Genomic DNA, 244656 nt, shown 5'->3' with positions numbered 1-244656 from the left:
TTCAGTTGAAGATAACAACCATTGCCTAAGCATTTTTACTTTGAACTAAGTATTATGCTAGGAACTGAGGATATTAAAAATCAGACATATTCACAACTATTGTGAATATTCACTTCTTCACCTTCCAGCGTAGTCCTTTTCCCCCATATTATGCATTCTTAATTTAGTAGCCTTATTTATAGGTAGTGGAAAATGTTCTTGAAGGTTTATTTAAAACAGTAGATAAAGGCTTGAACAAAAAGTAAGGCTTCAGTTAAACAAATTAGAAATTTCCTATTTTCTGGTTAAATTTCTTACTTCAAAGTAGATACCTTCTCTTTATTACTCCCAATTCTTAAAATTATATTTTTTATAAATTGTATAGTGTTTAACATTTGGTAGTAAATACTTGTCTTTTTAAGGTTACTAGTGTACATGTAAGAACGAACATGATAGCTTATTAAACACTATAAAAGTAATACCGTTTTTTTTAATAATGCTGATCAGAGTCAGCTTAGCATTACAGAAATAATATTTGCAGATTTGTTTTTCCATTTGTTCAGTTTAATTATTTGGGTATTTTCATGAATGCATAGCATTATAAAGAAGTATTTTAGGGAGAGGGAACATGGCAGTGTGGTAGGAGGGAGCAGATTCCACTTTCCCCTACACACAGGAGAAAAACCTAGCCGATCTACAGAGGAACAGAGCAAACAGCCAACAGTACCACAGCATATATGAAAATAGGAGATCAAAAACTAGCAAACATTGTAAAACCAAATGGTAAGGAGAGTGCTTTAGGACAATAAGGGCCCAGGGATCAGTGCGGGGACCAGGAAGGCTGCAGCCCCAGGCCCGGCGCTCACTGGGTCTCGCACAGGGATCTTGGGAAAGAGCTGGGTCAACCTCTCCGTCCCTGGCCAAACGGGGATTGAGCAGCACCACGGGAGGCCTGGTTGCTTGAAGACACAGAGAGGGGAGTGAGGACTGAGTGGCAAACACGGGCAGTGAGCATCCACACATAGCCCTGGGAAGAGTGCGAGCCTGAGCCAGTGCGACCGAAGGTGACCTAGCCAAGCACCCGTACTTGCAACCCCAGGAGAGTGTGCTTTGTAGAAGACCAGGAGCCCACACCAGTAAACCCCAGGATAGTAGTGCTCGCTCCACAGGAGTCCCAGAGCCCACAACCGTGAACCCGGGGAGAGCATGCTTAGGAGGGCTCAGATCCCACATCCAGGGCCCTGCAGAGAAGTGCCAGATGGCTCTGGGGAGAATATGTGCCTAGCCCTGGGGAGAGTACGTGAGAGGCTGACAGTGCTGAACAGGAAGGGAGAAAAGAGAAACCAATCACCCCTCTGCCTGCTGCAGCCAGCAAGACCAGAAAAACCAGTTTGGGCAGTTTGAAACCAAGAGGTTTTTTGTTTGATTTTCTTTAAGTAAATTTTTTATTTTTTAATTTTTATTATTTTATGTCTCAATTCCTTTTGCTTCTCTTCTTTCTAGTTTTATTCCTTCTTCCTTTCCAATTTTATCTCTTATGCTTTTTTCCTTTCATTTTCTCCCTTTCTTTTCCTTTTTCTTTTTTCTTTTTAAATACTGACAAGTGAGACCAAAAAAAAAAAAACAAAAAAAAACAGGAACTGTGAAAAGACCAGAGTTGGACCCAAAGAGGGGACATCCCAACAGCTGAGACAGTGAGACAAATTTCACTTTGCCATTATAGAGAACCTGCAGGTTATCGCATATTTGTATTATTATTTTTTCATTATTCTTACATCTTTAATTTTAAAAGTATTTTTGTATTTCTCTTCTTTCTGTATAGTCTTCTTTGCTTGGATGGTTATATTGTATCATTTCACAAGTTTCCCCTGTTATCTCATTCGTAGTGCATTGCTAATTTACTGTCCTTCACTACTCAAGGTTCTATACTCCCTATTCTTGTTATCTAGATCTCATAGATTCTGCCATATGATTGTTGCTCTAATATTACTGTAAGTAATAGCTATTCCATACAATTGTAACTACTACACAACACCACCCTGCCTCCCAGGTCTTAGCCCACTTCATGGTCTACTGAAACCTATTACTGTAGTGGTTAACTCTATTCTCTCACACACTACACCTATTTACTATCTTTTACTCACACCTTACCTCTGAATATGACCTCCCACAACCTCACTGCTTTCTAGATCCAACTCAATCTTTCCCTCCGCAACCAGAATCTTACCTTCTTCCCATCCTTTCTAAAATGTGGCTAGTTGGGTGGAATATCACAGTTAACACTATACATAGCCAAAGGATCTCCTATTTCTTCTCTACCAGCTGCTACTGTAAATATCATAGAATACTCTTGCTGTCCTAAACCATTTTGCCTTACCCCCCTAACTGATCACAAAAAAGAGTAGGTGGAAGCTGTGAACACCAGCATACCTGAAGGAGACTACACCACTGAATCTCACAGGTATTCTACCACAAGCGTTCACACCATAAACCCAGGGAGCCAGAAGAGATCAATTTAAGAATCAGAGGCTAACAAGAAGAGTCTCACAAACAATGGGAAGACAAAGAATCCCCAAATGAAGGAAAAGGAAGAAGCCTCAGAAAGAATGCTAAATGAAATAGAGGCAACTCAACTATCAGATACTGAGTTCAAAGCAATGATTACCTGGAAACTCAATGAGCTCACAATGAGCTACCAGAAACTACAGGGAAACTACAGTGAACTCACTGCAAACTATATCAACATGAAAAAAGGAAATAGAAAGCATCAACAAGGGCCAAGAGGAAATGAACACAATTTCCAAACTGAAGAACAGTAGAAGGAATCAAAAGCAGGATCAATGAAGCAGAACATCGGATCACTGAGCTGGAGGACAAAGTAGAAAACAACACCCAGAAAGAGCAAGAAAAGGAAAGATTCAGAAAGAATGAAGTGGGATTAAGAGAAATGCAAGACAATATGAAACGTAATAATATCCGTATAATAGGGATACCAGAAGGAGAAGAGGAGAAAGGGTTAGAAAACCTATTTGAAAAAGTAATGATGGAAAACTTTCCTAATTTGATGAGAGAAAAAGTCACACAAATCCAGGAAACACAAAGAGTCCCAATCAAGAGGAACCCAAGGAGGCCCACCCCAATACACATCATCATTAAAATGGCAAAATTTCAAGACAAAGAGAGAATCTTAAAGGCAGCAAGGGAGAAACCAGAAGTAACATACAAGGGAGCCCCAATAAGGCTTAACAGCTGACTTCTCACTCGAAACACTCCAAGCCAGAAGAGAATGGCAAGAAATATTCCAAGTAATGAGAACCAGAGGTCTGCAATCAAGGCTACTTTACCCAGCAAGGCTCAGAATCAAGATAGAAGGCCAAATAAGAAGCTTCCCAGACAAAAAAAAAAAAAGAAAAAAAAATACACCTCCACAAAACCAGCTCTGCAAGAGATGCTAAAGGGCCTGCTCTAAGGAAAGAAAGAAAAAGAAAAAGAGAAGAACACGGGTAGGGAAATGGCAATGAATAAAAACCTATCAATAATAATCTTAAACATAAATGGATTAAAAGCTCCAATCAAAAGACATAGAATACCTGAATGGATAAAAAGGCATGACCCACACATACGCTGCCTACAAGAGACCCACCTCAGGACACAAGATCTACACAGACTGACTGAAAGTGAAGGGCTGGACCAAATTTTCCAAGCAAATGGACAGGAAAAAAAAGCCAGGGTAGCAATACTCATATCAGAAAAAAATAGACTTCAAAAAAAGGGCCATAAAGAGAGACCCAGAAGGTCACTTCATAATACTTAAGGGAAGAATCCACCAAGAAGACATAAACATTGTAAATATATATGCACCCAACATAGGAGCACCCAAATACATAAAGAAAATCTTGGTGGACTCCAAGAAAGGTATTGATAGTAACAATTATAGTAGGGGATTTTAACACCCCACTGTCAAAAAGGAACAGATCTTCCAAACAAAATGTCAACAAAGATATTGTGGCACTGAACAACGCTCTAGATGAAATGGATGTAACTGACATATATAGAGAGACCTCCATCCCAAAGAAGCTAAATAGACATTCTTTTCTAATGTACATGGAACATTTTCCAAGATAGACCACATGATACAACACAAAGCAAGCCTCAACAAATTCAAGAAAATTGAAATCATACCAAGCATCTTCTCGGATCACAAGGGACATAAACTAGAAACCAACCCCAAGCAACAAAACTCAAAACACCCAAAATCGTGGAGATTGAATACCATGCTGTTAAACAATGAATGGGTCAAGAATGAAATTAGGGAAGAAATCAAAAAGTTTCTGGAAACAAAAAAAAAATGAACTCACAATAACCCAAAACTTATGGGACACAGCTAAGGCAGTCCTGAGAGGGACGTTCATAGGGATTAGGCCTACCTAAAAAACATAGAAACATTTCAAACAAACAACCAAACCCTACGCCTATAAGAATTCGAGGAACAACAACAAGGACAGCCCAGAGTAAGTAGAAGGAAGGAAATAACCAAGATCAGAGTAGAATTAAATGACATGGAGACTAAAAGCACAATTCTAAGGATCAATGAATTCAGGAGCTGGTTCTTTGAAAAGATAATTGACAAGCCTTTAAGCAGACTCATCAAGAAAAAAAGAGAGAAGACCCAAATAAACACAATCAGGAACGAAAGAGGAGAGATTACAACGGATACCACAGAAATACAAAGGATTGTAAGAAATTACTACAAAGAACTGTATGCCAAGATATTTGAAAACCTAGACGAAATGGACAAATTTCTAGAAAAATATAATCTTCCAGAACTCAATGAAGAAGAAGCAGAAAGCCTGAACAGATCAATAAGAGCAGATGAAATTGAAGAAGTAATCAAAAACTTCGGACACACAAAAGCCCTGGACCAGATAGCTTCACAGGAGAATTCTACAAAGCATTTAAGCAAGAGCTAACCTGTATCCTTCACAGACTATTCCAAGAAATCCAAAATGATGGAAGACTCCCAAACTCCTTTTATGAAGCCAGCATTATCTTAATCCCAAAACCAGATAAAGACATAACAAAGAAAGAAAACTTCAGGCCAATATCGCTGATGAACATAAACGCTAAAATCCTCAACAAAATATTGGCAAACTGCATCCAACAATACATTAAAAAGATCATACACCATAACCAATTGGGATTCATCCCAGGGATGCAAGGATGATACAATATTCGCAAATCAGTAAATATAATACATCACATAAACAAAAGCAAAGACAAAAATCAAATGATCATATCAATAGATGTGGAAAAAGCATTTGATAAGGTACAGCCCCCACTTATGATAAAAACACTCAGCAAAGTGGGATAGAGGGAACATGATTCCTCAAAATAATAACAGCCATATATGAGAGATCTACAGCCAACATACTCAATGGGCAAAAACTAAACTCTTTTCCACTAAGATAAGAAACAAGACAAGGTTGTCCACTTTCACCATTTCTATTCAATATAGTATTGGAAGTTTTAGCCACAGTGATCAGACAAGAAAAGGAAATAAAAGGCACCCAAATCAGAAAGGCGGAAACAAAACTGTCACTGTTTGCAGATGACATGATAGTGTATACATAGAAAATCCTATAGACTCAGCCAAAAAACTGCTTGACCTAATAAATGAATTTGGCAAAACACTGGGATACAAAGTCAATATCCAAAAATCAAAGGCATTTTTGTACACCAACAATGACACAGCAGAAGCAGAAATCAAGAAAAAAAAATCCCATTCGATATAGCAAAAAGAAAAATAAAATACCTAGGAATAAACCTAACCAAAGAAGCAAAAGACCTGTATTCAAAAAACTACACAACACTGAAGAAAGAAATCAAGGAATACACAAACAAATGGAAACATACACCATGTTCATGAATCGGAAGAATTAACATTATCAAAATGTCCACACTACCCAAAGGAATTTACACATTCAATGCAATACCTATTAAAGTACCAATGGCATATTTCACATAGAACAAACACTTCAAAAATTTATATGGAACCATAAACAACCCGGAACTGCTGCAATGTTGAGAAAGAAGAGTAAAGTATGAGGGATCACAATACCTAATACTAAACTGTATTACAAGGGCACTGTAATCGAAACAGGTTGGTATTGGCATAAAAACAAGCACAGGGACCAATGGAACAGAACAGAGAGCCCAGAAATAAACCCAAGTCTCTATCTATGGTCAATTAATATTTGACAAAGGGGGCAGCAACATAAAATGGAGTAACAATAACCTCTTCAACAAATAGTGTTGGGAGAAATGGATAGCTACATGCAAAAACATGAAACTTGAGCACCAATTTACACCATACACAAAAATAAATTCAAGGTGGATAAAAGGTTTAAATATAAGCCATGATACCACTGAAGTCCTAGAGGAGAACATAGGCAGGAAAATTTCAGATATTTCATGCAGCAACTTTTTTTACTGATATGCCCCCTAGAACAAGGGTTATAAAGGAAAGAATAAGCAAATGGGATCTCATCAAAATAAAAAGCTTCTGCACGGCTAAAGAAAATAGTATTCAAATAAAAAGAGAACCAACCACATGGGAAAACATATTTGCCAATGATACCTCAGACAAGGGTTTAATCTCCAAGATATATAAAGAGCTTACATGACTCCACTCTAAGAAGACAAGCAACCCAATTAAAAAATGGGTAAAGGACCTGAACAGACACTTCTCCAAGGAGGACACACAGAGAATCTAGAGACACATGAAAAGATATTCAGTATCACTAGCTATCAGAGAGATGGAAATGAAAACCATAATGAGATACCACTTCACACAGGTCTGAATGGCCATCATAAACAAAGCAGCAAACAAGTGTTGGAGAGGTTGTGGAGAAAAGGGAACCCTAGTGCACTGTTGGTGGGATTGCAGACTGGTACAATCTGCAATGGAAAACAGTATAGAATTTTCTCAGAAAACTATAAAACTAAAAATGGACCTACCTTTTGACCCTGCAATTCCACTGCTGGGATTATATCCTAAGAACCCTGAAACACCAATCCAAAAGAACCTATGCTGATGGACACCCAATGTTCATAGCAGCACAATTTACAATAGCCAAGTGTTGGAAGCAACCTAGGTGCCCATCAGTAAATGAATGGATCAAAAAACTATGGTACATTTACACAATGGAATTCTATGCAGCAGAAAGAAAGAAGGAACTCCTACCCTTTTTGACAGCATGGATGGAACTGGAAAGCATTATGCTAAGTGAAATATGCCAGGCAGTGAAAGAGAAATACCATATGATCTCACCTTTAACAGGAACCTAATCAACCAAACAAAGAAACAAGTAAAATATAACCAAAGACACTGAAATAGAGAACAGGCTGACAGTGACCAGGGGGGAGAGGGGAAGGAATTTTAGGGGAAAAGGTGAAAAGATTACAGGAGCAAGTATAAAGGACACATGGACAAAAACAAGGGGGGTGGTGGAAACGGGAGGAAGGTGGGGAGGGCTAGAGGAGTGGGCTGAGATGGGAGTAAAGGGTAGAAAACTGTACTTGAACAACAATTAAAGTTAAAAATTGAAAAAAAAATTTTAGTTGAATATATTGAAGTGACATGCATTAATAAAATTTTATAGGCTTCAGGGGTATAGTTCTATAATATATCATCTATATATTATATTGTGTGTTCACCACCCCAAGTTAGAAAAAAAATTTTAATTGATTGTGGTGATGGTGGCACAATTATGTGAATATATAAAAAGGGTTAAATTATATATTTTAAGTAGGGGAATTACATGCTATGTGAATTACATCTCAGTAAAGCTATCAGAATTACATACAAAACCAATCGTTCTAAAATACAGTTATCAAAATATTTTAAATTATAAGATAGTATTATATGTGCTTCTTCATAAGTAAATAAAAAGATGTAGCAGTGGTTGTTATTAATAACTCCCACATTTCAAAAAACTAATGAGCATAAATGAGTTTAAGATATCTGTAACAAAGTAATGTGATAAGTATGTGATAAGTATGAAAATACTTATAATTTCCATTAGTGATAAAGTCACTGCTTACATTCATAAAAAAGAAATACTAAGTTTTATGTTGAGGTTAGAGAAAATAAAGATAGAATTTTTTTCCCAGCAAAGTTCATGAATTCTCTGAATGTGACCCACAAATACTTTGGACTGTGAACCCCAGTGTAATAAGTTCTGAATCAGAGAAGAAACCAGTTGGAAGGCTAAAATAGAAGTCCCAGTCAGCATATATATGAGTGAAGGAATGGGTAGATTATAACTGTGTTTGAGGAGCTGACTCAATAGGATTTTGAATGGATGTGGACAGTGGGGGAAATATGATGTCTGAGCTGCTGCTTGGGTAACCAAGTGGACAGTAAGCAAGCCATGGAAACAGGAAAGAAAACATGGAAAGAGAAGTGGCCTGAGTAAAATGAGATTGGGTAAAAATAAAGTGTTGGGTTTGGAATGTGTTCAGTGTGAACATGAATGAAATAAGATAATTGGATATACATTCTGGAGCTGAGAAAAAATGATGGACCAGAGATTCAAATTTGGGAGTCATCATCATCACAGCAGGATTGTGTGCAGTGGCACAGGGAGAATGTGTGAAGAGAGCAAATGGCCAATACAGGAGTTGGAGGACAAGAAGCATTTAAGGGAAAAGCAGAAGACTAGAAAGCTGCAAAGATGATGTGGGTGAAACAGAGAAGTAGTAGGAAAAGAGAGTAGTTATTTGATTCCTACACCATAGAGACTCCCAGCTTGAGTACACAATTATAGTTATTATTTTATACAATTAATTTATAACATACAATGCTTTGGGATTCATATGATATTTACTCTTATAGTAACTGTTGTTTTACTTATGGACCTTAAAACTAAAATTTAACAGTCTTTGCTGAGGGTCACATTGAACCATGAGCTACTTCAAGGGCGTCTTTAGAAGTCAGCAACATGACAGAGGACATCAAGCCCAAAATCAAGAACCACCAAAACACCCTGGCTGGCGTAGCTCAGTGGATTGAGCACGGGCTGCGAACCAAAGTGTCACAGGTTCAATTCCCAGTCAGGTCACATGCCTGGGTTGCAGGCCACAGCCCCCAGCAACCGCACATTGATGTTTCTCTCTCTCTCTCTCTCTCTCTCTCTCTCTCTCTCTCTCTCTCTCTCTCTCCCTCCCTCCCCTCTCTAAAAATAAATAAATAAAATATTTTTAAAAATTATTAAAAAAAAAAAAACCACCAGAACCAGACCAGGAACTACTGGCAGAACTATGTGGACTTCTACCTCTGTGAGAAGGCAATGACCGATAAAGGGGGTGATGTCTCCATGTCAGAATGGTATACAAGTCCCTCTGCTGCCAATGTTCTGGTTGTCAATCAGGGACAACTACCTGGCAGAAGGCACAGTTTTTCTGAGAAGATCTGAATTGGCTCCACCGACCTCTCCTCAGTCCTCCATCCTTCTCCCAAGGAGATGAAGGGGGACCTGGGTACAATCCACCCAGGGATCCTGAATCATGGCTTAACTAATGATAAATCCTTGTTGGAAAAGTGATGCAGACACCAGCCTGCAGTGTCCGCGTCATTATGGATGAAATGAGACATTCACATAAACTACCAAGTCTGGTGGAGGAAAAGGGACAGCATGGCTTTTCTCAAGGGGAGCAAAAGCCTTGGCCCTTGCTGTGACAGGCCTTTTTTTCTATCTCTCCACATCTTACATGATGGTCCTCGTTTACTATGCACAGGTTCACTTTAGGTGGTTACCTTTTACAGAAAACAAAGGAGCCAATGCCACTAATCACATCACAGAAGAGGGATATTTGCAAATGAAAAGGCAAAAGTGGTTGAACCAGTTACACTCATCCTTGGAAGGTTTAGCATGAATTTTAGAAAGTTACTTTGCAGTAAATGTCCTCAATTCAAAGTGAGAGAGTTTTTAGCAAGAGCAAGACTCAAAGTGGCCTAAGCATATTGCAGGCCTGATTCCCCATGGGAGAACCTATCCATGGGTGCGGGTCCTGTGCATCTCTGAGTGGGAGCTGAGCCCATGCCACACAGAATGTATTTTTTTAAAAAATACAAAGTGTTTTTTTAAAAACCTAAAATTTTAAAATGTTACTGCGTTATTGATTTTACAAAGCTGTTTTCTTTTTCATCTGTGACTTATAAAAACAAAAAAAAAACTCTATTTAAAAATTATGTTTATGGCTCCCTGGTTTTTTTGGCTAAGATCAAGTGTAGTATATGTTCTTATTAATTTAATATCTGATGTGTTCTCTCTCCAAGGACAATATATTAAATGGATTTTTAGAACAGGGAAATGGAATAGTAGCTTGCTCCACACATCAACCTGGTATTTCAGTACTTCTGGGAATTTAAGAAAAAAGAAAAAAGAAAGAAAAAATTGTCTTTTAATAATACATTTTTATTGTGGTAGAATAAGAGTCACAATGTTGTGTAACCATCACCACTACCTGTTTCTAAAACATTTTTACCCAAGGCAAATTCTGTTGCCATTAAAGAATAGCTTCCCATTTTCCCTTAACCCCAGTACCTTATATTGATATCTGCTAGTTTATTTTCAGTCTCTATAAATTTGCCTATTTTGCGTGGACCAGGAACAAATTTTCCTCTATTCTCAAGGTTCTTCTGGCTCATCTAATTATCAAATAGACATGAGAAATTAGCAAGAGAACACAACCAAATTTAACACATACATACATGAGAAAGTCAGAGACCTCACATGAACCAGAGGTTCAGCAACAGAAAGGGTGATTGAGGTATATAAGACATGCCAAGTTAGGGATGAGGTAATAAAGAACTTTGGGGACTTCAAAGAGTCATTACAGGATAATAATAAATTAAAGTTTTCCCTGCCCTATAGCTAGGTCAAAAGGAATCATCTCTGATAATAGCTTATTATGGACAAGGCCCCTAATTCAAATTCTTCTAGTTAGTTAGGGATGAGGAGACAAAGAAGTTTTTCCTGAGCCTGTGGCTAAAGTTGCCTTTAGCTCAAAGTAATCTGCATACTACTGAGGCACGTCTTGGGGTGACTTATTCTGGACTCCCACACTAGATATTTCATATAAGTGCAATTACACAATATCTGTTCTTTTGTGTCTGGTTTACTTCACTTAGCATGGCATTTAAAAAGTTCACCCATATTGTAGCATGTGTCAGTACTTCATTTCTTTTTTTATAGCCAAATAATATTCCATTGTGTATGTATATACCACATATTCTTTAGTCATTCATCTGTTGATTAACACTGGATCATTTCAACCTTTTGGCTATTGTGAATAATTCAGTGGACACCAACGAACAGATATTTGAGTTCCTATTTTCAGTTCTTTTGGGTGTATACCTAGGAGTGAAATTGCTGGTTATATAATAATTTTATGTTTATCTTTTAGAGGAACTGCTAAACTGCTTTCCACAGTGGGTGTACCATTTTACATTCCCACCAGGAATGTATGAGGGTTATGATTTTTACTAACTCACTTTCTTTTTATTACTATCATCATGATGACCATCCTAATGAATCTGAAGAATCTCATTCTGATTTTTATTTGCCTTTCTCTAATGACTAATGTTGGATCATCTCTTCATGTGTTTGTTGGCCATTTGTATATTTTGGATAAATATATATTTAAATCTGTTGGAGTCCACCCTGCTTGGTCTCAGGAAACTGTAACACCCCGTGACTTGGGCTGAGTGAGAGACCTCTGAACCAGGAGCCACTAAGGAGACAAAACTTATTTCCCTGGCATGAACGCTGCCTGTTCTGTGCCTGGCCTCCTATGCTTGATCAGTTAGCCAATGACAAGTAATATTTCCCATGGGGGGAATCTCTAAGACAGGCATGATCACGAGGAGGCCTCAGGGAAGAGACTCAGGGCTGTGGAAATGAAGAGGTGATGGACATCAACCCCTGCCCCCTCGGCTTTGTCAAAGCCTGAGTCCTTGTTCTAAGTTGTGAGAATTCCAAGTCTCCTGGCTGTTTTTGTCTCCTCTGTTGACTCAGGCCTATGGAAATAATAGGGGCAGTGCAGCCCAGACCAGAGTAGGTGGACCCACTGGGTTAACAGGCCTGGGACATAGAATATGTAAGACCCTGTGATATCTGCTTCCTGGAGGATGCTATCGAATTAGTATATAAAGGCACAGACAGGAAATGAGACTACCCTTTTAGGTCCTGTAGTGATAAAACCCCAAACTTTGCCCAGAATCCCAGCAGGAGTTCTGTCAGATCCTTTGAAAATTACCTATTCCTTTTGATCTTCCCTGCCAGACTGTTAATCCACAAACTGTGTCTGTATTATTAATAAAAACCTGCTTGGGTGGGAAAATGGGGCACTCTCCACTAGAGATTAGTGGCTGTTTTGTCCCTACTTCCCCACAGGACTTGGTTGTCTCTGTACGTTTTTCTCATGTTTCAACAAACATCCGCAGCAGGATGGATACTGCTGGCCAGTATCCTCCATCATAAATCTATTGTTCATTTTTAAAACTGGTGTCCATTTTTTTGCATGTGAAAATCCAGTTGTTTCAGAACTATCTGTTGAATAGACTATTTTTTCCCCCATTAAACAGGCTGTCAGCCTTATCAAAATCAACAGGCCATGTATCTATGTGTTCATTTCTGCACTCTCAATTCTATTCCACTAATAGATACCATTTCTTATGCCAGCACCACACTGGCAACACAAAAACATATCTGAACCTACAGACAGATTTTATAGTAGTTTACTTAAGCCAAACTGATGACATATACCAGGGAGCAAGATCTCAAATAATACAGCATGGGTGTCCAAACTTTTGGTGTCTCTGGGACACACTAGAAGAAGAGCTGTCTTGGGTCACACATTAAATACACTGTGACACATACTCAGAAAACAATCTCATAATGTTTTAAGTATTTTTATGATTTTGTGTTGGCCTGAATTCATAACCATCCTGGGCTGCAGGCAGCCCATGGGCCATGGGTTGGACACCCCTGCAAAAGAATAACAGTTTTTTCCCTGGCTGGGTAGCTCAATTGTTTACAGCATTGTCCCAGTACACCAAGGTTGCAGGTTCAAACTCTGGTCAGGGTACATACAAGAATCAACCAATGAATGCATAAATAGTGAAACAACAAATCTCCCTCTCTCTCTTCCTTCTCTCTCTTTAAAATAAATTTTTAAAATATCAACCAATGAATGCATAAATAAGTGGCATAACAAACCTATGTTTCTCTCCCTCTCTAAAATCAATATGTAATTTTTTTTAAAGAAAAAACAGTTTTGCAGCTTTTTTATGCATTTGAAATTAAGGAGGGGATGTAAGAAAGGTTGGAAAGAGCAAAGTAAGGAGTGAATTATAAGATAGTTAACAAGATTATGTGCTCCACTGAGATTTAATATCCCCTACAGGAGTATTACTTCTGGTATGTCAAAGGTATGTTAATTTAGATGCACAAATAAATTTAGTGTAGATAGTCCATTTAAAGATAAATATTTTATGAAGTCTTGCAATAGATTCTTAATAAGCTCAAGTTCATTACTAAAATGTCTACATGCTGGCAGTTTCTGACTTGATAATTATTTAAAAAGTGGTATTGTTTCAAATATCAGGCCTGTCTTAAAGTGAAAATAAAAGTCACAATGGAAATTGTGACAAAAGCCACTTTTTCTTATAAATAAAATAAATGTAGTGGATGTTTTTTTAAAAGTAAGGTAAACTATGCTAATTACAATTAATCCATCATATAATTGCTTTTTTTTGGTCTTATAAATCAGAGTTATCACTTTGGAATATGACTGTTAATCAGTAAACCAGAATGTATACCAGTTGTGATTCCAGCTCTGAACTACAAGTTATGGAAAACACAAATGAAATAAAAAGCCAGACCTCTAGTATCACAAAGGAAGGAAGAAAGGAAGGAAGGAAGAAAGGAAAGAAGGAAGCAAGGAAGGATGAAAGGATGGAAGGACGGACAATGGATAGGGCTGGCTTAAAACCTTTCACTAAAGAAGTTATAGGCCTACATCTTACCCAGTTAGTAACTTTTGATCAGATCCCTCTGTGAGGTTAATTTTTATCAAACACCCTTTTTCACCCATAATATTTTCCTGATTAATGTAGCTTTGTAATACATTTTGAAATCAGGATATATCATATTTTGTCTCTCATGAAGATTGGACAACACAACTAATGTGTTGATCAGGGATCACCATATCTATACACTCTATTTGAAATTTATATTTTCCTCTCCCCTCAGTTTTGCTGAGGTACAACTGACCCAAAAGGTAGTTTATTTAAAGTATACAGTGTGATGTTTTGATAGTCAAAATATTGTGAATGGATTCCCACAATGAAATTAATTACCACATCCATCACCTCAGTTACTTATTTAAATTTTTTTCTGAGACCACTTAAGATCTATTCTTTTAGAAAATTCAAGTATACAATGCAATGTGATTAACTATAGTCACCACACTAGACATTAGATCCTCAAAACTTACTCATCTTATAACTGGAAGTTTGTGTCCTCTAACCAATCTCTCCTCATTTCCCACACCCTTCATCCCCTAGCAACCACCATTCTGCTCTCTAATTCTTTGAATACAACTTTTTATTTTTTTTACAGATTCCACATATAAGTGATACCATGCAATATTTGTCTTTCTGTAGTGTGTCTGGCTTATTTCACTTTGCAAAGGGCAGGATTTCCTTCTCTTTTTCTTTTTAAAGATTTTATTTATTTATTTTTAGAGAGAGAAGAAGGGAGAAAGAGAGGGAGACAAATATTGATTGGATGCCTCTCCTACACGTCCCAACCAGGGCCCAAACCTGCAACCCAGACATGACTGGGAATGGAACCAGTGACCTCTCTCTTTGCCAGACAATGCCCAACCAACTGAGCCACACTGGTCAAGTGTGGGATTCTTTGTCTCTCAGAGCTCTCCCGGACACCGTGGATGAGAACGAGTCATCCTGAGAAAAATCTGTTGTTCCAGAGGAAAAGGGGGTGGTGATTCCCTCTAGTGGAGAATGCCCCGAGCTCTTCTCCAAAATGGCTTTTATTGGGATTGGTATGCACAGGGGTATACAGTATGCATGCAAACCTCATCAACAATCAATGTCCAAAGGCTGTAGTTATAAAAAACAGTTATTATCTGTAGACAACAATTGAGGAAACACAGAGATCTGCCTCAAGTCAGGGTCTCTTAGATATGCTGAAGCCAGAGGATTGCTAAGGCACAGTTCATGAAATTAGAAGTTCACTCCCTTATGCTTTGAACTTAAACATCTGGTTTATACCAACAGGGCTATAAAAAGCAAGCAAGTTTCAAAGGATACAATGTAGTCTTCAAGCCTGATTTCCCACGGGAACCCTTGGTATTAGTATCAGGTCATGCCTGCCACCTGAATGCCCAGTGTTCAAGTCGAGACTTACAGGCAAGGCCTTGCTTGTGTGGAGCTACAGTTTCCAATACTACACAAAGTGGTCCCCAACATCTCCCCTTTTTTTTGTTTGTTATAGTGGACATGGTGGGAAGCCCGATGAAGCCTGCTACTTGCTTTTCACATATATGATCTTTGGAAAACAATATGTAAATACATATGAAGACACAAAAGACTACACCAATCAGGAGGCATCCCATAGCTCCCATGACCCAGACATGTAAATTTAGGCCCTCAAACCAAGTTTTTGGATTGAGCTGATGTGGACCCCAGCTTGTAGGGTGTGCCACCTTGTGGATGAGATACGAGAAATTCACATGGACTATTGAGTCCTGTGGAGGAAAAGGGACAGCATGGCTTTTCTCTCAAGAGGATAAAAAAGCCTTGGCCCATGCCTGGACAAGTCTTTATTTCTTTTCTGGGCACATTACATGATGGTCCTCATTTACTATGCACAGGTTTGCTTTAGGTGGTTACCTGTTACAGAAAACAAAGGAGAGGATGTCACTAATCACATCACAGAAGAAGGGAATGCACAGAAATGCAAAGGGAAAAGTGGTTGAACTGGTTATACTGATCCTTGGAAGGTTTAGCATGGATTTTAGGAAGTTACTTTGCAGTAAATGTTTGTTGCCTCAATTCAGGGTGAGGGAGTTTTAGCAAAAGCAAGTCTCATAGCAGTCTAGGTACAATGCAGGCCTGATTCCCCATGGGAGAACCTATCCATGGACGTGGGTCCTGTGCATTAGACCTTGCTTTCCACTGGGAGCTGGGCCCACACCACGCAGAATGGTCTTGTACATTGAGCCACTGTCATGCAGGGTCTGAAAGACCTCCTGTTCAGTGAGCCATTTAATGTCCTGAAGTTGTTGATGTAGCTCAAGCTGGAGTTGATCAATTTGTCCCTTGAAATTGGAGGAAAAGTCCCCTTGCAAGTGATGTTGACTCTCCTCCCATGAGTGCTGACTGGAGTTCCACTTCAGGGGGGTAACACACAACTTAGAGAAGCCTAGATCACATGTGAATTGTTGGCAAGTGACAAACATCCTGCCGTTCTCCCAGCCATATTACTGCAGACTCTACAGCTGAGAATCTGACAAGGATCTCCTGGTCAATACATGTGTGTTGGATCATTTCTTGAGTTCTGTTGGTGAGGACAGTGTCAACAGCATGAGCAATTTGTATGGACTCAGCCAGAGCAGTGGCAGCCGCTGCAGCAGAGGCGGCTATAATGATAGCAGAAACAATACAAGTGATGAGAGTTCCTAGGAATCACTGCACTCTTACTTGGGAGAGAGCATGGTTGAGGGTGGCTAGGCCCCCTGGATCCTCCCATTCATGGGTAACATTAACTGGTAGCCATATTTTTGTCTGTCTGCAAACTACAAAAACCATGGTGAGATTGAGTTGAGTAACATTAGCATCTGTAAGACAGCTAGCATAGATAGAGTCAGGGGAAGTATAGAGAATATACAACATATGCATCATATTATTATCATAGGTCAGATGAGGCATCCCCAGGATGGCTAGGAAAAGATAAGGGTGAGAAGTATATACAGTAACCCAGGAATTAGTAACATTCTCTAAAATACAATAAGCCTTCTGGAACTCATCTCTTTTTTATATTGAAGGCATCCTAGAAGGCATTCTATGAAAGGGGGGTCCCATTTTCCAAGTGTTAGTATGCCAAGGGCTAGTGTGATTGAGGACATGACTCGTATAATAGGAACCCCTGTTTCCCCATCATACCACCCCATACTACTCTATATAGTATTAGGTTTGGCAGGGACAATTGTAGAACCCACACTAGCATACATTTTCCACATGGTACTTTAGTTTTCATCTGTTTAATGGGGTATTAGGGATCAATAAGTGAGGGCTGTTGATCTCTACACAATGACCAAATAACAGGCTCAGTAGTTTTTGTCTTAATTTTACAATGGGGTACATCCAGGGAGTTATTATTAACCCCATCCTTTTCTGTTTTAAAGCCTATGGCTCCTATTAGGGAGACATTAACTTGAGATTCCTTACTGTCAATGGCATATGCATACCATTTAAAAGTTATAGGTAAACACAGAGTGTCAGATAGTGTGGAAAAACAAGCAGGCAAATGTTCTGACACATAGACAGTATTCGTAGGGACAGATAACCAATGTTGTTTTTCTTCTGTCCATCTAGTGGGAGCCAGATGCTTCCTGTCCATTTAGTATCGTTGCTAGATAAAGGAGGTTCTGAATTCCACCAGGTACAGAGCTTAAAATGGGTGGATCAAGGATATGGAGCAGAACAATATGCTCCAGTAAATATGCTGAGTCTCAGCAGCAAGGCCTAAGCCTCCAAAACAAGCTAACGGGACAAGTATCAACATAGTTTTGATGGAATTAGAGGACACTACTGACCAATAGGCTAGAAATTGATTTTTAGGAGTGTCTTGTACCCCTATATCCTTCATGACCTTTTCTGCCCTGCTATTAAGGGTTCTTAAGTCTCCCCACATTATTTGCTTGGGTTCAGGTGGTGGAGTGGTCCCTGTGGCCTGTTTCCCCCAATTCTGGTGATGCGTCTGGATGCGATGTCAGCACTCAGTCATGGCCATCTGGGACAGCTGGTTGGTCAAGTCCTCAAGACACTGGATCCTCTTAGCCTGAGTTATTTACAAGTGTTGGTGGGATCAGTCTCCCATGGTAGGGTTTCACTCTTTTGGTGGGTGGCCACAAAGGATTTGTAGGGACTGAAACACAAGTATACCATCTTTCCCATGTTAACAATTCAACCGGCCCCTCCCATTTCCCTTCTCCCAAAGGACCGCTATACAACACTAAGGGAGGGGGCCCCTTATTATCTACCTTTTGTTGACTGAAATGTTTCTCTAGTAGTGTGTTAAGAGAATTATTGCAGTTAAGAAAATTGTAAGTATACATGACCAGCATTATCAGATTTCTGGGAGAGGTTCCCCGGCTCCCTCTTTTTTGTTTGTTAAGAAGAGTTTTAAAAGTATGATGGGCACATTCAGCAATTGCTTGGCCTGTGGAGATTATAAGGGATATCTGTTTTGTGTTGAATTCCCCATCTTTGTAGGAACTCTTGAGTAGATCAGGATCTGTACCCTGGTCTGTTATCAGTTTTAATTTGTTGTGGATGGCCTAGATGGCTAAAAGCCTCAAGCCAATGGGCCTGGATGTTCTTAGCTGATTTGCCCATAAGGGCAGAAGCGTGTGATACTCCAGAGAAAGTATCAATAGAGACATGAATAAGTTTAAACTTGCCAAAAGAGGGTAATAGGTGACATCAGTTTGCCAGATTATTTGTGGCTCTAGGCCTCTGAGATTAATTCCAATACAGGGCAATGCCTTACCTAAGGCCTGACATTCTGGATATTCTTTAATAATTTGTTTGGCTTGAGAATGTGGGAGTTTGAACTCTTTGCAAAGTTCATGACTATTTTGATGAAAAAATTGATGGGAGGCAACAGCCTTTTGAAAGGTATCTACTATGCTTACTTGAGCATCAGCTTAGGCACTGCCTTCAGACATAGGACCAGGGAAGCCTGTATGTGTGAACACATATGTGTCACAAACAGAATATGTTCCCTTTCATCTAGCAAAGTTTGCAAGGTTAAAAACAGGCTGAGTGGAGGAAGGGTCAATGGACCCCTTAAGGAGAGCCTGGTTTATATGAAGAAGAGTATACACAGTATAACCAGAGTCACAAACTAAATTCAAGGGCTCGTGGGGCCACTATTGGAGAGCCATAATAGCTTCTGAGAGCTCACCTTGTTGAGTGGAAATAGGACCATAAGAAATATAGTGTTTCCACTCCTTATTTTCTTGCCAGGTGACAGCTGCTTTCCCTGTTTTTCCTGAGCCATCAATGAAAACAGTCTTTGCTTTGGGGATAAGGGTCTTACTAATTTTTTCTTTCAAATGAATATTAACAATTGGGATGTTTTGTAAAAATATGTCCAAGGGAAGGCTAATTTCTATTTTGCCAACAAAATCTGTGATAGCACACTGAAATTCTGGAGACTGACTGGACAACTGTTGTAAATAGATTTGGGTAAGCAGGACATGAATGATAGCTGGATCATGGCCGAAAAGTTGTTGTGTTCTCTCATGTCCTTTAATAATAAGCTGGTATAGAACTGTAATGAAAGTGGTAATAGTATGTTGAGGTTGATGAGAGAAAAATAACCATTCTATCATGCCTAACTGAAGTAAGAGTTGACCAGTTAATCTCATGGGGGTATCTAAAGTTGGGAAGCAGAATAGCCTGATGGGAAATTGGTGGTTAACTCTTGTGAGATGTCTTTTATTGATATGTTGATTGACAAGGTCCAGTTCTTAGAGAGCCTGGAGGGATAAAGTTCTGGGGGAATTTAGCTTTTTAAGGTATTGAATAAATGAATAAGCTGATGGGTGGTAATTCCTAGGCTAGGTCAAATCCAGTTCATAACACCCAATAGCTGCTGGAAGTTATTAAGGGTTGGGGATTCTGGTGGATTGATTTTGAGTGTTTGAGGCTGAATTGTCTAGTGAAAAAGAATATGTCCCTGGTATTTCCAAAGCTCAGATTGTTGGACTTTTTCAGGGGTTATAACTAAACCTGCATGAGATAAGGCTTCTTTTAGGGATGCATAGGTCTTAGCTAGTATCTCACAAGACAGGGCAGCAAATAGAATATCTTCCATATGATGATATACTATAGAATTAGAGAAACTTTCCCAGACAGGCCCTAAGGTTTGGTGGACTAAATGCTGGCAGACAGTTGGGTTATTTAACATACCTTGAGGCAGAACTTTCCAGTGGAATCTCTGTAATGGTTGAGAGTTGTTAAGAACTGGGACAGAGAAAGCAAACTGCTCTCTGTCCTTTTCAGCCAGAGGAATTGTAAAAAAGCAATCTTTTAAGTCAATGACTAGGACTAGCCAATTCTCAAGTAGGCAGGCTGGATTTGGGATTCCAGGTTGGAGAGTGCCCATTGGTTGAAGTATCTCATTGATTTTCCTAAGATCATGTATAAGTCTCCATTTCCCTGATTTTTTAGGAACTACACAAATCAGAGTATTCCACAGACTGCTAGATGGTTCAATATGTCCTGCTTCTAATTGTTGTTTTACTTATTCATGGATTTTTTCTAACCTCTCCCCTTTTAGTGGCCACTGATTGCCCCACACAGGCATATCTGACAGCCACGTGAGGGGTAGAAGAAATATCTGAACAGTGGCCATTAGCGAAAAGGTGAGAGGATGATTTCCATTCCCCACTGAGTAAGAAGACCTCTTTCCCAAATATTAAGTGAGGCTGGAAGGACATAGGGCTGAATTTGTCCTTCCTGTCTGTCAGTGCCATAGCACCTGTGGGGCCAGACACTTCTGCATGCCTGAGAAATGCCTCCTGTGCTAGTTATGGATATGTTGGCCTCTGTTAGTGGCCAATCTGGAGGCCAATATTAGCTAGAAATTACAGAGACATCTGCACCCATACCTAGTAGGCCATGGAAGGTTCTGTCTTTGATTGTTACTTCTAAAAGAGATTTATTTAATTTAATGGAGGCAGCCCAAAAGACAGATTGGTTATTAGTACTACCAAAGACCCCTTCCCTTCTCTTAATATTTTGAGTGTTTGGCACTGTATAGGGAAGAAGAAGTTGAGCAATACGAGTTTAGGCAGGAATGACATGATATCAAAGGCTCTGATCATAATTTTGATTTCTCTCTGATAATCAGAATGAATTACTCTGGGCTGAACTAAAATCCCTTTAGTGGTACTGGTAGATCTTCCTAAAATCAATCCAACAGTGCCCTCAGGAAATGGTCCCCAGACCCCTGCAGGAGCTATGAGGATGTTATCCTGTTATTTTAAGGTGAGTTCTTAGATAGTGACCAAGTCCAATCCTGCACTCCCCCTTGTGGCGACACAGAGATCCATGACAGCACGTTCCTGAGTCCAAAACAACTGGTTCCTGCTGCTTGGAAAACTGTTGGAACTCGGGACACCGGAGTTCCGCCCCTCTGCCCATTTCCCTGAGGTGGAAGCGGTTTGCCATTTTTTTCATATCTGGATCTACATTGACAGGCCCAATATTTGCTTTTGCCACATCGTGGGCAGTCTTTACTGGGTGGGGTTTTTTGGGTTATTCTGTTGTGTATTTCAGCACTCCTGATGGATGTGTCCTGGTCTACGACAATTAAAACATTTAACTTCCCCCTTTATCGCAGACACTAGCAACATGGCTTGATATTGCCCCATGCCAACATTTTGGCAAGCCTTGATAAATTTACTAACATTAGTGGTGATTAGTCTGAGAGGATTGAGTACAGCCTTACAGTCATTATTCACATTTTTATAAGCCAATTGTAATAAAAGGGTCTCGGCAGCTTCCTGCCTCTCAACCTATTTTTGTATTGCCTCTTGTAGTCTGTGAACAAAATCTACATAAGCCTCCATAACTCCTTGCCAAATATTAATGAAGGAGACCGGCCCCTGAGCATTAGCTTCCAGAACCATCTTTAGGGCACGGAAAGCATCCTGGGAGCATTGGGAGAAAACTTGAAGGTCCATTCTCGCCTGTTCTTCAGCAGATTCATACTGATCAGTTCCAAGAAACACATTAAGTCAAACTGGGTTTCTGCTGCTGTTCTTCTCAGCCACTTGGCAGCGGCAGCGATCACTATATTCTTAATGCCATATAGTAAATTGGGCAGGCGTAAAGACAGTCTGAGCTAGGGCAATCCAATTGATAGGGGACTCAAGACTTGAAAAATTTTAGCTTAAGGTAAACAGCCATAAATCTAGCAGGTAATGTGTATGTTAAGCTTTCATTTTAGAAACTATGGATAAGGCCCATCCTGGTGCCTGGGAAAAGCAGCCGACCTCCTGGGGCACTGGCTAGAGATTACCTCCTGGAGACATCCACATCAGAAAGAAGCAGGTGACTACCCCTCGCCCTTGAAGACAGCTAACAGCCCAGGACAGGAATGTTGGAGCTGCTGAATCTCAAAGCCCTCACCGCACATTGTTTGTCCTTCTCCATCCACTTTATAAAAAGATCTGGCCAGGAAAGAAAGGGGAAGATGGTTTGTTAGGGTATGGACCCACCATCTTCTCGGATCGCCGGCCATCTGAATAAAGCACCCATAAAAGATTCAATCACTGTCATTGCTCATTGGATTTGGTAGTGACAGGCAGCCCAAATGCTGGTGTCTTTTCTGGTTACACAATCACAAGGGACCATCTGATATCCTTCAGTGATGTCTGACATAAGCCCCATAGTGTAGAGAAACTGAAGCCCTTGTCTTTAATACCCTTTTTTAAGTCTTTGTACCTTTCAAAAGGCAAAGGTTCATTCGTTGGCTGCCTGCACTGTTTAGTGACAACAGGGAAAGCAGACAGCTTTCCAGTCTCCAGCTTTCATAGCCTTTCAGAGACATTGTTGCATGGCAGTAGTAGTCTGGCTAAGGGTTGGTGATGGATCTAATAGAGGAGGAGGAGGGGGAGAAAGCAGATCCTCCAGCTCCAGTGAGTTGTCCCATGGTGGAGCTGAAGGAGGGCTAGAAAAGAAGCCATTCTCCTCCTTTTGCAGTGGTGGGTTTTTATTATTCACTTTGGTAACCATGCCCACTGACATCCTATAGTTCCCTTCTCTTGTGTCTACACTTTTCTGATTATGATTTTCTAGTATAAATAGGGGCTAGAGCCATTCTAATTAGGCTCCAGGTTAATAAAGTCTGATGTTCTCTAAGGGTCCCATTTTCCTGATACCACTTCAGTTTTTGCCCCACTTTTTCCCATACTTCTAAATCTAAAGAGCCTTTATCTGGGAACCATGGACAGTAGCTCTTTACTGTCTGTAATAAGTTAATTAAATTCTGTTCCTTAACCTGACATCCTGCAGCCTTAAGAAGCTGCTGAAGCGGTCAAAAATATATCTCTTGCTCCTTGGAAAGTCCTGAGCCCATATTGGCGGCTGGGATAGTTTTACTTTCGGTTTTGTCTTCCCTCGCTTCACTCCACTTATCTAGTTCTGTAAGCTTCCAACTAATTGCTGGGGAATGAGATGGATGTAGTGAGTTGAAGTGCGCTGATTGTAAGGATGGCTCCCAAGGGTGTCACCATTTCGTCATCCCTGCCTCTCTTACATGCCTCAGTTTCCCTCCCAGTTGTCTTAGAACAGCTGGGAGTGAAGCAGGAGACAGCATAGGAAGAACTCTGAGACTGCAATACTGTCACTGGCCAGCGTTTATCACCCTGGTTGCCAGGAAACACCTTTTACCAATCAGGTAGAATAAATAGTAAACCGAGGCAGGGAGGAGGAAGGAGACAAGTCTCACATGCTAAGTCAGCAGTCCTAAGTCAGGTCTGATAATATCGCCAGATCAGTGTATCACAAGAAATACTATATTAGCAAGAAAGAGCCCATAATTCAAGTTTGGTTAATTGCCTACCTCTGGTCACTATCTGTCTTACAAGGGAGTCCCTGATGCTTACAGAAAGAGCCCATAAATACCTTTGGAAATTGCCCCAAAATTTAATTAACTGCCTCCTGTCACGTATTTGTTTTACAACAGGATGACCAAATGGAGTCTGGAGCAAGATAACAATTTGGGTGGACAGACCCCCATTCATCCCTAAGTTTGGGTAGTCACATTCCCCCAGGAAAGCTGGTGCCACATTTACCCATTAATCTATATGTAACTTTTTCCCTCCTATCCCACCAACTATATAAGTCCTGAGAACAAAGGACTCGCTCTCTCTCTCTCAGGGGCTCAGGGGGCTCTTGGCTCTCAGGCCACAGGGCCTCTGGCCACCTGGCCTCAGGCTGCCCAGGGGCTTGCCACCCTGGTCTTCAGCCTCTCTTATTTTTCTCACCCTGTTTTGCTCTGAAACTTTGCCTTTCACCCTCTACTCTACCCAGTACTGTTCTCTTCCATGGAAGCGAGCCACTAATAAACGGATTACATACTACTAGATTTGCTGATATGTAATTCTTTACATGCGTCAGCAAGAAGAACCAGGTCTCTCCTGTCAACAGGAGGGCTTAGAGTGCTGGGTGACCAATGCTTATATCGCACTTCTCTGGATGAGCTGAAAGTTGTATTACAGTGATTGGAGTTCCCTGTGAGGCCCTGCACATCCTAGGGATTGACCACAGGCACCTCTGCAAGGCTCCCACTCATGTAGGGACACCTGTGAACTCAGGCCGGAGGGAGAAGTGCCTCTTTTCTTCGGAGTCCTCATTTAAGGGATTGGAGCACTCATTTAAGTCATGACTGTTAGCTATTGAGCTGAGGGTGACTTCCTAATATACCTAGAGGCAGAGGGAGGAAAGAAGATGAACTGAAAGCAAAACAGCTGCAAGAGAGGTGGCCCTGGAAGAAATCCCCCTTCCTCTTATCTCAGACACACTGGCGGCATAACTGGAGGTGACTTGAAGCCTCTCCACCAGTGCAGATCCTAAATTGAAGACCCCACATTGGGCGCCAGATGTGGGATGCCCCATTCTGAGTAGTTCTCCTGGCTGCCACAGATGAGAATGAATCATCCTGGACACAATCTGTTGTTCCAGCAGAAAGGAGGGTGGTGATTCCCTCTAGTGGAGAATGCCCCGAGCTCTTCTCCAAAATGGCTTTTATTGGGATTGGTATGCACAGGGGTATACAGTATGCATGCAAACCTCATCAACAATCAATGTCCAAAGGCTGTAGTTATAGAAAACAGATATTATCTGTAGACAACAATTGAGGAAACACAGAGATCTGCCTCAAGTCAGGGTCTCTTAGATATGCTGAAGCCAGAGAAATTGTTAAGGCATGGTTCATGAGACTAGGAGTTCACTTCCTTATGCTTTGAACTTAAACATCTGGTTTATACCAACAGGGCTATAAAAAGAAAGAAAGTTTCAAAGAAAACAGTGTAGTCTTCAGGCCTGATTTCCCACAGGAACCCTTGGTGTTAGTACTGGGTCATGCCTGCCACCTGCATTCCCAGTGTTCAGGTCGAGACTTACAGACAAGGCCTTGCTTGTGTGGGGCTACGGTTTCTGATACCATGCAAAGTGGTCCCCAACAGTCAAGGCTGGATTTTCTTCTTTTTAAAGGCTGAATAATAATCTATTATATATACACCACAATTTTTATCCATTTATCTATTGATGGACACTTAGATTGTTGTCATATCTGGACTATTTTAAATAATGTTGCAATGAACATAGGAATCCAGATATCTATGTGATTTCAAAAAAGATCTCAGAGATGTCTGTTTCCTTTGGATATATATCCAGAAGTGCACTTGCTGGATCTTATGGTAGTTCTAGCTTTAATTTCTTAAGGAACCACCATGCTATTTTCAACAATAGCTACACTGGTTTACATTCCCACCAACAATGCTGAAAGGTTCCTTTTATTCCCAAACTGTCTCCAACACTTGTTATTGCTTGCCTTTTAGACACTAGCCATCCTGACAGGTGAGAAGTGATATCTCATTGTGGTTTTGATTTGTATTTCCTAATGATTGTGATGTTGAACACTTTTCCATATACCTACTGGTCATGTAGATAACTTCTTTGGAAAGATGTCTATTCAGCCATGGCTGGCATAGCTCAGTGGATTCAGCATGGGCTGCAAACCAAAGTGTTGCAGGTTTAATTCCCAGTCAGAGTACATGCCTGGGTTGCAGGCCATGACCCCCAGCAACCGCACATTGATGTCTCTCGCTCTTTCTCTTTCTCCCTCCCTTCCCTCCCTAAAAAACAAAATAAATGAAATCTAAAAAAAAAGAAAGAAAGATGTCTATTCAGGTCAGCTGCCCATTTTTAAAATTGGGTTTATTTATTTTGCTATTGACTTGTATGAGTTCCTTATATAGTGTAGATTTTAACCTCTTATCAGATACATGGTTTGCAACTATTTTCTCTAGTTCCATAGGCTGACTTTTCATTTTGTTGATTGTTTCCTTTGCTGTGCAGAAGCTTTTTAGTTTCATATAGTCCCACTTTTTATTTTTTGCTTTTGTTGCCTTTGTTTTTGGTGTCAACTTTTTTAAAAGCCATTGTTTTATAGCCCAACATATGATCTATCCTGGATAATATTCCATGTACTTTCTTGTTTTTTAGGGTTTTTTTATTATTGTTCAGTTACAGTTGTCCCATCATTTTCCCTGTTCTCACCCCTACCCTGCCCCCCACTCCCACAGTTTATCCCTCCATCATTGTCCATGCCCATGAGTCCTCTAATTATTACTTTGCTTGCCCTTTCCCCTTCTTTCCTCCATTATGGACCCCCACCTTGGTCACTGTCAGTTTTTTATTTCAATGTCTCTGGTTCTATTCTGTTCATTTGTTTGTTTTGTTGATTAGATTCCACTTATAGGTGAGATCATATGGTATTTGTCTTTCACCACCTGGCTTATTTCACTTGGTATAATGCTCTGCAGTTCCATCCATACTGTCGCAAAGGACAGGAGTTCCTTCTTTCCTTCTGCTGCATAGTATTCCATTAAGAAATGTACCACAGTTTTTTGATCCACTCATTTACTGATTGGTACTTAGGCTGTTTTCAGTACTTTGCTATTGTAAATTGTGCTGCTATGAACATTGGGGTGCATGGGTTCTTTTGAATTGGCGATTCAGGATTCTTAGGGTAAAATCCCAGCAGGGGGATCACTGAACTGAAAGGCAGTTCCATCTTTAGTTTTTTGAGGAAATTCCATACTATTTTCCACAGTGGCTGCACCAGTTTGCATTCCTACCAACAGTGTACTAGTGTTCCCTTTTCTCCACAACCTTGCCAGCACTGTGGGTGTTGTGAAGGCAGGAGAAACTCCCAGTCTCACAGGAGAGTTGTTGGAAAGTGGGGCTAGAGCAGAGTGAGTGGCATTGTTCCCTCTCTGACCCCTCCCCCACAGACACAATGCACAAAGAGGGCTATTTCACCCTGGTGAATACCTAAGCCTCAGCCCCCTTACAACATAACAGGTGCACTGAGACAAAGAAATATGGCCCAAATGAAAGAATGGATCAAAACTCCAGAAAAAGAACTAAGCGACAAGGAAATAGACAACCTGTCTGATGCAGAGTTCAAAACACTGGTAATCAGGATGCTCACAGAATTGGTGGAGCTTAGTCTCAAAATGAAAGGAGAAATGAAGGCTACACAAAGTAAAATAAAGGAAAATGTACAGGGAACCCAACAGTGAAGGAAAGGAAACTGGGACTCAAATCAACAATTTATAACAAAAGGAAGAAATAAGCATACAACTGGAACAGAATGAAGAAACAAGAATTCAAAAACACAAGGAGAGGCTTAGGAACCTCTGGAACAACTTTAAATGTTCCAATATCTGAATCATAGGGATGCCAGAAGGAGAAGAACAACAGCAAGAAATGGAAAACTTATTTGAACAAATAATGAAGGAGAACTCCCCCAATCTGACAAAGGAAAGAGGCTTCCAGGAGGCCCAGGAAGCCCAGAGTCCCAAAGAAGTTGGACCCAAGGAGGTACATGACAAGGCACATCATCATTACATTACCCAAGATTAAAGAGGAGAGAATCTTAGAAGCAGCAAGAGAAAAGGAGATAGTTACTTACAATGGAGTTCCCATAAGACTATCAGCTGATTTCTGAAAAGAAATATTGCAGGCAAGAAGGGGCTGGAAAGAAGTATTCCAAGTCATGAAAGGCCAAGGACCTACATCCAAGATTACTCTATCCAGCAAAGCTATCATTTAGAATGGAAGGGCAGATAAAGTGCTTCTCAGGTAAGTCAAGTTCAAGGAGTTCATCATCACCAAGCCTTTATTATATGAAATGTTAAAGGGACTTATCTAAGAAATAGGATATCAAAAACTATGAAGAGTAACATGACAACAGACTCACAACTATCAACAACTGATCCTAAAAAACAAAAACTAAGCAAATGACTAGAACAGGAAAAGAATCACAGAAATGGAAATCACATGGAGGGTTATCAGTGGGGAGGGGGAGGGGAGAATGGGGATAAAAGGTACAGGGAATAAGAAGCATAATTGGTAGGTACAAAATAGACAGGTGGAGGTTAAGAATAGTATAGGAAATAGACAAGCCAAAGAAATTATATGTATGACCCATGGACATGAACTAAGGGAGGGGAGAATGCTGGAGGGTGGGGTGCTGCAGGGCAGAGGGGTGATAAAGGGAAGAAAAAAAGGGGCATCTGTAATAGCATATTTATTTTAAGTATGAAATAAACTGAAATCTTTTAAAAATAAAATCAGATTATTAGGGCCTCAATGGTCATGATACACAGCAGTAATAAAAAAAATTGACTTGAGAGAGAGGGAGGGAGAGAAAACACTGACTTGTTGTTCCACTTATTTATGCATTCATTGTTTGAGTCTTGTATGTGCACTAACTGAAGATCGAATCCATAATGTTGACTATTGAGATAACGTTCTAACCAACTGAACTACCTGGCCAGGCCAAGTCATGCAATTGTTTACCAATTGATATTACAATTAGAAATGCACAGAGGAAGAGTGTAATGAAATATTTATTATGGGATCTATGTTGGACCTGGGTGGTTCCTGACTCTCCCTAGCACATGTGACCAAAACTTGCAGAAGAGAAAATATAGCAAAACATACACGTAAAGTCCCCTTACAGTATCCACCATTAGAAAATAGACTCTGCTTTTTAAAAACTACATTCATGGCTGGTTGAGGGCCCGTATGCACCCTGTTTTATTGAACTAATGAGTTCAATAATGAGTTTTCTATGATGACTAATTCAGTTTAATAAAACCTGTCTCACTTCCTGCCACTAAAATGTGAGTGGAAGGAATGGGGGAGGAAGGTACCTGATTTTGGACCATTTCAGAGCAAATCTCAATTTTCATAACACTACTGTCATTTGCTGATTTAACATGAAATTTAAGAAATGAGCAAGGAGGAGAAAAACACAAGCTTTACCAGAGCTCTTTAGAGTTTGTTTTATAGCAATTAACTTTCGAAACTTTCTTAAAAACATGGACAGAAAACCCAATGAATTCACAGGTGCTTGTGAAAAGGTGAAGAACTTCAGGGAATATGAAAGGGTTAGGAACAGTGACGTGTGTCACACTGCTTTATTTTCCCGAGCTTGTGTTGGTTTGAACATATTTACTTTCTAATTCTTCACCATTTTTATAAAAGACAAAGAAATATGTACTGTGAAAAATGTGATTTATAATAGCATCATTATCCCATAATTGAAAATAATCAGTGTTTGGTAGTCTGGAGGAATATGCCCATTAGAAATAACCTGTAGCTTTGGAGGCCAGAGGGTTGCTATGACAACCAGGCAAAAGAGTTTAATAATAGCACTCCCTCAAAGCTGGAAAATTGACAGGAAGATGAGAGCTCTAAATGCAATGGTTTCTCATATAAATGCAAGCAAGCATCAAATACATTTATTTCTTTGTTCAACAAATATTCATCAAGAGCCTATGCTGTTCCTGGCTGTATGTTAGGACCTGTGGGGGGAAAAAAGATGTTGTCCTTCCATGATGGAGGGCACATTCTAGTGCAGGAGACACATAATAAAGAGTAAACAAATCAATAAACTGAATAATTCCAGCATGTGAGGAAGGCCCTACAGGAGAGAAAGCAATGAGACTGTGATACTAAACAAGCAGTGTATATACAAAATGTGGAGAAAAACCCAGTCACAGCATATATTTAAATTCTTGCCCTTAGGCTTCTAAGAGATTTAGTAGAAATGAAACAGAAAATGGAGTCTTGTAGTCTTTGTTAACATAAGAATAGAAACAGAACTACAACTGAAATATTACTTACTCATTTGCTGGCAGAGGTTAGGATTCTTTATAAACACAAGGGTTGAGTGTGTTTTTAAAATAAGTATGCATATTTGTAATGAAAATTATAATGATAAAAGTTATATCACATATGTGACAGAAGCAATTATTCACAAACACAAAATGGGACATGATTAACCTGAAGTCATTATAAGAATTCATCATTAAAGTTTTAAAAAAATATGGAACATTTCATGAATTTGCATGTCATCCTTGCACAGGGGCCATGTTAATCTTCTCTGTATCAGTCCAATCTTAGTACATGTGCTGCCAAAGCAAGCACAAGAAACTAAGGTTTGAATAGACTATTGTGGCTAATGGGCTGCATTTCAACAGAGCCGGAGAGGAGTAGATTACATTCACATAGCACAAATGATCTAGGCACAGAAAATGCTAATGTTGCTAATTAGCCTAGCTTGTTATAAGAAATTATCAGTTTTTATTACTCTATTAATTCTTATACCTCTTATTTAACAGAAGCAACATTTGTTAAGATAATTAAGAGTGCAATTGGTTATACAGAGCCACTTTTCAGTTTTCTTTCTTTTTAGGAAGTTGGAACATCCCATGATATAATGCTAAGACTAGACTTCAGTTCATGATCTAGGGTACCAATATGGAAGAATCTATTAAGTTTTATGTAATCAAAACAAGGTCAAGTGCCCTTACCTCTTCTGTACAGAGCAACAGCAAAAGCCTAGGAAGCTCTCTAAGTCTTTCCCAGGTGGGAGGCTGGTCCATGTTATGTCAACTGTAGTAACTGCACAGATGGTGATATCACTTTGACTGCCATAAGGTAAAATCTGGCCTGACACATGGTATGGCAGATTGCTTAGGCTATTAGGTTAATAGCCTTTCTCCCCTATTTAATAAGGAATCCCTGAACTTTTACTATATACATGTTAACCCTGAATAAAAACTGCCTCTCCAAAGCACCATTGCAATGAGGTGTGACCATGTGGTTAACATCTGACCAATGCCACATGCCCAACTTCCCTTACAGGAAAGAGTCATGTCCCACCTCCTTCCCGCCTTCCTCATGACTAGAATATGAACACAAGGGTGAACCAGCTTGTACCATGTGGACCAGGACAACACTCCTAAGCAGAGCAGAACAGGAAAACGGGAAAGCCTGAACTCAGATGGTTTCTAAATCAGGGATAACATAATAGATTGAACTTTTATATGAGAAAAGTCTATGTTATTAAAACAGTCAGGTCTCTGTATATATAACCACACCTAGATTCTAACTAATGTATAAAGTGAGAGAAGACATCTGCGATACCTTCTCTGTACAAAGAAGGCCCTGAAGAGATTCTGGTTCAGGCTGTGCCTGAAGTAAATGACATTGCTGGGTTTTTCAGTTACAATGGACAAAAAATTCTACTTTATTTTCTTAAGATGATCTAAATTAAGGTAATATTGTTTACAACTGAGAGTCCAAGCTCTTCTCTTTCTTTAATGCACAAACATACCTGTTTTGGAAGAAATACTCTGCATGATATTTACATAAAGTCCTTTTTAACTACTGTTTCCAGAATTAATAAATAGTGTATCCCCCCACAAAATATTCCTGATTGAGAAAGGGTGGTTCTTAAGCAAGTTTTAGCTTTAGGGTAAGACTGTAGAAGTTTGACTCCAGTAGAGATAGATGACTCCCCACAAGCTGCTTTGGGAGAAAATATGTCTCAGATATAGACAGAATGTTATGCAAAACATATGTTCTCTTCTCTCCCTGTGCCTCAGACAGTATTTAGTCCTCAAGGTTTAAAGATGTGAGGAATGGAAGTTTGATGAAACAGGCCCAGGAGATATCTGGCTCAGTGTCAAGGAGGGGGTCCTTCTCCCTATTCTGCACAAAACCTATTCCTTCCATGGTACTCAAGGTTTGGCAGCTTTTGTGAAGAGGCCTTTTTTTTTTATTACATTTTTGTTACTATTAAATTGGTTTGTACATATTGAACCCTCTTTTGGTCCTAAAAATAATATTAATTCTCTTGGGATCTACTGATACTCACATTTTCTATAAATAATTCTGCCTCTTAACACTATCCTGCTTTATCAAATTTACTAAAATAAATGTTCCTTTAAAGTTAGTTAGAATGATGAAAAAGGTGTGGAAGTTTTTAAGCAGGTATGGGAAAGAGAGACTGCCACAGTGCACTTACTTTGGGTCTCATGAGCTTCAAAAGTGTCATAAATAATTGAAAATATGAAATTATAAATATTTGGCTTGTGGGGGGAATAGATCAAAAGTGTTTCCAAGATTCTCAACAAGATCAAGTATGAACAATTTTTAAATTCCAGCTCAACTAAAAATGAAAAGTTAACTTCAATATTTAATCCATATATAGACAAGCTAATTGCTAAATTAATTTCTACTTCATCCTTTTGGAATCTTTAATGCCACATCATTTGAACTAAAAAGAACTTGCAAAATTTGGGCCCTTTGAGTCTTTTAGAGTACAGAAACAGATACACAAGATAATTAAGGTAATTCTGCATCTAATAAATAATAGGAGCCCTGCAAACAACACTGTATTAAGAATTTGCTAAAAATATAATGATTAATTGAAAAATGGAGACAAGGGTGCTTTTCTGTTAAGAAGGGATCTCAACATGGCTAGTTATGTCATTCACTGCACAAGCAAAAGTTGGATACATTCAGCAGAAACACTGAATTAAAAAGTCAGAAAGTCAGGGTTTTAGTACCAGTTTTATTTGTAACAAATCACATACAAATCACTTATCTATAAAATAATGGTTAACATCTATTCCTTAATTCACAAATATATCACAAAACCAAAATTCTTCCCAAGAAACCTCTTTGTCAATGAAGATATATTACTATCATTTGTCTTAGACTTTAAATGAAAGGTTGAAAATGACAAGTTGGAGAATCTGTCTTTTACAAATTGGTTGCATACCTTAGTTCTGCAGATGGATGATATGGATGAAATCAACGATGTCCTATTTCAACATGAAAAAACAAAAAGCTATCAAAAAAGAAGTTACTGGTAAAGAAAAAGTTGGTCAAAAAATAACTACTGAGAAAAAGCTTTGTATTAAGTACAGTGCTTATAACACCCTTGATGGCAAATGGAACAAAGTTTAGCCTTAGCTAACTAAAAGCATGTCTGATCTTTTAAAGGAACACTTACTGCTAAGAAAGCATCTTATTTCACTAAAAATGTTAAACAGGAATATTCTGTAGACTCTTAAAATGGCCAATAAAAATGGCTGAGAAGATTTTTTTTAAAGCCTTGTGTGTTGTCCCCTCTTCATTTCATCCTATGGTATTTCATTCAGAAATTCAGTTTCCCAATTGTGGGAGCACACTCCTCAGCATTCTGCCAGGGAGTATGAAATGTTAGCATTCTGTCACCAGCAATTACACATAGAAGAGGAATTAGCATGTTACTAAATGAAGATAATTCTAATTGGGTATAGAAAATTTTAAACACTATAAGCATCTGGTCATGTATTATGTATATGAATAATGACAACCATATCTAGTAAACCTTAAGAGGTAATTAAGCATTTATATTTTCTTGTATTTAACAATGTCAGTGTTATGTGATGTAGTCTCTATTTCTGGACTTTTTCTTACATACAGTGACAGAAACAAAGACTGGAACATTGATTCACAGAGAAACACAGGTGAGATACAAATACCCTAATAAAATAACCATGTGTACCACTGTTTAGGGAAATATTTTAGACGAAATATACTTTCATGACTGGACCCAAATGCCATCATCCACTTATGTTATTTAACTGTAAACTTTTAATACAAAAATACCTTTAAGCCGATAATAACATTTAGTGACTTACAAAACTGACAATATTTCAGTGTTACACAAAACAGTTCTATACTTAAAACTGAAAGTTTTAAAGTTCTTTTCTGGCACTTGATTTTATAGTTGATAGATACAATAACTACTAATCAATAAAATACTGTTCTTAGCTTAAACATATTTTCAAAACCAGTATTACCTCACAAAACAGTAAAGACCGATCTTCTAAGATGAACACTAAAACTATACAGCCAAAATATTTTAAGAATCACAGTAACTTTTTAAGACAATGGATAAAAATTTACACCATCATGTCCTGTAAAAAAAAGGATTATTCCTCTGATTCAATGAAGCATGTACACCAAGTATAGATGAAAAAACTTGAACCTACAAAACAAGTTACTGGGGGTTTTTTTTGTTTTGTTTTTTAAGCTTTGTAGGTAATTGGTGACACTGCTAGAATGGAATTATTTTTAGATGAAAAATTGGTTGCTATTTGCAAATACACATTTTATATTACAAATTTAAAACTGAAATTTCTTTTCCAACAGTAATGTCCTGGTTTATTTTGTTTTTACTATCAGTGAATGCCATTCTATAAAGTATTACATTCAGTCACATAACAAATCAGCATTCAGTCACGTTAAACATATGTGCATTTTTTCTTCACAAAAAAGGAGGAAACTAAATTAAAACTCAGTAAAATATATTTAAGTTAGAATGCACTTTGTAAAAATCCAGGTTAAAGTTTTGGAAATCTACTACTGTTCTCAAGGAAAATACATACTTTCAAAACCATATTTAGTCATTCCTATCCACTCAGTTTTCTATTATAAAATTTAAAATTCCAGTTACTGTACTTGTGGCACTAAACAAAATGTAAGGCAAAATTAGCATAATCAAACATAAACATACTATACAATCAAACCAATACTGGACTTTTAGAACAGTAAATTATTAAATAGGTTTATTTTTTGGAATGCTTAAATTCTCTAACATTAAATTACATTAGTATCTCAAACAATACCTTTTCTAAACAAAACCTGAAATCAATCAACCTTTTTTTTTTTCCTGTAAAGGGAAAGGGTATTTCTTTAACATACTTTCCAAGCAGTAAAACACCTTAGTGTCTCAACATAACTACAACTGCTGATCCTGTGCATATCACTGAGGCGCTACCTGGACCCACAAATCATCATCAGATAAAGAACTCGAACTTCCTGACTCCGAATCCAGCTCACTGAATCCACCTAAATCCCATTCAGTACTAGATTCACTTGGTATCTCTTCCTCCTCAGTGAGGAAACTCTGACCAGGCTCAAGGCAGGAAGGATAAACACGAGCTGAGAGACAAAAAAAGTTAGAATCAAACTGGAAGAGGCCTAATGTGGTACCTATATTAATCCACTGGTCCCCGCTAATGTCATATTCGTAGACGGTCACTCGGTTCTTTTTCCACTGTGGGGTGCGTGAGGTGATCAGCAACAACTTTTGGTCATGATTAATGATCCTATAGTTGGTGGTCTCTGACACCAAAGGAATATTATTAATCTGTCTCCACTCGCCTTTGACTGGATTGTAGACCTTCATAACTGGGATATCACAGATACAATAGATCTCATCATTGAAGACACAAGCTTCCTGAAAGTCATGGCGCTTAAGGGAAACACACTTCAGCCACATATTGTGGCTAGGATCATAGCAGAACATGCGCTTACTGTTGAGAGCATAGAGATAGTTCTGAATTACCATTAGGTCAAAGGAGATAAAGGAATGGGGTAGTGGAGCCACAAGGGCCCACTGGTTCCTCTGAACACTGTAGCATTCCACTTCCTTCAATTTAAGTCCAGTAATAGGGTCTCGCCCACCCAAGATGTAAATGTAGCCATTGAGGTAGGCCACATCCATGCCCTCACGACAGAGTAAGCGATCTGCAAGTTGCTGCCAACCATTCTGGGCAGGTTTATACACCCAGAGGTCTTTCCTTGGCTGGGCAGCTAGATAGATATCATGGTCCGGAGAGATACAGACTGCTAGGGTGGTTACAGTCCGAGTGTGAGCAAGGCAGGTCAAAGGTGACGGCACTTTGTATATATCACCAGAGTATGGGTCACAGCACAGAAAGGGATCTCTAGGGTGCCCAAAGAAGATTACCATCTTCTTGGCACACACACCCAGCCTCTGGGGTGGATTTTCTGCCGTGGATACAACAGAGCTACTGCTGCTGCACCCTGGCTTTGGCACTGTCACAGACTTGTACAACATGTCACCATATCGCATCTGCACGGCCCCTTTGATAAGGTCCAGACAGTACTTGTTCACAGTGGTGTTGGTCAGCAGCCCTTTCAGGTAATCCTGATCTTCGTCAGTGAAGTGTGCCCAGCGGACACACTTGAAGACTTCTGCAGCACTGGGACCCCGTTCCTTGGGAGCCGCCTCCAACCACTGCATAGCCACGTGACACACCGTCTGCTCCTGCTCTATGTTTAGGCTATCCAGGCACAGGACAGCCAGCAGCTGGGCCAGAGTCAGATCTGCCAGAGTCTCTTCCCGAATCGGACCCATCTGGCTGAGCTGCTTGAAATTGTGGGCTATGAAGGACTGGGCCTGTGATCGCAACTTGCGATGGCCAAAGGCATCGGCGAACTTGAAGATGGCGGTGCAGTTAGCCAGGTCAAGGCGACGGGCTAGGAAGGAGGCACAGGCTTCCCGCACGTACTCGAGCTGTAGCATGTCAGAGGCGGCATAAAGGCGCTCCACGTTGGCTTCACTCAGGGACACACGACCCGTGTAGCAGTATTCGACCAACACCTCAAAGGACTCGGCATCCACATCGTGCATGGTCACATTCGCCTGCTGGCTCTCGTACATGCCGCCGGTGAACATGCTCTTGAAGTAGGGACATGCGGCAGCCAGCACATTGCGGTTGCAAGGGAAGAGGCGGCCTGTGCCAGGCCCACTGCCAGGCGTCACCACCTCGATGGTCACATCACAGAGCAGCCGCGCATCATAGAAGGACTTGAGCTGTGCCAGCAGGGCTGCAGAATGAGCCGTGTCCTTCAGCTCTTCCGGGCCCGTGAAAAAAGCCGAAACCGTGGGCTTGTGAATCCTTTTGGGTCGTTTCCCACCACGGGGACTGGCAAGCCTGCGGGAGCGCGGAGCGTCTTCCCGGGACTGCATGGTGGAGATGGCGGCGGGTGTTGAGGGCGAGAATGGGTACTAGGCTAGGACTGGATTCTGCCTCCTTACCACCGTGCTATCGCGGGCAAAAAGATAACGGTGTCTCCGGAGAGACCGCAACACCAGTCCATTTACTTAATTCAGCCCTGTGCCAAGGTGACACCTGTCTTTATCATGTAGACCATGCCAACTCACCCTTCTCCAGCTCCACGACCTTTCTCTGCCTCCGCTTGCCTTCAATGAACACACTGACTGAAGCCAAGTGAGCCTCCTTCGCCGCGCTGGCAATACCGCTAGGCGTCAAGGAGAACTACGGTGCCCAGGTGGCTTTTCGCGCCTCAAGGCATGCCGGGGTGGGGGGGGGGGGCCCTCCAGAACTGCAGGCATAGGCTGATGAACAGAAGCCGCTTTGCCTGTTGGGAATAGTAGTTTCAATAGTATCGCGATATTTATCGGCCGTTCATTGTTTTAGGTGACGAAATGAAAAATAGCTAATCCTCCCGATTCAGTATTATGGTAGAATTTTGGGTACGGAATCCAGGTTAGACACCCGTTCTAATATTTATCAATTGAGTTCTCTGTCATAGAGTTATCATAGGATTAAATGAGCTAAATTTCATAGGATACATAAGGTTCTCTGAATATGTATTTATTAGAATAATTAAAAAATTACTTAGTACCTATGAAGTTTCAATGTTTAAACTTTTCTTCTAGCATCTATAAAAGATGAAGTATCCACTCATTTGAAATCAAGAGTCTGTAGGAAAAATTTTAAAGCCCTGCAAATTTCGTCAGAGATCCTTTTAAGTTTTGTTTATATTTTTTTAAATAACAGATTTTATTGTTCAGATTAGTTTTAGGTTTACCAGAAAACTCTGCAGAAAGTTACAAGGAGCTCCTGTATACTCTGAGCCTTCACAGTTTCCCCTATTGCCAATAGCTTGTATAAGTGTATGCATTTATTACAAATGATAAATTCATACTGACTTATTATTAATTAAAGCATATAATTTATATTAGGGTTCACTCTTTTTGTACAGTTCTATGGGGTTTGAAATATACGTAATGTCATGTGTCCACCATTGTTGAGAACAGTTCTCTCTGCCCTAAAAATTATGTGTTGGGGAAGCATTTGAGATCTTGCTCCCAGCATACGTCGTCAGTTTGGCTCAAATTCTTATAAAAATTAAAATAAACAAAATGCCAACACACACGCACACACATATTTAGCACATAGGCACAGACGGTGGGGGTGGGGGGATGGGGAGTGAGAGGTAGGTGGAGATGGGCAAAAGGGGGCAAAATGGGGACAGAAAGAGACTACCTGGGGTGATGGGTGCAGGATGCAGTGTGCAGATGATGGGTCATGAAGTTGTACACTTGAAACCAGCATGGTTTTGCAAACCAATGTCACCCTAATAAATCCAATTTTTAAAAAGATACCTTCTTTCATTTAGCAATAGTCATCTCAGGCTTATCATGTTTTTTCATGGCTTGATAGCTCATTTCTTTTTGTTAGTGAGTAATATTCCATTGTATGGATATACCACAGTTTACTTAACCATTCACCTACTGAATGACATTTTGTTTGAGTTTTTGGAGTTATAAATAAACCTGCTATAAATATTCATGTGCTGGGTTTTTGTGGATATAAGTTTTCAACTTATTTTGGTAAATACCCAGGAGAGTTACTGCTGGATCTTATGGGAAGACTGTTTAATTTTGTTAGGAACTACCTAAAGCCATCTCTTGGTTTGTTTTTGTTGCTAGCTATTGTTTAAACTTAGTATTATGGGAAACTGTCAACCCACTTCTCAAGGGTCTTCAAAATTCTTACCAATTATATGCTTTACTACTAAGGTGAAAATTCGGATTATTACCTATGAAAAGTGGCAGAATTTTACAGAAGACGACTTATAACTCCAGTGGCCTATTTGAGACACTTGGAATTTCTCTAATCCTATTTACAAGGTGCCCAAAAGTCTTAGTGCTCTAAGATTTCTTCTCATCAATGGTCAGCTTATTTTGCTTGGTATGAAGAGGCTGAAAAATAAAATATCTCCTGTCTACCTCGAACTGTACAGTCTCTTAAAGAATGCCTCTTTTACTATTAGTCCACAATCTCAGGACCTTGTACTCGCATAGGACCCACCATGACCAACCAAACCCTTTCTCCTACCCTCTATTCCTGCTTTTTCTGTAGATTCTCTTTCTCTTCCTTTCATCTCTATACTTCCTTTTTACCCCTCCCTGCCTCCTTGGAACTACTTTGCTCCCAACTCTGAAAAACAAAGACACTTATTATTGGTCCTTCCCAACCTGTAAGAGAAGGCCAATTACCTGAGCACCCACCTGAGCAGGTATTCATTAATCCTTGATTTCACTAAAGGATTTACATTTGATCGTTAAAGTTTTTCTGAACCTCCATAAAAATGGGGAAGAATCTAGTAATCAATTTGGAATATATTCTCTTAGGACCCATTATTTATAACAACTTGTGCCATTACTAGTGGGTCCCAGCAATGCCACTTTGTTTGAAAAGCCAAATGGGACACTCTTCAAAATGACCTTCAAAGAAATCAGGACACTTTGAGGCTTACATACAGGCTAACATCATAAGGGAAAGGGCTTTTAGAATTCATTCCCACTGTCTTCCTTCAGAATCTAATTGGTCAGCCTTGGCTTGTGTAGGTCAGTTGGTTGGAGCATCATCCCATAGACCAAAGTTCATGGGTTCAGTTCCCAAACAGGGCAAATACCTGGATTGCGGGTTCAATTCCTGGTTGGGCACATTCAAGAAGGCAACCAGTCGATGATTGTCTCTCACAGTGATGTTTTTCTCTTACCTTTCCTCTCTCTTTAAAAGTAGTGAAAACAAATGGCCTCAGGTGAGGATCATAATTTAAATTTTTTTTAATTGATAGGTCAAAGATAAAAGATTTCAGAATATAGAGATGAATCTGTCTCTAGAAATAGTTTAGGAAATGTTTGGAAGGACTACTCCAATGACTGACCCCTTTCTGTACTAGTCACTAGCTTCATTAAGGCTATGACCAGGAATTATAGAGAATATTCAAAACACATTGTGAATTAAAGAGGTGATCTCTCTCTGAAATACATATACTAGCTCAACATCAGAAGGACTCTGTTGCATAAAAGGTCAAATCAGAACAATGCAAACTCAAGGCTTTACAACTTATTTTGAAGGAAATAAGCCAGGACAATCTGGTCTCTCCAAAATTTTCATAGTAAGAGATAATTACAGATGGTATAAAGAAAAGGGACATAAGACTCGGTATTAACCAATCTGAAAATGCAAAAGTTAGTAAAAGACAAAAAATCCATCTCTTAATGACTTTCCTCAAAGAAACATTCCTTTTGGGGGGAACAACTAACTCTTTAATTTTTAAATTACAGTTGATGTACAATATTATATTAGTTTCAGGTGTACAACCTATGATTAGACATTTATATAATTTACAAAGTGATCATCCCGATAAATGTAGTACCCATCTAATACCATAAACAGTTATTATATTATTGACTATATCCCCTATGCTATACTTTATATCCCATGACTATTCTATAATACCAATTCATACTTCTAAATCCCTTCACCTTTTTCACCCACCTTCCCCCCAACCCCTCTCCAATCTGGAAACCATCAAAATGTTCACTGTATCTGAGTCTGTTTCTGTTCTGCCTGTTTATTTTGTTTTTTAGATTCCACGTATAAGTGAAATCAACAACTAACTCTTAAGGTACAAGGGGACATAACCACTATCATTAATGGACATCCCACCAACTTCCTAGGGAACACAAGGACAACGATTTCACCATTAACACTGCTATTCCTCCAGAACCATATATTGAAGCCCTAATCTCTAATAATTCAGAACATGACCTTATTTGTAGATAGGGTTTTATAGAGGTCACCAAATTAAAATGAGGCATTAGAGTGGGCCCTAATCCAATATGACTAGTGTCCTGATAAAAAGGGGAAATTAGAACATGCATAGAAGGAAGATGATGTGAAGAGACAGAGAGAATATGGTCATCTACAAGCCAAGAATCGTCCCTCACGGGCTTCAGAAGGAACTAACATCTTGAACTTGGACTTCTTGCCTCCACAAGTATGAGATGATAAATTTCTTTTGCTCAACCACCCATTCTGTGGTACATAACAAAGTACCATGCCAGTCCTAGAAAGCTAATACAAATACCTTTTATTTTTACACTACTACACTCCCTGGGAGTACACAAACCATATCTACAGTGGGACATGATAATCAACCACATGACTTGCCTTTGTCTAAATTTCTTTTTGCCTCCCTAGTACCTGTCACTACACAGCATAGCTTTCTGCTTCACTCTACTATCCTAGTAATCCTTCTGGGAAGAGATTTACTTTCCTATAGGAATATTAGTATGTATTTTCTCTCCCCAGTGCCTCACCCTTGAAGTCCCTGACTCCACACCTATGTATCTTTGCCCTTTTATGAGTCTCCCTGAGCATGAGACTTTTCTTGTTCCCAGAAAAAAACCCAAACATTTACCATATTTTTAGGACTATAAGATGCACCAGAGCATAAAATGCACCTAGGTTTTAGAGGAGGAATATAGGAAAAAAAATTTTGAAGCAAAAGTGGTAAAATATTTAATAACCTGTGACCCCACTCCACTGCCGCTCCCCCCACCACACAGCCAGCCAGGTAAGTTACATTTGAACTATAAGACACACCTCCCTTTTCCTCCCAAATTTGGGGAATAAAAGTGTGTCATATAGTCCGAAAAATATGGGTAAGTACAAATTATGTTAACTAAAATACCTGACTTCTCTGGGCTGCTCACTCCACTGACATAAGCTGGACCTTGGAGAATGAACTTCTTTTTTTTTTTTTAAAGATTTTATTTATTTATTTTTAGAGAGGGAAGGAAGAGAGAGAGAGAGAGAGAGAGAGACATCAATGTGCGGTTGCTGGGGGTCAAGGCCTGCAACCCAGGTATGTGGCCTGACTGGGAATCGAACCTGTGACACTTTGGTTCACAGCCATAGCTCCACTGAGCTACGCCAGCCAGGGCAAGAGAATGAACTTCTTAAAGCAGAAACAGACCCTCCCATGAAATTGCCAAGATTACCATAATATACTTAAAATTAGAAGCCCTCCAAAATTTTCAACCTATGATGCAAGGCCTATTACCACATCCTATAGTACTATGACCCCCCACAGTAAAGAATCCCAATGGCAAGGGATACTGACTAGTCCAATGCTTGCAAGGAACAGTTAAACACAGGTTTCCTCTAGTTCCTAACCCCAATACCATTCTGGCTTTTATCCCAGTCAACATCACTTACTTCACAGTCATCAATTTATATCTATTTTTTTAGTATACCCCTTCATTCTGACTCACAATATCCTTTTTACCATCACATGAAAAAATCAACATCCCACATAGATTGCCATGCCTTAGGAGTTTATCACCATGCCTTAGGTGTTAATTGTTTCTCTAGGACCCTAAATGCAAACTGAAAAATTTAACCTGGCCCTGCAACTCTTTCCTTATCTAGTATGTAGATGACCTTGTTCTCTGCTTACCTGATTTTTACCTCATTTGCTCCAAGCTTTTGCCCACAACACACACAAAGTTTCTAAAAACAAAATGCAAATATTTAGCTCCCTCCAGAGCATTATCTAACACATGTTGTCTCCCTTGAAAAGAAGATTTTGTCCCCTAAATGTATTAACTTCATCACCAACTCCCCATTCCCTGAGAACAAAACACAACTCTGAGGCTTTCTAGGATTAATTGGCTATTGATGAAACTGATTCCTAGCTTTTTCACTATTGCCTCTCCTCACATGCCTTGACCAAGGAAACAGCACAGAGCCCTCTAGTTGGGACTCTCCTTCAAAGTCTGCATTTCAAAACCTGAAAACTTCTCTGTGTTCTTTTCTTGTTTTTGGACTTTCCAATTACTCATCACCTTTCCTCTTTTTATACACAAAAAGGAAGGATATGCATATTCTTGTTTTCAGAATGGTTAGAAGCTTTTCTCTGCAAACAAGCTACTGCCACACTTGTAGCTAAGCTTGGGGATCCCTTCATTCGTCTGTTGTGGTAGAAGAATTCACTTCATAGCCTAAAATATTACTATTTTTACCACCCTCCACCCTCTGGAAAAATTAAACAGGCAAACAATGCTCTTAAATTCAAACTAGGCAAACTCTCTGAGCAACACAACAGGCCCAAAGTCTTGCACTTTGCTCTGTTGATCCTCCAGTCAACGCTGATTAGCTCCTTATGAAATAATGCTGGCAGGCCAATGAGGGTTCCTTACCTCCTCTGGTCCTTAGGTGACCCTAATTTCATTTAATCCAACACCTATCCTTAAATATTGCAAAAGTTCTATTAAATACACTCATATTTATCATCAATAGGTCAAGTTCCCTTTCTCACCACAGTCCTTATATGATCTTCAAACTGGAGATTTAATTGACTGGAAAACATACCAAAAAGACCAATCTTGAATCCAAGTGCAAGGGATTTAACACTGTGTCCTAACTACCAATAACTGCTACAAAACTAAAAGGGTACAACACATCCTTTAGTTTTAAAATTTAAAAGTGCAAGGCAGTTCTGGTTTTGCATTTGTTGATTTTTTTGCAAAAAGCTTAGAGTCACCATTCTCTCCTACCAACAAGTACAAAGCTGAAAGAACTGAAAATCAACAGCACTTCCTGGATAGTAAGAGATGGGAGGACACAGCTGCCCCCAAGCTTGGAGAGACAGGCCAATACAGGCAGTAACACCTTACCAGAGCAGAGATCCAGGAGCAGAAACTGCTGCAGGATCCAGTGCCCAATAGGAAAACCCGAAACACAATGGACGAATTGCTAGAGGCTCAGTGTAGATAACTTTAGAATTAAAAATTCCAGAGGATCCAGTCATGGAGGGGCCCATGATATTATGAAATTTACTTGCAGGGGCTTGACAAGTTTTCACAGTTAATGTGAAAGAAAAATTCCCTCATACTTCTAAAGGAAGGGGCGAAAGGAGCCACTTTTAAATGCACCAGTTCTTAACAAGGACTGCCCTCAGGAGAAACGAGTTAACCAAAGCCTAACTGATGTAAAGAAAGAGCAATACTCAAGTCCACTAAGCTCAAGCCTTACAGGTGGGAGAAGAGAAATAACCAACTCCAGCCCACTGTACCCCAATTCTGCTCCACCTAAGGGGGAGGAAAAGAATAAATACACTTTCAAAGCTAACAGTTCAGAGACACAGGTTCGCTAAAAGATTTTAACATAACCATAGAACAATAGAACATTTTGTTCTCCCCCACATCATACCACCACATTACTAAAGGCCTATTTATAGCAGCTCCTTTTACTGAGTTCATCATGCCCAGCTATCAAGAAAAAAAACTAAAAGGCAATTTGAATGTACAGAGTAAACAACAGAAACAGATGAGGAAGTGCTGTTGGAATTATCAGGCTAGGAAGTGAAAACAACTATGCATAATAAACTAAGGATTCTAAGAATAAAGTAGACAGCATGCAAGAAGTGATGAGCAGCCCTAGCCAGGTTGCTCAGTTGGTTGGAGCATCGTCCTGTGCAGCAAAGGGCTGTGGATTCTATTCCTGGTCAGGGCACATAGCTAGGTTGTAGGTTTGGTCCTAGGATGGGGCATGTACTGGAGGCAACTGATAGATGTTTCTCTCACAGAGATCTCAATCTCTCTCCCCATCTCTTTCTAAAATCAATTTTTTAAAAAACCAAATATTTGGGTGAGGATTTTAAAAAGGGAACTGATGAGATATGTAGAGAGATGGAAAGCATAAGAAAGAACCAAAAATAATTGCTAGAGATTCTGATTTAAGATGGCAGCGTAGGAAGATCTTTAATGCACCCTTTCCCATGGACCTACTAAACTTACATCTATATACGGAACAATTTCCTCTTTTAAAAAGAAATTAAAAATTGCCCTGGCTGGCGTAGCTCAGTGGATTGAGCGTGGGCTGCGAACCAAAGCATCATAGGTTCGATTCCCAGTCAGGGTACGTGCCTAGGTTGCAGGCCATGGCCCCCAGCAACCGCACATTGATGTTTCTCTCTCTCTCTCTATCTCCCTCCCTTCCCTCTCTGAAAAATAAATAAATAAAATCTTTTTTTTAAAATATTTTATATATTTTATCTCTCTCTATCTCCCTCCCTTCCCTCTCTGAAAAATAAATAAATAAAATCTTTTTTTTTAAATATTTTATATATTTTATCTCTCTCTATCTCCCTCCCTTCCCTCTCTGAAAAATAAATAAATAAAATCTTTTTTTTTTTAATATTTTATTTATTTATTTTTCAGAGAGGGAAGGGAGGGAGATAGAGAGAGAGAGAGAAACATCAATGTGCGGTTGCTGGGGGCCATGGCCTGCAACCTAGGCACGTACCCTGACTGGGAATCGAACCTATGATGCTTTGGTTCGCAGCCCACGCTCAATCCACTGAGCTACGCCAGCCAGGGGAAAATAAAATCTTTAAAACAAAATAAATTAAAAATTGGTAGACTGACCCAGTCACATTGGGAAAACCAAAGGAAAACCTATTAAAATGGGTAGGAAAGGCTGAGACACAACCTAGTGAGAATTCCCACTGCTGGTGCCAGGACCCATTGTAAGGGAACTCAACACCTGGAGCTTCACTCTGAGGAGTGAAGGGCTTGTAACCCACATGGGCACCCTCACTTTTAAGACCAGCGCCTGAGAGACAAGCCCCCAAAAATATGTAGCTTACGCCCAGAGACTTGTGGGGCCATAGTAAAGTGAGACAGGGCCTGTTGAGGGCTCCTGGGACAGACTCACCTGCCCAGGGTGTAGCACAGAAGCAGCCCTTTGAAAAGTGCACAGACTTTATGTGAAAACATTGGCTAGATGGGCAGGGGCCTGCTAGGAAATGTTCCAGGGACAGAGGCTGTTGGGTGCCATCTTACCACTCTCCGTCCTCCTTGTAAAAGCCAACAGGCACCATTTCCCCCCCTTCTTTCCACTGAGTGCCAAATTAATGCTCCAGATGTCAGCTGCGTTTTTCTGCACTCTCTGCCTTGCTAGAGCCAGTGATCACCTATTTTTCCTATTTCTTTCTCCGTTTTACCTTCTTTTTTTTCTTTCTTTTTACAGCCGGTGCCATCTTTGTACTCTCCCTCTGCTGTGCCCCAGAGTGTCAGTATCTCTCAGAGTAGGAACTTCTACACAAGTCTGGAGACCTAGTTTTCAAGGCTGCCACTCAGGGGGTTCCCCTTTATCACCTAACTTTGGAGGTCAGAGGAGCCTTCATGCCTGGGTAGGGTGGAACTATAACAATTGGAGAGACAGTTGTTGCCAGACTACCACTCCCAGGGCACAGCACAAGTAGCAGACTGAACACATGCTCCTGGTCTTTCTGTAAAAGAGCCTACTTGCTCTTCCTGGACCTGCAGACTTAGGTGCAGGCTTCAGGCTTGGCACATATCTAAAGGCTACAGAGGTGCTCTCAGGGAACATGTACCCCAGTGCTATCTTCCCACTCTCCCTCTGTCTTACTGAAGCTCATGGGCACCTCCAAGAAAGAAGCTTAATTACTCATCTGGAGCACCCACTTTTGCAAATGCTGCCTGAGGAACATTTCCAGATCATTTGGCTCTGGTTACCAGCTGGACTTATATTCATGGCCCCATGAGAATATATACATTTGCATTTTTTAAAAGCTGCTACCTGAGAGTTTGGCTTCCAATCAGCCTGAATATAGGTGCTGAAAGATAGCCTCCCCTTTAGGACACTAACTAGTCTCTAGCATACCCTTTTCTACTGGAAGCAATTAAAAATAATATAGGTTGCTTGGAAAATCATAAAAGGTTTGATGGAAAACCAAGAGCTGAAGCAGAGAAAAAAGAGATAAGGTTCATCTTCTATATATAGCCACTCCTTCAAGACTGGGAGAGGTAGCTTTATCTAACATACAAACCAACACAGGAAAGTCAAGCAAAATTAAGAAACAAAGGGATGTGTTCCAAATGGGAAAAAAAGGACTTCTGGCCAAGATGGAGGTGCAGGTAGATATACTGTACCTCCTTGCACAACCAAAAGAAAAATAAAAACAAATACAAAAACAAAAAGTAACCAGAACTGCCAGAAAGTCAAACTGTATGGAAGTCTGACAACCAAAAAGTTAAAGAAAAAACACTCATCCAGACCAGAAGGAAGGGCAGTGACAGGCATCCAGGATGGAGAGGACACATGATGAGGCAACTGCTGGTGGACCAGAAGGTCCCACATCTGCATGTCGATAAACCAGGAGGAATAACTGGGGAGTGAGACAGACCACACAACCCAGGGTTCCAGCACAGGAAAAGAAAGCCTTAGAACTTCTGGCTATAAAAATATGTGAAGGGTTTTGGTGGTGGGAGAAACTCCCAGCCTCACAGGACAGTTCATTGGAAAGATCCACAGGTCCTAGAACTTACACATGCTCACCCATGAGGGAATCAGCATCAGAAGGGCTTAATTTGCTTGTGGGTAGCAGGGGAAGTGACTGAAAGCTACCCAGAGTAAAGCAAGCAGCATTGTTCCTTCTTGGATGCCTTCCCCATATACAGTGCCACAATGCAGCTACTTGGATTGCCCTGCCCTGGCAAATACCTAAGGCTCTACCCCTTACAATGTAATAGGTGTGCTGAGACAAAGAAATATGGCCCACATGAAAGAACAGACCAAAACTACAAAAATAGAACTAAGCAATGAAGAGATAACCAACCTATCAGATGCAGAACTCAAAACATTGGTAATCAGGCTGTTCACAGAACCATTTGAGTATGGTCACAAAATAAAGGAAAAGGTGAAGGCTATGAAAATTGAAATAAAAGAAAATGTACAGGGACCATCAGTGTTGGGAAGGAAACTAGGACTCAAATCAATGATTTGGAGCAGAAGGAAGAAGTAAGCATTCAACCAAACAGAATGAAGAAACAAGAATTCAAAAACACAAGGAGAGTTTGAACCTCTGGGACAACTTTAAGTGTTCCAATATCTGAATCATAGGGATGCCAGAAGGAGAAGAACAACAGCAAGAAATGGAAAACTTATCTGAACAAATAAGGAGAACTCCCCCAATCTGACAAAGGAAAGAGGCTTCCAGGAAGCCCAGGAAGCCCAGAGAGTCTCAAAGAAGTTGGGCCCAAGGAGAAACACATGAAGGTGCATCATCATTACATTACCTAAGATTAAAGATAAAGAGAGAATCTTAGAAGCAGCAAGAGAAAAGGAGATAGTTTCCTACAGAGGAGTTTCCATAAGACTATCAGCTGATTTCTGAAAAGAAATATTGCAGGCAAGAAGGGGCTGGAAAGAAGTATTCCAAGTCATGAAAGGCAAGGACCTACATCCAAGATTTCTCTATCCAGCAAAGCTTTCATTTAGAATGGAAGGGCAGATAAAGTGCTCCTCAGATAAGGTCAAGTTAAAGGAGTTCATCATCACAAAGCCCTTATTATATGAAATGTTAAAGGGACTTGTCTAAGAAAAAGAAGATAATCAGAACTATGAACAGTAAAATGACAACAAACTCAAAACTACTAACAACTGAACCTAAAACAAAACAAAACAAAAACCAAAAAAAAAAAAAAACTAAGCAAACAACTAGAACAGGAACAGAATCACATAAATGGAGATCACATGGAGGGTTATCAGCAGGGATGGGGGTATAAATGTGTGAAGGGTACAGGGAATAAGAAACATAAATGGTAGGTAGAAAATAGGGGGAGGTTAAGAATAGCATAGGAAATGGAGAAGCCAATGAACTTATATGTGTGACCCATGGACATGAACTAAGGTGGGGGGAATGCTTGTGGGAGAGGGGTGCAGGGTGGGGGGGGATAAAGTGCAGAAAAAATGGGATGACTGTAATAGCATAATCAATAAAATATACTTAAAATTAATAATTTTTTAAAGGAGAAAAAATAAAAGCTCAGGGGAACACCCTTAGTAAAATATAAATAAGCAAAGAAAATATAGAAATAAAAACTGTAACAGATATGAAGAATACCTTTATGGGCTTATTAGTAGACAGGAACAGCTGAGGGAAAGGATCTCTGACTTAAGTAGATGTAAATAAAAATTCTAAAAACTGGAAAGCAAAGAGAGTAATAAAATCTGGGGCGCTGAGGTGGGGGTTATGGAGTGAGGAAGGTAACACATTCTAAAAACTATGGGAAAAGTAAAAAAAGTGTAATGTACACTCAATGAGAATACTAGAAAAAGAAGAAAAAAACGGAACAGAAGAAATATTTGACACAATGATGACTGAGAATTTCCCCAACTTAATGTCAGACACCAAAGCACAGAGTTAAGAAAGTTTGGAGAATGACAAACAGTAGCAGATTTGGGGAGATTTTGCTCAAAGAGTACAAATTGCAGTTAGAAGATGAGTAAGTTCTGGAGATCTAAGGCACAGCATTGTGATTATAGTTCACAGTACTGAATTTATTATATAATTCAAATTCAAAATTCTTTGCTAAGAAACTAGCTCTTAAATGTTCTCACTACAAGAAAGAAATGATAATTATAGGCATAATGGAGGTATTAGCATTATGTGGTAATTCAATTGCAATATATAAATGTACTAAATCAACATGTTGGACACAAACTGACAGTATTACAAATCAATTATTTCTCAATAAAAATATATGTTAAAAGAAAACTGAGAAAAGAAAATTATATAGGTCAAAAACTTGAATCTACATAAAGATAAAAAGTGCTCTAAAGAAGAAATAAATGTAGGTAAAATACATATTTATTTTTGTTATTTTACATTTATATAAAGATAACTGTTCATAGGAATGATTGCAACAATGTAGTGGGTCATTATAGCATGTAGCTAAATAAAATGGATGGCAACAAAGTTCTAAGGAAAGAAAGGGAGGAATTATGAAGTGGTATAAATATTAGATAGTGAACTCAGATTTGTTGCAAATGTATGAGTGTATTGCAAACTCTCAGGAGAACCCTAAAAATTTTAAAAAGAAGAGAGTGATGAGGACCAGTTTGTGTGGTATTGGGAATGGTAGCCCCTCGTAAGCCAGGCCTTGAATAAGGGTCTGTAAGTCTTGACCAGAACCCTGGGAATGCTGGGAGGCATGACCTGATACTAGCACCCAGGGTTCCTATGGGTTGCTTTGCTTTGTATAGCCCTGTTGCCCTGAATCCGATATCTAAATCCAAAGCAGAAGGAGTGAACTCCTAATCTCATGAACCACACCTTAGCAACCCTCTGGCTGTCAGCATATCTAACAGACCCTGACCTGAAGCAGATCTCTATGTTTCCTCAATTGTTGTCTATAGATAACATCTGTTTTCTGTAACTATGGCCTTTAGACATTAATTGATGAGCTTGTCATTCATGCTGTATACCCCTGCACACATCTTCTCAATAAAAGCCTCTGAAGAAAGGACTTCCAGGCTCTTCTCTGAGAGATTAGCCAGCCTTTTCTCCCTAAGCAGATCTTGTATTGGTAGCCTCATTTCATCTGTGACTCCAGGGGACACTGCAGGATGGGATCCCCTGCAGGCGAGAAAGTGGAATTACAGTGGAACCCCCGTACTCATCATTAACTTGCTCTGAAACTCAAGATGAGTACCGAATGATGAAGCATTTTCTCTTGCAGGGCAGCAGCATGACTCATCAAGTTCTAGCAAGTGCAATGAGTCCCAAGCAAGCGCTGAGTGCTGAAACAACATTTTTTTCTTGTCAAAAGGTGACCCGTACAGGGTTTGATGAGTTCTGAAGCTGATGAGTAGTGAGGTATGACTGTATATTAATGCACTTCAACTCGGCTGTCAGAAATTGATGAACTCAGCAGGCAGAAAATTAGTAAGGATATAGTTGAACTGAACAGCACTGTCAGTCAACATGATCCAAGGGCAATACTGCATTTACAACAGCAGAATACACATTCCTCTCAAATTTACATGGAACATTCACCAAGATAGACCCATTATAGACCATAAACATTTAAAGAATAAAAATCATATAGAATATACTTTCAGACCACAGTGGAATTAAACTAGAAATAAATAACAGAAACATTAACTGGAAACTTCTAAAATGTGTAAAGATTAAACAATACACTTCTCTATCCCCCAGATTTATTGAGGTGTGATTAACAAAAATTTTACATATTAAGTTTGAACAACATATTTTAAAGGTGTATAACATGATGATTTAATATATTTTGTGTAATCATCATCATAATCAAGTTAGCTGATACATCCGTCACTTTGCATAGCTACATTTAATTTTTCTTTTCCTTGTGGCGAGGACACTTATGGTCTTCTTGCTCTGACCAGTGTGGCTCAGATGGTTGGGCATCCTCTCACAAAGTGAAAGGCCAATAGTTTGATTCTCCATCAGAGCACATGCCTGGGTTGTGGGTTTGTTCCCTGGTTGGGGTGCATTCAAGAGGCAACTGATTAATGTTTCTCACATCAATGTTTCTTTTTCTCTCTGAAAAATAAATAAATCTTTTTAAAAAAAGATCTCTTACCTGATTTCAAGTATACAAGCAGTATTATATTAACTATAGTTACCATGATGTACATTACATACCAAGAACTTATTCATCTTACAACTGAAATTTTGTACCCTTTGACAAACTTCTCCCTATTTCTTTCACCCACAAGTACTGGCAACCATCATAATATTCTCTGGCTTTATGAATTCAAGAATTTTACATTCCATATATAAGTGAGGTTATATATTTGTCTTTCTTTGTCTGGCTTATTTCACTTAGCATAATGTCCTCCATGTTCATCCATGTTGTTGAAAATGGCAGGATTTCCTTCTTTTCATGACTAAATAGTATTCCTCTGTATGAAAACAGTCATACACAACTTAACAATGGGAGACACCTTGAGAAATGAGTCCTTAAGTGATTTTGTCATTGTGCAAATAATATAGAGTATACTTACAGACAGAAATACTATAACATACTACTTTAACTGTATGTGATATACTTTCCTATGACTGGCAGTAGGTTTGTTTACACCAGCATCACCATGAACACGTAAGTAATGTGTTGTAATATGATATTATGCTGTGGCTATGATGTCAGTAGGCAACAAAACACTTTCAGCTCCATTATGATCTTATGGGACCACTGTCAAAAATATGGTTTGTTATTGACCAAGTCATTGTTATATGGTCCATGGCCATACAAAATTTTATTTATTCATCCATAGATGGACACTTAGGTAGTTGCCATGTATTGACTATTGTGAATAATGCTGCAATGAATATGGGAGTGAATACATCTCTTCAAGATACTGGTTTTATTTCCTTTGGATATATAACAAGAAGTGTGGATTGTTGGATCTTATGGTAGCTCTATTTTTAATTTCATGAGGAATCTCCAAACAGTTTATCATACAGCTATAATGACTTATTATTTAAAATTGTTATTGAATTTATGGGGATGATAGTTTAATAAAATTATATAGGTTTCAAGTGTACAATTCTATAATACATAATCTGTATATTATATTGTGTGTTCAAAGTCAGAACTCCTTCCATCACCATTTATCTCCCCTTTACTTTCTTTTACCTCCCCCATCCCCTTTTCTTCCCTCTGGTAATCACCATACTGAGTCCATGAGGGATTTTTTTTTTTTTATTAATCCCTTAGCCTTTTTCACCCAGCTCCCAAGTCCCCCTTCCATCTGATAGCTGTCATTCTGTTCCCTATATCTATGAGTCTATTTCCATTTTGTTTGTTCATTTATTTTGTTCATTAGATTCCACATATAAGTGAAACCACATGGTATTTGTCTTTCTCTAGCTGGCTTATTTCACTTAGCATAATACTCTCCAGGTCCATCCATGCTATTGCAAAAAGTAAGGTTTCCTTCTTTTTTATGACTATGCAGTCAGTATTCCATTGTGTAAATGTACCAACCTTTTTTACCCACTCATCTACTGATGGGCCCTTGGGCTGCTTCTATATGTTGGCTATTGTAATTGTAAATATCAGAGCTGTACCAATTTAAATTTCTACCAGCAGTGCTCAAGGGTTCCCTTTTCTCTATATTTTTGCCAACATTTATCTCTTGTCATTTTGATACTAGCCATCCGAATAAGTATGAGATGATAGCTTGTAGTATTAATTTATATTTTCCTGGTGATTAGTGATGCTGAACACCTTTTTAGCCATTTGTATGTGTCATTGGAAAAAAGCCTGTTCAGGTCCTTTGCTCATTTTTTGAGTTAGTGGTTTGTTTGTTTATTTTTGCTATTGAGTTGTATAAGTTCCTTATATCTTTTGCACATTAACCCCTTATAAGATACACAGTTTAAAAATATTTTCTTCAATTCTGTAGGTTTTTTATTTTGATGATTGTTTTAATTTTTATTTTATTTTTGCTGTGCAGAAGCCTTAACATTTGATGCAGACCCATTTGTTTATTTTTTTCTTTTGTTGGCCATGCATTGAGTATCATATAAAAAATTATTGCTAAGACCAATGTCAAGGAGCTTTCCCCTGTTTTCTTCTAGGAGTTTTACTGTGCCAGGTCCTACATTAAAGTCTTTATCCTTTCCAAGTTAACTGTTGCATATGGGTCCAATTTCATTATTTTACATGTGGTTATCCATTTTCTAATGCCAATTATTTAAAAGACTATCCTTTACCCATTGTATACTCTTGGTGCCTTTGTCAAAGATTAGCTGGCTATATATGCAGGGGTTCATTTCTGGGCTCTCTATTATGTTCCACTGGTCTGTGAGTCTGTTTTTATGCTGGTATCATACCATTTTGATGACTATAGCTTTGTGATATTGTTTCTAAACATGAAGTGTGATGCCTGTTATTTTGTTCTTGTTTCACAAGATTTCTTTGGCTATTTGGGGTTTTTGTGTGGTTCCATATAAATTTTATGATTGTTTCTTCTACTTCTGTGAATAATGCCATTGGAAATTTGATAGAAATTGTTTTGAATCTATGGATACTTTGAGTAGTATGGATATTTTAATAGTACCAATTCTTCTGATCCACAAACACAAGCTATCTTTTCATTTATATGTGCCTTTTAAAATTTCTGTGAACAATATCTTATACCTTTAAGTATTCAAATCTTTTACTTCCTTGGTGAAATTTACTCTAAGTATTTTATTGTTTTGATGCTTGTTGGGAACTTCCCTGCCTGGTTTCAGAAGCTATAACCCCCCCATGGCTAGGATGAGTAAAGAGGTCCTGGGACCATAAGCCACTAAGGAGACAAAACTTATCTTCCTGGCAGGAGTGCAGCATCTGCCCCCTTTACTTCACCCTGTTTGGCCCTAGGCAGATTACTGGTTAGCCAATGACAGGTAAGATTCCTCAAGGAAGGGACAACCTACGACAGGCATGGTTGTGAAGGGGCCCTCAGGGAAGGACTTGGGGTGCTATAGAAAAAGGGGATGATGGACCCTCATCCCTCAGCTTTAACATGGCCTGAATCCTCATTCTGTCTGCAAGAAGTCTCCTAATCTCTTAGCTACTTTAACTTCCCCTGCCTGAGTTAAGCCTGAAAAAATGCCAGGGTGGTACAGCCCTGGGCAGGAACAGGCGGTTCCCTGGGGTGATCGGGCCTAAGAAAGAATGCATTAAACCCTGTGAAACCTGCTTTGGGAAGAATTCCCTCAATTTTCTGATATGGCTCCAAGAATAAAATGAGTTTGTTTCCCAAAGTTTTATGGCCCTTTAGCTAACTGACCCTGACTCAGAATAAGCCCTCATAGTTCTTTAAATGTTATCTATTGTTTGATCATTACTGCCTGACAATGATTGATGAGCTTTACTGTATTCCCATGCAAACTGAACCCAATAAAAAGCCATTGAGGATCAGGCTCATGGCCCTTCTCCTCTAAGAGATTGGCTACCTTTCCTCCTAATGCAGGTCATGTCTTGGTAGACTTATTCTCATCCATGGCGGATGAGATAAGAATAAGATGCTATTGTAAATGAGATTTTTTTATTGCTTTTTCAGATAATTTGTTGTTAGTATATATTAATGCAACAGGCTTATGTATGTTGATTTTTGTCGCCTGAAACTTTACCGAATTCGTTGATTAGTTCTAACAATACTTTTGTAGAATCTTCAGGGTTTTCTATGTATAAGAGGTGCAGATTTTCTATATATAATATCTGTAAACAGACAATTTTACTTCTTTCTTTCAGATTTAGATTATTTTTATTTTTTCTCTTGTCTAATCCTCTGGCTATGACTCTTGATGCTATGTTGGATGGAAGGTGTGATTGGAGCTTCTGGCCAAGATAGAGGCATAAGTAGACAAACTGTGCCTCCTTGCACAACCAAAAGAAGGAAAACAACAAATTTAAAAACAAAAAACAACCAGAACTGACAGATAATCGAACTGTATGGAAGTCTGACAACCAGGGAGTTAAAGAAGAAACATTCATGGGACTTCCAGCCAAGATGGAGGCATAGATAGACACACTGTGCCTCCTCGCACAACCAAAAGAAGGACAACAACAATTTAGAAACAAAAAAACAACCAGAACTGACAGAAAATAAAACTGTATGGAAGTCCAACAACCAAGGAGTTAAAGAAGACACATCCATCAAGACTGGTAGGAGAGGCAGAGATGGGCAGCCAGGCAGAAAGGACTCATGGCAAGGCAGCAGCTGGAGACCAGGGGCAGGCTAGGCAGCGGCTGGTGTAGTTGGCTGTCCCACATTCGCATGCAGATAAACATGGAGGAACACCTGGGGAGTGAGACAGACTGCACAACCCAGGGTTCCAGTGCAGGGAAATAAAGCCTCAAACTTGTGATTGAAAACACCGGTGGGGGTTGAGGTGGCAGTGGGAGAAACTCCCAGCCTCACAAGAGAGTCTGTTGGAGAGACCCACAGGGTCCTAGAAGGTACACAAGCATGCTGACCTGGGAATAGGCACCAGAAGGGCCCAATTTGCTTGTGGGTACCAGGGGAAGTGGCTGAAAACCAGCAAAGAGTGGAATGAGTGCCATTGTTCCCTCTCAGACCCCTCCCCCCACATACAGTGTCACAACACAGCAACATGGGTTGCCCTGCTCTGGTGAATGCCTAAGGCTCCACCTCTTACTACATAAAAGGCCCACCCAGACAAAAAACATGGCCCAAATGAAAGAACAGATCAAAGCTCTAGAAAAAATACAACTAAGTGACAAAGAGATAGCTGACCACATCTCAGATGCACAATTCAAAATACTGGTAATCAAGATGTTCAAAGAATTAGTAGAATATGGTCACAAATTAGATGAAAAAATGAAGGCTATGCTAAGTGAAATAAAAGAAAATGTACAGGGAAACAACAGTGAAGGGAAGGAAACTGGGATTAAAATCAATGGTGTGGACCAGAAGGAAGAAAGGAACATTCAACCAGAACAGAATGAAGAAACAAGAATTCAAAAAAATGAGGAGAGGCTTAAGAACCTCCAGTACATCTTTAAATGTTCCAACATCCGAATCATAGGGGTGCCAGAAGGAGAAGACAAGGAGCAAGAAATGGAAAACTTATTTTAAAAAATAATGAAGGAACCCCCCACCCCCAACCAAGTCTGGCAAAGGAAATAGATTTCCAGGAAATCCAAGAAGCTCAGAGAAGTTGTACCCAAGAAGGAACACACCAAGGCACATCATAATTGCATTACCCAAGATTAAAGAGAAGGAGAGAATCTTAGAAGCAGCAACAGAAAAGAAGACAGTTATCTACAAAGGAGTGCCCATAAGACTGTCAGCTGATTTCTCAAAAGAGACCTTAGATGCAAGAAAGGGATGGAAAGAAGTATTCCAAGTCATGAAAGGCAAGGACCTACATCCAAGATTATTCTATCCAGCAAAGCTATCATTTAGAATGAAAGGGCAGATAAAGTGCTTCTGAGAAAAGATCAAGTTAAAGGAGTTCATTATCACCATGCCCTTATTATATGAAATGTTCAAGGGACTTATCTAAGAAAAAGAATATTAAAAGTATGAGCAGTAAAATGACAGCAAACTCACAGTTATTAACAACCACACCTAAAACAAAAACAAAACAAACTAAGCAAACAAGAAGAGGAACAGTATAGGGAACTGCTTTGCATGGCATGGAAATGTAGCTCAGCCTCCATGTGGAAAAGCTGTGGGGAGCGAGTGTCATGCAGGACCATGCCTGAAGAGAGGTTTTCCCATGGGGAATCAGGCTTGCATTGTACCTAGGCCACTATGAGACTTGCTTTTGCTAAAACTCCTTCACCCTGAATTGAGGCAGTAAGTGCTTATTATAACTTCCTAAAGTCTGTGCTAAACCTCCCAAGCACGGAGTGTAACTGGTTCAACCACTTTTCCCCTTGGTCTACAACATCCTTCTCTTTGAAGTAATTAGCAACAATCTTTACTTTGTTATCGGTAAAAGGTAATCACCTGCAGCAAACCTGTGCATAGTAAATGAGGACCATCCTTCATGTAATGTACCCAGAAAAGCAATAAAAACCTGTCCAGGCAGGGGCTTGGGCCCTCTTGCCCCCTTGCTGCCTCTCGCTCTCTCGCTCTCTCTCTCCCCTTGTACCCTTAAACCTCCAGCATTCCCCCCACCTTAGTTCACGTCCATGGGTTGTACATATAAGTTCTTTGAGTTCTCTGTTTCTTATACCATTTTTGATCTCCCCATCTATTTTATACCTATCAATTATGCTTCTTCATCCCTGTACCTTTTCCCCCCTATTCCTCCCTTCCCACTCCCCACTGAAATCCCTCCATGTGATGTCCATTTCTCTGATTCTGTTCCTGTTCTAATTGTTTGCTTAGTTCATTTTTGTTTTAGGTTCAGTTGACAGTTGTGAGTTTGTTGTCATTTTACTGTTCATAGTTGTGATTTCTTTCTTAGATACGTCCCTTGAACATTTCAAATAATAAGGGCTTCGTGATGATGAACTCCTTTAACTTGACCTTATTTAGAAAGCACTTTATTTGCCCTTCCATTCCAAATGAAAGCTTTGCTGGATACAGCAATCTTGGATGTAGGTCCTTGCCTTTCATGATTTCAAATGCTTCTTTCCAGCCCCTTCTTACCTGTAAAATTTCTTTTGAGAAATCAGCTGATAGTCTTATGGGAACTCCTCTGTAGGTAACTCTCTCCTTTCCTCTTACTGCTTTTAAGATTCTCTCTTTATCTTTAATCTTGGGTAACTTAATGATAATGTGCCTTGGTGTGTTTCTCTTTGGGTCCAACTTCTTTGGGACTCTCTGGCCTCCTGGACTTCCTGAAAGTCTATTTTCTTCCCCAGATTGGGGAAGTTCTCCTTCATTATTTATTCAAATAAGTTTTCCATTTCTTGCTGTTGTTCTTCTCCTTCTGGCATCCCTATAATTCTAATACTGGAACACTTCAGGTTGTCTCAGAGAATCCTCAGCCTCTCCATTTTTTTTTATTCTTATTTCTTTGTTCTGATCCAATTGGATGTTTATTTCTTCCTTTTGTTCCAAATCATTGCTTTGAGTCCTGGTTTCCTCCCCATCACTGTTGGCTCCCTGAATATTCTGTTTTCTCTTATTTTGGTTATCTTTTATTTGTTCTTTCATTTTTTGACCAAGCTCAATCAGTTCTATTTGCATTTTGATTACCAGGGCTTTAAAGTCTCCAACAGATAGGTTGACTATCTCCTCATTATTTAGCTCTTTTTCTGAAGTTTTGCTCTGTTCTTTCATTTGGGCCATATTTCTTTGTCTCAGAGCACCTGTTAAGTTGCAAGTGGGCTGCGCCTTAGGTATTCACCTGGGCAGGGCAACCCTCCTTGCTGGGCTACAGTGCTGCCTGTGTGGGAGGGGCCAGAGAAAGAACAATGCAGCTCCCCTGCTCATCTCTAGCCCACTTCCCAACAAACTCTTGTGTGAGACTGGCAGTTTCTCCCACAGAGGCTGTTGCTGTAGTCCACAGTCAGCTGTGAGTCTCAGTTTCCCATTCAGCCAGCCCCAACCCCACAGTCTGCTGCCAGGCAGCAGCCAGCCCTGTCCACACAGTCCGCTGCCTTGCTGCAGGTTCCTACCGGTCTGGTTGTTCTGATTGACTGTTTCTTTAATTCCTTTATTGTCAGAGTTCCATGCAATTTGATTTTCTGGCACTTCTGGTTGTTTATTGATTTTAGATTGGTTGTTATCCTCCTTTTGGTTGTGTGAGGAAGTGAAGGGTTTCTACCTACACCTCCATCTTGGCTGGAACTCTCCTGTAACAATTTTTGACTTAAAGCCTATTTTCTCTGTTATTAATATAGCTACTTTTGTTCTCCATTGGTTATTATTTGTTTGGGATATGTTTTTTAATCCTTCTAATTTCAGTATGTTTGTGTATTTGGATATAATTTAAAGAAAGTACGATTGAAATAATCAAATCAAGCTACTGTTGAAACCCTCTAGTGACTTTTTCATTTCAATTATTTTACTTTTCAGCTCCAAAATTTCTATTTGGTTCCATGTTATAATTTTTATATCTTTATTGATATTCTCACTTTGTTCATATATTGTTTTACTGATTTCCTTTATATCTTTGTCCATGGTTTTCTTTTATCATATTTAAGACTATAGGGAGACTTCCGGCAAGATGGAGGAATAGGTGGACACACCGTACCTCCTCACACAACCAAGAATTGAACAACAATAATTTACAGATATAATATCACTCAGAACTGTCAGAGGATTTATCTGAATGGAAGTCGGACAGCCAAGAAGTTGAAGTAGACCCGTACATCCAGACTGGTAGGGGATGACGAGCCGGGAGGGTGCGGGGCTGGCGCAGGTCGGCGGCGTGCGGAGGTCGGGGAAAATTTGGCGTGAAATCTGCACGACAGCCATCGGGGAGCAGGAACGCAGCGGTGATCCCTGAGTACACAAGCTGTGGTTGGCAGACCCAGTGAGGCAGCGATTGTGGACCAGGGCAGAGTTTGCAGCCCAGGATCCCAGGGAAGTGTCTGAGCCCAGGAGAACGGAACTGCCGCCATTGTTCCCACCCGTCCCTGATCCCGCCCCCGCCCCCACATATAACGTCACAATCTAGCAACTGGGGCGCCCAGCCCCAGTGAACACCTAAGGCTCCGCCCCCCACCATAACAGAGTGACCAGACCGGGAAAAAAAATAAATAAAATAAATAAATAAATAAATAGGAGTGACAGGGAAAGACATAAGACATGTTTCCAGCAGAACAGATCAGTCCCCCAGGACTCATCCTTTTGAGCGGCCAAGAAATAGCCAATCTATCAGATGCACAGTTCAAAACACTGGTGATCAGAAAGCTCATGGAATTGGTTGACTTTGGGTGCAATTTAGATGAAAGGATGTAGGTTACCATAAAAGAGATGCAGGAAGATATGCAGAGGAGAGCCAATAGTGAAAGGAAGGAATCTGAGTCTCAAAACAATACAGTGGACCAGAAGGAAGATAGAATCAATCAAGCAGGAAAGCATGATGAAATAAGAATTCAAAAAATCGAGGAAAAGCTTAAGAACATCCAGGACACCTTTAAACGTTCCAACATCTGAATTATAGGGGTACCAGAAGGGGAGGAACAACAAGTGGAAAAGTTATTTGAACAAATAATAAAGGAGAACTTCCCCAATCTGGCAAAGGGAACAGTCTTCCAAGAAATCCAAGAAGCTCAGAGAGCCCCAAAGAAGTTGGACCCAAGAAGAAACACACCAAGGCACATCATAATTACATTAGCCAAGGTAAAAACGAAGGAGAGAATCCTAGAAGCAGCAAGAGATAAGAGGACAGTAACCTACAAAGGAGTTCCCATCAGACTGTCAGCTGATTTCTCCAAAGAGACCTTACAGGCAAGAAGGGGCTGGAAAGAAATATTCCAAGTCATGAAAGACAAGGACCTACATCCCAGATTGCTCTATCCAGCAAAGCTCTCATTTAGAATGGAAGGGAAGATAAAGTGCTTTTCAGATAAGGTCAAGTTAAAGGTGTTCATCATCACCAAGCCCTTATTTTATGAATGCTAAAGGGACTTATCTAAGAAAAGAAGATAAAGAAAAGACATGGATAGTAAAAGGACAGCAAACTCACAATTATTAACAACCACACCTAAAGCAAAACCAAAAGAAACTAAGTAAACAACTAGAACAGGAACAGAGCCACAGAAATGGAGGGCACATGGAGGGCTAGCAGCAGGGGGGTGGGAGGAGGAGAGAGGGGGAAAAGGTATAGAGAATAAGTAGCATAGAATGTAGGTCGAAAATAGGGGGAGGGCAAGAATAGTACGGGAAATGTAGAAGCTAAAGAACTCACAAGTATGACACATGGACATGAACTAACGGGGGGGAACGTGGGTGGGAGAGGGGGTACAGGGTGGAGGGGAGTGAAGGGGGAAATGGGACAACTGTAATATCATAATCAATAAAATATATTAAAAAAAGACTATAGACTTAAAGTGTTTGTCTATTACATCCAATGTCTTAAGTTTCCCCATGCATGATTTATGTTAATTTATTTTTTCATGCAAATAACCATACTTTCCTTTTTCTTTGTATGCCTTGTAATTTTTTTTTAAATTGGACATTTTTAAATACTATTGAAACATAATGTGGTAACTCTGGAAATAAGTATCTCCCCCTTCCCTATGATTTTCTGTTGTTGATTGTTGTAGCCCGCTGTTGCCTTCTTGTTTAGTGACTTTTCTAAATTATCTTTGCAAATACCGTGTTCATCATCTTGTGTGGTCATAGAAGTTTCTGGTTTGTTTCTCAGCAATGAGCCAAGAGTCCTGACAGAGATTTCCTTAAACACCTGATTCCAAAGAAAAAAGAAAAACAATACTCAACTATTATTTGCAGATTGATTCTAAGCTAGGGTAATCTTTAAACACCAAGCCAGGATGCCCCCAACTCTGCCTTAGCCTTTACTTCCTGCTTCTGTGGAGGTCAAAAATGAGCCAGATATGAAAACCAATGGTCATATCAAATATTTTCTGATCAAGCATCTGACTCTCAGCATATGTGTTGTGTGCCGTATTCCCTGGTATATGCAGTAGCCTTTCAAAGCCCTTATTCCCCCAAGAATCTCCCCCAAAAGCCTCATTCTTCCTAGGCTTTGGGACTTCCAAGGCTTTCCTACCTTTGTTATCTCTTAACTCAGGTGACTACCAGTGGTATATGCATTTAAATACTTTTGTGACATGTATCCTGGAAAGCTGCTTCAGCCCAGTGTAGATAAAAACAAAGATCATGCTGATAACCAGAAAGACAAAAATACGTAACTACAATTTTTTGACATAAGATCCATATTGCACCCCTAGCACTAGCAAAGTGCATGAGGACTTCAGGATTCCATCGCCATAGCCACCACTCAGATGGGGAATGGGTATGATAGGTGAGTAAGCAAGGACACAGTGTTCTCTTACTGAAATGTAACTATCTGTTTCTTCATTAAGCAGTGGTTTCTGTAAAATTTTAATTAGATTCCAAAATTCCAAAATAAGTTGATTCTGTGAGCTTTTGCCAACTTATTGGTTGCTTCAGTGGGAGGACTGATTTCTGAATCATTCCACTCTGCCATTTCCCTGACACAACTCCTGAGAGCATTTAAAAAAAATCATTAATAGCAGCTACAAGCAGTGTCTAACATGGTACTTCCAGACAGGCAGCCCAAGGCTGGTTACATACATCTGACATCAACCTATACCCAAGCCCCACCCAAGTACACCCAGGACCAACACAACCAGTGGTGACCTTCAGAACATGCCAGACCTTGACCCAACTAGCCACAAAAGTAGCTCACCCAAAGGGGATTCCAGCAGGCACCAGACCATGCTGAGAACAACTCTGCCTCTGGAGGCAGCCCATGCACAGAGACTCATATACAGTGACTGAGGTTTATCCATATAGTCAGCCAGCCTGAGGGGTTAATTTCACCCATGAAAGGGCTAACAGCAAACAAAAGCTCTGGACCAGATGGCTTCACAGGCGATTTTTATCAAACATTCAAAGAACTAACACCAATCCTTAAACTATCTAAAAAAATTCAAAAGCAGGGAATACTTCCACACTCATTTTTACAAGGCCAACATTATCCTAATTTCAAAACCAGGTAAAAACACTACAAAGAAAGAAAATTATAGGCCAATATCCCGGATGAACATAGATACTAAAATCCTCAACAAAATGTAAGCAAACTAGACCCAGCAATACATTAAAAAGATCTTATACCATAATTAAGTGGGATTTATTCCAGGGATGCAAGGTTGGTATAATATTCACCAGTCAATAAACATGATACATCACATAAACAAAATGAAATACAAAAATCACATGATTGCCCTGAACAGTGTGGCTCAGTTGGTTGGGTATGGTGCCACAAAACAAAAGGTCACTGGTTCAATTCCTGGCCAAGGCACATGCTTAGGTTGCCGGCCCGGTCCCTGGTTGGGGTGTGTGAGAAGGCAACTGACCAATGCCTCTCTCTCACATTGATGTTTTTCTCCCTCTCTTTCTCCCTACCTTTCTCTTTTTCTAAAAATAAATAAATAAAACCTTGAAAACATCACATGATCATATGAACAGATGCAGAAAAAGCATTTGATAAAATCCAGTAGCTATTTATGAGGAAAACTGTCAGCAAAGTGGGAATTGAGGGATCATTCCTCAATACAATAAAGGCCATATATGACAAACCCACAGCCAACATCATAATAAGCAACAACAAAAAGCATTTCCCTTAAGGTCAGGAACATGACAGGGATGTCTACTTTCACCTTTCTCATTCAACATAGTACTAGAAATACTAGAAGTACTAGTCACAGCAATCAGACAAGAAGAAGAGTAAAAGGCATTCAAGTTGGAAAGGAGAGAGTAAAACTGTCATTATTCATAGATGACATGAATAATGGAAAACCTTAATGACCCTACCAAAAAAACTACTAGATCTAATAAATGAATTCAGCAAAGTAACAAGATACAATATTAATATTAAAAAATTGGTCGCACTTTTATACATCAGTAATGAACTACCAGAAAGAGAAATTAATAAAACAATCCCTTTCACTATTGCAACAAAAAATAAGGTACCTAGGAGTAAATTTAACCAAGGATATAAGAGATCTGTACTCAAAAAATTGTAAGATACAGAAGAAAGAAATTGAGGAAGATACAAATAAGTGGAAATATATATTGTGTTCTTAGATAGGAAAAATTAACATCATTAAAATTTCCATAATACCCAAAACAATCTACAGATCCAATGCAATTCCCATTTAAAAAAACAATGGCAGTAAAAATTTTATTTTTCGTTTTGCTATATCAAATGGGATTTTTTTCTTGATTTCTGCTTCTGCTATTTCATTGTTGGTGTACAGAAATGCCTTTGATTTCTGGATATTGACTTTATACCCTGCTGTTTTGCCAAATTCATTTATTAGGTCAAGCAGTTTTTTGGCTGAGTCTATAGGATTTTCTATGTACACTATCAGTGACCAGAGGGGAGAGGGGAGGGAATTTCAGGGGAGAATGGGAAGGGTTTACAGGAACAAATATAAAGAACACCTGGACAAAAACTAGGGCAGTGGAAATGGGAGGGAGGAGGGGTGGGAGATGAGCTGGAATGGGAGTAAACGACAGAAAGCTATACTTGAACAATGATTAAAATAATTTTTTTAAAAAACCCAATGGTATATATCACAGATCTAAATGAAATATTCCAAAAATTTTTATGGAACCACAAAAAAAAAAACACCAAAAACCTCAGTACTTTTAAGAAAAACAAAGTTGGAGATAACACACACCTGATATTAAACTATACTGCAAGGCCATAGTAATCAAAACACCATAGTACTGGCACAAGAACAGGCATATAAATCAATGGAACAGAATAGAGAGCCCAGAAATAAACCCACATCTTTATGATCAATTAATATTTGATAAAAGAGGCAAGAACATACAATAAGGTAAAGACAGACTCCTCAATAAATGATGTTGGGAAAATTAGATAGATACATGCAAAAAAAAAAAAGAAAATAGGCCACCAACTTACACCATACACAAAAATAAACCAAAAATAAATAAAAGACAAGCCCTGGCTGGTGTAGCTCAGTGGATTGAGCGCGGGCTGGGAACCAAAGTGTCCCAGGTTCGATTCCCAGCCAGTGTACATGCATGGGTTGCAGGCCATAACCCCCAGCAACCACACATTGATGTTTCTCTCTCTCTCTCTGTCTCCCTCCCTTCCTGCTCTAAAAATAAATTAAAAAATAAACTATAAAAAATCTTTAAAAAAAATAAATAAAGACTTAAATGTAAGTAGCAAAAACAGGCAGTAAAATCTAATACATTTCTTGTAGCAATATTTTTGCTGATATATCTCCTAAGGCAAGGGAAACAAAGGAAAAAAATAAACAAATGGGACCACATCAAACTAAAAAGCTTCTGCACAGCTACAGAAACCATCATCAGAAGGAAAAAGGAACACACTGTATGGGACAACATATTTGCCATGATATGTCTGATAAGGGGTTAGTTTCCAGAATATATAAAGAACTTATACAACTCAACAAAGGAAGACAAACAATCCAATTAAAAAATTGACAGAGGACCTGAATAGATTCTTCTCCAAAGAGGACATACAGATGGCTGATGGACATAAAAAATGCCCAATGTCACTAATTATCAGAGAGTGCAAATTAAAACCACAATAAGATATCACCTCATGCCTGACAGAATGACTATCATCAATAAATCAACAAATGACAGTGCTAGAAGGTTGTGGAGAAAAGAGAACCCTAGTGTACTGTAGGCAGTAATGTAGAATGGAGCAGCTACTCTGGAAAACAGCTTGGAATTTCCTTAAAAAATTAAAAATGGAACTGCCTTTTGACACAGCAGTCCAATTTCTAGGAATATATCCAAAGAAACCCAAGACACTAATTAGAAAAAATATAAGCACCCTAATATTCTATTTACAATAGCCAAGACCTGGAAACAGCCCAAGTGCTCATCAGTAGAGGAGTGGATAAAAAAGCTGTGATACAAGGGGGGTGGAATCATAGGAGGGAGGTGGGGATAGCTGGGGTGGGGGCAAAGGTGGGGATAAAAGGAAGAAAACTATACTTGAACAACAATACATTTTTTTAAGGAAAAAAAGAAAGTAGGATATATATCCTATTTTAATATAGGTAATGTATGTATATATTACTGCTACCAAATGTACATTGTGCATCATAAATCATAAATATACTATATTAATTTATCCATTAAAAATATTATAATAATTTTTTTAAATGTCCCTTAAAAAAAAAGCTATGATACAGTTTTGACCAGTGTGGTTCAGTTGGTGGAGCAACATACTGCAAAGGTAGGGTCGCCAGTTTGATCCCCAATCAGGGCACATGCCTGGGTTGCAAGTTCTGTCCCAGGTAGCAGCACATGCAAGAAGCCAACTGATATGTATTTATTGCATTGATGTTTCTCTCCTTGTCTTTCTTTCTCCCTTCCCCTCTCTCTAAAGAATAAATAAATAAATAAGTTTAAAAATAAAAGCTGTGGAACCTTCACACAATGCATAAGCCAGTCAGAAAAAAACAAATACCGTATGATCTCACTTATATGTAGAATCTAATGGACAAACTGAACTGACAAACAAAACAGAAACAGAAGCATGGATACAGGGAGAAAATGACAGCTACCAGAGGGGAGGGAAGTTGGGGGCTAGCTAAAAGAAGGTGAAGGGATTAAGCAAAAAATCCCCTGTGTGTGTGTGTGTGTGTGTGTGTGTGTGTGTATAAAAAACTGTATATGTGTGTGTGTGTCACATAAATACAGACGCCAACGTAGTGAGGTAAAGGGGGCTCAGGAGTAGGTGGAGGTGGGCAAAAGGGGGAAATGGAGACAAAAAGATACTTTGCTTGGGGCAATGTGTGCACGATGCAGCATACAGATAATGTTTTATTGGGAGCCAATGTCACTCCACTAAGTTTAATAAAAATATTTTTAAAATCATAAGTGTTAGAGTCTGTAAAATGCGTTTTCTCTATCAATTGATATGATTTGTATTTATTAGTCTCTTGATCTGGAAATGACATCAATTTTTCACATTTTAAACCAGTCTTGCATAGCTGAAATAAATCCCACTTGGTCACTATATATTGTTGTATACATTTGCTATCTGTTGTGTTTTCATATTTGTTCATGACAGATATGGTCTGTAGTTTTCTTTTTGTACTGGTTTTGATACCAGAGTGATACTGGCTTCAAAAATGAATTGGAAAGTGTTATCTCCTCTTCTGAAAGTGATTTTGTAAAGTTGGTATTAATCCCTCTTTACACATTTTGTAGAATTCTCCAGTGAAGCCATCTGGAATGGAAATTTCTTTTGGGGGAAGTCATGCGATTTCTTTATTGTTTATAGAGCTATTGAGATAATCTATTCCATCTTAGTTGTTTGATAGTGTGTGGTCTTTGAAAAGGAGTCCAATACTTTTAAGTTGTCATATTTATGAGTGCAATGTTTTCTGCAGTATTCCATTATTATCTTAACAGCTGCAGGATGTATGGGGACATGTTAGGTTTCATTCATCATATTGGTAATGTGTGTTTTCTCTCTTTTAATTTTTGTCAGCCTTGCTAGAAGTTTGTCAATTTTCTTGGATTTTAAAAAGAACCAGTCTTATTTCATTGATTTTTCTCTGTTTTATTTTCAGTTTCAGCTGTTCTGACCTTTATTCCTTTTAATTACTCCTTTTACTTATGTGGGTTTATTCTTTCTTTCTAGTGCTTTAAGGCAAAAATTTAGATTATTTACTTCAATTATGTATCATGTCTAATGTAAGCATTTAGTCCTGCAAATTTCACTCTCAAGAATGCTTTAGCTGCATCCAACTTATTTTGCTACATTGTATCCAATATTTTCACTTTAAAGTCAATTCTATTTTTAAATATTCTTTTTAAAAATTTATACATCAAAGGGAAATATGAATTTTCAAAGTTGCGAATAGTTTACGAAAAGATGCAACAAATTTTAAAATGATGCAAAATATCATTTGCAAAACAACATAAAAAAGTGAGTGTATTTAACCACACTCAACTCCTAACAGAGCAGTGGAATAATAATTCATGCTGTACTGTGTTTAATAAACTGGTAACAGAGAAATTTGGTTGAATAAAAGCAGAGGAACTTTGTCTTTTAAGAATTAGAACGAGGCACTCTATAATCATCTGGCATCCACTCAATGTTACACCTGTGGTTAGAAATGTACATGATGGGGACTTCAGGGATCTTCCTGACTCTTGCTTAAGGTTCAGGTCAACCAAGGCCACAATGTAACCCTTGTGCTGAGTTACTCTCTGTATTAAGCAGTCATCAGCAAAGGGATTTGAGTGTGCTTGTTGTTCAGATCCTGGGTTCTTGGTGATCCTCAGAGCCCCTTGATACCTCTGCACCAATTCACAACTTCTGCCATTACATAGCCAATTTATACAAGGGGTACATTTGGCATATAGATAGTCTGTCATTGACTGCACTAAGTCCAGTTTAGTCTTAATGGAAAAGTTGATAAAGTTGGTCTGAACCAGGATGTGGTAAGGTGGGCCCAGCTGTGTTTATTTTGGAACAGTAAGCAGGAAAGGTGTAGAGAGATTTCTCTTTCCTTGAAGTTTTCCTATCCTTTTCTTTAAGTCTCTGATCTCTGAGACTAAGCATTCCCTTCATGGTCACATACTTCCTTGTCTTCTTTTGCTTTCCCATGTTCGAGCTGCACTCTTGTTTCTCTGATGCATAGATTATTTTCAATTGTGTTGTTTAATTTCTGTGTGTTTAAATATTTTCTTATTGTCATTCTATTTTTTACTTGTAGCTTGATTCCAAAATGATCAGAAAACATAAATTGTGTGATTGCAACTTTTGCATTTTTTTTCAGGTTTGTTTTATGATACAGGATATGGTATATCTTGATGAATATTCCATGGGCAAATGACAAGATATGTGTGCTCTGTTAATATTTAGTGGAGTGATATGACTGGTCTATGACTGGTTGTGTTGCTGGACAGGGACTGTGCCCAGGGAAGGCCTTCCTTGGGCCTTCTGGTAGTGTGTGGGTTCTTGACTTCATGCAGGAAAGATTTTACTGTATGAGACCAGGTGATGTCAAGACTATGTTTATTAAAGCTGGGGGCATTGAAAAAAAAAGAGAGAGAAGGGCTTAAGATAGAAGACGCACCAAGAGATAGCCCAATTTGGGCTGCTTTAGGAAATAGAAGTCATAGTAAAAGACGTGAGCTCACTGGGAAGTCAGAGAAAAAAGGGGTCTTGGGGACAGGTTCAGGGGGTAAAGACAGGACAGGACGTTGTTGCCTCTGCTCCCCTGGGCTGCAAGTCTCACAGGGTCTGTTAGGGTTTAGGAGAAAAACAGAAGAGGCTTGGCTGGTGTAGCTCAGTGGATTGAGTGCCTGCCTGTGAACCTGAGGGTCCCTCATTTGATTCTCAGTCAGGGTACATGCCTAGGTTGTGGGCCAAGTCCCCAGTAGGGGGCATGTGAGAGGCAACCACACATTGATGTTTCTCTCCCTCTCTTTCTCCCTCTCCCCTCTGTAAAAATAAATAAAATCTTTAAATATAAAATAGAGATAAAAGGTGTGGGCATGTTCTAGCAAAAGCACTGCTGTGGATTCTTTGCCTTGGGGTTTTTATCTTTCTTATTTTTTTAATTTCTTAATTCAATTTATTTATCTTTTTTTAAATTGTTGTTCGATTACAGTTGTCCCCATTTTCCCCCATTACTCTCCCCTGTGCTATCCACCCCCACCTTCCACTTTCAGTCCACACTTTCCCTGTGGTCTTTGTCCATTTGGTCCTTAATACTTGTTTCTTGACTTGACCTTTCCCCTTCTTTCCCCTGTTATCCTCCTCCCTCCTCCCCTTTTTTATCTTTCTTTGACCAGCCAGAATCCTGGGGGAGGTCTCAGGGGAGGGCCTTAACAGAATATTCCTTAGCTTTTCAGGTGTGCCCTTCCATATGTTAATTAATTGAAATGTGTGTATAGAGGGATCAAGGTTATTTTCTGATTAGTTTTATTTTTAAAGAACATTATTGTAGAGGGACCAGGATTGAGGCCAGTCTTCTCTAGGACAGTCTTGAATGTGTAAACCATTTGCTCCTCAATGTCCTGGTTAGGGAAGATAAAATCTTGTGATTCATTTGCTGGCTATAAATTGCTCAAATTGTTAGGCCTTGTTTAATTATTTTGTTCCAGTTTCCCTTATTCTACTTGTCAAGGAATTTCCCTAGACTCTTACTATACTGCCTCAGTTGTATTGTTCAAATACTCTGTGTCTGGATTGATTTTCTGTCCATTAATATCAGTTGCTGAGAGGTCATGTTGAATTCCCCAGTAAAAATTGTGGAGGTGCCTACTTTCCCTTTCAGCTCTACCAGTTTTGCTTCATGTATTTTAAGGCTCTGGTTTGGTGCCTACACATTTAAGATCATTACGTCTTCTGAGTCCATTGATGTTATTATCATTATTTAATGTCATCCTTTGTCATCTCACCTCCACTTTAGTAACTTTCTTTGCTCTCAAGTCTACTATTTCAGATATTTACATTGTCTTCCCTGGCTTTTAAAAATTAATATTTGCATAGTATATCTTTTGCCATGATTTCATTTTAACCTATATCATTGAATTTCAAGTGAGTTTCTTATGAACAATAGATGATTGGGACATTTTTTAAATCCACTCTGGTTATCTCTTTCTTTTGCTTGGTGTTTTCAGACCATTTTCAGTTAAGGCCATTATTGATATGCTAGCATTTATGCCACCTATTATTAATTTTCTTTTTGTTTCCTCTGGTTTTTGTTCCTCTTTTTCTCTTTCTTGACTTCTTGTGAGTTACTTCAACATTTGGGGGGCTTAGTCTGTATTTATTTGTAGTATTTTTGAGTTTCATTTCTTTGTATGGCTTTTAGTGGTTGCTTTGGTATTAAAATATACCTATATGACTTATCACAGTCTACTATAATCAACATTTTACCATTTTGAGATAAATGTGGGACCTATTTCCCTTTAGATCCTTTAGCGTTTACCTTTTCTGTATTTAATCATTATTATCTTTACTATTAGACAGTGTTATTTTTGCTTTAACCATCAATCATGATTTATAAAAGTCATGAATTACAGAATATACCATTGTATAATTAATAAAACATATTCTTGTATGTACTCATATTTCTGCTCGTTCTATTGTCCCTTTGTCCTTCCTAATACTACAAGATACTTTTTAAAATCTTCACCCAAGGATATGTTTATTGATTTTAGAGAGCAAAGAAGAGAGAGAGTGTGAAAGAGAAACATCAATCAGTTCCCTCCATGTGCACCCTGACAAGGTATCAAACCAACAACATTTTAATGTATGGGATGATGCCCCAACCAACTGAGCTACCCAGCCAAGGCAAGATACTTTCCTTTATTATATCTTTTCCAATCTTTAAATATAGGTCTGCTAGCAACAAATTCTTTCATTTTTCATTCATCTGAAAATGTCTTTATTTTCCTCTCATTCCTTAAGGGTGGTTTTTCTGGATGCAAGTTTTGCAGTAGACAGTTCTTCTTTCTGTTCTCCATGGTTTCAGACAAGAAATACACTGTTATTCAAATTAATACAATATCAATTATGTATCCTTTATACATAGGTGTAAGATTATGTGTCCTTTATTTCCCTTTCTTTTAAGATGTTTTGTCTTAGTTTCAAGAACTTTAATTACAATGTATCTTGGAATGGATTTTTTTTAGGTTTATCCTATTTAGGGTTTGCTCAGCTTATTGAATCTGTAGGTTACTTCAACAAATTTGAGAAGTTTTCAGAAATTATTTCTCCAAATATTCTTTCGATCTCACTTTCTTCCTCCTCTCATGAGACTTCAATGTTACAAATGTTGGTTATTTTATTATTGTCCCACAGTTAACTTTTTTCTAGTTTATTTTTCTCTCTGTTGTTCAGATTGGGTAGATTCTATTACTCTTTCTTGAAGGAAAATGATTGTATCCTCTGTCATTTCTATTGTACAACTGGGCCCATCCAGTAGAGTAGTGAGAGAGACATCAATGTGCAAGAGATACATTGATCAGTTGCCTCTCATACTGGCTGCCTCTCACCTGCCTAAATGGCAACCTGGCCCACAACCTAGGCATGTGCCCTGACTGGGAATTGAACTGGAGACCTTTCAGTTTGTAAGCCAGTGTTCAATCCACTGAGCCACACCAGTCAGGGTGACACAGCAGTTTTTAAAACATGCAATACATGACTATTTAGCCAGGGGCACTGACCTTTTTTACCCTAGTTTGTCAAATAAAAAAAAATGACAAGCCCTGGCTGGCATAGCTCAGTGGATTGAGCGTGGGCTACGAACCAAAGTGTCGCAGGTTTGATTCCCAGTCAGGGTACATGCCTGGGTTGCAGGCCATGACCCCCCAGGAACCGCACATTGATGTTTCTCTCTCTCTCTATCTTCCTCCCTTCCCTCTCTAAAAATAAATAAATAAAATCTTTAAAAAAAGAATAACCCTATAAAAAAATGATAACAGCCAACACAACAATAGCCTCCTGTGTGAATGAATCAAAATTACACTTATTTTTTGTCAGATCAGCAAAAAAAATCAATATAATTTTAGTATACCACAGAATTTTAATAGTTTACGTGTACCCTGAGATTAAAAATACTGAAAATCATTGCAGTAGAGCAGTTGTTTTAGTTCTGTTCCTGTATCTTTCAGTTTTATAATTTTCATTTCATTCTTTTTTATAATTTCAATCTCTTTGCTGAGGTTTCCTTTTTTTCCCTGTTGTTTCAAGAGAATTTATAGGTTACTGAAGAATTTTAAAAGCTGCTTTAAAGTCTGTGAGATAGTTTCAACATTTGATTTATCTGTTGGCCTCAGTTAATTATCTTTTCTTACTCAAGTTGTGATTTTTCTTGGTTCTTGGTATGACTGATACCTGTTATTTTATGTTGAACATTTTGGCTATAATATTGTAAGGCACTGATATATATAGATTGTCCACTTTATGCTAAACATTAAGTTATATGCTATCATATATCATTTTATTTAATGAGCCTGAGATCTAAAGACAGGTTTTGCTGAAATTTGTACAGTTATTGCATTTCTACACAAAGAACAGTTTTGCTTTATACTTTCTTTTTATTCATTCATTTATTTATTTATTTTTAGAGAGAGGGGAAAGGAGGGAGAGAGAGGGAGAGAGACATCAATGTGTGGTTGCTTCTTGCACACCCTCTTACAGGGACCCGGCCAGCAACCCAGGCATGTGCCCTGACTGGGAGTCCAACCAGCGACCCTTTGGTTTGCAGGCAGGCACTCAATCCACTAAGCCACACCAGCCAGGGCCTATACATTCTTTTTTTAATACCAAAACATCAGTTTTATTTCTATAACTATTGATGAACTGAAATTTAAAAACTATATTTACAGTAGCATCAAAAAGAATTAAATGTTTAAGAATAAATTTAACCAAGGAAGTGCAAAACTTCTGTGTTGAAAACTACAAAACATTTCTGAAAGAAAGGAATCCTAAATAAATAGAAAGACATCAGTTTCTGCTTCTGGCTATCTGGACAATCATCAGAAGCAGTTAAGCATTGGGTTGGCCAAAAAATCCATTACATTTTTTCTGCACAATGGCTCTAGTGGTGCTTAGTTGTCTTTAATTTCATCAAGATTATGTTTTTAAATTTCCATTTTAAATTGAGCTGAGCATAGTAATTAATCTTTCAATATTTACACATTCCAACCATGGGAAAAACAGGATGGAATTATGTTCAATACTGCCCTGAACTTACACCAGAAATCATATAGTTGGTCCACCTTTAAACTTATAAAATTCACCATAAACATATCATAAAAGATGTCCTTCTCCCAAACCCTCTGCACATTGCCATTTCATAAAAATTAACAACATTTAGACAACCAGATTGGTGATCTATTGTTAATAATATACAGATCATAGGTTAAAGATTTAGTAGTACAGCGAGGCCAGAAACATATGCATGTTACCCCAATACTCAAAACACATATAAAATTGGAAGTTGGAATATATATAGTGCCCTTTGAAGAATTAAATTATAAAGAACATAAATAATCAGAGAAGATACGTAATCTTAAAGAGGTAAAATAGGTCCCATTCCACAAATTTACTGTTAATGTCATTAAGCAAATGATGTAGCTACAGAAATAATGCAGGGGTGAGGCAGTGGTAAAAGTAAGTATGTGGCAGCCAGGGACAGGGTGGAGGAGTTCCAGCATGAAAGCCTAGGGAAGACTTGGCCATGTCATTCTGGGCATTGTAGATCCAGCTCTGTTCAAAGGTTCTCCATTCAGGCCTGATCCTGCAGGGAAGGGAAATGCACCTACTTTTCACTCTGGCTTAACACTGGTCATTAAAATTGTCCAGCTTACTCTGCAAACTCTGAATCCAAGTCCATGAAATAACACTCTGACAGTAATTTGTCTCATAAAAATTGAATCACAAAAATATGTGCTTGTCAGGAATCATTAGTATCTACCTAGTCTGTTTGAAAGTTACATATTTTCTAATTATAAGTTAATATATCAGTATAATGACTTTTGTACATTTGGTTCTTTTATAAATATATTTTATTGATTATGCTATTACAGTTGTCCCATTTTCCTCCCTTTATTCCCCTCTGCCCTGCACTCCCCCTCCCACCTGCATTCCTCTACCTTAGTTCATGTCCACGGGTTGGACATATAAGTTCTTTGGCTTCTACATTTCCTATACTATTCTTAACCTCCACCGTCTAATTTCTACCTACCATTTATGCTACTTACTCTCTCTACCTTTTCCCCCTTCCCCTCCCCCACTGATAACCAACCCTCCTGTGATCTCCTGTGGGGGGGCTCTACCTGCAGGCCCCTCTCCCCCGGCTGCCACAGATGATAGTAAGTCTAGAAGACCTGATCTGCTTGGGGAGGAAAGGTGGCAGATCTCTCAAAGGAGAAGGGCCAAGAGCCTTTTCCTCAATGGGCTTTTATTGGGTTCATTTGCACAGGAATGCAGGGAAAGGTCATTAATCATTGTCAGGCAGTAAGGATCAAACAACAGATAACAACTAACTGTTTTGAGTCAGGGTCAGATAGCTAAAGAGCTATAAAACTTTGAGGAACAAACTCACTTCTTGCTTGGACCCTTATTTAATTGAGAGCATTCTTAGCAAAGCAGGTTTCACAGGATTTTACATATTCTTTCTTATGCCTGATCGCCCTAGGGAACCCACCCTTTCCAGCACAGGGTGGTATCCACCACCAGCATTGTCTCAGGCTTAAGTCAGGCAGGAGGCAGCCAAGAGATTAGGAGACTTCTTGCAGACAGAATGAGCACTCAGGCTTTGTCAAAGTAAAGGATTGAGGGTCCATCACCCCCTTTTGCTGTAACCCCCCAAGTCCTTCCAAGTTCTGGTTGAATGCTTATTTCTTCCTTCTGGTCCACACCATTGAGTCCCTGTTTCCTTCCTGTCACTTTGGTTCCCTGTACATTTTCCTTTATCTCACTTTTCATAGCCTTCACCTTTTCCCCTATTTTGTGACCATACTCAACCGTTTTTGTGAGCATCCTGATTACCAGTGTTTTGAACTGTGCATCTGATAGGTAGGCTGTCTCTTCATCACTTAGTTCTATTTTTGGAGTTTTGATCTGTTCTTTCATTTGGGCCATGTTTCTTTGTCTCTGCACACCTAGTACATTATAAGGGGTGGCACCTTAGGTATTTGCCAGGGCAGGGCAACCCATGTTGTGGCATTGTGATGCTGTATGTAGGGGAGGGGTTTGAGAGGGAACAATGCCATTTACTTGGCTCTGGGCCAGCTTTCACTCACTTCCTCCACTACCCACAAGCAAATTGGGCCTTTCTGGTGCTGATTTCCATGTGGGTGGGTCTATGTATGTTCTAGGACCCTGTTGGTCTCTCCAACGAACTCTCCTGTGAGCCCAGGAGTTTCTCCCGGTGACTCCTCAACCCCCACAGGTGTTTTCAGTCAGAGGTATTGAGGCTTTATTTCCCCACACTGGAATGCTGGGCTATGTAGTCTCACTCCCCAGTTTTTCCTTCCAGTTTGTTGGCACATAAATGTGGGACCGCCTGCTCTACCAGCTGCTGCATCTCCCCATTGGGCCAGGCACTGGCTCACCCAGTCTGCCTGCCACAACCTGGTTGCACATCCTCTCCACCTCAACTGCCTATCTCCACCCCTCCTACCTGTCTGGATGAATGTTTCTTTAACTCTTTGGTTGTCGGACTTTAACACAGTTTGATTTTCTGGCAGTTCTGGTTGTCTTTTGTTTTGAAATTTGTTGTCCTTCTTTTGGTTGTGTGAGGAGGCACACTGTGTCTACCTATGCCTCCATCTTGGCTGGAAGTCTCATTTATTTTTCATTCATGATTACCAACTCCATCTCTGGCACTATGCTAGAAACTAGTGAAAAAGACAGACATGGTCCCTCTTATGATGTAATGCACATTCTAGTGGAGAAGACAGATAAATCAATACATTAAATAATTCTAGCATGTGAGAAAGGCCCTACAGGAAGTAAAACAATGGACCCTTGTACTAGACAAAACAAAGAACAGTTTTTCTAGCACAGAATATGGATTTATCATAAATCTTGAGTTTAAATGTGTATGAGCTTTAGTAAAGTGAAAGAGTAAAGAATGGAGCTTTACAGTCTTTATTAATGAAAATAAATCTTAAAGGAACTAACTGAAGTATTATTATTATTATTGCTTGAATTCCTCTGAATTGGGTGGGTTCAATATGAAAATAAGAGTTGTTTGTGTTTTTAATGGGTATTGTTTCATATCAAACTATTTAGTTGTTGCACAACAATCACCACTAATTCCAAAACTTTTTCATTGCCCCCCATACCTAAGCCCTCACTGTCCATTTCCTCTTAACTCTCCATATGCCCAGTCCTCCAGTCTTTGGTAACCACTAATCTACTTTGTGTCTCTGTGGGTTTGCCTTTGTGGATATTTCACATAAATGGAATCATATGACATGTGTTCTTCTGTGACTGGCTTATTTTACTTAAATTATGTTTTCAAGGTTCATCCATACTGTAGCATGTATTAGAACTCTGTTCTTTTTTTCCTTTTTAAAATTAAATTGTATTGTTTGTGATATTACAGTTGTCCCAAAATTTCCCCATTCCCCCTTTGCCTCCCTTCACCCAGATATCCCCATTCCCTCAAGCAATCCCCACATCATTGTCCATGTCCATGGGTCATGCTTACATACTCTTTGGCTACTGTATTCCCTGTGCTATACTTCACATCCCTATGACCATTGTGTAACAACCTATTTGATGGAGTCTCAGATATAGCACCTGCCTGCCAGCTCTGTGGGGGTAGGGCTCAGAAAAGGAACAATGGCCTCTGCCAGTACTTCTGTTTGCAAAAAAGCTGCCCCCCAGCTTTTGCCCTGATGCCAGACACTTCAGTTCCTCCCTGTATGCTTCTAGTACCTTTCAAGCTGCTGCCCTGGCTCTGGGACACACATTGAGTGAGTGTGAGTAAGTGTGTGCATGGGCCCTTTAAGAGGAACTATCTGAGATTCCAGAATTTTCTGTCTTCCACCCTCAATCCCTATCGGCTTTTACAGTGTAAGTTATGGAGATTCATCTTTGTAGCACTAGAATACTGGCCTGGGGGGCCTGGTGTGCATCTGAAACCCCTTGCTCCCAAGATATCCCTCCTGATTTTTATCCACCACACATGGGTGTGGGACCAGCCTGTTACAACTCTCTTCCCTTCCTGCCAGTTACGACGTGGTTTCTTCTTTTTCCGGTAGTTGTAGAACTTCTATTCAGCTCAATTTCTGGCAGTTCTGAATAGTGGTTGTTCTGTAGTTTAGTTGTAATTTTGATGTGGTTGTGCAAGGAGGTCAGCCTTCTAGACTGAAAGTCCATATGGTCAATTCTCTACTTTTTTATGGCCAAATATTCCATTGCACTGATGTTGACATTTTTTCATCCCATATTAGTTGATAGGCATTTGGATTTTTTCCCCTGCATTTAGTTAGTTATGAATATTTTATAGATTTATATGAGTTTTTACATGTTCTAGACACCAGTTTCTTATCAGATATATCATTTGCCAATATGCTTTCCCTATGTGTGGATTGTCTTTTCCTTTTACTGATGCTATCATATGAAACAAAAATTTAATTTTGATTGTTTAATGTCTATTTTGTTAGCTATGAATATTTGTGTACCAGTCATTTTTTGTGGATGTATGTTTCAAATTCTCTTGGATATATACCTAGTAGTGGACTTGCTGGGTCATATGGTAACTCTGTTTAATGTTTTGAGGAACTGCAAGCTATTTTCCAAAGCAAGTGCACCACTTTATGTTCCCACCAGCAGGTTATGAGGGTTTCAATTTACCTCATGCTTGCCAACACTTGTTATTTTCCTGGGGTTTTTTGTTGTTTGTTTTATTTTGTTTTGCTTTGAACATAGTATTCAAGTAGGTGTGAAGTGGAATCTTCCTAAATTAAAAATTTTTTTTTTTTACTTTCAGAAGATGGTGGTGAGGTAGGTGGGAGCTGACCCACTTGCTTGTGCCAATCTTCTGAAGAACAGAGTGAACAAGCCAACAGAATCCCAGCTTACATGAAATTTGGAAGCCAAAGATTGCAGAGGACACTTAAAAACAGATGACTATATATTTCTTCTAATATTATTATTATTCCAATTCCCACACAGCACCCTTCCCTGGTCTTTCTCCATTTCACTATCTTCCTGAGCTTTATTATGGTTGTGGTTAACTTTATTCTCTTACACATGACACCAAGATTCTATTCGTTACTCTCACTATATCTCATCATCTAACCTCACAGAAGTGCCCTGCTTTCTGAAGTTAGCTCACATTCTATTCCCCTCTAATAAGAGTCTTATCTCTTTTTCACTTTTTATAAAAAGTGGCTAGTTGGGTGAAGTATCACAGTTAACACCTTACTTCTCCAAAAGATCTCCTATCTGTTCTCTACTTGTTGGTACTTTAAATCCCATAGAGTACTCTCCTGCTGTCTTAATCCATTTCACCTTTGCCCAGCCCCTGATCATACACAAGATAAGGTGGTTGTTGTGCATACCAGTAAACCCACCTGAGGAGAGAACCCACCAACAAAGGAGCCACCAACAGGTAAAACCCAAAACAACAAGAGAGCCCACAAAAATGGAGGAAAGGGCAACCCTAGAGCATCCAGACAAGGGGATCCAAGAGACCTCACTGCTGAGTCCCACAGAACTCCTACCATGGAAGTTCACCCTACAAAGACAACTAACAAAGAGGAGCATTTGGGAATTGCAGAAACAAACAAAAAGACTCACCTAAAATGGGCAAAAAAAGAACCTGTAATGAAAAGGAATAAAGACTTTCCACTAAAAGTGCTAAATGAAATGGATGCAAGAAAACTATCAGATATAGAATTCAACAGAATAATTATAAGTATGCTCAAGGAACTCAGAGACAACTACAAGGAACTGAGTGAGAACTACAACAGTATGAAAAAGGAAATAGAAACTATATACAAGAACTGGGAATAAATGAAGAATATAATTTCTGAAATAAAAAAGAACACACTAGAAGTAATTATAAACAGACTGGATGAAGCCAAGGACTGAATTAGTGAGCTGGAAAACAAGGTAGAAAGAAATACCCAGGTAGAGCAGCTGCATGAAAAAGACTCAAAAAATATGAAGATAGCTTAAGGGAACTGCAAGACAATATGACATGCAACACCATTCAATCACAGGAATAGCAGAAGGAGAAGAAAAGGAGCAAGGGATAGAAATAGAAACACTGTTTGAAAAAAATGACAGAAAATTTTCTGAACTTGGAGAAGAGAAAAACCACATAAGTTCAGGAAGCACAGATAGTCCCAATGAAGTTGAATTAAAAGAGGCCTACTCCAAGACACATCATAATTAAATGCTAAGTTTTAAAGACAAAGAGAGAATCTTAAAAGCAGCACGGGAGAAACAAGAAGTAACATACAAGGGAGCTCTGATAAGGCTAGCAGCTGATTTCTCAACAGAAACACTGCAAGCCAGAAGAGAATGGCAAGAAATATTCCAAGTAATGAAAATCAAAGGCCTGCAACCAAGACTACTCTACCCAGTAAGGCTCTCAGTTAAAAATGGAAGCTGAAATAAGGAGTTTCCCAGACAAAAGAAGGTCAAAAGTATACACCTCCACCAAACTATCACTGCAAGATATGCTAAAGGGACTGCTATAAGAAGAGGAAGGAAAAGAGCAAGAGAGAGGGGAACACAGGTACAAAGGGGGAAAAATGAATAAGTACCTATCAACATTAATCTTAAAGGTTAATGAATTAAATGCCCCAATCAAAAGACAGAGGATAGTTGCATGGATAAGAAAACATGACCCACACATACGCTGCCTAAAAGAGACCCACATCAGTTAAAAAAACAATAACAACAACAATAACAACAACAAACCCTATACATACTGAAAGTGAAGGGTTGGAAAAAATATTCCAAACAAATGGACAAGGATAAAAAGCTGGGGTACAAATACTAATATCAGACAAAATAGACTTCATAAAAAAGCAATAAAGAGACATTGAAGGATACTTCATGATACTCAAGGGAAGAATCCATCAAGAAGACATAAACATTATAAACATATACACATCCAACATAGGAGCACCCAAATATATAAGGAAAATCTTAGAGGGCTTCAAGAAAGATATAGGTGGCAATACATTTATACTAAGAGATTTTAACACCCTACTGTCAAAAATGGTTATCTTCCAAAGAAAATAACAAGGATATTGTGACATTGAACAATGCCCTAGATCAAATGGACTTAACTGATGTATATAGATCCTTTCATCCCAAATAAGCAAAATACACTTTCTTTTCAAATGCACATGGAACATTTCCAAGGCTGGACCACATGATAGGACACAAAACAAGCCTCAACAAATTCAAGAAAATTGAACTCATATCAAGCATTTTCTCTGACCACAAGGGCCTGAAACTAGAAACCAACCTCAAGGGGAAAAAATCAAAAACACTCAAATTTGTGGAGATTGAACAATATGCTATTAAACAATGAATGGGTTAAGAATGAGATCAAGGAAGGAAACAAAAAGTTTCTGGAAACAAATTAAAATGAACACATAACAGTCCAAAATTTATGGCACACAGCAAAGGCAGCCATGAGAGGGGAAGTTCATAGTGATACAGGCCTACCTAAAAAAAAAATAGAAACATTTCAAATAAACAACCTGAACCTACATCTATAAGAACTGGAGGGACAACAACAAACAAAGCCCAGAGCAAGTAGAAGGAAGGAAATAACCAAGATCAGAGCAGAATTAAATAACATAGAGACTAAAAGAACAATTCTAAGGATCGATAAATCCAGGAGCTGGTTCTTTGAAAAGATAAACAAAATCAACAAGACTTTAAGCAGACTCATCAAGAAAAAGAAGACAGAGAACCCAAATAAACAAAATCAGAAATGAAAGGGGAGAGATTACAACTGATACTACAGAAATACAAAAGATTATAAGAAATTACTATGAACAACTATATGCCAGGAAATTTGAAAATCTGGGTGAAATGGACAAATTTCTAGAAAAATATAATCTCCAAAAGCTGAATGAAGAAGCAGAAAGCCTGAACAGATCTATTAATAGCTCAGGGAAACAAAGCAGTATTCAAAAAACTCCGTCACACAAAAGTCCTGGACTGGACAGTTTCACAGGAGAATTTTACAAAGCATTTAAGGAAGAGCTAACCCCTATCCTTCTCAAACTATTCCAAAAAATCAAAGAAGAGGGAAAATTCCCAAACTCTTTTTATGAAGCCAGCATTATCCTAATTCTAAAACCAGATAAAGACACAAAAAAGAAAGAAAACTACAGGCCAACATCTCTGATGAACATAGAGGCTAAAATCCTCAACAAAATACTGGCAAACTGCATCCAGAAATACATTAAAAAGATCACACACCATAACCAAGTGGGATTCACCCTAAGGATGCAAGGATGGTACAATATTTGCAAATCAATGTAATACATCACATAAACAAAAGGAAAGACGAAAATCACATGATCATAACAACAGATGCAGAAAAAGCATTTGACAAGGTAGAGCACCCATTTGTGATAAGAATACTCTGCAAAGTGGGAGTAGAGGGAGCATTCCTCAACATAATAAAGGCCATATATGAGAAAACTACAGCCAAGACTATACTCTACAGGCAAAAACTAAAAATTTTCTTACTAAGATCAGGAATAAGACAAGGATGTCCACTTTCACCACTTCTATTCTACATTGTTTTGGAAGTTCTAGACACAGCAATCTGACAAGAAAAAGAAATAAAATGCATCCAAATTGGAAAGGATTAAGTAAAACTGTCACTATTTGCACATGATATGATAGTGTACATAGAAAACCCTATAGATCCCACCAGAAAACTAATTGACCTAATAAGTGAATTTGGCAAAACAGCAGAATTCAATGTCAATATTCAGAAATCAAAGGCACTTTTATACACCAACAACGAAATCTCAGAATCAGAAATTAGGTGAAAAATACCATTTGCTATAGCAACAAGAAAAATAAAGTACCTTATCAGATACATCCTTTGCCAATATTTTTCCCCTTGCATGGGTTCTTTTTTCCTTTTATAGATGATATCATAAAAAGGACAAAAGTTTAATTTTTAAAAAATTTATTGTATTTTGTATTACCTTTTAACTCCCTTATATGCCCACCCCCTGCAATTGCCACACTGTTGTCCATGCCCATGAATCCTTTTTCCTTTTTGCTCAATCCCTCTACCCCCTAACCTCACCCCAATAGCTGTCATCTGCTCTCTATGAGTCTGTCTCTATTTTGCTTGTTAGTTCAGTTTGTTCAGTAGAGGCCACATATAAGTGAAATCATATGGTATTTGTCTTTCTCTGACTGGCTTATTTCATTAGCATAATGTTCTCCAGGTCAATCCCTAATGTAGCTAAGGATAAAATTTTGATTAAGTTCAACTTACCTATTTTTTCATTTATTTTTATTTTTTATTTTTAAACATATTTTATTGATTATGCCATTACAGTTGTCCCAATTTTCCCACTTTACCACCCTTTGTGGGGTACCCCCATTCCCTCTAGCAATCCTCCCCTTAGTTCATGTCCATGGATCATTCATATAAGTAAGTTCTTTGGCTACTCCATTTCCTGTACTGTTCTTAACATGCCCCTATTTGATACCTACCAATTTGTACTTGCTACTCCCTGAACCTTATCCCCTATTCTCCTCCTTCCCCTTCCCAGCAGATAACCCTCCAAATGATCTCCATATCTGTGATTCTGTTTCTGTTCTGTTCTGTTTGCTTAGTTTGTTTTTAGATTCAGCCATTGATAGCTGTGAATTTGTTGCCATTTTAATGGTCATAGTTTTGATTTTCTTTTTCTTACATAGTTCCCTTTAACATTTCATATAATAATGGCTTGGTGATGATGCACCCCTTTAGTTTTACTTTGTCTGGGAAGTACTTTATCTGCCTTTCCATTCTAAATGATAGCTTTGCTGGATAGAGTAATCTGGGTTGTAGTTCCTTGTCTTCTTCACTTTGAATACATCTTGACAGTCCCTTCTAGCCTGCAAAGTTTCTTTTGAGAAATCATCTGACACTTTTATGGGAACTCCTTTGTAGGTAACTCTCTGCTTTTCTCTTGCTGCTTTGAGTAAATTTAACCAAGGATATAAATGAACTGAACTGAAAAATGATAAGATACAGAAGAAAGAAATTGAGAAAGACACAAATAAGTGGAAGCATATACAGTGTTCATAGACCAGAAGAATTAACATCCTTAAAATGTCCATACTACCCAAAGAAATCTACAGATTCAATGCAACACTTATTAAAATACCAATGGCATATTTCACATATCTAGAGGAAATATTTTAAAAACTTATATGGAACCAAAAAAGACCCCAAATAGCCTCAGCAATCTTGAGAAAGAAGAATAAAGTTGGAGGTATCACAGTATGTGATATCAAACTCTTTTACAAAGCCATATTAATCAAAACCACCTCAAACTGGCATAAGAACAGGCATATAGATTAATGGAACATCATAGAGAGCCCAGGAACCAATGCATGTTTTTATGGTCAATGAATATTTGATGAGGGAGGCTAGAACATACAGTATAGTAAAGATAGTCTCCTCAATAAATGATATTGAAAAAATTGGACAAATACATGCAAAAAAAATGAACTTAGACCACTAAATTATACCATGAACCAGAATTAACTAAAAATAAACAAAAGACTTAAATTTAAGTTGTAAAACCATAGAAGAAAACATAGGCTGTAAAATCTCAGGCATCGTTCATAGCAGTATTTTTGCCAACATATGTCCAAGGGCAAGTGAAACAAAGGGAAAAAAATAAACAAATGGTAATGCATCAAATTTAAAAGCTTCTGCATAACAGAAAACATCAAAAAATGAAATGAGCCTTAGCTGGTGTGGCTCAGTGGATTGAGTGCTGGCCTGCAAAACCAAGGGTTGCTGGTTTGATTCCAAGTCAGGGCACATGCCTGCACTGCAGGCCAGGTCCCCAGTAGGTAGCGTGTGAGAAGCAACCACACATTGATGTTTTTCTTTCTTTCTCCCGACTTTTCCCTTTCTAAAAATAAATGAATAAAAAATCTTAAAAATAAATTTAAAAATGCAAAGGGAACCGACTGTATGGGAGAACACATTATTAATGATATATCTAATAAGGGGTTAATTTCCAAAATACTTAAAGAACGTAAGCAACCAACACCAGGAAGAAAACAATCCAATTAAAAAATGACACAGGAACTAAACAGACACTTCTCCAAAGAGGACATACAGAAGGGCAATATATATATGAAAAGATGCTCAGTGTCACTAATCATCAGAGAAATGCAAGTTAAAATCACAATGAAATATCACCTCATGCCTGCCAGAATGACTACCATTAATAAATCAGCAAGCAACAAGTGCTGGTGAGGATGTGGAGAAAGGGAACCTTAGTATTTTGCAACTTCTTTGCAAAATACCACCAATGACCCTCTTTCAAATCAAATTTCTGTGGTGTGACATGGTTGCCCATACCCTGAAAGTGATATAGGGAAAGTGTATTAATGAGTTGATTACTGTTGTGGAAGACTAGGGTTCAATCCAGGAGGGACCCTCTGTGAATCCATATGGAACACATTTCAGAAATGTCCATTTTTAAAAATTTTGATGTTGAGGCATGTATTACCAATTCACACTCTCCTTTGCTTAAGGACTGCCTGGAGGCATTAACTTCCCCTTGAACTCCTGTGTTATAATTGCAGAAACATTGCTAAGAGAACGATCCTTCTGAGAAAGCCCTGAGTCAGAAAAGCAAAGTTGGCTGGTACCATGGTCTGGGAGTGTCCACCTTAGTTGCAACTGAAACCAGAGGGTGGCCAACAGGTTGTGACATGGAACACAACATGCATCAACTAGTGTCTTCAATTCTAATTTGATGCCTATATTCTCAAACACACCAAATAACAGCACTACCCACTTGGTTAACTGTGACAGAGACTGCTAACCCCAAGTTCATTCTCCTCTTTTCCCTTTTGGTAATAAATAGTGAGAGTTGTTGGGGTGTGGGATGAGTGAGAGGGCTAGGCTGGTAGGTTCCCAGAGAAGAAATAATTGGAAAAGAGCTTAGGCATTTAGGGAGAGAACTGAAACTCTGGAGGCTTAATTTCCACCATTTCTAGAAATACTTGGACTAAGACAGGACTTAATGGCAAGGATGGGATAAATGTTCATATGTGTGTATGTATGTGTTTCACTTTGTGAAAAAGCATCTTTCAACATTATATGGAATTTAACTTTTAGCTGTGAATTTAATGTGGAAGGAGGATTAGAGAGATCTGAAATGACCTCATAGCAAGAAAGTCTGTGTGTTGTTGCAAACTGTCTTCACTTGAACAGAGGAAGCCTGGACACTTCTATATTAAAATATATTAGGTTATTAACGGATTTAGTAATAGAATCCCCTGAGTTTTAGCTGGGTACACAGCTATCCATCTAATAACAATAGTTCCCAGTCAACCTTGCAGCTAGATGTAGTGATATTATTTAGTTGTCCCCAGTGGGAAAATGGCAAAAGTGATGTAAAAGTCCTCTAAAAATTTTTTGTCCTCCATTTCCTTTCTTTACCCTTTTCTGCAGGCTGCAACATAGATATAATTCTGGGGACATCAGATATAATTCTTGCACATGAGGATAAGGATAACTCACTAGCAGTTGGAGGAAATAAATAATGAAGGAACCTGGGTTTATGAACAATCTCATTAGGCAGAAACACTCTTCCAGCAGTTGACTACTCACTTCTGGACTGAATGGAGAGAAATACATGTATTTCTTATATTTTAGGCCCTCTTTGGTATAAAAGTTTAGCCTATACCTTAATACAATATCCAAGCAAGAAACTTGGGAAATAGCTTATAGTCTTATACACCTCAGAGCTCCATCACCCTCAAACATACAACTGTAGGTCCAGCTCAATGTCTTCAACCTCTCTCATATCTGTTCCTTCTTTACCAAGCCCACAACTGCCCACACTGAATACCATATCATCTCACTGTCTAGACTACAACAGCCATTACTTTATCTATTCTTGCCCTCATAATCTTATACTGTCAATTATAAGGTGAAGAGTCTCAGTAAAACATATTCAATTATGTCAAGTACTTCCTTAAAAATTCTCCATGAATTCATACTGTATTCAAAAAAAAAAAAAGTCAACTCCTTGGTATGATATACAAAGTTATACAAAGTCTTCAAGATCTGATGTTTACCAACTCTGCCAGCTTGTTCCCATCCCAAACTTTTCCACACATCCTAGGATTAGGTCAAAACACATGTTATAACCTCAATATTCCCATCCTTGGAACTCTACAACCTGTATAGTCTGCCACAGTAGGAACTATAATCCTAAACTGAGGTTATTTTACCTGTCTTCCTCAACATTTTCAACCCCCAACTTCATGTATGATGATTAAAAATGACCAAACTTGGCTATTCAGAGTCCTAGGCCCCTAAAGAATTATCTGCCAGGGGTATCAGGAAATACTGCCTTTTTCTGGGTTTTCTAGGCTGCTAGGATATGGGTCTTTGGAGTCCTGGCAATCATTTCGGCTGCCACATGATGCATTCCAGCCAGATAGATGGTGTAGTAGAGAATGCTATTTACAACCACACTATGTTTACTCAGCATTTTACCAGAAGGAAGCCCTAAATTTTTACTAGATATTGAAGCAGAATATGGACTGCCTCTCCCAAGCACCCTTGCAGCAAGGTGTGGCCATGTAGTTCAGATCTGGCCAATGTCACATGACTGGAAGCAATGTGCACAGCTTCCCTTTGCACAACCACATCTACATCCTAACTAATGTATTAAGTGAGAGGAAAATATTGCCCTATGTTATCTTCTATGTACAAAGAAAGCTTTAAGTTCATTGAGACTCTGGACCATTGGTATTTGCTGGTTTCCCCAGAATTAATGAAGCATTTGTCCCACTACCCCACCCCCAAAATCTTCCTGATTAAAATATAGTTGAGGTCAGTAAACAACACTGCAACACTGCTCCAGCTTGGAGCAGAAGCCTGGCCCCCCATGGAAGCCTGGATGGCAGGGGAGAGGCTGCAGCAGGGGAGCCTGAGATCAGGGCCTGGTGAACAGGCTCTGATCTGGCTGAGTCTTCGGCTGCCTTGGAGGCCAGGCCTCCCCTTTGTGGTTTGGGTCTCTGTGGAGCAGACTGAGGTTGGGCCCTGCCCACAGGTGGGGAAGAAGGCAACCTGCTGGTTGGCCTGCGTGGTGGAGGAGATAGAAGCCCTAGAGCAACAGTTTTCAACCTTTTTCATCTCATCATACATACAAATTAATAAAATTTGGTGGCACACCAAAAAATACATTTTTGCTGATCTGACAAAAAATAGGTGTATTTTGATTGATTTAAAGACTAGTAACACAATTACCTACCTTTTTTTTCCAAAGTGACTTTTTAAAAAATCAAGTGCCTATACTTGTATATAAAGATTTTTGGTACCAAGGGTTAGCCAATCAGGCTCAACCTAATTGTGTGACATGACCAATAAGATGCAACTGTATTATCTGACCTATATATTCATGGTTCAAGACTGGCATTCACACCGGACAGCTATTGTTGTGTTGGTTGTTGTCATTTTTTTTATTTGACAGTCTAAGGGAAAAGAGGCCAGCGACCCGAGTCAAGTATTGCTTGTTTTCAAAATTCCTGTAGCACACTGGTTGAAAATTGCTGCCCTGGAGGAAAGAGATTCGTGCTGTCTTTCATTTCTCTTTGGCCTCTGATGTAGAATTGATGCTGTGGTTGGATATTTAGAGGACATTATCATGGATGATGAGTTCTAGTTATTACAGAGAAATTTCATGGGCAAGTACTATCAGGAGTTTGAAAACAGACAATAGGATAAACTCACCTACATGCTATTTTTAACAAATACATGTTTGGTAGAAAAGTATATCGAATAACAGCTGCGGGAACAGGTTCCTAGATTTAACATGGCGGCTTTCACAATAATACAACAGCACCGTAAAGATGAAGTGGCTGATGACATACTCTATATGCTGCTGCTGTGTACTGATTTTCTGACTTTTAAAGAAATGTTTCTGGGCTACAGAGCAGAAAAAGGCCAGGACTGGACTTAAGTAGTGGTTTAGTGGTGACTTCATTGTGTAAATTATTCTCTATGCCAGTTTCCCAGAACAATCTGCAGCACTAGGTCCCACTGCCAGGCAATGAGATTGTTCTGGACATTGTCAGTCCAGTATACTGTAAAAGCCTTCAGATAATGACAAAAGTATGGATCCTGGAAAGGCTAGCTGTGTTTTGCAACTCTTCATTAAGTATTGATGGGTTAAAAAAAATTACCTGACCTTCCTGAGACCTATTTCTCCAGAAAAACCTTGTGTTCAGTAACCCTGCTACTCCTCCCCAAGTAGACACCTGTTTCAGGGCCTTCCAAGTCAGGCTCCACTGGAGTGAGTCCACACCCAGCATTCCACCTCAGGGGCCTTCCCCAGCATACATGTTGGTGTGTCAGTACCCACATCACTGCCCTCTCTGTCCCAGGGGGCTTTGCATGAGTCTTTTTGTGCACATACAGCTTTTCTCCATGCATCAAAATTTCAGTCCTCTAGCCTAAATGGGATTTTTACTGTTTGGAAGTATTTACCTAGGGTGTTACTTAAGCCAGCAGTCTATCTTGAGAGTTCTGAAGCTCCCACTGTCACAGCTAGTCAGTCCTGGCTGTAGGAAACAACTAGAGATGTCTTAAGAGCTACGTATGAAAATTAATTCCTAGTCTTAATTTGCAGGCTTCTGCTGGTCATGATGTAGTCCCACTGTTTCAAAGCATTTTTTAAAAAATATAGATGAATATTCACACTAACCTAAGTGGATATAACATTGGAACTTCCACAATCATCCATTTCAACATCAAAGTATCATATGCTGTTTTTTGTTCATACTATGAAAGCAAAAATGCTGTCAGCACTGCTATTTTACTGCGTACCAGTGAATGTGTGCTTATGCTGAAAGCAAGTTAAAGGTATCTTTTTCTCCTTTATTTATAGCATGTTAAGTGTTTGTGCAAGTTTGCTTAAAACCCTTTATGTATAAATCAGTTTGTCCATTTTTCTGTTGGGATAGGGGCTCTCCAATTCCTTCTTCCTGTCAAAATCTTTCTACCAAGATGGTGTTCTACTGGTCTAGCTCAGCAGGAATAGGACATAGCAAACAGCTCACCTATCTGCTTCAATTTAGCACAGTAGTTTTCAACCTGTGTATCTCAAGAGGCACACTGACATGCCAGAAGAATTTCTAAAACATCCAATACCTGACTATTTAGTCCCAGACACTGACCTCTTTTCCCTTAGAATGTCAAATAAAAAAACAACAATAGCCAATACAATAGCTATCTGGTGTGAATGAATCAAAATTTTGCCCTGGCTAATGTGGCTCAATTGGTTGGAGCATCATGCCACAAACCAGGTGCATTTAGTCCCCAGTCAGGACACACGCAAGAGGCAACCAATCCATATTTCTCTCTCACAACAATGTTTCATTCCCTCTCTCTCCATCCCTTCTTCTAAATCAGTAACCATGTCTTGGGTGAGGATTTAAAAAATATATATATGCACATGTGTGTGTATATATATATATATATATATACACACACACACACACACACACATACACACACACACACACACACACACACACCCTTTTGACCAGATTGGCAAAAACTGTATTTTCTGGTGTGCTGCAGAATTTTATTAATGGATGTATGCCATGAGACGAAAAAGGTTGAAAATTGCAGGCTTAGCATGTTTGATAGAACATTACTGACCACAAAACATGGGTGTCACAGCTCAAGAAAGAAAAATCATAGTAGTTTAATTCTCAATGTGTACCTTAGATTTGTTTTTAAGTAAAAAATAAGAACCCGTACTGACTTTTCACTTGGTTATTTTGGTTTTAAAGGATAAGCTATAGGCTACGTGTTTTCTGTACTAATGTAGTGCTTATTAAAAACTTTTGTGTTGTAAAATTAAGAAAAAAATGTGGTTACAAGCAGCAAAAATTGCTTTGGAGGTGAGAATATAAAAAGTTGATTCCATGGGAAAGAGGCAACTGCCCAAAGTAAGATGGTTTCTGAGAAAATATGTCAAAAATGGAGGAAATAGTATGCAACAGTATCTGTTCCCAACACTGTGTCTTAGACCATGTTTAGTCCACAAGGTTAAAGAAATGAGAAACAGGAGCTGACAGAATGGGTGACCAAATGGCCCAGAGTCAAGGAGAGGACACAAAACCTGTCTGTCTGGCACTCTACAACTTGGCAGTTTCTGTATACTTTTTTCTTTGTTAAAAAACTGGTTTGTATATATTTAACCATTTCAATGGTTCTAAAAATAACATCAATTAAGATTGGTAGTCACATTTTCTATAAATAATTTTGCATCCTAATGCTTTGTTTTATCATATTTGTTATAATGAATATTGTTTTAAAGTTATAATGATGAAAAGGTAATGAAATTTTAAAAAGGCTATGGGAGATCTCCAGGGGCCAGGACCTCAGTGTCCCTGCATTGAAAGGAGTAATTTCAGTTTTAGGGTAAAGTCATAAAATCTAGGTCTGTGCTGTCTAATACAGTAGCCAAAGACAGCTATTAAAAAGTACTTATGCAAAATAAGGTGTGTTATAATACTTGTAAAATACATACAGAGTTTCAGACCTTGAGTGAAAAAAGAATGTAAAATATCTGGCTTTTAACACAGTATTGGTTACTTGTTGAAATGATAATATTTTGGATAAATTGGGTTAAATAAAATAGGTTATTAAAATTAAAAAAGAACAAAAAGCTATAGGAGTTACCTGATGAGGTGATAGAAGTAAAGTAAAACTGTTAGGAAGCATTAAACATAAAATAATTCCAAGAATACAAATCTACAGCAGACTATAGAAGTTTATATTCTAGGCAACACATTTAAGAATTTCAAAGACAGGTAAACTGCCCTGCCTTGTGTGGCTCAGTGGAATGAATGCCAGTCTACAAACCAAAGGCTTGCTGGTTGGATTCTGTCAGGGTTGCAGGCCAGGACCCTAGGTAGGGGCATGAGAGTCAACCACACACTGATATTTCTCTCTCTCTCTCTCTCCTTCCCTTTCCTGTTCTCTAAAAATAAAATAATAAAATCTTAAAAAAAAAAAGACAAGTAAACTTTCTTTTAAAGTTTAAGGGACTGACATATTGCTGTAAACTTTTTATATTTCCAATTTCTGAACATTAAAAATTTAATTAAATAATTTCAGTTTATAACTCATTCATCGTGTTTTATATTTTTTCCTCATTTCAGTAGACTGGTAAAAATGACATCAGGCAAACACTAGTTTAATGAGCAGTGAGAAGCAAACTGTAATTTAAATTTAATCCTAAACCCAAATTAAACAAGTTAATTGCTAAATTCGTTTTTTACCCTTTGAAAAACACTAATGCCACTTTATCTTTTGAACTTTTAAAGTATTAAAATAAATTGAATTCTTTAAGGTTTTTAGACTAGAAGCACACAGATACAAAAAATAATTAAGATCATTCTAAATCTTACAAATAGTAGTCCTGAAAATGACATTATATTGAGCATTTGTTTAAAAATGTACCAATTAACTGTAAACCTGAGATAAAGGTACTTTCCTGTCAGGAAGGATTTCAACACTGCCAGTTGTGTCACTCAATGCCTAAGGAAGGGTTTCACATTGAGCAGAAACAATTAAAGAGATCAAAAGGCCTGAGTTCTAGTGCTAGTTTTATTTGTAACTAACCATGTACAGATCACTTCTCTTTAAAATAATAGTTAACATCTATTCCCTAATTCACAAACATATGACCAAACCAAAAACCTTTTCCAAGAAAACCTCTTTTTAAACCAAGATTTTACTAATTAGCTTATAAACTATCATAAAGGTTGAGAATGACAATTTAGAGAACTTATCTTTTATCAGTCAGCTGCATAACTTAATTCTAAGATGGATAATCTGGTTGAGATAAGCATTGTCCTATTTCAACCTTACAAAACAAAAAGCTATCAACAAGAAGATAGGGATGAAAAAAAGTTAGTCAACCCCTGCCCCCCACCAAAACCCCAGTATAGAGAAATTGTTTTCTATGTTAAGAGCAGTGCTTTTACCTTCCCTGTTATCAATGGACACTCCTCAAGACTACCAGGGTATAAGACATGTTAACATTTGGTCACTAGAGAATAAATAGAGAAAAAGAATTAGCATGCTATTGAATAAAGATTCAAAATAATTCTAAGTGGGCATAAAAAACTTTATAGACCATAAACATCTATATATGTACACCATTTACCATTATAGGTATTATGAAAATCACATATATTTACAAACCCTCTTAAAAGGTAAACACCTATATGTTCTTGTATTTAGCAATGTCAATCTTGTGCAATTTAGTTTCTACTTCTGGACTTTCCCTCACATTATGGTGATACACAAAAATAAATAAATAAAAATTAAAAACAAAAACCAAAGTCTGGAGTGTTGATTCACAGAGAACTACAGAACAGATACAAATACCCTAATAAAATAATCATGCATACCACTGCTTAGGGAAATATTTTCCAGGAAATGTACTTTCACTGTTGCCAGCATCCACTTATGTTCTTTAACTGTCAACTTTTAATACAAAAATACCTTCAAGCTGATAATCATTTATAGTAACTTACAAAACTGACAAAATATTTCAGTGCTACACAAAACAGTTCTATACATAGCTTAAAGTTTTAAAATTTGCTGCTGACCTTTGATTTTATAGTTTATGGATACAATAACTACTGATCTCAATGAAATACTTTTTTTAGCTTATATGTATTTTCAAAACCAATTATTACCTCACAAAACAATAAAGAATCACTCCCTGCTGAAGAATCCTCTAAGACAAACACCAAAAGTACACAGCCAAAATATTTCAGGACAGCACATAAACTTTTTAAGACAGGGAATTTTACCAATGGATAAAATTCACGTTATCCAATGATATGTTCAGTGAAAAAAAGGATTGTTTCTCTGATGCAATGAAATATGTATCAGGCTATATATGAACTTACAAATCACCTTTTTTTTTGGTGGGAGGGTTTAGAAGGATATTTAAATAATTGGTGACACTACTACGATGGATATTTTTGAAAATAGAAAAATGGTCACGTTTAGCAAAAATACAGATATATTTCAAAATTAGAAGCTAAATTTCTTTTAAAAGAATCCTTTTTTTTTTTTACTTTCTTTGAGCTCTTACACTTTACACTGTATCAAAATGAAATTTCTATTTTTTTTAAAGATTTTATTTCTTTATTTTTAGAGAGGGAAGGGAAGGAGAAAGAGAGAGAGACATCAATGTGGGGTTGCTGGGGGCCGTGGCCTTCAACCTAGACATGTGCCCTGACTGGGAATCAAACCTGTGATGCCTGGTTCGCAGCCCGTGCTCAATTCACTGAGCTATGCCAGCCAGGACAAAATGAAATTTCTATTTAATAAGCTTTAAATGTTCAATTTATTTTATTTGCAAAAGGGAAAAAAACCAAACCAAATTTTAACAAACTATTATTAACTTAGAATTCTAAAAGCCAATTACTTTAAAACTTGGTAAATTTACTACTTTCATTATTCTGAAGGAAAATAACCTTCAAAATCCTATCAACAGTTTCTAGTCCAATTTTCTACTCTAAAAATTAAAGTTAAATTCCTGTGACACTAAATTAAAAAGTTAACAGACTATATAACTAAAATATAAACAATGCAACTAATCAATACAATGCTCTGCTACAATGAATACTTGAACAATGAAAGAAACCACCATGCATTCTAATTATATATTTCATTTTTTGCACATTTTAATTTGATTTTAACACAGTAAATTATTATATAGGTTGATTTCATCGGCTTCTTAAATTCAAACATCAATCAGCCTTTCTATACCAAATCTGTGATCCTAATCAAATTTTTTTTTCCAGGAAAAGGAAAGAATATTTTTTTAAGGATATATTACATAGCAGTAGAAACATCTTAGTGTTTCAAAATATTTACAAAGAACCCTGCTGATCCTGTGCATTTCGCTGAGGTGCAACCTGTACCCAGACTTCATCATCAGAAAAAGAACTTGAACTTCCTGACTCAGAGTCCAGCTCACTGAATCCATCTAAGTCCCAATCATTACTAGACTCACTCCGTGCATCATCTTCCTCAGTGATGAAACTCTGACCAGGTTCAAGGCAAGAAGGATAAACACGAGCACAGAGGCAAATAAAGCCAGAGTCAAACTGTAAAAGACCTAACATAGTACCTATATTAATCCACTGGTCTTCCCTAGTATCATATTCATACACAGTCACCCTGTTTTTTTTCCATTGCGGGGTGGTAGAAGTGATGAGGAGCAACTTTTGACCATGACTGACAATCTGATAGTTGTGAATCTCTGAGAACAAGGGAATATTACTAATCCTTCGCCATTCTCCCCTGGCTGGGTTATAGACCTTCATGACTGGGATGTCACAGATACAGTAGATTTCATCATTGAACACACAAGCTTCCTGAAAATCACTACGTTTAAGAGAAGCACAGTTCAACCACATATTGTGGCTAGGATCATAGCAGAGCATGCGCTTACTGTTCACAGCATAAAGGTAGTTCTGAACCACTATTAGTTCAAAGGAATAGAAGGAATGTGGTACAGGAGCCACTAGTGCCCACTGGTTCCTCTGAACACTGTAGCATTCCACTTCCTTCAATTTAATTCCAGTGATAGGGTCTCGCCCACCCAAGATGTAAATGTAGCCATTGAGGTAGGCCACATCCATGCCCTCACGACAGAGCAAGCGATCTGCAAGTTGCTGCCAACTATTCTGGGCTGGTTTATACACCCAGAGATGTTTCCTGGGCTGGGCAGCCAGGTAGATGTCATGGTCTGGAGAGACACAGACAGCGGAGGAGGTGATAGTCTTCGTGTGAGCCAAGCTGGCCAAAGGTGATGGCATTGTGTAAATGTCCCCCGAATATGGGTCATAGCACAGAAAGGGATCTTTGGGATGTCCAAAGAAGATCACCATCTCCTTAGCACACATACCCAGCCGCTGGGGTGGATTTTCTACTGTGGATACAATAGAGCTGCTGCTGCTGCTGTCAGGCTTTGGCACCACAGACTTGTACAACATGTCACCATATCGCATCTGCAGAGCTCCTTCAATAAGGCTGAGACAGTACTTCTTCACAATGGGCTTAGTCAACAGCCCTTTCAGGTAATCCTGATCTTCATCAGTGAAGTGTGTCCAGCGGACACACTTGAAGACTTCTGCAGCATTGGGACCCCGTTCCTTGGGAGCCGCCTCCAACCACTGCATAGCCACGTGACACACTGTCCGCTCACTCTCGATGTCTAGACTATCCAGGCGCAGGACAGCCAGCAGCTGGGCCAGAGTCAGATCTGCCAGAGTCTCTTCCCGAATCGGACCCATCCGGCTGAGCTGCTTGAAATTGTGGGCTATAAAGGACTGGGCCTGTGATCGCAGCTTATGATGGTCGAAGGCATCGGCAAACTTGAGGATGGCAGTGCAGTTAGCCAGGTCAAGGCGACGGGCTAGGAAGGAGGCACAGGCTTCCCGCACGTACTCGAGCTGTAGCATGTCAGAGGCGGCATAAAGGCGCTGCACGTTGGCTTCACTCAGGGACACACGACCCGTGTAGCAGTATTCCACCAACACCTCAAAAGACTCCGCATCCACATCGTGCATGGTCACATTCGCCTGCTGGCTCTCGTACATGCCGCCGGTGAACATGCTCTTGAAGTAAGGACATGCGGCTGCCAGCACGTTCCGGTTACAGGAAAAAAGACGGCCTGTGCCAGGCCCACTGCCAGGCGTCACCACCTCGATGGTCACATCACAGAGCAGCCGCGCATCATAGAAGGACTTGAGCTGTGCCAACAGGGCTGCAGAATGAGCCGTGTCCTTCAGCTCTTCCGGGCCCGTGAAAAAAGCCGAAACCGAGGGTTTGGAAATCCTCTTGGGCCGCCTCCCACCACGGGGACTGGCAAGGCGGCGCGAACGCGGGACATCTTCTCGGGACTGCATGGTGGAGATGGCGGCTGGACGTGAGTCCGAGAACCGTTGCTAGGGCCGGACTCTGGCTTCTCCTACCCAGCTCTCGCTGGTCCAAAAAAAAAAAAAAAGTCCCTGAGTACACTGTGTAGCAGGGGCCGCACCTACCTAACTCAACCGTACGCAATGGTGCCGCCTCCTTTTATCGCGTAGGGACTGCTGGACTCACCCTCTTCCAGTTCCACGCCCTTTCTCCGCCTCAGCTCAGCTAGCCCTCACTGTACCGGGTGGGCGAAACCAAAGAACCCCCGTAGCCGCGCTGGCAACACTGGTTCAAATCCTGAACTGCGACTCCCAGATTGCCTTTCGCACCTCGGGGTAGACCGAGGCTGATGGGCAAAAGCCGCTTTGCATGTTGGGAGTAGTAGTTTGAGTAATATCGCGAGGTTTTTTTTTTAAATAGAACTGCTTTGGCTAGCAGAATTAGAAAAGCATTAATTCTAGATTTTGATACTTCAAAGCTTGGCTTTGAAATCGAGACTAGAAGCCCCGTTTCAGTACTCATTAATTATGTCATTTGTCTTAAAAAGCTGTTTTTGTAAAATAAGGAAAATGTTATTTTAGGGTTGTGTTTGGATAGAATGAGATAAATTGCGTAAGAGACCAGAAGTTTCAATGAATGTTTGTTGGTCAGAACAGTAACTAAGTGCTTACACCGTGCCTGGTATATAAAGATTTAATTATTGTTAGCTTTCCTTTTAGAATTTATTCTTTAAAATATATTTTTGTTTTAATTGTTGTTGCAGTACAATTTTCTATCCTTTTAGAATTTATAAAAATGAGCCACCCCCTTATTTGAAACCATGAGCAATTTCTGTCCAAGAATCCTCCAGTTTTTCATGTTGCTTCTTTTGAAAGTGTGTGAAGGGCATTTAACAATAGTTTCAATATTAAACAATATGCATAGGTTAAGATGTCTCAGAAGAAATGAGGTCTTAGAGAACAGCATTTATAGACGACCTCAAATATACAAATCAGGGATATAAATAGATTGGGCCAGTATCTCACCAAATCAACACTTCATCTCCTAGGGAACACGATTACTTTTATAGCTTCTTAATACGAGTGTTTTCTAGTTGTCTAATACTGCTCCTTTCTACAAATCAGTTGAAGATTCTGAAATTGTTTTTTAATTTCTGAGTTTGGTATGTCTTTATTTTTTACTCTAACTTAAGCAATGTTCTACCAAACTCCAATTTTTAGCATTCCAAGCCATTGTAACTGCATTGGAAGTTGCCAAATATGTCACAATTATTTTTTTCTCCCCTTATGAATGGAACTTTATTTTTTATTTAAAAAACTTATTGCATTTTTTAATTACCTTTTAGTGCCCTTAGGCTCCCCTCCCCCAAGCAATCAACACACTGTTGTCCATGTCCATGAGTCCTTTTTCCCTTTTGCTCAATCCTTCCACCCCCTACACCACCCCCTGGCCAGCTATCATCCTGCACCCCCTGGCCAGCTATCATCCTGCTCTCCATATAAGAGTTGGTCCCCATTTTCCTTGTTAGTTCAGTTTGTTCATTAGATTCCACATATGAATGAAATCATATGCTACTTGTCTTTCTCTGACTGGCTTATTTTACTTAGCATCATATTCTCCAGGTCCATCCATACTGTTGCAAAGGGTAGAATTTTCTTTTTTACAGTCAACTAGTATTCCATTGTGTAATTGTCCCATAGGTCTTTCATCCACTCATCTGTTGATGGACACTTGGGTGCTTCCCTATCTTGGTAACTGCAAATAATGCTGAAATGAACATAGTGGCACTTATGTTCTGTCCTTTCCAATCAGTGTTTTGGGCTCCTTTGGATATATTCCCACAAGTGGAATCGCTGGGTCCAAAGACAAATCCATTTTTAATTTTTTGAGGTATCTCCATACTGTTTTCCACAGTGGCTGCACCAGTCTGCATTCTTACCAACAGTGCAAAAGAGTTTCCCTTTTTCCACATCCTCACCAGCACTTGTTGATAGGTGTGAGATGGTATCTGATTGTGGTTTTAATTTTCATTTTCCCAATAATTAGTGATGTTGAGCATCTTTTCATATGTCTATCAGCCATCAGTATGTCCTCTTTGGAGAAATATCTATTCAGTTCTTTGGCCCATTTTTAATGGGTTATTTTTTTGGTGTTGAGTTTTGTAAGTACTTCGTAAATTTTGCATATTAACCCCTTATTATATGTATCAGTGAATATGTTCTCCCATTCTGTGGGTTGTCTTTTTATTTTGTTGATGATTTCCTTTGCTATGCAAAAACGTTTTAGTTTGATGTAGTCCCATTTGTTTATTTTTCTTTTCTTTTCTTTCCCTTGCCTGGGGATATATATCTGATTTAAAAATGCTATGAGCAATTTCTGAGATTTTGCTGACTTGTCTTCTAGGATTCTTATGGTTTCGTGTCTAACCTTAAATCTTTGACCCATTTTGAATTTATTCTTGTGTGTAGTGTAAGAAGATGGTCTAGTTTCATTTTTCTGCATGTATCTGTCCAATTTTCCCAACACTATTTATTTGGAATTGCTTTTTGTTTGTTTGTTTGTTTGTTTTAAATTGGCTTTAGAAAGAGGAAGGGGGAGAGAAAGAGGCAATGTTAGAAATAATGATTTGTTGTTCCATTTATTGATGTATTCATTGGCCAATTCTGGATGACACTCTAACCAACTGAGCTCCCTAACCAGGACCTTTCATTAATAAGTTTTAACAGGAATCTTACCAGACCTTGCATTGTACACAAGTACAAGATCCTCAGAACTAGGTATTTACATATGTCCTGACATTTCTTAAATGTATATAGTAAATGCTTTACAAATAATATACATACTTGTATATGCATATGTGTGTATATATGAGGGGGATACCCCCAAATCCAGAATTATCTTCTGGAGGTCCCTTGTAGTACAGGCTTCCCCCTGCTAGGTGAGTATTCTAGGAACCCACCTGTATCAGTGTACCAGCTGATGTTGTGAAAGTTGCATTTGGCTTCAGTGAATTTTTTTAAAAAATTCTTTCAACATATTTGCCCATTTCATGATGGCTGATTTATGATGCATCTGCCCACACCATGCTGAATATTCAGTAGTTTTTTACCCAAAACAGCATGACCCCTTTGCCCTACCCACCCTATTCACCCAATCTCACCCCAAGCAACTTTTTTGTTTTCCCGGATGAAAGAAGTCCTCAAAGGGAAACTTTTTGCCTATATGTAAGAGGTGAAACAAACAAACAAAAAACCCCAGAAGCACTAAAAGGCATCAAAATTGATGAGTTCAAAAACTGTTTGGAGCAGTGGAAAGTGTTTCCATAGGTGTGCTGCATCAAATGGAGAGTACTTTAAAGTACTCTCTGAAGTTTAAACATGTAAGAATAAATGCACTTTTTATAAATAAATTGTGTGTGGGGGGGAAGGTTCCCCTCATTTACATATATATGTTAATATATAAATAACTAGCATTGTCTGCTAGTTGATTTTTCAAAATCAAATGCTTAGTGATTTTTTTTTAGTTAGGCAATTTTTATTTAAAAACCAGACTGCTCCTGTTGCTAGTTTGCCATGTGTTACCATTACCTAATGAATGAAATCTTAGATATTACATGAACAGGTGGGTAACACATAGCAGAATAACTCTCAAATTGTTTTTCTCCCTTTCCTGTTAGTTGAAGTGGGTCTACTGGAAATACTCCAAGACATTTTAAACTAAGTGAGTCTCTGGGTTCCAATATCTCCTTTATACCTCTGTTGTGCATCCATCAAATAAACCAGAGAGAATTAAGTCATTAGTAACACTGATTGCTTTTTTACCTGTACTAAACACCAGCAGGTGGAAAAGCAATTTAATTTTTTTATATTGGTAACATAAAAGTTACTGCCATTGTAACAATTTTTTCAAAAGCATTTCTTTGACATTAAGTACATTTACATTATTTGCAACTGTCACAACCATCCATGTCGAGTTTTCATCTTGCAAAACTGAAATTGTGCACCCATTTACAGTAATTCTCCTGTCCCCACTCACCAAAACCTCTTGTATATTTGAAATGTGGCTAGTGTATGTGTTTAAATTTTAGAAACACAAGAATTGGTATGAATGAAATCCAATGGAGAAAGAAAAGTGTTTTCAACAAACGGTGTTGGAACAACTGGATCACAACTGAAAAAAAATATTAACCTTAACCCCTACCTTATACCAAAACAAAAATTAAAGTGACATAGTTCTTAATAGTAAACTGAAAAGTGAAAAATATAAATATCCTAAAAGAAAACATTTAAGACTTTGTGACTTTGAGGTAGGCAAAGATTTCTTAGGATACAAAAAATGCTAACATTAAAGAATTTAATAAAAATAACTTCAACAAAATTACAAGCTATGCCCATAAAAAAGCAGTGAAAACAAAACAAAAAGGCAAGCCATGGAATTAAAAAAATATTCACAATATATATAGCTAATGGCCAATAAACATCAAAATCAGCCCTTTATCATTCATCACCAGATGAATGTAAATTCAATTCACAAGAAAACAATGCACACTGCTAGAATGGCTGAACTTAAAAATAAAGTCAACAATACCAAATGTTGGTGGTGCTAGGGAGCTACTGGAACCCTTATATATTAATAAAAGAAATGTAGCCCTGGCTGGCGTAGCTCAGTGGATTGAGCGCGGGCTGGGAACCAAAGTGTCCCAGGTTCGATCCCCAGCCAGGGTACATTCCTGGGTTGCAGGCCATAACCCCCAGCAACCGCACATTGATGTCTCTCTCTCTCTCTCCCCCTCCCTCCCTCCCTTCCCTCTCTAAAAATAAATAAAATCTTTAAAAAAAATTAGTCTAAAATTCAACATTGAAGAAAATATAAATTAAAAAAAAAAAAAAGAAATGTAAACTGGTATATCCCCTTTCAAAATCTCTTTGGTAGTTTATTTGAATGTCAAATGGCCAAAAATTTCACTCCTAAGCATTTGCCCAAGAGAAATTAAAACCTATGTTCACAAAAAGACTCGTACAACAATTTTCATAGTAGCTTTACTCATAATAGCCCCAAACAGGAAATAATCCATATGTATATCAATGATAAAAATTAGTTGTGTTATATTCACACCATGTAATACTACTCAAAAATTAAAAAGAAACTTTGATGCACACAATAATGTAAACGAATTTCAAAAATGTTGACCAAAAGAAGCCAGATATACAAGAGTAGATACTGTATGACCATCTACATGAAGTTTTAGAAGAGTGAAAATAAGCTATACTGAACAAAAATCTTAACAGAGTATGCCACTGTTGGAGGAGTGGGAGTTGGTGGATTTCTGGATTGATTAGAAAGGAACACAAGCAAACTTTCAGGGGTAATGGAAATGTCCTCTTCTTGATTGGGCTGATAGTTACAGGTATATGTAATTGCCAAATTCAATGAACTATCTCTGAAGATGTGTGCATTTAATTTAGTGTAAATTATACCTCACTTAGCCTAGCCATCAAGGTTACCAGATAAACTGTCAGGTATTGTTTTATGTTCAAGTAGCCCTTATAGAAGCCTAATGCTACACCACAATGCCTGTTAGTCACCTCACTTCATCTCATCATACAGACATTGTATGATCTCACATCATTACAAGAATGGTGAGTTCAGTACCATAAGATCTTTTGAGAGACCACATTCACATAACTTTCATTACAATATACTGTTATATACAGTAAGTCCTCACTTAACATCAATAGCTTCTTAAAAACTTCAAATTAAAACAACTTATGACAAAACCATTTAATCATGGGCTAATGTGACAGTGAGATCATGATTTTCCAGCCTGCTTATTCCAGTTCAGGGTCACAGGAGGTCAGAGCCTATCCCAGTAGCACAGGGTGAAAGGTGGGCATCCACCCCCTACAGGAAACCTTTCCATTGCAGGGCACACTCACACCAACTCAGACTAGGACAATTTAGATGCCAATTCATCTCACATGAACACCTCTGGGATGTGTGAGGAAATCAGAGCACCCAGAGAAAACCTATAGTCTTGGGGAGAATGTGCAAACTCCACACAGACAGTATTCTTGGCCAGGAATCAATTTTTTTTTTCTCCACCAACATACCAAAATGACATTATTTGAGGATCTGCTGTATAGGTATTTGGTACTGTCAATGGTTTCAGGCACTCACTGGGGCCTTGGATATACTTCTCCTCGGACAACATGGACTACTGTACACCATGCCACTTTGTATTAGAGTTGATGATTATATTTTGGCTTCCTCACTCAACTGGAATCTCTGTGAGGTAAGGACTAGGTTTTATATATCAGTGCACAAAACTGATAGCAGTAAATTACTCAATTTACACATCTGTTGAAACTCATTAAGCCAAAGAATAAGAAACAGAAGCCAAGCAAAGAGTCTGCTTTGATTTTGGCTTGTAGTTTGTACACCACAGAATTCATTCAGCTCTCAAAGAGCTTTATGATCTGTATCCTAGAGATACTCATGGTTATTGACTCACATTCTTCACAACTTTATTTTTTTATTGAGAAGTAGCAAGTTAAGCCCTGGCTGTAACAGGACTAACAATACTTTGTCTTTAAGTAGGGGCTTACAAAGAAGTTCATAGTTCTTTCATCACTGAATTTTCCCATATTATGAAGTCTTGAAGTAATAGATGAAAAATGTGTTTAAATTTATAGATGGTTTTAAAAAAGGGCCTATAAAGTGAACATGTGACCTGTCCCAAATCACCTAATTCTGAAGACCTTATTTCTCTTTTCAATTATGTGTGTTTGTCTGTTCTACTTGAAGAGTTGGATTTTACTTTACAAAAACCTAAAATAAACTCTTGGGTCAAAAAATATGACTCAATTCGTTAAAAATTACACTTGTGAGTATTGTGTATTTTTAGCTGTTCTTTAGGAACAGCTAAAATCTTCTTTAGGAACATTCTCAAAGATTTCCATGCCTCAGTCAGTTTCTTGCCATAGGTCCATTTCATGTATGTAATAATAAATCAGCATTTTGTTGATTTAAGGTTTTTATCCAAAACTTCAATAATGGCTTCTTCGTTTGACGATTGAAGCAGTCTCTGAATTAGCTGATCCAGGTTCTTCTCCCCACATAAAAACTTCTGGTAAAAGAAAGAGTTACGAAAATATGATTAGTAAATAAAGGAGAATTGAAGCAAAGAATTAAATGTATATTTGTATCATTTCTTTACAGTCCTTGTTTAATAGCAACAAAGGATTACTAATATACAGTATAATGAATACAACTGCTAACTTGAGAGAACACTCACTGTTGACACAAATCATTCACAACTTTTATTTTTATTGAAAAGTAGCAGTTTAAGCCCTAAATGTAACATAATTAATAATGCTTTGTCTTTAAATAAGAATTTATAAAGTTTATACTTTTTAAAAATATATTTTGATTGTGCTATTACAGTTGTCCCATTTTCCCTCCTTCACGCCCTACTACCCTGCACACCGTCTCCCACCCACATTCCCCCTCTTTAGTTCATGTCCATGTGTCATAAGTTCTCTAGCTTCTACATTGCCCATACTATTCCTGGCCTCCCCCTATTTTCTACCTACCATCTATGCTACTTATTCTCTGTACCTTTTCCCCTTCTCTCCTCTTCCCACTCCCCTACTGCTAACCCCCCATATGATCTCTATTTCTGTGGTTCTGTTCCTGTTCTAGTTGTTTGCTTAGTGTGCTTTTGTTTTTGTTTTAGGTGTGGTTGTTAATAATTGTGAGTTTGCTGTCATTTTACTATACATGTTTTTTATCTTCCTTAGATAAATCCCTTTAACATTTCATATAATAAGAGCTTGGTGATGATGAACTCCTTTAACTTGGCCTTATCTGGGAAGCACTTTATCTGCCCTTCTATTCTAAATGAAAGCTTTGCTGGATAGAGTAATCTGGGATGTAGGTCCTTGCCTTTCATGACTTGGAATACTTCTCTCCAGCCCCTTCTTGCCTGTAAGGTCTCTTTGGAGAAATCAGCTGACAGTCTGATGGGAACTCCTTTGTAGGTAACTGTCTCCTTATCTCTTGCTGCTTCTAGGATTCTCTCCTTCATTGTAATCTTGGGTAATGTAATTATCCTGTGCCTTGGTGTGTTCCTCCTTGGGTCCAACTTCTTTGGGACTCTCTGAGCTTCCTGGACTTCCTGGAAGTCTATTTCCTTTGCCAGATTGGGGAAGTTCTCCTTTAGTATTTGTTCAAATAACTTTTCCACTTGTTGCTCTTCCTCGTGTCCTTCTGGTACCCCAATAATTAGGATCTTGGAAAGTTTAAGGATGTCCTAGAGGTTCCTAAGCCTCCCATTTTTTAAAAGATTTTATTTATTTATTTTTAGAGAGGGAAAGGAGAGAGAAAGAGAGAGAGAGAGAAACATCAATGTGCGGTTGCTGGGGGCCGTGGCCTATAACCCAGGGATGTACCCTGACTGGGAATCGAACCTGCAACACTTTGGTTCACAGCCTGCGCTCAATCCACTGAGCTACACCAGCCAGGGTCCATTTTTTTTAATTCTTGTTTGTTCATTCTTTTCTGTTTGGTTTCTTTCTTCCTTCTGGTCCACTCCATTGATTTGAGTCCCAATTTCCTTCCCATCACTATTGGTTCCTGTGCATTTTCCTTTATTTCACTTAGCATTGCCTTCATTTTTTCATCTAATTTGTGACCAAATTCGACCAATTCTGTGAGCCTCCTGATCACCAGTGCTTTGAACTGTGCATCTGTTAGGTTGGCTATCTCTTCATCACTTAGGTTTTTTTGTCTGAAGCTGTGATCTGTTCTTTCATTTAGGCCACTTTTTGTCTTGACTTGCCTGTTATGCAGTGAGGGGCAGAGCCTTAGGTATTCACCAGGGTGGGGCAACCCAGTTGCTGTGTTGTGACACTGTGTGTGGGGAAGGGGTTGACAGGGAACAATGGTGCTTGCTTCACTCTCTGCAGGATTCCAGTCACTTCCTCTGCTTCCCCCAAGCAAACTGGGCCCTTCTGGTGCCGATTCCCATGTGGTGGGCTTGTGTACATTCTAGGACCCTGTGGCTCTCTCCAATGAACTCTCCTGCGAAGCTGGGAGTCTCTCCCGGCACCTCAACCCCCACAGGTGTTTTCAATTGGTGTTTTGAGGCTTTACTTCCCCGTGCTAGAGCCCTGGGGTTGCACAGTCTGTCTCACTCCCCAGTTTTGCCTAGTTTATCTGTGGGCAAATGTGGGACCACCCGGTCTGCCAGCCACCTTGCGCACCGTGCCCCTCCACAGTCCGCTGCCTCGCTGGGTCCACCTATTGCCACCCCTCTCCCAGGATCTGCCAGCCACCGTTTTGCCTTGACCCCTCTCCGCTCCACCACCTGACTCCACCCCTCCTACCCGTCTGGATAAACATGTCTATTTTAACTCCTTGGTTGTCAGACTTCCATACAGTTCAATTTTCTGTCAGTACTGGTTGTTTTTTTGTTTCTAAATTTTTGTTATCCTTATTTTGGTTGTGCCAGGAGGCACAGTGTGTCTACCTATGCTTCCATCTTGGCCAGAAGTTTGAAGTTTATAAATCTTATATCACTAAATTGTACGATGTTATAAAGTTCCTAAGTAATGGATGAAGAAATATGTTTAAATTAATTTATAGATGGTTTTAAAAAAGGCTTATAAAGAGAACAAGCGAACTTGTCCTATACCACATAATTCTGGTATGGCTTTTTATATAAGTGAATCCAAAAGAGTAAATGGAATTATATTCTATCTTAAATTGTTTAAATTAGCATTTCTATAAAAAGGATTTGGATTTTTCCAATAACTCTGGAAACAACAAAACAGATTTGAATCAACTTTTGAAACTTATCACCTTCCTCCTTTTAAAATTCCTCACTGGTTGATTTTTCTGACAACACAGTTCTAAGTTCTCAAATTATCTTAAAGAGGGAGGCTATGTTTGCTGAATCCTTTCTCCTCTTGTAACCTAAAAAAAAAAAATAAGGCCTTTTATTCTTGTCCTGAAAATTCCACCCTTTTCATTAATATCACATTATTTCACAAGGGAAAAAAGACTAAGCTGCCAGGCGAATGGGCAGACTGCTCCTTGACATTCTCTGCCTTGCCAAATCCTCTGGACCTGGCTCAGCTAAAGCCTCCCCAGAACATTTCAGATCACACTTCTCATGCCAACCCTCCAAATTTAAATTACTTAATCCATAAGTGGTTTATGATAATTTTTTCCCTTAAATTGGAAATACAGCATTAAAACCTAAGAAACCCGTATAACAGAAAAAATATTTATGCTGGATTGTTTAAGGGACAAGGGTCTTGAAGTCTACAACCTGTTTTCAAATGATTCAATAGCAACACAGGTATATATATGGAGAGCAAAAGCAGGTGGAGGAGGAAGAGAAGGCAAATAGCATAATGTTAACTGTTGCATCTAGATACAGGGTGCATATTGAACTTGTCTTTAAACATGTGCTTCAAAAATTCAAAATAAAAACAATGTATTTTTTTTCTCTTCTGTTACTCTACAAGTAATTCCACTGAATGAAAACTGTTTCAGTTAGACTTCCCTATAGTCCTCCATAAAGTTCCTTTGTGAGAAATAACTAAAATGACGACTTCAAGTACCTTTCCTGTGTTATGGAAGTTTGGTGGAATAAAGTTGTTGGGATTAGTAAATTAGAAAATTCTCATATTTTAGAAATGCTCAAAATTTACACCCTGGCTTAATGAAAATACTCTAATGTCGGCATCTGGAATATAGAACATCTAAAGTTTTGATGTTGGCAGGAACTAATCTTATATTTAGTCTTTCTTGAAAGGTCTTAAAGTTTAATTTTATTTTATTTTTTAAATATATTTTATTGATTATGCTATTACAGTTGTCCCATTTCCCCCCTTTCACTCCCCTCCACCCTGCACACCCTCTCCCACCCACTTCCCCCCCTTTAGTTCATGTCCATGTGTCATACTTATAAGTTCTTTAGCTTCTACATTTCTCATACTATTCTTACCCTCCCCGTCTATTTCCTACCTACAATCTATGCTACTTATTCTCTGTACCTTTTCTCCCTCTCTCCTCGTCCCACTCCCCTGTTGCTAATCCTCAATGTGATCTCTATTTTTGTGGTTCTGTTCCTGTTCTAGTTGTTTGCTTAGTTTCTTTTGGTTTTGCTTTAGGTGTGGTTGTTAATAATTGTGAGTTTGCTGTCCTTTTACTATACATGTTTTCTTTTTTATCTTCTTTTCTTAGATAAGTCCCTTTAACATTTCATAAAATAAGGGCTTGGTGATGATGAACTCCTTTAACTTGACCTTATCTGAGAAGCACTTTATCTGCCCTTCCATTCTAAATGAAAGCTTTGCTGGATAGAGCAATCTGGGATGTAGGTCCTTGTCTTTCATGACTTGGAATATTTCTTTCCAGCCCCTTCTTGCCTGTAAGGTCTCTTTGGAGAAATCAGCTGACAGTCTGATGGGAACTCCTTTGTAGGTGACTGTCCCCTTATCTCTTGCTGCTTCTAGGATTCTCTCCTTCATTTTTACCTTGGCTAATGCAATTATGATGTGCCTTGGTGTGTTTCTTCTTGGGTCCAACTTCTTTGGGGATCTCTGAGCTTCCTGGATTTCCTGGAAGTTTATTTCCTTTGCCAGAATGGGGAAGTTCTTTCTTATTTGTTCAAATACGTGTTCAATCTGTTGCTTTTTCTCTTCCCCTTCTGGTACTCCTATAATTCGGATGTTGGAACGTTTAAAGATGTCCTTGAGGTTCCTAAGCTTCTCCTCGTTTTTTTGAATTCTTATTTCTCCATTCTTTCCTGTTTGGTTGTTTTTTTCTTCCTTCTAGTCCACTCTATTGTTTTGAGTCCCAGTTTCCGTCCCATCACTATTAGTTCTCCGTGCATCTTCCTTCATCTCTTTTATGGTAACCTGCATTTTTTCATCTAATTTGAGCCCCAAATCAACCAATTCTGTGAGCTCTCTGATCACCAGTGTTTTGAATTGTGCATCTGATAGACTGGCTATCTCTCGGTCGCTCAAAAGGATGAGTCCTGGGCATTGATCTGTTCTTCTGTTTGAGACGTGTCTCTCTCTCTTTTTTTTCTTTTTGGCCTGGTCGCTCCTGTTACGGTGAGGGGCGGAGCCTTAGGTGTTCACCAGGGCTGGGCACCCCAGTCACTAGATTGTGAGGTTGTATGTGGGGGCAGGGTCGCCCCCACCGTACAAAGTTAGTAAAGTTGTGGGGGAGAGGGAACAATGGCGGTAGCTCCGTTCTTCTAGGACCTCAGTCCCTTCTCTGGGATCCTGGGTTGTGCGCTCTGCCCTGGTCCACAATCGCCGCCTCACTGGGTCCACCAGCTGCCGCTTGCGTACTCAGGGTCCACCCGCTGCGATCTTGCATGCCCCAGATGCCTTATGCGCTCCTGGTTGCCTATGTGCCCAGTTCTCCCTGTTCTCCGTGCCACCCGGCTGCTCCTCTCCGCCCCCCCTACTGGTCTGGATGAACGGGTCTACTTTAACTTCTTGGCTGACCAACTTCCATTCAGATAAATTCTCTATCAGTTCTGGGTGTTGTTCTGCCTCCAAATTGTTGTTGTTCCAATCTTGGTTGTGCATGGAGATACAGTGTGTCCACCTATGCCTTCATCTTGCCGGAAGTCTACTTAAAGTTGAGTTTTAAGTTAAGCATACACACTTAAGTTATTTCTCAAGTTAAACTATAGGGGAGAAGATATGCCTTACTATCTTTGTATTCCACAAAACACCAGCATATAGTAAAACTTAAAGTTTTACTTAAACTTAGAAAGTAAAAGTACTAAAATGAAATTTTAAAAATAAGATTTATATCATTTTGAGCATATATGAAAATTTCCTGTAAAATTAATGTTCCTGAAGCTCATAGTATTGCCAAGGTGACATCATCATTTGGAAATTATGCAACAGATTATCTCTTACTAATAATCACATCCACGGTTCAATTGGATTAACTTGAGTGCAAAAGATAAAAAATGAAGGAGTTATAGGTCCTACTTTTTAACAGCTCATAACTTAGTGGGGGAGGTAGGCAACACATAGTATCATAATACAATGCAAGAAACTTAAAAGTAAAGAAGAAAGTGTTTTAAGGGAGCCATCAATTTTGAAAAGAAGGTGACATCAGGAAAGTGTTCAGGAAAGAAAAAATTTGAATCAGATCTTAAAAAGTGACTAGTATTTTTCCAATAGAGATAAGAAGAACAAGTATGAAGAAAGTACATACTCATTCTTTTTCCAGTTTTTCAAACTGGAAACAAAGTACAGTTGAGTGTTGAACTACATGTGTTTAAACTGCATGGGTCCATAATACACAGATTTTTTTTTCGATACCTATATTGGCAATTTTTTTATATTTGCTACAATTTGAAAAAAGAACATCACAGATGAACCTTATGATTTTCTTAATAGCACTTTTCTCTAGCTTACATTATTATAAGAACATGGTATAGAATATATGTGATATATTATGTGTTAATCTACTTAATTATATGTTACTCAATTGATGTATTATTATGTTATCGGTAAGGCTTCTGGTCAACAGTAGGCTGTTAGTAAAGTTTTGGGGGAATCAAACAAAATTTAAACATGGATTTTCAACTCCACAGGGTGGGAGGAGTCAGCCTTCCAACCCCTGCATTGGGAAAGGTCAACTGTACATTTAAAGCCCAGGGCAAGGGGAAATTTCCAATGTAAATAGAATAAAGGGCAGGAGATAAGCTGATGCTAAGAAATCTACACAAGGATTTTGAGAAAACAATAAAAATACAAAACTATATATTACATGGTAGTCTGTGCTTATTATCTAGATAAATAAAAATAATAATACCCATAAGAGAATTCATAAGAATACAGGGTGACCATACAGACCCTGAGGATAAGAATGTATAGGGCTGTTGCCATCACCTTGGCAATGAAGCTGGGTCTCGGGAATAAATGAATATGAGGATTGATATCACTAGGATACTTTTCATTCAGTTTTCATTTTTGCTCCTTTCAATATATCAGCTTCATTCTTCTCTTGCTGCAGACTGCTTTCTTCCCATGGCTGGAAAGGTAGCTTCTAACCTCTTGTAAACTTTTATGTATTTCACCTTTAGCCATCAAGGGAGAGGATGATCCTCTGTGTTTTCAGTTTAAAAATCCAAGGAAAGGCCCTGGCTGGTGTAGCTCAGTGGATTGAGCGCGGGCTGGGAACCAAAGTGTCCCAGGTTCGATTCCCAGCCAGGGTACATGCCTGGGTTGCAGGCCATAACCCCCAGCAACCGCACATTGATGTTTCTCTCTCTCTCTCTCCCTTCCCTCTCTAAAAATAAGTAAATAAAATCTTTAAAAAAAAGTAAAATAGAATTCAACAAGTCAACATAGTTTGTCTTTCATAATATAATGACAATTGTTGACTTAAAAAAATAAATCTAAAAAAAAAAAAAATCCAAGGAAAGAACTTATTGGCTGGGGCTTGTTTGGAAATCCTCCCAAACAAATCAAGCATTGCCCTGGGTCAGGAGCATGCTCACATGAGAACAGAGCACTTCCATCAAGAACTGTGGGAGAAGTAGGGAGAAGGTCAGCATCTAGAATCATGAGAGATGCAGAGCCCCTCAGACATCCAGTTTATTTCCTCTTTCCTTCTTCCATTCTTACAGAAGTTGCCCTGGGGTTAAAGCACCTAACTTCTTTTTGCCTTTTTCTAAAGGAAATTTTTAAATTTTTTTTTAATTTTAAAGATTTTATTTATTTACTTTTTTAGAAAGGGAATGGAGGGAGAAAAAGAGCAAGAGAAACATCAATGTGTGAGAAAGACATCAATCAGTTGCCTCTCTCACACCCCCAACTGGGAACCTGGCCTGCAACCCAGGCATGTGCCCTGGCTGAGGATCAAACCAGTGGCCTTTCAGGTCCCAGTCCTGTGCTCAATCCACTGAGCCACACTAGCCAGGGCTTTCTTGCCTTTTCTACAACTACTCAGTTACTGAACTATTATTCAATTCCTAAACTAGTGTTTTTACTGCCCTGCATGCAGATTTTAATGTTTTACTACAACATTTAAAAAAAGATTTCATTTACTATTTATTTTTAAAGAGAGGGGAAGGGATGGAGAAAGAAAGGGAGAGAAACATTGAGCGGTTGCCTCTCCCACATGCCCGAACTGGGAACCAGGACTGCAGCCCAGACATGTGCCTTGATCAGGAATTGAACCAGCAACCTTTTGCTTTGCGGGGCAATGCTCACCCAAGCCTCACCAGTCAGGACACTACAACATTTTTAATGCCACTTTCAAACTTGTTCCTTTCACTAATATGGAATGTCTTTTTTTCCAGTAAGGTGGTTAGTGATTATTAGAGCATACCAATATGATTTTCCTTATAATTTCTGAGTATGACATGCTTATTTGGTTAGTAGTAACACATTACTATTTAAGCCAAAAGTCAGATATTTTATAACTGACTGTTTTATAACTGATTATATTGAGCACCTATTTGCCCTTCTAAAAAAATATCACTGTCTCACAGAAAATCATCACCACTACTAGGAAAATAACTGAAAGATCTTGGTGTAATTAGAACAATATGACCAAATGTGTTTGGTTTTAACTGTGTTTCCTGAGGAAAGGGAAGTTAGCAAATATTTTCTCCTTTTCAACAAGGCAATTATGTTCCTATGCAAGACAGCCTTAAATTGCTGAAAAAACAGAGGAAATGTCATAAGACATATAGAAATTTCTAAATATTAAAAATGTGGACATTTCCTTTGTGAAATTAGGACTCTGAGTATAAAATGAAGCAGAATCAAGTGAAAAAAGCCATAGGTATCACATGGCACCCAGGAAAAGGATAAAAACCTTCTGTCTCCTGCTTTTTCCACATAGTCCTATATGGGAACTAGTTCACTTCCCTGATCAGTGGAAGCAAAAGGGAAATTCTGTACTTCATCATTAATGTATGAATGTCAGTGGTCCTGGCTAGATGGGATTTAGTTAGGTTAATATTCAAACCAAAATGACACGGTCTTTTCCCCATATGCACAACTGTTAACACCTCAAACTAATTGTGGTATCCAGGAAAATAAGATGCCCCCCTAGTGCACACACCTTGCATAACTCCCTCCCTTAAGGGCAGGCAGAAATTGTGAATATGGAGGGATATCACTCCAGTGATTAAGTTGACTTTAAGTTAAAAAGGAATTATTCAGGTGGGCCTAACCTAAACATATGAGCCCTTAAAAAGTCTCGGTGCATTTCTTCAAGAGATTCAAATGGGAGAGCACATATGGAAGGGGCCATGTTGCAAGCAACTACATGGGTCTTTAAGAGCTGAGAGCAGCACTGCCCATCTGATGGCCAGGAAGAAAATGGGGGTCTCCGTCCTACAGCTTAAGGAAATGGAATTCTACAAACAAGCACATGAGTTTGCAAGAGGGCTTGCTTGAAGCTCTAGAAAGGCATGCAGCCTGGCCAACACCTTGATTTCAGCCTTGTCAGCAGTGTGGAGCAGTGAACTCAGCGGTGTCATGCCCAGATTTCTGAACTACAGTAACAGTAAGATAATAAATAAGAATTAATATAAGCCACTAAATTTGTGGTAGTTTGTTATGCAGCAATAGAAAACTGATACACATGTATATATGTATACAGTCAAGTGCTGCATGGCATCCTTTTAGTCAACAGAGAATTACATATTCAACAGTGGTCCTATAAGATGGTAATGTAGTTGAAAATTCCTCATCATTGACATTGTAATACCGAGGTCCTTGTAAGCTCAGAGCACAATGAATTACTCATATGTTTAATAAGCCAGTAATAGAAAGACAAGTACCATATGATTTCACTCATGTGGGAACAAAATAAACTAACAAGAAACATAGAGACAGACTCATAGAGAATAGGCTCACAGTTGTGTGGGGTAGGGTGCTAGGGGAGGTGCAGGGATTGAGCAAAAAAGAAAAAAATAGAAAAAACTCATGGACACAGTCAACAGTGTGATGACTGCCAGAGTGAGAGGGGAGTGGGGGAGGTAGACAAGAGTACAGTGGGGATGAATGATGATGAAACTTGACTTGGTGTGGTGAACACACAATACAGTGTACAGATAATCTGCTGTAGAATTATGAAAGGTGTATAATTTTGCTAATCAGTGACCCCAATAAATTCAATAAAAAGGAAAAAAATAAAAGAATTACGTTTGTGGTGATGCTCCTTTAAACAAACCAACCAACCAACAAACTTACTGCACTGACCATCTTATAACAGTAGCACATACAATTTTGTGCAGTACCTAAAGCTTGATAACAATGATAAACCATTTTACTGGTTTATGTATTTACTATACTATATATTTTTATTATTTTAGAATGTACTCTTTCTACTTATTAAAAAAATGTCAGGTGTAAAACAGTAGGCCCTGTTACTCTGGCAGCAGCATCATACATCTGGTGTTTACCGTGTCTCTTGATTGCGGCATTTTCTTTTGTGTTTGATTTAATCTCATGTTGTTTTGTACAGTAACATGCTGAACAGGCTTATAGCCCAGGAGCAATAGGTTACACCATATAACTAGGTGTATAGCAGGCTATACTATCTAGGTTTGTATAAGTGCTTTCTATGATGTTTTCACAATGATGAAATTGCATAATGATGTAGAGAAGACCATTCTGCGTGGCGAGTGCCCAGACAGGACCCACACCATAGTCAGGTTCTCCCGTGGGGAATCAGGCCTACATTGTACCTAGGCCACTTTGAGACTTGCTTTTTGTTAAAACTCCCTCACCCTGAATTGAGGCAGCAAACATTTACTGCATATCTTTAAAGTAACTTCCTAAAATCTATGCTAAACCTTCCAAGGGTGAGTGTAACCAATTCAACCGCTTTTCCCTTTTCATTTACAAATATCCTTCTTTTGTGATGTGATTAGCAGCATCCTCTTTGTTTTCTGTAAAAGGTAACCACCTAAAGCGAATCTGTACATAGTAAATTAGGACCATCAAATAATGTGCCCAGAAAAGCCATAAAAGCTTGTCAAGGCAAGGGCCAAGGCTTTTTCTCCTCTTGAGAGAGAAGCTGCGCCATCCCTTTTCCTCCATAGGACTTAGAAGTCCGTGTGAATTTGTTGTGTCTCATCCACAATGTTGCGGACCCCACAGGCCAGGTCCACGTCAATGATGCATTTGTCAGCATATATCCCTGTTATAGGGATATATGTTATATAACCAAGTGGCACATGGCTATATTTAAAATATGTTAATATACTGTCACTGCACAACAAAGAAATTAGAATTTACAAGACAGCTGTTCCAAACTGACATAAAGACCATGTTTCTTACCACCAAATAAAAACGTTTGCAAATTTTATGGTACTAACTGGCTTAATGACTTTAAATTATTTGCTGAGTTTTTAGACATTACTCTACAATTTCACTATACTTTCTTCAAAAGTTGAAAGTTACATAAAGCATACTCAATGATATTACCTTAATATCACGAACTTCATATGCTATCCTGTGGTCAGTGACTCTATCCTGGGTGAAATTATATGTCCGAATTCTCTCTGACTGGGCTCTTGTTCCCACCTGTGCCATAATGAAAAGCAATTCATATTTTAAATTTATAATTACCTTTTTACAATGAAAAAAAAACCTTGTAAATTACTTTTGTATTTCAACAGGTTAAATGTTTTCTAAAGTTATATATACAAAGTGGAAAAGAGCAAGAATGGACAGAACTTAAGTTTTAAAGCTTAGTTACGGAATAAGAATTTACATCTCTTTGGTACTTCACACTCCAATTATATAAAACCAATTATCTTTCTACTCCACTTAGTTCTTCCTCTTAGTTTCTATAAATGACACCACAATGTTCCCTTTGATCCAAGTAGAAAACTCTGACATCCTGCAATTTAACAAACATTTCATGAGATCTTACTATCTGCCAAGCTTTGATACAGACACTGAAAATCACCTTAAACTAATCCCATTCTCTACTTGCCCATTTCCAATGGTTTCAAGGATCTCTTATTACATCTTTTTTTAAGTATGTCTTTAAAAAAGTTATTTATTTATTTATAGAGAGGAGAAGAGAGGGATAGAGAGAAAGAAATATCAATGTGTGGTTGTCTTTTGAGCACCCCCTACTGGGCCCCTACATACCTGGCCCACAACCCTGGCATGTACCCTGACTGGGAATCAAACCGGCCAAATTTTGGTTCACAGGATGGCCCTCAATCCACTAAGCCATACCAGTCAGGGTTCTTTTTAGATGTTGCCCTTTCCATTTCTACTATTTATCAGTCAAGGGCTCTTTACTTCCTATAAAATCTTCTGGTTAATCTTCCAATTCTCTGCTTACATTGTGTTGCCCTGCTTAGTCTTCCTCAAGCACAGTTTTATGATCAATTCTCTTCTTTGGTTCTTTATCTACTAAGCAGACACAACCCAACTCAGACTTCAAGGCACTTCATAATGTGGCCAACTTTCCCAATGTGATTTCTAAAAATGATGTGTACCTCTATAATGCTATTTATTATACCATATCATTATTATGTGTGTGTGAACTTTGCTAAATTATCTCAAGGGATGCCCTTCGCTAATACTCTCCCACCATCTTTGCCAGTCCTGATCCCAATAACTGAAATATGTTATTTGCCTCCTTTGAAACTCCACACCTTGGAATCTTCATGGTACACCAAAGTCTGCCTTATGCTATGGCTATTTATATTCTTCTTATTCTTCTTACCTCAATATATGATACACACAATACCCTCTCACTCCCTGTCACCTTTTAAGATAAAAAAGAGACGTTTCTATAGCTTATTTTCTAAAGCAAATAATATGAAACTAAACTCCTAAATATGGCTGATCATCAGGAGAGTCTTATAAAATTAAAGATTCCACAGCCCAAGCCCAGATATATTGAATCAGGAATTGTGTGTTTTATTTATGTTATATAATATATTTTTTTAAATCTTCACTTGAGTACACTTTTTCAATTGCCTTTTTCAGAAAGAGGGGGAGGAGGAGAGAAAGACAGAAACACCAATATAAGAGAGAAACATCAACTGGTTTCCTCTTACAGGCTCCCCGACCAAGGATTGAATTTACAACCCAGGCATTTGCCCTGACAGGGAATCAAACCCGTGATCTTTCAATGTATGGGACAACATTCCAACCAACTTGAGTCACACCAGGCAAAGCAGGGATTGTGCATTTTAAAAATATTTCTTAGGCCATCCATTCTAGAACCAGCAGGTTTAGAAACCACTATCCCAAAGCATGGTATCAATGCCCAGGGCCCCACCTAGACCAATTATATCAGAATCTCTGAGTGTGGGGCCTAGATATCTACAAATCTCTGTAGGTAATAGTGGAGCCAGGGTTGAGAACCTGGCATAATGCCTTCCATATAAAAGCTACCATATAGAACCACAGAAATGGAGATCACATGGAAGGTTAGCAACAGGGGAGTGGGAGGAAGAGAGAGGGGGAAAAGGTACAGAGAATAAGTAGCATAGATTGTAGGTTGAAAATAGATAGGGGGAGGGTAAGAATAGTATGAGAAATGTAGAAGCTGAAAAACTTATAAGTATAACACATGGACATGAACTAAAGGGGGGCAAGTGGGTGGGAGGGGGTGTGCAGGGTAGAGGGGAGTAAAGGGGGGGAAAGGGGACAACTGTAATAGCATAATCAATAAAATATTTTTTAAAAAGCTACTGTATATATTAGCTGAAGAAAAATTTCTAAGCATTAGATATAGCTACTAAGAAATTTCAAACAGATGGACAAGTTAATTGGGAAGCATGGAGGTCTCTTCTGGCCTTTCAAACTGGACAACTAAAAACGATATACACATACAATTCTTGTAGGGCCAATCTTAAATACTTATTTTAAAAATTAGTATGTGAGCTCGGGCTGGTGTGGCTCAGTTGGTTGAATGTCAGCCCACAAAGCAAAAGGTCACTGATTCAATTCTCAATCAGAGCACATGCCTGGGTTGTGGGTTTGATCCCCAGATGGCACGTGATGAGAAGCAACTGATCCATGTTTGTCTCTCACACTGATGGCTCCCTCTAAGTCTCCCTCTGTTTCTCCCTCCCTTCCCTTCTCTCTAAAAATAAATAAATAACATCTTTAAAAAATTAATATGTGAAACTTTTACTGCCAAAACAGCAAATGGCAAGTAAATCCAATGTCTTTTATTAACTCGAATGTGGCAGATTTCACAATGTTTATATTACTGCTCATTTGCCAAGAAGTAATGGTTCGTAAATGAGCTTTCTTATCTGTAAATGTATACACTGATGCTGTGCCACAATCTGGGATTACCACAATAGACAAGTAACATATTATTTATCCTGTTGCTTTTAACTACTTTCAGATTAGAATGTGGATAAGGGAAATCAGAAGGAAAAACGTATAAAAAGACTAGGACATCTAAGCAAAAAGAATCTTTAGTTTTATGAAACTGATTATTCTATAAAGCCACAAAATCTTCCAAATTTACCGTTGCACACCAATCTGCAGATAACACAAAAAGCACAGTTATTTCTAGGTTTCGCTTTCTCTTCTAATGTGTCTCAAATACAAACTATGTTTTTTAGGCTTTAAAATCATAAAACACTTTGTTTACCTAAAACAATTACATCTATTCATTGTGCTTACAACCTATCTGTGTATTTAAATAAATAATACTGTTTTTGTATACAGTACAAAATTCAAAAAGTACAAAATGGTATATAATGAAAAATAAATCTTCTACTCCTTGCCCTAGACTCCATCAGTAGCAATCACTGTTAGCAGTTTTTGCAATGTCATTTATTTTTTATCTCACAGAGGGTTATGAAGCATAGGTTTTTTAGATTTTAAAAAATCTCCTTGCCCTGGCTGGTGTAGCTCAGTGGATTGAGCTTGGGCTGCGAACCAAAGTGTCGCAGGTTTGATTCCCAGTCAGGGTACATGCCTGGGTTGCAGGCCATGACCTCCAGCAACCACACATTGATGTTTCTCTCTCTCTCTCTCCCCCTTCCCTCTCTATAAATAAATAAAATCTTTGAAAAAATATGTTTTAAAAAAAATTCTGTTTGTTTTTTTAAAAAAAAATCTTAATTTCCAGAGAATTATTTCATTTTTTACACTAATTTCCTCTCAAGACAGCTATGATATAAACACTGGAGAGAAACAACTAGGAAATAATTTTTAGTTTATGCATATGCCCTCTACTCATTCACAAACTGGCATGTCCAATTTTAGTCATAATCTGTCAGTCCAAATGCATTTAAAATACTGCTCATTTATAAATAAGCATGTTTCCCTATGCTTTACTACACATCCATTCAATCAAAAACAAATACTACATGTTCTATATAACACGACTTTTGGTACAAAGGTTAAATTATTATACCAAACAAATCTTACCTGCAGTTTTCTAGCACTTTGTTGTTGACACTTGTCTTTTTCAATAATCTGCTGGTAGAGTCTAGCTCTCAACACACGCAGAGCTATTTCTTTATTTTTTATCTGTGATCGTTCTTGTTGGCATTCTACTACAAGCCCTAAAAAATAACAGAGATCAGAGGTAAACTGTAGTCTCCACAAACCAAATTAAGGTAGTAGTGAGATGTCAGTTATACTTCAATAAAACTGGAAGAAAAAAGAGACAGACTTGAGGAATATTTTAAAGGGGGAAAGGTTAATCAGGAAAAGATAACAAAGGATGAAATACATTTTGGATTTAGTATACTTCAGAAACTGCACCTGGGTTATGATGGTAACAGCGGTAGACAGCTATTTAGATTCTGATATCTAAATGACATATTTCACATGAGAAGACTGAAAGCAGTAGCATCTGATGGTGGTTACATATACTTTCATTCTCAGAACTCTGCCTCTCCAGCACAGCTCATCCAGATACTACTTTTGTAGCTCAACAAAGAACAAAATACTGTCACCCGAATGTAGTACTCCATTCTCTGTCCTACTTGAGTAGTCAGCTTTTCCACTTTAAATCACAAATGCAGAGTTATGTTTTAAAAATGACTTTATATATAGAAACCATTAAAAAAAATTGCTCAAACTCTTTCAAAGGAAAAGTTTATAGTGAATGTTTCTCAGTTGTCTTAGTTCTAAATCCAGCTAATCAACACATCTAGTCATGTTTCGGGTTGCCAACTTCTGAATATGGGTGAGTTCAGCCCATTGTGGAGCCCAAATCAAGCCCCGGAATTGTGACACCTTGAAACTTTAGGCTGCTGTTTTGAACTTCGCAGCTACCAGTCGGAAGGTCTGTGTGCAATTCTGCTCCCAGGTACATCAGAGGACCCACTGCACTGATAAGGCAGTAACTATTTTGCTAGAAATTTAAAAATGTCTATAAAATTCTACTCTACAAACTACTGCCAAGGGATTGTGCCACCTGAATTGTAAATCCTGAAATTGCTAATGACTTTCTTGTCTTCTTGTTTTCTCTTAATTCTCTAACATAATCCCTGACAAAAGCAGGCTGAAATCAAGAAAGGGCTGTTTGGTTTTTTGGTGGGGAGTTTTATGAGTTCTTTATAAATTTTGGATATTAACTCCTTATCAGATGTATCATTGGAGAATATGTTCTCCCAAACAGTAGGTAGTCTTTTCATTTTGTTGATGGTTTCTTTTGCTGTGAAAAACTTTTTAGTTTGATATAATTCCTTTTGTTTCCCTTGCCTGAGGAGATATATCAGAAAAAACATTGCTACAAGCAATATCTGAGATTTTACTGCCTATGTTTTCTTCTAGGGTTTTTATGGTTTTGAGTCTATTAAGTCTTTGATCCATTTTGAATTTATTCTTATGTGTAGTGTAAGAAGGGGGTCTAATTTCATTTTTTTGCATGAATCTGTCCAATTTTCCCAGTACTATTTATTGAATAAACTATCTTTAGCCCATTGTATGTTTTTGCCTCCTGTCAAATATTGACTATAAAGTCACAGGTTTATCAGAGTGAGCTAAGCTTGTAGGTAGGAACCAAATAAGGAACTCAAGAACCACAACTAAGAAATTAATTTAAGCTAGAAAATACCATCATGATGAAAGATAAGTGAACTTTAGATGATCTATGACTGACATATTAAAATCACCATGGAGGTGGGAGGAAAGCTCTGCTAGGCACATTCTGGGTGGTGTGCAGAAGGAAGGGGGGAGCTGCACATATGCTCCCTTTCCTATGGAATGTGTACCTCCTTGGAGAAATTTGATTCTCGAGGCTCTTGATTTGTTTCTTAGTCTTTCCCTGATCCTTTAAAATTACCCAATTATTTCATTAGAGTGAAAAGGTGCTTTCTGAATGCAAGCTCACCCTCCTCCATTCCCTGATCAAAGAATAAAGTTTCTGTTCTGCTTTGCTGAACTCTGTATTGTTTTACTGGTGTGAGAGACACTGGATGGAAGGACCCTGATCCACAAGGGTCAGTGACCTTATGTTTTCGCCCTGCCTAAATAATCTACAATCTACACCAACTAACACTTTAAGGAGGACACCCAGGTTTTACATCTTTTAGTTCAAATTTATTTCTTTGTTTTTTAAAATCCTCACCAGAGGGTATCTTCATTGATTTCAGAAAAAGAGGAAGGGAGTGAGAAAAAGAGAGAGAGAAACATCGATGTGAGAAATAAACATTGATCAGTTGCCTCTTGTACATACCCCACCCACCCAGGAACTGGAATCAACAACCTAGGTATGTGCCCTGATTTGAGAATTAAGCCCACAACCTTCTGGTGCACAGGACGGCACTCCAACTAACCGAGCCATCCTGCCAGGGTTAAACTTATTTCTTGACTGCTTTACTGCAGCCACGTGTTTGAGCTGGAGTACCAACTGGCTTCCATCTTCCAGGCATTTGCCTGGAACTGTCTTAAATCTGGTATCCTTTTTTCACCACCTAAAAGAATATGAAAATTTCCATTTCAAGACAGCTAGACAGTCATAAGATTTCTTTGAAATTCATCTCCTTGTCAGCGGACCTGTACTGATTTTTGCTTAGACTCCTGCACTATTCCTATCCAGTAGCTCAGGCTAGAACTTACATAGCATAACACTCTTACTTAGCAGCTCAGTAATTCCTAAGAGAGTCTTGTGATCCTATCTTTTCTTATATGGGAGTATTTAGTCATAAGTACTCCCTCAAGAATAGAGGATTTGGGGGGTGAAAAGGTGTGCTAAATAATAGAGGACCTGTTGAAATAAGGTGCTGGGGTTAAAAAACTATAAAAGGGCTTTTAGAAAAAATAAGTTTTCTCAGTATTGTTTCAGTACTCTACAGGAGATTTCAAAACTGTAGGTAGTAATAGGACCAAATGGTATTTAACATGTATTTGCTGTGTAACTACATATATTATTTAAAAGATTTTCAATTATAAGTGAGAAAAATACCATATAATTTTTTTAACTTCTTTGAAATTGAATTGTATCTTACAATCATCAGCATAGTTCAATTAACAGTATTTTTTATATTTCTTCATAGGAATAAAATAGTCATTTGTTTTTCAATTGATGGGTTCTTAGATGACATAAGTTATACACAATCAAAGGTTAAATAAAAATGGAGTTATATAGAAGCAGTAGGTTAGAAAAAATGTGATTCTTCAGAGTTCATGTGCATGGAGGAAATGGAAGAATGACCTACAGTTCTCACTTTCAATTCTATCAAGAACACTGTTCCCACTCTAAGGGTCTTGGGATGGAAGAAATAGCAGAAAGGCTGAGTTTTCCTTGTAGAAGGTGCTGAAATCATGTCAAACTTCAAAGTAGGAAGATGACAACTCATAAATCACTTGCTCATAACTATATGGATTCATAAGAGTTAATAGGCCATGATATGCCTTGCCTAGGAAAGGCCTGAGGGTAAGGCTTGAGGCCTGTTTTACATCCAAGAACCAGATCTAAGTGGCTAAAAAGTAATTTGACCCAAGGTAAGTTTGGCAACACAAATAACAGTCACTTTTTGTAAATTAAGTAATTTATGGCTTCACAGGGTGGTTTTACAATCCTTTAATATGTTTTAAGGTATTCTGACTCATTTCATCAGAATTTTTATCACCTTTTATCCTACTTTTTCTCATTTTATCTTAAGCTAATTACTACTGTTCCAGACTGCTTATAATATAGAACAGTATCTCACAAAATAAAACACAAATATCCAATAATTTGCACATTTCTGTCTTTTAAGATTTATTTATTTTTAGAGGGAGGGGAAGGGAAGGAGAAAGAGAGAGATAGCACTGATCGGTTGCCTCTCCAAACACAATATATACAGAGAAAAAGCAAATGGAAGAATAGTAAATGGCTTAGCAGAGGGGAGAAAGGTGAAAACTTAGCTCCCTGTTGATGGAGATGATCAGAAACAAGCCTATTTGCCCTGCTGAGTGTCAGAAAGGTTTAGGAATTGAGGAATCAGTTAGTTCAGAAGTTGGAGATAAGGATTTGGGGACTAAAAACAGTCTTGAAATAGAAATTCAAGTCTCCTCTCTCAATCTGTAGGAGGCAGGAGGTAAAGTCTCTAGATAATTAAACAAGGAATGTTCTAGACTTGAGACTAGATACAAAGAAGGGCAAATATGAAGCATGGCACTGAAAACAAGATTAGTAAAAGTTTGTTATTGAATAGTGAAATCTTGACCTTACTCTGCTCTACCCTGGATGATCCTTCTCAGAAGATACTATCCAAAAGAAAAAGATCTACAAACACTGGCATTTGGTGGTTCCTAATTTTAAAAAAGCTGATTAATCACTTAACTGCCCTGCAGTAAAACTTACTAGTGGATAAGTGGCACCCACGCACTCAAAGCTTTTAGAACCTCACTGTTAAAAGTGTACAGGCAGTCAAGCATACCTAGACATTTCCAAAATGAAAGTAATACTGAAACAAACAAGAAAAATAAATTCAGAGGAAACAGAGACACTGCAGGAAGCAGAAAAAAACTTCAAGGAAACTAAAATAAATACAGAGTCTGGCAGAAGTAATGCTTGCTTGAGTATGGTTGGTAGGGTAAAAATATGGGTGTAATAATTTATAGTTTTAATTTGAACATTTCACCTAAAATGTGGTATGGTGTGCTTGAGTGTGATATTGTTATGTTACAGAATTACACGCTTATGATTTTGTAATAAAAGGTTTTATAACAAAAAGGGGTGTTATTTGTGCCAGACCCTGCACACTTAGGTAATAAAATAAGAAAAATGCATCAACAAGATAACAAAAGGGTGCTAGAAAAAAGAGACAATTCAGGGAATAAAAGTAAAAAGAAAATTAAAACAATGTGATACATGATGTAAGAGAAAAAAGAAAATAAAACAATAAATTTAAGAGGTCTAATATCTGACTAATAAAAATTCTGGGAAGGACAAAAAATGGTGAGAAAAATTTACTGAAGAAAATTTTCAGAATTAAAGAACATGAGTCTCTAGATAGAGAATAGACTGACAGCTGTCAGAAGGGAGGGGGTGTTGTGTGGCTGGGTGAAAAAGGTGAAGAGACTAAGCAAAAAAACAAAAACAAAAAACAAACAACCCACCTCATGGACACAGACAACAGTGTAGTGATTGCAGGGGAAGTGGAAGAGGGCATAGGGGGGATAAATGGTAATGGAAAGAGACTTGTCTTGGGGTAGTGAATACACAACACAATATACCGATGATGTCTGACAGAATTGTACATCTGAAACCTATAAAATTTTATCAAGTAATGTCACCCCAATAAATCCAATCAAAAATAAAATAAAGGGCATGAGTTTCCAAATTGAAAGTAACAAATACAATGAATTATAAAACACTTAAATGTTCCAAGTGAAAATGATTTTCAACAAGTGTTCATGATCAATGAAGGGTGAGAATAAAAGTATTCAGAGGTAGAAAGTCTGAAAATACTTACATCTCATGCATCTTTTCTCAGGAAACAACTTAAATATGAGCTTCTCTAAAATGGGGGAGTAAACCAAGAAAGATGAGATGGGATCCAAGAAACAGGAGGCTCAACACAAAATAGAAATTAAGGGAATTCCCTGACTGTTGGTGACCAGAATAACCTCTGCAGCCCAGGAGAGCAACCTGTCCAGACTGGAGCAAGACAATGGAGTAGTCTGTTAGAGGTGTCACCAAAAGCATTAGCCTTGTGCCCTGACAAGTGTGGCCCAGTTGGGTGTCATCCCTCATAGTGAAGGGGTTGCAGGTTTGATTCCTGGTCAGGCACATGCCTGGGTTGTGGGTTTTGTACTCTGTAGGGGTCCATATGGGAGGCAACCAATCAATGTTTCTCTCCCTCTTTTTCACCTTCCCTCCCCTTCTCTCTAAAAATAAATAAATAAGTAAATAAATAAATAAATAAACAAACTATTTTTTGTACAAAAAAAAAAAAAAAAAAGCATTAGCCCTGAAGAAAACTGGGTTAATTTCAGTTTACAGAGCTTTTGGAAGTTATAGGAAGACTTAGGGTCAAAAAAGAAAATAACTAAGCAAATAAAAAAACGAGGTAATTATTAACTTTAGGAATTAAAATTACAGTATATTACTTGGCTCGGCAGGGAACACTATTTACCTGCTCCTTATATAAAAACATTAAAGAATTAATTTTTCCAAAATACGAACCTATTAGGAAGGGGAAAGGAAGATATTTATTATGAGAGAGCCAAAACCCTCATCTACTATATTAGTCAATATATAACCTTATAATTACTTAATTAAATCTAACTATTATTTAGAAACACTGAGATGATTACCAGAAAAAATAGTTAAAAGAGCTTAAAGTGGTTGTGTCTGAGTAACAGAAATTTAGGATCAAGGAAAGAAAGAGGGAGAAGAAGAAGCAGTCCACTGAGCTGCTGTCTTTTGTTATAGGACTTCACCATTAGACTTTTAAAACCATATACTTGTAATATAGAAATGGATTTTTCTTTTAAAATTCATTTAAAAATGAATTAAAATGAGTTAAAAATATGAAAAATGAGACTTCCAGTCAAGATGGAGATGTAAATAAACATGTCTTACTTCCGTGTACAACTATAGCACAAAATAAAACTAGACTATAAAATATCACCCAGAATTGTCAGAAAATCGAGCTGTGTGGAAGTCCAACAACCAAGGATTTAAAGAAGCCACACTCATCCAACAGGTAGAAGGGTTGGATACACAGAGATGTAGACAGGTGCAGAAAGGCTTGGAGACACGGACTGGCATGGAGACAGGAACAAGCGGTCCCACATCCACATGTGGTAGATAAAAAATGGGAGGGATATCTTGGGAGCAAGGGATCCCAGCCCTAATCCAGACCACCCAGCCCAGAGTTCCACACCAGGAAGATAAAACCCCATAAATTCTAGCTGTAAAAAACAGTGGGGGTTGGGGCAGTGGAAGAAACTGCAGAATTCTTACGAGACTCCTCTTAAAGGGCACACAACAGAATTAAGACTCACACAGACCCACCCTCTCTGGGATTCAGCAACAGGGCAACAGCTGGAAGGGTACCAGGGGCATATGGGGAGAAAGTGAAGTGTGATTGCAGGGAGACGGCTTCCTCCCAGGCAAAACTCTAGAGGCCAGGCAGAGGTATTATGCCCACAATAAGCCCTCCTCCACACAAAACAACAAAGCTGTAACACAGGTTGCCCTATCCCATACAACTTAATAGGTGTGCTTTTCTATAATAGGCCACACTACTAAGACAGATTCAAAGCAGCTCTACCTAATACACAGAAACGAACACAGGGAAGCTGTCAAATTGAGGAGACAAAGAAATATGGCCCAAATGAAAGAACAGAACAAAACTCCAAAAAGAGAACTAAATGAAGTAGAGATAAGCAACCTATCAGAAGCAGAGTTCAAAACACTGGTGATCAGGATGCTCCAGAAACTCACTGGGTACTTCAATAGTATAAAAAAGACCCAGGCAGAAATGAAGGTTGCATTAACTGAAATAAAGAAAAATCTACAGGGAACCAACAGTGGAGTGTATGAAGCCGAGGATCAAATCCATGATTTGGAACACAAAGAAGGAAAAAGCATTCAATCAGGAGAGGGTTGAAAAAAGAATTCAAAAAAATGAGGAGAGGCTTAGAAACTTCTATGACATCTTTAAACATTCTAACATCTAAATCATAGGGATGTCAGAAGGAGAAAAGGAAGAGCAAGATATTGAAAAGTTATTGAAAAAAATAATGAAAGAAAACTTCCCTAATTTGGTGAAGGAAGTCAAGGGAGCACAGAGTCCCAAGAAGATGAACACAAAAAGAACTACACCAAGACACATCATAATTAAAATGCCAAAGGTTAAAGATTAAGAGAGAAACTTAAAAGCAGAAAGAGAAAAGCAGACAGTTACCTACAAAGGAGTTCCCATTAGACTGTCAGCTGGTTTCTCAAAACAAACTCTGCAGGCTAGAAGGGGCTGGCAAGAAGTATTCAAAGGGACGAAAAGCAAGGACCTACATCCAAGATTACCCTATCCAGCAAAGTTTTCATTTAGAAGGAAGAGCAGATAAAGTGCTTTCCACACAAGGTAAAACTAAAGGAATTCATCATCACCCAGCCATTATTAAATCAAATGCTAAAGGGAATTATATAAGAAAAAAAGAAGATCAAAATGATGAAATGGCAATAAATTCACAACTATCAATAACTGAATCCAAATGACAAACTAGGCAAACAAGCAGCACAGAAACAGAATCACAGATATGGAGATCATTTGGATGGTTATCAGCTGGGAAGGGAAAGGGCAAAATGGAGGTAAAGGTACAGGGATTAAGAAGCTCAAATTGGTAGGTACAAAATAGACAGGGGGATGTTAAGAACAGTGTAGGCAACAGAGTAGCCAAAGAACTTATATACATGACCCATGGACATAAATAAGGGGGGATTGCTAGAGGGAATGCAGGTACCAGGTAGAGGGGGGCAAAGGGGAAAAATTGGGACAACTATAAAAGCATAATCAATAAAATACATTTTTTAAAAATTTGGAAAATGATAGAAATATTGAAAATCACATTAAGGACTGTAAAATTACCTCACAGTGTACCAAAATGACCAGTATCTAAATGTGTTCAACTGCTGTCAAAATGGGCAAGTTTACTGGTCCTGGCCAGATGCTATTCCAGACACAAAGTGGTCATCATGGAGAACACATATGATGACTGAGGTGAGAGAGATGGGGAGAGGGAAAGAGAGGGGAAGAAAGGAGGAGGAGGAGAGAGAGAGAGACACTACACTCAGATGGTTGTTGGAGCCAAGGGTAGGTACCAGGAATGATCTCCTGTTGTAGCTGGTTATACTAACTAAATATAGTGATGAGGAGCCCGCCTAAATCTGGCCTGTTTGCTTCTTCTAAGCCATGTGACCTGGGCTGGGTGTTCTAATCTCCATTTCCTCATCGTAAAATGAGTAATCATAGTTGCTACCTCATAGGCTCATTGGGAGAATCAATGTATCTGTAAAGCACCAGACTGCCCTACAGCCATGCTCTGGTGGCTGGAATTGACCACCTATCCCCGCAAAGTAACAGCCTCCATGGGCAAGAAGAAAATTGCCAAGAGGTCCAAGATCAAGTCTTTTGTGAAAGTTTATAACTACAATCAACTCATGCCCACAAGGTACGCTCAGGGATATCTCTCTGGACAAAACTGCTGTCAACAAGGACATCTTCAGAGTTCTTCTCTGAAATGCAAGGCCCGATGGGAGGCCAAAATCAAGTTCAAAGGGAAGTTCAAGACTGGCAAGAACAAATAGTTCTTCCAGAAGCTGCAGTTTTAGATCTTTTTTTGGTTTCAGTCATTAAAAATAAATAAATAATAACAGTGTTCACACAGCAGAGCCTAATGGAACTAGCAGTCAATCTATACAGTGATAAAAGATCCATCGCAGTGGCATGTCCAATACTATTTTCAAGTTTGTTTTTAAGCTAGGGTGCCTCTGGTTGCTTACTCCTGTAGCAGCTTCTCTGAATAGGTCCACTCACTCTCTGCCTCCTTTGAGAGAGGTGTCTTTTCCAAACAGAAAGTGTGTATGAACACATTGCGAATCTCAGACCTATGACCCCAATGTCACCTTGAAAGGGTTTGTGTGAGACACTAACATGGGACTCTTTCCTTCTAAATTATTTTATAAGTTATTAAAAAAAGTTAAAAGTACAAAAGCAAAGGGACTTGCTCACCTGTGGGGATATGGACAAGTCTGACAGCACTATCAGTTGTATTAACATGCTGGCCTCCTGCTCCTTTGGCCCGAAATGTATCTATTCGCAAATCCTTGGGGTCCACTTTCACATCTACCTAAAACAGAAAGTATAACATAAGTAAATTCTACTCTCAATGAATTACTTTCACACTAAATTTATTTAAAAAAATTTCAAATGTACTGTATTGCTTTGTGTCACAGCTATTAAACTAAGAGGTGAAATAAATTCCCTATTTCAAAGGATGGTATTTTTTTTTTAACACTGATGTAAGATGCTATGAGGTCACTACATTATTCAAGCTTTCAAGTTTCATCATCCATCATCCTATAAACTATACCAGACAGAAACTATATAAAATATATGGATGTATATATGTACCTATATATAAAGCTAATCCTCATTATTTCCCGATTCTGTATTTCAAAATTCACCTACCCACTAAAATTTGCTCTCCAAAATCAATTATTATAGCATTTTTACAGTCTTTAGAAGACATTTACATGCAACAAAAAGTTCAAATTGCTCTTACATGTGTACATTCCCAGCTGAGGACAAACAAGGTGATGATTCTCTGCCTTCTTATTTTAGTATGACCAGAGGATGAAGACAGGAAGAGAAACGGGGAGTGTGGTGCAAGAAGCTCTGACTCTGGGACTGGTTGAACAGGGTTTGAATCCCAACTCTGGGACCTGTTAGGGAGGTGGCCTCAGGAGAGTCACTCTGAACTTTGCCTTTTATATAATAAGTAGACTACCAGGATGGGTTGTTTTTAGGATTTAAGGTTATAATCTATGTGGGCTACATATATTTCCCCCTGGAGAAATGGTTCAGTATTTGCTAAATTGATGTTCACTGCGACTTTATAGAACATACTATGAAGAATGAGAATTGAGCATCTGTGTGTATGCACGTACACTAATTGCTGGGCTGAATGGAGGTACCCAAGAAATATATTCATATTCTAAACACTGGAACCTTATTTGGAAAAAGGGTCTTTACACATGTGATAGAGTTAAGATGAGATCATCCTGGACTATTCAGATAGGCCCTAAATCCAATAATGTTTCCTTAGAAAAGACACCTAGAGGAGAATGTGAATTCAGAGGCAGAAACTGGAGTTATACAGCTTCAAGACAAGAAACACCTGGAGACACCAGAAGCAAGAAGGTGCAAGGGAAGATTCCCCTCTAAAGCTTTGCAGGGAACATGGCCCTACCAATACCTTGATTTTGGAGATATACAAGGTCTGTCCAAACTTTCCAGGCATGTAGTATGAAAAATGGAGACATTTACTGAAGAAAATACAAGAAATAAAAAACAGTGCTTATAAGACAATGATGCCTCAGTCCCCTTCAAAGTAAGCACCTTGAGACCTCACACAGTTCTCCCAATCACCATCAGCTGCCCTATCATATTTTCCTGAATCTCATCGATGGTCTGAAACGTCTTCCCTTTCAAAGGTGATTTTAATCTTGGGAAAAGCCAGAAGTCACAGGGCACCAAATCTGGGCTGTAAGAGGCTGAGTTACATGGGTGATTTGATGTTTCTCCAAAAAAAAACTCTGCACGAGATGTGATGCATGAACAGGCACGTTGTCCTGGTGAAGCTGCCAACCACCAGTTGCCCATAGCTGCAGCCTTCTGAATCATCTGAATAGCTTCTGCAGAGGAATGTTCAAGCTTAACACAAAATGTGATGGAGATTCATTGCTCTAATCGCTCAGTCATTTTGAATGTGATGGCCACAAGGTACATGTGCTCAGTCAAAAGGGTCTATTGCCACTACTGACTAGTACAATGAAGTCATTGGTCATGTATGCACACTCCAGTCTACTCTCCCTGGCTGCCAGTTTACATGGATGTCATGCAAACCATTTTCATATTAACAACAATCAAACTTTTTCTGGACAGACCTCATACACATTCACCCATACCCACCCATAATAGTTCAAAAGTATGCTGTTTTTGAGGGGAGATTAAACATTCTGTTCCATATTTATCACTTATTTGTTTGACAGAAAGTATATGACTTTTCTCTTTGAAAAGTACAATAACAGGAGGTCAAGGTTACAATCTAATATACAACTTAGTTGGTTGTTCTTTTATTTCCTCTATAGGGAGTACAATATTGTGACGAAAAAGATTACCATATTTTTCAGGCCATAAGATGAACCTAGGTTTTAGAAGAAAATAGGAAAAAAAATTTTGAAGCAAAAAATGTGGTAAAATATTTAAAAACACAAATAACATATTTCACCAATCTAAATGTAAACAGAACTCAACAGCAGCATTAACAACCATTATTTCTCCTAAATTTGGAGGGGAAAAGTACATCTTATAGTTTGAAAAATACAGTATATAGCCTTTGTTAATATATGCCAGTGTTGGGTACCTAAATAAACACTAAAGAGGAAGAGTAATGTCTTATTTCTTGTGATTACAGTGTATGAAGTAGTTACATAGCAAGTATGTAGATATTATATGTGATATTTTCCCAAAGGTTACAGAAACTACCTACTGACTTTAGGGAAATTCTGAATATAGAAACAGTGACTTAATAGTATATAAAAAATTTTAATGTCAATTAAGGGAATAAGACCTTCTTCTTTTGGAAAAATAAAACTTCAGAGTTTAATTTTTGAGAATGTGAAAACAACAAGCAAATAGGTGGGAATGGAGTGGGAAAGAATAAAGATGGAAGGAAGACAACTCCATGGTTTTGATTTCTGATCATGTAAATGCTTATATATACCAAAAATAAAATGAGGTAAATAAATAAAACTTAAATAAATTTAAAAAATTAAAAATTAAATCTTAACATTAAATATAAACAGAAACAAATGAACCAAAATATTTACCATAATAATAGCATAACCATACAGAAAAACATATTTCACATTATCTTTTTTTTTAAGATTTTATTTATTTATTTTTAGAGAGGGAAGAGAGGGAGGGAGAGAGAGAGATAGAGAGAGAGAGAGAGAGAGAGACATCAATGTGCAGTTGCTGGGGGTTATGGCCTGCAACCCAGGCATGTACCCTGGCTGGGAATCGAACCTGGGACACTTTGGTTCCCAGCCCGCACTCAATCCACTGAGCTACGCCAGCCAGGGCCAGATTATCTTTTAACATAGTACTCTGACTATGCTTTTTTGGTAGATTATATTCTAAGGACAGAAATCTTAAATATTACTTAGTAATTTACTGAGTAATTTAAAAACTATTTTATACATATTGTATAATAAAGGAAAAAGTCAACATATTAATTTAAAAACAAGGTTTTTACTTGAAGTAGAGATACAAATACAAAATGCAAGACAAGGAAGCAAAGCTCCCTGTTAAATTGAATTGGTAATAATTATATAAACCTGTGATTTAAAATCACGTTTCTTAGCTCTGTCCACTGAAGAGTCTAGGTGTAAGCAAACTTCAGTAATAATGAATGAGCACATCCAGAACCCAGATCTTGATTTCCGGGTCCATTCCCCACTAAAAGGAATGAAGTCTGACCTCAAGTCAGAGGCAGAGGAGTATAAGGTGGGCCTGCTATTTGTAATTATACCAAAAAGGAAGGATATACTCAAAGACTGATAGGGTCATTTCAAAAGTGTTACTCTTTTGAAGGCTGCTACTGGCTAAACCTGGGACAATGTAAACATCAGAAACAATAATGATTATAACTCACTAAATTTAAAAAACAAATCTTTAAGTCTATAATGAGCTCAATATATGAAACTCAATATATAAGTTTATAATGACGTAAAATAGAAGAAAGCAAGAAAGAAGGAGACAAGGTAGTTTAGAGGAAAATTTTTACAGAAAAGAATGCTAGTTAATAAAAGTAGAAGGAATTATTAAATTAGAAAAATACCATCTTGTACCTCCAAAATAAATGATTCAAGCAAAAATGGCGTTAAAACCATGGAATAAAAGTTGTTGGGAATGAAATATGTATACCCTAGAGATTATTTAGTGATTGTAAAAGGAAAAACATACTTTTATAATGGAGATATTATTGTAATCACTGTCTTAACTAAATGTTCAAAGTAATCCTCACTAAAAGGACAGTCTGATACTACGTGTGTTCCGATAAGATGTAATGAATACAACTAAACCTATATTCTTGCTCAAAACATGTAACCTGAATAGAATGGAACATTTAGATATAATTTTCAATATAATACAGGGGATAAAGGAACAAGTTAAAAAGTTCCATGAGGAAACAATAAGATCTAGAATGTGGGACATGCTAAAAGAAAAATGGTCTAGACTGTTTTCACAGTCAACATCATTTAAAAAAAAAAGGGAGGTGGGAAACTCTTCCAGACTTACAGAAACTAACAAGAAACTAATGTATGAAACTCAACAGGATCCTGGTTTTTAAAAAATATATATATTTTATTGATTATGCCATTACAGTTGTCCCATATTCCCCCTCTTTATTCCACTCTGCCCTGCACCCCCTCTCCACCAGCATTCCCCACCCTTGGTTCATGTCCATGGGTTGTACATGAACATAAGTTCTTTGGCTTCTTCTCCATTCCCTATACTATTCTTAACCTCACCCTATTTTGTACCTACCATTTATGGTTCTCATTCCCTGTGCCTTTTTCCCCATTCTCACCCCTCCCACTCCCTACTGAAAACCCTCCATGTGATCTCCATTTCTGTGATTCTATTCCTGTTCTAGTTGTTTGGTTAGTTCGTTTTTGTTTTTTTTAGGTTTGGTTGTTGACAGTTCTAGTTTGCTGTCATTTTACTGTTCGTATTTTTTTATCTTATTTTTCTTAGATTAAGTCCCTTTAACATTTCATATAAGGGCTGGTGATAAACTCCTTTAACTTAACCTTATTTGAGAAGCACTTTATCTGCCCTTCCATTCGAAATGATAGCTTTGCTGGATAGAGTGATCTTGGATGTAGGTCCTTGCCTTCATGACTTGGAATACTTCTTTCTAGCCCCTTCTTGCCTGTAAGGTGTCTTTGGAGAAATCAGCTGATAATCTTATGGGAACTTCTTTGTAGGTAACTGTCTCCTTTTCTCTTGCTGCTTTTAAGGTCCTCTCATCTTTAATCTTATGTAATGTAATTATGATGTGCCTTGGTATGTGTATCCTTGGATCCAACTTCTTTGGGACTCTCTGAGCTTCCTGGACTTCCTGGAAGTCTATTTTCTTTTGCCAGATTGGGGAAGTACTTCTTCATTATTTTTTCAAATATGTTTTCAATTTTTTGCTCATTCTTCTCCTTGTGGCACCCCTATGATTTGGATGTTGGAACATTTAAGGTTGTCCAGGAGGTTCCTAAGCCTCTCCTCATTTTTTTGAATTCTTGTTTCTCATTCTGTTCTGGTTGAATGCTTATTTCTTCCTTCTGCTCCAAATGGTTGATTTGAGTCCCAGTTTCCTTCCCGTCACTGTTGATTCCCTGTACGTTTTCCTTTATTTCAATTTTCATAGCCATCGCTTTCTCCTCTATTTTGTGGCCATACTCAACCATCTGTGTAAGCATCCTGATTACCAGTGTTTTGAACTGTGCATCTGATAGGGTGGCTATCTCTTCATCATTTAGCTGTACTTTTTCTGGAGCTTTGATGTTCTTTCATTTGGGCTATTTTTTTTTGTCTCAGCACACTTGTTACATAGTAAGAGGTGAAGCCTTAGGTATTGGCCAGTGTGGGGCAACCCTGATTTGTCACCCTATATGTGGGGGAGGGGTCTAAGAGGGAACAGTGCTGCTTGCTCAGCTCTCGGCCAGCTTTCAGTCACTTCCTCCACTACCCACAAGCAAATTGGGCCCTTCTGGTGCTGATTCCGGGTGGGTTGGTGTGTGTACCTTCTAGGACACTATGGGCTCCTCTAATGAACTCTTCTGTGAGGCTGGGAGTTTCTCCTGCTGCCACAACACCCATACATTTTTTCGGTCAGAGGTTTTGAGGCTTTATTTCCCTGGGTTGGAACCCTGGATTGCTTGGTCTGTCTCGCTCCTCGGTTCCTCCTTGTTCCTCCTGGTTTAATCCACACGGAAATGTGGAACTACCTAGTCCTCCAGGAGACGGAAAAAAGATTGAAGCTCTGCAGCCTGGGTCCTCCAACTGCCACCTTGCCTCGAGTCCTCTCTGCCCCAGCTGCCCATCTCTGCCCCTCCTACCCATCTGGATGAATGTTTCTTTCTTAACTTCTTGGTTTTCAGATTTCCATACAGTTTGATTTTCTGGCAGTTCTGGTTGTTTTTTATTTCTAAATTTGTTGCTGTCCTTTTTTTGGTTGTTGGAGGAGGCACAGTGTCTCTACCTATGCCTCCATCTTGGCCAGAAGTCAGGACCCTGGTATTTAAAAAAAAACACTGCAAAATTACTTTAAGATGACTTGGGGAAACTATATGGAGTAGATATTAGACAAGTGTGATATTGTGATTTTTAATAAGAAATATGTATTTGGTCTTTGCCCAGTGCCTGGCAAAAGAGCTCCTAAAACCCTTAGAATTTCCTAAGTGTAAGAGTAAGAATGATATGGCTGTCCTTTTGTTATGCATAACAAGCCCTTTCAACCACACCTGAGTTTATGTTAATGTAATTATTGGAAAGCTCCTAGACCAGTTATTTTCAACTCGTGTTCCTCAAAAAATTTTAAAGTGTGCAATACCTGATTAACTAGGGGCACTGACCTCTTTTCCCTGAAATTGTCAGATAAAACAGGGACAACAGCCAACACAACATCAGTTGTCTGGTGTGAATAAATCAAAATTATACCTGTTTTTTGGGGGGTGGGGTATGTTACAAAATTTTAGTGATTAGTTATGTGTGTCATGAGATGGAAAAGATTGAAAACTGCTGCTCTTGATTACCATAGGATGGGGGCTGATTGCCAGGGGAACCAACCTTGTGATTAGAGGGTTGAAACTTTCAGCTTCACCTCTTCCCTGTCCCACCTCCAGGGAGGAGAGAGGGGCTGGAGATTGAATTAATCCCCAATTATCTAATCAATCATGATTACATATTGATGCCTCCATAAAAATCCCCAAATTTCAGGATTCAGAGAGCTTCCAGGTTTGGGAATTTGTGGTGGTGCCAGAGAGTCACATGCCTGGAGAGGATATGAAGCTCTGCAGCATTTCCCGTGTACTTTGCCCTAGGCATCTCTTCCATTTGGATATTTCTTAGTAGTATCCTTTGTAATAAATTAGAAATCTCTTAAGTGAACTGAGTTCTATGAGCCACTCTAGCAAATTATCAAACTCAAGGAGGGGTTGTAGGAACCTTCCAATTTATATAACCAGTTGGTCAGAAGCACAGGTAATACGTGGGCTTGCTACTGGCCTCTGAAGTGAGAAGGGAGGCAGTCTTACGGATTGAGCCTTTAGCCTGTGAGATCTGATGCTAAGTCCAGGTAGACAGCAGCAAATCTTAATTAAATTTTAGGACACCCACTTGGTGTCTGCAGAAAATTGGTGAATTGTTTGATGGGAGGAATAAAACACATATTTGAAATAAAGGTATTCTGTGAATAGAAAGAATATATAGGAGTTTTTTTCTAGACAATAATATTATAGAATAGTACAGAAATATGTATAATTTTCATAGGTAATGGTATTGAGTTTATGTAAGAGAATGTCCTATTTTTAGGAGATTTAAGTCAAAGATTTGGGGGGTCTGCTATGTATAAAGGATATATGCATATATACATTTGTGTATACATATTTCTGTATATATACACACATACATAGGAATAAAGAAAATGTGGCAAAATATAAAGAACTAACTCCAGGTAAAGGTTATAAAAGTTTTCAGTATGGTATTCTTTAAATTTTCTATGTTTACTATAAATTTTTTTTAAAGTTAGGAAAAATCAAAATATGGGAATATGAACATATTCAACCAACAAGCCATATATCCCCATATAGATACATCACTGACTTCAAAATATTATCTGTGGAATTCATTTTTTTCCTTAAGATAAAACTTAGGCAACAACATGTAAAAAGCTTTGTGGATTTTTTTTTTATGAGAAGTAACTTCTATTTAGAACAAAACAAAACATTTTGGTCAGGGATAAAATAGACAACTTTACCTGGAGAAGGATTTACCTGGAAAATCCAAAAGTATGTTGAATTCAATCTAAAATCCTGAAAATCACATAATTTCCAAGAAGCTAACACTTTTCAGCATAACACCCATTTACAAAGAAGTAAGTTTTCAACGTCTCCTGGTGAGTTTACCTCATCTGGTTGAGGGAGGACAATAACTGACATTGTTCCTGTGTGAATACGCTGCATCCTTGACGACAGGCCCACCTCAGGAATTCGCTGAACTCGGTGAATTCCACCTTCATACTTCAAATGCTTATAGACATTGTCACCAGAAATTCGGGCAGCTGCATGATGTAGCCCACCTAGGAAAAAATATCCAAAACTATTAATGAATTCTAATTTGAATGGGATAAAGATCTTAAGTGTTGTAATCTAAGGTCTGAACATGAAATAGAGACTGAGATGAGAACATAAAGTAGGTACAAAACTGTATTTTCCAAATGTAAATGGAGTAATACATAAAAGGAAACATAACAAAATATTATGTATGGTTATCCCTAGGGAACAGAATAACAGCAGATTTTTATTTTACTTTTTATGTTTCTAAATTTTCTATAATAAACAAGTTTTACTTTTATAAAAAGACTATAAGAAAAAAATACTAGGACATTTTCTGCTTGAACTACCCTATCCCATTCTGGGCTAATATGGTGCCATAAATAAAAGCATGCTTAATTATATAACACTTTGATAATGATGAACAACTGGATAGGTCCTACCAAGTTTTCAAGGATCTATTGAAATGTAGCTCTGGCTTATCTGTTGAGTGGGAAGATTATCACAAAAGGATGTTAATGCCTAGGCTAGCTTCTTATCAAATACATTTAAAAAAATATTTTTATTATGCAATAATATACAGACATAGATAGCCACATGAATTAAATGTATGGCTTAATGACTACAAGATCAAAAGAAAGAGCTTAGTCAGTCACTCTTAAAGCCCTCCTGTATACCTTTTCCCAGTTGCAATCTCTTCCCTTTCTCATGAGTAGTCATTATTCTGAGTTTTATTCCTTTTTTAAAAAATAATTGTATTACCTAAATGTGCTGCCCTAGGTATTAGTTTAGTGTTGTCCATTTAAAAAAGTTTGATTACATCTTTTAAATTCTTTTTTTTTTAATCCTTGCCCAAGGACATGCTTTTTGATTTTAGGGAGAGGGAAAGGGAGGGAGAAAGAGAAGAAAAACATGGATCATTTGCCCTCTCACACACCCCAACTATGGACAAACTGTAACCCTAGCATGCGCCCAACCGGGAATCGAACCCATGACCATTCAAATTGCAGGACAACACCCAACCAAGCCACACTGGCCAGGGCTGATTTCATCTTTTAAATCCCTTAATCTAAAGGTTCTTCGTCCATCTCTTTTGTTTCCTACAAATTATCTGTTGAGGAATCTGGACTGTTGACCTGTAGAATTTCCCACTCTGATATTGTTGACTGCATACTCTTGGCAAAATTCAACCTGTTCTGCTGCCTTCTGTATGGACTGTAATTAGGCAGCTATATCCAGAGACTGGATCAGACACTAGCTTGAGCTCCTTAGTAAGTCTGGTTGTCTCTCTTTTTATGGTCTTGATAGCCTTTGATACTTACTGTATCATGGGGTTGTAAAATGGTGATGGTCTAATTCTATCATTTCTGCTTTAATTAAAATGTATTTATAAAGAGACAGCTCCTCTTGCCTACTATTTATCCACTGATAGTTATATTGAAAAGGCAGGATTAATGCTTGATTCTGTTCATTTACCAGTTTTATTAACATACCAATACCTCCTTTTTTTTTTTTTGCAATATAATGAATTAAAGTCCTTTTTTGTTTTTCAAGATTTATTTATTTTTTAGAGAAAGAAGGGAGGGAGAAATAGAGAGAGGGAAACATCAATATGTGGTTGCCTTTCGCACGCCGCCTACTGGGGTCCTGGCCTGCCACCCAGGTATGTGCCCTCACTGGGAATTGAACCAGTGACCCTTTGATTTGCAGGCCAGCATTCAACCACTGAGCCATACCAGCCAGGGCTGAATTAAGGTCCTTTTAATACTTTGACCATTTTAAAAAATATCATTATGAACTCAAAGATTTGAACACATCCAGCATGTTTAAAATCAATTATTTATCATTGAAACTCTACTTTTCCCATCTTTTGCCAGTGGGAGCCTCTTCAAATTAACTTTTGTGTTCTTTAGACATGGCTCTTGCAATGGTATAACAAGATGTTCCATGAATATCTTGAATACTTCTTGACCCACCCTGGAATCAGCTATTTCTCCAAGAAGCCCTGGTTCCTTTCTAAGGGAAATAATATTTCAAGAACACAATTCACTGCTACTGGATTTGTCACTGTTTCTAGGTCTTTTCAGTGGACAGAGATAGGAAATACCTCATGAGTTCATACTGATGTTGGGAGACAATTCTCTATCAGTGTCTTCTGTTTCTGCACATCTTGCAAATGAGGCATTATCTGCCCTTTTGTTCCAGAAAATCTTTTCAAGGGTGTTTGCATAGTGAAAAGTTTTGGAGATAATGTCTCCCTCCAGAGAGGACAAATTTGCTGACAGCCTTGGAAGACAGAGTGTCAATAACAAAACATAATTATAAACATTAATCTTTTGGAGGGGAGGAGATAATGTAATACGTGCCATAGAATCCCTTTAACTTTAAAATATTTCAATTCATTAGATAGCAGGTATACAGAGTAACACAGTCAGATCTGCACCACATATCAAGAGTATCACCCTCCACTGCTTGTACCAAGACTCTCCAGGAATCATTTAGTTTGGTATATTTATGTAATGGTTGAGTATTATCCCTATTTGTACCAAAAGTGACAAACCTACAAGACTTCAAGTCACTCAATATATGAAGTTTTGCATGTAGATGTCTCTTCTCACACAGCTTATGTCTCTGTGTATATCTCTGTAGAATTCCTCTTTATGTAAATTAAGCAATAACTTTATATATATACACATATAAGTAATTTTATATATTTTAAAGGCAGGTACTTTGTTTCCCCTTTCTCTATTTTAGTCTTTTTCTATCCACATCATTTTCTTCTAATTACAATAAGTAAATTGATTTTTAAAAAATTATTTTACAATTTCAGCAAATAGAGCTTTATTCCTAGTCTTTAATTATCAAGGTATGAATAAAATATTAAAAATTTTTGTTTTTTAAAAATTTCATTTTACTTTTTAAAATATCTTTATTTTATTTTGTCAGTGAGTCAGTGTATCTAAAAGAAAGGTTCCTCACCCATTGTTTAGGCTGCTCTACAAACTTGCAATGCAATCTCCCTGTTGTTACATGCATCTCCCTTTCATTCTTGAAAGCTGGATTCAAAATATACATCTCAGAGGTTACTGATGACATTTCCCATTCTGTCTTTTATAATGCTGCTGTTTCTGATTACATTCTCCTTGAAACTCTCTCCTCTCTTACTTATATAATATTATGTCATCTTCATCCTTTTTCTGCTTATCTGACTCCTACTGTTCTTTTGTTAACTAGTCTATGTTTCTAAATGTGGACATTCTGCAAGGTTTGGTGCCCTGGATATTTGTTCTCTCTCTATGGACTTTCCCTTGCTTTTTCTTTCAGTATCAGACATTATCTCTGTGCTAACAGCTACAAATATATCCTCAATTCTGTTCTCTCACTAAAGCTCTGTTTATACAACTTTACAATTTACTAGATGTTTCTAAATAAATGATTAGTATAACCACAAACTTAATTCAAAAACCACTTATTCTTCTTCCCAAATGGGCTGGCTCTGCCTTTCAACTTCTATTCCATTCAGTAGCATATGAGTATCACAGTCTTGCTAGCTGGAAAGATTAGAATCCTTGTGGCTCATCTCCTTTGTATCAGAAGAGATTAGCCGGATATAGTGTGACTCTGGATCAGACAGACTTAAATTTAATCCCAGGATTGCCAATACATATTGTGGGATACTGGATTAATTACTTACTCTCTGAGCCTAGATCTTCATCTGTAAAATGTAATTAATAATATCTCTCTCACAAGATACATCAAACAACCTACACTGCATAGAGGACATAGTGGGCAAGCAATACCCCTTCTTGTATCCAATCAGTTACCAAATTTTCCCGGTTCTTCCCTTGAAGGTATCTCACATGTCTCCCTACTCCAAGTTCTAACTCTTAGTCATAGCTTGACTATGCTACTAACCACTCTGCAGTCTGCTTTAAATATAACATATAAAATCCATTCTTTAATTTTTTTATTATAAAAGTAAAAGAGGGCAACATAAAACTAGTGGATGTTTGACATTGTATTTGAGAAACTAGCGCATCAATATCTGATTTGATAGAAGTATTTTACTCTTTTTTTTTTAAGTTGTTTTTAAAGATTTATTTATTTATTTTTAAAGGAAGGGGAAGGGAGGAAGAGAGGGAGAGATCATGTGGTTGCCTCTTACACACTCTCAACTGCGGGCCTGATCTGCAACACAGGCGTGTGCCCTGACTGGGAATCGAACCGGTGACCTTTTGGTTTGCAGGTTGACAATCCACTGAGCCACATTAGCCAGGGCTCTCAATCCATTCTTTGTGTCAAAATAATCTTTTTTTTCCTTACACCTCACCTGAGGACATGCTTATTAATTTTAGAGCGGAAGGGAAGGAGGAAGGGAGAGAAACACTGATGTGAAAAAAAGACATCAATTGGCTGCCTTTCATAAGCACCCCAACTAGGGATGAATCCATAATCCAGGTATGTTCCCTGATCAGAATAGAACTATTGGCCACCTTTTGATTTCTGGGAGAACACCCAACCAACTGAGCCACACTGGCTGGAACCAAAATCTTCTTAAAATGTGTATTTATCAAGTAAAATTCTTTTAATAAAATCTTCAACAGCTTTCTTTCTCTTTTTTTTAAAGATTTTATTTTATTTTATTTTTAGAGAGAGGGGTAGGGCAAGGAGAAAGAGAGGGAGAGAAACATCAATGTGTGGTTGCCTCTTGTGTGCCCCCAACCAGGGACCGAGCCTGCAACCCAGGCACGTGCCCTGACTGGGAATCAAACTGGTGACCTTTTGCTTCACAGTCTAGCACTCAATCCACTGAGCTACACCAGTCAGGGCTTCAACAGCTTTCTATTGGCTAACAATCAAGGCCTATTCGGCTTTCAAAGATGTTCAAATCTATTTCCTATTACTTCCCATCACAAATACATCCGGAGTAGTTGGCTTCCTCACTGTTCCACTCACACACCAAGATCTTTCCCACCACCATGCTATAGCTCAGGTTGTCTATTCCCTCTGCTCTCACTAGCTGTATTTAAACTCTATACCAAAGATGATGGCATAGGTAAACATGGTCCACCTTCTTGCACAACCACATCAAAATTACAACTATAGAACAACCATTACTGAGCACCAAAAGAAATCAAGTTGAATGGAAATCTGACATCTATGGAATTAAAGAAACCATATCTATCCAAACTGCTTGGTAGAGGCAGAAAGGTCTGGTCTCAAATCCACGTGTGATGGATAAAAATTCAGGAGGGCTATCTAGAAGCGAGGGGTCCCAGCCCCACACCAGGCCACCCCCAGCACAGGGTTTCAGTGCCAGAAAGATTAGTCAGAGCAACTCTATCTAATACACAAAAACAAACATGGGGAGGTTGCCAAAACAAGGAGACAAAGAAACATGACCCAAATGAAAGAACAGATGCAAACTCCAGAAAAAGAGCTAAATGAAATGGAGACAAGCAATCTATCAGATGCAGGGCTCCAAACACTGGTTATAAGGGTGCTCAAGGAACTTAGTGAGGACCTCAAAAGCATAAAAAAGATTCAATCAGAAACAAAGGATACACTAATTGCAATAAAGAACAATTTACAGGGAAACAATAGTACAGTGGATGGAGTCAAGAATCCAATCAATGATTTGGAACATAAGGGAGCAAAACACAACCAATCAGAACAAGAATGAAAAAATTAAAAAATCAAGGACAGTGTTAGCAGCCTCTGGGACAACTTCAAACATTCCAACATTCACATCAAGGGTGCAAGGAGGAGAAGAGAAAGGGCAAGAAATTGGAAATCTATTTGAAAAAATAGTGAAGGAAAACTTCCCTATTTTGGTGAAGGAAATAGACATGCAAGTCCACAAGTAAACACAGAGACACCCAAACAAGATGAATGCAAAGAGGCCCACTATAAGACACATCATAACAAATGCTAAAGGTTAAAGATAAAGCAGGGACCTACAGCCAAGATTGCTCCACCCAGCGAGGATACCATTTAGAATGGAACGGCACAAAAAGAGCTTCCTAAACAAGAAAAACTAAAGGAGCTCATGACCACCAAACTATTACTATATGAAATGTTAAAGAGACTTATTTAAAAAACAGAAGATCAAAACTAGAAACAATAAAATGGTAATAAATACATACCTATGAACAGCTGTATAAATAAATAACAAACTAAGCAAACAAGGAGAACAGAGACTGAATCATGGATACAGAGAGCATTTTGATGGCTGCCAGATGGGAGGGGATTGTGGGGGAACAAGTGAAGAGATAAGGGGATTGATAAGTGCATATAGGTACTTACAGAATAGCCTTGGGGATATAAAGTACAATATGGGAAATGGAGTAGTCAAAGAACTTCTAAGCATGAACTAGGGACATGAACAATGGTGTGGAGACTGCCTGAGGGAGTGGGGGATGCACGGTGGAAGGGAGCAAAGAGAAAAACTGGGACAAGTGTAATGGTATAATAAAATATAATTTAAAAAATAAAAATAAAATAAAACCTATACCAAGCACAACATGCTGTATACTGGTTTTCATTTCCCTAGATTATTTAACTTGCATTAATCTACTTTCTCCACTCTGATAGTTTGTGGTTTATTATTCATAATCCTGTCTACTATAGTGTATCATTGTGTAACCAAGCAGAAAACTACTTCCAGAGAGATTAAAAGCATGGGAAAAATAATTATTATCAGAAGGTATGATTTAACATAGTTAACATACTTTCGAGTTTAAAGACTTGCATTGTTTGTTATTGTTTATGTTGTATTAAGTTCTTATCAGCTCAACTAAATTGAAACTTTTTGAAAATAAAATTAACTTTCTCTACATTCCCATAAAAATTAGATAAATCATGAGTCACTTAGTCTGATAAATCTTCTTATTAGATAAAGTTCTTTTGAGTAAAAACCTTACTATATCTCTGAACAACAAAGCAATGCTTTCCAGGCAAGGTACATACCTATCCTTCATAGGGAAATTTTCTCTTACTTAGATATTCCTTCCTATGAGGATATCTCCCTCCCTCCCACTCTTTTTTTTTCTTCCTCAAATGTAGTCCCCTATTCAATCTGGGCTGCCACAAAGACAGAAAGCACAGAGATTTTTTTCTTTCGCATCCTAGTGCAAACCAAAAGAACAGAGTTAGATTGTTCAAGGTCTATCAGTGGATGCAATCCCTCCCACTCTTTTCTCCCAGTTAAAAACTCTACTATAGTAAGCCACTGTGACTGATGAACCTCTGTCACAGTATTTAGCAGATAGAGATCAAATGTTTTAAAGATATGGGACAGCCCTGGCTGGGTAGCTCAGTTGGTTAGAGTGTCATCCCACTATGCCAAGGTTGAGGGTCCTATATTTGGTCAGAGCACATACAAGAAACAACCAAAGAGTGCATGAATGAATGGAATAGAAGTTTATGTTTCTCTCTTCTCTCCTCTTCCCTCTTTTTTCCTCTCTTTCCCTTTTCCTCTCCCAAAATCAATACAGAATTTTTTATTGTCAGTAAAAAACTTCATTTATTTTTTTTAAAGATTTTATTTATTTTTCGAGGGGGAAGGAAGGGAGATAGAGAGAAAGAGAGAAACATCAATGTGCGGTTGCTGGGGGTTATAGCCTGCAACCCAGGCATGTACCCTGGCTGGGAATCGAACCTACGACACTTTGGTTCGCAGCCCACACTCAATCCACTGAGCTACACCAGCCAGGGCTAAAAAATTTTTTAAACAATAAAATTGAAATTAGAATATAGGACAACATGAATATAATCAACTTAGAGGAAAAAGAATTTCCGGCACTATCTATGGACCAATCCTCAAATACACTTACCATAATCAGCAGGTGTATAATTCAGAAGTTCAAATGTCCAGTGTTTATACCCTGAGTAATTCTGGTACATGTCAAATATTTCACGGGTAAATTGTTGACAAATATCACCTAAAACAAAATACAAAAAATATTCAGTCAGCACTTATTTCCAAGAGAACCAGTCTTAATTAGACCCCTTAGGAAATTGGTAACTACTTCAAAAGTGAAACGTTTAAAGTTGTAGTATGTCTAATCAAAGTAAAATTTAGATTATTGCGTGGATTATTTATAAGAAAATTACTTTACTGACCTCCAGTAGTTCTTCCAGATGTCACCTCTAAAATAACATCATTTTTGTCATATTTCTCCTTTGGCACTAGATTCTGGACAAGCTAAAAAATGGAAAAAACTGTAAGCTTTAGTATGTATATATTCCATGGTATATATACTATACATATACACTATTATTACTTGAACTTAGATAAAAGACCCCCAAATATTAAAAAATATTCAGTAATTAACAAAAATCACATAGCACCCCAGTGAAGTCAACTCCTAAAATGCTTTAATAAGTAGACCTAATTAGACCTAAAATAAGTGATCAATTCATGTTAACAATGAAGTTACTTGTCAGGATGTTCTCCACAATGCTATCAGATTATCTTAATTTTCTAAAATACAGAAATTTAGATCAAAGTCCAGTGTCCCACTCAATTTTCTTCAGATTTTGCCTGTTATTAGTTCTGAACAGTAGCTTCTTTCATCTAATGAATGAAGTAAAGCTTTGAGAGTCTTCTTTCTACATGATTGCATATTCTCTTCTGCCATAAAATGACAGCAAAACACCAGGCTGTGTCCCGACTTCTCAGTAGTTACTTTGTTTAAAGAGTAGGTTGAGGAATCCCAAGATGAGGCTCAAATAGTTTCTTAACTATGAAAAGAAAAAGGGGCATCCTAATAAAGTAACCAACTTTCCTCTTATTTGTATTATTACTAAGAGGTCTTTCAAATCAAACTAAAAGCACGTATGTGTCATGATACTCCCTACTGTTGATTTTTGAAATACATACTCCATCTCTGCTAGAAATGGAAGAGATTATTACAGAATATATTAGAGTGACACATCTTTGATTTGCTGGTTAAATCAGTGACAAAAATAACCAGTACCTCTACCTCATCCCCTTCAACTCCTAAAAAACTTCCTCTATTGGATTCCCAGAGTGGGGAAGACTGAAGTCAGGAAAATGGCAAATATGACAGAGGGGAGCATGGTATACAGTTCTGTGATTTCAGACAAATCATCCACTGCGCTGGAAGATGCTACAACAAATACTTGTGTTAACCAACTGTCTCTATACCCTTGTATTCATTCCATTCTATCCAGAATGCAAATTTTCAACCCTTAACACAATCACCATGAACCACACCCCCTTTCTAAGACTTAAAAACCCTTATGTTCCCCATTGGCAAACTAAATTTGTTTATGAGCATGTGTTCCTTTGCCAGGCAATAGATTTAATTTTAGAATATTGTTGCTAGGGTGTGGGGGAGTGTTTTACTTTTTGATACGTATCACAATCTCTTCAATAGCAAATTACAGCACTACACCCCACCTAATCACTTATGGTAAGAGAAGACTTAACAAACTGGTGTTTGGAAAGCACTCTGAGCACCAACACATAATCTAGCAAGAACACTATTCCTTTGTATTAACACTACGTACGAAGATTAGTTTACCTCCTAAAACATACCTCACTGTATAACACGTTGATTTTTTGAGCAATGGTTTCCCTCTCTTCCAATGCAAGTTCTTGTAACTGCTTTTCATCTTGTTTATTTAAACCTAAAAACCAGCAACAGTAATAATGGTAAAAGTTTTTAAATACAGGGAGTCTCTTAAATAGCTACCTAATATCTGACTACTGAGCTTTATTTCAGTTGTGAAGGTAAGGGATTATATAAAAGAAGTTAGAATAGTTAAGAGAATATCAAGCATTTGTAAAGTATTTCCCCCAAAAAACCCAGTATGAAAAGCATGATCTTGACCAAAAGCTTGTGATTTGAATGTTTGTAAGTAATTATAAAAATTAGTAGTTAATCAAACAAGTTTAAAAAGGGACTAATTAAATATAAACGCAAAAAACATCAGTTTTGGAGTAAATTGGGGTGGCCACTTCTCGTCTAAAGTTGGCAACTATTACCCAGCACACTGTGAATAATCTAGCATGGCTAAAGCCAACATTTTTGTAGAGTAAAGGTAGCTAGTATCAGTATTATTATAGAATAGCAGAACTGTAAACCTAGAAGAGAGTTTAGGAACAATCTAATCCAATCTGATCTTACACATGATACAACCAAAGCTGAAAGAAGTTATTCCAATTCAATTTAGAAAGCATTCAGTAAGCTCCTATTATGTGTGAGGAACTTCCCCAAAATCAATTAATTATAAACTTGAGTAGCATTATGCAAAAAGTAAAAAATAAATCTCATCGAATGTGGGTGAGATATCTGTGGTGCCACCCATAGAAAACAGGAAAATATAAGGCTTTGAACACGCAGGACTTCACAGGTGTAATTATGACTAGCCTTGACGTTGCTTAACATTTCTAAGGCTTAATTAAACAGGACACAGAAGAAAGTTTAGTAACTAAAACCCAAGAGCAAAATCTGGATAAATGTTGAATCCTAGGTTAGTCCATTATGCAAAATTAATATGCATTTTGCATCATATACAAAATTAATTCGCATTTTGCATCATATACAAAATTAATTCAAGTGTAAGGACTAAAAATATAAAGCTCTTGAAAGAAAACAAGACACAAACCTTTGTGACCTTAGATTATATAGTAGTTCCTTAGATATTACACTGATAACACAAGCAACAAAAGAATAAAAAGATAAATCAACATCAAAATTTTAAAAGACAATGTTTCAAAGAACAATCCACAGAGTAAGAGAAAAATTTCTGCAAATCATATATCGATAAAGAATTTATGTCTAATATATAAAGAGCTCCTACAAATCAATAATAAAAGATATAACTCAATGGGCAAAGGATCTGAACAGTGATTTATCCAAAGATGATAAGGCAATTGGGCACACAAAAAGATGCTCAATATCATTAATGAGGCAAGGAAAATCAATTCAAAGTCATGAGTCACCCAGTAGGATCAGTAGAATCAAAGGGGAAGATAACAAGGATCGGCAAGGATGTGGAGAAATTAGAACCATCACACAGAGGTAGAATGAAAATGGTGCAGCCACTTTGGAAAACAGTCAGACAGTTCTGCACAAGGTTAAACATGGAGTTATACAACTCAGCAATCTATGGCCATACAAAAACTTGTACACAAATGTTCACTGCAGCATTGTTCATAATAATCAAAAAGTGAAAGCAACTCAATATCCATCAAGTGATAAATAAATCAAATGAAATGTGGTATACCTATACCATGAAATATAATTCAGCAATAAAAAAAAATTGACATATGTACCCTGGCTGGTGTGGTTCAGTGGATTGAGTGCTGGCCTGCAAACCAAAGGGTTGCTGGTTCGATTTGTGGCACATGCCTGGGTTGTTGGCCAGATCCCTAGTAGGGGGCATGTGAAAGGCAACCACACATTCCCTCTCTCTCCCTTTTCTCTAAAAATAAATAAACAAAATCTTTAAAAAATACATTTAAAAAGAAGTATGGATATAGGCTACAACAGAAATGAACCTTTAGAGTATTATGCTAAGTGGAAAAAAAGCTAGGCACAGCCGGGGAGCTCAGTTGGTTAGAATATTGTCCTGCTATGCCAAGATGTGGGTTCAATCCCTTGCTCAGAGAACATATAAGAAGCAACCAAAGAATGCAAAATAAGAGGAAAAACAGTTTTTTTTCTCTCTCCCCTCCTCTCTTTTTCTTTACAATCAATACATTTTTTAAAAAGCCAGTCACAAAGGACAACATACTATATGATTGCATTTACATAAAATGCCTGAAGTAAGTAAATCTACAGAGACAGAAAGTAGAGTAGGGGTTGCCCAGGCCTGGTAGGGAAGGGAGGGACTGGGATGAGATAGCTGGAGGGTGATGAAATACCTAGACCATATAAGCCCTTTAAGGGGGTAGGAACTGTATTTTTGAGTTCCTGGTATGTAGCACTGTAGGAGAGTACTCAGTAAAGGCCTATGCAAGAAATTAAAGCTTCTGAAAAGGTCAGTAGCCATCTCCCAAACCCTAAAAACTTGCTGGCAAGAACCACAAGGAGTTCAGTTTCTCAGCTACTAAATAACAACTACTAAAATACTTCAAATATCCAGAGCACAGAGTCCTGTCTTTTCCAAGTGTAGAGCTTATTACTTGTAGGCTTTTTAACTGAGTTCAATAAAAGTTTAACTTAGAAAATTGATCCTGTACTTCAATACACACATATCTTTTACTTACTTTTACACATTGATTCTAATTCTTCAATTGCTTGTTCAGCCTTCTGAATCTCTTGGTAAATGGTTGCAAGTGAGGCCAACTCATTATGTCTTTGATTCAAGGACCTTTGGTCCCCTTGATTCACAGAGATATGCTGCAAACACTGGTCAAGTGCTTGGTACTCTTTATTCAGGTCCTCCATATATTTCTGTAGTGCTTTATGCTTCCAGAGCATCCTGGTGTCTTGATGACAATATCTCCTGGAGCAATTCTTATTTAACAGGTGGAGAATGTGATTCCAGTTTTGTCTAAAACCCCACAGCTGTGTATCAAGATGTATCCGTGTAGACTGATGAAAAAGGGGGTGGATATGGTATTGGCAGTGACCATAAAGGGACAGATGTCTAAAAAGCCAAACACAGAGGTGACGATTCATCTCAGCATCTGAAATATAATAAATAAACATATTCTGGAAAAAAATCAACTCTACAGATACAATAAAGCTGGAAGGAGCCTTAGAAATCTTGCTTAGTTCACTGTCTCAGCAAGCTCCAAATAATGGTCCCCAAATTCCATAACTCATAAAAAGAAAATAATTCTTCCAACTTCTGAAAAGAATGTGTTAAAATAAATGAAGAAAGCACTGCTTTTTTACCCACTCAACATACATAATTAACTAAGAGGAATGAGTAGGAGTACAACCAATAAATATATCGATAGACTGGGTTAAATCAGCTATTTTCTAGAAAGTATCCAGAATCTAGAATAGAGACTGTGAACAAGCACTTGAAAGGTATAAAATAATCATGTAAACTTTAGCTGGTTCCTATATTCATACATTTCTAAAGTATGATGTAAATAATTGTTTCCTTGATCAATTCTTTAGTTTTAGATATCCAAATGTCCAAGGAAGCTAAGTAACTTTATCATGATTATTCACCTCAGCCAGGGAGACAGAACTGATTCTAGAACTCAGGTTCCCAATTCAGAGCTCAGGGTTCTTTTCCTTCCTTTTTAAAAAAATCCTCACCCGAAGACATGCTTATTAATTTTGGAGTGAGAAGGTGAGAAGATGGCAGGGGCGGGGTGGGGGAAGGAGAGAGAGAGAGAAATATTGATCAGCTGTCTCTTGTAAGTGCCCCAACTGGGGACCAAACCCACGACCTAGGCATGTGCTATGACCAGGAATCGAACCCATGACCTTTCAGTTTATGGGACACGGGACACCACTGAACAAACTGAGCCACACTGACCAGGGTGAAAGCTTAGTGCTTTTTATTTTCAATTCCACAATCACTCTTCAAAGATACTTCCCTTTTAGTTGAAATCCTGAATGAAGAAATTTTCAAATATTAACAAACCAAGAAAGTAGAAGGTCTGAGCTTCTAGTCAAGATGGTGGCAGCATAGGCAGACATGGCTCATTTCTTGAGGCAACCACATCAAAATTACAAGTGAAATACAGAACCACCATCACTCAGGAACGTCAGAAATCAAGGTGAAGGATGCCTGACAACTACAGAATTAAAGAAACCACATCCATTCAAACTGGTAGGAGGGGCACAGATGTAGAATGGGCTGGCCCCACACCACATGGATAAATATTTGGGAAAGATATCTTGGGAGTGAGGAATCTCAGACCCACACCAGCTGCCCCGCCCCCACCGCCCCCCCCCTCAGTCCAGGATTCCAGTGCCAGGAAGATTAAGTCCCCACAACTTCTGGATGTGAAAACCAGTGAGGACTGACTTGGTGAAGGAGGCCGCTGGAGTCGTATGTAAGTGGTTCCTCTTGGGAAACCCACATATGTACTCACCTACTCAGACTTGCTCCCTCTGAGCTCCAGCACCAGGGTGGCAGCTTGAACGGCACTAATGGTACACAGGGAGAGACTGACGTGTCTGGCATTGGGGCAAGCAGAGGCCATTGTCCCTTGGCTGAGCCCTCCCCTCAACAGAGCCTGTAGATTGGTGCCATATCTTGAGACTCCATCAACCCGGCTAACTGTGTGACCCACCCTGGAGATCCACAGAGGCTCTACCCCACTTAATTTATGGGCCCACCCAAGCTTCTTTTCCATAACAATGGCTGGTCTTGGCTCCTAAATCCTATCAAACCATCAAGCAACAGCTGGCTTCAGTGAGCCCTAGGGCAGGCTGATTACAGTTATAGCTTGGATTCACCTACGAATCTACAAGCCCAGCACAGGTAGCAGCCATCTCAGATTGCTTTACAGCTCAGGCAGGGTGCCCTGGGGCAAAACGCAGGTGGAGGCTGACTTTGGCCTGCACCATCCTGGAAACCTCAGGGACCCAAAGGAGAACCACTGTACTGCCCCTGTACAGCTGATCTTCCACCGAGGGTGGAGGCTGGGAGTCAGTGGTCATAGCCTGACCTTGCAGCTGACTGGCCTTGGTAAATCCCTCCCACTGATCTGCCAACAGCAATCAAGGCTCAACTACAAGAGGATGTACTCAGCCCACACCAACGGCACACCTGGAGTACCCAGCTTGGATCATAGGGAGGCTGTGCCACTGAACCCTACTTGAAACCTATTACATTAGGCCACACTACCAAGACACGGAGTCAAAGCAGCTCTACCTAATACACAGAAACAAATACAGGGAGGCTGCCAAAATGAGGAGACAAAGAAACATGGCCCAAATGAAAGAACAGATCAAAACTCCAGAAAAAAAGCTAAGTGAAATGGAGGTAAGCAATCTGTCATACTGAGTTCAAAACAATGTTTATAAGGATGCTCAAGGAACTTAGTAAGGGCCTCAACAGCATAAAAAAGACCCAGTCAGAAACATTGGATACACTAATTAAAATAAAAAAACAATTTACAGGGAAACAACAGTAGAATTAAGCCAAGAATCACATTAATGATTTGGAACATAAGGGAGCAAAAACAATCATGCAGAAGAAGAAGAAGAAAAAACAACCCCCCAAAATGAAGATAGTGTAAACAGTCTCTGGGACAACATTCACCTCACGGGGTGCCAAAAAGAAAAAAGAAAGAGCAAGAAATTGGAAATCTATCTGAAAAAATAGTGAAAGAAAACTTCGCTGATTTGGTGAAGGAAATAAACATGCAGATCCAGGAAGTACAGAGAGTCCCAATTTTGATGGATGCAAAGAGGCCCACTCCAAGACACATCATTATTAAAAGGCCAAAGTTAAAGATAAACAGAGAACTCTTAAAAGCAAGAGAAAAGAAGTTAGTTACCAGAAGGTTACCAAGTGGGAGAGAATGGGTGAAGAAGAGATGAGGGGATTAAGAAGTACAAATAGGTAGTTACAGAATAGCCATGGGGATATAAAGTACGGTATAGGAAATGGAGTAGCCAAAGAACTTATACAAATCATCAATGGACATGAACAATGGTAGAGGGACTGCGTGAGGGAGTAGCGAGTACAGGGTGGAGGGGAGCGAAGGCAGAAAAATAAGGACAACTATAATAGCATAATCAATAAAATATAATTTAAGAAAAAGAAAGTAGAAGGTATGGTAATAAAGGGCAATGGTGATAATTACAGTTGACCCTTAAATAATACAGGTATGAACTACACAGGCCACCTACATTTTGAATTTTTCAAATAAATATTATAACCAGCCCTCTGTGTCCCCTGATCTCACTTCCATCGATTAAACCAACTGCAGCTGAAAACAGTATTTTCAATCAATTGTTGGGAATCTGTGAAGGCAAATGGCCAACTACATGCATTGTTCTATACCATTTTATATCAATGACTGAGCATCTGGGATGTTGGTATTTGTGGGGATCCGAGAAGCAATCTAACAAGTATAATCAGGGTGACTAATTAAGTTTTTGGAGAGTTAAAAGTTATATGCAGATTTTTTGACTAAGAGGGTTGTTGCCCCTACCCCCTGCATTGGTCAAGGATCAACTTGTTTTCAAAATTTTTCCAAATTATATGATATAAATGTGAAAAAGGTACAGAATTTTTTAAAAAGAAAACTAAAAAGTAAATATATCGAAATGTTAAGATGATTCCTAATTGTGGAATTATGGATTACCACTTGTTTGCTTTCTATTTTTTTCTACTTTTTAGTGTTTTCAAGTCTTCTCTACTTATAGCATGTATTAGTTTTACAATCAAGAAAAAAAACTTACTTAAAAAATTACAGGTTAGGTGAAACTGGCTGTGTACAATAATTATTTGTCCTCTCCTCTAACAGATAATCAAGAGCTAACAAAAGTACACTGTAGTTTTATTAAGAAAGTTCTAAGAATAACATTTTGCCCCTAAAATTCTGTGGTTCAAAGTTGAAATAAAGGTCAAAATGTATCAAAATCAACCTCTCTGGTGTTCCTATGCTAGGAGATGCATTCATATATTAGCTCAATTGATCACTATAAGTCTACTAACTTATATATCATTATATTATCACCTAGGAAATAAAACATTGAGAATTGTCTCTAAAATATTCGAAGTTTGCAGGGTTCTACTAATGAACTTTAACGTACTGAATCACATGCAGAAAAGGACTGTGGAAGAACACATCTATGCCTAGTACTACAAATGTTACAGTTCTCCAGCAGAAGTTTCTGTGTCTTTACATCGAGTCTCAAGCACATAAGAGGTGTGTCCATTTACAAAGGGACAGAATAAAAGTATAGTAAACATTTTTGTTAGCACACTTCTAGCTAAAATTTCCATTTTCCGAACAGTAGTACAATGAATAATTCTCAAGGTCATGAATCTCAACTGTTAAGGGGGAAAAAAACCCAAGACGTTTACTCTCTAGAACTACACCTCAGAACAGCAAGTTTTCTCCACCACCCACCAGTTAACAGGATTACTCTGATAACTCTTATAACAATTCTCGGCGTCGGTTTAACAGACGTGACAATAACCCTGGGCGAGACCGGTAAGTGTAAGCCATACTGTGTGATTCGGTATAGGGAGCAATCCCATAAGGAAGGAACATGGAAAATAAACTGGAGAAAGAAAAAAGACTTTTTATGATCATAAAGGAGAAACGACTTGTGAGTACCTACAATGAAAAAGAAGTCAGCTTTCCTTACTCAGGCCGAACCTTCTCTAACTCGCTACAGTACAGCCGGAGAGGCACGGAACCACTTTCACTTCCTGGATCACTTCTTCCGGGTTAGCACTTGATTTCCCGGCTCCACCTCTGTCTGGACACCTCTCCGGAGTAGTACTTGGGCTTGCGTTAGAACAATGAGGTAACAGAGGAGACAAAAGAGGAAAATGACAGCGACAAAGAAAAAAAATAACAAAGCCAGAAAAGTTCCCCTGAAGCAACCATGAGGCGTACTCCCCCAGAACAGGAGGTCAGGGCGTGGGTTGCGTTTTGACGGGCGCCAGAGGGGGCGTGGAGGGGCGGGGGTTCGAGGTAGTGGGCTAGGAGAGCAGAAATTACGGGAAGTCCCAGTATCGTCCGCCCAGGAATCCTGGGAGTTGTAGTTTATTTCCTGACAGCCCCCCGCTCCCATCCTTTGGGCCAAAGGTGGAGGTTTGGTTTTCAGGTTCAGGCAAACCCATGAGAGAGATTTTCTACAGTTTATTTCTTATTTTTTTCTTAAATGTCAGAGTTCTCAGTCAGACTTGAAAACACTTTAAAACAAGTCCTTGGCAACTTCCAAATTATTCTTGGTGACCTTGCTATCCCTCTGGCCATAATCTTGGGACCAGAAGGGTATATAATCTACAGTTCTGATGAAGAGATCAAGATTTACAATATACAGATGTAGAGTTACAAGAATTTCCTTATATATGGAACCAGTAAAGTAGTGATTTCTTAATTTCTTTTATGAGGATCCCCCTTTTCAGCATTCAAAAATTTAGGGGATTCTGCATGTTAATAGCTGTACTTTCAGCTTCCATTGCCTGAAAAAATACCTAATGACTAAATGAGTGTATAAATTTGTATTTTTAAAAATCATAATGGGATCCAAAGTATAAACTATATAAATACCCACACATTAGTGATTTAAAGATGCTGCATGCACATACAGAATTTAGGGGCTCAACTTAGGTTCATAGCTTGTAAATAACCAATTAAGTAAGGAATTTAAAAATTCAAATAATTCCAGGGGAATGCAAACATATTACCTTACTTTAAATATTCCAATGGCAGACCACCTTTAGCAACCACATTTACAAGTCATCTGACCTGTGTGCCTCAATATTTCTTCCTAATAAGCAGAGGCAAAAAGAATCCCATATTACCAACTTCCCAGAATATTTTCATAGGGTATGACTGTACATACAAGAAGGAGAATTGGCCATAAAAATGAATATCTTTATTACCTACTTAAAATTATCTACTTCTATCTACTCGTTGCATACTATTCTACATAATTTAAACCTATTAATTCATGTGATCCTTACAATAACCTTAGAATACCCATTTTTCATAAGTGAAAACTAAGGTACAGAGACCATTAGTAACAACTTTCCCAAGGTAAAAAAACTAGTAGTAAGTGATAGAGCAGACTTTCAATCAAGGTAATCGATTTGTCTTAATGATCTGTGACTCCTAAGCTCCCTTCTCAAAAAAAAAAAAAGGAAAAGGCCCTGGCTGGTGTGGCTCAGTGGATTGAGTGCCAGCCTGCGAACCAAAGGGTCGGGTTTGATTCCCAGTCAGGGCACACACCTGGATTACACCACGTATCCACTGGGGAGGTGCACGGGAGGCAACCAATCAATACTTCTGACCTTTTCTTTCTCCCTCCCTTTCTCTTGAAACATAAATAAGTAAAATCTTTTTTGGTTATTTTTTAAAGATTTTATTTATTTATTTTTACAGAGGGGAAGGGAGGGAGAAAGAGAGGGAGAGAAACATCAACATGCATGTACCCTGACTGGGAATCGAACCTGCTACACTTTGGTTCGTTGCCTCTCGTGTGCCCCCTACTGGGGACCTCACCTGAAACCCAGGCATGTGCCCGACTGGGAATTGAACCTACAACCCTTTTGTTTGCAGGCCAGCACTCAATCCACTGAGCCACACCAAGACAGGATGGTTAAATAAAACCTTTTTTTTCCCTTTTTTTTTAAAGATTTTATTTATTTATTTTTAGAGAGGGAAGGGAGGGAGAAAGAGAGAGAGAGAAACATCAATGTGCGGTTGCTGGGGGTCATGGCCTGCAACCCAGGCATGTACCCTGACTGGGAATCGAACCTGCTACACTTTTGGTTCGCAGCCTGCACTCAATCCACTGAGGTACGCCAGCCAGGAAATAAAACCTTTTTAACAAAAAGAAAGAAAATATTCAGAAAATATTGAACACCAGTTATGTGCTCATTACTATTCTAGACATGAGAATTTAGCAATGAGTAGAAAAGACAAAAATCTTTGTCCACATGGCACTCATGTTCCAATAGGAAACAAATTCCAAAAGACTGTACAAGTCATTCTCCGAAATTACACAACAAAACCCTTTATTTCTTTATTTTGATGTATGTAGATATACAAACTATTGTATATAAAACTTTATTCTCCTTACTGCTATGGACTGAACTGTGACCTACCCCCACCCCACCTCCAAATTCAATATATTGAAACTAACTTCATTGTGACTGTACTGGATATAGGGCTTTTAAGGAGGTGACTAAGGTTAAATGAGGTCATAAAGGTGGACCCCTGATCTGATAGGATTAATACGCTTATAAGAAGAGACACAAGAGCTTTTTTGATCAGTCTCTGTTCTCTCCCCAACCCCAGCCAAACACAAACAGGTCATGTAAACACACAGCAAGATGTCAACTAACTACAGACTAAGAGAAGAGGCTTCAGAATGAAAGCCTCTATACCTTGCCAGCCCTGGCTGGTATAGCTCAGTGTATTGAGTGCTGCTGTGAACTGAAAGGTCGCTGGTTCAATCCCTTTTCAGGGCACATGCCTGGGTTGTGGGCAGGTCCCAGTTTGGGGGTGTGCAAGAGGCAACTGATTGATGTTTCTGTCACACATCAATGTTTCTCTCCCTCTCTTTCTCCTTCCTTTCTCCTCTCTGAAAATAAATAAATAAAATCTTAAAAAAAAGAAAGAAAGAAACATACATTGTCAGCACCTTGATCTTGGATTTTCTAGCCTCCCAAACTGTGAGAAATAAATTTCTGTTGTTTGAGCTACCCAATATATGATATTTTGTTATGGCAGCCCAAGAAAACTAAAACACATATATAAAAATGTATTGAGATAATGAAACTTTATGAACTGTATGTTATTCCTTAATTTTAAAAAATCCCTTAAGACATTTATGTTTGGTACTATAAATACTGCTTCCTCCTCCATGTTTTAAGAAAGAAACTAATGTGATATATTTATTAATATGCAAAGATAGCCACAACATATTAAGTGAAAGAGGATGTTAAAAAACTCAGCAAACTATTCCATTTTAAAAGCCGTATGTAATGCATATATATTTAAAAGTCTGGTTGAATTATAGGTAATATTTATTTTTCTCCTTATAGTATTCTGGATTTCCTGAAGTTTTGTAATGAGTATTATTGTGAACAAGAAAGCTATAAAAGAAAATTTATGGTTTGAAAAAGACTTATGAAAGTTATTATTGAATCACTTTATGAAGTTAAATAACTTATTCTAGCTCTTTTTGCCTCATCTACTACTGCAAGGATGAAGACCACCCTCAGCAATCAGACTGTCAACATTCCAGGAAATGTTGACGTCACTCTGAAGGGATGCACAGTTATTGTGAAGGGCCCCGGAGGCACCCTGCAGGACTTCAATTATATCAGTGTAGAACTGAGTCTCCTAGGAAAGAAAAAGAAGAGGTTCTGGGATGACAAATGGTGGGGAAATAGAAAGGAACTGGTTGCTATTCAAACTATCTGCAGTCATGCACAGAACATGATCAATGGTGTTACACTGGGCTTCTGTTACAAGATGAGGTCTGTGAACACTCACTTCCCCACCAATGTTGTTCTTCAGGAGAATGGTTCCCTTGTTGAAATCAGAGATTTCCTGAGTGAAAAAATACATCTGCAGGGTTTGGATGAGGCCAGGCATTGCTAGTTCAGTATCTCAAGCCCAGAAAGATCAGTTGATTCCTCAAGGAAATGACAATGAACTTGTATCAAATTGAGCTGTTTTGATTGGACAAGCCACAGCAGTTAAAAACAGGATAGCAGAAAATTTTTGGATGTTATCTATGTATCTGAAAAAGAAATAGTGCAGCAGGCTGATAAATAAGATCTAAGTTGTCCAGCTATAGAAACATTAAGATGCCAACTGGTTCCTCATATATATCTTTATTTTTTTATCCTCAGCCAAGGACATGCTTATTGATTTTGGAGGGCAAGGGAGGGAGAAAGAAGGAAAAGAAACATTGACATGAGAGGAAAACATTGATTTATTGCCTTTCACACATGCTCCCACCAGGAAAATAACATGCAGCCTAGGCATGTGCCCTTACGGGGAATTGAACTCTTGACCTTTTGTTTGCAGGACAACACCTAGTCAACAGAGTCACACTGGCCAGGACTATTTGTGATATTTTAAAGATGCAATAAAAGCCATGTATTGATTTGGGACTTTTTTCTTTTTTTAAAATACATTTTATTGATTATGCTATTACAGTTGTCCCATTTCCCCCTTCACTCCCCTCCACCCTGTACACTCTCTCCCACTCACATTCCCCCCCTTTAGTTCATGTCCATGTGTCATACTTATAAGTTCTTTAGCTTCTACATTTCTCATACTATTCTTACCCTCCCCCTATCTATTTTCAACCTACAATCTATGCTACTTATTCTCTGTACCTTTTCTCCCTCTCTCCTCCTCCCACACCCCTGTTGCTAACCCTCAATGTGATCTCTATTTTTGTGGTTCTGTTCCTGTTCTAGTTGTTTGCTTAGTTTCTTTTGTTTTTGCTTTAGGTGTGGTTGTTAATAATTGTGAGTTTACTGTCCTTTTACTATACATGTTTCTTATCTTCTTTTTCTTAGATAAGTCCCTTTAACATTTCATAAAATAAGGGCTTGGTGGTGATGAACTCCTTTAACTTGATCTTATCTGAGAAGCACTTTATCTGCCCTCCCATTCTAAATGAAAGCTTTGCTGGATAGAGCAATCTGGGATATAGGTCCTTGTCTTTCATGCCTTGGAATACTTCTGTCCAGCCCCTTCTTGCCTGCAAGGTCTCTTTTGAGAAACCAGCTGACAGTCTGATGGGAACTCCTTTGTAGATTACTGACCCCTTATCTCTTGCTGCTTCTAAGATTCTCTCCTTATCTTTAATCTTGTGTAATGTAATTATGATGTGCCTTGGTGTGTTCCTCCTTGGGTCCAACTTCTTTGGGACTCTCTGAGCTTCCTGGACTTCCTGGAAGTCTATTTCCTTTGCCAGGATGAGGAAGTTCTCCTTTCTTACTTGTTCAAATACATTTTCAATCTGTTGCACTTCCTTTTCCCCTTCTGGTGCCCCTATAATTTGGATGTTGGAATGTTTAAAGATGTCCTGGAGGTTCCTAGACCTCATTTTTTTTTAAAATTCTTGTTTCTTCATTCTTTTCTGGTTGGATATTTCTTTCTTCCTTCTGGTCCACGCCATTGATTTGAGTCCCAATTTCCTTCCCATCACTATTGGTTTCCTGTACATTTTCCTTTATTTCAGTTAGCATAGCCTTCATTTTTTCATCTAATTTGCGACAAAATACAACCAATTATGTGAGTATCCTGATTACCAGTGTTTTAAATTGTGCATCTGATAGGTTGGCTATCTCTTCATCGCTTAGTTGTATTTTTTCTGGAGCTTTGATCTGTTCTTTCATTTGGGTTGTTTTTTTTTTTTTGTCTGGACACACCTGTTATGTAGTAAGGGGTGGAGCCTTAGGGGTGGAGCTTTCATCAGGGTGGGGTAAGCCACGTTGATGCGTTGTGAAGCTGTGTGTAGGGAAGGGGTCCAAGAGGGAACAATGGCACTTGCTCTGCTCACTGCTGGATTTCAGTCAATTCCCCTGCTACCCACAATCAAAATGGGCCCTTCTGTTGCTGATTCCTGGGTGGGTGGGTTTGTGAATGTTCTAGGACCCTGTGGGTCTCTCCAATGAATACTCTTGTGAGGCTGGGAGTATCTCCTGCTGCTGCTTCAACCCCCTCAGGTGTTTTCAATCAGAGGTTTGAGGCTTTATTTCCCCACTGGAACCCTGGGTTGTGCTGTATGTTCCTCCTGATTCATCTGAGTGGGAACGTGGGACCACTTGCTCCACCAGTCGCTGCCTCGCCAGATCCACTAGCTGCTGCCTTGCCCACCCTGCTCCACAATCCACCACCTTGCTGGGTCTGCCAGTCACCACCTTGCCCATTCCGGCCCTTCAGCCACCACCCTGAAGCGAGTCCTCTCTGCCCCACTACCTGTCTCCACCCCTCCTACTGGTCAGGATGAATGTTTCTTCCTTAACTCCTTGGTTGTTGGACTTCCTTATGGTTTGATTTTCTGTCAGTTCTGGTTGTTTTTTGTTTCTAAATTGTTGTTGTCCTTCTTTTGGTTGTGCAAGGAGGCATAGTGTGTCTACCTACACCTCCATCTTGGCTGGAAGTCCCAAATAATTTACTTTGGTTCTAAATTGTACATTTTCAAACCTTTATTTCAATAATTTTATTTTCTATCTTTTCCTCCTTCAAATGTCCTTCATAAGTAGTTTTCAAATAACCATTATGAGCATTAAAGTTTAAAAATTTTTTCTTTTATAAAGTGTTTTCCAATTTAGATTCAAAGTGGTCTAAATTGAGGAATACAATGTAATCTATACTGTATGTATGTGTGTGTATATATACGAGGGGTGACCCAAAAACTCCCCAGAATTTATTTATAAAAATTGTGTATTCTTACATGTTTAAACTTTAGTCACGTCCAAAGTACACTCCATTGGATGCAATACACTTATGAAGACATTTTTTTCTATTGCTCAGAACAGTTTTTGAACTCATTGATTTTGATGCCTTTTAGTGCCTCTACCATTTTTTTGTTTTACCTCTTCCACATTGGCAGGCTATTTCCCTTTGAGGACTTTTTTCATTGGGGAAGCACACACACAAACTAACAAAAACATCTCTCCAGCAGAGATCAGGTGAATAGGGAGGGTGGAGCATGGAGGTCATGCCTATTTTTGATTAAAAACTGCTTAATACTCAGTGCAGTGTGGGCAGGTGCACTTGTAAGTCAGTCATCATGAAATGGGCAAATGTGCTAAAGATTCTTCAGAAAAACTTCACTGTAGCCAAACCCAGCCTCTCACAAGAATGACAGCTAGTACATTGATAAAGATGGGTTCCTAGAACTCTCACCTCTACCATCTCAAACAAGGCTAGAGAAAAAAATTCAAATACGCTGCAACCTGGCTCTAATTACAGACCATTTAATGCAATTATCCATCAATTATGCTGTAGTCTCCCAACTATGTACAATATCCAAAACATGTATAAATAAGCTTGTGTACCTAATATTTTCATATTGTTACAGAGCAGAACAAGGGGGGCCTGGACAATATACTATTATTTAAAAGGCCCCCAGGTCCGTCATGTCCGCCGCCCGAGGAAAGATGTCTCTCAATGCCAGAGATTCGTGAAAAGGAAAGGAAATGTTTATTTAATGCTATACAAACTTCAAGTAGTGACCTAATGTCTTTATCAAAAATCCCAAAGTCCCTTAAAACACCCACAAACACAGTCCTTCCTTCCTTCCCCCTTTGCCCAGTCCAGAGTACCGTATCTCAGGGAAGGAAAACGAAGTCCATGGCTCAGACAGTCCTCTGGTTCTTAGTTAGTCCTCCTTCTCGACTGGGAGACCTCCCTGGGTTCCCGGCACCCTCTGCTGAGTCACCGGGATCTCTGCTAAAACCAGGTGGTGGTTCCCCCTTCTAAAGCTGTGGGGGTCCCCGCTCTGTCCAGGCTTCATGGTTCTCTCTCTCTGGGATGCAGGAGTCTCCACTCCGTCAAAGCCGCGTGGTTCTCTCTCTTATGGCTGTGGGAAGGGAGAGTCCTCACTCTGCCAAAGCCGCGTGGTTCTTTTTTTAATGGCCGCCAAGCCCGGGTTTTAAATCCCCGCGGCCAGTCTTCCTCTGCAGCCTCATTTCCGACTCCTCCCACACTCGGCTTCACTTGCCAGAACTCATATCCTTCCAGCTTTACTGGGCTGCCATCTTGAGTCTGGGCAGGTGTGGCCTCATGTCCTGGAGCCAATCTTCTCCAAGCTCCCACTCAGGCGCTGTAGCTTGGGGGGATCTGCCCCAGTCACGTGTTGGTGGGGAAGTTACTTCCATTCCCCTGGCTCAGAGATGATCACAGCTATTTAACATATCTAAGTGACCAGCCAAAGGCTATAGATATGTTAAATGACCACGCCAGAAGGTAGCTGCAAGGCTGTTGCTATGCAAAGCAGCTCTCAATGGCCCTGCTCCATTTGTCCCTTCCCCCAACCCACACTCTGAGGGGGGGGGGGTTGGAGACATCTTAAAATCTCCTGGACACCTTAAGTTCTGGACCCCATTTCAAATGCCCATTTGGGGTCCCCCCTCTTGGCTGTACCCTGTAACAATATTTCTTTTTAAAACATTCATTTTTACAGAGAGGGGGAAGGAGGGGTACAGAGAGGGAGAGAAACATTCACGTGAAAGAGAAACATCAATCCATTGCCTCTCACACACTCCCAACCAGGAATGGAACCTGCAACCGAGGGATGTACCCTGGCCGGAATCGAACCAGCAAACTTTTGCTTTGCAGGACAATGCGTAACCAAGTGAGCCACACTGGTCAGAACTACGTATTTCTTAATATTAAACCTACATTGTATGTATGTAAACATACATTGTATGTATGACTATTATTGTCAACTACGCATATCCATATCTTTCTACACTCACATATGTTATGTCACTATTTTACCTTTTCTGCTTTGTTTTTGCTTTGGGATATTCTACCTTCTATGTATGATAGAAAGTGTCCCAGAGTTGGAAGATCCTGGGTTTGAATCTTGTTTCCTTATTATATGTCTTGTGTAAAGGTGAACCATCTGACGAAACAGGGCAGGTAGACTTGGGGAATCAGTGGCCCCATAAAACCACCATAATTCTCACTGACAGTGTTAGGTGTTCTAAACTGCAGGGAATGCTCTTTTACTGAGACATTTCAAATGTCCTTTTACATCAGCTTATGTCAAGGTCTGCCTAACGACCTCACATACATGGTGAATACATCGTTGGTCTCCACAACTTCGTCCTACATCAAGCATTTACTTTGAGTTCCAGCACTGTTTTAAGTTTGAGTGGAGAGAAATCCAAAGTCTAACTCTGATGTAACTAACACTATCTTGGGCCACGACACTAACAATGAGCGCACAACAGAGGCGATTTATGAGTGGCTAGGTGCATGAACCCCTCTCAGAGTTAAGGTTCTGAAGACAAGAGCGCCCATCTGTCAACTCTTTGCCTGCAACACTGTCCTCCTGACCTCACCAGCTCCCCGTAGGCCCTGGCAGCCGGGTGCCTCGCGCAAGCGCACACCGCCCAGCTCCAGGCGGGGCAGGCCCTGGCTGCCATCTTGCTACGCGGTGGGGCAGCCGCTGCTGGCCCCAAGCCGGGGCAGGAGCTGAGGGTGTTTTGCTCAGACCTTGTCCGTTTTTCCATTCCCAGCGCTGCGCACAAGTCCTGCTGAATCTGCCTACCCCAAACTCCAGGCCAATGAACTGACCCATCGCTCCCACGGGACTTTTGGCAGCAGTTCGTCCTGGTGCCCACCCCCCCACGGAACAGAGCGCCCAGTCACCCAGCCTCCTCGTCCTCCCAGCAATGCCGAACGTGCAGCTGCCTCCGAAAGAGAGCAACCTCTTCAAACGCCTTTTGGTGAGTGGGGGGTGGGGGGGGGCGTGCGGGCCGTGCTTCCGCTCCCCGGGAGTCCGGGGCTTGGTTCAGCGAATGGTCAAGCGGCGGCGCCTGCACTGACGGGCCCCCCAATTCTGTCCTTTGTTTGCGTTGGAGCCCACAAGACCTGACTACCCGCCTTTCGCGGCCCGCCAGACCGCCTGCGTCCCCAGCCACCCGGGCCTCCACTGCGCGCCTCCTTCCTCTGCGGCTGCTCGCCTGGGTCCCGCAGCGCTCCTTCCAGAAACTTCACGTCGCCCTCCGCTGTTACTCCGGGCGAGGGCGCCTTCGCCAAGTAGTGGTACCCGTGCCCTCTGCGGAGCCTTGCGGCCAGACCCGCAACCTCCTTCTGCCCTCCCCAGTTGGTTTCTTTTGCCAGGTTCTCTTCGGAGTGGTGTACATTTCCTGCTTTGTGTTTGATCTGTTGAACAGTGTGCCCCAAAACCCCTTAAAAGCTGGAGCGATCCTGTGGTGGAGCGGTGCTCGGATGTATATACTGGCCAGGGCAAAATTAGGGAGCGCTGGGAGTTCAAGCTCTTTGCTGGGGGAGACTTAGCCTGTTTTTGATGTACTTCCTTAGGGAAGTGAAAAGGTGACATGAACAGCATTTCTGAATTACGAAGGTGAACATGATTCCGATTGCTTTTAATTCACACAGTCCGGGCTTTGAGAAAGTGGTTAAATGCTTTGCGAACTGGCTGGTGTTGCACCTGAGGGACGCGTTTACTCTTTGAGCAGTAACCTGAATAGTGGCCCGTAGCGGTGACCACTGGCCCTCCTAGAAGTGTTTTCTGTAGGTTGAGGGCCAGCGTCCCGGGTGCCTTCAAGGTTTTCCAGGGGTTCCTGTTATTCCCGAGAGGAGAGGCAGCATGCCTTTAACTTTCTCAATATATTATAATACACTGGGGACTATGGCTTTTAAAATAATATTGTAAATACCTGTTTTTTTCCTAGTTTGTCTTTTTATCTGAACATAAGTGTTTAGATTTTAAGGGTGAATTTATTATTGAGAGCTTGTGTTATGTAACTTAGCTATTGCTTACCTTTACTAAAATCACCGAGTTTAGAATGTTATAAGTATTATCAGTGGCAGATGAAAATTCCTAGTAGCTGTTCAGTTTCTAGCCAATAGAAACTTCACACTTAGTACTCAGAATGTTAAAAAAGATACAATACATGATAGATGGGATAAAAACTTTGTCTTAATTTTAAATGGTGTTAGTGTTGACAAATATTGAGCAAATAATGAGCAAATAATGAGCAAATAATGAGGCAAGTGTAAAAGCAAAAAATTGTAATTAATGCATTGTGGCAGATTGTTCGCTCGGCTTTGTAGTATACTTTTTAAAAAAAGTTTAATTTTTTTTTCCTCACACATTTATGTTTTTCACAGTATGGAATTGGGGAAGTGCACTTTTCAGGTGGATTTTTTTAATTTTTAATTTTTAGGGAATCTGAAATATGTTAATGAAAAATCATCTATAATTTTTTGTTAGTTAGACTTCAGGACATTTGACATTATACCTAAAAGATGACAGAACACTTACTTTCTCAATATGTGGATACTTGTAGTTCAGATCATGTTATCAGCAGAATAACAAAAAACAATTTCATGATTTATTATGCTCTAGTTACAGAAAAGTTAAAGCTGATGCTGAGTTAACGTTATCCTCAGATAAATTGAGAAATGCTAAACATTTTCTTATCTGGGTATGTAATGTTTATTATAAGGTTATATGACTTTAGGAGGGTACTGCAAAAGTGAATGCTTTCATCATCTCACAATTACAATAAATGTGGGTAAATTTTGCTACAACAAATTCTATGGCAAATTGAAGTCTCTGTAGTATAATTATTATTAAGTTTGGTTGCTGGACCAAAGTGTTTTTTCAACAACAGTAAATTTTTATTAATTATCAGTGTATATAAACACACTCATACAAATTCACCAGCTAGCTTATCACATGGTCTGCGTAGCTTATGCCTTCCTACCTTATTACCCAAATTGGCTGTTGGGATTACATTTTGTTGAATATTCGAGCTCTACTTCATACTCTCTTTTGCGGTTGAGAAAATCAAATCCAGGAATGGTAAATGACTAAGTGGCTAAGGTTCCCTGGTTAGTAGCAAAGTTGAAAACTAGAATCTGTCTTTTGTTCTAAGTATGTATTCCTGACTGAACCTAAGACTTTTCTTTAACTTGAGTACTTGAGACAGACTACCTTGGTTTGAATTGTGGCTTTGACACTAGCCATGAAAACTCAATAACTGTGTACCTCAGCTGCTCCATCTAAGATGGAGATAAACATGCATCTCATAGGCTTTCCTGAGATTTAAAAAAAGATTAAATCAGAACAGTGCCTGGCACATAGTAAATGGTTCCAATAAATGTTAACTATTATTTTTACTGTTACTGGTAGTATGACGATTATTACTTTCAAGGCCACTTGGCAAATCAAGAGGAAAAAACACACTTCTTTTTGTCTTCCCCAGTAGTTCCTTCTGCGTCTTTTTTGTTCTTGTCATTTGCCAGGTGAATTCCTATAGTCAAACTCAGATATGTTTTAATTTTTACTTTAAAATATCTTTGGAATAGTAATGTATTTGCATGGTTCAAAATTCAGGTTTCTGTCCTATTCTTTTCTCCCAACAATGAAATTTCTTTTCCCAGAGGCAATCAAGAAGTCTTAATATAAACATTTTTTTTCTATTAACACTTTTTAAATTCTCTTCTCCACATTCCACTCCTGCTGCAAGGATTAAGCATTCTTCCTCCTTTGCTGGTACTGTTTTTCTTTGAACTTAGTAGGCTGTTTTATTGAGCAATGCTTATTTGTCTAGAACTTGAGGATGCAGGAGTGTTTAAAATAGGCAAGATCCCTGTTCTCAAGGAGCTTACAATATGGTAATAATAAGATACTAAATAAGTAATCACCTAAATAGAAATTTCAGGAGTTGATAGTGCTGTGTAGAAAGTAAAGTAATATGATAGAGAATGTTTGTTGGCGGGGCGGGGGTGGGGGGGCTAGGAGGCTGTCAATATTAGCTAGAGTGGTCAGGTAGGTGATCTGTGACACTGAGATCATAAGGAACTAGCCCCAGGAATATCTGAGGGAGAATATTTCAGGTAGAAGGAACACAAGTGCAGAGGTCCTAAAGTGAGAATAAGCTGGGCATATAAGTAGTAGAAAGAATAACCATAACAACAAATTAACAGAAACCAAATTGCCCTGACAGATAATGCATTGATTGCTCCATCTCTTGGTAAATATGGCATCACCTGCGTGGAGGATCAGATTCATGAGATACATACTGTTGGAAAATGCTTCAAAGAAGCAAACCACTTCCGGTGGCCCTTCAAATTGTCTTTTCCATGAGATGGAATGAAGAAACAGACCACCCATTTTACAGAAGGTAGATAGATATGTTGGTAACAGGGAAGACCAGATCAACAGGCTTATTAGAAGGACGAACTAAGGTTCTACCATGGTTATTTTTGTTATCTGGTCTATTAATAAATAGTGACTGTTTTAAAACTGGGAGAAAACCAACCATAACAACATAAGCGAGAATGCAAGTGAAAGGAGAGAAGGTGTTCTCATAATCACTGGTTGTAGAGGACAGTCACTGATTGCTTAGCCTGGCTGGTGGAATTTAGGAATAAAGAGGTTGCTTATAGTTGTATTAGACAAGTGATGGAAAGACCATGATCTTTGGAGTCACACCAGAGTTTGCAGCTAAGCTGAGTCACTCACAAACACATTTATGAACATCTTCCACATCTGTACGGTGGCGGTAATGACATGTAGTATAAAGGATTAATATGAGTTGTAACAAGTTCTGTAGAGACACATAATAAGTTGCTTAATAAAGGGCAGTATTTTGTGTATTTCTTGGTTCCATTCTTGAAGTAGCAAAAGCTTTTAATAAAGTTTCTGGTATTTTTCTTTGTTGTTATATATGTTTTTGTTTTTGGACTTTGAATTTTAAAAAGCTATAGCATTGTTGATTGACAATTAAATTCCCTGTTTCTTAGGTGTCTTTTTTCTCTATCAATTTGATATGAATTAACATAAAACTTTTCCATCACGTGTTTCTAGACCTCATTTTGGATCTTGAATTTAAAATTTATATTATGCAATGAAAAGTTGCTGCATGTATATTCATTTTATAAAATAATTTTTGTTCATATTTCTTTACAGAAATGTTATGAACAGAAGCAATACAAAAATGGCCTCAAGTTTTGCAAGATGATTCTTTCGAATCCAAAATTTGCTGAACATGGAGGTATTGTCTTACCTGTGAGAAACTGCTTTGGGGAAGTCTAATTCTAAAATCAGATAGATAGGATTCCTAACAGTGAAAGAAGAATACTTCCCAGATTCCATGGCCTTGCAGCTCTCTACTAGAGTATATAAATATTTAACAGTCTTAGTTATGTCTCATACCAGTTTTATTCTAGGTTACTTTACTTCTATTATGTTTATATATGTATAGTCTTTATTATTAGATGGGAAGTGGTTGGTTGGTCAATTGCAGATCAGTTGGAATATATACCAGTATTTTCATGACCTGATTTCATCTATTACTTTGACTAGAAGTTTATTCTTTGATTTTCTATGTATAAAATTAGGACAATATTTGCAATACAGAAGTAGTATAAAGATACAGTCAAATGTATTTTGTCCTTTGGTAGACATCTTTTATATATTTACTGATCTTTATATATAAATATGACACTATTGATTTATTATTAGATTGTTTATCTTGAGAGTTTTTTTAGTACTGGTATTAATAAGTCTATATTTGCTTGTCTTACTCTTTTTCACTGGTGACCACTGTTTGTTAAAAGGATGGATCAGGTTAGATATGCAAATTACAATCCTATAGCAAAGCATAGCTAACTGGAATCTCTGATTACTAGACTTGGGTAATTCTTGAGACTATTTTATTGGGAAAATAGGCTGACCTGGCTCAGCTTTCTAACAATGTTCTTTGAAGGAAATGGAAAGAACTCTTGATTTCATAAATTTTAGAAATTTAAAGCTTGTTTTCAAGCTTTTTCACTGTGGAACCATTATCTAAATGGAAGCATATGGGGGAGTTCTTTATGTATCAACAGATAAAAGAAATGTTTGGTTATAGGGGTTTGGATTGTTGTATCACCATGTTCTGGAAACCAGAATCCACAGAGATCAATTTGAAAACAATTGTTCATGTCTAATTCCCTTGTGGATTATTTCTTGTGGATCATTCACAGTTACTTCATTGTAAACCATTTTTCATTAACTACCTTAAACATTTTCTTGGGTTGCCACTCCTGTAGTCTGAGTGTTGTATCCCTGAAATGCAAAATTATGTTAATTAGCCTAATTAGGATTAATTGAAATACATTTTCCAAAAATGTAGTCTGTTCCAATGTTGAGTAAGGTTATTTTTAAATTGTGTGTGTCTCTTTGTTAAGGTAGATTGTTTTGTGGGGTGTAAATCAGATTGGAGTCTTGATTAGAGTTGATCTCAGGTGAAAGGTGTGGACTAATGGAGTGGATTTAACTCAACATGGTTCAGGTGCCTGCCCTGTTACCTTTTCTCAGAAGAGTAATCTCAGCCTCCTTTAAAAAGAATCTTCATTAGAGTGGAAAGCATTGTAGCAACTTAGTCTCATGCTAAGGAATTTTAGGAAAGGACTTGGGCTAAACTTTAAGCAAATATTAAAATGTAGTTTCTGGAGAGAAGCTATAACTATGGGATTAAAAAGGTTAATATTGTAAGGATGGCAGATCTCAAAGGTTAAAGTAGTGCTAAGATAATTTGAAACATTTGTGTGTAAATAGAAGTTAAAAATATTTTTCAGAGACTTTGGCTATGAAAGGCTTAACATTGAACTGTTTAGGAAAAAAAGAAGAAGCATATGAATTTGTTCGTAAAGGACTTCGTAATGATGTCAAGAGTCATGTCTGTATCCTTTTGCAGTGGTTGAATAGTTTAATTTCATATGTGTATTTTTCATTTACTAGTTTTTTTTAATTCAAATTTTAAAAACTTTACTATGAAAACATTAAAGCCTATATAGAAGAGAATTTAATGAACTCTGTGTATTGATTACTTAGTTTCAGTAATTATTAACATTTTGTAGTATTGGTTTAATCTGTGCCCTATGCCTCATTTTCTGTTTATTGGAATATTTTAAAGAGAATCTCTATATAGTATATACAGTATTTACTCCAGTTGTGCTTAGTGTGAGAGAAAAGTAATCCTCACCTGAAGATATGTTTTCATTGATTGGTGGGGGGATATGGGGGAGGGAGAGAATGAGAGAGAAAGAGAAAGAAACATCAGTGGGAGAGAGTGAGAGAGAGACATTGATTGGTTGCCTCTCATACACATCCCCCACCCCCCAATCAGGGATTAAACCTGCAACCAACGTATGTGCCCTGACCAGGGATTGAACCAGCAACCTTTTTGGTATATGAGACATCACTCCAACCAATTGCACCACTCAACCAGGGTAAGAAGAGTAACTTTGATAATTATATGTGACTTGAAACCCATTGTTTCTCCTATGCTTCCATAGGAGTGATACCATAAACAGAGTGATACTTTCCCATCATTTTAAATTACGTATCTGTATAGTAAACTTGTGTAGTAAAATTTGTATTTTTTAAACTTTTGTTTAGAAATTTAAGAAGGAAATTTAGAAGAAATTTGCTTTAAAACATTTTATTTAGTATTAAGTATGGTATTGTATTGGTTCTGAAGCTTGTTTCAGTTGCCCAGGGACATAGCTATTTTCACCAATAGTCATAATTGTATTTTCCTATGTCTATTGTCCCAGCTTATAAAAAAACAAAAATGCTTTTTAAAATGATCTTCATTTCTGTTTTGCTTATGTATATGTTTATTCATAACCTTTTTATATATTGTCCTGTTTCTTAAATTTTTTACACTTAATTTATCTATTTGTGGGCCAGTATTGAATATCAATAGTCTTAGTAGTATTCTCACATATTTAGCTTAGAGTTCTTTCAAAATACTAAGTACTTATTTCTTTATCCCAGTGCTTACTCCTGAGTAAAGAGAGTGCATGTAATTATGACAGGATTTTTGGCTCGAAGAAATGCTAAGAATTTCATTACAATAAATAAAAATTTAATCTTGTTGGTTTTTAATGTTACTAGTGAATTAACTAATGACTAATGTTTTAGAATTGACTGAATATAAACTTGTTTTAAAAGATAATTGCACCCTGGCTGGTGTGGCTTAGTGAACTGAGTGCTGGCCTGAGAACCAAAAGGTTGTCTGATTCCCAATCAGGGCACATACCTGGGTTGTGGCCCAGGCCCCCAGTTGGGGGCTTGCAGGAGGCAACTGACCAATGTATCTTTCACACATCAGTGCTTCTCTCTTTCTCTTTCTCCCTCCCTTCTCATTTTTCTAAATAAATGAATAAAATCTTTTTAAAAATTACAATTTTTGTATATGTTTTGTTTCAGTACATAGGAAATGAACATTGGGGTACTTGGGTAGGAGAGTGAGGGGTAGAAGGTAGGGAATGTGAAGAATTTTACCAAGAATTTTCTAAGGTTATTTTAAAAATATTATGGAAAATTTCAAACATGTACACAAATAGAACAGTGAACCCTCATGTGCCCAGAACCTGGCTTCAATAATTTTAATAGTTGTCAGTCAAAGTTGATCTCATTTTATCTTTTACCACTTGCTTACTGTCCCCTTCCCTCTGATCCTAGATCATCCTGAAGTAAATTTCAGACAAAATACTATTTTATTAAAGTAAACTTTATATTAGGTAGATACGCAGCATAGTATTTTCTAGTACCTGTGAATGCTTGTATTTCCTTAACTTAATAGGTTGGCATGTATATGGACTCTTGCAGCGTTCTGATAAGAAATATGATGAAGCTATTAAGTGTTACCGAAATGCCCTCAAATTAGATAAAGATAATCTGCAAATTTTGAGGGATCTCTCTCTGTTGCAGATCCAAATGAGAGACCTTGAAGGTTACCGAGTAAGTACTTTAGTGTTAAGTGTACACATTTTTACAATAGATATAATTTAAAAGCATGTGATCATGAAGATTTGATTGTTCATGATAGTCTGTAGAAGGGGACAGTCACTTGGGACCTTCTCCCAGTTATAGTTGTAAAACTGCCTACTTGATCATCAAAAAAGGATAACTTTATTCATTTAATGCTTTTTACAACATTAGGCTATCTCCTGTGTGCAAATGCTATACCAGATTCTTTGTGGGTTTGACATTTATAAATTTGGTAAACAACTTTTATATTTGAAATCTAAAAGTAAAGATTAATTAGCTTTTCTTATTAATGTGAGGATTGCCATACCTCAGTCTATCTATAGTCCAGATCTCTTCAAACTGGCATCTTGAACTCTGCCGGGCATCTCTGTGTATCCTAAATTCATTATGTTCAAAATGGAATTCTTTTATTTTCTTATATGAAGGAGGCCACCAACCAACTCAACTCTTAACAGTTCTCCTTAAATAATTCTTCTTTCATTTACTTTTTACTTTTGTCCTCTATTGCCATGTAAGTCTTTATACCCTATGCCTAGATTTTTACAGAAGTTTTAAGAGTTTTGCTGAGCTTAATAATAATAAACATTTTTCAAGGTTGTGTAGTTTTTCTTTAGCATTGTTTAGCAACTTGGGTATGGTGAGAGTTAAAATCAGTTATATTTATGTATGAGACAAAGAAATTAAGGATACTGGCAAGAGAGTGGTTCCTAAGAAGGAGGGTGAAATAAATGAAGATAAAAGAACCAGTGGTTAGAAGTGAAGGACCTAAGGAACTAGAGTTACTGGTGGTGTCCTCTTAAGAACAAAGGTAGGAATGTCACTAAGAGAGTGTTGACAGCATAGGCACTATGGCCAGAGTGTGAGATATTTGAATTCATGGTTTCTGGGCAAATAAGGCCTAGGATAGTGATTTTCTACCTTTATCATCTCATGGCACACATAAATGAATTACTAAAATTCTGTGGCTCACCAAAAAATATACTTTTTGCTGATCTGACAAAAAGATAGATATAATTTTGATTAATACACCAAAAAAATGGTAATCACCTACTCTTTTTGCTCTGAAGTGACTTTTTAAAAAGGCAGGTGCCTGTACTTACATATAACAATTTCTGGTAGCAAGAATTACCAGTTAGATGCAACTTTATTATGCATCGTGACCAATAAGATGCAACTCTATTTTATTACCTATATATTTATGGTTTAAGACAGAGTTCACACTGGTTGGCTATTGTTGTGTTGATTGTTGTCACTTTTTTATTTGACAACCTAAGGCAGCGATTTTCAGCCTTTTTTTCATCTCATGACACACAGAAACTAATTATAACATTCTGTGGCACACCAAAAAATGTATTTTTTGCTGATCTGACCAAAAAAATAGGTGTAAGTTTTATTCGTTCACACTGGATAGCTATTTTTGTTTTGGCTGTTCTCATTTTTTGTTTGTGTTTTTTAAAATATATTTTATTGATTATGCTATTACAGTTGTCCCATTTCCCCCCTTCATTCCCCTTCACCTTGCACACCCTCCCACCCACATTCCCCCCCTTTAGTTCATGTTCATGTGTCATAAGTTCTCTAGCTTCTACATTGCCTATACTATTCTTACCTTCCCCCTGTCTATTTTCTACCTACCATCTATGCTACTTATTCTCTGTACTTTTTCCCCCTCTCTCTTCCTCCTACTCCCCTATTGCTAACCCTCCATGTGATCTCCATTTCTGTGGTTCTGTTCCTGTTCTACTTGTTTGCTTAGTTTGTTTTTGTTTTAGATTGTTTTTCATAATTGTGAGTTTGCTATCATTTTACTACACATGTTTTTTATCTTCTTTTTCTTAGATAAGTCCCTTTAACATTTCATATAATAAGGGCTTGGTGATGATGAACTCTTTTAACTTGACCTTATCTGAGAAGCACTTGAACTCTTTTTAACTTGACCTTATCTGAGAAGCACTTTATCTGCCCTCCCATTCTAAATGAAAGCTTTGCTGGATAGAGCAATCTTGGATGTAGGTCCTTGCCTTGTATGACTTGGAATACTTCTGTCCAGCCCCTTCTTGCCTGCAAGGTCTCTTTTGAGAAACCAGCTGACAGTCTGATGGGAACTCCTTTGTAGGTTACTGTCCCCTTATCTCTTGCTGCTTCTAGGATTCTCTCCTTCATTTTTACCTTGGCTAATGTAATTACGATGTGCCTTGGTGTGTTCCTCCTTGGGTCCAACTTCTTTGGGACTCTCTGAGCTTCCTGGACTTTGTGGAAGTCTATTTCCTTTGCCAGATTGGGGAAGTTCTTTATTATTTGTTCAAATAACTTTTCAATCTGTTGCACTTCCCCTTCCGGTATCCCTATAATTCAGATGTTGGAACGTTTCGAGATGTCCTGGGGGTTCCTAAGCCTCTCCTCATTTTTTTGAATTCTTGTTTCTTCATTCTTTTCTGATTATATTGTTTTCTACCTTCTGGTCCACTCCATTGATGTGAGACCCAGCTTTCTTTCCATCACTATTGGTTCCCTGTGTATTTTTCTTCATTTCACTTATTGTAGCCTTCATTTTTTCATCTAATTGGCGACCAAAGTCAACCAATTCTGTGAGCATCCTGATCACCAGTGTTTTGAACTGTGCATCTGATAGGTTGGCTATCTCTCAGTTGCTTAAAAGTATTGGTTCTGGGGCTTTCATGTGTTCTTCTGTTTGAGCCATCTTTTTTTTTTTTTTTTTTTGGTCGCATCTGTTATGTATGAGGGGTGGAGCCTTAGGTGTTCACCAGGGCGGGGCAGTCCAGTTGCTGGGTTGTGACGCTGTATGTGGGGGCAAGGTCCAAGAGGGAACAATGGCGCTTCCTCCACTCTCCATGGGACTTCAGCCCCTTCCACCATTTCCTCCAAGCAAACTGACCTTTCTGGTGCTAATTCCTGTGTGGGTGGGCTTGTTCACCCCGTGGGACTTTCCAGCGACCTCTCCTGTGAGGCTGGGGGTCTCTCCCTGCACGTCAACCCCCACAGGTGTTTTCAATCGGTGCCCTGAGGCTCTATTTCCCGGAGCTGGGACCCTGGGACTGCCTGGTTAGCCAGCTGCCTTGTGCACAGTGTCTTGCTTCACAACTGCCGCCTTGCTGGGTCTGCTCATTACCACCCCTCGGCCGGGGTCTGCCAGCCACTGCTTGCCTGCCCAGGGTCCGCCTGCTGCAGTCTTGTGTGCCCGGGCTGCCTTAGCTGGTCTCAACACTTTGTTCCGAGACCTTTCTCCGCGCTGCTGACTCCGCCCTTCCTACTAGTCTGGATGAACATGTCTGTTTTAACTCCTTGGTTGTCCACTTCCATATAGTTCAATTTTCTGTCAGTTGTGGTTGTTATTCTGTTTCTAAATTGTTGTGTCTGTCTTGGTTGTACAAGGAAGCACAGTGTGTCTACCTACGTCTCCATCTTTGCTGGAAGTCGTTCTGTTGTCATTTTTTATTTGACAGAATAAGGGAAAAGAGGTTGGTGCACCTGACTAAATAGTTAGGTATTGCATGTTTTAAAACTTCTTGTGGCACACTAGCTGAAAACTGCTGGTCTAGGATGTGGTTGTGTGAGCGGGTTTCTGAAAAGGTGTGGAGGAGCTCGTTAAAGATGAGGCAATCTCAGGTCTAAGAAGATAGGTTGTTGGTTGGGTGATCTGTAATGCTTAGGATGATGGTAGGATTTGGCAGAGTGAGGAAAACTGATTCAGACTTTAATAAAAGAGTAGAGTGACAGGAGCAACAATAAAAATAAGGAATGAGAGTGCTAATAGCTCTCATTCCTTAGCTCTATTAGGTGTATGAAATTAATATGCCTAAAAGGAACTAGACACACATGAAAGTCGTGGAGTGATACTCAGTTGTTTTGTCAAAGATATCTTTTTTTAAAAAAAAAATCTGATCATATACTGTGGATGGTACCCATTCTAACAACAGAGTCATGGAAGCTAAACACTACATTTTCAAAATTCCGTTGCTGTTGGTGTTCTTCATGAAATCCTGTTCCTCCAAGCAGTTGCATGTGCCTAAAACTTGGAGGCAATATGAGCAACAAAGAAGTGAGGCCTGTGTAGGCAGGTTGGATTTTTCTGCTAGTGAAAAGATCTTGATTATTCTAGGGCAGCATTGTGGAACTTCTGGTGTTTTCTTCATAATGTCATAGATACTGACCTGTCTTAAAGTGGCAGCAGTGGTGTTTCTGCTTGCAAAGTCCTGTCAGATGTCTGAGATTTCCCCCTGGCTGTGTCCATCCTGTCTCTGGGGCTTGCTGTAACAGTGCAAGTCCTTTATAGTTTCATATAATAATTCTATAAACAGCAAAATTTAGTTCAGTAAAAAACTATCTTTGCCTTCTAAGATGTGTAATTACCAAAAGAAATTCTATTATGTAAAGGTAATTTTATAAGTTAGCCCAAAAACATGGGTACCAAGGACAGCTTTTTTTGTGACAGCCTTACAATGAGCATTATGGGGTATTTTACAACTTAAGTAATTTAGATAAACTCAAAAAGTTTATCTAAAAGTTTATCTAAAAGTTTTAGATAAACTCAAAAAGTAATAAAGTATATTGTGGAACTTATATTTGTTAATTGAATTCATTAGAAAGGAATTAAAGGTATTACTTTAATAAATATTTTAAAGAAAGTTAAAAAAGTAAAAAAGACAATTATTTTATTTATTTTTTAAGGAGACAAGATATCAGCTTCTTCAGTTACGCCCAACTCAGCGTGCTTCCTGGATTGGATATGCTATTGCTTACCATTTGCTGAAAGATTATGATATGGCACTAAAACTACTGGAAGAATTTAGACAAACTCAGCAAGTAAGGAATTAATTTTAACATTTTTCCTACCTTCACAAATAAAATAGCTGATTTCAGTATTGCCTCTGTTACAGAATAGACTCGTGATGGGAGATAAGATACTGTTACTGAATGGACCCCCTTTCCCCCAGGGTCCCTCTGTACTAGATTCATCTTGCCCGCCGTCCTTAGGAATTATGGCTCTCAGTGCCAGAGTTTGGTGAAAATGCCCGAGTTTTGGTTAAAAGTTATACAGGTTTCGAGTAATAACTTAATGTATTTGTTAAAATCCCAAAGTCCCTTAAGAACACCCACAAACACATACAGTCCGTCCTTCCCTCCTTTGCCTAGTCAGGCCAGTCGGGGGTACCATAGCTCAGGAAGAAAAAAATAGAAGTCCATGGCTCGGCTAGCTCCCACTTCTTCCCAGTAATCTGTGCTCGGCTGGCTGGCCTCCCATGGTTCCCAGGACCATCAACTATGTCGCTTTCTTTCTCCAGTTCTTAATCCAAACCCACATGGCACCATCTCATGGCCCACCAGCAAGAGTTCTTTCACCCCTTTCCTTCCCACATTGTCTCTCCTGCGTTCTTCTGAACTGCTAAGAGAGAGCTCTGCATGTCTTCTACATCTTGCTTTCCTGCTTCCTAAGCTGTGTGGTAAAGGTAGCCCCCACGCTGCCCCCAAAACTGCGTGGTCAGCCCCCACAAAGCCACATGGTTCCTCCCCATGTGGCTACTGTGTCTGGGCTTAAATCCCTGTCCAAATCTTCCCCTGCAACCCCATTTCTAACTCCTCCCACAATTGATTATACCTGCTAACACTCCTGTATTTTTCCATCCTTTCTGGGCTGCCATATTAAGTCCAGGCAGGCGTGGCCCCCTTGCATTGGACTAACCATCTCCAAGCTCTCATGCAAGTGCTGTAACCAGGGATAACTGCCTCCCAGCTACTTGATGGGCCCAAGTCAGTCTCATCCCCCTGGCTCAAAGCCTGGCCACAGCTACTTAACATGTCTATGAAGCTAGCCAACTGTTATAAATATGCAAAATAACCATTTTTGCATATCAGCTATGAAGCTGGCCAGCTGCTAATATGCAGATTAACTCAATGGCTCTGCTCCATGTGTCTTATCCTTCAGTTCATACTTACGGGGGTGAGGGCATCCTATATTTTTATATTTACTGGACACCCTGAGTTCTAGACCCTATTACAAATCCCTCTTGAGCTGCACTGTTACACTCCCACCCCCAAATGTGAATTAAAGTCTTTGAGACCTATGGAAAAACTTGAAAAAAATTGACAGGTTAAAACAATACAGTTTCTTGGTACAACCACTATGGAAAATAGTGTGGAGGTTCCTCAGAAAATTAAAAATGGAATTGCCTTATGACTGTGTGGTAAAGGTACCACACAGTGGTACCTTTTGGGTACCAGTGGTTCTACTTCTGGGAATGTATCTGAAGAAACCCAAAATACTGATTCAAAAGAATATGTGCACCCTTATGTTCATTGCAATGCTATTTACAATAGCCAAGATTTGTAGGCAATCCAAGTGCCCATCAGTAAATGTGTAGATAAAAAAGTAGTGGTGCATTTACACAATGGAATACTACTCAGCCATGAAAAATAAGGAAATCTTATGCCACAACATGAATGGACCTAGAGGGTGTTATGCTCAGTGAAATAAGCCATTCAGAGAAAGACAAATACTATATGATTTCACTTATATGTAGACTCTAATGAACAAAAGTAAACAAAATAGTTTCATGGATAACAGAACAGACTGATAGCTGTTAGAAGGTAGGATGGGTATTGGGGGCTAGGTGAAAAAGGTAAAGGAATTAAGCAGTACTAATTGGTAGTTGCAGAATAGCCACAGAGACATAGATTGCTGCATGGAGAATAAGGTCAGTGATGTTGAGATAACTGGGTATGGGATCAGGTGGATGCTTGGGGCACTGGTGGGGGTGAGATGGAGGGACACTCTAGGCTGCATGGCTTTCTGGCCATTTTGCTATACATTTGAAACTGGTGTGGAACAGCATTAATTGTAAACTGTGGTTAGGGGGAAAAACAGAATTTTTAATTAAAAATGTATATAAAAATTTTTGTATACTATAATTTCAGCAATATTTAAGTGATAAAAGGCTGCAGAAAAACAAAAGTAGTTTTGTGACTGGGAGTTGTTTCTCTAATATATGTTGCTTTATATTTGATATGAACATTAATAACTACAATTTAATATATATGTAAAATAGAAAAGTACAAAAACACATAAGTTAAATAGATGTAAACATTTTGTCATATTGCTCCAGATTTTTTTTATATTATTATTATTATTATTATTATTATTATTATTATTATTTTGAGGGAAGGGAGGAAGAGAGGGGGAGAGAGAGAGAGAGACAGACAGACAGACAGACAGACATCAATGTGCGGTTGCCATGGCCTGCAACCCAGGTATGTGCCCTTACTGGGAATCGAACCTGCGATGCTTTGGTTCACAGCCTGCGCTCAATCCACTGAGCTATGCCAGCCAGGGCGGATTTTATTATTTTTTAAAGGAATAAATTTACAGAAACAGCTGAGGTCCTCCTATATACTTCCCTAGAGGTAGTCACTATTCTGGAATTGGTATAAATCAATTTAGTGCATTTACATTATGTTCATAAGTTCATGAAAGTTACTATTTTGTATACTTAAGAATGTTTATGAAAATACAGTTTTTTATTCAGCTTTTCTTGAGATGTGTCTGTGTTGATACATGTAGGGTTAGCTGGTTTATCCATTTTTTATTGCTACTTGGTTTTCCTTATATAAACATCATAGTTTATCCATTCTGCTTGGCTCTGTTAAAAAACAATGCTGTAATGAATATTCTTGTCTGTTATATTTGTGAGTTTCTCTTCAGTATATACCTAAAACTGGAATTGCAGAGCTGTGGCTGTGTGTTTTCATCCTTAGTATTGTAATCACTCTGAAGTAGCTGTCACTAACCTTACATGCCTACCAGCAAGGTTTTACAATTATTTCCTCAATGTCTTTGCTGTCACTTGTCAGCTTTATTAGTTTTTCTAATCTGGATTAGAAAATTGAGCCGTACCAGTCAGGGCCATATTTTTCAAGGCTACTGTGTATCAATAGCTGGAGAGCATGGGATAGAACTAGGACAAGTTAAAACACTAGAGAGCTCACTGGTCTTACCAAGATCCAGCCATTTTTCTTCAATAAGTGCTCACCAGGTTGCTGTAGGCCTTAGGTTAATTCCCAGAGTTCTGAAAAAGGTGATTCTGAGGTTTTTTGCCAGCTTCTTTATTGCTTTTATGGAGAGATGAGTTTTTGGAGGTATTTTTGCTAACATCATCCTCTTTATATTTTCTTGATGAAAATGTCTTCTTTGATATTTACTCTGAAAGCAAAGTATTTTTTTTGAAATGATAGCCAAAGTAATTTTACCTGCTAGAGTGATAGACTTTCTCCTTTCATTTATCAAGTAATTCTTAAAAAGAGATGTATAGTAAGTCCTTTGTTCTATCTTTGTCCCAGAGCCTAGTTCAGCTAATACTTACAGAATAACATAGTTCTCCATATGTGTAAATAATGCATGTGCAATAATATAAAGGCAATCATAAGGTAGTGTTTTGTCTCTAGATTGTTATTCTCTAGCATCTTCTTGAGATTCGTCCATATTAGAGCATATATTAGTAGTTCATCCTTTTTTAATGCTGAATACTGTTTCATTATGGATATACCACACTTTGCTTATCTATTTAATTGGTGGACATAAGGATTGTTTTTAGTTTGTTATGAACGATGCTGCTGTGAATATTTGTGCACAAATTTTTGTGTGTACTTATGTTTTAATTTCTCTCTGGTATATATCTAAGAATGAAATTTTGGGGGTTTTTGGTAACTATGTATTTACCTTTTAATAAACTGCCTAGTTGTTTTCTTAAGTGGCTTCAGCAATGTATGAGGGTTCCAGTTCTACCCATCCCCAATACCAGTTATTGCCTGATTTTTTAAAGAACATATTATTTATTTTTAGAGAGAAGGAAAGGAAGGGAGAAAGAGGGAGAGAAACATGGATGTGCAAGAGGTCCATCAATCAGTTGCCTCTCATATGCCCTGGCTCAAATGGGGACCTGGCTTGCATCCCAGGCCTGCGCCCTGACTGGGAATTGAACTGGCGATCTTTCAGTTCATAGGCTGCACTCAATTCACTGAGCCATACCAGCTAGGGCTATTGTCTAATTTTTTGATGATAGCCATCTTAGTGGGTGCATAATAGTATCTTTTTTAATGATATTTTTGAATTTTCCTAACAAATAATGACATTGACCATTTTATGTTATTAGCTATTTATATTTCTTCTTTGATGAAATCTTGTGCCCATTTTTTAATTGGGTTATTAGTTTTATGACTGAATTGTAAGAGTTCTTTATATTCTTAATACAAGTTTCTTATCAGATATATTATTTCCAAATATTTTCTCCCAGTTTGTAACTTGTGTTCTCATGTTAGTGGTGTTTTCTGAAGAAGAAAACTTTTATAATTTTGGTGAAGTATAATTTACTAATTTTTTCTTTTATGCATAGGGTCACAAAGAATTTATTCTGTTCTAAGATTTCTTTCATAGTTTCAGTGTTCATGTTTAGGTGTGTGATCCACTGTGAATTAATTTTTGTATAAGGTATGAATTGTGTGTCTAAGGTCATTTTTTACATGTGGGTATTTAATTGTCCCACCATTGTTTGTTGAGAAGACTACCCTTTCCCCATTGAATTGCCTTGGCACCTTTGTAGAAAATCAGTTGACCAGAATATAAAAGCTTAATTTTGGACCTTGTATTCTGTTCCATATGTATATCCTTATGCCAGTGCCACACTGTATTGATTACTGTAACTGTGGTTAACTTGGAAATTTGAAACGCATGTCCTCCTGTGTTCTTCTTTTTCAAATTCTTTTGGTCATGTTGGGTTCTTTTATTTCCATCTGAATTTTAGGATTAGCTTAAAAATTTCTTTAAAAAAAAGGGCTTGCTGAGAGTTCAGTGGGAATTGCAATGAATTTATAGAACAAGTTGGGGAGAATTGCCACTAAAATATTATTGAGTATTCTGATCCATAAATATAGATGCACTATCTCACCATTTATTTAGGTCTATAATTTCTCTCAGCATATTTTGTAGTCTTCAGTACATAGATCTTGTTTCTTAAATTTATTCCTACATATTTTGTTCTTTTTAATGCTATTGTATATGAAATTATTTTAATTTTGGGTTGTTGCTAGTGTATAGAAACATAATTGGTTTTGTATGACATATTGGTTTGTTTTCTATCATCATGCCTAATTCCTCAATGAGTTCTAATAGGTTTTTAAATATAGATTCTGTAGGATTTTAATCATTTTTATACTTTTTGGGGGTATAGGACCTATTTGTTTTGCTATATACTGAAGTTCTACCCCTTCATTCATTTTAAAGAATGTATTAGCCCTGGCAGGTGTGCCTTAGTGGATTGAGGGCTAACCTGTGAAACCATGGATCACTAGTTCCATTCAGGACTAGTTCCAGTCAGGGCACATGTCTTGGTTGTAGGCCAGGTCCCCAGTTGGGGGTGTGTGAGAGGCAACCATTCACTGTTGCTTCTCTCCCTCCCTTTCTCCCTCCCTCCTCTTTCTCTAAAACTAAATAAATGAACTCTAAACAAATGTATTAATCTTTGCTGTTAATCACTTCTATTTGTAATTGTTTGTGGGCTGCTTTTTTAAGTTCGTGTGAATTACTTTCCTGAGAAAGCAGTGAAATTAAAGATCTGAAACTGCTTTGTGTAATTGTATAAGATAATTTGGTCATTTCTTTTTTTAGGTTCCTCTCAACAAAATAGACTATGAGTACAGTGAATTGATATTATACCAGAATCAAGTGATGAGAGAAGCAGATCTGTTTCAGGAATCTTTGGAACATATAGAAACATATGAGAAACAAATATGTGATAAACTTTTGGTGGAAGAAATTAAAGGTTAGTTGACCTGCTTTTTCTTTTTCATGGCCTCAGTTAAAGAAAACAAAAACCATGTACTTTATTCTGTCCTAACACTTAAATAAGACTTACTATGTATCAGGCACCATTCTAAACCATTAATCATTAAGCCATTATCAATTAATTTAATCTTCATAACAACCTTATGATGTTGTTCTTTTATTCACTATAGAGTTGAGGAATGGAGAAACAGAAAGGTTAAGTGACTTATCCATAGTCACACAGCTAAGTAAGCTGGGTAGTGCTGGTTTGAGGCCAGGAATTTTGACTCCAGAGTCCATTATCTTTTTTTTTCTTTCTTCTTTTAAAAAAAAAAATACTAATTTATTTTTAGAGGGGAAGGGAGGGAGAAAGAGAGGGAGAGAAACATCAGTGTGTTGCTGCCTCTCACATGCCCTCTACTGGGAACCTGGCCCAGAACCCAGGCCTGTGTCCTGACTAGGAATTGAACCAGTGACCCCTTGCTTTGCAGGCCAGCACTCAGTCCACTGTGCCACACCAGCCAGGGCCAGATTTCATTTTCTTAAACAAAATGTTTTACTGCTTTTAGAGCTAGTCCATCTTTCTATTTATCTTTCTGTCTGTCTTTCTATTTATGTATCTGTCTGTCTCTTTCTATTTGTCTGTCTGTCTTTCCATCCATCCATATATACTCGTATATCTCCACTTACAGTAAAATATAATGAGACTAGTAAATGACTGGGATCATCAAGGAAGCAAGATTCATTATGGGTTAATTATGAAAGCAGGATTCTAATATTTTGTTATATATGTTCATCAGCAAAGAGTCAAGCACATTTTTTTTAACAAAGCTTTGTTCATCAATTACCCATTCCATAAGCAATACTCTATTATAGAATGTCCAACTGAAATAATTAGTTTAAAACTAAATTAAGTATAGTTGCAGGACTTCTAAAACTTAATAAAAATAATAGCTAACATTTGTTTATTCTTCCTGTTTCAGAGTATGGTAATTGCGTAAATCATTTTATTTAATTTAAAAGTTTAGCACTTCTGACATGAGTACTATTTACTATCTCCATTTAATAGCTGAGGACACTAAGGCCCAGAGATATTAATGACTCACTTGCCCATCTTTCTGACTTCAAAGCCCCTGTTTTTAAAACAAATTTTAATAGACTTTTTAAGAGTAGATTTAATTTTACAGCAAAATCGAATTAAAGGTTCAGAAATTTCTCATGTACTGTATGTTCCTACTCATACATCATGTCTTTCACTATCAACATCTCCTACCAGAGTGCTACATTTATTGCAGTCACTGAACATATCTTTACCACCCTAAGTGTATAGTTTACATTGCTGTTAGCTCTTGATGTTGTACACCTTCTCAGTTTTGACAAATGTATAATGACATGCATCCACCATTAAAGTATCATACTGAGTATTAGTTTTCACTGCCCTAAAAATCCTCTGTGCTCTGCCTGTTTGTTTTGCCCTGCCCCAACAGTGGCAACCACTGATCCTTTTACTGTCTCCATCGTTGTGCCTTTTTCAGAATGTCAGTGTATTTGGAATTATGCAACATGTAGGGTTTGAGATTGCTTTCTTTCTAACATGCATTGAAGTTTTCTTCATGTCTTTTCATGAGCCCTTACTTTTTAACTGCTATACTTTACACTTGTTTTCTTTGATTTTATTTTATTGATTATGCTACTATGGTTGTCTTGAGTTTTCCCCCTTTTCTGCCCTCCACCCATCACTTCCCACTCCCTCAGGAAGTCCTGCCACCACTGTTCACATCCATGGGTCATGCATATAAGTTCTTTGACTATTGCATTTGCTATACTGTACTTTGTATCTCCATGGCTATTCTGTAACTTCATATTTATACTTCTTAATTCCCTCATTTCTTCATTCATTACCCACAATCCCCTCCCATCTGTTAAGCATTATAAGGCTCTCTGTATCCATGATTCTGTCTCTGTTCTTCACATGTGTTTAATTTATTTTTTAGATTCAGTTGTTGATAAATATGTATTTTTGCCATTATAATATTCATAGTTTTGATCTTTTTGTTAAATAAGTCCCTTTAACGTTTAACATAATAATGGTTTGATAATGATGAACTCCTTTAGTTTTTTCTTGTCTGGGAAGCACTTTATCTGCCCTTTGATTCTGAATGATAGCTTTGCTGGGTAGAGCAATCTTGGCTGTAGGTCTCTGTTCTTCATGGCTTTGAATATGTATTGCCAGTCTCTTCTAGCCTGCAAAGTTTCTTTTGAGAAATCAGCTGACAGTGTTATAGGAACTACTCTGTAGTAACTAACTGCTTTTCTCTTGGTGCTTCTAAGATTCTCTATCTTTAACCTTTAGCATTTTAATTATGATGTGTCTTAGAGTGGGCTTCTTTGTGTCCATCTAGTTTGGGACTCTCTGTGCTTCCTGGACTTGCATGTCTATTTTCTTCATCAAATTAGGGAAGTTTTCTTTCATCATTTGTCCAAACAGATTTCTAATTTTTTTCTCTTCTCCTTCTGACACTGCTATAACTTGGGTGTTGGACCACTTGAAGTTGTCCCACAGGCTACTTATATTGTCCTCATTTTTGTGGATTCCTTTTTCTTCATGTTCTGATTGGTTGTTTTTTCTTTCTTACATTCTAAGTCATTGATTTGATTCTTGGCTTTATCCACTCTATTGTTTCCTGTAAATCATTCTTTATTTCCATTAGTGTATCCTTTATTTCTGACTATATCTTCTTTATGCTGTTGAGGTCCTCACTAAGTTCCTTGAGCACCCTTTTAACAAGTTTTTTGAACTCTGCATTTGATAAGATTGCTTATTTCCACTTCATTTAGCTTTTTTTCTGAAGTTTTGGTCTGTTCTTTCATTTGGGCCATGTTTCTTTGTCTCTTCGTTTTGGCAGCCTCCCTGTATTTGTTTCTGTGTATTAGGTAGAGCTGCTTTGACTCCATGTTTTGGTGATATGGCCTATGTATTAGGTGTCCTGTAGGGTCCATTGACACAGCTTCCCCTCTCTCCCAAGCTGGGTACTTGCGGCTTGCCCTTCGTGTGGGCTGAGTACACCCTCCTCTTGTAGTTGAGCTTTGGTTGCTGTAGGCAGATCAATAGGAGGGATTTACCCAGACCAGTCAGCTACAAGGTTTGGCTATGACCACTGACCACCAGTCTCTGCCCTCCATGGAGGATCAGCTGTACTACAGGGTCAGGGTGGTGGTGCTCTGACGTTGTCTGTAGCTGTCCACCGGGTGCTCTGGCCCTGTGGTTTCCCTGGCGGTGCAAGTAAAGGTCAGCTCCCATTTGTGTTTTGCCTGCAGCCATCCTGCCTGAGTTATAAAGCAATCTGAGGTGGCTGCTAATTTTGCTGGGCTTGGAGATTCCCATGCAAAGCCAAGCTGTGAATCTAGGCTGGATGTTGCTAATGCCAGGCCTGGGGCTCACTGAAACTAGCTGTTGCTTGATTGTGAGATTTTGGAAGTTGTGAAGCTTTAGCCAAGACCAGCCGTTTATAAGGAAAAGCAGTTTGTGTGGGACTGTAAGTTGGGTGGGGCAGAGTCTGTGGGGCTCTCCAAGGCAGGTCAAACAGTGCTGAGAGCTGGCCAGGTTGATGGGAGTCTCAAATATGGCACCGTCTTGCTGGCTTTGTGGTGGGGAGGGTTTAGAAAAGGGACAAAGGACTCTGCTCCCACTTTGGTGCTGGACACTTTAGTTTTTCCTCGTATGCCACTGGTGCTTTCCAAACTGCTGTCCTAGTGTGGGAGCTCAGAGGGAGTGAGTCCGAGTGAGTCCATGTGTGGCTTCTTTTAAGAGGAACTGCTTGGGGCTGTAGAAGTTTCTTCCACTAACTCAATCCCTGCTGGTTTTTGCCACTAGAAGTTGTGGGCACTTATGTTTCTGGCACTGGAACCCAGGGCTGGGGGGCCTGGTTGGGACTGGGACTCCTTGCTCCTGTGATATACCTTCTGAATTCTTATCTACTGCACATGGATGAGGGACCAGCCTGTTAGACATCTCTTCCCCTCCTACAAGTCTGGATGGATGTGGTTTCTTTAATTCCATAGTTGTCAGACTTCTATTCAACTAGATTTCTGATGGTTCTGAGTGATGGTTATTCAGTATTTTTGTTGTAATTTTGATGTGGTTATGCAAAGAGGTGAGCCATGTCTGCCTGTGTGGCCATCTTGATGGAAATCTTACTTGTTGATGTGTAGCCACTGATTGACTTAGTTCTTTTTTTAAAGATTTTATTTATTTATTTTTAGAGAGAGGGGAAGGGAGGGAGAAAGAAAGGAAGAGAAACATCAATGTGTGGTTGCCTCTCACAGTCCCCCTGCCAGGGACCTAACCTGCAACCTAGGCATGTGCAATGACTGGGAATTGAAACGTTGACCTTTTGGTTTGTAGGCCAGTGCTCAGTCTATGGAGCCACACCAGCCAGGGGAGTTTTCTAATAAATTAATATTCTGTATGTATATTTGGGATGTTGGAAGGAACCAAAAAGAATTTTAGTATAGCAGAATGTGTAAATGGAAGTCTATTTCTGAAGGCAAGCTATAAATTGATCTATGTTTAGTTATATAAACTGCAATATGCCCCAGAGGAAGGCACATACAGTACTGTCTTTCATAAACATCTATTATCCTAATGTTTAGTGCAATCTCTGGGATCAGAAAGATATTTCATGTTTAAGTTAAATGAGTGTGCCTTTAAATTTAATTTTAGGGGAAATGCTGTTGAAATTGGGAAGATTAAAAGAAGCCAGTGAAGTATTCAAAAACTTGATTGATCGGAATGCAGAAAATTGGTGTTATTATGAAGGCTTGGAAAAGGCTCTACAGCTTAGTATGTAATGATTTTTCTCCTCTACCTACATTTAGTGTTTGAAGTATAATAAAATTTAAGTTGTAATAATATTTGAGAACAAATATTTTTAGCCCTAAGATTCAGTTTTTAGTGTAGGAAAAGTACTGGTTAAACACAAAAGTGAAAATTAATTAAAATATTAAAATATTTACACTTAGGTGATAATGTGTACAGATAATTTTAGGTTCCTTGACTTACTATAATATTACCTATTCAGAGAGTTGGGAAAGAAAATGAGCATGCTCTTTCTGGGAAATGTCATAATTATTTAATGTTTTTAAAGAATTAGAGGTCTGTTATTCTCAACCTCTTTTTTTAAGATTTTATTTTATTTTTAGAGAGAGGGGAAGAAAGGGAGAAAGAGAGGGAGAGAAACACCAGTATGTGAGAGAAACATTGATTGGTTGTCTCTTGCACGCCCCACACACACACACATTGGGGACCTGGGCTGCAACCCAGGCATGTGCCCTGACTGGGAATTGAACCAGTGACCTTTTGGTTCACAGGCTGGCACTCAGTCCACTGAGCCACACCAGCCAGGGCTTAACCTCTTAATATAAGAATTGGGCCAAAGAAATTTTACTGAGAGTATATGGTATATAGCATTGGCATAAAAGTTAGTCTCTCTCTTTTTTTTTAATCTTTTTTTTAAGATTTTATTTATTTATTTTTAGAGAGGGAAGGGAGGGAGAGAGAGAGAGAGAGAAACATCAATGTGTGGTTGCTGGGGGTCATGGCCTGCAACCCGGGCATGTACCCTGACTGGGAATCGAACCTGCGACACTTTGGTTCACAACCCGTGCTCAGTCCACTGAGCTATGCCAGCCAGGGCTAAAAGTTAGTCTCTTAATGTCAAATTAAGTTAATTTGTGTAGCAAAAAATACTTCACATCTTTTAAAATTATATGACCCTGACCCCTTTCAGAAATATAAAGTAGCAGTCCAAATATTTCCTAATATTTTCATAATTAGATATTATTAGGAGTTAATATTTCTAAAATCATATTACTTATGGATAAATATATGGCTCAGGGGTGTTCAAACAGCAGAACTTTTTAAATTTAAAAAGTGTGCTAAAAGGTAGCTACCCATATTCATTTATGGTAGTATGAACCATAAGAAAAGTTTATTTGTGGTATCCTAAAGTTATCCACTGTTATAAATTAATCCAAGTTTTCTGTTTGTATTTAGGATTTAATATTATAATTTTTAAAGTACTTTTCTTAGATATTTTTAAGGAAATGATGAAAATTTAATTTTTGGTTAGATCATTTTTTTTTTAAAGGACTCAAGTCATAATGTCTGAAAGTTGGAAATGTGAGAAAACTATGATTTTTCTTTAAACTACCAGTTATTACTGTACATGTGGTTAATAATATTGTTTACATGCTTTAGTGAAATGTATGTATTATATTCCTTATGTCAGGATCCATACTTACTCTAAAATGTATTGTTTGTAAAACTAATTATATTACTTTATCTTTTTAGGTTCCTTAGGACCTTTTCTTCCCCATGGTAAGTTCTGGAGCTCCAACTTGTGACTTGAAATAGGGCATTGAAATGGTTTGATTTTGCTTAATGTTAATTTAACTACTTTATAAGACTTGTTATATCTGATGTAGTGAAAAAAATTATGTTATACTTACAGCTTGTCATTTTTTAACATTAGGCCTGTGAGGTTGCTTTTTTAAAAAAACCTTCATGTGAATTTTAGTGGAAGGGTTCTTAATATTTCATGAAGTCTCCAATTGTGAAAATTATTTTTCACATATCCAAGTTCTAAAAATCCAGCCACATTGGAGCTCCAAAACATTATTGGGGGAAGGAAAGAGTCTTAAAATCAGACAAGTGCAGTGTTTATAATCATGATACTGAACACTACATCGTTTATTATGAGATATTTTGATTGCTAACACCAAGAGTTATTCTTAAAATAATTGTATTTCTGTAGTTTGAATTAAAATACTCTATAAACCTTATAGTTTAAAAACAAGTTTTTTGCTTTTTTGAAAATTCTGCTGTAAGTTGGCTTAGTGTTTATGTAAAATAATGCATGTAGTCAGTCTCTTTGTAAATTATGCAGGATATTGTTTTAGAATAACAAATCAGATCAAGATTATATTCTGGAAATTGTTGTTGCAGAGTATTATATAGTTTGTATGTAGAGCCTCTATCTAGTTCTATAAAATTAGGTTGGTCTTGGGAGGGAAGATACAACTTTCTGTTGGAAGTATACTCTATATCATTGTATTTGGGAGGAATGATTGCTACTTTAAACATGATGTGTAGTAATGGGATTCTTTATAATAGAGTTTCATTGAAGATATTAAGTGTCAAAGCTACCTTAGATATTTCATTTATCATCCTACATATGAAACATTTGCATTCAAGATCTTAAAAGTGTTGCTTCTCTAAGCCTAATCAATGGATATTATACACTTCTGTGGGGATGTGTGTAGGCTTCATTGGGCTAGAAGGTTTATGTAAGATATATTATAAAGCAGTGATTTTCAAATTTTTTCATTTTATGACACATAAACTAATGACTAAAATCCTGCTGCACTCCAAAAAATATATTTTTTGCCAATCTGACAGAAAAAAAGGAGGTATAATTTTGATTCATTCACACTGGATAGCTGTTGTCATCTTTTAATTTGCCCATCTAAGGGAAAAGACATCAGTGCTCCTGACTGCATAGTCAAGTGTTGCATGTTTTAAAAATTCTCACAGCACACCAGTTGAAAATCGCTCTTATAAAGAAACATTTTCATGGGTTCTGCAGTAAGGAATATAAGACAAAGGCACTATGAGGTATCTTGAATCTTTGCATCTTGTATATATGAATTGAGTTGGATATAAAATCTGTTGTAATTAGAGAAATTTTGAATTTCTCCAGATTGGGTTTAAAATGGTAATTTACTGATTATATTATTTTACCACCACAGAATTTTTAATGTTATAAAAATTGAGAGCAGCTTTAATATTGTTAATGCAATTTCTATAACTTAATTTTTAAAGTGTATTAGTGTTCCATCATCGATAGAGGTTTTGATGCTTTGAATCTCACACGTATTTACTGACAACAGGCACTTTAGAAGAGAGGCTTCAGATTTATGAAGAAATTAGTAAGCAGCACCCCAGAGCAATTTCACCTAGAAGATTACCTTTGAATCTTGTCCCAGGTAATATTAGGTTATCTTTTGTAATACTAATATTTGTCAAAATTACTCATCACTATTTACATTTTGAAAACTTGTTTTTGTATAGGGTTTACTTTACATCTATATTCTTCTTGGGGATGGGAATGGTCAGTTTTGAATATATTATGCATATGTTGATAAGTGCAATGTATAGCTATGCTGGTTTTATGTATAAAATTATATAAAATTAAAATTATATAAAATTGTTATCAAATTATATAAAGTTGTTTTTTCTTATGTGACTTTCAAAATTAAATGCAGTATTTAGAAGGTAAATTAAATTTGGTCAAGTTGATGACAAATTTCACATGTGGTATTATGATTTCAGTAATAGAAAATGTGAAGTTTTAGATCTTTTTATGGTATAAATTCAGAGTTGTGAGCTCTTTGTGCCCACAGTGTTCAATATAAGAATATCACTACCATTCCTGTTAAAGGTCCTCTCTCCCCAGTTAACAGTTTTTCTGAAATTTGTTTTTTATCATGACATTCTTTTTATAGAGCTCCACATATATTATATTCCTAGAAACAAAAACTAAAAAACCCCTTGCTTTTGAACTTTTTGTAAATTGAGTACTGTGGTTTGTATTCTGTGATTTGCTTTTATTGAACAATAATATGTTAATAATTTTGATACAAGTTGTTGCATGAAGCTGAACTCATTCACTTTTGAGCTGTATAGGAGGAGAGAGCTTCAGATAGTTGATACTTTGTTGATGATTTCATACAAAATTTTACCTTTTAAAAAATCATTTTTATTTTTAGTTGGAAGTGTTATAATATTGAGTTATTTATTGGGACTTCTGACATGTCTTTGATACAAGTCAGACCCTAGAAAGCTAATAAAACTTTTAAAAATCTCTATTGTAGGCATGGGGTAAGGAAAGAGTGTATTTTCTTTTTTTTTTAAGATTTTATTTATTTATTTTTAGAGAGGGAAGGGAGGGAGAGAGAGAGAGAGAGAAACATCAATGTGCGGTTGCTGGGGGCCATGGCCTGCAACCCATGCATATGCCCTTATTGGGAATCGAACCTGCGACACTTTGGTTCGCAGCCCATGCTCAATCCACTGAGCTACGCCAGCCAGGGCTTGGAAAGAGTATATTTTCTAAATGATTGCTCCTTTACAGAAGATATATTTGTTTAAATAATTGGGCTGTAATTTCTTTTTATCAAAAGATTCATGGAAATTGAAAGTACTTTAGTTATTAACTGGCTTACAAAATATATGAACTACTTCTTAGAAATGTATTGGTTTAGACAGTAAATACAGATTCATTAAAAAATTTCTACTGGTATATTTCAGTTCCACAGATGATGAATAATAGTCTTCTGATCCTTTTTGTTTTTGTTTTGTTTTGTATTTCTGAAATACTGAGCAGATATTCCTAATGTTTTCCAGGGAACATTAGGTCCAAATGGATATTAATAGGCTTGATGGGGAGGGTACTGGTATACTGAGCTGTTCTTTAGTTAAGTGCATTTGGGAAACTGGATTAAACACAAAATCAGGTTTCTTAAGGACTTCTTAGAAATTTTAATATACAGGTTGGGGCAAAAGTAGGCGTATAGTTGTGAGTACAGGAAACACAGAGTTTATTCTTGTTATTTATTAACTATTGTATTATTTTCCATTTGTAAACCTGTATTTTGCCCCACCCTGTATGCATTGTGAATTTCCAAGATGGGGTATACTGTGCAGAGAGGGACATTCTCCTAATAAAAGTGTTTCATGGAAGATGCTTGGGCTCTCATTTCTGTATCTGCTTTTTAAAAAAAATTACAATTGAAATATCATTCCCATAAAATAAAATGCACTTCTGAAAGTGTGTTACTCAGTGATTTAGTATATTCATGAAGTTGTGCCAGCATGGTCACTGCTCTAGTTGAAGAAAATTTCCAGGACTTCCAGTCAAGATGGTGGCATAAGTAAACATGGCTTACCACCTCACACAACCACTTCAAAATTACAATGAAAAGAAAAAAACAATCACTCAGAACCAACAGAAATCAAGTTGAGTGTAAGTTGGACAACTATGAAACTAAAGAAAACACATCCATCCAGACTGGTAGGAGGCAAGGAGACATGAATACACTGGTCTCACATCCATGTGTGGTGGATAAAAATTTGGGAGAGATATTCAGGGAGCAAGAAGTCCCAGCTCCACACCAGGCCCCCCAGCACAGGGTTCCAGTGTCAGGTGGATAAGTCCCTACAACTTCTGGCTGCAGAAACCAGCGGGGACTTAATTGGTGGAAGAAACTTCTGGAGTCCCAAGCAGTTCCTATTAAAGAGCCACACATGGACTTACTCGGACTCCCTTCCTCTGAACTCCAGCATTGGGATAGCTTGAAAGGCCCCAGTGGCATACAGATGTGTCTGGCATCAAGATGGGAGCAGGGGGACAGCTTTCTCCCAGACAGAAATGTGGGCAGAGGCCATGGTCCCTTTTCTGAACCCTCGCCACACAGATCCACAGAGCCAGCAAACAGGTGCCATATCTGAGACTCCATCACCTGGTTAACACATTTAGCCTGGCCCTGGAGATTCCCTGAGACTCAGTCCCACCCAAGTTGTGGGCCCACCCAGACTGTTAACTGTGACTTTTCTATATGGTTGACTGGTCTTGGCTCATGCTGCATAACTTCCTAAATCCTCTTAAACAACAGCTAGCCTCAGTAAGCCCCCAGCCCTTGTACCTCTTGCTAAGTGGTCCCAGGCCCAGTATTAGAAGCAGCCAATCTAGATCCACAGTTTGGCTTTGGCTGGGAACCACCAAACCCAGCTTAAGTAGCGGCCATCTGAGATTGCTTTATAGCCCCAGCTGTGGCTTCAGGCAAAATACAGGTTGGGGCTGACCTTGGCCTGTACCACCTGGGAAACCCCAAGCCTGCTCACCCAGTGGATAACTAAAGACCCTGTCAGAACACCCCACCCTGCTCCTGCACTTCTGATCCTGCAAAGAGGATGAAGGTTGATGGTCAGTAATCTGACTGGTCTAGGTAAATCCCTCCCATTAATCTGCCTACAGCAACCAAGGCTCAACTATAAGAGGAGGCTGTACCAGCCTGCATGAAGGGCAAATCTCTAGCATCCAGCTTGGGTGATAAGATAGCCTATGCCACTGGACCCTACAGGACACCTACTACATTAGGCCACACTACAAAGTCATGGAGTCAAAGCAGCTTTACCTAATAGGTACAAACAAACACGGATGCTTCCCAAATGAGACAGAGAAACATCCAAATGAAATAATAGGTCAAAACTCCAGAAAAAGAGCTAAACAAAATAGAGATAAGCAATCTATCAGATGCAGAGTTCAAAACACTGGTCAGAAGGATTCTCGAGGAACTCAGTGAGGACCTCAACAGCATAAAAAAGATCCAGTCAGAAACGAAAGGTACACTATTGAAATAAAGAACAATTTAGAGGAAAACAACAGTAGAGGGGGAAAAAGCCAAGAATCACATCAATGATTTGGAACATAAGGAAGAAAAATCAACCAATCAGAACAAGAAGAAGAAAAAGGGATCCAAAAAATGACAGTATAAACAGCCTCTGGGACAACTTCAAGATATCCAACATTTGCATCATAGGGGTTCCAGAAGGAGAAGAGAAAGAGAAATTGGAAATCCGTTTGAAAAAATAATGAAAGAAAAATTTCCTGATCTGGCCAAGGAAATAGACTTGCAATTTTAGGAAACACAAGAGAGTCCCAAACAAGATGGATGCAGAAAGGCCCACTCTAAGACACATCATAATTAAAATTTCAAAGGTTAAAGATAAGAAGAGAATCTTAAAAACAGCAAGAAAAATGCAATTAGTTACCCATAGGGGAGGTCCCATAAGACTGTCAGCTGATTTCTGAAAAGAAACTTTCAGGCTAGAAGGGATTGTCAAGAAATACTCCAAAGTCATGAACATCAGGGTCCTATAGCCAAGATTGCTGTACTCAGCAAAGATAACATTTAGAATCAAAGGGCAGATAGTTTCCCAGACAAGGAAAAACTAAAGGAGTTCATTATTTCCTAACCATTATTATATGAAATGTTAAATAAGAGACTTATATTTAAGAAAAAGAAGACCACAACTAGGGACAGTAAAATGGTAATACATACATATATATCAACAATTGAATCTTAAAAAACAAAGCGAACTAGAACAGAGACAGAATCATGGATCTGGAGAACATTTTGATAGGTACCAGATGGGAGGGGTGAGGGGAAGAATGGGTGAAGAGGTGAGGGGATTAAGAAGTACAAATATGTAGCTAAGAATAGCCACGAGGATGTCAAGTACAATATGGAAAATGGAGTAGCCAAAGAACTTATTCACATGACCCATGGCCATGAACAATGGATTGCCTGAGGGAGTGAGCAGTACTAGGTGGGGGGGGAGAAAGGGTGAAAAATTGGGACAACTGTAATATCACAATCAATAAAATATAATGTAAAGATGTTTTATTCACACCTGAAAGAAACCTGTACCTACTAACAGTCACACCCACCCACCCCAATCCCTAACCTTCAACCCTCCTCCCATGCTCCCTCAGCACCAGGCAGAACCACTAATCTACTTTCTTTCCTTATGTATTTGCTTGTTTTGAACATTTCATCCCTGCCATAATTGGCTGTTTTGTGTGGCTTTTTTTTTCTTCTTTTAAATGAGTTTTAGGGGGTGTTTTATATTTCATAATGGGAGTTGGGAATATCTTCTTATTTTGGAACTTTCAGATGCATTTCTGTGCTTCTTAGGAAAGGAAAGAAAGCCTGTAATGTCAAGATTACAAAACGAGTTCTTAGTTTTGTTATTTCTTTATGGAATATGGGGCTTCAAGTTTATACTGCCTAGATTTATTTTTACAGTTAATGATGTTTGATAAAAGCTCTCAGTACATGATAGGAAATGTATTTTTATTGAAAGATAGCCTGGAACCGACTGTTGATTGTGAAGTGCGTAGGTTAAAGTGGAATCACCCTGTATCCTCTGGAATTTTATTTTACAAGATAGGTCTCAGTAGAGGGGCCTGAGGTCATAGGCTTCAAAGGTGATCACTGTGAGGTTATAAGATACATGTATTTACAAAGTTCTAGTGAACATATATAAAATTGTTCAAGTACTTAACTGTACCTGTGGAAAATCTGAATACTTTATAAAGGTATTTTGCCTTTCTAGAAAAAATATATGTGTAATAAGAAAGGCATCTCACCATGATCAAAAACAAATTAAGAACTTTTCTAAAAAGCATAGGACTCAACACAAGATAAAACTTTTGAAAAAGGCTTTCTAGTTTTTAACTATAAAGGTGTAATACCGTACAGTGTAGTGAATACAGCAGAATTCCTGAGGCAGTCCTCTAATAACCTAAAATTTTAAGTGCTGAGAAAAGAATGCAGAGACATAGCCCCTTTTTAAAACAATTAGTCAGCTCTGTCTGAGGTATCTCAGTGGATTGAGTGCCAGCCTTCGAAACAGGGTCCCTGGTTCGATTCCCAGTCAGGGCACATGCCTAGGTTCCAGGCCAGGTTTCCAGTACGGGGCTTGCGAAAGGCAACCACACATTGATGTTTCTTTTTCTCTCTTTCTCCCTCCTTTCCCCTCTCTAAAAATAAATCATGTCTTTAAAAAATAATTAGTCATCATGTTCTATTAGTCTTCACTGGCCAAGGTGGAGAGAGAGGGAAGGTGATAATGGAGAGTATGAGACACAGAATGCTAGTCAAATTTTGCTCTGTTGATTTTTGTTTCATTTATTTATTTTGAGATGTAATTTATATATAACATTGGGGAAATTTTAAGGTGCAGAATTATTGATTTGATATATTTATATATTGCAATATTACCAGTGTAATGTTAGCTAACACCTCCATCTGGTTACATAATTATCATTTGTGTTTTAAGGTGAGAACATGCTCCATAATTTAGAATATATTTTCAGTTAATCAGATACAGTCTCATATTAATGTTTATGTTAAATTATTTTAGCATTCATTTTGGGGACATCAATTTTTATGTGAATCTATGCTACACATCTGAAGAGAATTAGTATAGCATCTATGTAGTCACATAACTGGTTTGTAAACTGTAATGCTAAGCAGGCATATAATGATTGATGGGCATTTTTCCCCTCCAAGGAAAGACTATGGAGTTACTAAAAAGTTACATTAAAATAACTAGGAAGAAAGGAAATTACTTGTTTTTTGAAAGGGTTTTTCTTATACCTAAGGCAAAAAATTGTAAGATGGGTAGATAGTAATTTTTGAACACAGAGTGTGACTGAGTAGTTGAGTAGCTGTGTTGGCTTCTTGTTTAGATAATACATTCATACAATTTAAATAAAAAAGTACAAAAGGATTTTTTTAAGTGAAAGTCTTTTTTTCTGCCTCTGTTTCCTGGCCACCAAGTTTACTTCCCTAGAGATAGCCATTGTTACCGGTGGATGGTGTGCAGTTCCAGAAGTCCATTGTGCTCAGACAAACAAAAATATGTATGGCAAGTTTATTTATACATTTTTCCCTTTTGTACAAAAGTAGTACATACATACGTTGCTCTCTTTCTCCCCTCCCCCCACTTAACTCACTATCTGGAGTTTAGTTGTATTTGCACATAAGAGCTTCCTCACTTTTTTTCCTCATAGCTGCACAGGTATGGAAAAAGAGGCTTTTAATATTGTGGATAATTGGGAGTTGAGTATATTATAGTATTTTATATCCAATTGCCAGTGTGATCTGCATAGACTGAGAAATTTGACCAAGTAGAGTTTAGAGTAGCTTCTGACATGAAGATAAAATGCTTGTTTTTTCAGTGGATGATAGCAAATATGGAAACGATTCTTAACCACAGAAATAGAAGAGCTGTCAGATACCAAGGCATACAATGATAGACAACACGTATTGAGTGATTACTGTGTGCCATACACATTGCTTATTGCTATATACTTGTTTGAGTGAGATAACAGTATCTTGAGACTAGTGATGGTGTTATCCTCATCTTTCACAGTGGAGAAAGTGAGGTTTTTAGTGGACAGTTATTTATGCAAGGCCATACAAAATAATTGGAGATTTATGCATTTCTGTAAGCAGCATCATCTTTTCCTGTCTACCGCAATATTAACTCTTGCTTTATATCAGAGGAAGTGCTGGAAAGATTTGATCTGTGAAATTACTTTAAAAGAAGTAATGATGTATATTTAACCCAAATAGATTTGTTTTAAAATTTTTTTTATTGATTGATTTTAGGGAGTGGGGGAGAGAAACATCAATTTCCTGTTCTATTTACTTATGTTGGTTGATTATTTTATGTGCCCTGACTGGGGATTAAACCCACAACATTGGCATAGCGAGATTATGCTCTAATCAACTGAGATCTAGTCAGAGCTACCGAAGAGAAATTTTGTATTGTCTTGGTAATCTGTGATTTTCATAAAACCTATTCTTAAAGATTAATGATAATCTGAAAAGTCTGTGTAGTAAATTGAGCTAACAAATGTATCTTTTGCCCTGGCTGGCATAGCTCAGTGGATTGAGCGCGGGCTGCAAACCAAAAGGGTTTGATTCCCAGTTAGGGTACATGCCTGGGTTGCAGGCCATGACCCCCAGCAACCGCACATTGATGTTTCTCTCTCTCTCTCTCTATCTCCCTCCCTTCCCTTTCTAAATAATAAATAAATAAAATCTTTAAAAAACACAGATGTATCTTTTTATATTTGATAAATTTTCCACTCAAAATTTAAATTGCTCTTAAATTTTGTAACATCTGATACTGAGTATATGTATATTTTGTTCAGTATGATTAGTCAAAACAAATAGAAATAATCACTTTGGGTATTTTTTTAGTAAAGTGTTGTGATTCATAAAGAAACCTTAAGAGTTCATTTCCTTAATCTTACTTTAGGTTAAACCATTTATGACATATATGTATCTTTTTTAAAAAAATGAGTAGACAAGCCCTGGCTGGCGTAGCTCAGTGGATTGAGTGCAGGCTTCGAACCAAAGCATCGCAGGTTCAATTCCCAGTCAGGGCACATTCCTGGATTGCAGGCCATATCCCCCAGCAACCGCACATTAATGTTTCTCTCTCTCTCTTTCTCCCTCCCTTTCCTCTCTAAAAATAAATAAATAAAATCTTTAAAAAAATGAGTAGACAAATCCATGCCTTTATATATATTACTGTCAGAAAGTTCATATATCTGAGTTAGAGCCTTTGTATTTAATATGAAAATTTTTTCAATTTTTTTGTACTTTCAAAAAGGAATTTCCATTTTCAAAACTTGGTAAGGTTTTAACAATAATAGAATTATTCACTCCATGTTGCAAATAGGGTATTTTAATTCTAATGTTAGAATGCCCAAGGGCTCAATCTAATGCCTATGTTTTGTTTTTTTTTTTTTTACTTACTGTCTTTCTTACACCTGAAATATTAACTTCATGATTTTTAAATTTTAATCACTGCTATATCCCTAATACTGGGAACAGTGCCTGGTACATAGGAGGTGCTTTAAAAAAAAGATTTTATGTATGTATGTATTTATTTTTACAGAGAGTAGAAGGGAGGGAGGAAGAAGGAGAAAAATATTGAAATGGGAGAGAAACATTGACGGGATGCCCCTCACACACCAGCAGCTGGGTATCTGGCCTGCAACCCAGGCATGTGCCTTGACTCTGAGAATCTAACTGGCAACCTTTTGTTTTGCAGATGGGCAGTCAGTCCACTGAGCCACACCAGTCAGGGCAATAGGTGCTTTTCAGATGTTTGTGGAATGAATGAATATTGAAGTAATCACTAGTTACTTTGGAAAACATTTGTAAATATTGCTTTAGTTTTTTTAAAATGTATTTTTGCTGCTGCTTGAATACAGTATGCATTACAGTAGAATCATTTTATAGTCTTCAGAGTGCTTTATGAGTTGACTGCTGATAGTAGGACTGAGTCTGTGCTGGTCATTGAGATTAGGAAAGATATTTGCTATGGGGACTATATTTAGAATGGATAGAGTAGGTTACTTTTACTCAAGGCTGCACAGTTTTATCTCTCTGGAACTGTTACTTGAAGTTATTTTGAACCTAGGTCTAGGGAAAACTATAGTTGCTGTCTGAGATATTTGGTATTAGGCTTTTTGGTGGTAACAAGCAAGAAGTCATGCAGACTGATTGGGTTTAAAAATTGTTGCTGAATTGATTTTTATTTATAAAATCATTTTGAGAACTGTTTGTATTAATGAAAGTACACTTTTGTTTCTAGGTGAAAAATTTAGAGAACTAATGGATAAGTTCCTGAGGGTTAACTTCAGTAAAGGCTGCCCACCCTTGTTTACTACTTTGAAATCTTTATATTACAATACAGAAAAGGTAAAATTTGGTCTTCATTCAGTTCTGCTATAGACTTTTTACTAAATTGTTTAGAAAGATTTTCATGTAAATAATATGCTATGATTTAATCATTTTCTGTTTTAATAATGTTATTCACTTGAAATTATGTGCATGTGGTGAAAGTTCTATCAAAAGGAATGTCAGTGTGAAATTTACACAGTAAAGGCTTTATAAAAGCACTAAGATGATTAAAGATTGTTGTTATTTTTAATGACTGTACTTTCATATAAATTGGACATATTGTCACCAGAGGTCTATATTTAACTATTTTGTGATTAATCACTTATTGTTTCATAGTATGATTGCGGATTTTCTAATTTGTTATGCATGCTTTTAAAATTAGGGAGTGTGAATAATTGAGATAGTGCAACGGTAAAATGCCATTTGGTACTATTGGTTTTAACTCATAAGGCTACATTTTAATAAATATAGTTTAGGTAGTTCTTGAATAAAGAGTATAATACTTTTCTGCATTTTTTTTAATGAGAAAAGAGGCACTTGGTCTTAAATTAGAAAGATAATTAGAAAATTAAAAGTTAGTACAAGACAAGTTGTAATTCTATTTCCAATCATTGCTTATTAATTTAAGTTCTAAAATTTTGTTTTCTATAACTAAGAGTTTTTGAAAGTTACTAGTGCATAAGAAAAAGATTTCATGATGCTTTTAGTTAACACTGTGTCATTTTATTTAGCTTCAACCCATAATATTTGTGAATAATAAACTATTGAAAACAAGGTCAATAATAGGTATTGGCACTTTCTTCCTCATGGCAGCAGGTTTCATGAACTAAAAGTGACAACTGATTGTATCTAGTACTGGTTAGTAGAAATTGTCATTTACATTTAAGAAATTGCATTTCTTTAATATCTGTAGTATGCTTTATTTAACTGTAATGATACTGTCTATCTTTAATAAATAGTGATTGATTCTCAGGAAAACATGTAGCAGTGACTACCAAACATTTCTGTGGGTTATTTAAAATTACTTTCGGCAAACTTCCTTTTTTTCCTTTGGCAAAGGTGACAGGGAAGAAAGGTGAGATGGAAAGTCAGAAATAATAAAGAACTTATGTATGTGAATTAGAATACTGCTTGTATAACAAACATACTTTTCCAGCAACTACTGAATACAGTGGTCATTAAAGAATTTATTTCCCTTAGACTTTCACTGACTTTCTCAGTTATCACAAGGGGTATAGGCTTTTTATTTTTTTGAAATCCCTCCAATATTGATCCAAAATTACCATCATAAAGGTGTTAAGTATTCGTTGATATTTTATAAAGTATGGTATTTGCATTTTTAAAGGAGGCACTGATAATGTATTTACATAGGAATCATTGACTTTTTTTTAAAGGTGGTAGAGACCTATTTTATTTTTTAATTTATTATTTTAGAGAGAGAGAGGTCGCAAGGGAGGGAAAGAGAGAAACAAACATTGATTTGTTGTTCCACTTATTTATTCATTCATTGGTTGATTCCTGTATTTGCTTTGATTGGGGATTGAACCTGCAACATTTGTGTATCAGGTCAGTGCCCTCCCTAACCAACTGAGCTACTTGGCCAGGGCTGACATTTCTTTAATTTTTTTTTGCCTGCCTTTCGTATCTTATTTTATTTATTTTTATTTTAATCATTGTTCAAGTACAGTTTTCTGCCTTTTACTCCCAATCCAGCCCACCCACCCAACCCTCCCCACTTCCCTCCCATTACCACACTCCCCCTAGTTTTTGTCCATGTGTCCTTTAAATTTGTTTCTGTAAACCCTTCCCATTCTCCCCTGAAATTCCCTCTTCTCTCCCCTCTGGTCACTGTCAGTCTATCCTCTATTTCAGTGTCTTTGGTTATATTCTGCTTGCTTCTTTGTTTTGTTGTTTAGGTTCCTGTTAAAGGTGAGATCATATGGTATTTCTCTTTCACTGCCTGGCATATTTCACTTAGCAAAATGCTTTTCAGTTCCATCCAAGCTGTTGCAAAGGTTGGGAGCTCCTTCTTTCTTTCTGCTGCATAGAATTCCATTGTGTAAATGTACCATAGTTTTTGGATCCATTCATTTACTGATGGGCATCTAGGTTGCTTCCATCACCTAGCTATTATAAATTGTACTGCTATGAACATTGGGGTGCAAAGGTTCTTTTGGATTGGTGTTTTAGTGTTCTTAGGATATAGTCCCAGCAGTGGAATTGCTGGGTCAAAAGGCAGATCCATTTTTAGTTTTCTGAGGAAGTTCCATACTGCTTTCCATAGTGGTTGTACCAGTCTGCAGTCCCCCAACAGTGCATTAGGGTCCCCTTTTCTCCACAGCTTCTCCAGCACTTGTTGTTTGTTGCTTTGTTTATGATGGCCATTCTGTCTGGTGTGAAGTGGTATCTCATTGTGGTTTTAGTTTGCATCACTCTGATACCTAGCGATATTGAACATCGTTTCATGTGTCTTTGCATTTTCTGTATGTCCTCCTTGGAGAAGTGTCTGTTCAAGTCCTTTGCCCATTTCTTAATTGGGTTTCTTGTCTTCTTAGAGTGGAGTCATGTAAGTTCTTTATATATTTTGGAGATTAAACCCTTGTCTGAGGTACCATTGGCAAATATGTTTTCCCAAACACTTGGTTCTCTTTTTATTTTGATACTGTTTTTTTTTTAGCTGTGCAGAAGCTTTTTATTTTGATGAGGTCCCATTTGTTTATTCTTTCATTTATGTCCCTTGCTCTAGGGGACATGTCAGTAAAAATGTTTTTGCATGAAGTATCTGAGGTTTTCCTACCTACGTTCTCTTCTAGGACTTTAATGGTGTCACAGTTTATATTTAAGTCTTTTATCCACCTTGAATATATTTTTGTGTAAGGTGTAAGTTGGTGCTTGAGTTTAATTTTTTTGCTTGTAGCTGTCCAGTTCTCCCAACACCATTGGTTGAAGAGGCCATTTTTTCTCCATTTTATGTTGCTGCCCCCTTTGTCAAATATTAATTGACCATAGAGACTTGGGTTTATATCTGGGCTCTCTGTTCTGTTCCATTGGTCCATGTGCCTGTTTTTATGCCAGTACCAGGCTGTTTTGATTACAGTGGCCTTGTAGTATAGTTTAGTGTCAGGTATTGTGATCCCTCCTACTTTACTCTTCTTTCTCAAAATTGCAGCAGCTATTCGGGGTTGTTTATGGTTCCATATAAAATTTTGAAGTGTTTGTTCTATGTCTGTGAAATATGCCATTGGTACTTTGATAGGTATTGATTGCATTGAATGTGTAAATTGCTTTGGGTAGTATGGCCATTTTGATGATATTAATTCTTCCAACCCATGAACATGGTATATGCTTCCATTTGTTTGTGTCTTCCTTGATTTCTTTCCTCAGTGTTATGTTGTTTTCTGAATACAGGTCTTTTACCTATTTGGTTAGGTTTATTCGTAGGTATTTTATTTTTCTTTTTACTATTTCAAATGGGATTTTTTTTCTTGATTTCTGCTTCTGCTGTTTCATTGTTGGTGTGCAGAAATGCCTTTGATTTCTGGATATTGACTTTGTATCCCGCTGTTTTGCCAAATTCATTTATTAGGTCAAGCAGTTTTTTGGCTGAGTCTATAGGATTTTCTATGTACACTATCATGTCATCTGCAAACAGTGACAGTTTTGTTTCCTCCTTTCCGATTTGGATTCATTTTATTTCTTTTTCTTGTCTGATTGCTGTGGCTAAAACTTCCAGTACTATATTGAATGGAAGTGGTGAAAGTGGACAGCCTTGTCTTGTTCCTGATCTTAGTGGAAAAGATTTTAATTTTTGGCCATTGAGTATGATGTTGGCTATAGGTCTCTCATATGTGGCCTTTATTATGTTGAGGAATGCTCCCTCTATTCCTACTTTGCTGAGTGTTTCTATCATAAAAGGGTGCTGACCTTATCAAATGCTTTTCCTGCATCTATTGATATGATCATGTAGTTTTTGTCTTTGCTTTTGTTTATGTGATGTATTACATTTACTGATTTGCGAATATTGTACCATCCTCGCATCCCTGGAATGAATCCCACTTGGTCATGGTATATGATCTTTTTAATGTATCGTTGGATGCGGTGTGCCAATATTTTGTTGAGGATTTTAGCGTTTATGTTCATCAGCGATATTGGCCTGAAGTTTTCTTTCTTTGTTGTGTCTTTATCTGGTTTTGGAATTAGGATGATTTTGGGATCAGCGAGGGGTGTTGAGTAGTATTTACAATTGTATGAACTAGGTCTTATTTACAGTAATATTAAAGCAAAAATCATGTGGCAGAATCTATGAGACCTAGATAACAAGAATAAGGAGTATAGAGCCTTGAGAGGTGTAGTAATGGAACACAAATGAAGGATAGTAAATTATCAACACACTGTGACTGAGATACCAAGCGGAACCTATCAAATGACAGTATAATCAGCCAAGCAAAGAAGATTATGCAGAAAGAAAAAGAATACCAAAATACTACTAAATTAAAAAATTTCCGAAAAATGAGAAAAAGATAATACAGATTTGCAGTAACTTACAAGCTCAAAAAAAAATAAGGGAAAAAAAAGTAGAAGATGGAATGCAGGAGAGATAAATTTGGAGTGGGAAGAATAATACTAGGATGAAAGGAAGAGAAACATAAGGAATTGATAGGTACAAAAATAGTAAGAATTAAAAAATAAAAAGTCACTTAAAAACAAGATAAAATCAAACAATCAACCAACAACAGCCAAAAAAAAAAAAGACCCAAAAAAACCTCTTGTTGGTTTCCAACTGGCCAAACCAGTTTTTCTGGTTTTGCTGGCTTCAGCAGGCTGAGGGGCATTTGGAATGCTTATCACTCTTCCCAGTCAAACCTCAGTAAGTCTCTGGGTACTGCCCCTAGGGCCAGCAGGGTGCTCTTCCCAGAGCCAATCTGACTTCCTCCTGCTGGACCCTGGGCGCTCTGGAGCACGCTCTTTGGAGCTCACTGCCGTGTTCTCCTGGGCTCCGGGTCCCCGCAGAGCTCCTGTGTCTTTTCTGGGTTCATGGTGCAAGCTCTGGGGATCGCAAGGAGATGCGCATTTCCCTCAGATTTCACCTTGGCAGGCTCTAGGTTCTCGGGAAGCACCTGCATCTTTTCTGGATTCACGGTTCAAGCTCCAGGGATAGAGAAGGGGCATGCATTGCACCAATTTCCCCGTTGCGGGCTCTAGGAACCCCAGAAACGCCACGTCTCTTCCGGGTTCACAGCTCGAGAGTCGGGAATCCAGAAGGGGTGCGTGCTTCCCCAAGTTCACCACCGCAGGCTCCAGAAACCCGAGAACCCCTGCGCCCTTTCCTTCTTCAGGGCTGCAAGGTCTGAGCTTTCCAGAGATCCACACTCCCACTGGGCTGGGGTTGCGGGCGCATGTCCAGGCTGCCCCTGGTCTCGAAGGCTGGGGGCACTCACCCCTCCCACGGCTATGCGTAGGTGCTCGCAGCCCCTGCACGACTGTCTCCCAGTCCAACTCCCCTCTCTGTGCCTTGAAGCAACAAGGTCTCCCCTGGTGTTGTTTAACCCCGTTGTTTGGGGAGGGAGCCGCGACTCCACTCTCCCTGGTGCCCTGAGGCCGACCCAGGAGCACCGGGCCTGGGGGTTACAATCCCCCTGGTCCCGGAGCTGATCCCAAGGTCCCTGTTGTCCTGAAGCAGTCTCCTTACTGTCTGATTTTTCGATGTCCGCTATAATTTTTGATCTCCTGTTTTCATAAATGTTTCGGTAACCTAGGCCCCTTGCTCTGTTCCTCCACCGATCCGCGAGTTTCTCTCCCCTGCACAAAGGAAGGGGATCATGCTCCCTCAAACAAAGCCGCTATCTTGATCTCTTCCTCGTGTCTTTTTAAAGACACATTCATTTTCACGTTTCTGAAATTGAGGTGTGTTTTATAATGAACAGCCTATAGGGTTTGTTGGAACACTGTCTTTATCGCCAGCAAAGTTGGTTTAAAGAAATGAGGCCCACATAGGCTTTATTCCTTTCCCTCCTGTGTCGAGTTTGCCCAGAGTCATAAGCCAAGAACCCAGACACCTGAGGTCTCCTTGCTCCACATTTCTTTAATTTTTAAAGCACACAACAGACATTTTACCAAGTGCTTTTAAGAGTTGAATTAAGCTCTGAAAATTGAGTTTTAGTTACCAGAACTTAGTACAGTGAGAAAAAATTCAGAAGTATGGGAAATACTTCTCAAATGATTATGGCCACATATATTTGTGATTACTGATAAATGCATTTCAAAATGTGCATATTTGTAATCAGCAATGAGTCCTGTTTTTAGCTAAAGGCTGTATTTTAATGCTTGAGGGAGGATTTCAAAGAGATGAAGTTTAACAAACAATTATGGTCTTATAACCTTCCAAGTCTGAAGAATAAGCCACATTAGGTAGCATGAAAATAAAATAATCTTTTGAAGTTAGTGCAGGATACAGTATGACTGTAAAAAAAGTATTTAAAAAAATGTCTCCAGCATTTTAATGAATATATAATTTAAGACTATTAAGAGCATTCTTTGCCCTGGCTGGTGTGGCTGAGTGGATTGAGCGCTGGTCTGAGAATTGAAAGGTCACCAGTTTGATTCCCAGTCAGGGCACATGTCAGGGTTGTGGGCCAGGTCCCCAGCTGGGGACATGTGAAAGGCAACGTATGGATGTTTCTCTCATACATTGATGTTTCTCTCCCTCACTTTCTCCTTTCCTTCCCTTTTCTAAAATAAATAAAAATAAAAACTATATATATTAAAGAAAACATTCTTCATGTAAATTCCTTTTAAGGTTTTTATCCTCTGAATTTACTTGTGGTCCATATGTTGATATAGGACCAGCCTGTTCCACGTCTCTTTCCTTCCTACCAGTCTGGATGGAGGTGATTTCTTTAATTCCGTAGTTGTCAGACTTCCATTGAACTCAATTACTGACATTTCTAAGTGATATTTGTTCTATAATTTAGTTGTAATTTTGATGTTGTTGTTTGAGGAAGCGAGCCATGCTTATGTATGCCGCCATCTTGCAAAATTTAAATTTTTATGAAGTCCAACGTATCTTTTTTCTCTTTTGTTGCTTGTGCTATTGTGTTGTATCTAAGAAATCATTTCCAAATCCAAGGTCATGGAGATTTACATTGTTACTTCTAGCAGTTTTAACTTTTGGTTTTTACATCGAGGTCTTTGATGCACTTTGAATGCATCATTATAAATGGTATGAAGCAGGAGTCCAGCTTCTTTTGCATGTGGCTGTTCATTCTTTCCAGCACCATTTGTTGAAGAGATCATATTCTTTCTCCATTAAAAGATCTTGGCAGCCTTGTTGAAGTAAATGGACCAAAAATGTGAGGGTTCATTTCTGGTCTCAGTTCTGTTCTACTGATTTGTATGCCTATCCTTATGCTGGTAACATTCGTCTTTCCTATTTTTTCTCTTTTTATTTGAATTTATTAGAGTGACATTTACTAATAGAATTATGTAGCTTTCTGGTATACAACTCTGCCATATATCATCTATACATTCATTACTATAGCTCTGGGGTAAGTTTTGAAATTAGGAAGTATGAATTTGCCTAGTTTGGTTTTTTACAAATTCTTTTTGGCCATTTAAGATTTTTAAATTTCTGCTTAAATTTTAGGAACGGCTTTTCAATTTGTACAGAGAAGCCAGCTGGGATTTTATAGGGATGGCATGAATCCGTAGATCACTTTGAGAAATATTCCCATCTTAACAACATTAAGTCTTTCAGTCTATGAACATTTGATGTCTTTCCATTTATTTAGATCTTCTTTGTTTTTTAATATTTTAATTTTTTAAATTACAGGTTATATTTAATATTATTTTGTATTAGTTTCAAGTATAAACATAATGGTTTAATAGTCATATACCTAATGAAGCCACCCTGCTGCCCCCCCCCATCCCCACTGCAAATATGCAAGTACCCACTTGGCATCTACATGGTTCCTAGCAATACTATTGATCATATTCCTTATGCTGTACTTTACTTCCTTGGGACTATTTTGTGACTATCAGTTTGTACTTCTTAATCCCTTCACCTTTCTCACCAAATCCCCCCTGTGTTCTTTCTTCTGGTAATCATCTGTTCTGTGTATCCATTAATCTGTTACTATATTTTTGTTTGTTTTCCTTTTTTGATTCTACATGTAAGTGAAATCATATGGTATTTGTCTTTTTCTGTCTGACTTATTTCAGTTAGCATAACACTCTCTAGGTCCATCCATGCTCTCTCAAATGGTAAGATTTCTTTTTTTTTATGCTTGAGTCATATTCTGTTGTATAGATTCCATTGTGTATTTATTGATGGGCACTTGGGTTGTTTCCATAGCTTTGCTCTTGTAAATAACACTGTAATGAACATAGGGATGCATATATTCTTGAGAATTAGTGTTTTGAGTTTTTTGGATAAATACCTAGAAGTGGAAGTGTGCTGGGTTGTAAGGCAGTTCTAGTTTTAATTTTTTGAGGACCTTCCATACTGTCTTTCATTGTATCTGGACAAATCTTCATTCCTACGAACAGATGAGGGTTCTCTTTTCTCCGCATGCTTGCCAACTCTTGTTGCTTGTAGATTTTTTAAAGTTTTTAATGTTTATTTTTATTTTTTATTTTTTAAATATTTTTTCAATTACAGCTTACATTCAGTATTATTTTGTATTAGTTTCAGGGGTACAGCATAGTGGTTAGACAATCATATATTTACAAAGTGTTCTTCCTGATATTTCCAGTACTCAACAGATACTGTACAGTTACTACAATGTTATTGACTATATTTCCTTTGCTGGACTTTATGTCCCTATGACTGTTTTGTATCCACTAGTCTGTACTTCTCAATCCCTTCAACTTTTTCACCCAGTTCCGTAACCCCAACTCAGTCAACCATGAACCTGTTCTCTGTATCCATGAGTCTGTTTCTGTTTTGTTTGTTTACATTTTCATTAGAGCTCAAATATAAGTGAAATAATATGATATTTGTTTTTCTCTGACTTAGTTTACTTAGCATACTACCCTGTAAGTCCATCCATGCTTTTGCAAATGGTAAGACTTCATTCTTTATTATGGTTGAATAATATTCCACTGTATATAAGTACCACTACCTTTTTATCACTCATCTATTGATGAGCACTTTGGTTGTTTCCACAGCTCAGCTATTAGAAATAATGCTTTGATGAACCTAGGGGTGCATATATTCTTTTGATTTAGTGTTTCGTGTTTCTTTGGATAAATACTGAGAAGTAAGTAGAATCACTGGGTCATAAAGCAGCAGTAATTTAAAATTTTTGAGGACACTCCATACTGCTTTCTATAGTAGCTGCACCAGTCTGCATTCCCACCAATAGTGAAGGAAGGTTCCCTTTTCTTCATATCCTTGACAACACTTGTTTGTGGATTTATTGATAATAGCTGTTCTGACATGTGTGAGGTGATACCTCATTGTGGTTTTAATTCACATTTCTCTGATGACTAGTGATGTTGAGCGTCTTTTCAGATGCCTATTGGCTGTCTGCATGTCCTCTTTGGAGAAATGTCTGTTCAGGTTCCCTGCTTATTTTTTAATTGGATTGGTTATATTAAGAATTTTTGGTATTAACCCCTTATCAGATGTATCATTAGTAAATATCTTTTCTCTTTCAGTAGGTCATCTTTTTGTTTTGTTGATGATTCCCTTTGCTGTTCAAAATCTTTTAAATTTTATGTAGTCCAACTTTATTTTTTCTTTTGTTTTCTCTGCCAGAGGATATATATAAGAAAAAATACTGCTTATAGACATGTCAGACTTGCTGTCAAGATGAAGGCATTGGTAGACACGCTTTGCTACCTTGTACAACCATAAGAAAGATCATAGCTACTCTCAAAACAAAAAAATACCCGCAACTGCTAGAAAATTGGCAGATAACTTTCCTGAAATTGTTAATTCTAACAGGTTTTATTTCTTAATGGAATCATTAGGATTTTCTATAAATAAGATCATGTCATCTGCAAACAGATGTTTTTACTTTTTTCTAATTTAAATGCCTTTTACAGTTACTTCTTTTTCTGCCTAACTTCTTTCGCTAGAACTTACCATGCTGTGTTCAATAGAAGTAATGAAAGCAGGCATTCTTTTCTTGTTCTTAGTGGAAATGTTTTCAGTCTTTCACTATTGAGTATGATGTTCACTGTGGGTTTTTCATATATGGCATTTATTATGTTGAGATAGTTGCATTTCTAGTTTGAGTGTTTTTATAATGAAATGGTGTTGAATTTTGTCATGTTTTTTCTGCATCGGTTGAGATGATCATGTATTTTTTTTCCCTGTCCTTTTATTTATTTATTTTTAAATATATTTTATTGATTATGCTATTACAGTTGTTTCATTATCCCCCCTTCATTCCCCTCTACCCTGCACACCCTCTCCCACCCACATTCCTCCCCTTTCGTTCATGTCCATGTGTCATAAGTTCTTTAGCTTCTACATTTCCCATACGATTCTTGCCCTCCCTCTGTCTATTTTCTACCTACCATCTATGCTACTTATTCTCTGCACCTTTTCCCCCTCTCTCCTCCTCCCACTCCCCTGTTGCTAGCCCTCCATGTGATTTCCATTTCTGTGGTTCTGTTCCTGTTCTACTTGTTCGCTTAGTTTGTTTTTGTTTTTGTTTTAGGTGTGGCTGTTCATAATTGTGAGTTTGCTGTCATTTTACTATACATGTTTTTTATCTCCTTTTTCTTAGATAAGTCCCTTTAACATTTCATATAATAAGGGCATGGTGATGATGAACTCCTTTAACTTGACCTTATCTGAGAAGTACTTTATCTGCCCTCCCATTCTAAATGAAAGCTTTACTGGATAGAGCAATCTTGGATGTAGGTCCTTGTCTTGCATGACTTGGAATACTTCTGTCCAGCCCCTTCTTGCCTGCAATGTCTCTTTGGGGAAGTCAGCTGACAGTCTGATGGGAACTCCTTTGTAGGTTACTGTCTCCTTATCTCTTGCTGCTTCTAGGATTCTCTCCTTCATTTTTACCTTGGCTAATGTAATTATGATGTGCCTTGGTGTGTTCCTCCTTGGGTCCAACTTCTTTGGGACTCTCTGAGCTTCCTGGACTTTATGGAAGTCCATTTCCTTTGCCAGATTGGGGAAGTTCTCCTTTATTATTTGTTCAAATAACTTTTCCGCTTGTTGCTCTTCCTCTTCTCCTTCTGGTACCCCTTTGATTTGGATGTTGGAACGTTTCAAGATGTCCTGGAGATTCCTAAGCCTCTCCTCATTTTTTTGAATTCTTGTTTGTTTATTCTTTTCTGTTTGGTTGTTTCTTTCTTCCTTATGGTCCACTCCATTGATTTGAGTCCCAGTTTTCCTCCCACCACTGTTGGTTCCTGTGCATTTTCCTTCATTTCACTTAGCATAGCCTTCAATTTTTTATCTTAATTTGCAACCATATTCAACCAATTCTGTGAGCATACTGATCACCAGTGTTTTGCACTGTGCATCTAATAGGTTAGCTATCTTTTGGTTGCTTAGTTGTATTTGCTGTGGAGCTTTGATCTGTTCTTCCGTTTGGGCCATTTTTTTTTTGTCTTGTCACGCCGGTTATGTATGAGGGGTGGAGCCTTAGGTATTCACCAGGGCGGGGCAATCCAGTTGCTGGGTTGTGATGCTGTCTGTGGGGGTGGGGTCCGAGAGGGAACAGTGGCGCTTGCTCCGGTCTCTCAGACTTCAGTCCCTTATACCACTTCCCCCAGGCACACTGGGCCTTTCTGGTGTGGGTGGGCTTGTGCGTGTTCTAAGACCCCATGGGTCTCTGCGACAAACTCTTGAGGCTGGGAGTCTCCTGCACCTCAACCCCCACAGGTGTTTTCAATCAATGCCCGAGGCTCTGTTTCCTGGTGCTGGGACCCTGGGTTGTGCGCAGTGCCTTGCTTCACAATTGCCACCTCGCTGGGTCTGCTGGGTGCCACCCTGTGACCAGGTCTGCCAGCCACCAGCTGCACACCCATGGTCTGCCTGCTGGGGTCTTGTGCTCCCTGGATGCCTTATGTGCCTGGTCCCAATGCTCTTTGTGCCTTGACCCCTCTCTGCCTGGCCCCTGGACTCTGCCCCTCCTACTGGTCTGGATGAATGTGTCTATTTTAACTCCTTGGTTGTCTGACTTCTATACAGTTCAATTCTCTGTCAGTTCTGGTTGTTATTCTGTTTCTAAATTGTTGTTCCTATCTTAGTTATGCGAGGAGGCATAGTATGTCTACCTATACCTCTATCTTGGCCGGAAGTCCCTCTGTTCTTTTATTAATGTGGCATGTTGCATTGCTCAATTTTCACATGTTAAACCATCCTTACATTCCAGGAATAAATCCCACTTGGTTATGGTACGTAATCTTTTAATATGATGCTGAATTCAATTTGCTAGTATTGTGTTAAGAACTTTTGCATCCATATTCATGAGGAATATTGTTCAGTATTTTTCCTGTGATGTCTTTATCTGGCTTTGGTGTCACAGTAATGCTAGCTTCATAGAATAAGTTCAAAAATGTTCCCTTCTTCATCTTCTTTTCTTTTTTGGAAAAGTTTGGTGTTTTTAAATGTTTGATAGAATTCACTAGTGAAGCCATTGGTTCTTGGGCTTTTCTTTGTTCACAGATTTTTTATTACTGAATTAATCTGCTTACTAGTTAGGGGTCTATTCAGATTTTAAGAATCATTGTTTTAAAATAACCTGGATTTTAAAAGCCTTAGCATTAAAATAATACAACATTATTACTGTGTTTGAAAAGAATAACCATATTCTACTGCCCTAATCCATTTGGTTATATTTTTGTTGCGAATGTATCTATACATATATGTTTTAATCAAGTCATAATGTGTGTAAATTCTTTTCATGTTTTTGTATTTGTTACTTAACATGTTTTCCCCACTATTAATGTATAGTCCTACCTATTTCGCTGTTGCCTTTGTATCCTAGAGAATTATGCCATATCATGCAACATTATATGAGAAAGATATTGTGTAGGTCTGAGCAGTGTTTTGTTTTGTTTATTGACTGGTGCCAGTGGGATGGTCAGTGGCTTCCTGAATACTGTGTACTATGTGATTTTGTGGGTGGGGTTCTAATTTGCATTCTGAATTAAACTAATTAATCATATCACCTCCTGTGGAAAGTGTGAAGAAGTTTCTTTTGTAGTCATATATAGTATATGTGCTATACATACATATACATTCACATATACATATATATGAATATGATACATACATATAAAAATCTGTTCAGGACTTTGGGATAAATGGTCTGCTCTTCAATGGCAATGGAATTATAGTGAATTTTTATTTTTAAACAGGCATAGGGAAGAAAAGAAACAATTGTGTTTCTAAAAATAAAAGTGTTTAAATTTCATATTCACAAAATGGTAATGCGTCAGACCTTATTATTTAGTAGGTAGATAGGTGAATTTGGTAGGAAAACCTATTGTATAATACACATTTTCACTTCTGCCTTTTTGCAGGGCTACTGTCCATAACAAGCCAACTAGACTCATTTTAAATTTTACTTACACTTTTCAAAACTTTCATATTTTGTAGACATGCTAACAGTGATTCATAAGCATATGTCTGTTAATTTTACATTTGCTTATTTTTAGATTTTTGTAATGTTAACAAAGTTGAAAGAGGAAATCAAGTTTATTTAACAATATAATTTAACTTATAGGCAGGAAGGGTGGACACCCTAATAAGTTAATTTATAATTTTGAAATAAGATGTATATTATTTCCAAATCTAATTAACCCACAAGAAATGTAAATACCTTTAATAAAATATTTTTAAATTTTAAAACTATGTTATGTCTTTTTAACAGATTTCTATAATCCAGGAACTTGTTACTAATTATGAAGCTTCTCTTAAAACATGTGACTTTTTTAGCTCTTATGGTAAGTTTAAATTAGTTTCTGTTGGAATTTAGTTACTCATTTCTGTCCATTTGTAATCACTTACAGTAAGACCATCTTAATGTTTATTATGTAAATACTACGTGATAGGTATTTACTGAATGATTTTTGAATTCATGAAGTATAATTTTTGAAATGCGAAGAGTACATTTCAATTTTATTTTATTTAAATTATCCATAATATTGTGAGATGGGAGTTAACCCTATTTTAACACAAGTAAATTGACTCGAGAGATTGAGTGGCTTGCCAAAGATGACGCAGTTAGTTTATATTGAAATGTATTTTTACTGAATCCTACTTTTCTTTCTTTTTTTTTCTTTAAATCCTTTAAAATTTGTTTGTTCTTGTTTATAGGGGCATATGTAAATCAAGGCAACTGCAGAGAACACTGTAGATTGCTTTCATTCATGTAGATGCTAACTTTGGTTTGTTTTCTTCATGTGCCTTTTACATGTCATTGCTCTTTTGTTTTTGCTAGTTTGAAACAAATTCCATGTAAGAGAACAGACATGGAAGTAAATAGAATAATGAACACTGTGTCTCCATCACCTAGCTTCTGTTACATTTTCCTAGACTTATTTGAAGTATCTTCTGTCTAGTTTTTCTGGAGTATTTTGAAAGCAGACATAACTCTTTTACCTGTCAGTACTTTAGTATACATCTCTATTTAAAACACTTAAGCAGATGAGGTAACTACAGTGCTATCTTATACAAAATTAATTCTCATACCATAATATCTAACACCCAGTGTACATGCAGATTTCCTTGATTATCTTAACAAATTGTCTTTGCATAATTTGTTTATTTGAGTTTGGATCCAACTTGGTTTTTATGTCTCTGATATTCTTTTAATCTTGAGTAGTGTCCTCCCCTCCCTTTTAAAAAATGTTATTTGTTGAAAGGTTATTTGTCTTGTGGAATGTCCCATATTCTGCATTTGGCTGATTTGCTTTCTAATGGTATCATTTAATATATTTCTTTTGAATTCAGTAAGATTTATGGGCTTGATTAGATTCAGGTTCCATATGAATATTTAATATGTGATGTACGGTACTTCCCATTATATCACAACTGGAGGCGGAAGACATTCTATTTGTCTCTCTTTTTATGTTGTTAAGAGTTCAGATGTTGTTAGCCATCTGCCCATTAAAGGATTCCTCATTGGCCTCTCACCTAATGATTTTAGCAGTCAATGCAAATCATTGCCCCAATCCCTGATTTCATTCAAGTCATCATTTCATCTGTATTTTTTAGTTAGTTAGACTTCATTTCATCTATATTTATTAGTAAAAAACTTGCCCTCATCAACTATTTGGTTTCCCTGAACTGTACTTCATACAAGGGGAGCAAGATAAACTCTTTGCCTTTATTGATTCATTGTGTTTTAATTTATACTAATTTGTTTGCATGTTGTCATTTTATTTGGTCACCTAGTCTAGGAGACCTGTGTTTTTCTGATAAATTCTGGTAAATTCTCTTTTTCACTCTTTCTTCCTCATTTTGTACCTGTATGTGTTCCCTTCTGAAATCTAATTTGAGAGCTTGGTATTTCTCTACTCTTTACAGCTTGAGGGTACAGGATGGGAGACAGCATAGAGCTCAGCTGATAGTATGTGACTGCTTTTGACACATTGGGTTACTTCTTTTTACCTTATCAGGAATGTATCTTCTTCATATCCTTCACCTTTCCCTGATTTAGTGTTGAGGCCTAAAAAAGGCTAAGCCTTGGCAGTTCTTGCCTTTGTGGAAATCTTGTGGTGGTAGTGAGGGACATTTTTTTTCCAAGATGTTTTCCTGGGTCTGCTGCCTTTTGCCCCCGGCCTGTGGATTCATAGACTATCTTCTATTCTCAGCACTGTTTCTTTGGAGTGAGGTGAGGTGCTAGAAACCTTTGAAAGTAGCATCTTCTTTCTCTGTTTGGTTGCCACTTTTTGAACTTGATGGCATGCAGTCATACCTCTTTCTGTTGAAATTTGTCATTTTTGCTGGGTGTTTAGTGTTTATTATTGTAATAATTATTAATTTCATTATGCTTTGGGGGAGAGAGTGTATGTGATATCCTTTACTTTGCCTTCTTCCTTATAATAATTTTGTATTTGTTTGATTCCAGAGAATGAGGAGAAGGAACCTCCAACAACACTTCTTTGGGTTCAGTATTTCCTGGCACAGCACTTTGATAAACTTGGGCAATATTCTTTGGCTTTGGATTATATTAATGCTGCTATTGCTAGTACTCCAACTCTAATAGAATTATTTTATATGAAAGCAAAAATTTACAAGGTAAAATCCTAGATATGTTTTGTTTAATAATTGAAGAGTTTAGCTATTTAAGAACTCTTGGAATCATTTCTGTGCAGAAATAACTTATGGTACTTTGATAATCTATTTCTAATAGTATAAAAATCTTAGAGTTATAGGTTGCATAGTTTTGAACTCAGTGTTAATATTTGATTCAATTCTTAGTAAAGGTGAATTCTAATTTAAAGATTTCTAGATAAATTGTACAAAACTGATACCAAATTTCTAGTTTGTCTTTATAAACTGTTGCTATTTGTAGTGCTCCCATATTATCTTAACCATAAACTATAATTTCTTTAATACTTTTATCTCTTAAAGCATATAGGCAATCTCAAAGAAGCTGCAAAGTGGATGGATGAAGCACAGTCTTTAGACACGGCTGATAGGTTCATCAATTCCAAATGTGCAAAATACATGCTTCGAGCAAATATGATAAAAGAAGCAGAGGAAATGTGCTCCAAGTTCACAAGGGTAGGAAATAGCATTAAACTTCCACTCTGTGATGATTTGTGAAGTTTGCCACTAAAGTTTTTAAGAATTCATTTTTGTTATTTTTTAAATCCCATTTAGCTCATATCCTAAGCATGGGTTCTTACTGAGGTTTCAGTGTGTGTGTACAGGTGCTTCTGGGGTGAGGGGTGGGGAAGCTGATTAAAAAGCAACAGCAGGAGCAAATACCTTTATACAAAAATAGGCAATATGCCGTACTTCAGGGAATGTGTGTAATATTCAGTTTACGATTCTTTTGTCTTGCTAGAAATTTGTGACTGCTATTTAATTTCTCTTTTACATTGTTACTTCAGAATTGTTCATGAAGTTCTTTCTATATAAAATTAAGGTTCGTGGACTACTGGTCTCTGTGCCAATTGAGAATTTAAGTTCACTGAAATGGTGGGACTAAATGTTGTTCCTTTCTGTCCTTCACAGTCCTTTTATATCCTTTCAACATAGACTTTCTGTTTTATAAAAATAATATTTTACATGTTTATGATTAAAAATATAAGTAGACTATGGAACATTCAGAAAGCTCAGAAACACATTCATATATATTTGAAAACTTGGTTTATTACCAGAGGTGCATTAAAAATCAGAGATGAGCCCTGGTTGGCATAGCTCAGTGGATTGAGCATGGGCTGCGAACCAAAGTGTCACAGGTTCAATTCCCAGTCTGGTCACATGTCTCGGTTGCAGACCACGGCCCCCAGCAACAGCAACAGCACATTGCTGTTTCTCTCTCTCTCTCTCTTTCTCCCTCCCTTCCCTCTCTAAAAATAAATAAATAAAATCTTAAAAAAATCAGAGATGAAAAAATATTGCTGGGACAATTAGTTATTTGTGTTGAAAAGAATAAAATGACATTCTTATCTTGTGCTGCTGCAAATAAATCAATTCCAGATGGGCTGAAGATCTAAGTATGGAAAGCACAGTTTTTAGACTTTTGGAAGAAGGTATGGAAGTTTATCTTTAGGGCCTGAGGTAGGAAACATTTCTTAGGACACCGTAAGTGTAAAGTATGAGAGTAAGTTGAAACACTTGACTGTATTAAAAATCAAGATAATCTGTAACAGCATAATCATAGTGAAGTGAGAAGATAAACCACAGAATTAATTTGAGAAGATATTTCTAATCCATATAATAAAAAAAATTTATAATGAACTCCAGAGAATTCACTGATACAGTTATATAGTACATATTGATTGTAACATTGAGGCATCATGAGGAAACCATTGCTGCAAGTTTGATTTCCAAATTTTAATTAAGATTCTTTGAAATAAATGTATGTCCAAGTGCACATTACATGTGAAGTGGAGGGCTTTAGTGCTGATGTTTACAGGTGAGGTATTTGGGATGAACGTAAGTTACCACTGTGCTCTGTGATGCTAATAATGTATCACTACTACAGCACCACTGTACCACCTTCCTTAAATGTTAACTAGATTTTGGTTGTGTCTGATTGTTAATGGAAACCCCTTGTAATTTAGAAGCTTGAACTTTTATTGTGAAAATTTAACTGCTTATAAGGATCATGTCATAGAAACATAAATACACAAAACTCAATAAAATTAAGGCAAGTATGGACAAAGGATAAGAACAGTTCACATAAGTGGTAAATGGAATGGCCAAAAAAAGATGTCTCCAACAGTAATCAGGGAAATTATAAGATATTATTTTGTACACATTAAATTTAAGTCTGACATTATTAGGTATTGACAAATAATCTGTTTTATATATTCTTTATATATGTTTTACATATATAGGTATATGATGTCACTTAATCTTAACAATCTTATGATACCGTTACCCTCATATCACAGTTAAGGAAATGTTTAGAGAGGTCAAATACTGTGGCATCTGGAGATAACCCACTTTGTCATTTATTTGGAGCCAGGATTCTAGACTAGGTGTCTCTGACTCTAAAACCTAGGTTTTAGGATTGTGTTGTAGGAACAGAAACTGCAGTGACTAGTGTTTCTGAAGCTCAGAAGCCATAGGATCAACAGTAGATGCAAAGGGGCAGTTGAAATGTCAGCAAGAAGTATTAGCAAGAATGATGAGTATTAGGAAAAAAAACTAGGAAGATAGTAATATAGCTTATGTTCATGTGGCACTTTTTTTATGTGTTTGAAATTTTATAGCAGTATGATTGGGCTTCTGAAGAGGTTACTTGAATCATCTTTGGTCACATAGTGAATATTGCTGGGGCTCAGACTTTTCAGTGCCCTTCCCACTGAGTCACAATTTTGAAGGTTAGAAGAAAGTACAAGTTTAGATATGAAAACAGTGATGTTTGTAAAGACAAGTACCTACCACCTTGAAGGCCAATGTAGAGATTAGAAGTAAAGCACAATTAAAAATGAATACACAAAACTTTTAAAATTAGGTAATAAGCGCAATCACACACATGTGCACCCTAAACCAGAGACAACTGTCTGAAAAGGCACAGGGAAATGAAAGAAGGGGAAAGTTGTGCTGTTTGAGAGTAGTCACTAATCTAGTTTGCTCATCATAATTGCTCTCAGTCGTCCATTCTTGGCAAGTTTCCATGCTATGTGGAGAGCTTGTATTCAGTTTATCCAAAGTGGTTCCTTGGCCAGATATGTCTGTAACATGTGGTAGATAAACACAGTGAGCCAGAGCAGGAAAACTGCTAAATGATTTTGAGTAACCAGTTTGTATCTGCTTGTTCATTGAATGAAGTGCTCATATTTCACAGTTTGAAGATTCCTTCTTGAAGATTTTTCATAGTTTGAAATTCTTATATGAGGTTATTGATGCAAGTTGTATAGTTCTAGTTGGTAATGGTTTTGAAATGAAATATAATGTAGATTTCTTATAAACATAGGTAGTCATCAAAAAATGTAAAATATATGTAACCATAAAGAATAAAATACACTCATACTTTCACCTAACCAGTTTTTATCCTTTTAATGAGAATTCTGAAAATTGAACTGATAACACAAAATGGGTATGACAAAGAACTGAAGATTAAAATTACCTATGTAAATATATCATTGCCATCTTTCCTGGGGTCACATAAAATATATTTGAAATATCCTTAAAAGTGTGGCAACACTCCAGTGCCACTGCTCTGACACTAGGTGCTTTATGACTTATGTTGTTCCCAGAATTCACATTGAACCTGAATTAACAAATACTTTAAACAAATTCCATTGTTTGGTTTTGTCAGCTTCAAGGGGAAGAGTTGGCATAGAATAGGAAATGCTGTTAGAAGCAGACACATGGGCACAAAAAAGTGACAACTGATAGCCTAAGCCTAATGTGCAGGGAGGGGACTGGGAAACTGAAAAGCAGGCTTGGGCCCTAGTACTGACGGATTTGGCAGTAATAGATGTACATAGCCCTGTGTCAGCAAAGAAAGGTTAAGTAGCTTTTACTTAATAAGGAGAAAATAGGCAGTACTTCACGGGCTGCTATCTAAAATAATTTAAATCAGGGTGTCAAACTCATTTTCATCAGGGGCCACATCAGCCTTGAGGTTGCCTTCAAAGGGCCAAATGTAATTTTAGGACTGTATAAATGTAACTCTCCCTATCCTAGGTGCAAGGAGCTTGGCGCTGCCTCTGGGTAGAAACAAGGTGCCAGGCCAGATAAAACAAGGTGGAGGGCCAGATTCAGCCCTTGGGCCTTGTGTTTGCCACCTATGGTTTAAATAGAAGCTTTGTTGCTTTAAAACTTAGCTTTAGTAATCTGGAGTTTTTTATATAGAATGTTGAATACCCCAATACAGCTGGATAAATAAGACATACAATTTTAAATCAATAGGAGCTTTTTGGTAATAGTTGGTATATTTGTTAATTACTGTTGTCAAAATATTTGTAGCTATAGTTGTAAAAGAGAAAATGAGATTTTTAGGATCTCTTATTACTTGCTTCTTATATTAATGAATGCTTCTATTTCAGGAAGGAACATCTGCCATGGAAAATCTAAATGAGATGCAGTGCATGTGGTTTCAAACAGAGTGCATTTCTGCTTATCAGCGTTTGGGGAGATACGGGGATGCCTTAAAAAAGTGCCATGAAGTAGAAAGGGTAAGTTGATAGAATTTTGACTCTATTTTTCTCTGGTAAGTAGATGAAAAAAGCAGGTATTTTTCTACATGGTAACATCTACCTCTTATTTACTTTGGAAACTTTATTGTGAAAAATTCTTTCACACATTCAGAGGTTGTGAATAAATGGTTGCTTTTGTTTGATCCTCAGATGGTTGTGATTTCAACATGTCTCCATGTCTTTGTCTGAAGGAACAAGTAAGAGATAGTTTAGTAAACCATTATTGCTGTTAGTAACATATATTCAAATTATCTGTTCCATAATCGGGCCGTTATTTGATTTTCATCACTAGCCAAGAAGGATACACAAGCAGATGGCCACCTCTTTCCCCTTTATATCAGGATCTGCTCAGTAGTCAGCCTCTCTCCAGTTTGTCTTCCCAGGATATTTGTTCTCATTTCAGTACTTTGGACAGCAGCCTGACTGGTTTGCACCCTTATTTTATCACTTGCTTTTAGGATGATGTGTGTGATTTGCCTTAGTGAGGGGCCTTTTCTTTTCCTTTGTGTGAATTTTTGTTTTCCTGTTCTTTGTCATCTCTGAAGCACTCTCCTTCCAATGGACAACAGGAGGAAAAGAGCCACAAATGCACCCCTGAGGCAGTCCTCAGCAGCCCTCAGTTGGGGTCAATCGGCACCACTGTTCCCATGCTGACGCAGTATAAAACCACAGGCATCATAGTCAGGTGAGCCTGATGTCTGCCCTCTGGCAGTCACTTTGGCCTTTTTCCCATGTGAAACTTCTGAGATTACCCAAAAGAAAGGCTAAACTTTAGGGGGTGGCTTTTGATGGGAACTGGAACTAGGATTACATATGAGCCCTTTTACAAATAACCTAGTTTTTGCTTTGTTTTGTTTTTATTCTTAGCTTGGGCTTCATGGATATCTCTGGGAAAAATTCTCATCTTGAAAATATAAAAAGCCCTTGGATAATAAGTGAAGTATTCAGGCATTGTAGTGTAAGTCAGGCTCTTCTGTGATAAAACCAGAGATCATTAACTTGATGACTATCACTTTAAAACATTCTATTTGTTATTAGGAAAGATACATTTTTATTAACCAGGACATTATTGGTGAATTGACAGATTGTTTACTTATGGACCAGTAATTCCAGCAGTACCATAACTGGAAATTTATCAGATTTTCTGTATATCCTTAGAATCATTATAATTGTGAACTTCTCCAGCTTCAGTTCCATTCCTCCTAATATTAATAACTATATTACTGATTTCTTTTTAACATTTTTTGACGATTGTTAGACTATGATTAATAGCTATTCAGTCACTAAATTTTATTTAGATTATACTTTCCCTTAAATTTTTAGTGATTTTGGCTGAGTAACATGAAATAAAATTCTGTGATGTTAGATAAAATACAGTTGACCTTTGAACAGTGAGGGGGTGAGGCTCTAACTACTGTGCAGTCGAAAATCCTTGTGTAACTATAATCCATCCTTTGCATATGTGGATTTCTAATCAGGGATCAAAAATAGAAAAATAGAATTGACCTTTGAACAACACAGGTTTGAACTGCACAGGTCCACTTTTATACACAGATTTTTAAAAATTATAAAAACCACCCTGATCTGTATGGCTCTTGGGTGTCATACCACAAAGCAAAAAGGTCACCAGTCCAATTCTGGGTCCGGGAGCATGCTTGGGTTGTAGGTTCGGTCCCCAGTCAGGGTGCATGCGAGAGGCAGCCAATGGATATTTCTTTCTCACATCGATGTTTCTCTCCCTCTTTTTTTCCTTCCCTTCCAGTCTAAAAATAAATAAATAAAGTCTTAAAAATTATAAAAACCCATGTTCAAGAGTCAACTGTACTTTTAGTTCAGGAAACATGATTTGATTAGTACACGTCACCCTCTGGTCATTTTACATAGTTATTGTTAGATTCTTTACTATATTTAGGGTTTGCTGTTGGTGCTTAAGAATAGAAAAATACTAGAAACAGATAAAATAAGAGCATATTACTTATAAATTAGTAAAAAGGTAAATTCATACCATAAGTAAGACTTGTCTAATGGTTATATGTTGAAATGTGAATGCTTAGTACAAAAAGGATGATTAAATATTTTCTGACTGATTAATTCTTCTAAAATTAACTTCCAGTAAAATGTAATCTAAAAGAAAATTTTTTATAATATAATTGTAAGGACTTAGGAGTAAGTGCTGAATTAAAAGGTTTATTATGATAGGTATCTACATGAGATACTTCGTACCTAAGTTTAAGATACTTTAGTAAAGAATAAAGAAATGAGCACTTAAAAAAAACTTTTCAGTTTTCTTTCTAAATAGAAGGTCAGTGAGTACAGGGATAAATTCAAATAAAGGCTAAGTCTTGTGCTGTCAAGAGCTCCTTCCAGAATTCTTTCCCTGAAAGCAGTTTCAGTTAGGATACATATTGCTGTGAGCTCTTAGTAACTGGATTTGAAATGTTAGAATTCTGGAATGGCCTAGTGTAATACTTTTCTGTCTTTATCTTGCCACCTCCCCATAGGATTATATGTACAGGAGATGTATATATATTCCAATCTGATGTTTAGAAACTGAGTTTTATTCAAAGCATAGCAAAACAACTGTCTTTAAAGTGTTGGCTATAAACTTATGTTCAGAATAATTTTTTAAAACTATTTTATCTTTCAAGAACTGAATTTTCTTTTTCCCCTTTTCAGATGATTGATATCTTATTATTTTAATGTGCTAATTTGTATCTGAAACAGAATAACAATACACATTCCTAAAACACTTTGATAAGGTATAGGATTTCTGATAGCTCAAACCCATAGAAAATTCATAACTTCTAGTGCATTGTAATTTTTATCAAATTGGCACATGCTTTATAATGGCAGATTCTCTGTAAAGGACATAGGGTTGTTGATTACCCTCTTTGGTCTAGTTATTGATTTTTTAAGTTCAGAGATTTTTGTCATGCTTGTTAGTCTGCTCCAGGAACTTTGAGAAGGAATGGGTAGATGAATCTGGGTCAGAAGAGAGGGCCAAATAGGGAATTTCACATTCTTTTTTCTTTTTTAAATCCTCACCAGAGGACATTTTTTCATTGCTTTAAAGAGAGAGGAAGGGAGAGGGAGAAACATGGATGTGAGAGAACCACCAATTGGTTGCCTCCCATATGTGCTCGGCTGGGGATTGTATGCACCCAGACTATGTGGACCGAGGATCGAACCTGCAACCTAGATAATGTGCCCTGACCCGGAATTGAAGTCACAGCCCTTCAGTTAGGGGACGACGCTCCAACCAACTGAGCCACGCCGGCCAGGGCAAAAACTGCACTCTAAGCTGTGAATAGCATTTTTTAATTCTTTACTGACTTCTCTTTGATTGAAGCCTACTTTTGACAATTTGAGCAATTCCTGCATTACTACTCTGCTAGTCTACTACTCTACTACTCACTGTTGTTTTTCTCCTACCCCTAAGAAGAAGAGAACTAGTGTTTGTGATGAGGGGAACGCTGAGTTAAGGGCATGAGCCAGTATGTTAAAATTTAAGTACCTAGAGTCTACAGCAAGCTAAGCAGTCTTACCACGTTCGTGTTCGGCCAAAGTTTAGGAAAACTAATTTTACATGGTTATATTATGTAACATATTTTTATGTTTTATAAATTTGGAGACCTAAAAATTACCCCAAGGTGGTACAAGGGAGATATTTGTGGTAATGTGACAGTCTGTATCTTGATTGTGTGGCATTAGTTCCTCAAATATACACATGATAAAATCACATAGAACTGTACACACAAGTTGTACCAGTATCATATTACAGTTATATAGGCTATATTTGGAGGAAGCTAAGGGAAAAGTGTACAGAACATCTTTATATTACCTTTCATCTTCCTTTGTATCTATAATTATTCCAAATAAAAAGTTAAAAAGGAAAACCAAGATTAGTTGTTTTAAAGTAGGATTCTTTAAACATTTCTTCCAAAAGCAAAATTATTTCATCATACCTTAAATTTTCTAATTGAATGTAGTCATATCGGTCCACCACCATTATCTTATTATAGAGTGATCAACATCTGGGGTTGTAGGGCTCAGCAATTTCCTGAGACATGGCTTTCGATGGAAAAACCGAAAGCCTTGGGCAAAGTGGGATAAATTGGTTACCCTATTTATGGAAGACAATTACTGGAGAGAGGCAGCCTGTGGGCTATTACTGATAAAGAGGAGGCTTAAGTGTTTGTGGTTCCAAAGGCTCCCTCTAAGATTTAACTTAAAATCTATTTACTAATGCTGCTAGGAATATTTCTTAAAACTTTTGTCTGCCTTTTTATACATAAATGTTTCTCAACCTCAAAAAGATCCTGTAATAAAGTTTTTATCTCCATGATTTTTGACACTGTTGTTTTTCTTAGTCAGCTGTATTGAATTTTAAGATATTCTTATGGTGCTAGATATAACTTGATTGACATAAGGAGGACCATGAACAACTTTATGAAATATGTAATCCTTTTTTAAAAAATGAGTTTGTTACTATTTATGAATTGATTTGTCTTATTGATGGGAAGAAAGTAATTTTTAAATATAATTATTAAAGCATGATTCTTAAATACAAACTAATGTGTTCATTTTTTTTCTACTTCTTTCCCTCTACACTGTACTTTTACTCTTACCTTAAAATTCTTTTTTTAAGTCTCGGTACTTAATGTAATTCTGTGTATGGTGTATTTCTAATTGCCAAGACATCAACAATTATCAAATGATATGAACACTTACTAAATGATGTGTCCTCTGCATAGTGAGTTGCTAGTTCCCAGGATAGAGGAAAATGAAGTGATAGAAGAGCTTGTTCTGTATTGCTATATTGAGTTTATTTTTCTAAATGTATGTATTTGGAGAAGCTAAAGTGGGAGAAAATAAAGAACTGGTAGAGATGCATGTAGGGAAGAAAATAAAAGTATAAATTGTTTTGTAGGGAGTTAATCTTCTCCTTTCTATGTAAGAGATTAGTTCTTAAGCTTTTGGGGAGCCATAGACCCTTTGAGAATTGGAGAAAAGCCTCAAAATGCTATGTTTATACCTAGACTCCAGACTAAGAACCTTTGCTAAAACGGAATGTAGGTAGATTAATGGTAGCTTACTGAGTGAGAGAAAACCAAAATGCTCTGTGTTTGTATAGCAGTTTATAGTTTAGAATGAACTTTGAAATATGTTCTTATATGATTTTTAACAACCTTATGAAATTGACTGTACAGATTTCCTAACTTAAGGAGAGTAATGGAGGTTGAAGATAATTGAGGTCATATGTCTGATAAGCATCTGATCTCTTAAATTGACAAATATTGTGCTTATTGAATGTCTGCTATGTTAGGCCCTCTGCCAGTCAGTGGTGATAGACATAAAAAGTCTTGCCCTTGAAGAGCTGGCTCACAGTTGAGTGGAGTAGTCTGATTTGTAAACATTTTGTGTGAACCTATAGTAGTATATATTTTAGGATTCAGCCGGAGTTCTGTTTAACTCTGCCATGCTCATTTTGGGAGGAACACTGAGGAGAAATGTTTAATTAAAACTAAGATATCACTATGTACTAATTTCCAGGCTTAAAAATCTGACTTATTACATAGAAATTGAGTTTCATCACAAAACATGATTTATATTGAATGATCATCAATTGTAAAAAGAAAAGTTTGTTATATGCAAAGAACAACTTGATGTCTTTTACAGTGTTAAACACTGGAGAGGGTGGCAACTAAGTGAACTTGTGACTGTTAAAAATGTTTTTGGGGGCTTTTTATGGTTTTCTTTTCAGAAGATATTACAGACAAAATGTAAGAGATAATTTTGTGGTTTTGTTTTTTAAGCATTTCTTGGAGATAACTGATGATCAATTTGACTTCCATACATACTGCATGAGAAAGATGACCCTTCGTGCCTATGTTGACCTTCTAAGATTAGAAGATATGCTCAGAAGACATGCCTTCTATTTCAAGGCTGCTAGATCAGCAATTGAAATATACTTGAAATTGTATGATAATCCCTTAACCAGTGAAGGCAAACAACAAGAAATAAATTCAGGTAACTGACAAGGAACTATTTTTAAAAATTTGGAACAAATACTGAATTTCAGAATGTCATTAATATAAACAATACATAGAAAAGTATGTTGTCAGCCCTGGCTGGCATAGCTCAGTGGATTGAGCGCAGGCTTCGAACCAAAGCATTGCAGGTTCGATTCCCAGTCAGGGCACATGCTTGGGTTGCAGGCCATGGACCCCAGCAACCGCACACTGATGTTTCTCTCTCTTTCTTTCTCCTTCCCTTCCCTCGCTTAAAAAAGAAAGAAAGAAAGAAAGAAAGAAAGAAAAGAAAGAAAGAAAAGTATGTTGTCAAATGGATGCAAAGACAATATACCTTTGTGTGAAAAAAAATGCAGGGGAAGACTTAGAAAAGGCTGGCAAAATGATGTTCTGTAGCTGATGCTTCTAAATCACCCTAATGGGATGACTTGCAATCTTTATTTTTATCTTCACTAAGACCAATTTAGGAAAAATAGAAATGTCTGTGGACTGGGTTCTTTTTTTTTTTTAATTGTAACTGAAAATAGTATTGAGCCTTATAGGGAACAGTAATTTTTCTTACAACTTCTAGTACCTACTTAATTGAAAATAATAATAATGCTAATGAGAATAATACAGCTTTTATTCACTAAAATGTTAATATGTAGGAATATTTGAGAAAATATTCCTACAGAGAAAATATTCCATAGAGAAAAATTTATTTTTCATTCGTAGTATTTATGCAGTGTTTAGAGAGCTTAAATGTGTCTGTATCATTGATATACTCTAAGAGAATAGTTGGTATTAACAGCTCCACTTTATACAGTTTGAAACTTGATACTGAAATGATTTGTCCAAAGTCATGTATTGTATATATAGGAGACAGAACGGGGCTAGAATTGGTTAATTTTAATCAATGCAGCATTTGCTGGTTGTCTTTTGTGTGCCATGTTTAGTGCTAATCATTAGGAATATACTTTCTAAAACTTTTTAAATAGTTGCCTTTCCCCCCTTTCCCCCAAAGAGCTATACTAATCGTATGTATTGCACAAGAATATGAGGAAGAATGGAAACATTTACTCAGGATGCTTATGCATTTGGATATTTGTAGAAAACCTGTCAGCCAAAGAATTGAAGAAAATGCTTAGCAAGCAGAGAAGAGCTCAGAAAAAGGCTAAATTAGAAGAAGAGAGAAAGCACACAGAAAGGGAACGTCAACAAAAAAATCAAAAGAAAAAAAGAGATGATGATGAAGAAGAAGCCAGTGGTCTCAAAGAAGAACTTATACCTGAAAAATTAGAAAGGGTAAGATGAATTTACTATGTTAATTTGGTAAAATTTAAGTTACTTAGTTCTGTGCTAGTCATAAATGTTTTATTTAAATTTATAAATAATAAGCCATTTATAATTTTTCAAGGTTATGATAGTCGTTATTTTTTAATGATGGCATGCAACTTTTGCTAATGCATATTATACATAGAATTGTAGTTGTGGTAGGCAGAATGGTGACCCTCCAAGGGGGTGTCCATGTTCTAAACCCTGGAACCAGTGAATATGTTACATTACATGGCAGTGGGTAATGAAGGTGGTAGATAGAATTCAAGGTGGTATTGGGTTGGCCAAAAAGTTTGTTTAATTTTTCTGTATGATGGCTCCAGTAGCACTTAGTTGTCGTTAACTTCATTCGAAACAATTTTGTTAGGTTGTATTGTGACAGCTGTCATATCAGTGTGCATTAAAAAAACTTTAAGATTGGTAAAATTTTTTTGTGCAGCCATTTTAATATCGAAGATGGAAGAAAATATGTAACATTTTTGGCATATTATGCTTTATTACTTCAAGAGAGGTAAAAATGCAACTGAAACTCACAAAAAAAGAGTTGTGCAGTGTATGGAGAAGGGACTGTGACTGACTAAACATGTTTAGAGTGGTTTGTGAAGCTTCTTGGTACTATTGACATTTTTATCAAATAATTTTTTGCAGTGGGGCTGCCTTAATGCACTGGAAGATGTTTAGCTGCATCCCTAGCACCCACTAGAAGCCAATAGCAGGAGATTGCTGACATACTGACATGTTCAAAATATCCAAATTAATAAAGTTATTAATGAAAATGAAAAATCTGTCTTATTTTGCAAAAAAAACTAAGTGGACTTTTTGGCTAACCCAATAATTAGCTTGCCTAAAGATAGGGAGATTAGCCTGGATTGTCCAGGCGGGCCTAATGTAATCATAAGAGGCCTTGAAAGTAGAAGAGGAAAGTAAGTAGTAGTGGTGTAAGGACTCCACCCCTGGTTGATGGCCTTTTAAGATGGAGGGTGGGGAGGGAAGGAGGCAGCTGTAAGCCAAAGAAGGCAGGCAGCCTTGAGAAGCTGAAAAAGACACTGAAACATAGTTTCCCTTACAGCCTCCAGAAGGGAATGCAGTCTGTCTGACACTTGATGATTTTAAGTCCAGCGAGAGTGATGTTGAATTTTTAACCTTCAGAACTGCAAGATAATAAATTTGTGTTCTCTTCATGTTACAGAACCCCACCTATGCTGTTCTGGAACAGCTATGGGGTTTGCCCACCCCCAGGAAGTGTGACTCCCAATGCAAGAATTTGATGAAAAAGGAAAGGGATTGTTTATTTACAGGTTATACAGATTCAGAATAGTGGTGGATTTCTGCTGTTAAGTCCCACTGCCTTTAAAACACCCCAAAATACATAATCCTGCCCCTCTTTGCTCACCCAGGCCAGTTTCAGAATACACCAGTCAGAGGTACTGTCTTTCAGAAAAGCAGAAGTCTGTGGCCCAGCATTCCCAGTCACAGTTCAGCATTTCAGTCAGGTCTCTACACAGCTCCATTCACTCTGCCTCTGTGTTCTCCAGGCAGGTTTCCCAGTGGGTCTCCCAGATAATAAAACCCCAGTGGGTTTTTTACTCCAGCTCTTAATCCAAAACTGTGTAGCATGTCCTTATTCCAAACAACATGGCACCTCCTTACACACCAGACCTCATGGCCAATCCACCTACTTTATGGCTCCTGCCTCATGACTGCCTCCTCCTGTCAGCCCTCATGGCCCACAGGGTAGCTCTTCCACACCCTTTCAAAGTGCATGACTGCTATCTTCCTCTCTCTCAGTCCACCCTTGTTTTTAAATGCTGACCCAGAGCTTTCTATATGACTCATATCCAGCTCCTCCTACAATGTGCTACTTTTACCACTTTGCCTGTATCTTTTACCCTCTTTTGGCTGCCATCTTTAGTCAGGGCAAGAGTACCCCGAGGCACAGGCACCTCTGGCTCCTGCCTCTTGAGCAGGCCTGTGTAAGTTTCCCTGCTGCACCTGCACTCCCTACCACCAAGTCAGCAGTTACTATACCAGCTCAAAGTCATGTAGACCTTTTATCTGGGGCAGCAGCACAGCTATCAACTAGCTATCAACTTGTCATTGTTATGAAAACTATCTTAACTGCTGTATCATCTCCTTCCCCCATCATCTAACCATGGGCTGTGGGGAATGTTTTGGGGGGCCTTTGCTTTGTACCCTATTTCATTAAGGCATTAAACTTTTGGTTATTTGTACAGCAGCAATACAGTTGTCTGTTAAATATGGAAGTATTTTATATATCTTACTAGGTATGTTTTAGCTACAAAGAATTAGCACCTCATCTCCAGAATTTAGTTATTTAGGGACCAGACATAAGGACATATTTTTTTTCTGGCTTATTTACCATGAATCTAGTATAAATATTTTAAATGTGTTGTTATTTTTTTTGTTACTTGATAAGATTATATTTGTCTCTGCACTTTAGATGTTTGCAGTATAAGGGGCTGTCAGTACTTTGTGTACTATCTCCTTCAGTTAGTTATATAAAAAGAAGTGTTGTAGGAATTCAGAACAAGTCATTCCAAGATGTGCCTAGATGCAGCCAGGACCTTGTGGGATTAAGAGAAACTCTTTACTCCTTCCTTAACTACCTAAAAGAATTTGAATTAGGGGCCTTTCCCACAATAGGACATTATCAGAAATAACCTTTTTTGACCTTTCTATAGGGCAGGACAAACTACTAATTATTGAACATCTGGTCTTCTTACCTTCCTCCTTTCTGAAGCCCCAAGGTGATCCTTAACTCAGAATGTCATATGTAACTGTGTACCTCATTTGTCCTTTCTCTCTGAACCTCTTATGTGTGTGGGGTCTCTAACTATCTTATGTATGTGGGGTTCCTTCCCATGTGTGTCTGTGTGTAATTAAGTTTGGTCATTTTCTCTTGTTAATCTGTCTCATGTTTACTTGATTATTAGACCAACTGAAATACCTTGAGGGTAGAGGAAAGTTTTTTTCCTTCTCCACACTGTCAAAATTACTTCAGATATGTATTAGTATAAAATTTGGGGAGAAATTTGACTTGTGTAACTGTTTTTTAAATGTAATAATTTTCCTTTCTGTTTCAAAATAGATAGAAAATCCATTGGAAGAAGCTATCAAGTTCCTTATACCTCTTAAGAACCTCGTTGCTGATAACATTGACACTCATCTATTAGCATTTGAAATATATTTTAGAAAAGGTAATGATTTGAATTCAGTTTTTAATTCTTAATTATTTTGGTGACCATATTCAGTATAATCTTACTAGTTAGACCTTTATTTTCTTTTAAGATTTTATTTATTTTCCTGGCTGGCGTAGCTCAGTAGATTGAGCGCGAGCTGCGAACCAAAGTGTCACAGGTTTGATTCCCAGCCAGGGTACATGCTTGAGTTGCAGGCCATAACCCCCAGCAACTGCACATTGATGTTTCTCTTTATCTCTCTGTCTCCCTCCCTTCCCTCTCTAAAAGTGAATAAATAAAAAAATCTTAAAAAAAATAAAAAATAAAAAGATTTTATTTATTTTTAGAGAGAGAGGAAGAGAGAGAAACATCAGTGTGTGATTGCCTCTTGAGTGACCCCTCCTGGGGACCTGGCCTGTAGCCTAGGCCTGTGCCCTGACTGGGAATCAAGCCTGAGACCCTTTGGTTTGCAGGCTGGTGCTCGGTCCACTGAGCCACATCAGTCAGGGCTAGTTAGACCTATTTTGGTTTAGCATTCCATCTCACCATTCTACAAAGGCTCTTAATCCTTTTTTTCTTTTGCTACATAAAACTATACTGGGTAATAAATTAGAATATTATGATCAAATCCATTTTAAGAATAGTTTGAACAATCACACAAATCATGTATCTGAAGCAGTTCTTCATGATTGTTTAAGGTATTCTTAAGAAAATAAAAATTACCTTTGATAACCAAAATTAATTTTGAATTTTGCTTACAAATGTTTTAGGAAAGGTAACACTTCGTTACTAGATTTTAAGTGAGGCTAAAATAAAGTGAATAAAATATACATAAATATTGATTTTTTTTTTCTGACACAGGAAAGTTTCTGTTAATGCTGCAATCTGTCAAAAGAGCTTTTGCCATCAACAGTAATAACCCATGGTTGCATGAATGTTTAATTAAATTTTCTAAATCTGGTAAGTATAAATAACGTAATATTTATATAAAAGCAAATGTAACATATTAGCTTTTTTCCATTAAGCTGCACATTAAAAGAGATTTGAAAAATGTGAAGCAAAAAAATGTTTATATGTAGTATTTAAATGAAGATATGTTTATAAATTAAACATGCTAGCAAAGATATGCTGGAAACTAGTGTATTTTTAAGCTAGAATGTACTTATATTCCAAAGAAGCAATAATTTTTTACTATGTAAAATATAGAGAACTTAAATAAATGTATTTCAAGTGACTTTGTTTCAAAGGACAGACCTGAATTTTTAAAAATTCCAAATATTTTGTTCTTACAGTGTCCAGTCACAGTAATCTTCCAGACATTGTGAGTAAAGTTCTGTCTCAGGAAATGCAGAAAATATTTTTGAATAAGGATTTGGAAAGTTTTAATGAGGATTTTCTCAAACGCAATGCTGCCTCTCTTCAGCATCTACTTTCAGGTTGGTATATGGCCCCCAGGGTTAAAATGTTTATGGAAAAAAGTTAGATTATGATTTTTTAAAAAAAACTTTGGAAAGATGTTTAACCTCACTAATTATCAAAGAAGAATAAACACAATACCATTTTAATAAAGATTTTATTTATTGGTTTTTAAAGAGAGAGGAAGGGAGGGAGAAAGAGGGGGAGAAAAACATCAAAGTGTGGTTGCCTCTCATGTGTTCCCAACTGGGGACCTGGCCTGCAACCCAGGCATGTGCTGTGACTAGGAATCAAGCTGGCAACCGTTTGGTTTGCAGGCTGGCTCTCAGTCCATTGAGGCACACCAGCCAGGGCAAAATGCCATTTTTGGTCTTTCAAATTAGGAAAGTTTTTATTTATTTAAAAGAGATTAAAGTTTAGTCAAGTTGTAGTTAACAACTACTCTTGTATTTTGCCACCACAGTGTAAATTGGCCTGGCCATTTAAGAAAGCAATTTGTCATTCTTAGCAAGGGCTTCCCATTATCTGTGTCTTGGCTGTAGTCATTTCATAGTGTCTTTTGTGAATATTTTTTTAAAGATTTTATTTATTTATTTTTAGAGGGCGAAGGGAGGGATATAGAGAGAGAGAAACATCAATGTGCAGTTGCTGGGGGTTATAGCCTGCAACCCAGGAATGTACCCTGGCTGGGAATCGAACCTGGGATACTTTGGTTCCCAGCCCGCCCTCAATCCACTGAGCTATGCCAGCCAGGGCTTTGTGAATATTTTTAAAGAATTATTGCAAAGCAAAAAAAGAAGAACTTTAAGTGCAGCAATGTTAACTGAGATGTTTGTGTGGGGAAAAGACTAGAAACAAATTGAATGTATTTCCAATAATAAGGAGAAGTAGTAGGTTTGTAGTATGAAATACCAGGTAATTTTATAAAGTGATGTTTATTTTAAAGAGGGCACATACTTTTTAATATGTATGCAGAATTAACAAATAAATATCAACTATGCAAAAATATACATAGGATAAAGGCTAAAAAGAAGTGTATACCAAAGTTTTAATTGTTGCCTTTGGGTATTGTGGTTATGAGTGATTTATTTTTTCTTGTACTTTTATTACTTTATATATTTTGTATTTTGAGAATTTATTTATATTCTGCCTGGTTACAGGAAGGAATTTAGGCCATTTATACAAATTTATAAAATGACAAGATGATGCTCCAGCTGGGTTGGGCACTGTCTGGCAAACCAGAATGTTGCTGGTTCGATTCCTGATCAGGGCCCATGCCTGGGTTGCAGGCTGGGCTCCTGAATGGGGGTATATGAGAGGTATTCAACTGATGTTTCTCTCTCTCTGTTTCTCCTTCCCTTCCCTTCACTCTAAAAATAGATAAATAAAATTTTTCAAAAGTGACAAAATGTCATAAGTGCAAAATGAACAAAAGATTATAGAAGGGAATTGGAGACATAATGAAGTATATAATTAACTGAGTATATAAGTATATAATTAAGTATATAAGTTAATAAGTATATAATTAACTATATATAAGTTCCTGCTTTAAGCCATATATTGTATTTAAATACTTTAAGCTTTTTTATTGTAAAGGGAAACTTTTTGGTTTTGATATCTATGGAAAAGAGTTAATTCATGTGAGAAATTATACTTTTTGGTGGTAAAGGCAGATAAGAATTCCTCTTTAAGAACATGGAATAATGGAGGACAACATTTCCTTCTTATAATGACGGGAAATGCCTTTTCAAACATTATATGAAATTCTAAAGAAAAGATCATTTTTACCACAGAAAAATACAATCAGGAGTTCTGGCTAAGATGGAGGCATATGTAGAAACCCCTCGCTTCCTCACCACGACCAAAAGGAGGATAACAACCAATCTAAAATCAATAAACAAACCCCCCCCCAAAAAAAAATCAATAAACAACCAGAAGTACCAGAAAATTGAATTGCACGAAACTCTGACAACCACAGAATTAAAGAAACAGTCAAACAAAGCAACTAGACAGGTAAGGTGGTGGACAGAGAGAAATCATGGTGAGGTGGTGGACTGTTTGGGCAGGGCCAAGTTAAGAGGAAGCTGAGACTAAGAGTGGGCTGTGGACTATGGCAGTTGCCATGGCAGGAGAAACTCCAAGTCTCACACTAAGAATTCAGTGAAAAGCGGGCTAGATTCCAGCAGGCAAGCTGCATTGTTCCCTCTCTGGTCCCTCCCTGACTAGCATCTCTGCAACACAGCACAACAAGGAGGGTTGCCCTGCCCTGATGAATATTTAAGGCCCTGCCCCCTTACAACTTACAAGTTAACAGGGGCCCTGAACAAAGAAATAGTGCTAAAATGAAAGAACAGAGCAAAACTTCAGAAAGAGAGCTAAACAATGAGGAGATATAATGGAGAATATAAAGTCCTGGTAGTCAAAAAAGACTCACAGAACTGATTGAACTTGGGCAAAAAATGAAAGAACAGATGAAAGATACCCAAAATGAAATAAAGCAAAATATTCAGGGAACCAACAGTGATGGAAAGGAAACCAGGACTCAGCAACAATTTGGAATAAAAGGAAGAAATAAACACCCAACTAGAACAGAATGAAAAAACAAGAATTCAAAAAAAAAATGAGTAGAGACTTTTGAACCTCTTTGATAACTTGAAACATTCCAATATCCGAATTATAGGGGTACCAGAAGGAGAACAACAGCAAGAAATTGAAAACTTATTTCAACAAATAATGAAGGAAAATTTCCCCAATCTGGCAAAGGAAATAGACTTCCAGGACACCCAGAGAGTCCCAAAGAAGTTGGATCCAAAGAGGAACACACCAATGCACATCATCATTAAGTTACCCAAGATTAGAGAGAAGGAGAGAATCTTAAAAGCAGCAAGAGGAAAGGAAAGAGTTACCTGCAAAGGAATGCCCAGAAGACTGTCAGCTGATTTCTCAAAAGAAACCTTGTAGACAAGAAGGGGCTGGAAAGAAGTATTCCAAGTCTTGAAAGGCAAGGACCTACTTCCAAGATTACTCTACCAGCAAAGCTATCATTTAGAATGGAAGGGCAGATAAAGTGCTTTTCCCAGGTAGGGTCATGTTCAAGGAGTTCATCATCACCCAGCCATTGTTATATGAAATATTAAAGGGACTTATCTAGGAAAAGGAAGATAAAAATACGAACAGTATAATGACAACAAACAGCTATCAACAAGTGAACCAAAAAAAAGAAAAACAATAAAAACAAACACTAAGCAAACAATTAGAACAGGAACAGAATCAGAGAATTGGACATCACATGGAGGGTTTTCAGTGGGGAGGAGGAGGGTAGGAATAGGGGGGAAAGGTACAGGGAAGAAGAAGCATAATTGGTAGGCATTAAATAGATGGGGAGAGGTAAAATATGATATAGGAAACAGAACTCAAAGAACTTATATGTACAACCCATGGACATGAACTGGGGGGTATGCTGGAGGGTTGGCGGTATAGCGGGGAGCGGGGTTAAAGGGAGAACAATTGGGAAAATTAATGGCATAATCAATAAAATATACTTTAAAAAATTAATTAAAAAATACAATCACCACAAATTCAAAAGACTAATTGGAAAAAAATACAGATACAGTGATCCCTCACCTATTGCGGGAATTACGTTCCAGGGACCCCTGAGATAGGTGAAAATCTGCGAAGTAGCAGCATTATATTTATTTTAGTATTTATATATATTTTAAGGATTTTTAAAAAATTTTATTTTAATCATTGTTCAAAATATTTTAAGGTTTTATAAACCCTTCCCACACTCCTATAAACTTTTCCCATTCTCTTATTAACCTTTTCCACACTCTTATAAACACTTCATATGCTTTTAAACACTTTCTACACTCTTAAACCAACATAATTTTAATAACATATGAAATTCTATATGGTACTCACCAGTGAAGTACATTACAACTTGAATGATAAAGATCATGAATTATGTAGCTGTGCAGCAATGATGGTGATGAAGGTGATGACGATGAGATGAATGTACTGCACAGCCAAGAAGAGCATCAGGTGGTGCAGTATCTTCGTTCTGGGCTGTAACTTCTATTTCCAATAAAGGCATAGGTGTAACTGATCTCTCCGTCCAAGTGATGAACATAGTTATGGGGAGTTGCTGGCGCTGCTTTTTATCTGCAGAGGTAGCTTCTCCATGCAGGGAAATGCTCTTGAGTCCAAAGCGTCTCTGAAATTTGTCAAACCAGCCCTTGCTGGCACTGAATGGGGTTGATCTGGTGGGAGAAGCACTCCACGGTCCTGCTTTTGCATTGTCGTCCTCGTCTTCATCCTTATCACCGTCGTGAACGTCCGTGCTTTCTGCAAAACTGTCATAAAGTTTCTTGGCCTTCATCTGGATGGTGTTGGTATCCAGTGAGATATTCTTCCTGCAGTCATTTTTCCACAGGGCCAATGCCTATTCCATCCTCACAGTGGCCTTATTGTGGGAAGTGTCCACCCTCTTTGCAGTCTTGTTAAAAGTCATTGTTGCCGTAGACTTAATATTCTTCACGTCTTTCTTTATGTAGCGAACAGTAGGTTCGTTGATCCTGTAATGGCGGCCTGCAGCCATGTAGCTTTTGCCTGCCTTTAACATGTTGAAAAGTTCCACCTTTTCTTTGATGGTAAGCATATTCCTCCAGTGATTGGTTTCACTGCCGAAGCCTTAAAAGGCACAGAACATTTGGGTGGCATCGTAGGGCTTGAAATAAATCCAGACTTTTACAAAAATTTCACAAAAACACAACACTGCAGAGCAACACTATGTGTAGCCATCAGGCATCGATGTGAAGTGGACAAGGAGAGACGTTGAACGTATGGGCACAGTGCAGGAGAGCAAACAGACCAATGCTACGGTCAGTGAGCCAATCAGCACCCAGGATACAGAACACAGTGCTGTGGTAGGTCGCCTTCCATTCCATCAGCCAGTAGTGTGCCATGTACAATCTCGTGTTGGCAAACTTGCGCAACCTGTAGTGGCGTACTGCATTTCCATTGTGTACAGTAAGGTGTTCATCCGCTGATGAAATACATACTGTATTTTATTTTGATTTAATATCCTTTTAATATGTTTGAATTAAAAATTTTTATATTTTTAATATTTAATTTTTTGGCAAAATAATTAAAATAATAAATATATAAATACCTATATACCACAAAATCTGCGATATAGCGAAAACTCTGCAATACAGAATTAGATATATATATATTTTTTAAAACCCACAGTGCAGTGAAGCTGCGATAAGTGAACCTCAATATAGTGAGGGACGACTATGCAACTGATAAAAAGCTAATAATATATATGGAGTCTTATAAATGAACAATTAATATAAATTAATAAACAAAATCCCAATAGTAAAATGAGCACAGAATATGGACCATGTAATTTGGAGAAATATAAACTGGGTTTTTTTTAAAGCTTTAAGAATTATTTTCTTCAGTGAATATGCAAACATTTTCCTTTTTTCCTCTACCACACTCTGGTAATTCTTTGTTTCTTAGATGTTTTAATTTAGGGTATCATTTAAAAAAATTAATGCTACAAGGTGGCCTCTGTTTACATTTTGAGTTATATCATTTCCTGGGGAGGGGAGTATTAAATCTGATCTCCTATTAAATGTTTAACAACCATCTCTTTGTAACAGGAAAAGCCTGGTTTGTAGTGTTTTGACATAATATAAATACTTTCATTGTGCCTCCAAGCTATCTGTGGGATGTCACTGAAGGGGGAGTGGGAAGAGATGTCACAGTTGCCTCCTGAGAGAGGGAGCCAATTCCAGCCCACTGCTGATTAACCACTTGAAACCATATTATAAGTCACTAGTCAGTGTAGATCAGATCAAATATAGCCATAGGAGTTCACCTATTTTGAAATGTCATGCTATTTCAGGTGCTAAAATGATGTATTTTTTGGACAAGTCAAGGCAAGAGAAAGCAATTGCCATTGCCACTAGACTGGATGAAACTATAAAAGATAAAAATGTAAAGGTAAGATTTTTCAAATACCATATGATCTCACCTTTAATAGGATTCTAATCAACAAAACAAACAAACAGGCAAAATATAACTGAAGACACTGAAATTGAGAACAGGCTGACAGTGACCAGAGGGGAGAGGGAAGAGAATTTCAGGGGGAAAGGGGGTGGGTTTACAGGAACAAGTATAAAGGACACATGGACAGTAACAAGAGGGGTGGAAATGGGAGGGAGGTGGGGAGGGATGGGGGGTGGGCTGGGATAGGGGTAAAAGGCAGAAAACTGTACTTGAACAACAATTAAAATAAAAATTAAAACTTAAAAGATTCTTCAAAAGTCTGATTTCTGCAAACTTATGAATGATCTAGCAAAACATGTCTTTATAATATAATTCTTGAGTGGACTTTCTGAGTTATACTTGGATTTGAATCTCAGTTCTCATAATCTCATAATCTGATTATGGGCTATGTTACTTTAGACAAATAACGCATGTCTTTCAGTTTCCTTGTCATGGAGTTGGTATAAGGGTTAACTGAAATAATAAACTGAAGTGATTACTACCTGCCTGGCACGTGAAAGCACTTAGTATATGGGAGCTAGTTTTTATTTTAGTGATCACAGTTTCACAGGTTTGCCTTTTCAGGTATCGGAATTTTACTGCTTTTTTAAGGCTTTGCAGAACTGATTTTCTAAATGTTCCTTTTTTGAGGTGATTACTTACTATAGATAGGAAGAAGTTATTTTGGACTAGGGCTTGTTGGCCTTCTCTTAGTTAACAGATTGCATCTTGATTAAAGTGATTATTTACCAAACTTTTAAAAAAATAATTTTTGTTTCTGTTTCAATAGACTTTAATGAAGGTTTCTGAGGCACTTCTCGATGGCAGCTTTGGGAGCTGTAATTCCCAATATGAAGAATACAGGATGGCCTGTCATAACCTGCTTCCTTTCACGTCTGCTTTTCTGCCTGTTGTGAATGAAGTCAGCAGTCGCAGTGTGGCCCTAAACAACACGGCTAACTATGCTGTCTTGGCAAATGAAATTTGAAATCCCATAGAAAATTGACTTCTGTAGATTCAAAGCTGACTTCAGATCAGAGTTTCTTCTCCAGGATGTATATACATATGAAATGAAATAATTGGATAGAATTTTTCAACAGAGTATTCTGTAAGCTTATTTTATTCTTTATCTGACTCTGCCAGTATACGTAAACATCTGTTAAAATTACCTGTTTATACTTGTGCAGGTTTCTTAAACTTTAGAATTATCAGCATTGTGATGAGTGCGGTTACTTCTACATCATAAATGTGACAGTTTCTTGTTTTGGTAAATTATATAAAGACTCTGGGGTTGTTTTTGTGTTTTTTTTTAATTATTATTTTGGTTTTAGAATCTGAGTTTCAATCCCTTATTGGTTTGTTTTATTATTGTTTATTTACTTCCTTTTTAATTAAAGTAAATCTCTTTTAAAGTGTTAAATATATGTAAAAAAACAATATGGAACTCCTTTTGGCAATATTGAGGTTTATTTCAAAATTTAGTTTGCTGTTTTTGTCTACCTTAATTTTTCCCGATTTCTCATTTTCTTTTTAATATCCATAAAAATGATAATTTCTATTGATTTTAGAATGTGGGTATTGGTTTGCCTTTTAATCACTGAAATTCACTGGTAAATTTCTATCTCCAGATTAGTCTTTTTTTTTTCCTAGATTAGTTTTAAAGACCCATAGGCAAGAATTATGCTTTCTTGGCTAAATTGCCTTGCGTGTTAATAAATAGTTTATATCTGAGTGGTATCAAGGGAGTATAACTAGGCAGAACACAAATTATAATGAAGCATTCTTATTCTTAAAAGTCATATAGTGACTATTAAATATGTTTTTAAATCAACAGAATGGGAATTTAAACTCTTACTGGTTTAATTATTAAAACATAATATTGGGCAATTTTGGGGGGAGGGATAGCGTTTTCTATCTTGTATAGAAAACAATAATGGCATCATTCGATATGCTTCTTTCAGAACTGTGTAAATATGTGTAATATTAATGCTTTAAGGCAAATATAAATTCAAAAAGATTTTATTTAGAAAAACAGTTCTAATTGAAATGATTTTCTTTCACCCAAAGGTATTTTAGATTCATAATTGTTGAGAAACACTCACTGTAAAACGATGTCAACCTATATAATGCTGTAATAAATTATTTTGTACACACTTGCTTATTTGTATTTGGGTTATTTGCACACTATCAAAATATTGTGCAAAATGTTTTTTTTTTGAGGGAGTAAAAACTTTTAATCATCTTAATTCTTACCAGTTTATTTAAAAAATCACCTACCAATATATTCTGGTGCTACAGCAGATTGTTATCCTTTTACTGTTTTAATAATTTTAGAAGTAGACAGTCTTTGTATGTAATTTGTCACGTTGCTATCAGCAAGATGCCATTTGCATAAAAGATGGCAGTTCATAGTTAATGTGAAATTGTGCTTTCAGATGTGGTATTTTATTTTTTCTAATTTATTTTTATTGTATTTTTTCATTACCATTTGTCCCCCTTATACTCTGTTCCCTGCCCCCCACCCCCGAAATCACCACACTATTGTCCATGTTCATGAACCCTTTTCCTTCTTGTTTGATCTCTCTACCCCCTTACCCTGTCCCACTCCCAGAGCTAACAGCCTGCTTTCTATTAGTCTGTCTCTGTGTAGCTTATTAGTTCAATTTGTTCCTTAGATTTCACATATGAGTGAAATCATATGGTATTTGTCTTTCTCTGACAGGCATTTTTCACTTAGCATAATGTTGTTGCAAAGGGTAGAATTTTCTTCTTTTTTATGGCTGAGTAGAATTCCACTGTGTAAACATCCCATAGTTGTTTTATCCACTCATCTGTGAGGAAGGGGAACACTTTTGCACTGTTGGTGGGAATGCAGATTAGTGCAGCCGCTACAGAAATAAGCTATTTGTGAGAATTTATCCTAAGAAACCTGAAACACTATTTAAAAGAATGCATTCTATGAATGAACATCCTATGTTCATTGCAGTGTTATTTGCAATCGCCAGGATATGGAATCAGGTATAGTATTTTTAAAAGTATTCCATTGGGATCATTAAGTTTCTGAGAGTTATAGGCAGATACAATTGAGATGTGAGAAGTTTGGTTCATGGTAAGGAAGAAGGCAGGATAATTGGTGGTGTGGATTAGTGAAATCCAGTGGTGTCAGTCTGTGTATAGAGGTTGTGTTTATTCTCCCTACATCTAGAATAAACCTGGGATATGGTCAGGGATCTTTTTTAGATACGGGAGGAGGGTTGTATCATGTCCCTTTACTCTCTACTTCTACCCTATCCCCGACCTTGGCAGAGGCCCTTTAAGTTTTGTAAAGCTAAAGAATAAACAAGCCAAAAGGGGAGATATCTTAAAATCAAGTACTGAAAAAGAACAGAGATAGAATCATGGATAAGGAGAGCATTTTGATGGTTGCCAGACAGGAGGTGGATGTGAGGTGAGGGTTTTAAGAAGTACAAATAGGCAGTTACAGAACAGCTGTGGGATGTAATGTATAGTATAGGAAATGGAGTAGCCAAAGAACTTACACCCATGACCCGTTGTCATGAACAATGATGTGGGGATTGCCTGAGGGAGTGGAGGGTGCTGGGTGAAGGGGGACAAAGGGAGAAAAATAGAAACAACTGTAACAGCAAAATCAATGGAATATTTTTTTAAAAAATTAAGTACTTAAAAAGAAGTCTCAAGAGCAAAAAGGCCTTTGTCCTGCCAAGTTTATCAGAACATAAGAAACAAAACACTAAGATTCAAGGTATAGTATGAAAGTTTAAGAATTTGGTTTCATGTTTTTGTGAATTTTCTTGAGTTATGAATTTAATGGGCAAAGCTTACAGAATAGAAAACCGTAATTCAATCTGTATTTATTGATCCTTGTTTTGTTTCAGACTTCGAGGTGTGACGTATACAATAGTGAACAAAACTAAGACTTTATTCTATTCTAGTGGGGGGAGAGAGAAAATATGAGTGTTAGTTACTATATAGAAAACTCAAGCATAGTATGAATATAGAGAGTAGTGTTAGTTATAGTGAAATTTTAAAATTTCAAAGAATAAGAATAGTTTAAAAGTTTACAGGTAAGATTTTTCTGAAAGGAATGAATTGAATTGCCGTAAGATTTCTCCAAAGCATTATTGAATATAAGTATCAAAGAAAAAAGATTAAAATTTTCAGCCAAATTAGCATTAGAAGATCATAACATTTAAAAATATTTTTAAGTATATAAATCTCAGAGATTGACCTTACAAGGGTCCTCAAGGAAACACTTAATATACTTACCTGGTAGGGAAGGTACCATGGTACCATGATCACAAAAGTGGTTTTCCCAGGGCGAGACTTGTCCATTGTACTGTGGATGTGCTGACCCCTGCAATTTCCACTAATGTGGGAAACTGGAATGCATAGTTGGTGGTAGCAGGTGACTGTCGTGCTCTCCCCTGTTAAGAAAGAAAATACTTTGAGACAGTGATTTTCAACTTTTTTCATCTCATGATGCACCTAAATTAATTACTAAAATTCTGCCGCACACCAAAAAATGAATTTATTGCCAATCTGACAAAAAATAAGTATAATTTTTAAAACAATTTATTGGGGTGACATTAGTTAATAGGGTCATAGAGGTTTCAAGTGTACATTTCTGTGATACATGGTTTGTATATCACATTGTGTGCCCACCCTTCAAAGTCAAGTCATCTTCCCTCACCATGTATTTGGCCC

At 37.9% G+C, this 244656-nt stretch overlaps 4 protein-coding genes, 3 non-coding genes and 3 pseudogenes across 13 annotated transcripts; 4 read left to right on the top strand and 6 right to left on the bottom strand.

The window, feature by feature from the left end:
• Positions 1-10236: 10236 nt before the first annotated feature.
• LOC123818968 lies at positions 10237-10411 on the top strand (annotated as a pseudogene).
• A 20077-nt stretch (positions 10412-30488) lies between these two features.
• Positions 30489-30595, bottom strand: LOC123818981. The gene has a single exon (XR_006785745.1). It is a non-coding gene; the product is annotated as a U6 spliceosomal RNA (small nuclear RNA).
• A 2421-nt stretch (positions 30596-33016) lies between these two features.
• Positions 33017-37567, bottom strand: LOC123818942 (kelch repeat and BTB domain-containing protein 6). Its single transcript, XM_045839291.1, has one exon. The coding sequence runs from the start codon at positions 37287-37289 to the stop codon at positions 35274-35276; it is 2016 nt and encodes a 671-aa protein (XP_045695247.1). The 5' UTR covers positions 37290-37567; the 3' UTR covers positions 33017-35273.
• A 30924-nt stretch (positions 37568-68491) lies between these two features.
• On the bottom strand, positions 68492-69052 carry LOC123818680 (annotated as a pseudogene).
• A 25464-nt stretch (positions 69053-94516) lies between these two features.
• KBTBD7 (kelch repeat and BTB domain containing 7) lies at positions 94517-97448 on the bottom strand. The gene is made up of 2 exons (XM_045839293.1): positions 97329-97448; positions 94517-97208 (listed from the first exon to the last, which is right to left on the bottom strand). The coding sequence occupies exon 2, from the start codon at positions 97130-97132 to the stop codon at positions 95090-95092; it is 2043 nt and encodes a 680-aa protein (XP_045695249.1). The 5' UTR covers positions 97133-97208; positions 97329-97448; the 3' UTR covers positions 94517-95089.
• A 4719-nt stretch (positions 97449-102167) lies between these two features.
• On the bottom strand, positions 102168-155272 carry MTRF1 (mitochondrial translation release factor 1). Of its 5 annotated transcripts, XM_045839224.1 has the most exons (12): positions 154970-155272; positions 151759-151813; positions 149965-150387; positions 147286-147377; positions 145845-145926; positions 145556-145663; positions 137574-137746; positions 129334-129451; positions 125068-125112; positions 119582-119718; positions 115643-115741; positions 102168-104268 (listed from the first exon to the last, which is right to left on the bottom strand). In XM_045839224.1, exons 3-12 carry the CDS (start codon positions 150377-150379, stop codon positions 104152-104154), a joined length of 1386 nt encoding a protein of 461 aa, XP_045695180.1. In that variant the 5' UTR covers positions 150380-150387; positions 151759-151813; positions 154970-155272; the 3' UTR covers positions 102168-104151. The 5 variants fall into 5 exon arrangements, with proteins under 5 accessions (XP_045695180.1, XP_045695179.1, XP_045695178.1 ...); XM_045839223.1 differs by lacking the exon at positions 151759-151813 and having other exon boundaries at positions 154966-155272; XM_045839222.1 differs by lacking the exon at positions 151759-151813.
• Positions 144778-144903, bottom strand: LOC123818997. The gene has a single exon (XR_006785757.1). It is a non-coding gene; the product is annotated as a small nucleolar RNA SNORA31 (small nucleolar RNA).
• Positions 155273-158544: 3272 nt separating the features above from the next.
• LOC123818904 lies at positions 158545-159150 on the top strand (annotated as a pseudogene).
• Positions 159151-164186: 5036 nt separating this feature from the next.
• On the top strand, positions 164187-242084 carry NAA16 (N-alpha-acetyltransferase 16, NatA auxiliary subunit). Of its 3 annotated transcripts, XM_045839204.1 has the most exons (21): positions 164188-164798; positions 169019-169103; positions 170671-170775; positions 172686-172843; positions 177563-177697; positions 183549-183702; positions 188428-188547; positions 190057-190083; positions 191655-191750; positions 201010-201116; positions 214952-215024; positions 217154-217323; positions 217660-217812; positions 221763-221891; positions 227729-227942; positions 229035-229228; positions 232368-232476; positions 233320-233418; positions 233751-233894; positions 239789-239886; positions 240722-242084. In XM_045839204.1, exons 1-21 carry the CDS (start codon positions 164745-164747, stop codon positions 240917-240919), a joined length of 2622 nt encoding a protein of 873 aa, XP_045695160.1. In that variant the 5' UTR covers positions 164188-164744; the 3' UTR covers positions 240920-242084. The 3 variants fall into 3 exon arrangements, with proteins under 3 accessions (XP_045695162.1, XP_045695160.1, XP_045695161.1); XM_045839206.1 differs by lacking the exon at positions 170671-170775 and having other exon boundaries at positions 164187-164798; XM_045839205.1 differs by lacking the exon at positions 190057-190083 and having other exon boundaries at positions 164189-164798.
• A 2126-nt stretch (positions 242085-244210) lies between these two features.
• On the top strand, positions 244211-244379 carry LOC123818964. Its single transcript, XR_006785740.1, has one exon. It is a non-coding gene; the product is annotated as a U1 spliceosomal RNA (small nuclear RNA).
• Positions 244380-244656: the final 277 nt, after the last annotated feature.

Source organism: Phyllostomus hastatus, unplaced genomic scaffold (assembly GCF_019186645.2).
Source record: "Phyllostomus hastatus isolate PE091 unplaced genomic scaffold, TTU_PhHast_1.1 phas_contig_29, whole genome shotgun sequence".
NCBI classification, from domain to species: domain Eukaryota; kingdom Metazoa; phylum Chordata; class Mammalia; order Chiroptera; family Phyllostomidae; genus Phyllostomus; species Phyllostomus hastatus.
Note: the sequence above shows the minus strand (reverse complement) of the source record. Positions and strands in the feature narration are given on the sequence as shown.

Excerpts from the sequence above, each read along its gene's own strand:
- LOC123818942 (XM_045839291.1), bottom strand. The coding sequence starts at position 37,289 with ATGCAGTCCCGGGAAGACGCTCCGCGCTCCCGCAGGCTTGCCAGTCCC.
- KBTBD7 (XM_045839293.1), bottom strand. The coding sequence starts at position 97,132 with ATGCAGTCCCGAGAAGATGTCCCGCGTTCGCGCCGCCTTGCCAGTCCC.
- MTRF1 (XM_045839223.1), bottom strand. The coding sequence starts at position 150,379 with ATGAATCGTCACCTCTGTGTTTGGCTTTTTAGACATCTGTCCCTTTAT. Across the intron at positions 145,927-147,285 it reads TCAACGTGTTATACAGTGAG|CTTGTCCAGAATCTAGTGCC; the intron begins GTATGTTTTAGG and ends TCCATTTTTTAG. Across the intron at positions 115,742-119,581 it reads AAAGTGCTAGAAAACTGCAG|GTGGGAACAAGAGCCCAGTC; the intron begins GTAAGATTTGTT and ends ATTATGGCACAG.
- NAA16 (XM_045839204.1), top strand. The coding sequence starts at position 164,745 with ATGCCGAACGTGCAGCTGCCTCCGAAAGAGAGCAACCTCTTCAAACGC. Across the intron at positions 164,799-169,018 it reads ACCTCTTCAAACGCCTTTTG|AAATGTTATGAACAGAAGCA; the intron begins GTGAGTGGGGGG and ends ATTTCTTTACAG. Across the intron at positions 229,229-232,367 it reads TACCTGAAAAATTAGAAAGG|ATAGAAAATCCATTGGAAGA; the intron begins GTAAGATGAATT and ends GTTTCAAAATAG.